Source organism: Lissotriton helveticus, chromosome 1_1 (genome assembly GCF_964261635.1).
Source record: "Lissotriton helveticus chromosome 1_1, aLisHel1.1, whole genome shotgun sequence".
NCBI classification, from domain to species: Eukaryota; Metazoa; Chordata; class Amphibia; order Caudata; family Salamandridae; genus Lissotriton; species Lissotriton helveticus.
The window spans coordinates 1,325,567,285-1,325,855,642 of NC_136057.1; the positions used below are offsets into that span (position 1 = coordinate 1,325,567,285).

The window sequence follows — 288,358 nt, forward strand, 5'->3', positions numbered from 1 at the left end:
CCTCATTACCTAACACCTCTTCTGCCTCTGTTGTCACAAGTTTTTCTTTTTCAACCGGACAACCATCTTTCACCTCATAAGCTTGACCACTGGTGTCAACTGCATGCACCAAATCATTATCCTGGAAATAACTCTCCTCATTAAAAAATGCCTCACAACTTGAACTATGCATCCATTCTCCTGAAAAAACTTCACAAAAATTACTACGATTAACTGTTCTTTTCCATCTACTATTTGATTTGAAATCATAAATTGCCTTGTTTAGTTTCCTAATTCTATTGATTATCAAAATAAATAACTTTCGCTTAATTTCGAATGCCTGATCAATAATGTTCTCAATATTTTTCTTTCTTTTATAAAAAGCCACTTTCTGTTGACCTTTCTTAATATTTTTTAACAAATTGCCAATTATCCTGTTGCGGAACATTCGTCTACGAATGTCCCTAAACTGATTTTTCCTTCTACTACCATGCACAGAGTTATCTCCTGCTCTAGCAGTAACATTTTTGATTGGCCTTTCCTTTCCGTTTAAATTGGCTCTCTTTTTCTGGACTAAAACATGTTCTGTAGTGATACTTTTTTTTCTGCAAATGTTTCTTAGGAATGATTTCGTTGTCTTACCCGGAGCTTTCTTGGTGACTTGACGAGTTTTTATTGTAGAGGACTGCTGCAAGCATGTAGTAAGCTGCTGTCTTTGACGTTTTGTAGCCTTTCTCCTTCTTTGCTTCGATGGCATTGTGTAATTTTGAAATGATCTGCAGTTGAATCTGTGGTAAAATATAATAAAAATGTTATTAACCACTATTACCAAACAGTAAATCAATACTAGTTGTCAATTCTACATACAATAATTTTTAGTGCATTGGCAAATTTAAAACTCAGAAATAGTAGCAAAGAAATGGAATGCTTCTACATTTGACCTGTGCTCTTTTATATGTGAATCTGAACTAATTTTATTAGCATATTTCACTATTTTATTAAAGACACTTCACACAAGCTGTTTTTGAAGTTGTATTTAATTTTAAATAAAACGGTTAACATGGTTACTTTTCATTTCCAGTAACTTTTAGAAATAAGTCTTTATAGTTCCATAGGCTCGAGCAGGTCAGCTTCCCACCCTATGTCATACAATTCTGACAAATCGGCATCCTCATCATATTCTTCTTCATCCACAGGATTTAAATCATCCAAGGGATCTACTTCCACTGACCTTTCAATGACAAGTTCAATGATAAGATCGAGATCAACAGATTGCTCATTATCACTCATGCTTGATGTTGTCGTTATCTTTAAAGAAAGAGAACAACAATGAGATGTTGCAGAGTAAGAGACAAATCTCAGAGACTATAATAGTAAAATTGTTTAACAAGAGTAACATTTTGCAGATATTATTTAACCATGTCCAGCGATGCTGAGGAGGTGAGGCCTATGTCCAAGTTTTCAGTGAACAGGACTCATCTCTTCTTAACCTTGGATAAGCCTCACCGACTCTGTGTCCCCTGCTCATACTTAAATGTAAAGGGGCAGATTTATGTTAACTGGCGCATCCCCAGGGATGCACCAGTTAACGTGCGCCGCTGCTCTGCCACCCATGATGTGCCGCATTTACAATGCGGTGCACCATTGAGCAAAAACAGCACAGATGCGTCACGCATCTGTGCCACAAAAGCGGCGCATTGCAGGAATCACGTCTTAAGCGCGACATGTCTACTGCAATGCACAGGGGCAAGCCACACATTGCATGGTGCATCACTCCTTATGCCTGTTTCAAACAGGCGTAAGGATTTGATTCAGCAATGCCATAAAGCTGACTCAGTGAAATCTTGTAAATTTCACTGTGTTACTTTTACAGGGCTTTCATGCAAGTGAATGCCCACCCTGCAACAAAACGCCCACATGAAACCTGACGCAGGTTTCATGTGGTACAGGACTTTACAGCGTGACACATCTGCCTACATGCATCAAGTTGTAAATATGTCGCAACATAGCGCATCTTTTGCGCCACTGTGCGTCACAAAAGTGACGCACAGCAGCGCAAAAGAGGCGCACACCCATCATAAATCTGCCCCTAACATTTTAAATGATTGATTCAGGATGCCGATAAGGTGTGGCCTATCCAGAGGTTTGTTTGAGGTGAGGCCTACTCAGGGTTACAGATTAAATTTAGGCTTGTTGAAGAGTACAGAGGAGATAGTACATGTGCAGGCCTACCAATTAAGTGAGTCATGTGCACTGCACTCTTGAACAAAGGCCAGACCTCCTCTGTGTCCCTGAACAGGCCTAAACCTCATCTGCACAATGTGATTCGTAATATTAGGAAACACAGGTGATGTAATTGAAAAACGTGCAATTTCTTTTGCTCATTTCACAATCACATCACCTGTGTTTCCTTTGCTTAGGTATCTCTTTGTGCAGATGTAGTCTAGCATATGAAAGAGTACGTAGAAGGTGAGCACTGTATGCAACAACTTTGACACTTACAGAAACCTCAGCTTCTCCATGCCCCCTACACTGTCCTAAATGTATACAGTTTAAACTGACGGTATCTTGTTGCAGATGAAGTGAGGCCTATCTTGCAACATGGTGCATCTTTTCCACCACTGCTGCGTCACAAAAGTGACGCAACAGCGGCGCAAAAGAGGCACACGGCCATCATTAATCTGCCCCCAACATTTTAAATGAATGATTCAGGATGCCGATAAGGTGTGGCCTATCCAGAGGTTTGTTTGAGGTGAGTCCTACTCAGGGTTGCAGATGAAATTTAGAAATAAATAAATATATTTATTCAACCAAATTCATGGGGAAGTGACTTAAAATGCCCTAACACACATGAAAGGGTATTTTTAAGGCCCTTGCACCATTTTTGCGTCACTTTTAACATGGCTATGTAACTCAAAGAAACAAAATCTAAATTTGCCAAGGACACATGGGGGCGTATTTACAAGGACCTTGCACCACAGGAAAATTACTTAAATTAAAATGGGGAAAATAACATCAAAGTGACTCAAAGGCCTTGTAAATATGCCCCAAGTAGCCTATGAAACTCTAGCAGTACATATCAAGAAACTTAAATGACTTCAAGAAACGTTTTTAAACACATCAAGTAAACCAATTATTCAACCACATTCATGGGGAAGTGACTTAAAATGCCCTAACACACATGAAAGCGTATTTTTAAGGCCCTTGCACCATTTTTGCGTCACTTTTAACATGGCTATGTAACTCAAAGAAACAAAATCTAAATTTGCCAAGCACACATGGGGGCGTATTTACAAGGACCTTGCACCACGGGGAAATGTCTTAAATTAAAATGGGAACAATAACATCAAAGTGACTCAAAGTCCTTCTAAATATGCCCCAGGCAGCCTATGAAACTCTAGCAGTACATATCAAGAAACCTAATTGACTTCAAAAAACGTTTTTAAACACATCAAATAAACCAATTATTTTCCCACATTCATGAGGAAGTGACTTAAAATGCCCTAACACACATGAAAGCGTATTTTTAAGGCCCTCGCACCATTTTTGCGTCACTTTTAACATGGCTATGTAACTCAAAGAAACAAAGTCTAAATTTGCCAAGCACACATGGGGGCGTATTTACAAGGACTTTGCACCACGGGGAAATGTCTTAAATTAAAATGGGGAAAATAACATCAAAGTGACTCAAAGGCCTTGTAAATATGCCTCAAGCAGCCTATGAAACTCTAGCAGTACATATCAAGAAACCTAATTGATTTCAAAAAACGTTTTTAAACACATCAAGTAAATCACTTATTTACCCACATTCATGGGGAAGTGACTTAAAATGCCCTAACACACATGAAAACGTATTTTTAAGGCCCTTCCACCACTTTTGCGTCACTTTTAACATGGCTATGTAACTCAAAGAAACCAAATCTATTTGTAAAACACTTGACACAAAGCAACATTTTAAATACACAACTTTCTTCATAATTTTCTCCTTAAAGCATACTATTCTCTATTTAAATTAAATGAATCTTTTCTCACCTTAGCAAATACTTTTTGAGTTTTAAAACAGTCTCAGACACACACCAATTTGTCTTTAGCAGAGCAAAGGGTATGCACTCCAGAGGCTGCAACCAACAAAGGCACAGAAATGCTGTAATTCATCACACATATCTCTCATATCACCCAATCAAAACTCTTCCCTCACTTTTTTCAAATCAACACCCTTCCCCCTTCTGCCCTTTCTGCATTTTTTCCATAGCAACCACCTCCTGAAAGACCTCTGATGTTTGCAAGTTCACACAACAATGTTTCAATTGAACTCTGAACTCTCAGTACACCTGCGTATCCAGTGCAATCTTTCATAAAATGATTTGTTCTTGACCATTCAAATTACATCTTTCAAAGAACTCATCCATGCACCCTAACTTTCTGTTTTCAGCAATCAAAATCCACCAATCACTGCTACTGATTCATTAGCACAGAAACTCCACAGTTTTTTTCATTACATACTCCTACTGTTTCAACTGCCATTTCATTACCACACTTCATCTGACTGCAGCAGAACCTTCGCTCACCATGTTTTCTGTCTGGATTGTTGGACATAGTTACATCTACTGGGCTCAAAGGTATGCTGATAACAGAAATTTACACAACCTCAATTTTCGAAATGTGGAAATCAACTGGATTGGCCACAGAGGATTAAGATGTCACCAATTGATACCATTGGTGAAAACCTTTTTGCATTTGCCAAAACCTGACCTGTTAATTGTGCACTGTGGAGGAAATGACTTGGGCACTTTGACTGGGGTAGGTCTGGAAATGCTTTTAAAGGACACCTTTGAGCAATTGATGGCACTTTTTCCTCAAACTGCCTTGGTATATTCAAATATATGCCAAAGACAGAAATGGAGGTGGTCAAACGAATTTTGTCCACAAATTGAGAAATCGAGGAAGCATGTAAATAAGTCTGTTTCAGCTTACATGAGAGACCATGGAATGGGCTCCATCTACAACAATAACTTGCGTTACTACATGCAAGATATCTACAGAGAAGATGGAGTTCACTTCTCAGATGAGGGGAACAGAGTTTTCATCCTGAATTTAAGACTATGTATTGGTACCTACTTATAAGTACCTAAATCTACCACAGACCCAAAAGCTCTTCTCAGAGCTACCCTAACTATGATCACTATAAACAAATTTTAAATGTAACTTTTTTTTAACTAATTTTCACGATTTACGCTTTCCGGAGCGCTGCCCGGTACGCGCACCGGACGCTAACCGCGCGAAAATTTGAAAAAAATGTGGGTTTTTTTCAGCACATATGGGCCTCCTCAGCCACCCTCAGAAAACCTAGGGGGTCAGGATACGTCTCCCATGCCCCCTTATACCCATTTCCCACATTGTTTTTCCTCCATCTTGTGATTAAATTCGACCGAAACACAAGATGGCGGACTCCCGTTACGCTACCGGTTAGCTACCCGGTTCGCGTACCGGGTAGCGCCTCTACCGCGAAAAAACGGAATTTTTTATTTTTTTATTTTTTGCCCCGCGGGACCCTTTAATAGCCCCCTCATCAATCCTAGGGGGTCAGGAGGGGTCTACCTTGCCCCCTTTCATTAATTTCCCCCTTCGTTTTTCTTCACCTCTTGTCTCTCGATCCTACCGAGAGACAAGATGGCGGCCGCTCCGGACTGTTTAGAATGTTGACAGACACCGGAGAGCCAATCAGCTTCGCTTCGCGAAGTTCCGTTACGCGTCAGGTACGCGAACCGGGGCGCTAACCGGAGCGCTGTTACAGATATATATATTTTTTTTAACGTTAATTTATCAAAATCCACTGGAGCACATATATTGAGACCTAGCAAAGGCACATTGGGCAAACAATATCTACAATTTTGCCAATTTTCGTGGAAATCCATTCAGCCGTTCGAGCTAAAAGTGAGTCCAACTGCCCTATGGAAAATTGCATGGGAAAAATGCGTTTGGGACCCCCCTTTTTTCTCGCCCCCCCCTTGACGAAACCCCCCCAAATTTTCAGGGGCTGCTCAGAAACAAAATGTTAAATTTTCCTGAAAATTTCAGCCAATTCCCTCCTCAAACGCCAAAGTTATTCGACATAGAATTTTCAAAAATCCCATAGGAAAAAAATCCTAACTATATATACCTACTGGCGAGCGCCAGTAGGTTATATATATATATATATATATATATATATATATATATATATATATATATATATATATATATATATATATATATATATATATATATATATATACCTGGTGTGGTGCTCTTTCATTTAATCATTCAAGAGATTATAGACTGGTAAAACAAGCTGCTTTACATTCTTTCAACACTTAGCCTGAAGGCTGCTCTCCACAGCTACCACTAGGATAGCTTTTTCTATAAAGGTTGTCTAAACCTACTACCATCAATAAGGGTCGTTTGGACTGGTGCAAGGTGCCCACTAGAATAGTGGACATCATATGCCATGCCAACTTCTCACATGCTTCTCCCCCGGAGCTCCTCGGGAGTCGGAGATGTTTGTATGGGAAACTGGCTGTCCGACCCGGCCAGATGAACCTTATAATCGTAGATCAAAATGCCGGGATGAATCTGTGATCTAGCTTGATTGGCAATCCTTGAAAAAGATACAAGAGTCTGGGCACGACATTCATTTTGATTACCTGAAAACGCCCCAATCACGTGATTTACATGGGTGTCCATCTATGAAATTCCTCCTTAAGTTGTTGGAAAAGTGGTAGATAATTACCTTTAAAAAGGTCTGAAACCCTATGGATAATCTTGATGCCGAACTAAGTAATATCTATTTTAACCACACGGAAGGGGGTAGATGACACCAGCGCATCCATTTCCTGGTGCAGCAGGGTAAGGTTGAGCAGGTGTGATTCGATCAGGTTAATACGAAAGCTCGGAACTAATTCAAAATTCAAGAGCTCTATTTGCACAGCATCTAAGGTCGAACTGGTGATTCGTTTGTTTAAACATTGGACCCCTCCTGAGGCGAGTAGCCGGGAGGTAGACTGCCCTCTGAACTGTACTTTATTGCTTCTGTTTAAATGCTGATTGTGAGCTTTTAAACGGCGTATTTTAAAACTTTTTGATTAATTTACAGCACTAGCGTAAATCCTGGCATTATAAAAATTAGATCCTGCACATAGTCGGTAACAGCCGATTTACGGGCTAAATACCGATTTATTTGCCATCAGATTCGGAAACGGCGGACATCTTGGGTGGGAGGCATGAGCTTCAACAGCGCTCTAGCCATCCCTACTTAAGGAGCCCTTTGCTGAACATCGAGAGATTCGTTTGTTTAAACATTGGACCCCTCCTGAGGCGAGTAGCCGGGAGGTAGACTGCCCTCTGGACTGTACTTTATTGCTTCTGTTTAAATGCTGATTGCGAGCTTTTAAACTGCGTATTTTAAAACTTTTTGATTAATTTACAGCACTAGCGTAAATCCTGGCATTATAAAAATTAGATCCTGCACATAGTCGGTAACAGCCGATTTACGTGCTAAATACCGATTTATTTGCCATCAGATTCGGAAACGGCGGACATCTTGGGTGGGAGGCGTGAGCTTCAACAGCGCTCTAGCCATCCCTACTTAAGGAGCCCTTTGCTGAACATCGCAAGATTCGTTTGTTTAAACATTGGACCCCTCCTGAGGCGAGTAGCCGGGAGGTAGACTGCCCTCTGAACTGTCCTTTATTGCTTCTGTTTAAATGCTGATTGCGAGCTTTTAAACGGCGTATTTTAAAACTTTTTGATTCATTTACAGCACTAGCGTAAATCCTGGCATTATAAAAATTAGATCCTGCACATAGTCGGTAACAGCTGATTTACGGGCTAAATACCGATTTATTTGTCATCAGATTCGGAAACGGCGGACATCATGGGTGGGAGGCGTGATCTTTAACAGCGCTCTAGCCATCCCTACTTAAGGAAACGGTAACTCTCCGCGATAGCGGACGCGAATTGTGGACGCGCCTGCATCAGCGCCGGAGTCACGCCTGAGTCAGCCCGTCTGCGCCCGTCCGCGCCACGGACGCGCCCAGCGGCCATGGCTCATATTTCTCTGTCTCCTTCACTGGTATGTGTCACCAGCCCTATAACTATTGTTAGTACCATTACTTCCTCTATACAATACAGTTCGGTACAACTACTAGCTTTAAAAACATCTAAACAACCGCACTGCTGTCTATTTGAGTTGAACAGAAATTACAATATTTGCCATAGTTGTTCTTTGAAAACAAACTCTGTTGGGACAAAACAATTTAAGAATCGAACAAAAACGACATGCTCAAACTTTGACTCTAAGCTATTTACTTTCTTCAGCTTAAACTGTCGCTCCCTACCCAAACATAAAATAGAAATTTTCAATTTATTAATAGATGAAGCTCCTGACGCTTTGTTTACTACTGAAACATGGCTCCATGCAAGCTCTGGACCTGATGTGGCTACGGCCCTTCCTGATTCATATGCGATCATACGCCTTGATAGGATAAATAAAGTAGGAGGGGGCATAGCTGTGATCTTTAAAAAAATTTACACCTGTGAGTTTAAAAAATTTCCCTGTCCTGGGTGCGAAGGCGCCACTTTTAAAATTATACTTTCTCCCAATTTTACCTTTTCGGGTGCACTCATCTATCGCCCACCTGGAGTAGCGTCAAACTGGCTAACTAATATATCGGAACTTCTAGGCCCTCTCGCCATGAATACTGCCAACTTTACAGTCATAGGTGATTTAAACTTACACCTAGACAATGACCATTGCATAAAGGCTACAGAACTCATTGCCGACCTTGCGTCTCTCAATCTAAGCTTAAAGAACTCTGGCCCTACACATACCGCAGGTCACCTATTAGATCCAATTTTCTCCAATATTCATAACTTGGACACCTTTCCTGCCCTGCCTATTCCCTGGTCAGATCACTTTCCTATTAAATTCTCATTTCAAACGCAACCCCATAATAAGGACATTCCGATGATCCAAACCCCTACTGTTAGGAAATGGAAAAAACTTGATATCAATATTCTGAATACCTTATTAGAAGCCACAACACCATGTACTAACACGAGAGTGCAAAATCTCTCAGCTTCTATTCAGACATGGCTTCTGACAGCCATTGACTCGTGCTTGCCCAAAACAAAGCTAAAGGGAAAAAATCAACGTTTACCTGCCCCCTGGTATAACGACTCTTTAAAGCTAGAAAAGACCAAATGCAAAACTGTTGAGCGTCAGTGGAGAAAGTCTTATTCTATGGAAACCAAAAAAGATTATAAAATCCAATTAACACACTACCAAAAGATGTGTAGTAAAGCCAAAGCCGATTTTGTCTGCACTAAAATCACGGCAGCCCTAAATCAATCTAAGACTCTTTTCAAAACAGTTAAAGAGCTGGCAGGCTCAAACACCTTACCAACCCCACCTGACCTTAATAAAATACAATGCGATCAACTAGCCACCTTTTTTGTAAATAAAGTTGATAAAATTTACCAGGCCATCGAACTTGATCAAAATCAACACGAGGAAACTCTCATTGATACCCATAATTCCCCTCCTAACAGATCTTGTATTCAAGAGGACACTCTAGATGCCAATGTCTGCATAACTCACATCTTCTCATTAAACAATTGGCCTATGCTTAATGTGGATACTGTCATTGACCTCATAAATACGATTAAATCTGGTTCACCAAGAGACCCCTTACCATGTCCCATTTTAAAATTACTTAGTAAGAAAGCCTTATCCACTATCACGGACCTTTTAAACATCTCCTTGCAGGAAGAATACGTGCCTCAGGACTGGAAACATGCAATGATTCATCCACTACTGAAAAAAGCTGACGCGGACCCAAAAGTGCCTTCTAACTTCCGGCCAATCTCTCTTCTCCCTATTTTTGCTAAAATTCTGGAGAAACATGTCCATCGCTGTCTTACAGACTTCATAACCACACATGACCTGCTACCTCCCCATCAGTCTGGCTTTCGGGCTGGTTTCTCAACTGAGACCACCCTATTAGGTGTAACAGAGAATATCCGTGCTATGATAGATAGGGGTGAAACAGTGGCACTGGTGCTTCTTGACCTCAGTGCCGCATTCGACACTGTGTCACATGCGGTACTAATAAAGACTCTTCACTCATTTGGCATCTGTGGCCCCGCCTTAAATTGGATTAAATCTTTACTTGAGAACAGAACGTTTCAAGTTTTTTCCCAATCTGCCTGCTCTGAAACCCTTACCTTCAAACACGGAGTTCCACAGGGCTCAATTTTGAGTCCGTTACTTTTTAATCTTTATATGAGCCCGCTCGCAAAAATAGTCGAGGAGACCGGCTTAATGATGTTTTCCTACGCTGATGATTCTCAGCTTCTCTTCTCCCTTCCATCATCAGGAAACAACAACCACTCCACATTAAATCTAGGATTAGTGAAAATTGCAGAGTGGATGCAAAAAAACTTCCTGAAACTAAACGGTGAAAAAACCGAACTAATCATCTTGGGAAAAAATAAAGAACTCTGGGGACCTCAGCACTGGCCTTCCATAATGGGCTCTCCTCCAATTCCGACTACTCAGGCCCGTAATCTAGGCTTTATTGTCAATGACACACTGAGTATGCACCAGCAAGCTGTTAAAACATCGGCCACTTGTTTTGTCATCTTGAAGTGGTTAAAAAAAAATTGTTGGATGCTACCAGACCATACAAAAAAACCTGTCATTAATGCCTTAATAACATCAAGGTTAGATTACGCAAATGCACTATATTTGGGGGCCAACAAAGCCACAATCCACAAACTGCAGATTGTGCAGAATGCAGCCGCGAGACTGCTAGTTAAAATTCCTATCCACTCATCCACCACCAAATTTATACGTGAGCTGCACTGGTTAAAAATTGAGAACAGAATTAAATTCAAGTCCTTATGCTTCATGCATAAGATCTCTACAAATAAAGCCCCTAAGTATCTACAAAATCTAGTACATTGCTATCATCCATCCAGGACTCTGAGATCTGCAACAGCTAATACATTTGTTGTTCCTAAAATAAAACTGTCACGTATGGGCGGCAAATCTTTCGCCTACCTTGGACCCTCATTGTGGAACACTATGCCACAAGCTCTGCGCACAGAGGTGAACTATATTAAATTCAGAAAGGCCTTAAAAACCTGGCTATTCAATATCTAAGTCAGTCGTCCGATCTACTACTACTGAATCACAGCGCCGGGAAACCCTTTGTTGGGTAGCTGTTTGCGCTATACAAAATAAATGAATAAATAAAAATAAAAAAAATAAACTTGGGCAGGTTAAGGTCATCAGCATGTCATCGGTTAACAGGGAAATCTTATTTTCATCTGTGCCAAAGGAGATGCCATGAATCTGCAGAACCAGAGCAGGTGGAAGAAACTTCTCCTATGTCACAACCAAGGCCTGGAACGAGCTCCCAGTCAACATGAGATGCTCCCCAACTCTGCACACCTTCAGGAAGAGCCTCAAGACCTGGCTTTCGGCTGACCCAGAGATGCCCCCCTCCCCCCCCCCCTACGCCTTTAGACCCTCTCGGGTGAGTAGCACGCTTTAAAGGCCCCCTGATTGATTGATTGATGGATTAGAGGTGATCCACGTATTTTAACAGCGAGGGGCTAATTACTGAAGGCAAATATTAATCCCCTCCCTAAGTGAAATAGTTCTGAACCTACACTGTTAACCAGTACTCAGGCACTATGCTGCATGTAGTTGTCTTTGTTCATAGCTATAAATTTGTCACAGAACACAAAGTACTTTAAAGTGCGGAATAAGAAAGCCCAATTCACCTGATTGAAAGCTTTCTCTGCATCTGACGCTAGTAAGATTGCTGGAATCGATTTTTCTGTTGCTTTTTCGACCAGATGTATAACTCTCTGGAGATTGTCATGGGTTTACCTGACTCTAATAAAGCCAGTCTGATCCGGATGAATCAGCGCCGGCAATATAGCCTTAAGCCTAGTGGCTATAATCTTTGCTTGTAGCTTAGCATCCAGATTAAGTAGTGCGATCGGGAAGTAGGAGCCGCATTGTTTTGGGTCTTTTTCTGGTTTACTGATGACTGAAATGAGTGCTTCCCTCATTAAAGGGGTTACCAACATGGAAGTTGCCACCAAGTTAAAGAGGGCCACCAGGAGTAGTATCAGTTCATAACCAAAAGTCTAATAGAATTGTGCTATCAACCCATCTGGACCAGGGGACTTGTGGAGTTTAAGCCCTGCTATCTCCTTACAGACTTCAACCTTATCTATGGGCTCTGGCAACAGATCGTTCTGAGTCACCAATACCATCGGAAAATCGTCTCCTTCCAGATAGTCGACCAGCTCAGTCTCATTATATCCCTCACCGGTGTAAAGACTCTCTAAATGTTTGGGCCTTTTCCAGGTCAGTAGTGACCAGCAATTAGCAATTGTCTAACTAGCTGGGCTCCCACCTTGTTACCTTGTTCATAGGTCATGCGTTTGAGTCGTAATAGTGTGAGTTCAGCCCTATTGTTAGAGATGGCATTGAGATTGCTTCTATGGGCAGTGACCTTTCTTGGGAGGGGTAGGGTTGGGTTATTCTTATGTGCCTTTTCCGCTTGTTGGAGTTCGGCCTCCAAAGTTATTCTTTCCTGGGGTCTTTGTTTGTTCAGTGCCTGTATTCATTTTTTTCATTGTATATAGTCAGAACCATATTGTTCAGTAATACTGTAACCTAGAACAGATATGTGGGGCTCTTTATTGTAAGCAGTGAGATAGGACAGTGCATCTAGGGTGTTCGTTATTAGTTTCTGAAAGAACAGGAGATATTATTTATTTCACACAATGGCAGACATTTCTTGGGTGTTCTTTATTGCAGGCTGTACAGTAGAATGAATGGGTTCTTGTTATTCATTCCACACAATTACAACAGCTGACATATATTGTTGGAGATTGTTCTTTATTTCCTTGCAATGATACAGATTCTAATCCACTCCGCAGTTGTCCACTGTTATTCACTCTACTCCACTATAATCCACTCCTCTCTACTGTAATCCACTCCACTGTAATCCAATTCACTGTAATCCAATTCACTGTAATCCACTCATAGCCACTGTAATCTTCTGTAATCCATTCCCCCCTACTGTGATCCACTATAATACACTCAATCCACTGTAACAGCATGTAATCCACTCTACTGTAATTCACTCCACTTCACTGTGATCTACTCAATCCACTCCACTGTAATCCACTCCAATCCACTCCACTGTAATCCATTGCAATCTCCTCCACTCCCCGTCAATGTAATCTGCTGTAATCCACTGTGATCCACTACACTCCATGGTAATACACTTCAATCCACAAAATGCAGGCAAAGATAATACTGTATCTGCACAAAGCTACCACCTACTGGAACAGTGCCCACCCAGGTCGGTATTTGAAAACTTCGTAAAATGAACTTTGATTTATTTAATCAGAATCATTATTTTAACATTCATAATAGTATTATGAATGTTAAGATAATGATTCTGATATAAGAAATCAAAATGAATTGTAACCTATGATAATTAATCGAAATACTTATGATATGACAATAGCTCCTTACGAGAAGAATTGTACAGAGCACTCCAATCGACTGTAACCCACTCCAATCCACTGTAATTCACTCGGCTGTAATCCAGTCCACTGTTATCCACTCAGACACTCAACTGTAATCTACACCACTGCAATCTGTTCCACTCCACTCTATTCCACTCCACTGTAATCCACCTCATTCCACTGTAATTCACTCCACTCTAATTCACTGCACTCCAAACTACTCCACTCCTCTCCAATCCACTCCACTCAACTCTAATCCACTCCACTCCACTCCACTTTAATCCATTTCACTGTACTCTACTCTACACCACTCTATGACACTCAATGATACTCTACGTCACTCTACGACACTAACTTTTAGCTATGCTGAACAGCAGCTACAATGGTGTACAACATGGCTCAAGCACCTTGCCAAAGCCTATAACTCTTGCATTGGCTAGACGTATTGGCTTTGCCTGTGCTTGTTTTCCCCAGGCTTCTGAATGTGAGTTTTCATAGCTTCTGTACCATTGCATGAAGACAGATGCTGGGCAGGAACCAAAGAACACAGTTTAGAGGGAGCAGAGGATGCAACTGCCAATGCCATAAATGATTTTACCATCAGATCATATTTCACATTACCAGTGAGATAGCACTGATTATAGTATTATTTATTGTCTTGAATGTGTTGTTATTTAACAATTCTGTGCTTTTAGGTCTGATACTTATTTGTATAATATTGTGATGTCATATTCATTGCATATGGTGTGTGAGCTTTGGTTTGCATGTATGTTTTGTGAATTATGGATTGCGCATCCATCCATACTGGCGAATTTCATTGCTTTTACAGTTTCAATTAATAAAACTTAGTGTACTTCTATGATTTTTGAGGATATATCACATCTAACTTCTCAGAAAGTATTCCCTTCTCCACTGTGAAAAGCCTATCCTTGTGCAGCGGAAGTTGGCTGCAGGGCCTGGCTGTAAAACTGTGCACACACTTTGAAAATAGGGTTCAGGAACAATCTACCACCAAGAACCAGAAAACTCTAACTTTTAAGTCTGGTACTTTATGATGTCATCAGAACTCCACAAGGTCATTATAAGATCATAATACATAGTTACACACAATGGGCCTGATTCACAAAGGTAAATTGAGACAAAAGTCTAGCTTTAAGACTTTCGGTTTTCACAAAGGGCGTTTATAAGTAGTAAAGTTAGATTTTTGGTATCAGTTAAACTTAAGACCAAAATTTAACTTTAACTGAGACAAAAGTCTAACTTTACTACTCGTTAATGGCCTTTGTGAATACCGAGAGTCCAGTCCAGTCCTCACCTCCCATCTCCTCTCCTCTCCTCTCCTCGCTTCCTCTCTCGTTGCTGCCTCCATCCTCTGACTCCGTAGTCCTTCTGCTCTCCCTCTCGCCATGTTCACTCGCGGTAACCTGGCTCACTTAAAGCCTTGACTCTGTATCTCACACATCTGTAGGAGAGGCTGAACTGTGTAAGTAAGTCTCTTGGATGCCATGCCTTACACGTTCACTTCAAAAAATGCACTCTTAGTTCCAGCGGAGTTTATGTTTACGTTTGTACTGTATTAAAATATGCTTTCTTTTTTCAAATGCGGATCACCAGTGGTTACATATTTGGACACGGTTCCTTGGATGACTTTAAAATCGCCTTCAGCAAAACACCAAGCCTGAATGGGGTTTAGATTGCTCCTCCCATGGAACTGGCGTAACCCAAAATGATCCCCACCCCCCACCCCCCCAGCAGAATGTGATGAGGGGATCCCAAGCAGGGCCGGCATTTGGCATGGGCGAGCTGGGCCCAGGCCCGGGGTGCCAATATTCAGAGGGGTGCAGCAGGGAGCTGCCTGGCTTAATGTTATTCAAACAGCAGATCGTCTATCCCATTTGGGCTCAAGCGGTCCCGTTAAAGACTTTGGGGCATATTACCAAGGGCATTATCGCCGCATTAGCGGGACTTTTTCCCGCTAATGCGGCGATAATTTTATCGCCCTATTACCAAGCTGTCGCTAACACCAACTAGCGACAGCTTGTAGGCGATAGCGGGCATTTAGGGGCCCACTTTGCATGTCAGCGATAATTATCGCTAATGACATGCAAAGTGGGCGTGCCAAGATGTTAGCGACTGAAAACAGTCGCTAACATCTCTATCTCCCATTAACAACTTTTGGAAATATTCGCGCTAAGCGCGAATATCTCCAAAAGCTAACACCTGCTAAAAGCAGTTCTTAACCATGTTATCCAATGGAAGGTGGATAACATGGCTAAGAGCATTGTCACGATAATGCATGAATATCGCTGATTTTTCAACGATATTCATGCATTTTGCAGGATTTTTACCGCTTTTGAGATAAACCTTGATAATATCAAGGTATCTCAGCGGTAAAAATCCTCGGTGCTCGGCGATATTTTTTTCTCGCTAACCAAGCAATAGCGATAATTATCGCTATTGCTTGGTAATATGCCCCTTTGTAATCAGCCGTTAATGTACCTCACAGTAATTCTTAGCACCTCATTAACCACCTGCCCTCCTCTACTCCCCACCTCACCTCACCGCTCTCTTCTCCTCTGTCCCTCTCTCGTTGTTGCCTCCATCCTCTGACTCTGTATCACTACTGGTCTCCCGCTCACCCCAGTCACTCTTTGTCTCACTTTCTTTGTTCTTCTCTCTTACTCTCCTTATTTCACTCTCATTTTCTCTCTCTCTCTCTCTCTCTACTCGCTGCTCTCTTTCGCCTAGTTTCTCTTTATAATGCTGTCTCCCACTCTGCTCTTTTTAGTTTTTTCTCTCCTTTTTCTGATCTCTCTCGCTCACTTGTTTTTGCTCCTCTGAGTTCTATCCAATACTATCTCCCTCTATTCTCTCTATTCCTCCATTTCATCATCTTATTCGCTTACCCACCTCTCTTTTTCTCTATTCCTAGTCAGTCTATGATCTCAGTCTTTCCTCTCTGTTCTCTGTGTCTCTTCTCTTGCCCTCCCTATTTATCTATAATGGTTTCTCCCTCTCCCATATCTCTTTATCTCACTCCCCTTTTCGCTCTTTCTCTCTCCCCCACATCCCACCCTTTCTATCTCTCGCTCCCAGCCCTGTTCACTTCGGTTAATCATGCAGTTTTTTCCAGATGGTCCCATTTAATATTGCGTTCTCCTCACCCAACCCCATGTGGGGCTAAAAGACTCCATCAAAATGACTATACACCCAAAGCACGTGTTTCACCCTCCCTGCTGTCTCAACGCCATTTAACTTAAAAGATGAAGAAAGACTCTGTACGGGCCTTCATGTGGTAAAAAACTGAGGGGCATATTACCTAGAAGTGCGTTAGAAAACGCACATCGCACATCTTCATATCGCCGGCTATCGCCGTATTTTTTCGCCGTGATAGCACGCAATTATCAATGCGCATCACGTAGGCGAAATGAAATCCGGCGATAGTCGGCGATATGGCACATTAGCGCATGAAAACAAGCGCATTGATAATATGGGGGGGTGGATTCAGCTTTATGATCCACACCCCCATGTTATCAATGCCCTAACACCTGGTCAGAGCAGGCGTTGGGAGACCTGCGATAAACGAGTTTATCGCAGGTCTGCCTCTCCCAACGCCTGCCTTGGTAATAGGGTGTTCCCACCTCCAATCACATTTTACATGTGGTTGGACGTGGGAACGCCCACTTTGCATGTCATTTGCGATGTTTGTCGCCGACATGCAAAGTGGGCTTGAAGCAGGCGTTAAAATGCCCTTGTGGATAGGGCTCTAGAAGTATCGCCGCTTTCTCGGCACAATTCGCTGAAAAAGCGGCGATACTTCCCCTTGCTAATATGCCCCTGAGGGCGCTCTTAAGGGGCATGGCACACCTCTTAAAGGGGTGTGACCTATCCAATTAAGGGTGTGGTCTAAATCATAGCTAAACAACATTGCCAAATCCACGAGCTCTAGCATAGGTGGGATCTATTGTCTTTGCCACTACTTGTTTGTCATACCACCACATGTTGGGCTACGTTTGTGTGTACAGTGAGAGTGCATGCTTATTATGAACTCCTTCTTGGAAGATATCGTAGCAATCTGTGAGTTCAGCCAAATTGCACATGCCCCTGTATTCCTGGAAATTACTGATATGTCTTTGCCAGGCGTTCCTCTCTGCTCTCATCTACGTAAACTTTGAATTAGTAACCATGTGTATTGCTGATAATCAGGTATGTCAAACAAACTTTGCAAGTGTAGTATAAGCGCGAGGCCCACAAATTTCTTCCAAATATTTGGGGAATGTGATAGTATCGGCGAAGTTTTGTTAATGTGTTGTCCCACTTCCAGAATGTCTGCACAATCCTGAGACTTTGGTCGCAGTATAGTGATATTAGTTCACAAGTGTGTAAGAGGACTTGTGAAGCGCAGATCTAGTTACAGAGCAGAGGAGTGCTTGCCATGAGGAGGGCCCTGGGAGTGAGCTCCTTCACAGTGAATGTGGGCACTGGGTGTTACTGGGCTGAGTGCTAAAGTGCACTAGTGAGAAGTGAGTAAAATGAGCACGCGCTCATCGATGTGCATGCTTTCACTGCAGTTCGTAAAAAAACGGACAGCCATAAAACAGAGCCCGAAAGGAACCCATTTCGAGACCCCCTTTTAAAACCGTAGGGACCCGGCCCACTTAAAGCCTTGACTCTGTATCTCACACATCTGTAGGAGAGGCTAAACTGTGTAAGTAAGTCTCTTGGATGCCATGCCTTACACGCTCACTTCAATAAAATGTACTCCAAGCACCAACGGAGTTTATGTTTACGTTTGTACTGTATTAAAATATGATTTCTTTTGTCAAATGCGGATCACCAGTGGCCACATTTTTGGTCACAGCTCCTTGGATGAGTTTAAAATCGCCTTCAGCAAAACTCCAACCCTGAAATCGGGTTTAGATTGCTCCCCCATGACACTGCCATAACCCAAAATGATGCCCTCCACTTCGCAGCAGAATGTGATGAGGGGCTCCCAAGCAGGGCTGACCTTGGGCACGGGCGAGCTGGGCCCAGGATTGGGGTGCTAATATTCCGAGGGGCGCAGCAGGGAGCTGCCTGATTTAATGTCATGCAAACAGCAGCTCGTCCATCCCACTTGGTCTCAAGCGGTCCCATTAAAGACTTTGTAATCAGCCATTAATGTACCTCACAGTAATTGTCAGCACCCCATCAACCTCCTGCCCTCCTCCCATCTTCCTCACACTTCCTGCTGTCACACCACAAAGACCCACTGCCCCCACAACAAACACCAAGGGACGTATTGACTAGCCCCTTTGCATCACTCTTGCACCACGCAACGTCGTGCAAGACGGAAGCAAATTAAAAATGAGATTTATGAAGCAATGCAAGGCCACCTTGTGTGGCCCTGAGTGGGTTCATAAATCTCGAGTAAAGGAACGGAGCGCAAATTGCTGCATAGCATTACTCTGCACCAGGGAGGCATTTCCATGGGTGCTGCGTGGGTGTTCTCACATAACGTCCATGGATTTTGACACATTTCCAGATTAACCAAAAGTGGTAGACCTGGGAATGAGCCAAAAAACTCTGACTCTGCAAGTGAGGCGTAATGAGGAGAAATATGTTTACTTCTCCTAGTTTGTCCTCTTACTATGTGAGCTGCATTCTTCAGCACACATCGAAAGTGGAAAATGCCTCAGGCACCCTTGCACCATGGTGTGAGGGTGCCTGCATCGGCACGAGGCAGCCAAAAGGGTGACAGCACAGCAGAAAAGGCAGGAATGCACTGAATTGACTTTAAATTTCTGTATTCCTGCCCTTTCCCTGCTAAGCAGTGCAGTGTAGCAAGGTGACTTGCTGCGCTGCTCTGCGTGACTTAGCCATAAATCTGTTTTCAAATTTTCTTTCCTCCCAGGGCGCTGGTCTGGTCAATCTGATTTAGGGCCGTTCCTGCCCCCAGGGCTCACAAATTTCACATATATTCATTGGCCTCAGGCTAATTGGTCCCTCCTTTAAAGGTTGAGGCCCTTGTGAGGGTTGCCCCCCTGCACCACAAGGGCTGCAGGGTAGGGTGACCAGGCACTTTAGATTTCCCCAGACAGTCCTGGTTTTCTGTGGACTGTCCAATTTTTGCTCACCTCACTACCCCAGTTTGGACCCAGCCACAAGCAAATCAGTCTTGACCATCCTCCCCATGGGAACAATCTAGCCCAAACTGCCAGGCCAGGTCCTCCCTGGACCAGAAACAAGCATCTTGGGACCGGCTTCGGGGCATCACGCGTAATCAACCTGACTAACTTAACTCCAGTGGCACAGTGAGCACGGGGCCCACATCTGTGCATACCCTTCCCACTCAGGGCAAGAAAAGCAGGGTCGGGATTGATTTGCATATGGCTGGGTCCAAACTGGAATGGCATGGTGAGCAATAAAACAATGGATTCAACCCGGATATGTGACTGGGGTGAATGTTTGATTTATTCAGCATTTTGTCCAGCATGTGTTCTTTTTGCTGTCGCCCTAAGTGGGAAGGATATGCCAAGATATAAGTCCCATGCTCAATATGCAGCCAGATTCAGGCTAGCTTGGCTGATGAGGGGTGAAACCCTGGGATTGGCCCCAGGATCCTTGTTTCTGGTCCAGGAAGGAACAAGCCTGGCAGTTCAGGCTGGACTGTTCCCATGGGGAGCAGGGTCAAATCTGATTTGCATATGGCTGGATCGAAAATGAAATAACATGATGGGCATAAAAAACAATGGTTTTAACCTAGATCTGTGACCCTAAGAAGGAAGGGTATGCCCAGACGTGGGTCCTATGCTCGCTATGCCCCTGGATTCAGTCCCAGAATGCTTGTTTCTGGTCCAGGGAGGACCTGACCTTGCAGTTCAGGCTCGACTGTTGCCATGGGGAGCATGGCCAAGACTGATTTCTATATGGCTGGGCCCAAACTGAAATTGTATGATGGGCATAAAAAAAATGGTTTTAACCTAGATCTGTGACTGGGGTTGAATGTTTGATTTGTTCAGCATTCCGTCTATCATCTGTTCTTTTTGCATTTGTCACCCTAAGTGGGAAGGGCATGCTTTTACGTGGATTCTATGCTCGCTATGCCACTGGATTCAGGCCAGACTGGCTGAGGAGGGGTGATACCCCAAAACCAGTACCAGGATGCTTGTTTCTAGTCCAGGGAGGACCCGGCCTGGCATTTCAGGCTGGACTGTTCCCATGGGGAGCAGGGTCAAGACTGATTTGCATATGGCTGGGTCCAAACTGGAAAGGCTGGTGAGAAAAAAAGTGATGGCTTTAACCCAGATCTTTGACTGGGGGGGTTAATGTTTTATTTTTTCCGCGTTTCGTCCATCCTCTGTTCTTTTTGCAGAGTCTCATTGAAGCAGCAAAGGAGGATTTAAAGAGGGAAACACACAAGATTATGGACGGAATGTTGCACAATGGCAAAACATTCACCCCCAGTCACAGATCTGGGTTTAATCCATCGTTTTTTTGCTCACCAAGCCACCCTAGTTCAGACATGGCCATATGCAAATCAGTCTTGACCCTGTGCCTCATGGGAACAGTCCAGCCCGAACTGCCAAGCCATGTCTTCCCTGGACCGGTATCAAGCATCCTAGGACCGGTTTCTGGCTATCAGCCATCTTCAGCCAGGATAGCTTGACTCCAGTGGCTTAGTGAGCACAGGGCCCACGTCTGGGCATACCCTTCCCACATAGGGTGAACAGCAAAACACACAAGATGATGGACGGAATGTTGCACAATGGCAAAACATTCACCCCCAGTCACAGATCCGGGTTTAATCCATCGTTATTTTGCTCACCAAGCCACCCCAGTTCAGACATGGCCATATGTAAATCAGTCTTGACCCTGTGCCTCATGGGAACAGTCCAGCCCGAACTGCCAAGCAATGTCTTCCCTGGACCAGAATCAAGCATCCTAGGACCGGTTTCTGGCTATCCCGTCTTCATCCAGGATAGCTTGACTCCAGTGGCTTAATGAGCACGGGACCCACGTCTGGGCATACCCTTCCCACATAGGGTGAACAGCAAAACACACAAGATGATGGACGGAATGTTGCACAATGGCAAAACATTCACCTCCAGTCACAGATCTGGGTTTAATCCATCGTTATTTTGCTCACCAAGCCACCCCAGTTCAGACAAAATCTTGTGTGTTTGGATGTAAAGAGGGACACATCAGAATCTAAGAAGACCCTCATTTGACATTCATGAGCTGTCCTGTTAGGCAGGCACGGCCCGTGACGGGCGTGCCACCGGGCGGTGACGGGGGAGGGACAGAGTGGTGAGGATGTAAAATGCGAGAAACGGACGATTTGAGGTAAGTACAGAAAAAAAAACAATTTTCGTTGCGCGCGCTGCATCGCCAAATGTAATACAGCGCGCGCAACAAAATGTGTTTTATTTCCCGGTACTTACCTGAAATCGTCTGTTTCCTGCATTTTACAACCCGCCATCCTGCCCCTCCCCCGCCCCACGTCATCGCCCGGTTGCACGCCCATCACTGGCCGTGCCTGCTGTTAGGTTCTTCACAACACCTGGGAATGAAGGAGAGAGGCTATTCAGTGAAAACAGTTTGCACTATTTTCGTGTGAATTCTGAGACAGAGACACAACTTTAACATGATTTCACGTTTCAAAAAGAGGCACTGTATATTTTATTCTTGGTTCCATATTATAGCAAAGGCAGATATATATTTTTATGAATCCTTGTGCACCTCCCCATGTTGTATGTCATAGCCACATCTGCACTCTTATCAAGTCTTGGTTTTATAGTTTGCTTTTAGCACTTTCAGTTCCGTTTTTACCTATGTAGGTGCAAGACTACAAGTCCCAGAATGCAAACAGACTCAACGATCTACTCATAAGGCAACTTGAGACCATCTGTAATATTGCAATATCTCTCTTTAGCTAGGTAAAGTTTAATAGAAAAGTACAAGCTCTGAAGCAATGCGTTTGCCTGCCTTGTCAACATATAGGGGAACATGCATCAATGTAGGCACTTGCAATTCCATAATTGCGATTATTAAGGAATTGCAATTGCCTATCCATGTAGGTTTTGCTAAAATATTAGCGATTCCTACATATTCCTTTTTTTTTTAAAGCTTTATTTTCATTTTTTCCAGTTACTTTCACAATACATTATATTAAACAGTGTCAGAATGATAAAATACCCAGTCACCACAAATCTGTTCCACCAACAATTTCCCATGCTTAATATGTCAACTAGAAAACATATGATGGAGAAGCACAGTCATGTCTCCACAACGTTCCCAGTAAAGAATACGACACTAAGCAGTACCTAACATGTAGCACACATTTGACCGGAGGCTAGGGCCCATAGTCTACTCATTCATAGAGATGAAACTCACTAAATATCACAGGGTTCATCATCTGTGTCCTCAGCATCCTGTAGTCGGAGATAATCTTGCAATGGCCCCCAGATATCTTTGGGCTTGGAGGCTAGCGGCAGTAATTCAGCATACGTGGTGTTTTGTTCTTGACAATAATTCAGGTCTGCTATCCACTCCTTAAATTTCGAGGCGCGGCATCTGCCCCATCTGCAGGCCACCCTGCGTTTAGCAAGTAATAGGGAGAGAGCAACACATTTTCTATACTTTGTAGGTACCTGTGCCGTATATCCCAGTAATGCTAATAACGGATCCCATTCCAAGACTTGACCAATCATTGTGCCCAAAGCTGCTAGGACTTGCTCCCAGTATTCCTGTATAGACGGACACTCCCAAAACTAAGTGAAGAAATCCTGCCCCTGTTTGCTTACACCGTAGGCACCTACCATTATCTGCCATTTTGAACCGCAATTTCTTTGCCGGTGTGTAATACAATCTATGCAGATACTTATAATGTATAACTCGTAACCTGCAGCTAGATGAAATTTGTGCCGTCTGCACACAACAATATCGCCATTGCTTCCCATTCATTCCTATGGGCCTAAAGACCTATAGGAATGAATGGGAATTGCATGCGCAATCTGCGAGTACCAAGTAGGTACTCGCAAATTGTGCAAGCAATTTCAAGGGAGCATGGGGGCCAAAGGTCCACCCTGATGCACCCCTGAAATTAGCATGTGATCACATGTTGCGCACACACATGCCTCAGGACAAATGTGTGCGCAACATGGCACTTTGAAAAATGCACTTTTTAAAAATGTTTTTTATTTGCTTTAAAACATTGACATAAAAGAACAAAAAATCATGACAGCACGAAACCAAGTAATCAACAGATATTGACAATTGGTGTAAGACGGAGAATAGTACAACACTTCTTCTGAAAGAGAGCACAGTCAGATCTTGCGATATTACAGATATACACGTGCTGAGGGGCACATCAGACTCAACCAGCCTTACCCTCAGTAGATCAGACAATACGGGTTTTAAGGCTCTTTACCCAGCTCTCCCAATGCCAGGTCTGGTCCCTCTCCCTCTGGTACCATAGTACTGTAACCATGGAGTCCCTATTTTGCAAAACTTTAAGGACACCCACTTGCCCCATACGTCACTTTCGCCGCTACCATGTACAAATTCAGACAATTTCTCAATTCCTGGAGTGTAGGGAGCTGGGGTGCACCCCAGTAGTGAGCTATATCTCTTTTAACTTCTACCAATCCCAGGTTAACCAACATCAACTTATGTCACAGGGAGATCTACCTCAGTTGGGATTCCCAGTAGGAGGTATTGAGGTTCCATCTCAATGAAAAATGCACTTTTGTGCATTTAGTTTTCACAAATTACCATCAACTTGAAATTGATGGTAATTTGCGATTCCAAAATGCAAAATTGCAATTTTGAAGTGCATCATACATTGCATTAAGGGAATAGCAATTTGCGATTCCCTAAATGCATTCGCAATTTAAGTACTTGCAAAATTTGTCATTACCTAAATTGCAAAATTGCATTTGGGTTGATACATCCCAAATGCTAAAATACCGGTCGTAAAGGGGCAGATACTGCGGATCTGCCCCTTTGCGACCGGCATTTTCAATGATGCATGTGCCCCATAGTCTGCCTCATAGTTGTTTGGAAAGTGCCAGTGTAGTACTTCTATGGTAGTAAGTGAAGACATTATAGTTAGCATTACCTGGCATCCTGACTTTGCTAGGGTAGTCCTGTTTTCCCGCAAAGTTTCTCTGTACGTTTATTTTTTTTGGAGAGGGTAGGCAATAGAAAGGGAGGCAAGTTTTCATGCATTTTAGTGCAGAACTAATTATTAGCCCTTATTAGAAAGCAATCCTGTTAGCACAGAAAATACTGTGTGTATAATACATGTAATTCCATATAGTGCCTATTGTCAGTCTTTCCTATGTTGGTCTGCGCTGTCAATTAAGTCCTTCTGTGCCTTTTAGTTGATGCAGTCCTACTTCTCTGTTTGTGGACTGTACCAGTTTTTGGTGTACAAAATCTGGTCACGCTAATGCAGGAGCACTGCATTACACCCCGGTGACCTGGCCAAAAGTACATTTGGAGCCATATTTATGAGGTTTGTGGGGCAGGGCAGTGCAGCAAGTCACCTTACTGCGCTGCCCTGCGTCACAGAGAAAGGGGAGGAATGTGCCATATTAATCTAATGCAGCGCAATCCTATCCTTTTTCCTTGCGCTCATGCCTTTTTGGCAGCTTAGTGTCAACACTGGCACCCTTGCACCATGGTGCATGAGTGCCTATTAAATAGGCAGGATTGTTTTTGTGCAGGAAAAAACAATCCTGAGAGGCTTTTTCTTCTTTCCATGCGTGCTGCAGAATTCAGCACACATAGAAAGAGGAAAAAACTAAGAGAAAAAAACATATTTTTCCTCGTTACGCCACTGTTGGGAAGGCATATCTTTTTACCTCATTGCCAGGTGTATAAGGTCTTGTAAATCTGTAATGCGTCAAAAACCAGGGTAGTTGAGGGGGAAAACCCATGCAACAACCATGAAATGCCTACGCAGGGCGATTACTGCTGCATTGCGTTACTCCTTATTTTTGGAGCAGCTTCAAAAATATGACTTACGGTTTGCGTTGCTCTTGCATCATGTTGCTAACTCTGGGTGAAGTACTACGCTACGCTTGCGTAGTTTGCGCTACTTTGCACTACCCGAATTGCACGTAGCACAGTGCAAACACGCGTAGTGTAGCGTGGCAGTAATTCTTTGCTTGCTCACTGTCCTCAACATCAAGTTGGAGACTGCGAGCGAGCAAAATGTCATCCCGGCGAGACTTTTTCCTCGTTCTCGATCAGCAACATCAAGTTGCCAATCGCGAGAGTGGAAAATAAACCTCCGGCGAGATTCTCAAAGCGGGGAGGTCAGGTTTCTCATTTGTAAGTGCTCGCGTATGCTCGCGACTGCTCGCGATGAGAAACTACCAGTCCGCTTTGAGAAAGCTGCTGCACGAGTAGAAATCTACTCGAGCGGCAGAAAACAACTGCCTGCCCTGTGCAAGATGCAGTTTGCACTGATTGCACAGTGCGGATAAGCATCCGGCACTGTGCAATCTGTGCGAACAGCATTTTCTACAGTGCACTACGCAGTTCGCATAGCTCGCGTAGTGCGAAGTGCAGTTTGCATAGCTACGCGTAGCGCTACTACCCAAATTACGCCCAGGGTTATACGTTGCAAGGTGCATGAGCGACGCAAACCGGGCATTAATGTGGACCTCAATATTTGGTTCCAGATAGAGCTGAAAAAAGGGTCCATAACAACAGTGCCAGAATGGTAAATGTTTAAAGAGTACAGAAGATTAATTAGCTGCATGGGGTACAAATAGCTCTGAAAAGTTTGAAATGTCTGGAGTCAGGGTATACCCAGTCACTTATTAGTTAAATGGAGCCCTTCAGTAGGCAAGATATATTTTGACTAGAATGGTGAACTTGCTCGCACCATTACAGTCCTGCCCGTTCCTCTTGGAAGAGTCAATCCTTTGCATATCCAGTTGGTTCCTTCTGAACATATCTGCAAATGCAGGTGGAACAGTCAGTAACAAGTCAGGTGGGTGTTTCTGCAGCATTTGTAACATTGGTAGAGCTTGTGCAATGTATTTGACAGTTGGGGCCTGTGCCTTTCACAGTAAGGTAGGGATAACATAAAGTCAGTCGTGTCAGGCGATGTCTGGCATGTGGCTGGTAGCAGTGGTCGAAGTGGGGGAAAAAAAGCATGGGAACTGTGGGCAGAGAATCGGTGGACTGGAATAACCCGAGGATTGGGTCGGTGGACGGAGTCAGAGGCGGGGCCAGAAAGAGTAAAACATTCCAATTTTTAGTATTTGTTTGGCATTTCCCTGACCAGTTACATCTTATTACGTTATTTAATTCAACCAATGGATACACATGTTTATTTAGGGTTATTAGGGGTTATTGACATTAAAATACACTCACAAAGTGGGAGATGTTTCCAATTATAGACTGTCCCAGATATGCTTAAAAGTGGAATCACAAGCCATTTGTCTCCGAGCCATGCAGTTACTCTCATCAGCACTTCCCCTCCTTTTCCTACAAGATCAGTTCAAACATGAATGGCAAAAAAGCTTAGTTTGCAAATGTTTTCCACATAATTATGGCTCTGCCATATTTGCCACATAATACATCATCTGCTGCATAATCTGATGATTTTAACTAAGAAATTGTTTGTAGCTCAAATGGATCAAAAGTTACTAAAAAATGTGACTTGTGTTGCTGCGAAATGGAGGGCCCTTTGCAAAGGTTGATTGGTCACCTTTCTCCCTTCTGCATTTGTATGTTACGCTGGTACTAATGAGTCGAAATCTTTGCAGCGACTGTTAGTATGTGTAAAAATGCAAAAGTAATAAAGTATCAGAAAATGTACTGCATCACGTTGTAGCATTTTGTTTGCTGCATAATTTAGTCAACACTGTGACATAATGTTGTTCGCCATTGCTGCATATTTCCAGTGGCACCAAAGAAGGCAGCACATGTTAAAAGTGCTTGTGCATGAAGCAGAGAGTCTTTAAAGTTTGTGAACTTAGTTTAGTGTGCGTGCAAATCCTGTATTGTTGTTCCCTGGTGAGTTGCACTGCAACTGCTGAAACAAGGTCAATGGTGGTACCAATGGGTGAAGCAAACTGGCCTCAAGGGTCCCGTAACCTCAGTGACAGAGTCACTGTTGCTCTAGGGTGTGTTGTTTCATAGGCCTGATCGCAAGACTGGAGGTTAACTTCAGTATGGGTTGTGGTGAACAGGCCTTCAAGGTTAACCTACACTTGCCACCGTTGGTGCTAAGACTCCGGGGCTTCCATGGTCTAGCAGGGACTTTGAAGGTCTAGCATGTGCTCCCTTAGGAGGGTGGTCTGTGGACTGGTCATAAATGCTGAACATGATTCCTCAGTTCCAAATTCAGCAGCTCTGGCCATAGTGCCACATTCTTTCCCCCAATGAACACCATACTGCCCTGCTGAGAAACTCGCGCTACCTTCAGCTATAACTCAATAGTGCCCTGCTATATACACCTGGATGCGACTCAATTCAAATTATTCACTAGACAAGAGTAATATGCTGCCTGGAAAAAAAAAGTAACAACATCCTGGAAAAAGCAAACACTCATAGGAAATGCAAGATTAAGTAAAGCATGTGAAATGTAAGCAGGAACAACATGGTTACCTTAACGCATCGGTTCCTGAAAACATTTCCCAAGGGGGTGCAAAATACTGTCTGTGATATGCCTGAGGGCCACAACGAAGCCAGCAGTGCGAGAGTTGGGTGAGGAAAGGTGGACGTGGGGAGATGCAAAGCAGATGCATGGTGTGGACAACAAATTGAGCCTTCACATGATTTATGTCTTCCACCGACGCTCTATTCTCATGCATCAAGAATTAAAGTCAAAGCATTAACATCTAATGTGCACTGTGAGAGGGAAAAAGGTACTCATCTGGTGGCTGTATTGCAAAATGTGAAACTTGAAAACCTGGAAGCAGTCCTGGCTTCCCCCACCTGACCAATTTGTGTGATCCCAGGCAATTGGTTAATTTCACTTTGCCTCCTATTTCACATTACCACATACAAGAGTGCCTCCTGGTTCACGAATGGAATTGTTTTCAGAATGAGGGTGGCATGAATGTTGCTAAGATCATGTTTGAAAACTATCCCTGCTAATAAATGCCTTGCAATGCAGTGATATAATCTGCTCTACTAGGGTAAAATGCTCATGCATATTAACAAAATTCACGTTTTTGAAGTTTGCAGAGTCTATCATGTTTTTACATGTTTAGTGAAAGATGTATTTAAAACTAAAGGTGCTCCTAAAGATAGGTTGTCTAGGACACCTTCTTTTCTTATTTATTGTTACTTTAGTTAACATGTAAATAAAATATGCCCCATTTGTTTCACAGCTTTCTGAATATTCCTGCTCTATCAGGTGCAGTGGTGTAACACAGGTCCGCCTCCTGCTCCCGCGGTGCGGGGGACTTCCAAGCTCCAGGGGCCCCCTCAGAACAATACTCTGGCTGGAGAGCTCCTGATTGAGCCCAGAGGTGGCCCCTCCATGTGGGAAACAGCACTTACAACGCTGTCGGTACAACACGGTGCCAATACAACGTGGTCAGTACTACGATCGCGTTGTTACCATGCATACCATTACAACGCAAGACATTACAACAACTTGCTGTAGGGGGCTTTAGGTTTTGGATTTTAAATCCATAACCTTCCTTACTGCTGCACAGACTACAACAAGTCGTTGTAATGACTTGCATTGTAATGGTGCGCGGGGTATAACACGGTCGTTGTACTGACTGCGTTGTAAAGGCATGCATTGTAAACCCATGTGTTGTAACGTCATATATTCCTCCATATACCTTGCAGGGAGGACCCCTCAAGTTTCGTCACGCCAGTGGGCCGCTGTTCACCAGTGGGACGCAATTAAAGGGCAGGACTCTGCATGTGACCCATTGGGCCTACTTTGGGTATCCCTGCCTTAACTTTTACACTCATTATTCAGAAATCAATTAGTATTTTTGCCTGAAAAGTTAAGAACATGACAACAGGGACTGGAAGGGACCAGTTTCAATGTCCATTGCTTATGTCCTTACAAAACATAAGCAGTATGGTTTAAAAAGACCACATCCCTGAACACAGAGCCTTGGTACACATTGTATAAACTAAAATATGGTAAAAAGCTGTTAAGAATTACATTAAACGTTTTCCACTCCATGCATTAACCAGGCATTGCAGTACTTCCAGAATTGGTGCACTTCCCCACTCGGGAAAACAATGCTGTTCAAAGGAAGACGACAAAACGGAAGTTGCGCTTCAATGGCAAACCTTGCAAAGACGCACTAATGTGTGTGGGTGTGAATAAAACCAATCTGGTCACTTTGCGACTACTCTGGCTTTATTTATTTTACCTTTTTCTCTCCCTCTCGAGGAGGCGCTCTGGAATAGAAAACTGTCCAAAAAAAGACGACATTTCCAGCAAAACTGTTAATTTCTTTTTGGATCCATTTCACATGGGAAGGAATTAAGGAAAGGAGAGAAAAGAGAGGTTAAGAGCTGGTTCTCGAAGTCACGGTTTTCAGCAAGTGAAGAGCGAGACAGAGACAGAAAGAGATGGGAGAAGAGGAAGAAAGAGAGAGAGTGGGGGCAACTGACAGCATCAGCCTCCTGGAACACATTTTTTAAATAAAAAAATTAGGGGAATGAATTCTGTTAAATTAAAAAGTAGAGGCACGCTGTGCCCCGCCAATCCCGCCCACCGACCACTGGCTGGTAGGGTCGGAAGAGTCAGTCACACATGCGGAAGATGGATCTGAGACCAGTAGTAGAAGTGGACGGGAACGGAAGGGCACGGTGTGCCCCTACTTCTAAAAATTGTTTCAGTCCGTTCCCCTATTTCTTACTTTCCACAAAGCATCCCAGGATGGCAAGAATAGACCGGCTTAAAAACGATAACTTTTTTCATTAGATTCCAGGGGCTGCTCGCACTACTCTGTGAACTCCAGAGGTTGCAGCAGCCCCTCCCTGAGATCTCACAGGCTGTGGCCAGGCCCATTGTCATTATGATTGAGGCTGATTACCCCCTTTCGAATGACAATGCGCCCCTCTCTGCCTTTAGCATATCAAGTGCCAGTGAGACCAGAGTTGGTGACTACAGTTTTCCCCAGACAGAGTAGTGGGGAACTTGATACCTTGTGTAATTTGTTAATGTTGTACACAGAGTGAATTGGGCAGTGATGGGACAGAAGAGGCGACAGGAGCGACAGGAAAGGAGAGGAACTAGGGCAGGAGAGGTGAGGGGGGCAGGAGAAGTGACGGGGCAGGAGAGGTGACAGGAAAGGAGAGGTGACGGGGGCAGGAGAAGTGATGGGGCAGGAGAAGTGAAGGGGCAGGAGCGGTAAATAGGCATAGGCAGGAGCACTAACCGGCAGGAGCAGTGAACGGTTAGGGGCAGTGAACAGATAAGAGCAGTGAACGGGGCAGGAGAATAACCCAATCGAACCCAATCAATAAAGACCCCCTTATTGATTGGGTTCGAAACGTGTCGACCTGTTCCCGGGTCACACACGGTTTAGCGTCAAATCATTATGTACAGTGTCAATGAGTGCTGATTTTGAGTATTTTTGTTAAATATACAAAACTCAAGAATTGTTCTGCAATAAGAGCTTCATTCTCGTTTTGTGTTGACATTGGGACATTCTGACCCACACCTGTGTTTTGCTTGGATGAGTATGGTATGGTGTATGAATGAGGAGTGTTTGTCTTGGCCAAAGTAGTGAAGATGTGTGATGTGATGTGTTAGCTGTGTCTATTCAGAATTGATTGTATTTGTATTAATTGTATATATTGTTGTTTTGTAGAATTGTAAATAATTTGTATGCACAAAAACGTTATGCTGGTTGCAAAATGTATAAATGCAAAAAAAGTGGAATAAACCATTTAATGGTGCAATTTAAAAAGCAGACTATCAAGTTTCATTCTTCTAGTCGTATTAAAAGGAGTTGTGTTAGTGAAGCTCAGTACTGGCATTTGTTTTGTTAGTTCATGATATTGACTCAGCCTTACTGAGTTTGAGTCAAGACCCTTTGATGTTGTTTTGCTCTCCAGTAGGGTGGCAGACAGCCATCTCTGATTATTAGATGACATTACCCGTTCGTCTTGTGGAATTTTTACACTTTTCTTCACGCATACTGTTTCGGCCGCAGATGGCCTGTTTCCGAATGTAACCCGACTAGGACCAGGTTAGAATTATCACTGGTCCCTCGACACAGCCCATTCTTACATCGTTTCAGCCCTGAAGAGTCATGGGTGATTGCCCGATTTGACGAAACACGTGTCGGCTGGCTTCATGTTCTTGGGATCTCCTTTGATAGGAGTGCCACTATGAACTATAAAAACTAATTGAAAGAACCTTTGGTGTACTATCATATCTGTTCTTGATACATGTGATTACCCTCTAAAAAAGATACCTTGCTTGTGTGCTCTGGACTTGGCTTATGTAAACTAGAAGGGAGGGTTCTTCCCTTCTCTTTTTTCAGAGGTTTGGGTTTCCTCTAACCAAGAAGCACCATTGAACGTTAGCATTTCTCTTTACCCACACCGCTATTTGTTGTGCGCCAACCTTTGTTCTGAATACTCAAAAACCCCTCGCTGAACTCTAGGAATATGAAGGAGCCTTTGTGGGTTTCCATGAGTCTAGATTCTCCTGAAGAGTCCCTTTCTCTTCTGAGCCCTGCTTAAGACATGTGTACAGGAGGAGCACTGTATTCATGACCTCAATGTTTGAGACAAAAAATAATCATGGATTTCTTAACAATGAGAGCAAAAGCATTAGGGTAACATGTTGTTCCTGCTTATATTTCACACGCTTTACATAAACCTGTATTCTCTATGAGTGGTTGCTTTTTCCTGAATTAAACCTCAAACAAACATGTTTATCCATTGTTTTAATTAAATAACGTTATAAGCTGTAACTGGTCAGTGAAATGCTAAACGTACTAAAAATTGGTATGTTTTGCTATTTCTAGCCACACCCCTGACTCCGCCCACTGATTCAATCTTCGGTTATTCCCGCCTCCTGATTCTCCACCCACAGTTCCCCTACTTTTTTTTCCCCACTTCGACCACTGTCTGAGACGCCTTCTTGCTGGGTGAGTCCGTCACCTGCAGGCCAGTGCCTCTTAAAGACTGGTAAGTCTGAAAACAGTGTTAGTCTCAGGTCAAGCCCACTCTTCTGAAAAGGTGTCAGGGCTAGAAAAGACTGAGAGGTTTCAGTAATGGATGGGACAGAGCCAGCTGCGTCATGCCTCAGGGGAGAGTTAGTTGCATGTCATGCTGATGTCAATGTAGAGTCGGCCAGAGTCATTCAAACATCAAGATCTCTTCTTGCAGGGGCATGGCAGGTGTTGTGTTAGGCTGGTTCCTCCGAAAAGCCTGTAAATTTGGGAACATGCATTATCACTAAGAGAAATTGAAGGGAAATATGTTTCAACTGGACAGCAGTAAACGGCTTATCATCGTTTTTCGCTGTGTGGTGTTTTTCGTGGTCTAACAAATCATTTTTTACCTTCGGGAATTTTCATAATTCTTCATTGTTTTTTAAACGCGGCGATGTATCTATCTGGATAAGTTGAGAGGAAGGGGGCTCCAAAAGTGTTAAAAAAAACAGGTCTTATCTTTCCTGGAAACAGTGGAGATGGGTCAGAGGTTGCTGGGGACGGACGTTCGGGTCAGTAGGGCGAAGGGAAATGTCGTGGTCAGCTCCGGTTTGGGCAGGGCGCGCCCCGGCCCGCACGCGCTGCCTGCTCAGGCATCCTTCGCAGAGAGGAAGGGGTGCTTCCGATGGAGCCAAGACTGCCCAGCTTTCGAGCACTCGCCTCGTACCCTTTCGTGATACACTTCCCTCGCCTCAGGCTCCCTGAAACGTCCCTAACAAATCCTTGCCTTCCTTCGACCAGCTCCCCTCCAAGACCCCCGCAGACCTCAAGGCGAAGAAAGAAATGGACCGGTATGATGACGACGAAGAGGCCGAAGCAGGGGAACGAGAGAAACAGGGCACGTTCAGGAACTACCCAGCAGGTACAGTTCTCGGTTCAGGATTAGTGGGGGGGGGGGGGGGGGGCGGAACGAATGTAAACTTTGAAGGTAAACACCTGATGGGGGTACTTGATAGATCCCCCTAAGCTTTATCCACTGGACAGGACTAAATCTTCAGGGGGGGAGGGGGGAAATCAATCCGCAGGAACCAGCGTTTACGCCCAAGAATGAGTCAGTCTCTACTAGTTAAGGGGACTTTGGGGACCGAGGGCCGAGCCAGGTGCCGTCCACGTCTTCCCACGCAGTAGGGTGACCAACTGGCATGGGTGCAAATTCAGGGCGGAGAGTTAAAAATTCAGGACAAAGGGTCAAAATTCAGGACAAAAATTCAGGACAGAAGTTAAGTTTTACAGACATATCAGAGGAGGTTGTGCAACTTTGCCACTGGATTCAAGTAAACCTACCCTGTAACCGGTCCAAGGATGCTTGTTGCCGGTCCAAGCAGGACCTGGCTTGGTAGTTTGGGCTGGACTGTTCCCACGAGGAGCAGGGTCAAGACTGATTTGCATATTGCTGGGTCCAAACTGGGGAGGCAAAGTGAGCAAAAGAACAATGGATTTAACCCAGACTTCTTGACTGGGGGTGAATGTTTGATTTTTTCAGCATTGCGTTCATCGTTTATTGCTGCACAACCTTTAATATGTGCAGCATGATCCAGAACACGACTTAGTAATCTCACAGAAAGGCAGTGAAGGTCTGTTGGTCACTTTTCAAAAGATCTGTACTGGCCTTGCGTGTGCCTCATTCTGGCAGTAAAAAGAGGCGCAGAAGGCTGTCAAGACTTGATCAGAGAGGTACTATAAATTGAGAAGTTTTGGAGGAAAATCAGAATTTCGGCAAGCATTGCCATCAATATTTCCCTGCAGCAAGTGTCTCTGACTTTTTTTCATAGAGCTAGTAAGTCATCTTACCTCAAGGAGGTTCTAGGATGCCATCGCCGGCTGCAGGAGCTCTGCATATGGATAATCAATCGTCCCAGAGTTACAGAAGCAATCTGCTTTCCATTAGAGGAGGCATTTAAAGATCTGGTCAATGTGCTGATTACATGGACACCTTTACTTCTTTTGGCAAGGGTTTAATGCAGGATCATTTAATTAAAAACCTTCCTAATGCATTGGCACTAGATTCAAAGATAGCACCTTGGGAAACATGAAGCGACAATGAACGCTGAAAGGTGGTGAGGGCCCGGGGGCCGATTGAAGGAATGAGGCTCTCACGAGGGTATCAAATAAAGATGTGACTCCTGCAGGACATACACTCAGTGAATCGGCAACAGAAAAAAATAAAAATATTTGCACACTTATAGACACTCACTTACCAGTCATGCAAAAATGAGAAGGGCTGGTTCCACTCTAAAATGTTTATATTGGCAAAAAAAATGACCAGGAGTAGTGGGTAGTAAGGTATGCATGAAAGGCAGTGTGAATTCACATGAGACGAGCATGCACACGTCTTTGGCTTTGCTAACTATAACTTTGCCACCATTTTTAATGCTGTCCACAATGTGGTGCTGTTTCACAGTGACAGGAGCCTCTAAACAAAAGCAGGGTACCATGCCCTAGGCTTTGGCAGGAGGAGGCCCAGCAAATGCTGTCTTTGGGCAGAGGACCATTATCATTCTGTATATGATAATTAGGTCGACATACAGAATGGTAATGGGCCAATAGTAGTCTGTGCTAGGTCAGGGATGGGCTCCTGCAGGCCTTTAGGATCACATCAGGAGCGCAAGCTGGCCCCTGGAGTCAGAATTACAGAACTCTCAGGCTGCTTGCCCCCGACAGCTCGCTCTAACGTCCGAAATTACGGACAAAGGGCGTCCGTGAAAGAATTCCTCACGGACAACGGACAAGAGTCCTAAACAACGGACGGCCTGTGAAATTTACGAACGGTTGGTCACTCTACCATGCAGAGCACAGAGGGAGATAGCATGTCTTCCTCTTCTGATGCAGTAACATTGTGAGAATACCACTGGGCCCTTGTATTAGCAAGGACAGTGGAAACTCCTGGAAGCTGAATGGGAAGTAAAATAATGTCATAATTCGGGGTCAGTGGCCCTCTAGGATCCTGGTGCCACTATTAAATGCTGCACCATAGTTGATTGCTGGGCCTCTTCTATGATGGAAGAGTACTGTACTTCTTTACCATTTGCCTGATGGGGAGGTACTAATCAGAAAAGCTTTCACATCTCTCTTCCGGTGAGGGGTACATTTTCATACAGGACCGGCTTTAGGGTGATGCACCGGTGCGGCTGCACTAAGGGCTGACCTGCAGGTGGATGGGGGAGGGCACTAACCATGGGGGGGAAGGGGGCGCTGTGCTTAGCAATAATTTAAGATTTAAAAGCATCTGCTGCAGAGTTCCTTGTGCAGCCAGATTTCAGTCAGCAATAAAAGTGCCATAACTCTTGTGATTAATGTTCCTGCTAGAGAAAGGGATGGAGTTTTGTCCAGTGGCAGTTTTGACACGCCATAAAATAGTGCAGCGGGTTAATGTGCAAAGAACAGATCTGTATTTTATTTGGACAGCTGAGTGGATTAGTAATGCCAGCCTTTACCTGCGCTTTCAAACAAATGCAATGTATGTGAGAGTGGGGCTATTGAGATATGAGGACCACTATTGCCCGGTGGTAGTGAGGGAATCCAAGGAGGAGATCATGGGGGGAGGGTGCCCAAAGATATTGTTGCATCAGGCGCCATCAGCGCAAAAGCTGGCTATATTTGTGTGAATGTGTATGAGTGCATGCCAGTAGCGGTCGGTGGTGGGAGTGCTGCCGGGCGGTGACATGGGGCGGTGGAGGGGCATGGTGGGGGGTAGTAAACTACGGAATAGGGCCCAATGCAGGTAAGTAAATATATAAATAAATATAACACATTTTGTTGCGCGCACTGCATCGCCAAATTCGAAGCAGTGCGTGCAACGAAATTCGTTTTATTTATTCATATGTTTACTTGCCTGCATTTGGCCACATTCTGTAGTTTACTACCCACCACCCTGACCCCACCCCATGTCACCGCTAGGCAGCACTCCCACCACTGACCGCTACTGGTGCATGCACGTGTATGTTTGGGCTGTGCATATGCTTTATGGGTGTGCTTGTGTAAGTCTTAAAGTTAGGATTTTTCTCAGTTTAGGAGTCCTAAAGTTAGGAGTCCTAACTTTACTACTCCTAAACTGAGAAAAATCCTAACTTTAAGACTTTCGGCATTCACAGAAGGCATTTAGGAGTCCTAAAGTTAGGAGTCCTAACTTCTGTGAATACCGAAATGAGTAAGTGCCTTTTGTGAATACCAAAATGAGTAAGTGCCTTCCGTGAATACCAAAATGGTAGTAAGTTTAGGATTTTGTCTTCAGTTAGTTCTGCGAATCGGGCCCACAGACTTTTAGTTGGGATAGGTGAAATGTAATGGAGGAATTCTTTAAATTTCAGTTCACATTTTGTTAATTAAAAGACTCTTGTCAGACTTCCCATTGGTGTAATCGTATGGGTCTTCTCTTAGTCACGAAACCAGAATCTTTATTTCACAAAATTTAGCAAATTGGGAGTAATGGAAGACGTGTTGTACCAATAAGCTCTCAAACCTAATGGAGAGAGAGCTCTTAATATATCCCAACTATGGAATCGTTTGTGCAGCGAGGCTTTCTAAGATGTCCCACGAGCCTCTCTTCTAGGGATCCAGTTCTACGGTGGACTGTTTTCAGAACAATTGAATGATAGGTCTCAATTTAGTTTGTTCACCCAGTGGATTTAAAGCTAAGTGAAGTCTTAATTTTGTTAAGGGAGAGCTTCTGAGGAGTCTCAACAAAGATCTTATAAAGATCATTTCAATCTCCCCCAAGGTGTCCACAATGCAATGCCCACAAAGTTCGGACCCATACAAGGGGTTGCTACCTGCTTGAGCTCTATAAATCTCCAGGGTGGAGGAGAATGTATGAACAACAGGCCGGCTGGCAAACCTCATGATAGCAGCTGACCTGTGTTACAGCAGAGAGTGTGCCTTATAACTTGTCGGAGCCAGGACTTGGAGTCTGAAAGCCTAACACCTATGTAATCAAATTTAGATTCTCTCTCCAATGATGTTTCGCCTAGTGTCAACTCACCATTAGAGTGCTTGTGCTTATTTATACCCATAAACGTCTTTTAAGTGCATTCGTATCTAAGCTGTTAATGGTACAATAGGAGGCAGAGGTGCAACTAGAGCCACATTTTGGGGGGGGGCTAAAATATTTTGGGGGTAATTCTTCCAGAATAGACAGAGTGGAGATGCTGGGTCTCTAAGAAGGGGTGAAAAAACAACAAGGCCTCATTAACAAGCAAATGGTCTTTTAAAGACCTGTGAAGTACTCGGGTGCGGCTGTGTGTGTGCCCGGGAAGCTGTCTCATACCGGGCTGCCACACACGTTAGGGGGGGCTGTAGCCCTTTGAGCCCAATGGGCGTTGCACTCCTGATAGGAGGCACGTTTCTCAAGGAGGGTCTGCAGCCCTCGAGATGTTTTTGATACTAGAAATGTGTCATCCGCAAATAATAATGGAGAGGTTTTCAAACCTGCTATAGTTGGAGAACTATTTGCACAATTTCTGAGTATTCAACACAACCATTTGTAAATAATAAAAAAGGGTAGTGAATACGATACATCCCTGCCGTATACCTAAGCTTACAAGGATTGTCTTGGTTACTTTGGGCCCCAATGCACTTGAGCAAAGTTATCTTTATGTATGCATATTATTACCTCCAGTAACACAGATGGGACACCCAACTCCTTCACAATCTTCCATAGATTCCCCCTAGGGGCCACGTAAAGGCTGCCTGATTGATATCCACTGTCTTCCACTTAAGCATGAGAAAGTGGAATACCTGGTCCACCATGCTAGTCCTCGTCTAAAGCCAGCCTGGAAATGACTAAGAATATCATTTTCTAACATCCAGGTGGATAATCTATCCAGGACGTGTTTACAGAAAATCGTCTGTGAGTTGTTGATTAGTCTTATTGGACAGTAGTTACCAGGTATACTGCAGCAACCCTTCTTATGAATTGGAACACTCTCCACACTTTTCCAGGCAAGTGGAACAGGAGCTCCTGCAGCAACTGCATTGGAGATGGCGTTAATATAGGTTATTGAGGGCGCAGAGTGGTATAAATCAGCAGGGATTCTGTCTAAACTATTAACATTTCCAGCTCGGGAAACAGTCTTTACAGCACATTTTTTACTTCACTGTGCCTTTGCCACACATTTATCACCACACAAGTTATTACCACGTATAGGCCTATAACACACATGACTTTACCACACATTTAAGGTAAGTATGCAGGTTTGGGGGTCTGCTCTCAAAAAAGCTAAAAAGAAATATACATAACTTACTTTACCAACACTTTCCTTAGTTAGACTAATAATGCGTGGTAATGGCATGCGAAGTAAAAGCATGTGCGTGCCAAAATAATGTGGGGGTAAAAAATACATTGAAAAGGCATGCAATGTTTTTACCTGTGTGGTTCTATCATACAACTACCCGGCTATATGTGGTCACACAGCCAGATAAGTATCTGTAATTTAACATGTCAGAGGGTACGTATCTCTTGGCATGGGGAAACCTATTTCCGAATGAAATAGTTCCACCTGGAGGAGTTGGGAGCTAGGTTTGTGAAGCCACATCAGTTTCATTATAATTGGTAACAGAATCCTCAACCATGTTCACTCTACAGGGGCCGAATACAGTCCTCTTAAGTGTTCAACCCACTCCAGGGGCTAGATATGAATCTCAGGTTTCGAGGACTTTATCCATTCTTCATAAGCTAGAAAGTGCCAGAATGTTTTGCTATCTCCGGAAGAAGCAGCTTCAGACAATTGTGCCCAGATTTTTGTTTCTCATAATGCTTTAGCCCTCTCTTGGGTTGAGACGATCTCGGCCTTCGTAGCGGTGGGACTTTCCCCGCACTGACGGGGATGCGCTTCTCAAGCGAGCGATGCGATAAACTTGCAGAAAGTCTTCAAAATCTTGGTTTCCAGATGCCCAACAAAGGTGCAACTTCCAGAGGCACCACAACTGGCCCAAGCACTCTAGGAAGGACAGAACTCTCTCAGCAGAGTTCAGGGAAGCTGGGGTTGAAGACCTTTTGTTCCTGGGACTTCTTAACAGGGAGCTAGCTCTTCTCAGGCCCTTGGAGATTCCTTCAAGCAAGGGGACACCGCACAAAGCAAAGAACTTCCCCTCTTGGCAGCAAAGCAACAGAAGGTCGGTCCAGCAGAGCAACAGCAGGACAGCCTTCCTTCTTCAGTTTCAGCTTTCTCCTTGGCAGAGGTTCCTTCTTGAATCCAGGATGTTCTAATTTTTTGTAGTCAGGGGTCCTGTACTTATACCCCTAAAAGTCTTTGATCCCTTTGTGCAGGAGGGCTCTGAGCCCGGTCTGAACCAGTTCTGGGTGTTCCTTGAGCACTTTGTTTTCCTGGCCTCTCCTTTCCTTTCAGGGAGAGGGGCAGGGTCGTCAGCCGCCCAGCAAGAGGTGGAGCCAGCATTGTGGGAGGCAGGCACAGCCCTATTCAGGCCCAGGTGCTATCCCTTCCCACCACTCAAGATGCAGATGCCGTCATTCAGCCTAGGGCTGACTCAGCCAGCCTCCTGGGGGCTCCCAGCCTCTGTCACTCTCAAACCAGACAGTCAATTCACAAACAGGCCAAGGCACACAGAAAGGTCAGACAAGAGAACAGCAACTTTCTAAAAGTGCTGTTCTCAAACACAGGATTTTAAAACAACATCTCCTAAAAGATGTGTTATTAAATTCTGAGTTCAGGGATACCAGACTTTTATGTCCTATCTTGCTCCTATGGGAAGATAAGCTGGTAGCCACTGTAGCCAGCATTCCCCATAGCCTATGGGGCAAGATAGCCTTACAATAGTGAAAAACAAAAATGGCTGTAATTCACTACCAGAGCATGTCACCTGCACTAGTACATGCTCTACCTTTCACCTACACTGCACCCTGCCCAAGGGGGTACCTTGGGCCTTCCATAGGGGTGACCAATGTGTACAGAAAGGGAAGGGGTAGGCCTGGCCAGTGGGGACTCTGACCCTGAGGACATGGCAGTTCACAGACTGCACACAGGCACTGCGGTGGCAGGCCTGAGACACCAATTTAGGGCTACTCATGTGGGTGGCACAACCAGTGCTGCAGGCCCACTAGTAGCATTTGTTATCACCAGTCCTGGCACACTCAGTGCACTTTACTAGGGACTTCTTGGTGACACAAATATGCCAATCATGGATAACCAATCACAATATCAATTTACACAGGGAGCACTGGCACTTTGACACTGAACAGCAGTGGCAAAGTGCCCAAAGCATCTAAACCAGCAAAAACGAAATCCAGCACAGCATCAAAAATACAGGAGGCAGAGGCAAAAAGATAGGGGGAAACCACGCCAAAGATGCCAGGTCAAACAAACTCCCTTGACATTTTGGTGAATTGACGTCCATGCTCATACCAAGAGGAGAACTTGAGAAGCTGTGTGGAGGATTCCTCGCTGGGCTTGGACTTACACTGATTAGTCTTCTTTTGGTCTCCTCATGCTGTGCATGAAGGAATCGCCAAAGCATGGGATCACTTTAGATTTTTAAATTGATTGGTGCACCGAGTTGAGCCAAAATCATCAGACCTACCTATGGATGCTAGTCAGTAGGTTTGTGAAACGGTTTTCTGTCAAGCCTTTTGCAGCGCTCTGATTTGTCTTTTGTGGGGATATTGATTTTCATTTGCCAATTTCCATCAATGTTTGGGGACAGTGAATACTGTATGCACATGTAAGATGGATTTTAAGCAGAGGCCACCATGCAAGCTCAAGCATTTACTGCGACCAGAGAACCATGGAATTTGATTCAGAGTATTTAAGGAATTGCAGAGAAATATAAGAGGTCTGTTGGTTCAATAATGTTTCCTGCTAATAAATAATCAGAGAATGTGTGACTTAGAAGTGCTGGAGACAATTTGTTCAGTGGCCGCTCCTCCACTATGGCGTAGGAGTGGAGCCCCCCTGCCCACAGAGGTAAGTGAAAAATAAAATGATAATAAAACAGTTTTATATTTTTTTTTTCGTCAGTAGGCAAGTCTTGGGGGTGAGGCCTTACTAGGAATAGTGGTGGAGTGTTGGGCTCTGCTTTAAGTGCGCATGTTGATTTGGCCGGCCGTCTTAGGATGACCAGACCGAAATGGGCACTGACATCTCTCCAGCCTAACTCGTTGCTGGGTGGAGAACAACAGCAGGCAGAGGCTTCCAGCCCCGATGGAGGGCAAAACCAGCACGCTCCACCCAATCCCGACTCTGCTCTCAGGGGTATTACCACCATGACAGCAGCGTCTAGATTGACCGTAGGGTAGTCTGGGTGCCTCAGCCTGTGCCTGGAGGAGCAGAAGAGTGGCGAGCAGAAGAGCCTCAGGTACGTTATTTATTTGTTTCGTTAGTGGCTCACCCAGGGCTGCCTCACCACTTTTCCCCAACACCAGCCACTACTGAATATGACCTCTCAATAAAAAAGATTAGCAGGTTTTAAATCTAGATGGCACACAGAATTCTCCTGAGAGATGTTCATCTTCATTGTCCCCTGAGGCCTCATTGGATTAACGGGAAATGGGAAAAGGAAAACATGTATTCAGGAGAGGGCAATTTTCTGGCATCTTATCTAATGTTAGGTGAGAAATAATATTGGTTTCCCAGATCCAGATGCTCCTGAGACTCCATCAGATATCTTGTTGCAAACATTCGAGCACAACCCTCAACAAGTTCGTCCTATTGATCTGCATGTTATAGGTGTTATAGGTGTTATATTTAGAGGATGGAAGGACATGGATAAGGCAGCACTTTTCTGCTTCATGGCTAATCTAACTCCCAGATTACAAATGCAGGATAAATTAGGAGTTCCTGTGAATTCATTGTTTGACAGTCTAGTAAATTGGACAACAAGGGCAAAGGAGGCGATACTGAAAAATGCAACAGATAAGAAGATTGATGCTGCCTTGAAAAATGTTCAGTGAGGATGCCACTTGGTGTTCAGAATGTATGGAGCGATACTGCTCAATAACTGATCACAGTTTTAAAAGAGTTATTTAAAGCTGTGGAAAATTGTTCTGAAAGTTCTGCACTGCTTGAGAGGATGGAACATACGATCAAATGCCTTACTGATCCCTCCTTAAATGCAGGTCAAGCTTTAACTGTGGCTAGTTTGGCTTCTGTTGTGCCACAATGGCATCTCCTCCTAAAGACTGGTTAACTTTAACAGCACAGACAGTCACTGCTCTTTGTTTACTATTCAAGGGAACTCTATAGTTTGGCACGGACTTGGAAGAGAAACTGTACAGGCTGTTTAAGGAGATGAAATATTGTTCCTCTTTTAGGCGACAGCACCAGCTATACTACATGGCCTCTTCCTCTACCTTGACCTATGGGAAGAAGTGTCCTTTTCAACCTCTGGCAAGTCTCAGTTTCAGTCTGGGAATGGCAAAAGGAAGAGTTATGGTTAGTGCTACTCTCAGAAACAGAAACAACCATGACTGTCACAACCCCAAATTTCTGGCGTGAGATCATCTTCATCCTTTTATAAAGGCATGGGAAAGATTTGCCTTAGACAAATGGGTCCTTTGAGGGGTCAGAACATGGTGCAAGTTCAAGTTCTCACCACTTACACCTAAATGAGGAGTCAAACCACCATCATGGCCACATTGTCCTGACAAGAGGTTAGCTTAATCTCAGCAGTTAATTCACTACTTCAGAAACAAGCATTTGTACCAGTGCCAAATACCGAGGAAAGGTACCTAGAGATGCTTTCAGGTCCAAGAGCAAGGAGGGAATGTCCATGTCCGAGCAGGCCAGAAGTGAGACACGTTAAATCCTTTCACTACAGAAACAAAACTGACAGCTATTACAATGTGGAGCATCCAAATGAGAAAGAACGGAGAAACACCAATACATTGTCAAGACGGAGTGGCACCCCTACATATAATCTGGAGTGGGATACCGAGGTACTACAAGCCTAACTCCTCTTCAAACTAATAAGGAGTTACTCGGCTGTACACGTACGACATTCAGAATAGTTGCAAAAATATGTGCCAGCGAACTGCGAGTCATGTTAATAAATCCATAAGAGTGAGGACCATAGACTCCGAGCTGTGAGGTCCGATCAATAAGAGGACCCCCATCCACTCACTTGAAAGTATTTTACAAAGGGTGGTCCTGATGAAGGTGGTAGCAATATATATCGACCAAAACGTACGTTGACCAGATTATGGGAAACTCCTTAAAGATAACACAACAGTGGAAAACTTTGAGACTTAGTCAGTCCACTTCATCATCGTTAGTGTATGTCATACAAACGGATTGAAGTGTCCCCAGGATTTTTTGTCTGTGTGTGAGTGTGTTGATTGTGAGAGAGCGGTTTGGTTGATGAGATTGACTGTTTGATGGTTTACTTTAGGGTCACATGTATTAATTAATAGAATGTGTTCACATGTCTTTCCGTGTATTTTACCTGTAAATAATATTTTTTGCATATGTTAACAATGAAATGTTTTCTATGAACTTGATTATATTTACACACATTGATACTTGAAAATAGAATTGTACTTGTTTGCACTGATTGAGATCTTGAATTAAAAAAAACATGAGATACTGATAAATATTCATAAAATGATAACTTTGAATGGAAAGACTCATTTCTGTGGAACAGTCAGGGTGTTGAGCCTCTAGTATGCCACTAGTAAAAGGATAGAGGTCTGACAGGAGCATCTGTTTGAGTTATTTGTACCAGTGCCTACATCAGAAATTGGAGTGGTAGTGTGTTCCATTGTTTTCTGGTCCCCATGAGATCGGGGACAGGGCAAGGGATATTCAGGATTGTGACAGATTTGAAACATCTCTACTGCTGGGTAAAGTCTATTCCATTCAAAATGGAGACCCAACAGAGAACCATTCAATCACTCATTGATAGTGGTGGTGACATTTATGGTGATGATCCATATTAACTTGTTCTGATAGCAACCAGTCATCAGAAATTCCGCAGAATCTCCATTATAGATCCTTGTGTATTCAGTGTACTGTGAGTAAAACTTCATCCACATACTTTGTTATCCATTCGAGAAAATGGTGCTGTTCTACGTTCTGACTCATCTTTTATCCCAAAGGTTCCTACTGCTATGCCTCGGGCACAAGAAGTGATTCTACCAATCATTTGTCCTTCTTTTACCACAGAGGAAGAGAAATGGCATCTGCTACAAGATGTTAAACGGGCTCTGTTAATCTGTTTGAAGAGATCACAGTCCTCTAGACATTCTGATCACTCCTTGATACATTTTGGTACAGTTAATCAATATCATTTATTTAATTTCATAAGTCTTTATTGCGATTCTTCATCATAAAAAGACATTGATTCAAAAAAGGAACATTATTACAAATATCATCCATTAATCATAATCCAGAGTTATAAAAAGATATAAATTTGCAATGACTGCACCACCACATTAATAAATACATACATATACAGTGATTTTAACATTATTAAGATCAGTTAAAAAAAGTATTAAATTTAACCCAGCAAAAAGACTTAGGAGGTACATTATTATCATCACTATAACATCTATTTAAAAAACACATTATAGTGTACAGTGTAAATGTGAGATCAGGGACCTTACATGGTTATTATGTTACCCACCCTTTTTTGCCCGCAAGACCCATGCCCAGCTCAAAAACTTTGCAACTCCTATGACTACGTAATGAGTGGTGTCAGATTTCAACAATCTCTTTGCCACCATAGCTGAGCCAGTGCCCATAAGCTTGCACACAGGTTTCAACCAGGTACTTCTTGGCTTATGGTAAGCCGGGCAAACGAATAGAAAGTGGTCTATATCTTCTATCTGATCTTTACAATACTGGCACTTGTTGCTAGTGGCAGTTTCCCACTTACTTGTGAGCCACCGCAAGGGCAAGGTGCCAACCCTAAACTGGTGGTATCATTTACGATCTAGTTGTTTCATTACAAGATCCCAATAGGCCTCCAAATGTGGTTCGTCCCTAATATCGAGGTAATCTCTTGAAATTGACGAGGTAACATGGGTGGAGAGTCTCTTCACTTTGATCAACTCCCAGTATCCTGCGTTAAAAAGCTTTTTAGATGGAAAATCTGCAGTCTCGGGATGATCCCAGAGATTCCTCATCTCCATGTCAATTAGCAGGGATTTGACACCTGAAAACCATGGGATCCTATGGGAACGACTTAGCCCCCTAACTTCCAACAGGGCCCTGGCTTATATATGGAGCTCTGGAGTTGTCCAGAGGCGTCTCCAGAATGCCAATGGTCTGTATCGGGCAACGTCTTCCAATGCATGGCAACCAAGATCATATAGCAGTGGGATTCTGGGAGAAAATTGTGGCAGGCCCACTATAGATCTCATACATTTGTTCTGGGCTGAGGAGAGGGGGGATGTGTTGGAAAAACCCCAAAGTTCGGCTCCATAAAGAATTGCTGTACCGAATTTAGCTGTGTAAATATTAACAATAGGAGCAATAGGTCTGGAGAGGGACAGACTATGTTCCTTGAGCAAGGCGCCAGCTAATTGTGCATGTTTGAACGCCAAAATATCTATTTGGGGCTTCCAACTCAATTTATCATTGAAAGTAACAACCAAATAAGAAAAACGTCGGTCTGCTCCAAGGGTTCACCGTCCATAAGGACGCGTGCTTTAACTGGCTTGGACCCATGGAGCACCATGAACGTAGTTTTCCCTACATTGACGACCAACTCATGCTCACGGCAGAACACCTCGAATCGTGACAGGGCCAGTTGTAATCCCTGTCCTGTTTTTGATAGTATCAAGGTGTCGTCCGCAAACATGAGGAGGGGCACTTTCATGCCGGCCAATGTGGTTGCATACGTTGGGTAGTTGGTAAAGTACTGGACCACCCCGTTAATAAATATAGAAAACAGGGTTGGGGCCAGCACACACCCCTGGCGGACGCCTTTATTCACCTCAAATTTTTCGGTGACTTCACCTGGTTTGCCCCATTGAACCTGTGCATTTGTGTGCTCGTGCAGTTTAACTAATATGGGAACCAACTCTTAAGGCATCCCAATTTTTATTAAAACCTCCCACAGCCTTACCCTTGGGACAAGATCAAAGGTGGATTTTAAGTCCACAAGAGCAGCAAAAATCATACCCCCGCCTAGAAAGACCTCCTTCCTGAAGATCAAAACAAATCTAAAAGCTTGGTCGAGGGTGCATGTGTGGGACCTAAATCCTGCCTGTAAGGTTGACAAAATATCCTCGTCCAACAGCCATCCCTGTATCCTACCCAAAATCAAACGTGCAACTATCTTTTGCATGGCGTCAATTAAGCTAATGGGCCTGTAATTGGCCGGAGCAGAGCAGTCTCCCTTCTTAAATATTGGTATAATCTCTGCTCCGGACCAAGATGGAGGGATCGGGGCACCTTGAGCAATAGCATTAGCTAAAAGCTTGATGTATGGGATCCATAACTCTAAATCTTGCTTGAATAAATCTGCTGGTATACAGTCAGGGCCTGGTGCCTTTCCACTCGGAATTAATTTCAGGGCAGATTCCACCTCTCCATTTGTGTACTCTAATGGGCTGTCAACTTTGAGAGACAGGGCAACTTCAGTGATGCAATGCGGTGCCCTAAACTGTGCTTCAAAGAAGGAAACCCAACGCTGGGGCTCAACATGATTACCCGGGGTTTTAGCCTGCGGGCTGTTACCCCACCTAAGTAGTTCCCAGAATTTAACCATGTTCCTCCCCTGGCACGCATTTAGCAGATCCCTCCAATGGTCCTCATCCCATTCTCTCTTAGCTTGTCTTAACACCGATTTATAGTTTGTTCTACACTGCTTAATTGTAGCTTGAGACCTTGATTTTATGGCATCAACCAGACCTTTATGGGCAGTTCTGCACATATTATTGTACCATGATCTTGGTTTCGCCGGATTGATCCTTTTATGTAGCTTATTTTTAATGAAGAACCCTTTCAGCCCAATAAATAAGTCAGTGTGAACTCCCAGAATAGTAGCATTAAGCACTTCCTGGGACTCACAGGCCACAAGTTTGTCCAGAGACTTTAAAACCATAGCGCTGATCTGTGTAACATCTCTGTCGTTGGCAGCTATCCGCGGGCATCAAACCCTTCTTAAATCATTAGAAGTAGTTAGAATGTTAGGGCAGCCAACTTCTTCCAATGTGGGGGAACAAGAAAAGCTTTTATCATCTACTTTACAGACCAAGGGATTGTGATCACGTTCTGGTCTGCTCTGTACTGCCATGACTAGGAGTAGGGGCCACAAGTCCACGTTGACCAAAATATAATCGATGCAGCTTTTTGACCTACCGTTGTCAAAGGTCACGGCACCGTGTCTATCGGACTTTGTCCTGCCATTAACCGCCCTCAAGCCCCATTCCAGGCACAGCCCCTTTAATTGAAGGGCGGCCTCAGACCATTTCCTTAGGGGAATGTGGTCCAGAGGGGGGATCCCCATACTGCATCAACGTCCTCACCAAGCCTTCCATGTTCAGTGCCCAGTGGTTTAAAGGTGGTATTAAAGTCGCCAACAATGATCTGTCTACTAGTATTGACATCCTGGATCATGTGATTTTCTAGGGTTGTGATGACAGTCGAACTCCTGCCGCCAGGTTGTCCCCTAAAATACACATTATAAATGGTTATGTCAAGGCCTTTTGTTGAGCTAACCCTTAGGGCCAAAATATCTGGGCTATCAATAAAAACTTTGTCTATCCTTACACCCTCAGATTGACGAACCCAACAAGTCAGACCTCCAACTGGTCTTTCTCTTTCACCCCTTACAGTTGCTTTAAATAAGTTTAAGTAGCCTACATGATATACTCCTTCTACAGAGAAAAACCAAAGGTGATGATGGACGGAGCGTTGACAATACAAACACTCGACCCCAGTCAACTGATCTGGGTTTAATCCCTCACCGTTCTTTAGCTCACTCCGCCACCCCAGTTCAGACATGGCCATATGCAAATCAGTCTGACCCTGTGCCTCATGGGAACAGTCCAGCCCGAACTGCCAAGCCATGTCTTCCCTGGACCGGAATCAAGCTTCCCAGGACCGGTTTCTGGCATTACAGCCGTCTTCAGCCGGGCTTGCTTGACTCCAGTGGCAAAGTGAGCAAGGGACTCATATCTGAGCAAACCCTGCCAACTTAGGGCGCACAAAGAAAACCCAAAGGTTATGATGGACGGAGCGTTGACAATACAAACACTCGCCCCCAGTCAACTGATCTGGGTTTAATCCATCACCGTTCTTTAGCTCACTCCGCCACCCCAGTTCAGACATGGCCATATGCAAATCAGTCTAACCCTGTGCCTCATGGGAACAGTCCAGCCCGAACTGCCAAGCCATGTCTTCCCTGGACCGGAATCAAGCTTCCCAGGACCGGTTTCTGGCATTACAGCCGTCTTCAGCCGGGCTTGCTTGACTCCAGTGGCAAAGTGAGCAAGGGACTCACGTCTGAGCATACCCTGCCAACTTAGGGCGAACAAAGAAAAAACAAAGGTGATGATGGACGGAGCGTTGACAATACAAACACTCTCCCCGTGTCAATTGATATGGGTTTAATCCATCACCGTTCTTTAGCTCACTCCGCCACCCCAGCTCAGACATGGCCATATGCAAATCAGTCTGACCCTGTGCCTCATGGGAACAGGCCAGCCCGAACTGCCAAGCCATGTCTTCCCTGGACCGGAATCAAGCTTCCCAGGACCGGTTTCTGGCATTATAGCCGTCTTCAGTCGGGCTTGCTTGACTCCAGTGGCAAAGTGAGCAAGGGACTCACGTCTGAGCATACCCTGCCAACTTAGGGCGAACAAAGAAAAACCAAAGGTGATGATGGACGGAGCGTTGACAATACAAACTCTCGCCCCCAGTCAACTGATCTGGGTTTAATCCATCACCGTTCTTTAGCTCACTCCGCCACCACAGTTCAGACATGGCCATATGCAAATCAGTCTGACCCTGTGCCTCATGGGAACAGTCCAGCCCGAACTGCCAAGCCATGTCTTCCCTGGACCGGAATCAAGCTTCCCAGGATCGGTTTCTGCCATTACAGCCGTCTTCAGCCCGGCTTGCCTGAATCCAGTGGCAAAGTGGTTGATTCTGAAGCCTCAGGTCTTCGTTGCGCTAGCGCTTGGGGGCTATTATTTGTTACACTGTTGCCATCGCTTTTAACTTGCTACTCACATTTTAAAATTGTTCTGTGCACTCTGTAACTCCGTTGTAACCTCGCACTGACTCCCTGTTCCACCGCAGCTCATTGTGCTGTTTGTTGTGGATGGAGAAAACAGTGCATTGCACTTCCTGGTGGTGCCATTTACGGGCGGCCATCTTGTGAGGTGACGCTCTAGCTTTCACAGGAGCCCTGACTACATATAGCCGCAGAGCGCGGACGCGCAGTATGATTCTGAAGCCTCAGGTCTTTGTTGTGCTAGCGCTTGGGGGCTATTATCTGTTACACTGTTGCAATCGCTTTGAACTTGCTACTCACATTTGAAAATTGTTCTGTGCACTCTGTTACTCCGTTGTAACCTCGCACTGACTCCCTGTTCCACCGCAGCTCATTGTGCTGTTTGTTGTGGAGGGAGAAAACAGTGCATTGCACTTCCTGGTGGTGCCATCTGCGGGCGGCCATCTTGTGAGGTGACGCTCTAGCTTTCACAGGAGCCCTGACTACATATAGCCGCAGAGCGCCGACGCGCAGGTTGATTCTGAAGCCTCAGGTCTTCGTTGCTCTAGCACTTGGGGGCTATTATTTGTTACACTGTTGCCATTGCTTTTAACTTGCTACTCACATTTTAAAATTGTTCTGTGCACTCTGTAACTCCGTTGTAACCTCGCACTGACTCCCTGTTCCACCGCAGCTCATTGTGCTGTTTGTCGTGGAGGGAATAAACAGTGCTTTGCACTTCCTGGTGGTGCCATTTGCGGGCGGGCATCTTGTGAGGTGACGCTCTAGCTTTCACAGAAGCCCTGACTACATATAGCCGCAGAGCGCCGACGCGCAGGCTGATTCTGAAGCCTCAGGTCTTCGTTGCGCTAGCGCTTGGGGGCTATTATTTGTTACACTGTTGCCATCGCTTTTAACTTGCTACTCACATTTTAAAATTGTTCTGTGCACTCTGTAACTCCGTTGTAACCTCGCACTGACTCCCTGTTCCACCGCAGCTCATTGTGCTGTTTGTTGTGGAGGGAGAAAACAGTGCATTGCACTTCCTGGTGGTGCCATTTGCGGGCAGCCATCTTGTGAGGTGATGCTCTAGCTTTCACAAGAACCCAATCTATAATAAAGCACATGATGCTGTCGCGCAGCGGACACGCGCCGCGGAAGCGCCAAAGAGGCGCCTAAGAGAAGCCAGTCTGCGCCAGTCCGCGTCCAGCCGCGCCCAGGGCCCCAGACCTCTGACCCTAGATTTAAAAGTCCAATCACTTATGACCCCCTAAGACTAACTGAATTAAAACCTGCTGTTAATGCGAAATGCCTACATTCCATACATTTAGATCTTACGACTCACTGCAAACACTGCAATCTGAAGTTATCTCCCAATACCTCTGGAAAAACACACTACCCATAGGTGCTGGAAGTTATTTCTTCTTAATTGCAGATCTGTATCCAAACATTACACTGATATATCCCTATTGATAAAAGAGCATGAGCCTGATGTTCTCTTTTTGACAGAGACATGGCTCCAACCGGAAGCTGACCCAACCATTGTCTGGGCCACTCCGCAAGGTTATACAATAAAAAGAGTCGACCGTACCTCCGGCAGAGGAGGCGGGTTAGCTCTCATTTATAGATAGAGATATCACTGTCGTGTTACCTCTTCTACATTGTCAGACTGCGAAAGCATGTCTTTTGCATTAGAACTTTCTCCAATAAACACCTTTTCGGGCATCCTGGTTTATCGCCCACCTGGAGCCCTGGGTCAGTTTATCCCCAACTTGGTCAACCTAGTCCCCGACTCAGCACTTGCATATGCCAACTACACGGTGTGATTAAGAGGCATTGGGGTGAAGGGCAGAAGGAACCGGTGACCACGTTGGCGTGCCAGTACGTAATGATGGCTGCAGGGACGATTAAAGCGATTACGTGTCTCCAGTCGCGAATGCTTCGGGAGGGATTGACACCCCTTGCTAGCTTGAAACAGAAGTGGGAAGAGAGTGTTGGAAAACCCATACCGGATACAACGTGGGGTCAACTCTTACAGAGGGCGGGGAAGGGTTGCAGGAATGCACGCTTTCAGCAAGTGCATTTCTTCGTGGTCCATAGGGCCTATCTAACCTCGGGCAGGATTCAGAGACATTTCCGAGTGGCGGGGGCGGCTTGTCCCAGGTGTCTTCTCCCAGGGGCGGAATTGGACCATATGTTCTGGGACTGCCCGAGACTGGGATCCTATTGGACTGACGTAGGTGAGCTCCTGAACGGAGTAACGGAAAGGCAGGTGACCTTTGATAAGGCCTCCTGCCTGCTGCTTTGGTTCCCCCACACGAGGAAGACGAAGGTTACCAGCAAGTTTATTGATCTGGGGCTAATACTGGCTCAGAGAGAGCTCACATGGCGCTGGAAGTCGAAGGAGGGCCCGTCTAGTAGGCGGTGGGTGATGGAACTGAGTAAATGGGCCAAGAGTGAAAGTGTGATCCGGCTTAGGCAAGCAACGCGCGCAGCGGATGAGAGGAGTTTAGAAGTGGCACGGGCATGGGAGGGCCTGGTGCAAGCGTTGGAGGATTATATATCACAAGAGGTGGACGAGGAAGAGTGAGGCAATGGGTGCATTCCGGGATGGCGCACGTTGCCTGAGTGTTATCCCCTTGACTCCTGCACGACAGATTACATTCCGGCAGTCAGCACACACCAGCGACACTTCAGGGAATGGGTGGGGGAGGGCGGGGATGGGGGGGCCTCGGGGAGGCGTGAGGATGATCATAGTGCGCGTGGGACACGGGTCGCTGCAAGTAGGTGGGCCGAATCGGCCCAGTTTCCCTGGGTGGAGGGACGGCAAGACCCGAATCCTTATACCTCGAGGCTCCCTAGCAGGGGTGTGTTATTGGTTTGGGGTTGGGGGGGGGCAGGTATTAAAAAAGCAGTGACATTCGAAAGCCTACCTTGCATGATGTCGAGTTTTTTGCTTGCATTGTTGCTTTATCGCCTAGCGCCATCCCAGGTCGTAGACGTTTGCCGCCCTGCCTCCGGGATGTGGGCTGAATGGCTGTGTGATGCTGAGAACTTTATTGGGGATGGGCGAGGAATGGAGACGGGCATTGACATGAGTAAGCTGTATAGCTTTGATGCTGCAATAAAAATTGTTAAAAAAAAAAAATGCCAACTACACGGTACTAGGCGACCTAAATCTCCACCTAGATATCTCTCTTGACCCTTCGGCTAACAATTTGCGGCTGAGTCTCCAAGCAATTGATCTGGCACAAAAAGGTTTTGTCCCAACACATAACAAGGGCCATTTACTGGACCATGTATTCAGCAATATTGATACATTAACCACTGAAACACCTCTCCCTTTACCCTGGACCGACCACTATCTGATTCCCTTGAACTGGGTAACAGGGAGCTCCATGTCTATCCAGGAGCCAAAAAAACAATGGGGTAGGAAGTGGTCCAAACTTTCCTCCACTCACTGGGAATCTGCCCTTGCAGATCTCAAGCCAGTAAAGGTCCTTAATCCCACTCAGGCCAGTAGTAACTTCGATAACTGGATCCTGAACTCTCTTGATCTAGTCCTTCCCAAAGAACGGTTGCAGCATATAAAGAGACAAAAAGTCGCCCCATGGTTCACAGCTAGACTAAGGGACCTGAAACAATCCTGCCGTAAGATGGAAAGGGGGTGGAGACGGGACTACTCTCAAGACAAGAAAGTAGATTACAGAGCAGCGATCCGTCTCTACAAAACGGAAACCAAGGCAGCACAAGCCCACTTCTACGAAACCAAAATTAATATAGCTGCCAACTCGCCTAGGGAGATTTTTAAGATAGCTAAATCACTGATCACCCCGCCCCAAGAATTGGTTTCCGCAGAGGGAGCATTGACACGATGCAATAACCAGGCAACCTTCTTCCAGCAAAAAATCCAGACCATCTATGCCTCCTTTACCCTTAACATTGCCGAGTTAGAAATAGCTAGAACTGTGAGCTCCGATTCCTCGGCCATAATTCCCAAGGTCACCTCGGGCTCCCCGAGAGACCCAGCGCCCCCTCAATCTCTAATCAAGGTCATTGACACAATCCGTCCAGGAATCCTTGATGTTCTTAATGCCTCAATCGGTTCAGGCATAGTTCCTGTATCATGGAAATGTGCTATGGTCAGAGCTCTATTAAAAAAAACAATCTGGACCAGAGCAACTTGTCCAACTATCGACCCATCTCCCTTTTGCCCTGGATGAGCAAACTGGTGGAGAAACACATTAACAACTTATTGGTCGAGTACTTGGAATCCAACCAACTGCTTTCTACATCCCAGATGGGGTTTCGTCCCATGCACGGGACTGAAACAGCTCTATTAGCAGTAATAGAGGAGGCAAGGAGTCTGATGGACCAGGGAGGTAAGGCGGCCATTATTTTATTAGATCTTAGTGCCACGTTCGACACGGTTAACCATGCCCCTTTATTACATCGTCTTAGTGGCATGGGGGTGTCGGGCGTGGCTCTGACATGGCTGACCTCCTTCCTGGAGAAGCGCTTCTTCCAGGTCTTCGAGGGAGACATCGTTTCCACTAAACAGCCACTCGTGTGGGGTGCCTCAGGGCTCTGCCCTGAGTCCCACCCTCTTTAATATTTACATGAGGTCTCTAGCAGAGGTGGTCCATCCCTTTGGCGTCAAAATTGTCACCTATGCAGACGACACCCAGCTTGTGGTTTCATTAAACCAGGCTGGGGGGTCGTCTAGCACCTTGGACCCCTGTCTGGAGGCGGTCGCCAAATGGATGGAGCTCTCATGTCTTAGACTCAACGGGGAAAAAACGGATATTATGTTGTTAGGGAACCCCGCACCGAAAATCCTGCTCCCTATGCTGCCGGAATGTATGGGACCCCTCCCCTCCCCTAAGACACAGATAAAAAGCCTGGGAGTCTGGCTAGACAGTTCCCTGGACTTTATGGTCCAGGCCACCAAGACCTCATCTACCTGTTACGGTTTGATGAGGATGCTCCGTAAGATCCTCCCTCTTCTTCCGTTCCAGGCAAGGAGAGTCATGGTTCAGGCCTTAATACTCTCCCGCCTGGATTACGGCAATGCTCTCTATCTGGGAGCTCCAAAGACCACAATTAATAAACTTCCGGTCACAAAGAATTGTGCCGCCCGACTGCTCTATCAAATCCCACGGCGGCAATCTGTGAAGCCTGCCCTTAAGAAGGTACACTGATTGCCCATAACAGCTAGGATTCAGTTTAAAGCCATGTGTATCATGCAGAAAGCAATTTAGAGGACCGGCCCAACCATAATGCATCCTTTGATTACCCCATACCTCCCCCACAGAGCCTTGCGTTCTAGCTTACTCCATCTGGCTACCTCCAACAAGATATACAAAGCTCGTTGGGGAGGCCGCTCATTTACATTCAATGCTGTAAAGCTGTGGAACGCCCTCCCCCTCTCGCTTAGAAGGACCAACAACCTGCTGGCATTCAGGAAACTTCTAAAAACCCACCTATTTGGTACATCCTGCTAGCACGAAATTCCTGTATCCTTCTGTCTCAGACAAAGTGCTGCGAGGCCTCAGGGTAGTTTATGCGCTATACAAATGCAATTTTCATTTCATTCATTTCATTTCATTCATTCATTTCATTTCATTCAAAGTGAGCAAGGGACTCACGTCTGAGCATACCCTGCCACACTTATGGTGGCCAAAGCGGTACAAAAGGGGGTGGTAATGGACGGAGCATCGGAACCAATCAAACACTCACACCCAGTCAAAAGGTCTGGGTTTGATCCATCACCGTTCTTTAGCCCACCCCCGGTCTGGTAATGGGTTGCCGGATCGGCGCTCAGGCAGAGTAGCGAGGCAGCAATTAACGGTGAGTAGCCCCTCCAACAATTATCGCGTCCCGCGCTGCGGGAGGGCTGAGGTGTTCTTAATCACCTCCCGGCGCAGGCAGTGACGCGGTAAGTTCGCGCCCAGGGACTCTGGGAATTGTGGTCCCGGCGCTGTCAATGCCGATGGTGAACGTTGCAGTACCCCGGACTGGTAATTGGTTGCCGGATCGGCGCTCAGGCAGGGTAGCGAGGCAGCAATTAACGGTGAGTAGCCCCTCCAGCAATGATTGCGTCCCGCGCTGCGGGAGGGCCGAGGTGTTCTTAAGCACGATTGCTATTGAGAGGTTTTGGTCACATCATAAACCCTGAGGCCGCGTTCCGAGTGGTTTGTATTGTTACCAGAATGCTGAGATCGTAATATAGGACCAGATTACCTCTGCCACCAAGTGGTCTCACTAAAAATGATTTGGGGAGGGGGGCACATGGTGTCACAATGGTGTGGCCACTAATATTGACACTCATGAAGAGCTTGCACATGTATATGCAAGTATATTTAGGGTGAACATCTAAGTAGCACAGTAGTGCCCTAAACTCAAGCTAAATACACAATATTTTAATTAATTTAGGTTATGGTGGCAATAAGATTTGGTTATGGAATATGTACTCATATTCACAGTCTATCAGTTTCCCACTATGTCTCTACACACACTTTTATTATATTGCATAGTAATATACAAAGAGATCAATTTCAAATGAGGATCATTGTTGTATAACCTAGTCTAGCCATGTTCCTTTCCCCTGTGATTTTGTAGACTCTACTTAATCTCCATCTCTGTCTTTGCTCCTGGCGCTTAAATTTCTCTAATTGAATACCATAGCAAATAGGTTCCGCCCATTTAGTCCACCAGGATTTTTTCACTTTTGACTACCCAGTTCTTGGAATTTTACTGTGAGTGAGTCTCACTACCTGAGTCGCACTCATGGTCAATTCACAGTAATTGAACTGATCGTGTTAAACGCCAGTACCTGCCTTTTCAGATATGGCAGCTAGGGTAGGGGGCACTCCGCTGGTTACATATGAACATGTGTGCACATGCATGCGTGCATGTGTGTTTGCTACGCATGTGAGACTACCATTGTGCGCAGCGTGGTATCTGCGCACAGGTTGCCTGTTTCAGAAAAGCATTGTTGCTGACCTGGGGTAGGCTTATGATAGGAGCGGGCATTCATAATGTGGGTCCATAGTGCTTACTGAAAAACCTGGGGTGTTTTCACTCTATTATACATATAGACGAAGTCTGTCCTAAAGTAGAGTTTCTCTCCACTTAGGCCAACAGGGTCCAGCAGAGTCAAGCACAACATGCACACTGAGTTTGAATTTGCAGTTCCCAATAAATAAACAACAACCACCTCTTTTTTTTAAAACGTTTTTATTGCCATTTATAGGTCACATCACAAGCTATTTCACAGAGCATAAATGTCATTGTGATCAATCCCCTCCTATCCCAACATTTCTTTTAGTATTACACACCTTTATGCTCACAGTGTTCATTTAATAATTGTTATCAACCTTTTATGTCATTTTAACGGTTGTATGACGTTTCAACGCATGCTTTTACCACGCATGCCTTTACAACGCAGGTATTACAACGCAAGTCGTTACAACGACTTGCGTTGGGGGGCGCTGGATAGTGGAATAGTTTAATTTTCTATTCCAACTCAGTCCCCGTGGATAGTAGGGAAGGTGTTGGATAAAAAATTAAACTATCCCTATCCAACAGTGCCCTCCAGCGAAAGTCGTTGTAACGACTTTCGTTGTAATTCCTGCGTTATAATGGTAGTCCGTGGTAAACGTTTTGTTGTAAACGATGTTCCCCATTTTAACTCTCATAAACTAACCCCCCTCTCTCCCACCCTCCTTCCCCTCTGTGTGCTGGTGTCTAGGTCCCTCCAATCTTTTTTCCTCCAGGGGTTATCCATTTTCCATCTAGTACATGTCATACGGTGGATCATCGCCTCGAACTATGTAAAACTCTGGGGTTTCATGAGATTCCTTCCTCATCCTTGGTTTGGTTATATCATGAGTCAGAGGGGCCTCCCAGGTCTGTGATCATGTTTGTCCATGCCCTAATATCGTCATCTATCTTCATGTCTCTCCAAACCTGTTTCATGCAGACCTTGTCCGCTGTTGCCCATTCACATACCTCTTTCATCCATACCTCAACCCTAGGGGGTATGAGGCTTAACCATGTTATAGCAAGTCTTTGTTTTTCCAATACTAGTCCCAGTTGTACAAATTTCCCATTAAATTTCTTACCTTTTGGAGAGGGCAGTAAACCTAATATTACTGTGCGGACCTCCCTCGCGGCCTTCCATCCTCTAACGTTATTTATTTTCGCTAACACTACATACTCTGTATATATTTTGCTGAGAGTTTTAGGGGTTAAGTGGGTTTGATGTACATAGTTGTATTGGGTCCATTTAACTTGTTCATTCAAGCTCACTGTTTTTCCCCCTTTGTGTATTCTAATCCAATCCCGCTCTGTAAGGGGCTCCCCTATCATGTCCTCTCACCTTGCCTGTACAGGGAGTGTCTCCCTCTGGCAGTCTTCTCAAATTGCTCGGTATAAATGAGAGACAAGTCGTCCTCCCTGGACCATGTCTAACATTACTTGCAGTACCTTAGTGACAGGGGGTTCCTCTGGAAAGGAGGGCCTTATCTCTCTCGTCACTCAAGCGATCTTTTCATGTTGCAAGACTTGCCCTCTACCCAGTGCAAAGGTGGCCTCTGCGGCTTCCGGGGTTATAAATTGACCATTAACATATAGATCTCCCATTGATAAGCAGCCTCCTGTCCTCCATCTCTGAACCGACAAAGACTCTGCGATTTTACAAAATGGTTGTACTGCCCATAGCGGCGTGTCCGGGGCGTAAGGCACCTGCCGCACCACCTTCCGTATTGTGGTCTCCCAAATTTCCGCCACATGTTGTATAATATATTGGTGGGCGAAGAGGATCCTCGCTCCTAGCATCAACAGCTCTGGTAAAGTTTTTTCCCCCATATGTGCCTGCCAGCAACTGCTTTTCCCAGCGATCCTGGTCATCTAGCCAGTGAATTGTGTCCTGAAGCTGATAAGCCATGTAGCAATACTCTAGACATGGTACCTCGAGGCCTCCGTAAGTCCTCTCTCTCTGCATCGTTTCTAATCAGGCTCGTTTGTGTTTAGAACCCCAAAGGAGATCAATCATTAAGCCATTCAGGATTTGAAGGTATCGACTGGGAATTTAAATACATTAAGGGGCCGATTCCGATTCAGTAAAATCCCTTTACAAATAACCGTACGGAGCATATTTCCCGTATGAATCGTACCCGTAAACGTCCCCAACAGTACGATTCGGATCCAAAGCAGATCTCCGTACGAATTGTTGTAACAACCGTACGACTAAAAAATAAGTGTGATTTGTATCCGGAACATGCAGTACTCAAAGTCCGTACGTAATTAAGCAGCAGTTTCTGGCCCAGCAAGTACGATTCATCTCTGCAACACTCTGTATGACTCTTTTTCTACTGGAGCTCAAAATGTCCGGAAACGTGTTTTGTGGTGTTGTACGAGTCGTTTTCACCCTTCTTGTGCTGTTTTACTGGGTTCACGCGTGCGTCGTTCAGTGTGGGTTTGTCTCGTATTTGATTGTGTGGCTCGCTCATACGCAAAATATTCCGTACAAATCGCATTCTGCTTCCCCGGTCTGGATCATACTTGTCGGGTCGTACAGCAAGTTTACAATTTGTACGGTTCACTTTGAGGGTTCGTGTTGTACGGATTTTCCCTTGCTATTCATACGGTTCGCAACGATTCGATCATATATTTTTTATACAAATTGTACTAAGGGTTTCAGACGGTAATTGGAGGAGTCGTACGGAAAGGGCTACGGATTCGATTCGCTCGTACGGATTAGTTTACCGGATCGGAATCGGCCCCTAAGTGTTGAAGTGTATATAATCATCTTGGCAGGATAATCATTTTCGTAATTGCGATCCTGCTGATAAGGGACAGAGGCAATTCCCTCCAAAAACTTACAGCCCCATGGATGCCCTCCACTACTCTCCCAATATTAAGTTCCATGTGTACGGCAGGTGTATGTGCCAATCTTAACCCTCAAGTATTCTCAAGTATTTAATGTACCTGGTCGTCCAGGGGAGTACCACTTCTGGGAGTTTGTCACCAATGTGTTTGGCTAATCTTCCCACCGGAACCAATTTTGATTTCCCCTGATTTGTTCGGAGGCCGGATATTTCTCAAAATATCTGCAATATTTTGAGCAAGACAGGTATAGACTGCTTCGGCTTCTGGGCAAAGACCAATCTGTCATCAACGTATAGAGATACCACATGTTTGGTATCTCCCAGCTGTATCCCCCAAGCATTTATATGGTCCCATAAAATTATCCCCAAAGGATCTATGGCTATCGTAACTATTAGTGGCAATAATGGGCAGCGTTGCCTGGTGCCTCTTTCCAGCATGAAGGCCTTCAACATCAGGCCTCCCTAACGAACCCGAGCATGAGGGTCTGTATATAGTAATTGTGCCTATTTCAGGAATCCACCGTCCCACTCCCATCCGCTGTAGGAGAGACCACTGAATCGAAAGTCTGTTCTATATCTAATAGTGCCAGAGCATAGTCATCTTCCTCAAGACTTGGCGAGTGCCATACATGTGTCAGGCATAGTAAATTATACATAGTGCTTCTTTTGGGTATAAATCCCACCTGGTCTAGGACCAGGTGGGGCAAGTGTGGAAAAAGTCTAGCTGCCAGGATCCCACTCAGTAATTTCCCATCTAAATTTAGAAGCGAGATTGGTCTATATGAACTTGGCAGCATATGGTCCCTATCAGGATTAGGTATCATGATGATCACTGCCTCCCTCATAGAAGCTGGTAGCGATTGTATCCTTAAGGCCTCATTATATACTTTTAAAAGGCACTCCACCAGTAGTGCGGCAAACCTCTTATAAAATTCAGCCAGGAAACAGTTGCTTCCCTTACTCTTACCTGTTTTGAGGCATTTGATAGTCACCAGTAATTCTTCTCTAGTGATGGGGGCTCCAAGCACTTCCTCCGAGGCTTGGTCTGAGAGTGGTAACTCTAGTGAGTATAAGAATTCCCTTATCATATCCTGTGGTGGGGAACACTGCGTCTTGTATACTTTTGCCTGGTGATGAGCTAGTACCTCAAGGATTGCCAGTTGTCGATACACCACTTTACTACTGTTATGCTGCATCTGCAATCTCGGTATACATGTAGTCTCTATTAATACCAGCCGGGGATGCATAGCACCAGATTTATCTCACCCTATGTGTAAGCGTTGTCAAAATGCTGAATAGGTGAATTTTTCTAGCCGGCGCCAGGATTTTAACAGTTCTGTACGTATCGTACATCATTCCCCCATGAGATGTGGAGGCGTGGGGAGATCTGTCTCTAATTTACCCAACTTCTTCTCTTGCACCTGAATATCCTGCTCAAACTGGTGTTTGACACTGTATGTTGTCTATATGCACACCCCTCTAATTACCACCTTCATGGTCTCCCATCCCCTTGCCCTGTTGGAGGCTGACCCCCAATTTTCCTCAAAGTATCAAGATATCACCTCCCAAACTGTCACAGAAAAGGGGGATCCGAGAATGCCTCCGCTCGAAGCTTCCACATGGATATCGTGTCTGAAGCCCCCCATGGCCAAGCAGCACAGGCGAGTGATCTGAGAGATACCTAGGCAAGTATGCTATTCCTTCCATTGTAGATGAAAATTCTTCGGATATAAAACAATAGTCTAATTGACTAAATATATTGGACGCTGAGATATGGCAGGAAAACAATCTCTGTCTCTGGTGTCACTCCCTCCATTTATCACACAGCTGTATACCTTGTAGAATATCTTTCAGGGACCCTGTCATATGTGGTTTTGTGTTTAGTCAGGGGGTTCTCTGTCCAGCGTACCATCGAGAATACAGTTCACGTCTCCCATCACGATCACCGCCGCACCCAAGTAGGGAGTTGCCGCCTTCATCACATCGGGAAAAAAGTGGGGCAATCTACATTGGGAGTGTCCGCATTAATTATACATATTTCCCTTCCCTCTAACCTGCCATGTAAAATCACATATCTACCCTCCACATCTACAACGTGGTGCAAGTGCTGGAAGGGCACCCCCTGTGCCACGCATATGAACACCCCCCTAGCGAATCCAGAATATGAGGTCACATACATCTGTCCCCTTCATCTCCGTCTGACACATGGAAGGGTGCCACCCCACAGATGTGTTTCTTGTATACAGGTGATAGACACTCTATATCTACAAACTACAAACAGGAGACAATTACTCAGCCAATACCTGTTGCGGTTATCACAGTTGCACACTCGCATCACTGTGGACACTATACCATCCCCCCTGATGTAGTCCTGCTATCAACCACGCACCTATTCTGAATAACTGTCACAACTGTATATAGCAGCAATCAGTGTGCCTGCAGGATTACATGCGGTACAAAATGGGGTGGTGATGGACGGAGCTCACTTTGCCACTGGATTCAAGCAAGCCGGGCTGAAGACAACAGGAATGCCAGAAACCGGTCCTCGGAAGCTTGTTTCCGGTCCAGGGAAGGCATGGCTTGGCAGTTCGGGCTGGACTGTTCCCATGAGGCACAGGGTCAGACTGATTTGCATATAGCCATGTCTAAACTGTGGTGGCAGAGTGGGCTAAAGAACGGTGATGGATCAAACCCAGATCTTTTGACTGGGTGTGAGTGTTTGATTGCTTCAGGTGCTCCGTCCATCATCACCCCCTTTTGTACCGCTTTTGGCCGCCATAAGTATGGCAGGGTATGCTCAGACGTGAGTCCCTTGCTCACTTTGCCACTGGATTCAAGCAAGCCGGGCTGAAGATGGCTGGAATGCCAGAAACCGGTCCTCGGAAGCTTGTTTCCGGTCCAGGGAAGGCATGGCTTGGCAGTTCGGGCTGGACTGTTCCCATGAGGCACAGGGTCAGACTGATTTGCATATAGCCATGTCTGAACTGGGGTGTCAGAGTGGGCTAAAGAACGGTGATGGATCAAACCCAGATCTTTTGACTGGGTGTGAGTGTTTGATTGGTTCAGTTGCTCCGTCCATCGCCACCCCCTTTTGTACTGCTTTTGGCCGCCATAAGTGTGGCAGGGTATGCTCAGACGTGAGTCCCTTGCTCACTTTGCCACTGGATTCAAGCAAGCCGGGCTGAAGACGGCTGGAATGCCAGAAACCGGTCCTCGGAAGCTTGTTTCCGGTCCAGGAAAGGCATGGCTTGGCAGTTCGGGCTGGACTGTTCCCATGAGGCACAGGGTCAGACTGATTTGCATATAGCCCTGTCTGAACTGGGGTGGCAGAGTGGGCTAAAGAACGGTGATGGATCAAACCCAGATCTTTTGACTGGGTGTGAGTGTGTGATTGGTTCAGGTGCTCCGTCCATCACCACCCCCTTTTGTACCGCTTTCGGCCGCCATAAGTGTGGCAGGGTATGCTCAGACGTGAGTCTCTTGCTCACTTTGCCACTGTATTCAAGCAAGCCGGTTGGAATGCCAGAAACCGGTCCTCGGAAGCTTGTTTCCGGTCCAGGGAAGGCATGGCTTGGCAGTTCGGGCTGGACTGTTCCCATGAGGCACAGGGTCAGACTGATTTGCATATAGCCATGTCTGAACTGGGGTGTCAGAGTGGGCTAAAGAACGGTGATGGATCAAACCCAGATCTTTTGACTGGGTGTGAGTGTTTGATTGGTTCAGTTGCTCCGTCCATCACCACCCCCTTTTGTACTGCTTTTGGCCGCCATAAGTGTGGCAGGGTATGCTCAGACGTGAGTCCCTTGCTCACTTTGCCACTGGATTCAAGCAAGCCGGGCTGAAGACAGCTGGAATGCCAGAAACCGGTCCTCGGAAGCTTGTTTCCGGTCCAGGGAAGGCATGGCTTGGCAGTTCGGGCTGGACTGTTCCCATGAGGCACAGGCTCAGACTGATTTGCATATAGCCCTGTCTGAACTGGGGTGGCAGAGTGGGCTAAAGAACGGTGATGGATCAAACCCAGATCTTTTGACTGGGTGTGAGTGTGTGATTGGTTCAGGTGCTCCGTCCATCACCACCCCCTTTTATACCGCTTTCGGCCGCTATAAGTGTGGCAGGGTATGCTCAGACGTGAGTCTCTTGCTCACTTCGCCACTGTATTCAAGCAAGCCGGTTGGAATGCCAGAAACCGGTCCTCGGAAGCTTGTTTCCGGTCCAGGGAAGGCATGGCTTGGCAGTTCGGGCTGGACTGTTCTCATGAGGCACAGGGTCAGACTGATTTGCATATAGCCATGTCTGAACTGGGGTGGCAGAGTGGGCTAAAGAACGGTGATGGATCAAACCCAGATCTTTTGACTGGGTGTGAGTGTTTGATTGGTTCAGGTGCTCCGTCCATCACCACCTCCTTTTGTACCGCTTTTGGCCGCCATAAGTGTGGCAGGGTATGCTCAGACGTGAGTCTCTTGCTCACTTTGCCACTGGATTCAAGCAAGCCGGGCTGAAGACGGCTGGAATGCCAGAAACCGGTCTTCGGAAGCTTGTTTCCGGTCCAGGGAAGGCATGGCTTGGCAGTTCGGGCTGGACTGTTCCCGTGAGGCACAGGGTCACACTGATTTGCATATAGCCATGTCTGAACTGGGGTGGCAGAGTGGGCTAAAGAACGGCGATGGATCAAACCTAGATCTTTTGACTGGGTGTGAGTGTGTGATTGGTTCAGGTGCTCCGTCCATCACCACCCCCTTTTGTACCGCTTTTGGCCGCCATAAGTGTGGCAGGGTATGCTCAGACGTGAGTCCCTTGCTCACTTTGCCACTGGATTCAAGCAAGTCGGGCTGAAGACGGCTGGAATGCCAGAAACCGGTCCTCGGAAGCTTGTTTCCGGTCCAGGGAAGGCATGGCTTGGCAGTTCGGGCTGGACTGTTCCCATGAGGCACAGGGTCAGACTGATTTGCATATAGCCATGTCTGAACTGGGGTGGCAGAGTGGGCTAAAGAACGGTGATGGATCAAACCCAGATCTTTTGACTGAGGGTGAGTGTTTGATTGGTTCAGGTGCTCCGTCCTTCACCACCCCTTTTCGTACTGCAGGATTACATGAGCACCCTGCTTTCGATAACAAGTCAGTTTAACTTCACTACTAGCAACTATATTCTCTGGGGAGTGGCTTACACACCTGCATTTTCTGTGTTAAATTGTGAAAACTATATCACAGGGACTGGTCTGATACACTTCACCACAATATGGGGAAGCCAGACAGAAATCAGCCCAAGCTGACATTCGATCAGCAAAAGAAACTCCCTGAGTGTCATCCGGAAGGGCACCAGGATACACAGCAAACCACATCAACTGCGGGTGGAGCCGCTGTGGGAGACCTACCGACTATGTTCTCCTCGATACAGAACACCTTATCCAACATAGATGGCAAAATAGATAATCTAACTTACTGTGTGGATCGCATGTCTGAACGCCTCGATCAACACACTGAGCGCATTGACATGGTGGAGCGACGCATATCAGATGCAGAAGACGCGCAACGCCAAAGAGAGACCAAACAAAGCAAAATAGTCAAAAACATTGACGGACTAATGGCAAAAGCTGAAGATCTTGAAGCAAGGTCTCGTCGCAGTAATATTCGCCATATGGGAATAGCAGAAACAACCAACACAGGACCTATGGAGCACTATATCAAACAATTACTTATCACACTCTTGGGCAAAGACACCTTCTCTGACGTCTTCATTGTAGAGAGAGCCCATAGATCACTGGCCCCAGCACCGCTGCCCAGGGCAAGACCATGGCCCATTATTGCCAAATTACTAAATTACAGCGACTAGGATGCGGCACTCCGCAAAGCATGTGAACTGGGTAACTTAAAACACAAAGTCATGGATACATCCATCTACCCAGATTTTACAACGCAAGTCCAGGAGGCAAGGAAAATTTTTATAGCCGTCAAAAAGAAGCTGAGAGACCAGAACATTCAATATGCAATGATTTATCCAGATAGACTGAGAATATCGGATGGTGGGAAAACTGCACTCTACAATGACCCGAAAGATGTACTCAAATACTTACAGGAAAGAGGATCTCAACCTGCGTGCCCGAAATCACCCAGAGGTGCGCTGGAAGAGCACCCTGGGACCTCAGACATTGAATAATTGGGATGCCTACGCTGTACAAATGCCTGTACAGGACACTATATGGCGAACTGTATTATGATCATTGCAGAACATTATAAATAAGTACTAAAGGGATTGTTATGGTTCCAATTTTCTAATACTACCAATGTTATGATTACTAAAATGCATATTTCACCTTTTGGAAATGTCCATTCATTTAAACCTGAGTTACTAATGAGCTTACTTCACTGATGGAGACTAGTGATGTCAGGAATGTCGCTATATGATAGTAGTGACCCTCTAGAGGACATTCTTCCTTAGGGTATCCAGCTGGAAGTTTCCGCCCACCTGTGTGTGCCACAGCAAAAGTTATTCCTTTTGCTTTTTTCAACGGGACGGGTCGGGGAGCAGGGGGGGTTTATTTTCTTCTAAAGAGAATTATCTTCATCATAATTGGAATGGCGAAGTGGGAGGGTTGGGAGGGATGGGAACGAGGACTCTAGATACTATTCAATTGTTTTAGCAAGTCATCGATTCAATGTTGTTTTGTATCACTTTATGCAACAGCACTATGTATCTCTTCATTTTTCAGATAGAAATGTCTACAAGCCAACAAAGCAGCAAAAGTATATACATCCTCAATTATAGCTGGATGCATGACAATGTACACTAACACTACACCTAAGCCCCTAACGCTTGCGACCTGGAATGTAAGAGGTCTAAATAACCCTAGAAAAATTAGGCAGATATTTGCTTTCTTAGATAGACATGGCATTGATGTAGCCATGCTTTAAGAGACACACTTACTCAAAAACAAAGCAGATACATTTGGGAAGAGATGGCCGGAACTAGTGACCTTATCTTCTTATTCTACGTATGCGCGAGGGGTAATGACATTGGTGTGAAAAGGGACTCAATTTAAAACGAACAAATAATAACTGATGCGCAAGGACGATATGTCAGAATCACAGGTATACTGCGAGGCACTAGGGTAGGACTCGTTAATACATATGGTCCAAATGTGGATGATCCAGATTTCTTTGTGAAAGTGCTTACCAAAATACGGGAGCTTCCAGATATGGAACTCATATGGGGCAGAGACATGAATGTCGCACTGGACAGTACATCCGACAGATCGCACAATACGACTGAACACCACCAACGAGCGGCTGCAGCCCTCAAGTGCGGTATGAATGAATTTAGACTACAGGATAGATGGCGCATGCGTAACCCACATATACATGATAGCACCCACTCCTCACCTGTAGATAATAGTTGGTCCAGGACTGAATATTGGCTTATAACGGAACAAGCATGCTCATGGATCCAAGATGTCAATCACCTACCAAAAAAGCTGTTGGACCATAAACCTGTCCTACTGACAATACAAATACCGACATACACCCCACCTCTGTTCGTGTGGCGATTTAATGCAACAGCCTTGCTGGACCGACTTTATGCTGAAACAATACATAATGCAATAGAAGACTAGTTTGCCACCAATAAGCAATCGGTAGAAAGTGCGAGCACACTGTGGGAAGCCATTAAGGTGACACTGCGGGGTGTCTGCATAAGCACAACGGCGGGAATCCTTAAAGATATTCATACAAAATTGACACAATGCAAAAAGCAAATTAAAACATTAGAAGCAGAATATGACAATAAACACAAGGCAGACATTTTAAGTGCTATAAGAGATTAAATAAACACTTATAATACTCAAGCAGATGATGAAGTGAAATATTTAGCGAAACACCATACGGCAGGCATTCTACAGACCTTTATGGACACATACAGTGCACTATATAAAGCACATGAATTGGCGCACGCACAAGAGATCCTGGATTATGTGGAGGATGTAGCACTAATATGGCTTTCAGAACATCAGCGTGAATATCTAGCACAGCCGATAACTTTAGAAGAAGTGCAGGAGGCTATAAAGACCCTCCCAAATGGCAAAACATCAGGGCCAGATGGCTACACAGGAGAATTCTACAAAGCTTACTCCGAATTAATTAGCCCATATCTATTGGAAATGTATGACGAAGCAATAAACTTCTTCCTCAAACACTGCGTGAAGCACTCATAGTCGCATAACTTAAACCAGAAAAAAATCCGGAAATAGCCGAGTTACATAGACCACTCTCCTTAAACAATACAAATGCAAAAATACTAGCTAAGATAATTGTAACCAGGCTTTAACCGTTAATGACTACTATGGTGCTACCGGATCAATCTGGGTTTATATCATTCCGATCCACTACACATAACCTGCGTACGATATTCGCCCTCCTACATAAACTGAACCTGGGGTTGGAGGCTGTCGCTGTGTTACTAGACGCGGCCAAGGCCTTTGACTCCGTTGAATGGACCTACCTCTTTACTATTCTCCAGCGGATAGGTCTTCCAACAATGTTAATACAATGGATCAAACTTCTTTACATGGACCAACTCTTCGCATAACAGTTAACAGGCATATATCGTACGTAATACCGATACTAAGGGGGAGACGGCAAGTTTGCCCGCTTTCACCTTTACTATTTGCAATTGCTTTAGAACCCCTAGCCTGTAAAATACACCAGAAATATGCATTTGCAGTCTTACGTTTTAATTTTCGCCCCAGTGGCATATCAATGTATGTGCATGATATGGTGCTATATATTAGGGATCCCGGTATTCACCTCTCTCCGATTCTTCGAGAATACATAACATTCGGACAACACTCCGGTTTACAAATAAACTGGTCCAAATCAGCAGTGATACCATTGACAACCAGTACAAAATCACTGCAAATGGATTTCCCATTCGTTTGGCAGGAGGATCCTATAAAATATCTAGGCATTTGGATACACCGCGACTTTGAGCTAGTGATTCAAAGTAACTATGGTACCGTAATTGATACATTAGAAACACAAATAGACCGATGGATCACCTTACCCTTATCTCTAGCTGATAGGATATCTCTAATAAAAATGGTACTCCTGCCCAAACTGCTATATCTTTCACCAACATTCTCATAACTCCCCCAGCCCCCATCTTCAACCGATTACGCTCTCTTTTGAATAAATTGATATGGGCGGGCAAACAAGTCAGGATAACTTTAAGCACGATGATATTACCATACACCTCAGGGGGCTTTACAGTCCCTGATCTCTAACTCTACTATTCATGCGCTCAAGCGCAATATGCCTACTACTGGTATCATCCAGTGCAATTTATGCCACACCTTGCAGTGGAAGATGGCAATGCCCACCCCATTAAATTGGCAAATATAGTGCCACACTCGAGACCTCACCTGACCAAACACAAAATTGACACAGTCCGCACAATGTGCCAGGCATGGAGACTAATTAGCCAACTCACAGACAAAACCCCGCTATACACACAGAATCTACCACTAGCACAACAGCCCGCTTTATCGGTAACACAAGAGAAAGGTGGTATGGGGCTATTGGAACAGATTGGCATCACGATGATGGGTGATTTATACCCAAATGGGAAATTTCTAGATCTGACTGATTTGGCATATGTAAGCAATACAACACTACTATTCAAATTTGCTTACCACAGACTGCACGCAGAAATACAGGTACTCTACCCCACATTTCCAAATGAGCCCCCCTCCCTAGAGATGCTACAGTTAATAATAACTGCTTCAGCTAACACACACATAGTGGCATGACTTTACAAGGTGTTAAAGAGAGAAATTGGTGCTGATACACAAAAAGCACACAACAAGTGAAATGTGGTACTAGAAGCACCTCTAACAGTGGAGGAATGGCAAACCTGCTGTGCACTCACTGAGCTTCTTATGCCCAATTGCAATTTACATTAAATACATTATAAATACTTGCACCAAACATACCATACTCCATCCCATTTACACAAACATGGCTTACGAGAGGATGCAAAATGCAAACGCTGTAGGACAGATCAGGCCGATTTTGTGCACCTAGTGTGGCATTGTGATAAAATGAGTGTTTTGGGAGCAGGTGGTACAGTTATTAAATGGGGTCCTGAACTGTAAATTAGACTGCACTCTGCAATTGTGTTTATTGGGACACTTAACACATTTGAAATCTACCAAGAGAACAAATTGGCCGCAATCCTGTTACTATTAGCAAAATGGAGAGTAGCCATGCATTGGGAAAGCAGGACGGTCCCTACTGTAGCTCAATGGGTACTGGTCTCTATCTACTGTAAAGATAATTTTCTGATATATGCAGAAGAACTGCCCACAGATGCTAATCCTTCTAACTTCTGGGAACCGCTTACCAACTTCCTACGAGAACACCCTGACCTCCTAAAAACGGATTTATAATTACTGTATATGTTAGCGGTGTGCAACATTACCGGGCTGTTACATTGTTCAGCTGAATATTGCTTATAGTGCTGTGCTATGTAAATGTATCATTTGTGGAATAGTTAATGCAAGATTGACTTGATGTTATGTATGAATATGATTTGTTTCATATGTCGGAAAACTTACAAATAAAACAAAAAAATAATAATTTTGGGCGAAGTTCATGAATCTGAGTTGAGATTGTTTATGTAGTCCCAGAACGCATTCCTCTATTGTGTCTCCCACGATCATTTGTGTGACTGCCGATAGGTGAAGCCTGATGGATTCCCAGAAACCTCATAAGCCTAGGCCTGCCCATACAATGTATACTAAGCCAGCTTCATCCAGGTGACACAGAGGGCAGTGGTGTTGTGTGTGTGGGAACATCTGTTGTAGCCATCGTCGTGTAAGGTAAACTCTGTGAAGTAGCATATTTTGTATAAATATAAACCTTGCGTTTCTGGACACTTGTTTAGGGTATTCTAAAATGTCAGCCCATTCCTTGTCCGAGAGCTCCCTTCCTATATCCTCCACCCATGTAGCTCGCAGTGCAGTGAGCTCTAGTGCTGCATGCACCCGTATTCCCACATATAGCCATTTGATAAGGTGTCGCCCCCTTCTCGTGTAGTATAGGGCCTTAACCAACTCATGGGTTAGGGGTGCCTGTCTCTGAGGGGCCCAATATTTTTTGATGTATTGCAGTAGTGTGGCATGTATCAAATATAAATGATCTGGCACCCCGGTTTCTCGCACAAAGTTTTCGTGGTCCATCAGTAATCCATTTTGAATAAGTCACTCACTGTGCTAACCCCTTCATCAAGCCAGGCTTCTATCCTGCGCTTTGTGAGCCCGCTGCTAGCTAACAGGATCCCCGCTAGAGTAATGTTTGCAGCATAAGAGGGTGACGGGACGTGTAATGTAGCACCGCTTTCCAGCACTGAAGTGCTGTATGCAATAGAGGCGGTAGGGTCAAGGGAGTTTTGCTTTGTGGCAACAACAACCTGTGTAGGGTACCCTAGTCAATATCGTGTGTTGTGGATTCTATCTCTGGCAGATTACAACCACCTATCCAGTAGGACAGCCACTGCAATTGACTCGCATAGTAATATGCTCTGAGGTCAGGTACGCCCAGTCCTCCTTTAGTGGTCTCCAGTTGTAGCTTCTTGAGACTTACTCTGCGCCTTTCAGCTCGCCATACAATGTCTGAGAGTATAGTGTTTAGGGTTTTGAATGTGGTTGCTGGTATTATTATCGGTAAATTAGTGAAGTAATACAAGAGTCATGGGAGAACAACTATTTTTTATATGGCTGCTCAGCCCATTGCAGAAAGCGGTAGCGTAGTCCAAAAGGCGATACTCGAGCGTATTGACCTTATCGCTCAGGTAAGGTTGCCCTCTAGCATATCTGTGTGTGATCGGTAGACTGGGAGTGAGCATGTCCCAAATGTGATTTCCTCTGGGTGTATATCCTCTTGGAAGAAGAAGACATTGAATTTCGTTGCGTTAATGGCAAGGCCCGATATCTGTTCAAACCTTTTAAAAATGTCAGCGATGGGGTCTAAGGTGCCCTTAAGTATATTATTATGTTGTCTGCATAGGCAGAGATCCAAAGTGTTACGTCACCTATCGGGACTCCAAGGTGATGAGCTTCTAATCGTAGCCTAAGTGCTAGGGGCTCCAGTGCTAGTATGAATAGCAGTGGTGATAATGGGCACCCCTGCCGTGTGCCCCTGAATACTGAGTATTCACTTGGGATATGTCTCCCCATACGGACTCTGGCAGTGGGGGCCTCGTACAGCAAATGAACCATTTGAGGTATTCCGGGGTTAGGCCAAACTTACCTATTGCTTTAAACATATAATCCCATGTTAGCGTGTTGCACGCTTGTCGTAGGACTAGCGCAATGCAACCTGCATTTTTGTAATGCTCTGGAGTTGTTGCTCTAATGTGGTGCAATCTCCAAATGATTAAGGATGTGCTACAGGCTGGTAGGAACCCGCTTTGATCCATGTGTATAAGTTTATTTAAATATGGAAGGAGACTATTCACTAGTATTTTGCTTAATATTTTATATTCTGTCGGTAATAGAGACAGTGGGTGGTAACCTGACATATCTGATTCGTCCCTTCCTGGTTTGGGAAGTGAGACCACCAGTACCTGCGCTGTGGAGGGTAGTAAGCAACCCAGGTCTAGTGATTTATTATATAGGTTTTCCAATTGGATAATTAGGGCCTCTGCATAGGCGTCGAAAATGTTTATCAGGAGTCCATCTTGCCCCAGCGTTTTGTTTCGTGGGAGTCCTTTCATTGTCACTTTTATTTCAGTCTTGGTATAGGACCTATCAATGCTTTCCGGGCCTCTGCAGTGAGCTGTGGGTAGGGTACAGCATCTAAGAATGCGTTTATGTTGGAATCGTCAGTTGCATCTGGTTTGTTGTATAGTGTAGCATAATATAGGCTAAAGGTCTCATTTATGTCATGTTGAGTATTGACAGTTTTACCCCTAGGTGTAGTAATTTCACTTATTATGATAGTCGGGGATCATCCCTCAGCAATCTGGCTAATAACATCCTTGATTTGTCCACGTCCGTGTGTTTTAGTTGGGTACACTTTCTGTAGTCTATGACCCTAAGGGACTCTAGTAGTTCTGCATAATGAATACGTGCCTCCTGTAAGGGGACCTTCTTGTCAGTGTCATACGCGCCCTCTTGTTCCAGTGTATTCATCTTCTTCTCTGTCGCTATTAGATTTTGGTGTACCTCTGGTCTGGCGCCCACTGTAGCACTGATCACTTTACCCCGGATGACTGCCTTGAATGCGTCGCATTCAACTGAGATGGAGGACGCAGTGTTATTATTCTCCGTGAAGTAATGCGTTATCATATTAGCCAGGGTAGTGCGGAACACCGTGTCTTCCAATAATTGAGTCAGAAAAGGGGGTGGTGATGAACAGAGTGTCTGAATTAAGCAGACCACTCTTACCCAGTCCAAAGATCAGGGCTTGATCCATCACCGTTATTTATCTCACTGCCCCATCCCAGCTCAGAACCTGGCTATATGCAAAATAGTCTGTCCCTGGCCCAGTGCATCATGGGAACAGGGCAGACCAAACTACCAAGCCAATTCTTCACCAGAAAGGAGACAAGCTACCGGGGACCGGTTTCTGGCATTTCAGCCTCTTCGGCCCGGCTTGCTTGAATCCTGATGGAGCAGTGAGAAAGGGACTCATGTCTGAGTATACCCTGCCACACCTATAGTGGCCAAAAACGATTCAGAAAAGGGGGTAGTGATGAACAGAGTGTCTGAATTAAGCAGACCACTCTTACCCAGTCCAAAGATCAGGGCTTGATCCATCACCGTTATTTATCTCACTGCCCCATCCCAGCTCAGAACCTGGCTATATGCAAATTAGTCTGTCCCTGGCCCAGTGCATCATGGGAACAGGGCAGACCAAACTACCAAGCCAATTCTTCACCAGAAAGGAGACAAGCTACCGGGGACCGGTTTCTGGCATTTCAGCCTCTTCGGCCCGGCTTGCTTGAATCCTGATGGAACAGTGAGAAAGGGACTCATGTCTGAGTATACCCTGCCACACCTATAGTGGCCAAAAACGATTCAGAAAAGGGGGTGGTGATGAACAGAGTGTCTGAATTAAGCAGACCACTCTTACCCAGTCCAAAGATCAGGGCTTGATCCATCACCGTTATTTATCTCACTGCCCCATCCCAGCTCAGAACCTGGCTATATGCAAATTAGTCTGTCCCTGGCCCAGTGCATCATGGGAACAGGGCAGACCAAACTACCAAGCCAATTCTTCACCAGAAAGGAGACAAGCTACCGGGGACCGGTTTCTGGCATTTCAGCCTCTTCGGCCCGGCTTGCTTGAATCCTGATGGAGCAGTGAGAAAGGGACTCATGTCTGAGTATACCCTGCCACACCTATAGTGGCCAAAAACGATTCAGAAAAAGGGGGTGGTGATGAACAGAGTGTCTGAATTAAGCAGACCACTGTTACCCAGTCCAAAGATCAGGGCTTGATCCATCACCGTTATTTATCTCACTGCCCCATCCCAGCTCAGAACCTGGCTATATGCAAATTAGTCTGTCCCTGGCCCAGTGCATCATGGGAACAGGGCAGACCAAACTACCAAGCCAATTCTTCACCAGAAAGGAGACAAGCTACCGGGGACCGGTATCTGGCATTTCAGCCTCTTCGGCCCGGCTTGCTTGAATCCTGATGGAGCAGTGAGAAAGGGACTCATGTCTGAGTATACCCTGCCACACCTATAGTGGCCAAAAACGATTCAGAAAAGGGGGTGGTGATGAACAGAGTGTCTGAATTAAGCAGACCACTCTTACCCAGTCCAAAGATCAGGGCTTGATCCATCACCGTTATTTATCTCACTGCCCCATCCCAGCTCAGAACCTGGCTATATGCAAATTAGTCTGTCCCTGGCCCAGTGCATCATGGGAACAGGGCAGACCAAACTACCAAGCCAATTCTTCACCAGAAAGGAGACAAGCTACCGGGGACCGGTTTCTGGCATTTCAGCCTCTTCGGCCCGGCTTGCTTGAATCCTGATGGAGCAGTGAGAAAGGGACTCATGTCTGAGTATACCCTGCCACACCTATAGTGGCCAAAAACGATTCAGAAAAGGGGGTGGTGATGAACAGAGTGTCTGAATTAAGCAGACCACTCTTACCCAGTCCAAAGATCAGGGCTTGATCCATCACCGTTATTTATCTCACTGCCCCATCCCAGCTCAGAACCTGGCTATATGCAAATTAGTCTGTCCCTGGCCCAGTGCATCATGGGAACAGGGCAGACCAAACTACCAAGCCAATTCTTCACCAGAAAGGAGACAAGCTACCGGGGACCGGTTTCTGGCATTTCAGCCTCTTCGGCCCGGCTTGCTTGAATCCTGATGGAGCAGTGAGAAAGGGACTCATGTCTGAGTATACCCTGCCACACCTATAGTGGCCAAAAACGATTCAGAAAAGGGGGTGGTGATGAACAGAGTGTCTGAATTAAGCAGACCACTCTTACCCAGTCCAAAGATCAGGGCTTGATCCATCACCGTTATTTATCTCACTGCCCCATCCCAGCTCAGAACCTGGCTATATGCAAATTAGTCTGTCCCTGGCCCAGTGCATCATGGGAACAGGGCAGACCAAACTACCAAGCCAATTCTTCACCAGAAAGGAGACAAGCCACCGGGGACCGGTTTCTGCCATTTCAGCCTCTTCGGCCCGGCTTGCTTGAATCCTGATGGAGCAGTGAGAAAGGGACTCATGTCTGAGTATACCCTGCCACACCTATAGTGGCCAAAAACGATTCAGAAAAGGGGGTGGTGATGAACAGAGTGTCTGAATTAAGCAGACCACTCTTACCCAGTCCAAAGATCAGGGCTTGATCCATCACCGTTATTTATCTCACTGCCCCATCCCAGCTCAGAACCTGGCTATATGCAAATTAGTCTGTCCCTGGCCCAGTGCATCATGGGAACAGGGCAGACCAAACTACCAAGCCAATTCTTCACCAGAAAGGAGACAAGCTACCGGGGACCGGTTTCTGGCATTTCAGCCTCTTCGGCCCGGCTTGCTTGAATCCTGATGGAGCAGTGAGAAAGGGACTCATGTCTGAGTATACCCTGCCACACCTATAGTGGCCAAAAACGATTCAGAAAAGGGGGTGGTGATGAACAGAGTGTCTGAATTAAGCAGACCACTCTTACCCAGTCCAAAGATCAGGGCTTGATCCATCACCGTTATTTATCTCACTGCCCCATCCCAGCTCAGAACCTGGCTATATGCAAATTAGTCTGTCCCTGGCCCAGTGCATCATGGGAACAGGGCAGACCAAACTACCAAGCCAATTCTTCACCAGAAAGGAGACAAGCTACCGGGGACCGGTTTCTGGCATTTCAGCCTCTTCGGCCCGGCTTGCTTGAATCCTGATGGAGCAGTGAGAAAGGGACTCATGTCTGAGTATACCCTGCCACACCTATAGTGGCCAAAAACGATTCAGAAAAGGGGGTGGTGATGAACAGAGTGTCTGAATTAAGCAGACCACTCTTACCCAGTCCAAAGATCAGGGCTTGATCCATCACCGTTATTTATCTCACTGCCCCATCCCAGCTCAGAACCTGGCTATATGCAAATTAGTCTGTCCCTGGCCCAGTGCATCATGGGAACAGGGCAGACCAAACTACCAAGCCAATTCTTCACCAGAAAGGAGACAAGCTACCGGGGACCGGTTTCTGGCATTTCAGCCTCTTCGGCCCGGCTTGCTTGAATCCTGATGGAGCAGTGAGAAAGGGACTCATGTCTGAGTATACCCTGCCACACCTATAGTGGCCAAAAACGATTCAGAAAAGGGGGTGGTGATGAACAGAGTGTCTGAATTAAGCAGACCACTCTTACCCAGTCCAAAGATCAGGGCTTGATCCATCACCGTTATTTATCTCACTGCCCCATCCCAGCTCAAAACCTGGCTATATGCAAATTAGTCTGTCCCTGGCCCAGTGCATCATGGGAACAGGGCAGACCAAACTACCAAGCCAATTCTTCACCAGAAAGGAGACAAGCTACCGGGGACCGGTTTCTGCTTGCTTGAATCCTGATGGAGCAGTGAGAAAGGGACTCATGTCTGAGTATACCCTGCCACACCTATAGTGGCCAAAAACGATTCAGAAAAGGGGGTGGTGATGAACAGAGTGTCTGAATTAAGCAGACCACTCTTACCCAGTCCAAAGATCAGGGCTTGATCCATCACCGTTATTTATCTCACTGCCCCATCCCAGCTCAGAACCTGGCTATATGCAAATTAGTCTGTCCCTGGCCCAGTGCATCATGGGAACAGGGCAGACCAAACTACCAAGCCAATTCTTCACCAGAAAGGAGACAAGCTACCGGGGACCCAGTGTAAGAATTGGCTTTTGTAGTCTGGTCTGCCCTGTTCCCATGATGCACTGGGCCAGGGACAGACTAATTTGCATACAGCCAGGTTCTGAAACTGGGATGGTGCAATGAGCTAAAAAACGGTGTTGGATCTAGCCCTGATCTCTTGACTGGGTGAGAGTACTCTGCTTAATTCAGAGACTCTGTCCATCACCACCCCTTGTTGTAAATTAATTCCAATAATTGAGGCCATAATTTCCAAGTGGGTACTGGGGTGGGGATCCTGCAAAGGTGATTTCTAAGGAGTTATGGTCTGAGAAAGCCTTAGCCAAGTATGTGGTGTGTGTTATGTGTGCCACTATCGTTCTTGAGTAGAAAATCCTGTCTATTCTTGTGTGCAGTAAGTGAACTGGGGAGTAAATGAGTATTCTTTATCAGTCGGTGTCGTAGTCCCACACGTTGCTCAATGCTCATCCGTCAGACCACCCACAGAGAGCCCTTGCCTGTTTAGTTGATTCCACTCTGTGTAAGGGGGGGTGTGAGCGGTCTAGCACAACATCCATAACTGTGTTACAATCCCCTCCAATGACCCATGGTTACATTTCCTTTCCCGTTAGTACCAGGTTGAGGCCAGCAAAAAATGTATCTTGGTCAAAGTTTGGGGCTTAAATATGACCTAAAATAATGTGCATGCCATCAAGTGTCCCACATAAGAATATGTATCTTCCCTGCCTGTCAGTGTGCCTCTACGGTTCTACAAATGGCACCCCGTGTCTGACCCATATCGTTACGCCCCTGGCGAAAACCGATTATTTGGTGGAAAAGATTTGCCCTTTCCACTTCTTAAGTAGTTTCGGCGCCTCCGGCTCTGTAAGATGGGATTGCTGCATGAATACTATCTGCGCTTTGCGCCTGAGTAGTTGTCCATCTACCCTATGACATTTCTGTATGGATCCTAGACCCAGAACGTTCGATGTGATTAGATTGTAGGTGTTAAGCATGTGTGTCACAGTGTGGAGGTGAAAGGTGACATTGCAGTTATTAAAGAGAGGCCACAGTTCATTTCAGACGAACAATTTGCGCCAGAGCTTCTACCCTCCCTTGAACTTCTATTAAAAGGCCCAGTTGGGGAACTACACTGGACCAAACAATAAAACACAACCTGTGTAACTGTGCTGTATGTACCTGGTGCGTTCGCAAATAGGGGGTCAATGCTAACGCCTCTCATGGTGCTATAGCTGCTTGTAATTGAGCTCATAAGGGGCCCGGGACTAATATGCATTGCAAGTTAATGCCATTTTTAATTCACAGAGAAAAGGATCTATGTTTCAATACCAGTTCTTGCATCACAGCCTGTAGGCTTGGCAGCCGTCCGAATGAGCAGGATATTCTTGCATTCCTTTTAGTCGAATAGGGTATCCGCCGTCTGTGGCATCACGCTGGGGGTATGGTTGTGCGTAATTTAGGATTTTATTGGTCTGAACTTTGGTGCTTTTATCCTTCACCATCATAAGACCTACGCCACGCATTTGCCTCCGGCAGTCTTTTGGTTACCTCGCCTCGTAGGAGTCTCTGTCTTCCTTGAAGGAGCTCACAGTTTTCTCTTAGGATAGCCATGCGGTCTTCGATTGTAGGCCCTGCTTCTGACTATTATTTCGGTTCTTGTTTGGGTGTGAGTCCTGTCATGCGGTCCCTTTACAGGTAACCTTTCCTGAGGACTCGAGTAGCATGACTATTAACATTGGTCTTCATAGTCAAAACCCTTAAAGTATCCTGTAGTGTCCGTCCTTTTGTAAACAGCTCAGTACGTCTCCTCTTTTGATTCAATGACTTGCGTATGCGACTCCGACTCCCCGTCTACCGGGCCTCTGGACTTCAATCTCCAGCTCTGAGTTCCGCTGAATCATTCAGCGCCACCTCTATGTGGGCCCTGTACCTTTGAGCTGACTCTTTCTGACTCTGTGCCCCGCAAACCTGCCTCTCCGAGTCAGGGTGGTCCTCTGTGCTTTACCAGTCAGTGAGTCTATTCTTGTCAAGGGATACAGCTGCACAAGGGTGACCGGGGACCACTTCCATCTGACAGCACCAATATTGTCAGGTGTCACCCAGGGGAGGGGGGGGGACCTCTTGTATTGGATTCTCACCTGCATGTTCCAGGCAGTTGTGGCCTCGACGGGACAGCCAAGCCCCTGTTCTGGTGTCACTGCTGAATGTTCAATTGTTCCTTTCCTCCTTTTCCTACAGTGTACAGCATGGCAGCCCGACCCTGCGTCTGGATCGTTTATCATTTAAGGAGCGAGAAAGCCCCCAGCTGCTGCTTCCTCGTTGCTTGTGAAGTCAGCTCTCCTGGCTGCCCTCTGTTTGTCTTCTGGTCCGGTGGCAGAGATTCTTTGTTCTCTGGGAGCTCCACCCAGCAGTGCTCCCCAGCTTGGTTTATCACCCTCCTGCCGGCTGATATCACTGTCGCTGTCCGGTTACCATCAGGGGCAGCTCGACTGCTCACAGCTCTAGCAGAGCACATCTCTGGTGGTCTACGCACTGCCTTCTCCAGCTAGTTAAGAGAGCGGCGGGGTCTGCCCGGCCTTCCGCTTCAGGATTTCCTGTGTCGGATCGGGCCATCGGTTTTCTCCACACTTACCGCTGGGAGGACCTCAGGATGTTCTGTTATTGATGGCAGGGTCAGTATCTTAAGTATACCACAGAATTTTGCCGGATTACACTGCCGTCAGTGGGAGCACTAAAAACACATCTATCCGGCCATTTTAGTAGCCATGCCCCAATAACATCCACATCGTATGGGACTTCAACATTTGTCATATTTTCTCTGGCTCAGCTCATAATCAGATAGCAGGCCTTTGTCCTCCCTACTGGGGAAAGTTAATGACTCTGCCCCCAGAAGACATAACAAAGACCTACCCATCCAGAAGGATCAATTATCTGTGATTGTCCCAGTTCCTGGCAGAGAAGTGGAGTGTGCGGGAAATCAGCAAGTCATAATCAGCTTGTCACACTGCATCTGGGCTGTGATCACTAAGATCTACAAGAACAAAAGAGGGATCCTAAACCTCTGGAGCCAACACAGGAGGGGCTCACCTTTGAAGCATTGGTGTGAAAGGATCAGGTAGCTGTCAGCTAGGTGCACAGTTGAGGACCTCTAAGGAGCTCTTTCCAGATAAAACATGAAGTTGCCATTTTGGGCTATCCCACAATGCTGCTCAGGGGGTTGGCACAGGGGTGGAGGAATGATGTGGCATTGTAGAACTGGCATGGGGTGACTGGCCTCTAATTCTGTTTAACCCATTAGAAAACCCTTGCACAGGGGAGAGGCAGATGAGAAGACCTTGGATCTGTGAGACAAGGACAGTGGAAATGATGCCAAGCTGGAAGGAGAAGCCACCTGATGCCCTGCAAGGATGGTCTAAGAATTTTTACATCGGCTGACCCTCAGGACTAGGATGGGTCACTCCAAGGCCAATGGTGCTGGCCCCCTTATGCCCCCTTAGGACCAGTGGGAGGAAAGGACCTGCTGAGGGGAAGTTCTGTGAACTGGTCCTGGATTCCAGCGACACACCAGTGCACTTCAATAAGCCTGGAGGCTCTGTAACCGGGGAAATGTGGCAAGGAGGATGTTTTGATGACTCTTTGTGGAGGGTCTGCACAGGATGTCCCCATTAGCAGAAAGATCACACCAGGAGCCAGAGCAGTCCTGGAGCACTGAGCCAGAAGATCCAGCTCCCCATGAAAAGTGCCCATTTTAGCTGTCTGGCAGCTTGATGAAAATTCTCCCGGTAGCTAGGCCTGGCCACCAGGAGCATAACAAGCCCAAGACGTAGAAAATTGCCCAACAGGGCAAGAGATATGCAGTTGTAAAGATTTGCCTATTTTTTTAGAAAATAAAGTAAATGAGCATACAACTCTCTATGCAATATACTTACTTTATGAAATCATGGGATCAAGGGGAGAGAGTTGCATGTCCCCCTGAGACCTAGAAAGGCACCAGGGACCCTATTTCCCAGGGCCCAGCAAGCTCTGCTACAGCAGCAGTGCCATCTCCTACTCCCTGTGCCCATGTCTGGTGGAGCAAGAGAATCCCAGCCCAACAGCGACCCACCCATGATGATGTAGGCAGAAGGAGAAACTATTGCTGGCTCTCGTGCCAACCAAGAAAAGAGGCTGGGTGCAAGGGAGCCAGTCAGGGCTGTGGGAGATTGTGGCTCACCATGCGACCCCCAACCAAATTGATATGCAGGTGTCTCAGGTGGGGCTGGTCACCCAGGCACCAATAAGCCAAACCCTCCTGAGATATACAGTTGTCCTGACTTACTGAAAATGAAACCCCTTATATTCTGATGTTGCATCTGGTGTAGGTGGGCGGTATTGAGATTATGGGGTTCAGGACCAATTGGGGTGCAATGTGATATGAGGGTGTCGGCAAAGGTAGTTCCATGTACCTGATGTATGTATTTGTAATTAAGTGTGTATAATATCATAGAGGGTGTGTACTAAAATTACTTTCCTTTAAAAAGAAAAACACTGACTGAACAATAATTTATTGAGGGTTATTGTCGCGTGCCAGCAGATTGGGATGTTTATCCTACACAACCTCCCCTGTGTAGGCCTGGGACTGCTCTTCTTCGCTACACTGAGAGAGTCAAGTGCTACAACGAGTTACTTGGCTCCTAGTAATAAGAGAGTTGCAGATCTGTTACTCATTACTTGTGAAGGACCCATGTCCTTCACAACTTGCTGCTCAATTTCTTACAGATACTGTATATCCTAAAGCCCTCTTCATGTTTGTACATTGATGTGGAAAAAGTGCCCTTTTTGGCATGATCACGTGCAATATTTTGGTCTGATACTGCTAGGTTTTTTGATACATGGACTGGGCACTGCTAATTATGCCCCAGTGCATGTGCTATGACCCCTAAAATGTGATCAAATTTGCTAATTCCTAATTGGCATATTTAACTCTCCTATAAGGTCATGGTATATTCTGTAGAAATACACTCATGATATGTGTATTTGTAAAGCACACTATCACTCTGGAGGGTATCCTGGCACTGAGTCCATGTCAATGAAGGTTAAATGTCAATGGTGGACTGCAGCACTTTTTGTATCTCCGACTAACGTGACAGAGAAAACAAGGTGACAGGTCTACGGTGTATCCTGACTACTGCAGTTTCATCTATCAGTCGGGCGTGTCAAATAACCTTTGTTGAGAGGAAAAAACCTCCCTTTTAAATCTATATAAGTCACTCCTTTGTAGACCTCATATCTAGGCTTTGGTGGAATTTTAATTATGCCAGAGTAATTTTGGTAATTTTGTATTACTTTTGTGTTGTAAAATCACCAAGAATTATAAGATTATGCAGGTTTACGTAATTTGGGTAAAAAATGTCTCCCCAAGAGCACAGAAACCAAGCATGAACAACTGTTGGCTGCTATTATGTTGCATTTAAAATGTTTTCTTAGCACAAAATGCCTCCTTGTGTCATTTGGGACACAAGGGTTCATTTTAGGCAAAAAATAGAGCTATTTGCAGTGCTAAGCTCCTTGTGTAATTCCATAAAAATCATGTGTAATTTTGCTCAAATTTCTTGCAATTATGCTACAGCAAATTTTGCTAGTTAGGCCCATCCCTACTTGCAGCCTTTAAGGTAGGATGCACAGTATTTAAAAGTGAGATATGTACAAAAGTACTGTTACCTTGTTTCCACAGTGACACAGCCCCAAAAATTATTAGCAGGGCTCCCGGTTTTATGGTATTTTTTTTTTGTTGCCATTTCCGTCTGTATTGATCCATATTTATATTTTGGGTATTTTTTCTGTATTTATCCACATTTATTTTTGCCACAAGCAAAAGACAAAGCTACAGCTAGTATTTTTCCACATTTATTTAAATTGACAATGCACACCTCCGCCCGGTTGTTATTGGTCAACACAATACATTCATTCGAAAACTTTGCCATTGTAGTACAAGCACATGTGCATTTCAAGAGACTTTGCGGACATTGAGGCTCTTTCTGGTTTGTTAATGAAATGAAGACCACTGAAAACCTGTTCAATATTTGCTGATGATACTGGAATGGCCAAGAGATTCAAAGAAAGATTACACAGTGTTGGCCATTCTTTTTTTTTTTTTAAAAACCTTTATTGTACCGAAGGCGCACACAGATACGGGCCTACAACCCACCGGGCCGGCCACCACAATAAAGAGACATACGAGGCAATACAGGAGAGACAACAGGATTTCTAAATAGCTCATATGAAAGGCAAAAACAACAAGTCTCTAAGTCGCCATCACGGACAGGATAAAAGTAGGTTAATTTTATAATAGAAAAAAAGGGTGTCACAGGATAATGACAATCTGTAAAGTCCAGAGGGCCGTGGTGGGCCGTGAGCAAGCCGAAGTCTCGAACACAGGAAAAGACCAACAGAACAATACATTTTGGCAAAGGCAGAACGTGAGGTCCACATCAAGAACAATCGCAATCGCTGCTCAACACCCACCCACCACTACCAGGGCACATAATAATAAAACAGCGAAAAATACGCTTACAAAACTAAAAGCCCTCCGTTACAACAACCCAAGGGAGGAAAAAAAAAAAAATGGGGTGGGGAAAGGGAAAAAAGGGGAGGAAGAGGACATCAAAAAAGGGGAGGGGAAAAGTGAGGGCGCAGCGTCAGTGCACGCCCCCCACGGCTAACAAAGCACCCAATACTAATTCGGCACATGGAACTAGTGGCAACAGGAGAAATGAATGCGTAGTAAACCGTGACCGCAGACATACCAAAAGGGCCATGCCAGCAAAAACACCCCGGGGAGCTACGTGCCGACGCCGCGCCACGAAATTAGGGGATACATAAGAGCCATAGAACCAAAAAGAGGAACAGGGAAAGATACAATAAACAGACCCCCCCTACCACCCCGCACAGCCCACCCTGCACCCCTGCAGAAGGCTATGGCCTACCCCCCAGCAGCGTGCCTGTCGCCCTAATTAGAACCCGAAATATAGAGAAATATAAGAAAGAAAGAATCACTTAGATTAAAAAGGGGGGGAAGGGAAAACAGGGAAAAACAGTGGGAGAGGAGCCACATAATCAAAACCCCTTCAGCTCCCACCCCCCCCGCCCGAAAATACTCAGAGCCCACGGGAAGACAATAAACACACGGATAAGCTCCAGGAACGTAAAGACGTATCAAACATAATCATACAATTATGAACGGATCACCCAACCATACCACAAAATAACAGTCCACAGAGGAAAGATCAGCTCAACCCTGTCCTCGTTTTTTGCAAACTGTAATCGTCCAGCGCACCAGGAACCAGATCACATAAAACAGGAGGTGAATAACAGGGAGTCGAATCAAAAATACACTCAAGTTGTGGCGATCGTGACCCGGATGATCCAGAAAGTACAATAACCATTTCAGGCAAAGCAGGCAAAGTTCCGATGAGAATACGGAGAAAGCCGGTCCAGCGGCACCGTCACAGGATCTTCGTACGGCCATGTGAGGCAAAAGAGGAAAAGGAGACCCATCGAGGTCGGTCCAGACGGGATCCAGCCGGGGAACCTCCGGAGCAGAAGGAGGCACAGGACGAAGAAGGGCAGCGGACTCCCGCACCTCCACACCAACAGCAGCCTCCAGGTCCACGACCTCAAGGAAAGTTCCAGCAGCACACAACAGAGATGAAGCCGCACAAACCGAGGGGGGTCCGGCAGGCCCAACAAAGGGACCCCCTCCAGGATAGCGGTCGGTGCGGTCATGGGTGCCCCCCAGGAGCGCAGGGCGGCGAGGATGTCGCGAAGCGTAGGCTCACCTTCACAGTATTCAGCAAACGTGCCACGCGGCAGACCCGCATCGCCTGTCCCCGCAAGGCCGAGAAGCATGGGGCCGGCCGCCATCTTAGGAGCCCAGCGGGGCCGCTGCGAACACCGACCCCCGCCCGGGTATCAGCGGGGCAAAACAGGACACCGGCAACCACCAGCGGAAGTGCCACCAGGGCAGGAAGGGGAGCCACCAGAAGAAGGCGATGCGCCGGCACCCCACACGCCGCCGGCACCGTTCTCCGAGTCCGGGCGGAGGCACTCAAAATGGCCGGGCCGGAGAACAAAGGGGAGACGAGCCAGATGTACGGTTAACCCCGTCCATGGAAGTCAGCTCCCCAACACCAGGCCGCAGGACTGCCGAACCAGGCCAGGGAGGCCGCAAGCGGTCTATTAGCACATCGGCCCCTCCGACCGACTCCACACCACCACCAAGGGCCGGCCACCGCGCCCCGTCCAGCCCGGGCGCCGCCAAGGAGTGCCAGGCCCGGCCGCTCCGGAGGCCCCGAAGCAGACAGGGGCGTAACTCAGGATCCGTGACACCCAGGAATCACCGGAGCAAACGGTAAGTGCCTGTGAGTTATCGTCGTTCCACTGCACATCGTGGAATACTTCCCGGGGCAGGATAAAGTACAGGATATTTGTTGCAGACAGGAGAGTGATCGGAGCCGAGCTAAAACGCGGCCATCTCGGACGCGAGCTTGGCTCCTCCCCCAGTGTTCGCCATTCTTGCTTCTGAGAGCGCCAGTATGTCATTGCACTGATGTCTTTTTGTGGGATAGGCTGCATTACATATTTCTTGAATTCTTCTTCTACAACATTCATTACATCATCAGAAGCTCCAACCAACATAAATAAATCTTTGTAATCATTGAAATCCTGACTAAACTGAACTTTCTTGAATGTGCCCAGGATTTTAACCTGTTTCCAAAAAGAGCTGTAACTCATTTGCCCAGTTATGTTACGAGCTAGGACAGCTTCCCACTTGTTTTTAAGTGCATCTTTAAAAGTAATCATCTCTTTTTATTAAGGCATATGGTTTTCTTTTTGTGGTAACATTTGCAATAGACTGGCGATAATTGGGTCTTGCGTATAGTCTTGCTCCAATGCCAAAGCCATGTCAACATATATGGCTGAATATATTTGGTGGGCATGTGTATCTTCTGACTCAAGCTTTTTCTGAATGTTGATGAAACCAGTGAGGGTTTTAACAATGAAATGCAACTTGACATAGAATGATGGTTTGCACTGTTGGGGCCGAGGAGTTTATGTAGGTGATCAATTTTGGCTCCAGTGGCTTCTTCATTGTTTACAAAAGCAAGGAAGTAGTGCCATATTTCCAAAAGTCTTACTGCTCCCTCATACCAGCTGAACCCTCAGATCACAACAACTGTCCTTGGATATCTCATTCTTCCATCCACATTTCCTTGTGAATAAATGATTTTCAAGTTTCGCGCATACTTAAATACTGCTCCAGCCTTTTTAACAAAATTATACATGTCCCGGTTCTCAGCATGGGTCAGAGCATAGGAAACAGCAGCATGTATAAGATGACATGGATCTTTTACATGGGTGGAATTAATCCTTTGAGCAGCGCGCAAATCATTTACTGCCTTTGTCATATAGGATGCAGAATCAGAACATATTGCAACAAGATCATGCCATGATTTACCTAACTTTTGAAGCACACTGTATACAATTAAGGCAATTTTAGCAGAATTACATCAGATACAGTGATGTCAACTAAGGCTGAGCGGCGACCCTTTTCTTCATCATCACAGTAATATGTGACCAATGGTCCAATGGCTGGGTCACCATGCACCTCTGTGGTTTCGTCAATTGTTAAAGAGATAGGGACATTTGCTACAGCTTAACGTATGTTTCCGAGCTGTGCTTCAAACACTTCGGGGAGATATTTCTCATACATTTGGCTGGATTTGCACATTGTCCTTGCTGCAGGGCACAGCTGCCTAATCAGGTTTCCAATTGGAACATCAGTCTGGTGAAGTGGAACCCCACCTTCACACAGAGCTTTCACAAACTTGTGCGGGATATCCGCAGCCTCTTCAATATTTTGGCGTGCACGAGTTGTGCATTGCTCCATGTCCATGGTCATTTGCTCCATGCGGGCCTTCTTTACAACTGGAGCAGAAAGTCTCTTGTGGGTTTTGCTGCTCAGGTGGGCTTTGATATTATCCGCTGCCCTGATTTCAATGTCAACAGTTGTTGGACATGACTTGTAGGTGAACATTTTCATCCCTTTAAGGGATACGGCTTCAAATTCTGCATACTCCTGTACGTAATCGTCAATGGACTTGCGTTTGCGGCCCATCTCTATAAATGTAAGGATTCAACAACTAAGCAGCCATTGGTTTGATGTTTAAAATACTGTATGTGACCATGACAAAACACTAAGCCATTATCTGCACTGCGGAATTGGGTATGTAGGAATTCAAATCCATCAATGTTTCCTGTTGATCTTAGCTAGTACATTTTTAGTTGCAAATAGTTTCTTCTTTATCAAAATATGTTCAAATATAGCAATTGTTTCTTCATTGATATATTCACACACTCACTCAATAAGCTCAGCTAATCACCCGAGAGGGTGTCTAGGCACTTGCAGGGTCTGAGAGACTCATTTAAATAGCCAGATCTTAAGATCATTTCGAAATTCCAGAATAGATGGGGCGGTCTGGAGCTGGAGTGGGAGGTTGTTCCACGTCTTCGCTATGAGATAGGAGGCGAAGTATCCCCTGCTTGTTTTATGATGTGCTTTTGCTCTGAAGAGTTACCCTCACCATAGGTGTACACCATACTGACTTAAAACTAGGCGTTTTATCGACCTAATAAGGATGAAAGGCCGAGTGGACCCACAGGATTCAAATCTTTTGTCAGAGAGACCCTATTGTTACTTGCAGTTAATAAGTAAAAATATTAACATAGAACAGTGAGCTATTAACTGTCACGTAAGAGCTGTTAGCAAATTGCAAGGTATAAGTTAGAGCGTTATGGTTTTTCTTCCAGTCTTTGAATATCCTAATGTGGCAAAAAAGGGTTCATTTGGGTAGAAATCAATTCTGATTATTAAAGGGACTCCTCAACCATGGTATTACGTTTTAAATTCTGAGTTTGTTTCTCCAGACCAATCACTATTAAACTATGCTGCCTACTAGTATGGTTGTCATGCGACTCCTACACCTTGTAGTCCTTTGTTGCAAACTAGGATATTTTGTCTTTCATGTTTGAACTACTCTTGTGGAAAAAGGGAGGAGAATTGCTGATGACAGAAACTCCATGGCTGGGAGACAAATGGCTTGCAATTCCACTTTTAAGGATATTTAGGACATTCTATGATTAGAAATGCAGCCCACTTTGTAAATGTATTTTAATTTCAATAACTCATAATAAAACTTACATAAACATGTTTATCCATAGGTTAAATTAAATAACGTAATAAGCTGTAACCTTTTAGTAAAATGGGAAACAAATGCAAAATATTGGGACCACTGGTGTGATGAGAGCATGAAACTGCATCTCGACCTTGGAAGACCAGTGATGTCTGCATACTGGCCGCTGCTGGGCTGAACTTCCCTTTAATCACTTCTCATCATGCATGCAGCAACCAGTGACAAAACTGCCTGTGCGTAGTTAACCCATTAAAACAGCTCCTGCTACAAATCTGCAGGCCAAGACTTTCCCGGCAAGATGCTGGTGAGGCTGTGAAGTGCCAGCCTTATGGCAGATAATTAGGGCTACATGTGTCGCTGGAAATTAATGAGAACTCAGAAAAAATTTACCTTTGGAAGCATGTTGCAAAGGCAGGTCGCGGGGAAGCCTGGAAAATATTTAATTCTGGAGCAGGTTAGAATACAGGCTGCGCAATGTTTTATACCCACAACTGAACAGAACTAGTAATTCACTTAATTTTCAAGGGCGAGCAGCTGTCGGTCTAAGCCCTATCCCGCCCCCCCCCCCCCCCAGTTTGTTAGCCTCATGCTAAGTAGGCAATCAATCTTGGAATGGTGCAACGGCGGGCCCTTTCCCTCCACCACCGCTATAAACTATTAAGCTTTTCTGTTCTTGACAAGGCACCCTGTGGCATTCAACACACATGGTAAATAAGAAAATCAAGGACAACAACCCCCCACCTCCCCCTCACCCACATGACGATGGAGAATACGATCCTCTGCTGCTGGGGCATACGAGGGGCAGGGGAAATCCTCTTACCTTGCATGTAGTAATGGCAGCGGGCTGGTGCAGAGCTTGAGTGGCGGAGCCCTGGAGATGCCGAACGTCAAGAAGGGCCAGTGTAGGTACAAAACCTGATGGTGACAGGAAGGCGTCTTCAAACCTGGCAGGGAAAGAAGAAATACAGTCAGGTGAGCCCCCAAATACATACTCTTGATTCCGACTAGGATTGGCTCAGGGGAACGGCCGTCCTTGAAAGACCCTGTGCTAATAGGTCCACATGAGTGCGCTAAAAGGCCGTGATTGGAAGGGATTAAAATTAACTCCCAGGGGCGTGCAAAGGAAACTACATGCAGCGGCAGTGCGGCAACATTTGCCAGTGTTTTGCTGTCTCTAAATATAAATACAGACAAAGGAAATATAGATTTCCATCTGTATTTATATGTAAATATCCGTAAAAACGAAAAACGGGAGCTCTAATTATTAGTCATATATAGAGACAAGGATGCCCACATAGTTTGCCCATTTCCCTGTTTACTATATCTCCACAGATCATACATAGGGGCTGATTCCGATCTCGTTTGGAAGGGCTCTGAATTGGATGCGGAATTGCCTAAACCGATCCGGAGCCCTTGTTCCCGACCTCATTGTTCACAGTTCTGAACGACCAAGCACGATGTCTTGAAAGCTTTAACGCTGATCAAATTGGTTTCACAAGGCATTCAGAGAAATAGAGCCTTCCAGAGCCGAATGGTACAGCTCTATGGTCTAGGTTTTCCAAGCGAGCACGTACGATGAACGATTCGACAGCCTTCATAAATTGGTTTGTCCTGTTTGAAAAAGCTGCCGGATTCAGTCTTTGGGGGCCTGTAGCAGGCCCCTTTCACCCGGGGCCCTCTGAATCGGGCCCGTGGGGATACCCATGTCTCCCCTCTCCCCAACCATGCACAGTGTGGCAGGCACCATGGGGTGCCCGCCACAGGGTGCATGCTTATCCTCAACCACCCCTTTTGTCAAAGCGAGCCTGTTTACGTGTTCAGTACACAGGCTCCCATTGACGTTAATGGGAGTCTAACCGAATCGTATCTGGATGCATTCAAATGCATCGTACTTGTTCACTGGACTCCCAAGACCCGAGTCGTTCGGAATGCATTCCGGACACAATTTGGTCCCAATGCTTTCTGAACCAGATCAGAATAAGCCCCTTAGTCTTCACCTCTGTCTTTGTCATGCCATTATCATTATGACTTATATACAGAGAAGTATGTGCAGGACACACAGAGTCCATTGTCTGTATGCCATTAAAGGTGGGAAGAGGGCTATCTAATGCAGAGGGCAGAGACTTTGCTTGAGTCTGCAACAGTATCTTCCAGGGACCAAGAGGCACACAGAGGCAGATTTGAATAGTGGGGGAAAAAATAGGCGTAAAGAAATGCCTCTTTTTGCATGGTCTCCCTGAAATGTTTAGACTAATGCTGCTGGATTTGTGACTCTGAGAGTTCACTGAGGCCTGCCAACTAGACCTTATTGCCAGTGTTCTAAGTTATGGGCCAGAATTCCGTCGACCAAGTTGACAGCAGAGCGGTCTGGAAAGTAATGGCCATTGATTAGTAAGAAAAACACTCACAAACTCAATTTACATGAAGAGGAAGAATAGGATAAATACCAACCAGATGTAGGTCCAAGGTGGTACCATGTAATTCTTTCGGAACCAAGAAAGAAAGTAATCAATTTTGTCGGTGGAATTGCCAGGGTGGAAGATGAGGAAGAAGAGCCATAGGAAAAGTTGTTATGTCATCCAAAATAGCCACCCGTCTCCACATCTAGTTGGGGTGGTAGGGCCGAATCATCTTCTTGTTGCCTAGCAGTAGTCATCTCCACATCGGACTCCTTTGCAGGGGAAGCAGAATTGACTTTTACTTTTGAAGAGGAAGAAGGCAGAACAGGTGAATGGTCAACTATAGCTTCCATATTGTCATTGAATTCTCGGTTATTAGTGGAAGTGGATGAAGTTAATGGATTCACAGAAATAGTGGTGCACGAAATAGCAGGAGTGACACTATTCAGAATTGGCCAGATGGTGTAGCTTGACATTGTCCACTGAGATGTATCTGTTGTCTTTTCGACCCGGTAAAGGCGTTAGAATGACTGTACAAGTACCTTTCAATCCAAGTACTGGAACCGGTGCACGATAAGAGGGACCACATTCTTACCGTTTACTGTTTGAATTGGACACTGGAGCAGACCATTTATTTAACATTTCACTAACGAACCCATGCTATTTTCACTCACCTTTTGCTGTATGCTCTCCTCGCCGGGACCCTGTATGTTTTGACCGGGACCTGCCTCACTCTCTGCGCTTTGTCAGCAGACCCCATACCTTAGAGCCTACATGGTTGCTTTACATCATAGGAACAGCATAGCTCTTCTCCAAGGAAAGGTTTCCCTCCAAGTGAGTGGGACCAACATGCATCCCCGCAATATCAAAGCACGAATCTTCAGCACTGCAGCAGTGTGTAACATGTCTGGTCTAGGTGCTAGTGACTGATCAGAACAGAATAACAAGGGGCATGTATATCGACCTTGCACATCGTTTTCAGACTACACTCCCGGAACAGCAGAGAATGCAGAAAGCAGACCGTTCTCATGTGAAAGGCACGAACAGAGTCTTGTGAAATAAAAACATGTAGTAACATGCGCAAAAGAAGCATCATGGCAGCACAGCTCATGCTAACTTAGCAATGTCGAAAATGGCCCTAATAGCCATATAACAGCATTTTTTCACACAATGTAACCCTGGATAAGCTACACCACTTGCTATCCTCCAAAATCACTGTAGATGTGGTTGTCTTCACAATGCTTTGAGGAGGCATACAGTAGATCAAACAGAGCAATTGTTGATAGTCTAACTAATCATGGAATCCATTAAGGCCATCAAACCCTAGTTCTGACTAATTTGTTATTGTTCGATTCACCTCAGGAAAGCCATAAAAACCTTTCTCTTCCTCACTCCATAGGTCTCCCTCGGCCCTCTCTGATCTTGGTCACCTCATTGATGTTCAGCACCGGGATACCTCTTTGCGGGGACAACTGTTGCACGTTATAAACCCACTAACATAACATAACCTAGGTGCCCTTTATGTGCCACACTAATAATTTTTAACAATAACAGGAGATACACATTTATCACCCCTCTTCATGAAATTTCCTTCCAAAGACAAATCTTCTTTCGCTTTCCAGAAAAATTGCAATTCACTAGTGAGTGATCCTTTTCTAGGTTATCTAATAACAATGAGCTTGTTGACATGGAAAAAGATGGTTTCACTAATCATGGCTCCACCCCCCCCTTTTCTCAGAAATGTGAACATTATCAGACTCCAGAAATTCAGAAACATTTGCTACAATGCACTGTTCTATTGAATTTTCAATTCTTTCATTAAATTTTCAAGGTAACATGGTAAGGAAATCTGGTCTGGTATCATCCTTACCAGAAGTAAACCGAACATCAAAACTCACCGAATACAACTTAGCTAGAGTGCGAACCAAGCTGGAAGTGGCCATACCTCTCCCATTAATTTACATTAATAAAATGAACAGTTTAACGTCTGGCCTATTAATGAACGTTTACCAATGAAGTATGTCACAATCTGCTCAATAGCTGCCATGAAACCCAACGCCCTCCTTTCAGTGGTAGACTATTGTTTTTCATACTCGGACAAAAATCTTGATTCATAGGTGATGGTAGGCTCCCAATTTTTTTATACTTCGACTTTTGAGAGAAAACAGTGCCTAAATCAATGGCACTGGCTTCTTCAGTAAAAATGCTAACTTTCTCTTCGGAAAAAGGAGTGAGAACAGGGGCAAGTCGAATTAAATCCTTGACTCTATTCCAAATAAACATGTTTTTCTTTTAAACAATTTCCGCATGAATACAGTATATGAAAAGGAATCAGACACAAATCTTGAAAAATACTTGATTTGATTGATTTTAGAGTGCGAACAATTACCCAAAGACATCAAGGCGCTGTAGACGACCATCTGGAGAAACCCTGCTATGTCTATAGACGAAGGGAGATAATCTATAGAGAGTATAGCCAGGTCTTGAGTGCCTTCCTGAAGGGCATCAACTGAGGAATGGCGCTAAGGCTTTGTGGAAGGGAGTTCCAGAGTCTGCTTCCTCTTGTTCAAAATGTTCTATAACCCCATTTCTTTCTTTTAGTTCTCGGCACCATGAGATGGTATTGATGCGCTGATCGCAGGTTTCTACCTAGGATGTACCAAAAAAACATAGCTTTTATTCTTAGTGGACAGGGGAGATAAAGAGCCTAGTGCACATTGCGTAGTGATTTAAACATAGAGTGCTTTCTAATCGGCAGCCGATGTAAGGCCTCCAGTCCCATGACAGCAGACTGGCGCCTAGGGATGTCTAGAGTTAATCTGACAAGCATATTTTGTACCACCTGAAGTCAGTACTGAGTGCTCTTGTTGGATTCCAAGTACAGTGAGTTGCAGTAATCCAGTCTGGATATTACTGGGGCAAGAGAAACCAGTGGTCTAGCCTGCCCTTTGGGTGCCCATGGCTGTCCCTGTGTTTGCCGCCCCGCGGCAGCATTGAAAAGGGGGGAGGTGCTGGGCGAGATTCGGCCCAGATTGCCGCCCCTCCACGGCCGCTTTGTGGAGCGGGTGGGTTGATTGCCACCTGAGATGTCAGGTAAGAGAGGGAGGTGGATGCCACCCCCAAGACTTGTGCTGCCTAGGGCGGACCGCACCCCGCACCCTCCTTGCTACGCCACTGAGAGTGACTTGCTTTCAGGCTGACTGCTGAATAAGCGGAAAGATTTTCTTAAGCATCCTTATTATCCAGATGCAGGTTGCTAGCGTACGATTCGCTTGGGCATAGAAGTTGATTGGTTGTATGACATTACAATGCGGGCTTTTACCCCGCGTGCCTTAACAACGCTGTTTTTACAACGCAAGTCGTTACACCGACTTGCGCTGTAAGCGCTGGATAGTGGAATAGTTTAATTTTCTATTCCAACTCCAGCCCACATTACAGTAGGGAAGGTTTTGGAATAGAAAATTAAACTATTCCCTTTCCAACAGCGCCCTCCAGTGCAAGTCGTTGAAACGACTTGCGTTGTAAAAGCAGCGTCGTAATGGCACCGCATGGTAATGCCCGCGTTGTGATGGCTGCTCACAAGTTGATTTTGGTATCTACCAGAACTCCGAGGTTATTAGCCTTCTTCCCGGGGTCGGGCAGACTCTTAGTGAATCTGGTCAGCAGCTACTATTCCAGATGGGCAAGCCTGTGCCAAAAATCAGCACCTCAGTCTTTTCTCCGTTAAGCTTTAAAAAGTTTCGGCCCATCCAGTCAGCCACTGTCGACATACATCGCAAGACATTATCTGCTAGCGAGCAAGAATTCTTGGGGATAGACACAATAATTTGAGTTTTGTCAGCATATGACACTACCTTCATCCCAAATGCTTGAATTATTGCCACAAGGAGGGGCACATAAAGAATAAAGAGCTTGGGGCTCAGAGGAATGAGGACAGAAGATCCAGGGCTTGATGAGAGATACCCCGACCTTGAAGTCAATCCAACAGCAACAAAGGTGGGGTGGTATCAAATGCCGCTGATAGATCCAAGAGTATCAGAGCTACACCCTGTTCTTCATCCACTAGCCGCTTGATGCAGTCTGTGGCTGAGATCAGCGTGGTTTCTTTCCCATGATGTTTCCTAAAACTGAACTGAGAGTCATTCAGGCAATGCTGCTGTTCCGCAATTTCCATCAGGTGGATATTAAGGTGATTCTCAAGAAACTTTGCTGGACAGGGAAACAGAGAGATCGAACGATAATTTTTGCTAAACTCATGACAATTGTCCCTCTGGTTTGGGTAGAGAAACGTCTTCTGTGGCTTAGAGAAGAACTTCTCTAGGACTTGTACCTATAGAATATCCAAGATACTCACCTTACCTTTGTATACATTTGCAATCGTCTCTATGAAGTGACATACCTCTCTCTTGTAAGACAGATAGTACTATGTTCATCAATGGCAGCATCATGAAATGCACATATTTATTGGGTTCCGCAGCCAGGAGGTCAACATGCCAGTACATTTCAATGACGAACTCAGGAACGGCCAAGAATGCCGGAATTTCAAAAATACACAAAGGTGCAGTTTGCAAGTCATGATAGCAAGCATGGAAGGTGCATAAAACAAGACACAAGAACACCTTTTTACCAGACAACCAGACAATACAGTATGACACACATGGGACAATATATGAAATCAGTAAATCACTCAATACAACAAAGTATTCTCTGCCCCAAATTCTATAGCCTAGAGGTGAGACTGCTCAAAAGAGGGTTAAGCGACCCGTAAGCTCAGCTCCGGTCTGTTTGTATAGCCTTTCATGTCATACAGGGTGGTGGTATCAATGTGTAATATTAGTTTTAGATAGAAATGATGGTTCCATGTGTTTTGATATAAAAAACATTCATGTCCACTCGTATCAATGTGTTGGATATTATCTAACCCACTTTGTGCATGGTACAGTGGATGCTGTTTACACCGCCTTTCAGTACTTAAAACTGTCAGGTTTATATCGTTAGTGGGTCACAAGGGGCTCAGTATTCCTTTTCATAGTTTTATATGATCATCTCCTTTGGCTGGAAATTGAGAACTTAGGGGAGAAAACACCCACACGTCATTTTCTACACGAGTCATTGTTTGGTGTACACATGGAAGGATTATGGAACCCCCCTTATCAACTTTGCCCAGTTTAAAAAACTCGAAAGCATGTCAACACATGGAGAAGTGTGGCTCAATGGATAGAGCGGCAGACCCTGATGCAGAGGTCTAGCCCGGGACCAGGGTTCAATTCCCTGCCTCGGCAGGTCTTGGGCTAAAAAAATTCCACGGACCTGATAATTCTCGCCTCGGTGCCTATTCCAATCATGTAGTCCCACTCTGCAACTCTAGGCAATAGCTTGCTTAATCTGCACAACGGCCCCCACAACGCTAAGGATTCCTGGCCCCCACCTTGGGGGTGCCCAGGAGTGGACACCTCACAGGGAAAGCCAGGATGGGTTCCACAGCGGTATTCGTACAAGCGCCTTGAGACCCTTGCGGGTGAGTAGTGCACTACACAAGTATCAATTTACATTTACTGTTATTAACAGTTATCCATACTCTGTAGTCAAACCTATATGAGCTTGCCTCTTTCAAAAGTTTTAAAACGTAAACAATTTCTATACTGCCTGGGAGGGTTGTCAACTCTACATCTAATCCCAAAATGGCCTAAAATCAATGCCTCCCAGAAATGTAGATTATGCGGTTACTTCAAGAAGCCCATTGAACATATCGTGTATGCCTGCCCTGCATTGGCAATTGTGAGAAGAGCCTGGTTAAAACATTTGTTTCATTCACTGGGAATCCTTTAATGCATGGACTCAGTAGTGGCCTCAATCCAAGTTGTGAACATTTGTGTGAGCCCTACCTTTGTAAAGCTCATGAACTTGGTATAAACAAGTTTGGTAAAAACAGTGGCAAAATAATTAGTTTGGGATGTCGCCTGTTTTAAAATTCTCTGTTTAATCACATTTTAATGATATGTTTACATGCAATTGTTTTAATTATTTGGCATAAACTCATTTTTGTATCTATAATATTTTCATATGTGGTTGTATAGACCCTTACCCCTTAACCTCTCCTACTCCCTGTCCCACCCTGTTTTGATGTGTTAATACACTTTAATTTACGAACACAAAGTAGTGGGTTCAGCCTTGTATGGGGCTGAACTATGGGGGTTCGAGAACCTAGAGGGTCTCTTAATTACTGAGAACAAAATCTTGAGATCCCTCTGCTCTCTTCCCCAAAGTACCCCACTTCTTCCTCTTAGGTTTGATATGGGTAGGCATTCCATTGAGAATAAGGCATGATTTCGCCCTTTGATCTTTTGGTTGTGTCTGAAACAAACCCCTGAGCTTTCACATTATGCAGCTGCGGCCGATGAAGTTTGCAAACTCGACCTTTTTAACAAAATCGGGTGGTTTATCAAAGTTCTATCCCTACTCGCAGCGAAGGGTTTAGGGAGTTCTTGAAATGCCAATGAACCTCGCTCTTTACCGAGTAAAAGGTTGCTTAAATCGCAATATTGGAACTGGGCCTCACAACTGAATTTATGGACTTCAAAACCTATAGTGTACACGAGCAATACTTGGAGGCCATTACAAATCCACCGGGTAGAACATTTTATATCCAATTCAGATTTGGATCACTTCCCGTGAACTACTTCACAGCTGTGTGGTGTCGACCCGTATCAGGGCAGCTACATTGCCCTGGTTGGGCCAAGTTCACAAAGACAATCACACAAAAAAAAATTTCTGCCCATTGTGTACCTCCCAGAGACGCACATGGTTAGCATCTGTTTGTAGGCTGCTGGGAACACGATGTCACCAGGAGGCACTGCTTATTTTAAAATCGAATTCAAGAACACTTGGGGGCTCATTAGGATGACGGGCAGACTTTGCCCGCCCGCCATCCTTGTGCAAAACGTGTCCTGCCGCTATAGGAGCGGCGGTCCCGCCTTGAGCATTAGGATGCGCCCGCCACACAGGCGGGCGCATCCTGTATTTTTACCATTGCAGCGGGCAGTGCAGAAAGCGCCGCCCGCCGCAATGGTAAAAATGCACGTTGTGCATTTCAAAGCACAACGTGACAGGCACCGCGCGGTGCCTGCCATGTTGCACTTTGAAATGTGGGGGGTACAATAGGTATCCCCCATGCGCACCCCCCACCCCCGGACTCCCAGGGGGCCCGCAACGGGCCCCCGCAGGGAGTCTCCGCATGCCTTGCCGTGGCAGCATTGCCGCCACGGAAAAGCATGTCAGGAAGGGCATCCTAATATGGCTGGCGGTGTCTGATAGACACCGCCACCATATTATTCCTTTTCAGCCCCGGCCTCAAGGCGACCGGGGCGGAAAAGCGACGGACGGTCTTTCCGTCCGCCGAGGTCCCGCCCGCCATCCTAATACAGCGGGGGGTCTTTAGTGCAACGATGTCGAGCGGATTGCCCCCACCAGGCTGTCGGTGACTACCGCCAGCCTGGCGGGGGCAATCCGCCGACATCGTAATGGGCCCCTAGTTGTCTGTGCAGTAGCTAAGTTTCACGGAAAAATGTGGATAATCAGAAGGCGCACACTTTAGAAGTGATAATGTTTGCCTTAACGTTCTTCTTTTCTGCCTTCTTGAACCCAATATTCGAGAACACACCAGCAACATTATGATTTTTAAAATTGCTTGTGGTCCAATCTTTTTATTGTGATTTTATAGTGGGACCTTTAATACACTTTAATAGGGTCTTCCCCTTGGCTAACTATACTTTTTTAAAATCTTTTTATCATTTTAATTGATTATTTTAACTATTTTATTATGACTGCTATTTTTCCAATTAATAATCTATTATACATCTTTCAATGAACATTGTCATGTAATCAAACCCGAAGTTCTATACTGTAAGCATTTGCACTTTTATGGTTTAACACATTTAAGATATTATTGCAATGTATTCATTACTAATACTTTGCACTGCAAGCATTTACACTTCTATGGTCAGAACGACCAAAATAAAATTTGACTTGACTTGAATACACTTTAATACACTTTGTGGACACTGCTGCTTGATCCTCCTCTTGTTCTTTGTTTGCTTCTCAATTCTACCAATGTATAGTTTTTGTGGAAAGCTTAAACATTGACTGATTGAAAAGTGATACCTAATTTTGTTACTGTTTTTCCTGGTAATTATATGGCCTACCAAAATTCAGGGGAAGCACCTAGACCTTAAGAGTGCTGCACAATAATTCAAGGACAGATGCCCTGTGTGCAAACTGCTGGGCGCTTTATGGCTTCTAAGTGGCCTCTTGTTGATCCTTAGCTGCACATCTGGGCCCTTTGTGCAAGAGAATGGATCTTACCTGTGTTCTGGTTGGGGTATAGATCCTCAGCCCTTGGCCCAGGTCCAATATGCATGGGGATGTGTCATGCCTTGGTTGTGGTTGGTCACTATGGCTCCTGAATGTAGCTCCATGCCATGCATAGATTCTGATCAGGTTGTCCATGCAGGTGAGACATTTCCTGTCTCAGATCTGGTTGGTTGTGATTACATCTCTGCTATAGGCATGGTTTTACGAGTGAAAGGGTGTGGGTCCTTCTTGGGATCTGTTTGGATGCTGCTGTTCCTCAGCTGGAGGCACGGACCTAGGTTTGCAAAGGTGTGGGTCCAGCATGGAATGTAATTGGCTTCTTTTGCTCCTCAGGTGCAGGATTCTCCCGGTTGGAGTTTCCCAGAAGGATTGGCTGCCACAGGAATGGCACCTCCCTCTTCAACATCCTGCTGCTGATTACCTTTATCACTTGCATCATACTCTTCACTGTGACACTTATAAAATGTAAGTCGGGCATTTCACCCACTAGGAGTGCATAGCTACATGCTTGCATAAGTGTGTAAGACCCTATAACAGTCAACAACTATTACACCCTAAGCAATGAAGTATACGAGGGCTGCTTTTATTTTCCATAGTCAGGGCTGGACTGGGAACCCAAGGCAGCCCTAGCAATATTGTCGGACTGGCCCTCACCCACGATGGGAGGGGTAGGTGGAGCACAAAGTTGACCCCGAGCACTGCTGCTTTTGCTACTGTGGGCCGATATTGAAGCATTGCTGCAAAACCATCCCCCAGTAACAAAACCGGCCCACTGCTTCAAAACCAGCCCCCACCTGCCAGCCTCCCGGGAAAATGCCCTATGCCCAGTCCGGCCCTGTCCATAGTTAACCAGGGATCTCTTGTTAATTTAATCTATGTTCACAGTCTTTCAGGTATTAGATGGTGGTTAGTTATTTACAAGTCTCATGAAGTAATGCGGCAGAAATTCCATAGATCCCTGCGTAAGTGAATTGATAAGGTGGTGGCAGAAAGCTGAGGTACAATAAACTGCTCAACAACTGACATTGACCGGCAAGCTTTACTTTTCGATAGGTGAAGTCTTACAGAGACTCACTCTTTTTGTGTGAGGATTTTCTTGCAGAAGAATTCTCCCTCTAGAAAAAGTACATTTTCAAGGATTTTTTCTTCTGCATAAACTAAAGGTCAGTTTAGCCAATTGTTCATATTAGTAGCAGCACTGCTTAAAACAACATGAACTAATTTTCTTGACTTTCTTCCATAGACTCAGAGTTATCAGAAGAACTGAAGAGAGGACGGCCATCTGCACTCAATAGTAACAAAAACATCTTCTTTTACTTCACATGAATTCTTATGTCTCAGGTTATCTCTGAACAATTAGGACAGGCATGTGTGCTGTTAGCACATTAAAATCAGTTTTTGATTAATATTGTGTACTGTTAAAGGGTGAAAAGTGTTATCATTGTAGACATTTTAATTCTGATAGAATCTTTATCTGTAGTTGGTTAGTCAGTGAGCCAATATATTGATGACCATGGATAGCAGTATGAATAAAGCAATGTGATCTGTGGAAGCACTTATAAACTAAAGCATTATCCATCTCAGATTGTTTTGTATGCACAGTATTGTAAAAAGCAAAAACAATTACCACCTTATTACTAAATGGACTAGACACATAGTAATGAGGCTAGTAGAAATCAAATCATTACTGAAACTTGTAAGTAGCTCAGTGATCTGTGTCATACGAATGCATGATGTTACAACACATACATTTACAACGCATGCCTTTACAACACAGTTTTTACACCGCAACATCCCTTACAACGCATACATTTAATTCCCATGCCATTACAACAAATTTTTTAAAACTACATTTACAACGCATTCCAATACGTCACATCATACCTTTACAAAGCATACCATTCCAATGCATACCAGAACATTGCATTTAAGGTACGTGTTGGATAGTGTAGGGGTAAAAATTACTATTCTAACTTCGGGGGCTGCAACAGTAGGGTAAGTGTTGGATAGTGTAGCAGTAAAAAATACTATTCTAACTCCAGGGGGTGCCACAAAAATAGTCGCCCTCATGACCAAAATTATTATACAATGGAGTTAATCCAAGAGAGCACTGGGAGCACCTAAACCAATGTGTTAACCCAATCAACAAAAATTATTACAACAAATCTAAAAAATATTAATTTTTTTATTTTCATTTCTTTTATCAATATGTTTTCATAAATATACAAATCTATAGATATTTTTCAACAGAATTAACTCACAAATCAGTACAAGTAAAAAATACATTTACTCAAATTAAAAAGACCCGGGAAGAGACACACAGCAGCATCACAACAACCCATTCATACCCAACTCACACAAATCCAGACAACCTTCACATTCATAACATAAATGTGATACACAATTATGGAGTGACAAAGTAATTGGGATGACCAAAGACAGAAACTGCACAGAAGCAGGATGTTCTCAAGGCAGTAGTCGACGCGTTTCGGTGGCTGCAAGATGATGTAATGCCACCTTCATCAGGCCCTGCCAGATATAGAGCCCAAGTAAAGGCCACTCCACCCAAGAAGGGAAGATTACACACTCAAACAAATAGGTACAGGAACCTTCTATATTAGTACTTATATTCGTGTGTAAATATAGAATCCGGATATGCAAAGCACTCTACAACAAGGTGCTGACACCACTCTCAGCGTCTTAGGCAATTGAACCCCATGGAACATTCCTTTAGGTTTGCAATAAAACAGTTCAAGAGCCCCTATTCCTCGAAAATATTCTTTTTTATATAGCACTGTTTCAGCGTAGCGGGCGGATGGTATTACACAAGCCAAATATAGACATAGAATACTTCAATGGCGGTAAATGGTCCAATATTCCTTCTCCTTTCAAACTTTCAAAATATGTCTGCTTCAATATATAGTGTACTTTTCACAACAGCCCGATGTCTACCTCACGATCCGCCCGTAATGTGCTCGCGTTAACTCCAGGGGGTGCAAAAGTAGGGTAAGTGTTGGATAGTGTAGGGGTAAAAAATACTATTCATACTCCAGGAGGAGCAACAGAAGGGTAAGTGTTGGATAGTGTATGGGTACTATGCGTTGTAATGGTATGAGTTGTAATGACATGCGATGTAATGCCTGCGTTGTAGTGACATGTGTTTTAGTGTCATGCGTTGCAGTGACATGCAATGTAATGGTTGCGTTGTAGTGACATGCGATGTAATGACTGTATTGTAAATGTAGTGCGATGTGATGACTGAGTTGTAGAGGTTGTTTCCCGTGTCATACTATAATCCTTTACAAGAAATGGTGGAAAACCTATTTAAAAACAGGAAAAAAATCATATTTTTTGCAAAGACTTGTAATAAGTATGTGAAACAATCTGGTGCTATTGTATGTTGATGTTTCGACTATTTGGGTGTAACTAGGAAGGGTCATCTTCTGGACAGATAGTGCTCAGAAAATAGAGTGCAATCATTCAAAAGAGTAAATCTGGCCAAAAATATCATAGGGACCAAAAAAGAAAAGATGGATTTAATTGAATGTATCAGATAGACTTGCAAGAGTAATATAAGAGATAGATGAAAAATGCCAGCAGGGAGCACTAGTGAGCGTCTCATGCATTAATGCAGCACAGAAATGTATAACAGAGCTCATGGATAATAGAATCAATGGTCAGGAATTTTCTTAAGGGACATTCGTCCACAGAAAAATGTTTCCAGTGGATTCTCCTACTAAACCAACTTTTATAAGGAGATTTCAAACTAGCGATGGCAACATGTATTACAACATGCACTAAGAAGTTTCTTTTCTTTCATTCATAGACTCAGAGTAGTAGTAGCCCAGGAGATGGCAGCCATCAGCACCCAACTGTAATAAAAACGTCTTCTACGTTGGTTCTATTCTTTTCTCCATATGTATATCACAGACACACCCACAGACACAACCATTACGTAGGAGAACTTCCATCAATTAAATGACAATGAGTTGAATTCTTAAAGCCATTGGTTTTCCCCTGGTGTTTACCACATTCTTCTGGTTTTCTTGACTCCCTTCCACCCACTCATTGCTTTTAATTTACTTCTTGTACAGCTCCTCTGTTCCAGTTTTTCTTTTGCCTACAGAATGTAGGAAAGTAGCTGTAGCTTGGTTAATTAGGGCTTGCACTGTGGGCATCTAGGGTGGCCTCGACCGAGATATGAAGATGGAATGGCTTCTGAGGACCACCTAAATGTTTTTATCTTAAGTAGTTGGTGACCCTCCATTTCACAAATTACTCTGTTTGTATTTTGTACACAAAATGTGCCACAAGCCGGTCTCCACCGTCATGCATTTCTCTCAATGCACCCATGACTGCATTTCTTTCTCGTGCTTCTTTTTTAACTTTCCCCACCAGCCGCAGTGTGTATATTCTTCGTTAGTTGCAGCTGGGAAGTGTATTGGGGGTGAAAGCTACAGGACAAAGACTGCATAACATCTTACATCATCAGTTAACCATCCAGTCATGCACATGTTTTTTTTTATTTATTTTTTTGTTGAAGTTGTATTCAGTATTATACAATATGTGTAATAAAGTAAAAATTTCACAAAAAGTACAATTGCATTCATTTTCAATTTAAACCAATATGTAACAATTTACTCAAAGTAACACCCCCAGATTTGATCGAACTTTTTTGTACCCCCGATTCTTTTTGCATATAGTTGTTCACTTTTCCTAACCCTTTTCATTTTCTCAAACCATTCCTGAAACATCGGAACTTGTGGTGAGAGCCAGTTCTGTAATAATAAAGATCTAGCAACAGCCATTATAATGTAAATTAATTTTGCCAAATAGCTTATAAGTGTACATTCAGGATCATATCCAAATAATAACATTTTTGCATTACATGGAATTAATATCCTATAATAGGTTTTTAGAAAAACGAAGATTGCTTCCCAAAAAGACTTGATTTTAGGACAATACGCCATAATGTGAGACCAATTAGCCTGATCGCAGTTACAATGTCTGAAACAAATAGCAGATGCATTGTTATACATTTTGGCAATGATTACTGGTGTGCGATATAACAGCCATTTGCTAAAGTAAAGCATTCGACGCAAATTGGTGCCACGCAATACACAAAAATTAAACTGATTGATAGTTTTCCATATTTCAGTTGATAGTACTAGGTTTTCCTGTGTATACCATTTACGAATAGCTTTAGAAGTCAGCTCATCCTCTCAACTCTGTGTCAGGCACTGTTTCCATGCCCCAGGTTTCTTCCCCGGACCATTAACAAAAAGATCTAATGCTAAGGAAGAAGAATTATTAGTAATAGTACTGGGGTCTAATTGCGTCAGAGTAGGATAGATCAAGTTAATATAGGACCCGATTAACAGAAAATTGCCAGAGATCAAACATATCATATCATTAACAGTGAACCAGGTCCCATTCCCCAGAAAATCAGATAACGTTTTAAACCCTGCCTGACCCCAGTTTTCTATAACAATGGGATCAATCTTAATCCTTAAAAAAGAAAAAGCGCCAATTAAAGGAGTTGTTAAATGAAAAGGAGGGAGCGAATATCTCTTATGCATAGCATCTCGCCGTTTAAAAAACCAATTTAGGGTCTTGTAACGGACAAATGTGGGTGTTTTCGGCACAAGCAAAGGGGATGGAATCTGAATTTCTAAACATATTAAATCAAAAAAAAAATTTATGATAAACCCAGTGCCTGGGTTTATGTTTTTAAATCTCTCTAGGTACTGCGCAAAGTATGCGTAATAATAATCTTTCAAATTTGGTAAAGAAAGACCTCCATATTCAATTTCTGCAGTTAGAGTCCGTAAATCTAATCTAGGAGTTTTTTTCGCCCAAATGAATGTGGAGAACATAGATTCTATTTTAGAAAAAAAGGAACCAGGCAAATAAACTGGAATTGATGAAATTAAGAAATTAAAGAGGGGGGAGGATTGACATTTCAATCAAAGCAGTTCGGCCGAAAATAGATAACGGCAAAGGGTCCCAACGAGCAAACATTAAGTGGACTTTTTTAATTAAAGGAACAAAATTGAGTGTATATAAGTCCTGGATGGTAGAAGAGAAAAAGATCCCCAAGTATCTTTTCGGTTTTGAATTGATGCAGCCTTGTAAATCTATGTGTAAAACTGGGTCTGCACCCCCACAAACCAGTATTTCTGTCTTTTGGTTTATTAATTCGATAGCCTCCTAGGGCTTCGAACTCTTCAAAAATTTTAAGAATGTGTGTCTGTGATATAAGGTCTGGTTTAATTAGTAACATAATATCATCTGCATAGAGTTTGATCTTGGCCATGGCAGTAACCGGTGGAGTGATCTGAAGACAATTCCTAATAGCAACAGCGAGTGGTTCAATAAAAAAAGCAAAAAGAATAGGTGACAAGGGGCAACCTTGCCTGGTACCTCGTTGAACTACTATTGGGCCTGCTGATGATTTGTTTATAATTATATTTGCTCTAGCACCCGTGTACAGATTCTGTATCAAATTAATAATATGTTGAGGAATAGAAAACTTACTTAAAATTAAAAAAAAGGGTGTCCCATGCCACCAAATCAAAAGCTTTCTCTGCGTCCAATAATAGAACCAAGGCCTGTATCCCACGTGATTCAAAATAATCTAATGCCTCAACTAAAAAGTATGTGTTTGTAAATAATTGTCTACCTATAATAAAACCGTTTTGGTCAGGATGGATCAACTCCGCCGTAAAATTATTGAAGCGAAGTGAAAGCAATTTGGTGGTAATTTTGTAATCTGAGTTTAGTAAGGTAATTGGCCTATATGAGTTCGGGTCTTTGGGTTCTTTCCCCTTTTTCAGAAAACTAATGACTGTACCTTCATGGAATTTGCCCTCCTTCAAGCATTGAGTTTAATAATGACAGAAATAAAGCACTAAAAGAGCTAAAGAAACCCTTAAAAACTCTGAAGGGAGGCCATCAGGGCCACAAGCCTTGCCTAATGGGAGGTCTTTTACCACTGCTTCCAATTCTACCCTAGAAAATGTTTTTTGCATGTGCAGTTGATCTTCCGAAGATAGACTAGGAATTTCGTGTCGCCCTAAGAAATCAGACAGATTTTGATGATCGATAATGTGTTTTGTAGTATAAATTATTTCATAGTGTTGAAGCATAATAGAATTTATTTCGGCCTGAAGGAATGTATCTATATGAGTGGCGGGGTCTTTTAAGGAATTAATCATATTTGAAGCCGCCTGCTCTTTTACTTGCCAGGCTAAAAATTTCCCTGTGAAGTTACTCTCTTCGTAAACTTTTTGTGATTGTTTTCAAAAGACCTCTTCACTTTGTTCATAGTAATGGGCACTAAGCTCACGTTTGGCTTCCCTCAGTTGATTTAAAACATCGCAGGTTGGTTTACAATGTTGTCGTGATGTGAGATGCTGAATTTTTTGTAGCAGAGAGTACCTAATGTTTTTCACGGCAGACCACTCAGCCGCATCTTTACTAATGAGTATATAAAGGCCTTTAAAGAGTCCCAAATGATATGAAGAGGGGCCGTACCTGTGTTTCGATCAATATATTCCTCAATCTCTAATTTTAATGCAGATACCCAATTAATATCCTGTAAATAAATTTTGTTAAACATCCATCTTTTTGAAACTTTAATATTCTCTTCATAATCAAAATTAATCACCACCATGGCATGGTCTGAGAAACCATTACGGTAGAATTTCTGAGAGCTAAATTTGAGCTGTCTGGAGGCGAGAAAAAAATCTATACGGGAAGAGGACTTAAACCTGCCTGACCAACAGGTAAACTCCAGTTTCCGTGGATTTCTCAGGCGCCATGGGTCACACAATCCTAATATTGATATATAGCTTAGCATAGTCCTAAAAGATTTAGGCTTAGACTGTCTTTTAAGGGACGAAGTGGAATCTAAATTAGGGTTCATAAGTATATTAAAGTCACCACCTATAATGATGTCTCCACCTACCAATAACAGAGATTGAAACAGACCGTCATAAATCTGGGGACTGTCTTCTATAGGGGCGTAAAAACAAACGAAAGTAATTGGAGTACGATGAGTTTTGAATTTACATGAAACCCAACACCAACGACCCAAGGAATCGCTTTCCGTCTGAACAATCTCAGTCTCTAAATTTTTAATTCAGAAAAAGTGAAACTCCGCGTTGTGAACCCATGGCGCATGAAAAACCCCGGAACAAAGCCCAAGTTTTAAACATCTTAAAATCCGCTTTTTTAGAAGCAGTAATATGAGTCTCCTGTAACATTACCACTGCGGGATTTTCAGTCCTAATCCAAGATTCTATCGCTCGCATTTTTCTACCATTATTCAGACCATTCACATTAAACGATATCAATTTCAACCCCCTATTAACCGACATAGTACATGATTCACTGCAAAAAACAATACAAAGATTTTACTCACATAATGTCTTATTTTACATATGTATATACTAAAGTGCCTAGAAAATATTATTTTACAAAAAACAGTTCTACTGCAATCAACTTCAATCTTTTCAAATTTCAGTCATGCACATGTGCCCTTAATTTAAAACCAGCTTCTTCATATACATGTTCTGTTATAATTTCAGGCATGTGACTGGTGACTGGTGGCTATATTTTGCAAGCTTTGCCAGTAGTAGATAGCGATTACTACATCAATATATGTCAACATATGAATCAATGGTCATCGGCATCACTGGTCTAGGATAAAGGTATCCTGGCCAGGATCAATATATTTTTCTTGCGGGAGAATTCTTGCACAGTAACAAATAGTTTTTTGCAGTTTTGTTTTCTCCTTCTTGCCAATTTTATTAACCATATGGTTCAGATTAGCACTTGGAAAGTTTACAATGTACACTGAGAAGTGGATTTTCTTTCTCCTGTAGACTCAGAGTTACTGGAGGAGCTGAAGAGATGGCGGTCAGCTTCACTCAATTGTAAAAACGTATTTTATTTTAAGTTCTTATTACTAAATGTTGCTCAGTGTTTTCCAAGACTTTTTCACCACGCCAACCTAACTGGTTGCACATATTACATCAGTGAGGCTTCCATTGTGAAATTCATATCTGCAATACTAGATATTGCTGTTAAGCGCACTCGTGGACCAGCGCTCACTTTTCTGTTTGTTTCCTGCCGTTTCCTGCTGTGCTGCTCGCCGCATCCGCTCCGCGGGTGCCGCTTCGCAGAGGGATCTCTTGCTGACTCTGCCCGCCCTCGGTGGGGGTGACTTTGGTGGTGAACTTTGGAACCCCAGGGCTGCGAGCGTGCAGGGACTACCTTACCCAGGTGTCCCTGCTAGACCGTGGTCAGCTTCCGGTCCGCTCTCCCTGGAGCTCCGCCCCCCGCCCATCAGAAGGCAGTTAAAACCACCTGGGCTTGCTCCTGACCTTTGGGACACATCGTTTGCTGTTAAGCGCACTCGTGGACCAGCGCTCACTTTTCTGTTTGTTTCCTGCCGTTTCCTGCTGTGCTGCTCGCCGCACCCGCTCCGCGGGTGCCGCTTCGCAGAGGGATCTCTTGCTGGTGCTGACTCTGCCCGCCCTCGGTGGGGGTTCATAATCAAAATTAATCACCACCATGGCATGGTCTGAGAAACCATTACGGTAGAATTTCTGAGAGCTAAATTTGAGCTGTCTGGAGGCGAGAAAAAAATCTATACGGGAAGAGGACTTAAACCTGCCTGACCAACAGGTAAACTCCAGTTTCCGTGGATTTCTCAGGCGCCATGGGTCACACAATCCTAATATTGATATATAGCTTAGCATAGTCCTAAAAGATTTAGGCTTAGACTGTCTTTTAAGGGACGAAGTGGAATCTAAATTAGGGTTCATAAGTATATTAAAGTCACCACCTATAATGATGTCTCCACCTACCAATAACAGAGATTGAAACAGACCGTCATAAATCTGGGGACTGTCTTCTATAGGGGCGTAAAAACAAACGAAAGTAATTGGAGTACGATGAGTTTTGAATTTACATGAAACCCAACACCAACGACCCAAGGAATCGCTTTCCGTCTGAACAATCTCAGTCTCTAAATTTTTAATTCAGAAAAAGTGAAACTCCGCGTTGTGAACCCATGGCGCATGAAAAACCCCGGAACAAAGCCCAAGTTTTAAACATCTTAAAATCCGCTTTTTTAGAAGCAGTAATATGAGTCTCCTGTAACATTACCACTGCGGGATTTTCAGTCCTAATCCAAGATTCTATCGCTCGCATTTTTCTACCATTATTCAGACCATTCACATTAAACGATATCAATTTCAACCCCCTATTAACCGACATAGTACATGATTCACTGCAAAAAACAATACAAAGATTTTACTCACATAATGTCTTATTTTACATATGTATATACTAAAGTGCCTAGAAAATATTATTTTACAAAAAACAGTTCTACTGCAATCAACTTCAATCTTTTCAAATTTCAGTCATGCACATGTGCCCTTAATTTAAAACCAGCTTCTTCATATACATGTTCTGTTATAATTTCAGGCATGTGACTGGTGACTGGTGGCTATATTTTGCAAGCTTTGCCAGTAGTAGATAGCGATTACTACATCAATATATGTCAACATATGAATCAATGGTCATCGGCATCACTGGTCTAGGATAAAGGTATCCTGGCCAGGATCAATATATTTTTCTTGCGGGAGAATTCTTGCACAGTAACAAATAGTTTTTTGCAGTTTTGTTTTCTCCTTCTTGCCAATTTTATTAACCATATGGTTCAGATTAGCACTTGGAAAGTTTACAATGTACACTGAGAAGTGGATTTTCTTTCTCCTGTAGACTCAGAGTTACTGGAGGAGCTGAAGAGATGGCGGTCAGCTTCACTCAATTGTAAAAACGTATTTTATTTTAAGTTCTTATTACTAAATGTTGCTCAGTGTTTTCCAAGACTTTTTCACCACGCCAACCTAACTGGTTGCACATATTACATCAGTGAGGCTTCCATTGTGAAATTCATATCTGCAATACTAGATATTGCTGTTAAGCGCACTCGTGGACCAGCGCTCACTTTTCTGTTTGTTTCCTGCCGTTTCCTGCTGTGCTGCTCGCCGCATCCGCTCCGCGGGTGCCGCTTCGCAGAGGGATCTCTTGCTGACTCTGCCCGCCCTCGGTGGGGGTGACTTTGGTGGTGAACTTTGGAACCCCAGGGCTGCGAGCGTGCAGGGACTACCTTACCCAGGTGTCCCTGCTAGACCGTGGTCAGCTTCCGGTCCGCTCTCCCTGGAGCTCCGCCCCCCGCCCATCAGAAGGCAGTTAAAACCACCTGGGCTTGCTCCTGACCTTTGGGACACATCGTTTGCTGTTAAGCGCACTCGTGGACCAGCGCTCACTTTTCTGTTTGTTTCCTGCCGTTTCCTGCTGTGCTGCTCGCCGCACCCGCTCCGCGGGTGCCGCTTCGCAGAGGGATCTCTTGCTGGTGCTGACTCTGCCCGCCCTCGGTGGGGGTGACTTTGGTGGTGAACTTTGGAACCCCAGGGCTGCGAGCGTGCAGGGACTACCTTACCCAGGTGTCCCTGCTAGACCGTGGTCAGCTTCCGGTCCGCTCTCCCTGGAGCTCCGCCCCCCGCCCATCAGAAGGCAGTTAAAACCACCTGGGCTTGCTCCTGACCTTTGGGACACATCGTTTGCTGTTAAGCGCACTCGTGGACCAGCGCTCACTTTTCTGTTTGTTTCCTGCCGTTTCCTGCTGTGCTGCTCACCGCACCCGCTCCGCGGGTGCCGCTTCGCAGAGGGATCTCTTGCTGGTGCTGACTCTGCCCGCCCTCGGTGGGGGTGACTTTGGTGGTGAACTTTGGAACCCCAGGGCTGCGAGCGTGCAGGGACTACCTTACCCAGGTGTCCCTGCTAGACCGTGGTCAGCTTCCGGTCCGCTCTCCCTGGAGCTCCGCCCCCACGCCCTTTCTTAAACACTATAAACACTGCTTGCTCTCCCGCAGCCCGGGCGAAGACAGGGCAAAGACTGGGCCGTTTGAGGCCGTTCGAGGACTACGAGGACTGGGCTGGGCCACGCCCCTTGGTTGGTGCATTATACAGTTCTTATTGGTGTCTACTTCTTAAATATTTAATTATTTATTGGGTTTTTATTAATCTGTATAATGTGCTCACGGGGCAGTCGGAGTAAAACCCTTATGGCCGCCAGTAACTCCAATCGGACATTGGACGATTTCCTTGTCAAAACTAATTTAGCCATAGATGAGGAAATTAACAAAATGCAGCATAGGGTCTCATTAGATCTCGAAGCCGCACGAAGGCTATCTGAGCACCTAGCTAGTACCAGAAAATCCTCTATGGGGAATATTGCCTCTGCACGTACCCCTGAGCATATAGCAGGTCCTCAGCCTTTGCTGATCACGGCTGCCATCCACCCAGCCCCTTCTACTCCTTCTCTAACTTCCCCTTCGATCCCTTTACCCACCCTATCGGAACCATTTAAGGATTTCGTCACATCAACTTGCATGTCTGGCACTTTGTATCCCCCTAAAACTAAAATTGACCAATCAACGAATTTAGGTAGGGCTAGGAAAGCAGCAATTTATAAAAAGAAATGTATTGCTAGGGCCATACATGCGAAGAAAAAGGCGAAAATTGCTAGATCTCAATTTTTCAATAGTAGAAGGGCTCTAGGTTCTTTGGGGTCAAAAGATGTTAACACGAAAACCGACCCATGTATTCTGGGTGGGACTGCCGCTCCAGATCTAAATATCTCAGCGGATGTTAGTATCATGGTTGCCTCCCCAGAGACAAATAGAACGAATGATCAAGTTGGGCAGGTGTGTGGATCTTTAAGTGATAGAGGGGGAGATGAAGAATTCCTAAAAACGGTCTGGGCAACGTTAAAACAACTATTAACCCCTTTGGAATTGAGGCTTTCTCGCATAGAGAATAATCTGTTAGAAATGGACAGGACGATAGTTACCCTGGCTACCTTGAGCTTGAAAGATATGGAAGCTAAAAATCCCAGCGAAATTAAATTAGCCCCTCAGGTAAAAGAACCAGTATCCTTACCATTACCTCCACAATTACCTCAAAATATTTCTATGCCATCTCCAATAGTAAAACCCACACCGAAGCCCCGCACGACTACCATTGTAAATCAGACTGACTCTATTCCTAGTTCTGCTGCACCAAAATTATGTCCTTTGCCTAACCCGGCCCATAGGCAGAACTCAAACGCACGAGTTGCGGCACAAAATCCCCCAAGGCAAAATTATAATTCTCAACGGCCATCTAATCGTCCCAACTTTCGTGGAGGTTTTATTGACCTTCCACCAGAAGCGGGGCCTTATGTCATTATATTAGCCGGAGTTCCCGAGCTGGACCAGCACTCCCAGGAGAACCAGCATTCATTGAGAAACAAAGTCATTTATTGGCTTAATTCTAATACTCAGCTTCCTGTTCAACATAGAAGCAGTGTATTAATGGTTAGAAGAGTGCCCTGGATAGGTCCTACACCTAAGTCCCTGGTAGGTGACTGTATAGTTGTTACTTTTGCTGATCCTCACACAGCACAGCACCTATGTGCACGGTCTTCGTATGAAGCTAATCACACAATAGTCCTGAGACCCCTTACCTTTTTTTACCCCCCAAGAGATCACTATGTTAAGGAAAATCCATGGACTATTGTCCATAATATTAGACGGACAACAAATAGGCCTGATGGCTATAGCCAGCCTAACTGGTGGCAAGGTGCACCTAACACTAACATGCTTGGTTACCCACAGGAGGTGGCTGGGTGGTTTCCAAATAATATTCCTTTGAGAAACCGCTTTGATCCACTTGTGGGCATGGATGAGCAAGACTGACCATCACAAAATGCCCCTGGTAATGCCCTGATAGTAGGAGAGCCCAGCCAAAGGGAGGAGGGGGAAAGTTGTAACGATAACTTATGGGAGAATGCTCCCATGGGTGACGATCGCGCTTCTAACCCCCATGCTCCGGAGGCTGGTATTAATATAGAAAGTGCATCAAGCACAACTACTTTAGTGCAAATCCCGGAAATATCACCTGAGTCAGTCAGAAAGAACCAAAGCGAATCAAGGATGTGCCTAATTTCATGGAATATTGCTGGGCTTGCCTCAAGATTGGAGGATGAGGCATGGTTAGATTTTGTGGGTGTCTGTGACATTTTGTGCCTCCAGGAAACATGGAGCCGTTCTGCGCAGAATATTGAGGGCTTTTGTGCCCTTAACACACTAGCGGTACCTTCACAGGCGGGTAGGGCCAAGGGTGGTTTAATGACAGCAATTTCGTTGAAACTGTGTAAACCTGTAATCACTAAGATAGTTGACACCCCATGGTTTCAGGTGTTGATGGTGGTGAATTTGTTCCCTGAACCATTGTTACTAATTAATTGGTATTATAATATCTTTGATAACAATGAGATAACTGTTATGTTGAAGTTGGAGGAAGCCATAGCCAGGGCACGTCACGAGCAACCACTACTCTTTGTCATCTGGGTGGGTGATTTTAACTGCTCGTTATGCACCCATGGGGACACGAAGGTGTGTGGTTTAAGAGACTCTTATGACTTTCCCTTGACTCACTTTAAACACACACCCCAGGGAGATGCCTTAAATAATATCATTATTTTAAATGATTTATTCATAGTAGAACCCTGGGTCGGTCCAGATTTGGCTCCAATACCAACCTTCCAGTGAAGTAGAGGTATAACAAGTTTCATTGATTTTGCAATTATCTCCAGTGGGTACTCTCACTATGTGGACAAACTGGAGGTAGTTGTTAACGCTGCCAGTGACCATAACCCTTTGATCTTATCCCTCCTGTGTCCTGTTAAACCCAAACACTCTGTCTGGGAACAACCAATAAAGTATAACAGAAATCAAGGTATCACTCTTAAATGGGGCAAAATAGACGCAGCAGGTCTCGAGGATGAAATAATACATGGACACAGCCAAGAATATGACGCATGTTTATCATCGACAGCTAACCCCGAAAAGGTTATAGGGAATTTTGAGTCACTATGTGGGCATGTAGCCGAACGGCTTACAAAACCAATTGGGAGAAATAAAAGGTTAGGGCCCAGGTGGTTTGATGCTGCATGCTCGGCAGCACATAAATCCCTGAAAGTGGCATTAAAACAAAAACCTAGGAATATAGAATTGGTTAGGGTGTCTAGATTGGCCTATAAAGAAGCCATTAGAACAAGGAAGCTGGATCTTAAAAATAGAGCTTGGGAAGATCTAGAAAAGGCCTCAGAATTGAAAGACAATAGGCTTTTCTGGGAAGTGATTAATCGTCCCCTTTTTATAAGCAATGGCAAGGACAACATGGTGATGCAGATCGCATGTGAAACATGGGAATCACACTTCGGGGATATTTTTAATCCACATAGAATTTCACTCAACGAACCCCCAATAGGAGACTCTAGGGATTTGGTGGTTTCTGAATCCTCTTTGTCCCTAAGTTTATCACTTTCCTTGCAAGAAGTGGAAGATGCTTTATTGAAAGGCATATCACTAAAAGCTCCTGGTCCTGACCTAGTCCCATTGGACTTTTTTAAGCATAACATTAAGATTTGGGCTCCTCTTTTGCTAAACGTATTTAGAGCAGTTGTCATTTGCCGTATTCCAACTTCATGGAAGGAGGCAGTAGTGGTGCCGATTTTTAAGAAGGGCAACAGATCTGATCCTCGGTGCTATCGCCCAATCTCACTTATCGATGCATCATGTAAAATATTGGGCAGGGTCATATTAGCCAGATTAGAAACCTGGGCAGACTCGGTGGGCCTTATTGTGGATTCCCAATACGGGTTCAGAAAAGGCAAAGGCACTGTTGAACAGTGCCTGAACCTGTCTCTGATTATAGGGAAATACGTGAAGGCAATGAATTCTTCCATCCATCTTGCCTTCATGGATCTCTCTAGTGCATTTGACACTGTCTGTCGAAGCAAGTTGTGGAAAATGATGGAGGCCATGGGTTTCGAGGAGCCCTTGGTTCACTTGCTTCGTAGACTTCATGCAGCAACCACTGTAGCCATAAGGTTCGGGCCAGGGGGAGAGAAAACTAAATCCATTCCCTCGACTGAGGGCGTCCGTCAGGGATGTATTTTAGCCCCCTTTTTGTTCCTAGTTTATACTAATGGGCTGGAAAAATATCTGTTGGACCACTGCCATGATTTTCCAAAGGTTAATGGGAGGAGCATACCAATGCTCTCCTATGCCGATGATACGGTATTAATGACACTTACAGGAAACAGTATGCAGCGCTGTCTTGATGCTTTCCATAATTTTATGTTGGATCTAGACCTGAAGGTAAATTTTACCAAATCTTTTGCCATGGTCTGTGGCCCAAAGAGCACAAAAACCAGAAAGTTTGTAGTAAATAATGACATCATTGAAAAGGTGGAAAATTTTAACTATCTGGGAAACCTTTTCAACAACAAACTAAGTTGGGCCCCTTTAATGAAAACTCGAGTCCAGAGTGCTAGTCGCTCAATTGAAGGTTTGTTCCGCTTCTGTGGGAAGTTGGGTCAAAAACCTGTCAAGCATCTAAAAACTTTGTATATAGCAAAATGTTTGTCGGTAGCTACCTATGGGGCAGGGGTTTGGGGAATTGAAAGCCCTGACACAATACAAACCATGGAGAACAAATTTCTAAAGCGGGTACTGGCTATCCCAAGAAGTTCTTCAAATAAATTTGCCCACGAGGAGATAGGTCTGAGTCATGTGAGTGATACCATTCATCTTTCCCCCCTATTATTATGGGGTAAAATATGGCTATCAGAGGATTTACAGCTGTCTAGAGACATCCTCCGGGATTGTTTACAATTGATGAACATGAATAAGATCCCGTGGTTATGCTATGTTAATGTAACACTCCATAAAATAGGCTTGGGTGACATTTTTGATAACCCCGAAAATATTCGGGGAGATATTAAATCTGTTATCAAAACAAGTTATTGGAAATCCTCGCTTGTGCATTCCTTGGTTAGTACTCACGCTTTTAAGGTTACTTTACAGCATCAGTTTTATTTAACCTTTACAAATCATGTACAATGGCGATTCTATTTGACGAGGTTTAGGTTACACATTTTGCACTTTCTTTTTGCGTTTCCCAAACAGGGGAGTTGGTGTGAGAGACTGCCCCCCTGTCCCTGTAACAGAATAAGCCAAAGTACTATGCATCTTGTTCTCTTCTGCCCCCTATACAAGGATCCGAGAATTAGGTTTATTAAGCCGATCCTTAAGGAAAAGCAACCATGCCACTATAAAGAGGGTTATGACCATTTGCTATCTCTGTCCACATCTGATGTTTGCTGTGCAATGCTAAATTTTATACGTGTGTCACTTTCGATTAGGAAACGGTATGGTTAAATTTGTTCCCATGAACTTGTCTGTAGCCCATGTATATTGTTGTTTTTGACTTTGTTGTCTTAGATCTCAATGTAATATGGGTATTTGGAAATCATGATTATTTTAACCGAATATGATTGAAAAGTTATGGGCCAAAACTGTGATTATATTAACCAAATGTTTTCTATCACTAAAATAATGGTATACCTTTTTAATTGTTTTTAAATGAAATTTAATTCATGTATTTAAAATGTACATTTTGACTTTTATGGTTCTTGTTTGAATCGAATAAAGTTTTTTTTTTTGATGATGATGATGGTGTCGGGTTTACCCTGATGTTTCCCTTATTCTTAATTTATTTTATTTTGCCTTCTCTGACCCACCTTAATTCATCTTTTACAAACATTGCTGTCACCTTTCCAAGGTTCAAAGCACATCCTCATGTTTTTGAACACCTCTGTTTGTTTATTTTTAATTGTGATTAGCTCTGGTATCCCATATTTGTTCGACTTTTTAAATGTTATTATGAATGATGCCCCTCCCACTTCAAGCTTTTGTTCCCACCATTGCACATTTTTGATTTGGGGTGTCCCTCATGACTCTCTTTCCGGCCATTCTTTATGTTTTCCTGTCTGCACCTTCTGCAGTGTTTATTCCTGCGGAGAGGTGCAGGCAAGGATGTGTCTGGCAGCGTGTTTGTGGCAGGAAGAAGTCCACATAAAGTCTTATGTTACCTGTAAACTTATGTATAGCAATTTTTCCTACTTCTAACGTGGGATTTAGACCACAAAGATCACAACAATGTGCATTAAGAAGTTTATTTTCTGTCTTTCATAGACTAGCAGTTATTAGAGGAGCTGAAGACATTGCAGACATCTCAACTTAGTTGTAACATAACATTCTTCTGCTTCATTTGATTTCTTATTTCTCACAATATCTGTAAACTTCCAGTCACGCATGTGTGTTCCAAGAACATCAAGAAAAGCCTCTTCTCTAACATGTTGTTCTGCAAACTGTCATAATGTATTATCACTTTAGGTATATGACACGTAGATAAGTCTTACAAACTCCCATAGTGATTAGCCAGTCACAAGATGAATAGATGACTATTGATAGCAATGCCCACAGATAAAAGAATCGCTGGTCAGGATAAGGAACTAGAAATCATTGACCACAATGGCTATAGTGAGTTGTGAGTTACAGGGGGAAACACTGATTAATAGTTGTAATCAATGACATCAGCTCCCAAGGTGAAGCAGGAATAATGATACTGGATATCGTTGAGCATAGATTAAATTGATCAATGAAAATGAAATTCTTTGTTTATACCATCTCATGGACAATGAAACCAGAAATTGTTCCCCAAATGAAAATCTCGTTCTATAATAATCATTTTTCTGCCTGAGGTTGCAATTTCATATTAGCTGTGCTAAAATGAACACTCCATACTGCCAACATACTAGTAGCCAGTGCTTAAGCGTTCTCCTGAAGCACACCTATAAAGAGAATGAGCAAGATGTGCTTCTGAAAGACCATACTTCAAACAGGTCACCACTCTGAAAAGAGAATTCTGTTAACTCACTCCAGGCCTGATGTGTCAAAGGGTTTTAACCATTCTGTGTCTATGGAGTAAGGAGTTGATACATAAGGGCCTCCCTTCTTAGTAGCGATCAAAATTAAAGTTGGGGCATACCAATATTTATTCCACGGATAATAACCACCAGCAACGCATCACGACAATCAATACACGGCTCCAGCCAACTCTCAAAATTACTCACCTAAAAAAAACTGCATCATAGGCAATCCACTTACGATTTAAACTATTTAAATGGTATTTTGGTGTATGCACATTTAAAGTTTATCGCATGCAATTCAATTTTTCAATCACATGTATCTACTTGCCAGCATGCCATGCGCATTACTACATTCAACAAAACACAAAAAAGTATAACAGAAAGAATTTACTACTATCCTTTAAAATAGCCATATTCTTTTCTGCTTTAATCATGGCACTATTTAATTTCATTGCATATTTTTTGCTATCTTTACAAATGATTAGCCTATTGATGATTTGTCCTCTTTTTAATTTTAATATAATGCAAATAAAGATATATCAGCTTTCAGCCTTTTATTCTCTTGAAACCAATATTTGTCTAATTTTTACTTTCAATTGTCTGCATTTTTCTCAAAAACAACAGTTATTCTCAGTACCGATTTTAGAGAAGGCAGATAAAGTGTTATATACTAGCTCTAGCTACATTGATCAATCAAACAATAAACCATTTTGCAAACAAAAATGAGTAAGTTATTTCTTTTAAAAGTAATACTTTTAGCATACATAAAGTAAGGCTAAATTGGTATTCTTATGGCTTTTCGCATTCAAAGTACATGCATTTTGCTTTTAATAAAACGATTTTAGAATTATTGTAACATTTAGTATTCACATTTTCATGCTCATAAAATAAGTTAGGGCTCTTAATCACTTTCAACTAAAGCACATAAATAATAAGAAAAACTAATTTATTGTGTGGTTAATTAAACCCATTACGATACAAAAAGACAATAAATATGAATTCAATAAAAAAACACATATCATTAAGAATAGTAGAACAATAAAACATTAAGTGCAAAATGGTATACCAGCTTGCTACAATTACCATTGATGCTTAATCCACATAGCGCATCTATTATTCGTATACAATAAGGCAAAGTGCTCGGTTGAGCAATAAAATCCTGCATGTGTGTCAGATGACAGGTAGCTGAGGAGTCCAAGAATTTCTTCTGAGCTGCCAACATGAACTTTACAAAGCTTGACAATAGCCGATCGTCGCTGCCGTTAAATATATTAATTATTTACAACAAGGGGTGGTGATGGACAGAGTCTCTGAATTAAGCAGAGTACTCTCACCCAGTCAAGAGATCAGGGCTAGATCCAACACCGTTTTTTAGCTCATTGCACCATCCCAGTTTCAGAACCTGGCTGTATGCAAATTAGTCTGTCCCTGGCCCAGTGCATCATGGGAACAGGGCAGACCAGACTACAAAAGCCAATTCTTACACTGGGAAGGAAACAAGCCCTGTTCCCATCATGCACTGGGACAGGAACAGACTAATTTGCATACAGCCAGGTTCTGAAACTGGGATGGTGCAGTGAGCTAAAAAACGGTGTTGGATCTAGCCCTGATCTCTTGACTGGGTGAGAGTATTCTGCTTAATTCAGAGACTCTGTCCCTCACCACCCCTTGTTGTAAATATTTTTGTCCACCCTAAGCGTGGAAGGGTATACTCAGACATGAGTCCCTTGCTCATTGCACCATCAGGATTCAAGCAAGCCGGGCCGAAGACGGCTGTAATGCCAGAAACCGGTCCCCGGAAGCTTGTTTCCTTCCCAGTGTAAGAATTGGCTTTTGTAGTTTGGTTTGCCCTGTTCCCATCATGCACTGGGACAGGAACAGACTAATTTGCATACAGCCAGGTTCTGAAACTGGGATGGTGCAGTGAGCTAAAAAACGGTGTTGGATCTAGCCCTGATCTCTTGACTGGGTGAGAGTATTCTGCTTAATTCAGAGACTCTGTCCCTCACCACCCCTTGTTGTAAATATTTTTGTCCACCCTAAGCGTGGAAGGGTATACTCAGACATGAGTCCCTTGCTCATTGCACCATCAGGATTCAAGCAAGCCGGGCCGCAGACGGCTGTAATGCCAGAAACCGGTCCCCGGAAGCTTGTTTCCTTCCCAGTGTAAGAATTGGCTTTTGTAGTTTGGTTTGCCCTGTTCCCATCATGCACTGGGACAGGAACAGACTAATTTGCATACAGCCAGGTTCTGAAACTGGGATGGTGCAGTGAGCTAAAAAACGGTGTTGGATCTAGCCCTGATCTCTTGACTGGGTGAGAGTATTCTGCTTAATTCAGAGACTCTGTCCCTCACCACCCCTTGTTGTAAATATTTTTGTCCACCCTAAGCGTGGAAGGGTATACTCAGACATGAGTCCCTTGCTCATTGCACCATCAGGATTCAAGCAAGCCGGGCCGAAGACGGCTGTAATGCCAGAAACCGGTCCCCGGAAGCTTGTTTCCTTCCCAGTGTAAGAATTGGCTTTTGTAGTTTGGTTTGCCCTGTTCCCATCATGCACTGGGACAGGAACAGACTAATTTGCATACAGCCAGGTTCTGAAACTGGGATGGTGCAGTGAGCTAAAAAACGGTGTTGGATCTAGCCCTGATCTCTTGACTGGGTGAGAGTATTCTGCTTAATTCAGAGACTCTGTCCCTCACCACCCCTTGTTGTAAATATTTTTGTCCACCCTAAGCGTGGAAGGGTATACTCAGACATGAGTCCCTTGCTCATTGCACCATCAGGATTCAAGCAAGCCGGGCCGAAGACGGCTGTAATGCCAGAAACCGGTCCCCGGAAGCTTGTTTCCTTCCCAGTGTAAGAATTGGCTTTTGTAGTTTGGTTTGCCCTGTTCCCATCATGCACTGGGACAGGAACAGACTAATTTGCATACAGCCAGGTTCTGAAACTGGGATGGTGCAGTGAGCTAAAAAACGGTGTTGGATCTAGCCCTGATCTCTTGACTGGGTGAGAGTATTCTGCTTAATTCAGAGACTCTGTCCCTCACCACCCCTTGTTGTAAATATTTTTGTCCACCCTAAGCGTGGAAGGGTATACTCAGACATGAGTCCCTTGCTCATTGCACCATCAGGATTCAAGCAAGCCGGGCCGAAGACGGCTGTAATGCCAGAAACCGGTCCCCGGAAGCTTGTTCCCTTCCCAGTGTAAGAATTGGCTTTTGTAGTTTGGTTTGCCCTGTTCCCATCATGCACTGGGACAGGAACAGACTAATTTGCCTACAGCCAGGTTCTGAAACTGGGATGGTGCAGTGAGCTAAAAAACGGTGTTGGATCTAGCCCTGATCTCTTGACTGGGTGAGAGTATTCTGCTTAATTCAGAGACTCTGTCCCTCACCACCCCTTGTTGTAAATATTTTTGTCCACCCTAAGCGTGGAAGGGTATACTCAGACATGAGTCCCTTGCTCATTGCACCATCAGGATTCAAGCAAGCCGGGCCGAAGACGGCTGTAATGCCAGAAACCGGTCCCCGGAAGCTTGTTTCCTTCCCAGTGTAAGAATTGGCTTTTGTAGTTTGCTTTGCCCTGTTCCCATCATGCACTGGGACAGGAACAGACTAATTTGTATAAAGCCAGGTTCTGTAACTGGGATGGTGCAGTGAGCTATAAAACGGTGTTGGATCTAGCCCTGATCTCTTGACTGGGTTAGAGTATTCTGCTTAATTCAGAGACTCTGTCCCTCACCACCCCTTGTTGTAAATATTTTTGTCCACCCTAAGCGTGGAAGGGTATACTCAGACATGAGTCCCTTGCTCATTGCACCATCAGGATTCAAGCAAGCCGGGCCGAAGACGGCTGTAATGCCAGAAACCGGTCCCCGGAAGCTTGTTTCCTTCCCAGTGTAAGAATTGGCTTTTGTAGTTTGGTTTGCCCTGTTCCCATCATGCACTGGGACAGGAACAGACTAATTTGCATACAGCCAGGTTCTGAAACTGGGATGGTGCAGTGAGCTAAAAAACGGTGTTGGATCTAGCCCTGATCTCTTGACTGGGTGAGAGTATTCTGCTTAATTCAGAGACTCTGTCCCTCACCACCCCTTGTTGTAAATGTTAAACATATTAATGGCTTATTTGCGAATTCTCACATCTAAGCTGTGCAGGTTTTTGCTGTTGTAATAATTTGGTCTGTTTTTAGTGCTGTGCAGATGCAGAGAAGACGAGACAGTTCATTTGAATTAACATTGCACAAAATACACAATGTGATTGTTGTAACATTTTTCCAACTCTCCCCAGTCCTACTAATTTAAACAGAAGGAATCTCAGTTTAGAGAAATCTTGTTTACAGCCGTTCCTAATGCAAAGGTTAAGAATGATATGAGCTCCTAATCGGATTAAACAAGTAGCGAAATTGAATCACTAATAGGCCCTGTTTAAAAGATAGCAGTCTCGCATACTGTTTCAGAATACCTTTTAAGTTACTTTGAAGTGGATCTTGATTCCAAATTGACCCAATCCCTAGTTTGTTGTGGGCAGTTTTCGATGAGCAGCGCAAACTGGGGGGCATATTATCAAGGACCGGTGTTAAAATTATCACCATTTTATCGGCAGGAAACTGCCGATAAAATGGCGATAATGGGCTTGATAATACGCCCTTGTTAATTCCCATAGAAGCCCATGTTCTTGTGTTAACATGGGCTTCTATAGGAATTAACAAGGGTGTATTATCAAGCCCTTTATCGCCGCTTTATCGGTAGTTTCCTGCCGATAAAATGGCGATAATTTTAACACCGGTCCTTGATAATATGCCCCTGGGTACGGTCGATTTTGGGAGATTTAACTCTTCCCATAACAATGACTTTAAAGTGTCGTTCATAGCAGATTTGTTCCTATAGCAACACGTAAGTAGGGAAACCTTATGTAGGAGGTGTTGGTTTAGCAAACCGAAATGTAGTCTAATCTGTGCTTGCGATGACGAAGAGAGAAGAAAAACTGTTTCACTCTAGACTCATTAGACTAGGTTTAACCTGGATGATAGTTTGCCCTGAAATACTTCATTACCTTAAGCTAGTGCTGAAAGAAATTTAGCTTTTATAACTTTTAAGGTTGTGGTGAGGGAGGGGCCAGAAACTTCTCTCAATAGGTGACAATGCAAATGACAACTACGCTGATTTTGATTTTAGGATTGATAGGTCGAGATGGTGGCCACCTTGCCTCTGAAGCCATTCTCCAAAATATATATAACCTGTGGCTCTTGGGATCAGAGATCCCCTGAACATCCAATCTTTAAAGTATTTTGCCAAATATGGCAATATATTTTTTAAAGTGTTTACTGACAAGAAATGACTGACAGAATAAGTCTTCATGGCCCTCAACGAGCATTGGAGGCAAACACCAGTCATATCTAATAAGACAGCATCATCCGCCTATTCTTAGATTGGCACAGGCATCCTTCCTAGTTTTGGTAGACAAGACCTGTTCTTCCTGAGAGCTGTCCCAAGGTCTACGACAAACAGATTTAAAAGTGTGGGTGCCAATAGACAACACTGCTTTTGGCCCTGATTCATACCTATTGGGTCAGTGATGTGATTTGCCTTCCCGAATTTGATGCAAACCCAGGTCCCACATGGTGCAGTCTCCTTATAGCCCTCATAGTAGCGGTGGAATTCCCCATCTGTGCAGCTTTCTCCATGAAATATTTCTATTAATACTATCAAAGGCAGGTTGAAAGTCTCTGTAGCAAGAGTACAAAGGAGAGCTACCAAGGCGGTCTGAGAATCCATCATCATCGATAGAGCTAGTATATTATCTATAGTGCCACAGCCCTCACAAAAGCCTGTCAGAAACATGGAATGAGCTGTTTCTTAGTGGCCCAGTTCTTCAAGTCATCTATTAATAGTGAGGTGTAAACTTTAACATCTACGCCAATTAGAGTTTTTTAAATTTTATTTCTTTATTGGTTTTACATCATTCAAGTATGAAAAACAATCAAGGTACAGCCATACATTTGGACCGCCTCCGTTGAGGTGGTTCCTAGTTGAGCCACAATGCCAAAGTAGACAAATAGTCATAAGCATAATTGTAACGCTCCCATTGGCACCTAAATGTGCAGTTACAGAGTCGTTCAGATGCATCACACCTTGCAAAGACTGTGAACCAAGGAGAAAACCCACCCCCCATCCCCCAACTCACCCAACTCCCCTACCCCCACCCCCCTGCTGCCGGATCTGTAGCGATGCAGGCTAAGTTTCCCTATCTATGAGTTGGGTCACCTGGTAAGCCTCCAACATGTTCAGGCCCCCCCCCCCCACCCAGAGGGCACTGTCCCGGAACTGGTTGGTGTCATCTGGGAATCTTGTCCCGCCAATTCCTGTAGCATTGCCCCCCATGCCAGTAGGACCTCAGGTAGTTTGCCATCCCTCCTAGTGTTCCTCATGTGCCCCTCCACATGTGCCCCTCCTCTGCCAGCGCCCATTCCTGCAGGTCGTGCCTCCACTTCGTGAGCAACGGGCCCCGTTGGGCCAACCAGTGGATCGTGATGCGTCGCCGGGCCACAACCAGCCCCAACACAAAAAGGGCCTGCTAATTTTCTGTTTAGGGTCTGGAGGGATCAAGCCCAGGAATCAAGTCCAGGAGACACGCACGCGGATCCATCTCCACCACCCATCCCGTCACCCTCGTCAGTTCCAACAGGACCGCCCCCCAATATGATTGGAGGTCCGGGCACGTCCATACCATATGTATAAAGTCTGCCTGGGATCTGTGACAGCGCGGGCAGTGCGCGTCCCTGTCACTGTCAATGGCCTGAAGTCTCGCGGGTGAAAGGTAAGTCATGTGTACAATGTTATATTGGATTTGTTTGAAGCGATTGCTTACTGACACCTTCCGCACACTCTCGTGTATTTTTTCCCACTCTCGTGGGGTAACCTCCTGCGGACACACCTGCTGCCATTTGTGTTCTATCATCAGGGGACCCAGTTTTTTATCCTCCTTCAGAGCCCTGTAGAGATGCGTCACAAACTTACGCCCCCCTGCCATCGCTATCATGGTAACCAGAGTACGGGTGTGCACCGGGGCTTCAGGAACCTGGAGCCATAACTGCCGCGCCGTCGCCGCTATTTTGGCATATTGCAAAAATTGCCCCGGACCTAACTCGAAGGCTGTTGCCGCCTCTTGATAGGTAATACATTTGTCGTCCGGATAAAGGTCGGACAGCATCAGGCAGCCCCCCTCTTTCCATCTGTCTACCGACATAAGCTGATCTATCCGAGCAAAGGAAGGCATTAGCCATAGATCCAGCTCAGGGGCGAACGGCCTGTCGTGAATCAGCTGGCATGTCACTCGATTCCTGATCGTGGTCACCAGCCGGACCAGTGGAGGGCCGTTTTCCCACAGTCCCCTGACCTGCCACCCCAACTGCTCGTTCCCATATGTCCCTGCCACGAAGGACCTCTCCTAAGACGGGTCTGTATCCAACCAGGCTATCGCATGTTGCAGGTGGGACGCAAAATAATACAGTTCTAGGTCTGGGACTTCTAAGCCCCCCTTGCCCCACCTGTGTTTCAGAACCTCGAGACTCACCCTGCAACGCTTCTCATTTCACATAATAGGAGTAATAGGGAGTCTAATTCCCTGAAGACCCGGTGCGGCAGTTCATAGAAAGAACCCTGCATTGTGTATAGACAGCGCGGGAGGACCACCATTTTTATAAGGTCGATCTTCCCCATCAGTGAAAGGTTGAGGGTGTTCCAAAAAGCAATGCTCCCTTTCAGCCCCCGGAGTATCCTCCCCATGTTGTGCTGGAAGGAGACCATCGCGTTGCGTCCAATCCACACCTCCAGATAGCGGAGCGTGTCCTCCACCCACGGAAGTCCCAACTCCAGGAGGTGGACCCCCGCCCAGTATGTTCGGTCTCCGATCGCAAAGAGCTGTGATTTTGTTTTGTTAACCGCCAGCCCCGAAGCAGCCGCAAACCGCGACAGTGCAGCCTTCAAAGTCGGCAGCGACTCCAACAGCTGATTCAAGTAGATCAACGCATCGTCAGAGTACAATGACACCACTTGCTCCATGTCCCCCACCCGTATGCCCTGTCCTTCCAACACCCTGCAGAGATGACATGCCAGCGGCTCCATCACCAGGGCAAAAAGTAGTAGGGAGAGCGGGCACCCCTGGCGCGTCCCCCTCATTATGGGTATGATGTCCGACACACACCTTCCTGTTCGGACCCTGGCTTCTGGCTTTGCATAAAGCAGTCGTATCCACTGTATAAACCCTTCCCCTACGCCCATTTTCAAAAGTACTTTCCACAAGTAATCCCACCGGAGCGAGTCGAACGCTTGTTCGATATCGAGAAATACTAGGGCGTTCTGCTGAGCTCGACCCTCCAGAGCTTGCAAAACATGAGCCAGGCGACGAATGTTGCGCAGCGTATTCCGACCTGGAATAAATCCCGACTGGTCATCATGGACCAGCTGTCTAAGATGAGGGAGGGTGTAGAGGGTGTAGAGACAACGCTCCATGACACACAAGTTCCCGCTGACGGTAGCAGTACGAGGGAACAAACAGTGAAAGTGACTTACTGCACACATCCATATGAACATACAGGTATAGGTATGCCGGTCAAGTGCCTAACCATGGCATTCATATGAAATCTGGTGCAGGGTGGAGTGATAGACCCATGCCTTGAAGAAGTTGCCGTAAGTTTTATAGGGGCAACGAAACATGTCGGCTTTTTAATAGTGAGCAGACACACAGAACTGAATAAAGGATATTTGGCCTGTGTGATCTAGCTCGGTTTTATCACATGGGATTAATGTGCCATAGGGTTTGGCACATTCTTTCCTTATTTTGGGTCTAGACCTGCGGTATACCAAGCGGGTTACACAGGCAGCAATTGACACCCTAGCACCATACACATGTTTTCTTTTTTCCTTATGCACTATTACACCTTTTCTGTTCGGAGTGCTGGATGCTGATGATGAGAACCTAGGCAGCAGGCGAGTACCATCCTGCTTGCCTCCATGGTGTTACTCCCGTGAGGCTCCACCATTCCATTTTCACACTTTTTCTCTACTCTTCCTCTCCGTTCACTCCAAGTCACCCTTTGGGGGAGGGGAGGGTTGAATAGAGGAGGAATTATCTTGGTAAACAACACAACCAGTTTTTAAGAACCTCTTTTGGTAAAATGGTGACCCAACGCAGTAAAGCGAGACGGAAAATTGATAGCCGCTGCCCCGCACCTACATAATGATAGTAGCAGGCCTGGATTAGGAGGATCATATTCACTGTAAGAACAGGTCCTGAGTTGTATATGATAAGATGAGGGAGGAGCCTGCTTGCCAATACCTGACTGACAATTTTCAGATCCACATTCAACATGGATATCGGCCTATATGAGCCAGGAAGAAGGGGATCCTTACCCGGCTTGGTGATCATAACTATTGTAGCTGCCCGCATGGAGTCCGGGAGTGTGCCGCTATCGTAGGCCTCTGCCATGAGTTCAAGGAGCTTCGGGATCAGGACCCCCTTGAACGCCTTATAAAATTCGGCGGCCAATCCGTCCATACCGAGGGATTTGGCCGTCTTCAAGTGGGCAATTGCTGCTCGTACTTCCTCCTCTCGTATGGGGCCTCCCAGGTCCTCCTGACTATCTGCCTCCACACAGGGCAATTGCAATCCCTCAAGGTATACCTCCACTCCCTCTAGACCCGCATGGGGTCGAGACTCAGAATATATTCTACAGAAATGGGTCCGGAAGACATTATTGATCTCATGTTGAGTATATACCAATTGACCTAGATCATTCCGTAATGCCAAAATCGGGTGGGGTTGCATTTCCACCCTAATCAAACGTGCCAGCAGTCGCCCAGCCTTGTCGCCCTCCATGTACCATCTCCGCCTACTGGCAGACGCGTGACTGTTCTGTCAGACTGCCTCTCCTTATCCGTGGGAAAGTCTTTCTCGAGCGCCGCGAGGCGATCCTCATATCGGCGAAGATCCCGTTCCAACACTTTTCTTACCCCCACCTCCGCGGACAGACAGATCCCTCGGGTTACCAACTTCATTGCATCCCATTCTGTCAGCCTGGAGCCAGCCGAGCCCCAGTTAACCTCCAGATATGCCTCAAGCCCTCGTAAAATAGCCTCTTTGTAGGTCGGGTCACCCAGCGCCTCCGTTTTGAGCCTCCACAGTGGGATTTTAGGCCGCGGTCTGTCTAACGAGTAGGTGAGCAGGAGCGGTGAATGGTCAGACAAGTAGCGGGCCAACTATTGGACCCCAATACTCGATGCATTGCCGTTCCCTGGAGAAAAAAATAGTCCAGCCGACTATGGGTGTTGGCAGCAAGTGTGTGGCACGAGTACACTCGACTGGTAGGGTTACGGTGCCTCCATGTATCAAGTAAGCCATAGCTCTGAAGCATCTGACCCATCGCGTCTCTCATACTGGGTTTCACGTCTAATTTGTGAGGGTACCTATCTAGAACCCCATCAAGGGCACAGTTAAAGTTTCCTGCAATAAGTAGTTCTGTGTCTGGGTACAAGTCTAACTGTCCAAGCACCCACCCAAGAAACTCACCCTCATCAGTGTTCGGAGCATAGATATTGACCAGGCACAAGCTAGATCCATCCAGCGTCCCCGACACCATCACGAACCACCCTTCCGGATCCTGCTTAGTGTGTCTGGCCTTGAAGGGGACTCCCGGTGCCACCCAAAGCAATGCATCCCTGGCAAACCCCGAATAGGACATGGCGAAAAACTGCCCCCAAAATGAAAAAGTAGTGAGCACTGTTCCTACTGGAGAACTGTGAGTTATCCAACAATAAAGCGAAAAAACTGTTAATCAAATTATACATACAATAAACAATATGAGATTTCAAATCCTATTATTTAATTTTTCAATCATAGAACTTATTTCCAAAATGTATACATTGGTACACTATATACGAATATCCTGTTGTACACCTGTTATATATATAAATCAACATATCTAACATTTGATTGTAAGTGGATACATAGAGAATACACTGTTTACATATTTGTAGACAATTAGGAAATCATTGTACATAAATGTTCATGTATTAATAAGAGTTGATTTTCTGGAGACACGATGCCGAATGCATTTCGGAACCAGAAGGTACCCTTCTTCAGGGGCGAAATCCTAGAATATACAAAAAGCTTATCAGTGCGATCAAAAAGAATGATTTTTTTAACTTGATGACATCTATCTAAAAAATAAATAAAAAACTGCCCCGCAATCTACGTTGGACATATTTGAGGCAATCACCCCAAAGGTGTATTTCCGGTAACCAGGCTATACTAACCCCATAGCGCCTGAGGTAAGTGGCCACCCTAATCCGCTTAATCATGTTATTGAGCCCCCTGACATTCCATGTTATGAACCTATATCTTTGCGTCTCATTCGCCATTTGTCAGAAGCTGGTGATAGCGCCGCACCCTGCTATCACACCAGGGACCCCCCAGCACCCGGCAGTGTGACCCCCACCAAGGCAAACATTGTGTGTGTTTTGCAATAAAGCTACGTCGTGACCCAGCAGCTCCCCCAACCAAACTAGAACAACCAGAACAGAACCCCCCCACACCCCCCACCCACAGGCGGTAGTACTGCATTCTCCTAACCCAACCCTGGCCAGAGGACTCAGAACTCCGCCCCAAAACTCCACCCTCCCTTATACCCCCCCCAATTTGTAATCAATAAATACCAAAACACAGAAATGCCACGTTCCCATATCCTACAAAATCCCCCCCCCCCCCCCTAGGTGTCGTGCAGCCGACTGACTGGCATTGCGCGGCCCGGCCCGACCGTAGGTCTAGCCTGTTCGCCTCAGCACTCAACAGCCGGCCAATTCAGTCAGTAACTGGTGCAGTAGTGCAATCACTGCTAAAAGCATATTGTAAGCCCCCCCCTCCTTGCCCCCCGGGGTCTCTGGGCAAATGTCCCCCATGCAAGTCTCTCGGGTCTGGATATTCCTCCCGTGGGCCATAAAGAAGATAGAGATACTCACAGTGTCCATGACCCCATTAGTCTGACTTTTACCACCTGGCTCGTCCATCATTTGTCTCTTGCGTCCTCCACAGCCGGACTAGAGGTGCCACCCGACTCCAACTGTGTTTCCTGCACCAAGCACAATGGGGAAAACTGGTTCTGGGTCGGGATCGCCTCCAGTTCCGCTCGAAGAGTACCATCCGGCCCCACAGTGATGCGTCCACCCTTCTTCTGGATCCTGCCTTCCTGGGGGATGGGCTCCCTCTCCTCCTCGCCGGGTCCGTCGCCTCCCACTTCGGCATCTCTGTTCCTGCCAGTCCTGCATTTGGTCATGGTCCGCCAGACCCAGCGAGTCCATCCACTCCTCCACCTCTGACGGGTGAACAAAGAAGTACGTCTTGTCTCCGTGCTGTACGCGGAGTCTGGCCGGAAACAGCAAGCTATATTTAATGCTCTGGCTCCGCATCCTCCGCTTGACCCTTAGGAAATCATTTCTGAGATCTTGTACCTTCCGTGTATAGTACGGGAAGATGTGAATAGCCTGGTTGTCATACTTGGGGGGGCCCGCAGTTCGATGTGCTGAAGGATCCCTGAAATTGAATAACCGGGCTATTATGGCCCGAGGTGGGGATCACGGCTTTGGGGGCATCCCAAGAGTCCTATGCGCCCTCTCCACCGCAAACATTTTGGAGAGGCGTAGGTTAGGGAATACCTTGCCAATCCATTCCTCCAGGAAGAGGTCCGCCGCTGGCCCCTCCGCCAGTTCCGTAAATCCCACAAAGCGAAGATTATTCTGCCTGGACCTCCCTTCTACATCCTCCGCCCTGTCCTCCAGCCGGGCTGTGTGCTCCTGGAGAGCCGCCACTTCATCCTTCAACTGGCAAACCTCAAATTCCGGTGCGCCCACGTCCTTCTCAGTGGTGGTAACCCTGTCCGCCACCTTCCGGAGGTCCAGGCGCAAATGGTTTATATCCATTGCCATCCCGTCCATTTTGGTTTCCAACGCCACCCTAGAGTCCCGGATCGCCGCCAAAATGTCATCTTTGTCCTGGGCCGCCGCCTCCTGGCGGGCTCCCACCTCCCGGTCAGTTCCACGCTGCTCCATCGCCGTAGGGCCTGGGACTGTGTATTGCATTATTTTATTTGATTGGGCTCCTCGCCTGTCCTTCCCCATATCCAGCGTGGCCTGTCCAGAATACCACATCAGGGCGTTGAGTTGGCGGCAGGCGGGTTCCCCGGGTGCAGCGGACACCTCGCGGGTCTCCTAGGCATCTTTTGCGACCCAGCCAACAGTCCTCCAGTCCTCACACACGACGGGGACCACCCCGCTGGCCACACTCCAGTCTCAATAACGATGTCCTAGACTCTTTCTCGCAGTCCAGGCCGGCCACGTACCGTCAAAGGGCCTCCCCTGGCCCCACCACCCACGACTCACTGGTGACCCCTCCGTCCGGGCGCCAACACACTGGATGACACTCGGGTCCTCCAGGCACAGTCCGGCCGACCCCACCAGGGTGACTATAGGGCGCAATCCCCCGGTTCCCTGGAGACCTCGCACCCGGCCTCAGGGCCTCTCCCAGTAGCTCACCAGTCGTTGGAGCACCTACTGTCCGCCTCGCTACGTGCTGGGGGACCACCGATGCACACCCGGACTGCCACAGAAGGGGAAAAATTCTTCTGCTGTCAGGCTGGTCATCAGCAGCAGCGTGGGAGCGCCAAGACCTCCGGGCTCACCACGTGGAGGCCTTCCCCAGACCCCCACTGCTGCACTCCTTCACCAGCAGCAGGAGCAGTAGGGCCTCACTGTTCTTCGGTGGCGGGGGAGGGGTACGGGGGGTTCGCGCAGTCTTCACCCGTACAAAGCACCGTGCGGGCCTCCACTCCGCCCCCAGATACCAAGAACCGCGGCACGCGCAGGCCCCACAGCACCGGCCTCGCATGAACGCCGCCCCCGGTTCCACTGCGGGCAGCCCGTCAGCCGCGCTCCGCCGTCTGCAATTACTGGCACTCTCCCGCTGGGTCTCGCGTCGCGCCCCCACCTCCGGGAGAGCCGCTTCTCTCGCCGGTGCCGCCTCCTGTTCCGCGGCGCGTCTCCCCCTCACCAGCGTGCGGCGGCCGCCATTTTCCACGGGCTGGGCTCCGTCGGGTCCTTCCAGGGCCGCGCGCTGCCCTTACAAGGTAGGCAACGGCGCAATCTCGGCTCCAGGAATACTGGATGGGTCGGGGGACCACCACAGCAGGATCCCTCTTTAGCACACCGTTGCGCCAGGATTACAACAGGATTAATGCCATAATGGGGCAGGAGCTTGGGTCAAACACGTCTAATCGGTCATCTTGTTAGGCGACGCCCCCTACACCCCCTACACCAATTAGAGTTATCATTATGCACATTTTATGATCTCTGCAGCTACCTGTTTTATGGAGGGTGTGGGACACTGAACCTAGCCAGGAGTGTGTAATGATGTAGGCAGGCCCCAATGACTACTCTGAGACCTTGCTGTGGTTAACTCTTATTTATTGGTTATATCTCTAACAATCCCCAAAGAGCGCCGAGCCTCCGCTCCAGCGCCCGCTCTTCCCGCTGTGGTTTTCGCGCTCTCCGCGCTAAGCCACGCCCCCAACACCCGCAGCCAATCCTGGCCGCCTGCACGTCACGTCCGCCGACGTGCCGTGCAACATCTAGAGCGTCTCTACATATCTCCCTTTTTTCACACAAACATTTTCAACTTACAGTCCGTCGCTCAAATCATAGTCTCTGAATCTCGTTGGCCTCACCACAGCTCTACCACTCCGTGTCCGTCTCGCAGGGGTGGTGTTGTTCTCTTCTTCGCCTTGTCTGTCTCTGTTATCTCCATTCTCCTCGACTCTTATCTCCTGCTCGCTGTTCCTTGCTTCTCCTTGTCTTTGCTCTCCTTCTTTCAATGTGATCTCGTTCTCCTGATGTTCTCGCTCCTCACTCTCGCATTCCTCTGATTCTCCCCCTGCCCTTTCACAGTCCCAAACAAGGATCTTATTACATCTGGCCATGCGGTCTTGTGACCAAATGTTGCCGTCACTCAGCCTGGCCGCTCTTCCCTTAATTTCCTTCACCTGCAGGGGCTTGCTGTATTTGCTCTCTCCTTTTCTTTGCAGAGTGGGCAGCTTCACTCTCACCCATTCTCCTTTTTTGAGTTCTGTGTCTCGCACGTTCCTCCGGGCATTATAATGTCTTGTGTATACTGCCTTGGCTTTCTCAATGTTAGCCCGCACCACAGCAGGGGACCATTCACTTACTACTGTCTTTTCCTTCCACACCCTGTTGTCCTGAGTGAACGGTTCTCGGCCGCGCAGCAGCTGGAAGGGGCTGTATCATGTACTTGTGGGAGTGATCCTGTACGCCCACAACATGTGCCATATGTCCTTCTCCCAGTCTTTGTTGTCCGAGATGGCTGCTTGGATAGACCCCATCACCACCCTATTGAAGCGTTCGACTTGACCGTTCCCTGCTGGGTGGTATATCGATGTATGCTTCGCTTGGATGCCGTTCCTTCCTAGGAAGTTGTCCCACTTTTCCGATCGGAACTGGGGCCCATTATCACTGAGGATAGACTTGGGTATGCCTTCCCTCACAAAAGTGTCTGCCAAGAATTTCACTATGGTATCCGTGTCCATGGCTTCCTCTATCTTGATCTCTGGCCATTTCGAGAATCTGTCCACAAGAACACACACGTACTTCTGGACCCCTTGGGTGTCTAGGACGGGGCCTAAGATGTCGACAGACAACTCTTCCCAGGGGTTCTTTGGTGTTTCGAATGCACCTAATGCTGGGCGCAGAGGTTTGAGTGTCTTGTCTGCGCCTTGGCACCTCACGCACTCTCTTACATGTCGTTCCGCTCTTATGTCCATTCCCGGCCACCAATAGTTCTGCTTGGACCTCAGTTTGAGTTTCCCTATGCCCAGGTGCCCTTCGTGCAACATGTCCAGCAGTCGGGGTATGATGTTCGTTGGAGGGACAACTTTCTCTCCTCTATATACAAATGTTCCTTGATTGTCCAGGGAGAGTTCCTCCCTCACTTCAAAGTAGGGGTTGAGTTCCTTCCGGACCCGTCTCTTATCCGGCCATCCTTGAGTGATGTAGGTTTTCACCTCTTCTAACGTCTGGTCCTCTGCATAAGCCTGTGTCCATTCCTGAAGGCTGATAACCTTTTCATGATCCTCCATTAGTGCCACCCATTCTTCTGTGCATGACTTGTCCTCTTCACTAGGTTCCATAGCCGCCGCTCGGCTCAGGTAGTCTGCTACCTTGTTTTTGCTGCCTGGTATGTGTTCCACATCATACCTAAACTCTAGGAGCTTTAGCGACATCTTCGATATCCGGGGTGTCGCCTCTGCATGGCCACTCGATGTCAGCACTCTCAGTAGAGGTTTGTGGTCGGTCCGTAGTTGAAATCTGGTGCCCCACAGGAATTGTCGGAAGCGCGTGGTGGCCCATACCACCGCCAGCATCTCCTTTTCTATCACACTGTACTTCCTTTCTGTCTCACTCAGTGTGCGCGAGGCGAAGCAGATCGTCTCCAGCTGACCTTGCCCTCGGTCTTGCATGAGGACTGCACCCAGTCCCTTGTCGCTGGCGTCTGTTGTGAGGACGGTTTTGCCTTGAGGGTCGAACCCTTGAAGGGGTATGGCTCCTGCCACTTCCTTTTTGATGATCTCGAATTCCCTTTGTGTGTCCTCTGACCACTTGAATTCCGTATTCTCTTTCGTTAGCTGTCTCATATGATGAGTCTTAGAGGCAAAGTGCTGCACAAATTTTCCATAATACTCTGCCATCCCCAGGAATGACCTGACCTCTTCCTTGGTGGAGGGGGGTGGTGCCTCGCAAATCGCCCTGACGTTGTCTGCTTTGGGGGTTACACCTTGTGCCCCTATCTCATGCCCCAGGTAGGTTACCGAGTCCATCCCTATTTTGCATTTGGACCATTCAGCCGTGAGTCCTTTCCCTTCTAGGATCTTCAAGACTTCTGCCAACTTCCTGTCGTGGTCTGGTATGTCTCTGCCCATCACCAGGATGTCATCTTGGAAGTATTGGACTTCCTTGATGTCCTTGAATAATTGGTGCATCATCTTCTGGAACACCGCCGCTGCAGAAGCTAAACCGAATGGCATCCTGCGGAATTGATAGCACCCAAACGGGGTGATGAAAGATGTTAGTTTGCGGCTGTCCGGATGCAGAGCAATTTGATGATATGCAGAGGTCAAGTCTATTGTTGAGTACCACTTAATCCCCCTGGTGCTGGCCAGCATCTCCTCTATCCTGGGCAAGGGGAATCTTTCCACCACAATGTTTTTATTCAGTTCTCTCAGGTCAACACACAACCGGACCCTTCCGTTGGGTTTCTTGACCACTACCAGGGGCGCCAGCCACTCGGCGCACGTGATGGGTTCTATGATCCCCTTGTTTTCCAGGTCTTGTAGTTCTGCTCTCACAGCGTCTCTCACTGCCAACGGGACATTTCTAGCCTTGTGGGCCACCGGGACAGCGTTTCCCTTCAGGATGATCTTGTGGGCGAATTTTTCCAGCTTCCCCACTGTGCCCCCAAATACCTTTGGATATTCGCTTTTCCATTTGTCCAGACTTGGCCCTGCCACCTGGTCCGTCAGGAGAATTTGCTCCTTGCCGCCCGGATCCAGCTTGATTCCTAGGTCGCCCTGATCCAACCAACCCAAGACTGACGGCCCTCTCTCCGATACATAGAGTTTACAGTGTGCTGACCGGCCTCGAAATTCGAAGGTCAAGGGTCTGAATCCTGCCATGGGGATACGATCTCCATTGTACGTGACCGGGCGGATGTCTAGCTTTTCTAGCTCTGGCCCGAGTCGTGGCGCAAACTTCTCCTCCCACACTGCTCTCTGGATGATGGTGAAGGGAGACCCTGTATCTGCCACCACGTTGATCTTGACACCGCCTATAGCCATCTCCAAAACCGGTTTCATCGTGCGTCTACCTTCTCTGTCTAGAACTTTGCCCTCCGTGCTTAGTACCTGATCCTCAATGTAGATCACCGTGACTTCTTCTGGCTCCGAATCGCCGTCCGGATCGTCGTTGCCTTGACCCACACATCTCACCATGCTCTTGGAGGCCTTCTTCCTGCAAACCTTCTCGTAGTGGCCGATTATTCCACAGAACGCACACTTGGCGCGGAAAGCAGGGCACTTCCGATCGTGCGACCAGCTCCCACACCTGTAGCATGACTTCCTGTTGCTACCCGCTTGTTTACCCGACGTGTTCGTGCTGCTTTGCCACTTGCTGGGCCCTCTTTCTGTTGGTTTCCTGTTTCGGTACTCTCTGCTAGTCCCCTCGTCATCCACTTTGTTCACCATCGTGCTGGACGCCATATCTTTTTTCGTCACTTCAGCGCATCGCCTTGCTAATTCCGCTCTCTTCACGATGACCAACACCTCCTTCAGTGTGGTGTCTCCACTAGCCCATAGCTTGTCCTGCACATTCGTGCACGTGGTATGCATCACCACCTGGTCCTTGATGAATTCCTCTTCCCAGTTGGCGTACCTGCACGTGGCTGCCAGTCGTTTCAGTGCCGCCACATACTCCTCCACTGTTTCTCCTTGCTTCTGCTTCCTCTGTTGGAAATTAAACCTATCCACCGACACGCACACCGCCGGTCTGAAGTGTTCATTGAGGTCTTCGAGCGCATGTGCGTATACGTCGTCGTCTGTGGATGTCCTCTGTTTCGGGACCAAGCTCTTGTAAATCCGGAGTCCTTCTGGGCCTAAGTTCAGTAGCAAAATGTGTTTCTTCCTCTGGGGTTTGAATACCTCCTCATTCTCATCTTCCAGTACACCTATGAAATTGTCGATGTATTCTCTCCAGTCCTCCCACTTCATGAGGGGTTCTCCTGGGCGAGGTAAGAACTGTACCGGAGCCATCGCGTAGCCTGCTTGCGCGCTCATCTTCTCGCTCTTCGCTGCAGGTAGTGATCTTACTTGGCCACGGGGACTCCCTGGTGCGTCGTCTTGTTCTTCTCCACTTGCTGGGGTTCGGGGACTGTCCGTGTCGGCCCCCTCGGCTCCTTGTGAACCCTCCAGCGCGTGCTCACCAGTCTGCTGCTCGCTGGGTGGGTCGGCGCTCTTCTCCTGCCTTACTTCTAGGTTTCCAGGGCTTTTCCTCCCTTTTTTCCTTCCTCTGCGCCACACCCTCCGGTGTGCCGGGCTCTGCCGCGCTCTTTGGGGTACCTGTTCTCCTGCACCAGGTAGTCTTGCTCCCCTGTACCTCGTGGGGTGGTCCCGAAGCTTCTGGTGCTTGCTTGTCGCATAGGGCTGAGTCAGTGGTTCTGCCTTGCTGGGGGGTCTTCAATCCCACCCTCGTCGCCACTGTAATGATGTAGGCAGGCCCCAATGACTACTCTGAGACCTTGCTGTGGTTAACTCTTATTTATTGGTTATATCTCTAACAATCCCCAAAGAGCGCCGAGCCTCCGCTCCAGCGCCCGCTCTTCCCGCTGTGGTTTTCGCGCTCTCCGCGCTAAGCCACGCCCCCAACACCCGCAGCCAATCCTGGCCGCCTGCACGTCACGTCCGCCGACGTGCCGTGCAACATCTAGAGCGTCTCTACAGAGTGCGGTATCTCCTTGGTCAAATAGCACCCATTAAACAGAGAGGATACAAATGCTTCCAGAAACTGAATATCAAGTTTAAAAAGAGCAGCAGGGGTGCTGTTTGGCACCATCTGACCTTAGCTTTTTTATGATCGTGGATACCTTCCCCAGTTGCCCATATTACTGGTTATTTATCAGGAATACTGAATCGTACATTTGCCTCTGAACATGTGTCATGCAGTGACATAATATGTTTTTGCCACAGTATAATGGAACCATTATGGTTTAGTTGGGCTTGTAAAGTACAATGCCTAGTCTGGTTATGTAGATTCAGAATTTCTAGAATCCCAATTAAATATGAATGAATTAAATCCATCTTTTATTGCTGACTTTCCCTTTGGCCTCCCATGCATCTTTCTTATATGCCCGCCTAGGTTCTCTTTTATGTTAGTTCCTAATTCTTCGGTGAGGCTGAGACAACTTTAAGTTCTTTGTAGAATACTGTTTGCCTCTATATTTTCTTTCTGTACCACCTGAATGAAGGGTTAAAAAAGGGTTAATCCCTGACGGGTTACTCTTGCCACCAGATGTTTTAACTAAACATCGCACTTGGGGCCATATGTATCATCAAACTATTTTGCATTTCCTAAATAGCGAATTTTAAGGAATCGCTATTTAGGAAATGCAAAACGGTATGTATGTACAAAATCGCTTTTCAATAGCGATTCCTTAGCATTCCTAATTTGCGATTAGCAAATTGCTAATCGCAAATTACCCATTCATTTCCATGGGCCAGGAGGGCCATAGGAATGAAAGTGCAATTTGCGATTAGCAATTTGCTAATCGCAAATTAGGAATTTTTTCAATGGTGCAGGTGTGTCTCAAGAACACCCTGCTGCACCCCTGAAAAAGACATTTGGTGGCATATGGCGCACATACATGCCCTAAGGGCATGTATGGGTGTCATATGGCACCTTTGTTTTTTTGTGTAAAAAAGCTTTTTGAAAAGAATTCGCAACTTACCACCAACTAGAAGTTGGTGGTAATTTGCGAATCCTTAATGGCAATTTTTGAATATTTTTTGTTTGATACATTGCATTTAAGGAATCGCGAAATTTGCGATTCCTTAAGTGCAATCGCAAAATAAGGAATAGCAAATTTTGCAATTCCTTATTTTGCATCAAACATGTTTGATACATACCATTTATCTAATTAGCATTCGCAAAGGCCGAAATTCGCAGAATTTCTGCTTTTGCGAATGCTAATTAGCTTGATACATATGGCCCTTAAACAGACCAAAATGTGGCTAGTATATTGTTTACACCAGGAAGACCCAGATTATATCTAATCCCTTTAGCAGTAGGCAGAGCCAATCACTGACCTAATTTAGTGTTCTGTTTGAAATCCCTTTTGTTTTTTACCATCTGGACAAGCCAACTGTGCATTCCTAAGCACTTGGGGCTCAGTGCCTCTGGTATTCATGTGGAAGGCTTGAGGGAAGGGATCACTTTCCGTTTTCACAATTAATTTTGCATGGAGTGGACATTCTTTGCTCACTAAAGTTCATCAGTTTCATAGGATGATTAGTGTGCAAAATGACCATCCAATGCTATTTGCCTTAAACGCAAAAAGAATTTAAAGCATATCATGACTACCTAAATGAAAGGCTAGTCTGCCTGGCCTTGGATAATCCAGCCGGTCCTGTTCTTCCATAAATTCATCCACCATTTCCCCCTTGGATACATTTGTATTACAATCACCCTAAAAAAGTTGTTTTAGGAAAGCAACCTTGTGGATTGAACAACACGTTAACTATTTGATATAGTAATTGCTTTTTCTGTGCATAATGTGGACTAATGTAAATATCTCATAGGGATATATTTTCTAGCCAAATTAACACAGCCTGTATATAAGGCTATCAATTCTAATACATTCCTGTCTTGAAGGAATATTTGATGGCAATATAAATGACCGGGTCGACACTTTTCTTCCCCCCTTTATATATTTCAAAACTGGTACAGAGTATGCGGAATAAAAAGGAAGGTGGAAAGTGTCACAACTCCAAGTCTCCTGCAAAAAGATAATGTTATAACTTTCTTTAAATTTAACAATGTCTTTGTCAGATTGTAACCGGCAGCAGCCACCTTATTTCCATCAGGAGGTTACAAGCTAGGGAGGAGGCATCTCAATAGTACAGTTGAATATACTAAAGGTAGACTGACTTATTAGTGGGGGTTCTTAATGATGCCTGGGTTTTGCTAACCAAGACCAGTCAGCCCTATCCCGTCAGGGAAAGATTTCCTTCAGAAAACAGGAAAAGGAACACAAGTTGGTTTCACCAACTTTTTAAAAAAAATTACGTTTTTTAAGGTGAGACGTATTTTAATCTTTTGATTCAAACTGTTTTGAAGACACTTACATGAGTCACTTTTAGATAAGTCATTTTGATGTGATAGCCTACCAGAGTTAATAAAGCAACATTTGCCCCAACATTCTGCCCTGTTTGTAATATTCTGTAAAGTTCCACTGTTCTCCCTCGCTATGGACACTTCTCCTGAAGTCTACCCCTTATGTTTCACGACACGCCAAAATGTATAATGTCTCAATTTTCAACTGTGGCATAGTCTATTTTTTACCTTGTTTTTCAATGGTATTGACTATGGTTTTCCATCTAGACCCACTAGTGATAAATGATCAGGGACAGATGACTGACAATCATAATCTGTTAGTGTCATTATAATCTGTTAGCGTTGATGATACCATGGATGTAACTAGCTGACCTTCGTCTTGCAGACACTAGAATACAATGAACTAAATGAGCAACTTGAAGCAGTTACATAAATGGGCATGTTGTTTTCATTCATTAATGGCCATTGTTATCCATTTTATTTCTCGCGGTATTCATGGTTTTTACATTTAATCATATCAGCATCATTGATAAATCCTGGATGACTGTGGTTCATCAAATATTTATAATGTTGGGGAACCTATGTGCATTCAACAATTGGCATACAAGCATATTCATGGTTAGTCATGGATTGACCAGGATCCACACTGGATTTACCAGGCATTTCCCCTAAAATAGTGACCTTTGAAGCAGTCACGTTATTCTTTTTCTTCCGGGCCGCCTGCAGAATATAATTTCTTAGAAAGCCTATACACAAGGACTACTTTATAGAACCACTGTTCAGATCATCTTCAATCATTTTTCACTGCATCCCACCCAATCCGCCAGACACTTCCGGATCCTATCCTTTTTTATCCACTTCAGTTTAACCTCCCACTGAACACCCACATTCTCCTTCAGATCTCAGAACACTAGAGGGAACGGGTGAGTGAGTGTGGGGAACTGTGTTTAGGGGCTGTCTTCTGTTCTGTAGTGCACCCTCTTAGTAATCTTGTGCTTTCTGGTATCTCTTCCTAGTTTCTGTGGACCTGGTCGCTGCACTGGTGAAGGGCACCAAAGACCTAACAAAACTCATGGGTAAGTCTGGCTTCATTTGTTAAACTGGTGCTGGATGTGGTGAAGCGTTACTGTCAAACATATTACTTCTTGATTCATTTTGACCATTCACAGACATGTATTGTGTATGTATTAATGTATTTATATTCTACGTGATGACTAAGAATGTAGCTCAGACGTTCTGCAGGCTAAAATCAGTAGATTAGACAAGGGTTCATTTAATGTTCATTAGCCACTCTATGGTTCTCTGATATACTGGAAATTGTTTGGGGTCCACTGAGAAAAGGTGAATTAATAAGGGGATTATTTTACAGACTCTTTGGGGGAAACAAGTAAAGGATTGGGACTGATGATTATGGCATAGTATTCCACCAATCGCAGTCCCATATTTTAAAAAATGTGCATTAGGTATATGCTCAGAATTGTGTCTATTACTGACAGCTAGTTACAGCCACCATATAAAAAGATGTCATGGGCAAACCTGGCTTCTCTGGCTTCTCTGGCTCCCTAATGCACTTCTTGAGGCAGTCACTTCCTCAGCCATATTTACAAGACTTAGGGGCATATTCACAAGGAGCTATCGCCAAATTAACATCACTTTATCGCAGCCAAAGTCGTGATAAATTTACCACCCTATTCACAAGCTGGTGCTAACAGCCCATAGCACAAGTTTACCCATGATAACAGCCGCAAAAAACATTGCCACAGAGCCCCCCGCAACTATCGCTAATGAGATGCTGAGTAGGTGTTCCTGTGCAAAGAGCCGCAACAACACGACACCTCAACATTCACAGCAACCAGCCAGATCGGTGATAACGCAAAACACACAGTAAGGCACGCTAGCATTCTGGAAATTAACAGCTGCTGTGACCTGGTGTAAAGTTGTATCACAGCCTGCACCACAAAAGGGAGCCCCAGCCCACAGCCACACCTGAAGACAAACAGATGCCATGGAGCAACTGAACATGCAGCACGGACTCCCAAGAAGGCCACAACACCCACCGACACCACACCCCAGACCACCCCTCACTGGCACCCCACGTCCAAAGACATGCCACGTAAGCTACACCTAAACATGTATGAAATAATCGGCCTGATGTCGTACAATCACAACTGGTGAGATGCATGTGTCACTAGAAAAATTAGCATTACACATTCACTTTCCAAGCAACCAAGGAAAATATATTGAAATCAACACAGAAATGAAATGAAGACATATGGTGGCTCCTATCGTAAGCCACATCCTGCAAGACAAAAACATGAGGAGAAGGTGTGTCCTGCACACATCAAAGAATAGAGAGAGAGAGCGAAGGAGAGAGAGAGAAGAAGAAAGGGGGAGAGAGAGAGAAGAGAGGGGGAGGGAGAGAGAGAGAAGAAAAGAGGGAGAGAGAGAGAGAGAAGAAGAGCGGGTGCGAGAGGGAGAAGAAGAGAGGGGGAGAGAGAAAAAAGAAGAGAGGGATAGAGAGAGAGAGAGAAGAAGAGAGGGGGAGAGAGAGAAGAAGAGAGGGGAAGAGAGAGAGCGAGAGAAGAAGAGAGGGGGAGAGAGAAAGAGAGAAGAAGAGAGGGTGAGAGAGACAGAGAGAGTGCCGCCTCTGCGCACCCAGGCCACACTGCTCACCTGCTGCCACCGGTGTGTCTCCAACCACTTGCCGGTATGTATAGCAGTACACCAGGTCACACATCAGAGTCAGAGCCGTCATCTGAAACAGAGTCCAGATACATGACTGGCACAGTACACACACTTGCACATGACAGCGTGGCCCGCCCGCCAATGCACACCCGGGCAGAGGCACCCCAGTCCCTCCCGCCGCCCATCCGAGCATGCCCTCCCAGGCACACCCAGGCCTCACTGCTCACCTTCCGCCACCGGCTTGTAAACAGCAGGTCCCACCACATGTCGCTGCAAGCCACAAGCCTTGGCCCCCTGGATATGGCAACCTCCACACCATGCAGTCACGCTGCGCAGGCCACCAGGTCTCACGTCTGGTGCTGGGTCTTGATTACACCATGGCATAGGACATACCAGGGCATCCGGCAACATCGCGGCCGGCACAGCCGCTCAGCCCAATGGGTGACACTAACTCTGGGATCCCGGAAGCGAGGCCACGTGGCGGCAGGCCCACGCAGCCAGCTGGCTCAACTTACACTGCGGTCCAGCAAGGCGTACAAATCTTGAGCAGTCTGGACTGCCGGGACGGGCATCATCGCAGGCTGAACACCCGCTCAGCAGCTTACGGTGCCAATGACTCAGTGCACCCTAAGTCACCATCCCATGGCAGGGTGCCTGTGCTGTCCACAATGCAGCGTGTGCCACAAACCCTGTTCAACCCCAGTCACCATCCCGTGGCGTGGTGCCTGTGCCGTTCGCCATGCAGCGTTTGCCACAAACCCTGTTCAACCCCAGTCATCGTCACGTGGTGGGGTGCTTGTTCCATCCGCAATGCAGCATGTGCCACAAACCTTGTTCAACCCCAGTCAGCGCCATGTGGTGGTAGGCCAGTGTCAGCCTCAAGGCCTCGGGTCCATCATACGGTCACCACCGGCTGAGGGGTATGTGACTTTGTCGGCCCCTTATATTTGCGGGGTCACATGGCCTGTGACGCCCGTGCTGGATGGGTGTGGTGTGCGAGACCAGTGACCTGCACACCGCCAGCGAGTACGCCTGCGACGGCTAGCAATGAGGCCCCCCCTTGGAGCGTAAGTGGAGTGGTCTGGCCTTGCGTGCACCGTACCAGCGCAGGGCCTGCAACAATGACCTGGGGGCTATGGACGTGGTTCAGTCCATGTCCGGACAAGAAAGTGGCTGATGCGTGTGTCCCTGTTGTGGTGTCCACGTGACTTGTAACAGAAATTGATATGTAACACCCTCTGACTGGCATTTCACAGGATGAGCATCATTGATGCAAGGGAAATCACTGACCCTGCATTCATCCACACATACATACATGAATGATGGAAGACATGACACAGCAGTGCGTCACTGGATGTTTATTGCACATCCAGTGCCATTCTGTAGCTGGAGCGGTACAGGGCAATTCCAAACTCACTACACAAAACGGGCCAGTGGAGGGCCAGCCAGAGTACATCCGGGTATGACAAGTACTGCGGAAGAGGAGGGGTGCAGTCCACAGTCTGATGGCCGTGTCATTGGTCATCAAACAAGTTGTGGAAGTCCATGTCGTAGTCCAAGGTGAGTGCATCTGTTTGATTCGGGGGTCAGTGGAAGGTCATGAGTCCATGTGTGGGACCAAGCAGAAACAGGCCAGGTGGCGGAAATGAAGGCTACTGAGTCCTTCTGATCACAGGCACATCCATGTCCTCATCCTCGGATGTGTGCTATGCCCCACCTGGGGGTGTTGCAGTGCCGGCTGCAGCACTGTGTGCCACTAGCACATCATGGGCTGGAGGTGGATTGTCGGCCGCACTGTGTACCACTGACATATCAGGTGCCGGAGTGGATAAGCCTGCCACAATGGGAGGCAGATACACACCAGGCGGCGGAGATGTGGATGGTGTGGGGGCAGCAGCATGCATCATCGCCACGCCTTGTGGCAGCAATGCCATGATGAGGATCTGCATGGCATGGTAGATACCAGCTACATTTCGCTGATGTGCAGCGGTGGCTGACATCTTTTCCGCCTCCATCCGCACCATGTCCTCCATGAGCCTCCGCATATGTGCCAGCTCACGGCTAGTATCGCTGGAGCCACTCTGAGTGTCCAGGTGTTCTTCTCTCCGCTTCATGATTCCAGCGATGTCAGTCAGGGCTCGTTGGAGACCATGGAGCAGGCCTACACACCCAAGGGTAGCGTCAAGTTTGGTTGCCATGATCGCCGAAGCCCAACTGCACCTGCTCTGCGATCGCCCTCTGGCATACCAGCACATGGCATTGGAAGGCCATGTGTTGTTCCTGGGGGTCCTGGGGGAGTGCCGGGGCTGTGGGTGCCTCCTGTTGGGTGCTTTGGTTAGTGGGTGGGGATGTAGCTGGCCTGCCCTGATCCTGGAGGTGAGTGGTGGATGAGGTCAATGATGTCTTGGATGGTTTGGGTGTCGATGCTGGTGATTTCCTCCTCGTCATCAGTGAAGAGTAGCTGGGACTGCTCTGCAGGAGGTGTTGACAGTGCCCTGTAATGTGAAGGGGAGATGGTGTGTTACAATGTGTCCATATATGTTGCCGCATGGTACATGTTGACAGTCAGACAGCATGGCATTGTACATTGTGACAGTCTGTAGATCTGGGCTAGGACCCAGAGTCATTGTGGGTGTGAACTGTGCTCTTCTTGATTGTGCATGTGTGCCATTGTGGCCATCGCCACCCATCCTCCCAGTACCAGGTGGTCACTCACCCTGTTGCGGTTGTGTTGTGTCCTGTCGAGCAGTGTCCGATCCCCCGACTCCGGCAACATTCTCCACAGTGATGACTGTCGACACCAGCTCCTCCAGCTCGAATTGTGGCGCTGGACCCCCACCCCCAGTCTGCATTGCTGCCTTCTGGTTGGCGGAGAGTTTCTCCTTGGTCCTCCGCTTGATGTCATTCCATCGCCTATTGACCTTGTCCATTGTTCTCTTGTGCTCACCGATGGCATTCATCTTGTCCACGATGTCTTGCCAGATTCCATGTTTTGTGCCCAATGACACGTTGGGGGTGACGAACAGTTGTTGATGGTGGTCCATCACCTCCGTGACTAAGATCCTGTTCGCCTGCCGACTGAACTTCGTCTTCCTCTTCTTCTTGTCCTTGCCCTTCCTTGTCCCTGAGGTCCCAGGCTGGTCGTCCGGGGTGCTTGTGGGGTTGCGCTCATCCTCTGCGCCTCCTCCGGCTGCCTCCATGGTGCTTGGGTGTTGGTCAATTTGTGTTTGGGTGTTTTTTCTACTGTTTATGGTGATTTTCCAGGTGGGTGTTCCAGGCCCGTTGCTGCTTATCGCTGATTTCCTCTTTGCGCTTTGGCCCATCGCATGTTTTTGGTGTTGTGGTTTGTGTTTTTGACTCCATTGAGGTGGTTGTATCGCGGACATTGTCCACGGTTTCAGCAGACTATCGCATGTTACAGCCGCGTTGTGAATTCCACTTTGCCACAGGGTTATTTTCCCCCGATGTTGAAAGTTGCGTTATGCTACTCTTACTGTAGTTATCACACGTTCTTGTGAATATAACCCTCAGGATTTTACAAGTATAAATTTCAAAAAGGTAATTTTCAAAGTATGGTGCACTTCCAACGAAATCCTTCTTATTCGTAGAAAAATTTGGGTAACAAAAGACCACCTCCACTCACTACAAATAAGTTTGTTTGCGAAATGGTGACCAATGATTGGCAGGACCAGTGCCTTCTTTGAAAGGTTAAAAGCACTTCGCAGGTTGCATAGATGCAGGACAACACTAAAGCCTAAACAGCTGATTGGGTTAATTCACAAGAATAAACAGTAGAAGAGTGCAAAGATTTCCCCCTTTTGCAAAGTTTTCAATACTTCTCTGTTTATATTTTCCAGTGGTGATTGGTAAACTTTGAAATCATGGGACATATTTACCTAATAGATCCTCAGTTCATCTTACAAACTTCACAAACAAGGACGAAAAACTGTGGGGGCGTGGCTAACCGGCCGAGATGGTGGACGGGCTCTAGCACTGAGTGCTGTGGATGACACGGAATTGCCGCCTGTGCGGAGTTGACGTCTCGAGGCCGCGCTGGGATACTGAGCGGCAACGCGAGGCACGCGATTGCAGGTGCCGTGATCCGACCAGCTGTCCTGCGTGAGCGGAGGCAGCCTTCCAGTTCTGCCGAACCCCTGAGGGGCGGTGGGGATATGGAGGTCCAGTCCTTTATGCTGCATCACAGATCGCCTTCGGAGTTGCTGCAAGTGCCCGGTGTGCGAGGCACCTCCTGCACAGTACTTTGCAGCGGTGGATACAAGAGGTATATTGGGGGGAGTGCCTGTGACTGTGTGCCCTTTCAGACACTGGCCTGTGAATTAATGAAGAGATGGGGATTGACTTTGACCCCGGGGGCTGGGGAACTGCTGCTACCTTGAGCAAGTGTGAGTGAAGACAGCCTGTCAGTGTGCAGAGGCAGGACACACCATTGAGGCCTTTGCGTTCGCTATGCCGTGGGGGACCAGGAGTGGAGACTAAAGGCTTGGCCCGAAGCGAGTGAATGTGGCGAGCCTGCAATGCCAGGGAGTTAATGTGGGTGGCTGTGGATCTTTCCCAGCAGGTGTATGTATCCCTTAAATTACTGCACCGGGTGCTTTCTCCCAGGCCGAAGACAGCACAATTTGAGGCCGCAGGGAAATCGCAACATCCATATACGAATGAGGAAAGTGGCGGCACTCAGCAACTAGGGGTCCACACTGTGACCAGTGATATGCCTTGAGGACGCAAGCGCAGGATCTGACTACTTCGCTAGCTCCAAGCCCTCCCGTAACTCAACTGAACTGCACGCTGAGATTGGTTGCCCATGGGAGCCACCTGAGCACATGCAATAAAGCACAATAGAGACATGCGCTGCTCACTGTCGGGGGCACATTAAGGGGCCCGCATAACAGACTTGTGAGTCCGTCACGTGGCCAAAGCTGGGGCAGTTACATAGACAGCTGCCCTGTCCCTGATCAGCGTCCAACTATCTCACCATGGAGGAGGGATTCCTGAGGAGCATAAGGAGGCACGGAGACAGCGGCAAAACGTCCCTTCCCCAGTGCGCTGTACACCTGGCCAACATGGGTAGACAATGTGCGGGTACAGGCACAGTACCGGTGCACTCGACAGCTGGCCCAACACAGTCCGATCAGGATTCTGAAGCAACGGGCACATCCAAGACGTTCCGAGAGGAACAATGTGCGTGTGATGGGACTGCCGGAGGGCACAGATGGAGAAGATCCAGTGGCATACACAGAGGCTGGTTGCAATCTTTAATGCCCGAAGCAACGGGCACATCCAAGACGTTCCGAGAGGAACAATGTGCGTGTGATGGGACTGCCGGAGGGCACAGATGGAGAAGATCCAGTGGCATACACAGAGGCTGGTTGCAATCTTTAATGCCCGTTGATAAGCTCTCTCCCTTCTTTGCGGTGGAAAGGGACATAGGGTGCTGTTGGGCCGCCCACTGCCAGGTGCTGGGCCACGGCCCTTCCTGTTCGACTCATGGACTTTAGGGACAGTGACACAGTACTGCGAGAAGCCAGGAAAATGGGCTCGAAAAAAGTGGACAATTCACAGGTCCTCTTCTTTCCGGAAAATACACTTGGGCAACAGAGGCAATGGAGTACCTTTCTCCCTGTCAAGAAATTAATGAGATACCTGAACATGATGTACTCCCTCATCTCCCCAGCCGACTGCGAGTGGTAGCTGATGGGTCCACACATTCTTTACTACAGCGGATGATGCATGGCAGTGGCTGGAGACCAAGGGCCACCATACCTCGCTGAGCCAGAGACAGCATGGCGTGGGCCCACTTGTGTGTGCCCGCAGGGGTCATCATGCCAGGTGTAAACAGGGGACGACAGCGCACCAATGCAGTCAAGCACCGATCCTAGCCGAGAGCAGATGCTACAGGAGAGGCGGGGCGCACTGCAGGCCTTAGTGAATTTGAGCAACCGATGAAGCAGCAGAGATGCGGATGCTTCCTCCGAACAGTCACTGAGCGACGATAACTCACAGACCATATGGACGGCCCATGATGGCTCACAGTCCCTTCCGGTTGTGATGCCTCAGACTGCGGATGATCTGATGTGACTTTAACACACACTGTGTGGACACGCAAGTATTATGCAGCAGCGCGCATCATCGATAGCAGCATACACACAAAGTGCGACACATATGGGATGCTCCCTGTTGGGCTGCTTGGCACAGCACCAAAGCAGCCCAAAGCTATTACACGCTCCCAGCAGGCAGCATATAGCCGACACATGCTCTAAGATGCAGTGAAGCGCACCCTTGCACATACACAAAGCGGGACCAATCTTACATATTTTGCTTATTGTTCTCTTCAGCCTACCCTCTGAAAGGAACGAGCCGGTGATTGTTGCCGTGAAGTTGCCATATGGCATTGTTACTAGTTTGGACAGACGCATGTTGCCTATCTACCCTACCCCAGTTGACCCTTGCGAGGGCCTTTACCCCTACCCCTGTCACAGTTATCCCACCGCTGCTCCACTGGACACTACATACACATTCATTGCATGTTGGAAAGCCGGTGTGTAGTTTCTACATCTCTATCAAAACCACCCGCTTGACAAATACGCCAAGCCAATCTCATACACCATTACACCCACAAATGTAATAGCCTGGAATGTTAGAGGGCTCCACACTCTGGATCGCAGATATCAGATGTATGCATACCTTAAGCTACATGCAGCGTATATAGCCTTCGTACAAGGGACATGTTTCACAGCCAGAAATCTGTAGCTTGCAACAGAGGGGGAGGGGTCAGATTCTAGCCAACGGATACTCGGCCTACACTAGCGGCGCCTTGTTTGCATAAGGTCAGGTGTTTATTTTGTATCGGAAGAAATTGAGATTGACCCTCAAGGCAGGTATATGCTAGCAAAGGGCCGCCTCCATGGCACACAAGTAGTGCTGGGGTCTAAAAATGCTCCGAATACAAAACAGGGGGCCTCATTTATGAGGTCTTGCGTCAGTTTTGCGCTTCCGATGCGTCACTTTTTGTGACGCATCGGCGGCATAAAACATGCCTCCTGTTGCGCTCTATTTACAAAGTGACGCATCTAAGCAGATGCGTCACTTTGTAAACCCCTGCGCTACATTATACCTGCGTCAGGTATAATGTATGCAGGGGGGGGCGTTTCCCTGCAAAAAGCTTCATAGAAGTGACGCAGTGAAATCTATGAGATTTCATTGCGTCACTTCTAGGACGCCGTTGCGTCAAAATCTTGCACCTGCCTCACAGCAGGCGTAAGACTGAAGCAGGCCCTTTCACATGGGGCTTGCCCCATGTGAAAGGACGCATTGCTGGAGTTGCGACACTTTTTGACACACTCCAGCAATGCGTCACTTTTGCGCTTACAGATACGTCAGAAATACTGACGTATCTGTAACTCCTTGCGACATCATGTGTCATACATTAAATATGACGCATCAGGTATGTCGCAAGGAGGGCGCACTGAGAAGTGACGGATCGCTGTTTTCACGCAGCGATGCATCACTTCTCATAAATGAGGCCCAGGGTATTTACTGGTGCGCACTGACAGGCATATTATCCTGTTGGTGCGAGATCCCCTGGTTATTAGGAGGCGACTTTAATTCCGTACTAGACACTACACTCAACTGGTCCTTTTCACCATTACCACAGACCGCAGCGACGTCCAATGCCAGAAACCTGAGTGAATGGCTACATAGATGAGACCTTTCCGACATATGGAGGACCCTCCACCCCCAGACACGACTGTACTCACATTACTCACACCCGCACAGGCTACATGTTCGTATAGACCATTTTGTTGGAGGCGCTCCCCTATTAGCTAAATGTCTTAGCGCGTACTACCTCGGAAAGACGCACTCTGACCACAACCCACATATCATGACGCTCTGAGACGACTATGAGGGATTACCACTCGGCTGTTGAGAATGCAGCCACTAGTGCTGGAGGATCCCCCGTTCAGAGAGGCAGTGCACACCACAATTGAGTTGTACTTTGACACTAACGAAGGGTCAGTTACGGACTTGGGCACACACTACGTGATGCGGGAAAATCAGTAGTTAGAGGGTGCTGCATGGGATTGAGCTGGAGCGTAAGGAAACAATTGGATGATGAGGTCAAGCAGATTGAAGACGCCCTAGCTCATTTAAAGGCCAAGCTGGCGCGGGGCACTGATATGCAGCAAAACATGGAAACACAGCGGCAAAAGCACGCAGAAGTGAGAGAGCGTTTGCGTTGCTCAATTATGCTGCGCCTGCTGCACACACACATACAGCAGCTGACAAAGTGGGCAGATTACTGGCACCTATGACCCGTCAGGAGCACACGAGTCTGCCCGTGTTGCGGCCGCGATCCGCGTCAGGACTGCTGCGCACTACGCAATATGATATACATAACGAGTTTGTAGCATATTATACCAGAGTCTATGAGTCCCTGCATTACGTTACAGCATTAGCTGTTGAGGCATTTCTTGCCCTGCTGAATTTCCACCAAATCGCAGACAAACAAAAGGACAAATTCAATGAGCCGATTGTGCTAGAGGAAGTGCAAGGCGCTATACAATCATTGGCCACGAGCAAGGTACTGGGCCCAGATGACTACCCAGCTGAATATTACAAAGCCTTTCAACAAGCCCTGGCACCACACCTTCTTGCAATATATCAATACGCACAAGAAGAGGGAACATTCCAGGCTACACTCTGTGAGTCCCTGCTGGTGTCACTACCCAAACCTAACAGAGACGCAGAACTAATAGGTTCATATCAGCCGTTAGCTGTCCTTAATATGGACTTTAAAGTCCTAGCCAAGATATTAGTGAACAGGCTGGCACCTTTGCTGCCGCAGTAAGTACATATAGATCAAAACGGATTAGTGCCAGCAGGCAACACATCGCTCAACCTACGACGCTTCTTCCGGGTGGCATGTTATTCCAGGGACAGATGGGCGCAGGCTGGTTGCCTGGTGCTTGACCTAGAGAAAGCGTTCGACAAGCTGGAATGGGAATTTCTATGTATTACACTATGTAAATATGGACTGGGTGAGGACTACTTGGGGCTCATTAAGCTAATCTACACAAACCTGACCGCTAGAGTCAGGACAGGCCCATATGTGTCACCGCAAATCCCCATAGAGCGTGGGACGCAGCAAGGCTGGCCACTTTCCCGTTTATTGTGTGCGCTCGCTATTGAGCCTCTAGCTGAGACGCTACGCAGCACACAAGAAGAGTGGGGTATCCCCTTAGGAGACGGCATCCATGCGGTTGCCCTATTTGCTGATGATCTGCTCATATATCGGAAGGATGTGGGGCAATCGTGTGCGGTAATTGAGGATGCGCTATCCCTTCGCTGCGTCAACGCCTGATCCACGATTAGTTATTAGTGCAGGTGTGGTACGCTGATAATTGCAACTGTTCCGATACCTGGGGTTTCTCATATACAGAGATGAGACAGACCTCCTTGAGGGTAATCTGGTGCACTGTGCCACATCAATACGGGCACAGATGGCCTTTTGGGGAGCCTTGCCGCTTGCGGTCATGGGCAGAGTGGCACTATTGAATATGGTGGTCTTGCAGCTCTACTTTACTATTTCACTAACTTACCATTGTTGCTCGGGTCGCCATTTTTTTAAAACTCTGGAATCCGATATGCGACAGTTCATCTGGAGTGGATCGTGAAGCAGAGTATCATTAGCCAAGATGTACCCGCCGACCAACCGGGGAGGACTCTCCTTGCCGAACATGGAACAAAACTATCTAGCGGCACAGCTCCAATGGGTGGCATGATGGTCCAGTGTGCGCAACCTCAAAGATACTGCAACACAGGTGCCTGGACTTACTCAATCGCAGGTAGTGGCATTATTCCATCCGGGTAGGAAGGGCGCAGTACCCACGCAGTTGCTGGTACGGGTGGCACACCAATGCTACCAACGTAGTCTTCGTATTAAGAATCGGGTATTGCCCTACGCGCCTTCACTACCCATTCTAGGCACAACTAGGAGGTATGGGGCAGAAGCTAATACAGAGCTCACACATTGGGAGGAGGTAGACGTGCAAACGTTAAGTGACCTATACAAAGACGGGCAATTGATGCCGTTTGCAGATCTGGCTGAAGGCTTGGGATTGCCGCAAGGACAGTTCCTATTGCATGCCACAGTGGTGCGCACGCTGAGCTCGTTGTGGGGCGATATGATACAGGAGCCTGCCACCCACTTAACGATACAATATCTGCATGAGCCAGGCACGGGCCACCACCTCAGCAGGTGGTTTGCGGAGTCGCTTAGAATACACACGGTACCACAACTGGCATCTCTCTTTGCCTATTGGGAAACCGATCTGCGGCGACCCGTCACGGATTGGGAGTGGGACAGCGTACTTGAGAGCCCTACACGGATTCGCTGCAATGCTAGGTTCCGGCTCATTTAGTATTACATAATACATAGAGCCTATCTGAAGCCGGAGCGCATAATTGAATATTTTGACCGTAATGACGCCTGCTGCGCAAGATGCGGCGAAATCTGGGCAGACCTACTCCACATGCTGTGGTCATGCACGGTTATACATACATATTGGGACTCAGTCACCACATGCTTGGCCCAGTGCACGGGACACGTTCTGGACTGGACATGGGAATCATGTATTTTGGGATTGTACCAACGATCCAAAAAGTACAAGGTGATGTCTAGGTATATAGGCCTGGGCCTCATAACAACCAATCATTGGAAATCCCCAAACCCCCCCGCCCGCCAAAGCCTGGTATCAATCCATGCTATGTTGGGCGCAGGCAGAAAGTGTGGCGCTTCGTAGGAAGGTTGCCAAGGGGTTGCGGAAATAACCAGTGGCGGAGGCATGGGATACAATAATGTCAGATTACAGAGCACACTGGCGGGATCGACCATAGACATCAGGCGCTGAGCCCAAAGGGCCTGAAGGGGCACATGATTGAGATCGACATACAGCACACATATGGCGGGGGCGATGACTATTACCATATTAGAGGCACCTGTGCCGAGTGACGAGTACTGTGCTGCTTCCCCCTCTCCTGCTCCCCCCACTTCCTCACCCCCTCATATCCGAGATCTACTATGGCTGTTTCCCCATCCCCCTTCCCCGCTTGGTGGAGAGTCGCGATTTGTTTTGCCCCTCCAGCTATTCCCTGTCAGTTAGTGACACACACGTGGAGCACCCTTGGCCGTTGCCACAAATCATGCGATTTACATGTGATGGGCACTGGAGTGTGCACACAGATGTATACAAACCGTATATTGTTGGGTTGGGTGGTTGAGTTATTCTTTAGGACATAGCAGATGTACTATACCTGGCGATCTAAGACAACGAGGGGTCTCAGGGCGGAGAGCTAACTATTCGGTGTTATTGAAGTTGAGTTGGTTATTGTTTAATCTGTATATTGAGGCACTATACCAATTAATGTAATTTTAGATCTGTTCATGCTTAATAATGCTCGGATTGTCTACTGTATTGCCTGCATTGATATTGTCAAACTATAGTGTAATTTGAATGGACTTCCGGAAAATGTCAATTATACTGTAATTCCAAAACCTGAAACTAATTAAAACAGATTTTAAAAAAACAAGGACGAAAAACTGTACCATGATCGTGAAACACAGCTTCACTAAATATCCATGAAGAGAAAAGGCTGAATAGGGGTAGTTTCATTTATTCAAACCATGTATTTATTCCTGTATGTTTTCCTTTGTGTGCTGTCTTAGGTCCCTTAGACCAGAGGTGAATAAAATTCACTTAAGGAGAAGTGATGGCTATGGGGGACTCAGCGCCTCATCTAGAGTTTGGAGAGAACTGAAAATCCTTCAATTTCCAGGGAAAACTCTAAATTCATAGTAGAATCGTTGAGCTTTGTTTTCCTCACAATGAGAAATACGTCTGTTAGACTGTACTCCTTATTGGAGCTTCCTCCAGACATTAGAGACTGTTCAATTCCCACCAAACTGAACATCCAGCCCTCCATATTAACACTTATAATGTGATCTTTGCTCATACAGATTGCAAGAATTGCAATATTTTATTTTCACTCTTCTGTTACCTGAATCCATTTACCTGCTTTATATTTATTTATGGTCAGATCTAATATATCTTACTTTAATGTTCTAACGTGAAACGCCATGTTATTTGCATGCATTAGCACATTAACATTAAACTACTGACGATGCAGATTAGTGTGCTCAAAGGAAAACATGACTCACTTGCATGTTTATGTACAATAAAAGGCATCTATTTTGTATTTTCACTTAGCATTCTTGCATGCAAGGCAATGTTCGTTACAAATATCAGCTGGCAAATATTATAGAGCATTTACATACTTATTGACATAATACTTAAAGTGAGGCCTCGGTTGTGGAATGTGTTGCTTTTAGTGGGGTATGCAAAGACGTTGTGCGCTCAGACAAATTAAAGTCGTAAAATATTTACTAACAAAAGAAAACAGGACATCTGTGAATCACTGAATAGACTGACAAGGAGGTTCTCCCAACAGTATTGTAAAAATGAGCACTACAAAGACGAGACACAAATGTATTGTATTTTACAAACAGACTTTCAATGGCAGTCCCTTGTTTTCAGGGAAACAAGAGGGTGCTCAAGTGCTGGAGGCTGCGACCACAAAATGGAAGGGATACAATCTCCAGTTGATACAAGAATAGAAACATTTTATGCCGACAAAGATAATAACCCACCCGTGCTTCGTGAGCACAGCACAGGGGCAGCTGATACAACTAAGTGGCCTATTACAATGGCGGTTGGAAATCCTCCAACCTCTGATCGGAGGCTTTCCGGCCACCATCATAGGTTTCAATTCTGACCTGACCTGGTCAGAGCCGGTCGCTCCACCCGCCGCATGGCCCATCCTGAGTGGCGCCGTTCTCCGTTGCCGCCGCCGCTGCCAGTATTGTATCTGCCTCACTGTTGTGCCCCATATCTTGTTCTCGACTGTTGTGCCAGTAACAGTTTTTTCTCGTCAACTGTTGTGCCCCTGATCTCGTTCTCCACTGTTGTGCCAGTAATTGTTTTTTCTCGTCAACTGTTGTGCCCCTGATCTCGTTCTCCACTGTTGTGCCAGTAACAGTTTTTTCTCGTCAACTGTTGTGCCCCTGATCTCGTTCTCCACTGTTGTGCCAGTAATTGGTTTTTCTCGTCCACTGTTGTGCCCCTGATTGTTTTTGTGCCTCGACCGCCGTTTTTCTCCCACTGCTCCACCCCGCTCCCTGCCGCCGCTCCCCCGCGGCCCCACCCCCGTTTCCTCCAGCATCACCGCACCGCTCCCCTCCCCACTCGCCACCCCGCTCCCGCCTCCCAGCTGCTCCTCCCTCCCACTGGATACATAAGGTGGTGTCCGCGAGGCGGGGAGCTGTGACCTGACCTGACCTGGTCAGAGCCGGTCGCTCCACCCGCCGCGTGGCCCATCCTAGGTGTGCCCGTTCTCCATTGCCGCCGCCGCTGCCAGTATTGTATCTGCCTCACTGTTTTGCCCCTGATCTCGTTCTCCACTGTTGTGCCAGTAATTGTTTTTTCTAGTCAACTGTTGTGCCTCTGATCTCGTTCTCCACTGTTGTGCCAGTAATTGTTTTTTCTCATCAACTGTTGTGCCCCTGATCTCGTTCTCCACTGTTGTGCCAGTAATTGTTTTTTCTCGTCCACTGTTGTGTCCCTGATTGTTTTTGTGCCTCGACCGCCGTTTTTCTCCCGCTGCTCCACCCCGCTTCCCGCTCCCTGCCGCCGCTCCCCCACGGCCCCACCCCGTTTCCTCCAGCATCACCGCACCGCTCCCCTCCCCACTCGCCACCCCGCTCCCGCCTCCCACCTGCTCCTCCCTCGCTCCGCCCCCCCCACTCTCCATTTATGGCAGAGTCCGCACGTACGCGCAGCGGGCACGCCAATGGTGCTCCAAAGGCGTGCCAAGGGCAAGCCCGTCTACGCCCGTCCGCGCCTGGACCGCGCCCAGCACCAGACCCCCTGGCCCCCGCAGATGCCAGCCCACCCTCCGGACTTACGACGCCGCCACCCTCAACGCACTCAACACCGGCCGGATCCCCGGCTGCTACCAAGCCACCCCAAGACGCACCCACGGACCCTTCACCTGCCAATCCTGCAAGTTCTCCTGCATCCGGACCTGCACCGCACCCGCCAAGCCGAGCACCAGCAGCAACCACCTGAAGTGCATCCTGCTCAACACCCGCTCCGTCCACAGACATGCCGTGGAACTATGGACCCTGCTCGACACCACGTCTCCAGACGTCCCCTCACTCACAGAAACTTGGATGAACGCCTCCTCAGTGCCCGCCATCGCCATCGCCATCCCGGACAGATACAAGATCACCCGGAGGGACCGCGTCAACCAGACAGGAGGAGGCATCGCCATCGTCCACAAGAATACCATCCGCATCACGACCAACTCCGACGACACCCTCACAACTGCCAAACATCTTCCCTTCCAGATACACACCGACCCCAAGACCACACTCAGAGGCACCCTCATCTACAGACCCCCAGGACCCCGCACACAATTCAGCAAAGACATAGCAGACTTCATCAGCCCACACGCCCTCCCCTCCGCTGACTACATCCTCCTAGGGGACCTCAACTTCCACCTGGAGAACAACGACGACAACACCACCACCACCCTGCTGGACAACCTCGCCAACCTCAGACTCAAGCAACTGGTGAACATCCCCACCCACTACGCCGGACACACGCTTGACCCAGTCTTCTCCTCCAGCAAGTACATCTCCTTCAGCCACTCCACTGGACTCCACTGGACAGACCACAGCTGCGTCCACTTCAGCTTCAGAAGGACCATGACTCCCCACCACCCGTAAAAGGTTCCCCGCAGGAGCTGAAACAAGATCACCACCGACCAGCTCACCACATCACTGAACCAGAACCCTCCCACCAGCTCAACGGACCCCAACCAAGCAGCCAACAACCTCACGCAGTGGATCACCAACTGCGCTGACGACCTCGCACCTCGGAAAAACCATCCCAGCAGGCCCGGCAGCAAGAAAGCCTCCTGGTTCAACAACAACCTCAAGAACTCCAAGAAGAACTGCTGTACCCTCAAGAAAGCCTGGCGAAAAAACAGAAGACAGCATTCAAGGAACGACTAGACAACAACGCACACAACAGCAAAGAACTCTTCAGCATAGTCAAAGAGCTCTCCAACCCCAGCGCCGGAAACGACATCACTCCCTCACAAGACCTCTGCGACTCACTCGCCTCGTTTTTCCACAGCAAGATCGCAGACATACACAACAGCTTCGGCGCACAATCCACGCACCCAACCACCGAACCGACGCCCCCCACCACCATCCTCCGAGCCTGGACCCCGGTCAGCACTGAAGACACCATCCACACGATGAACAGCATCCATTCCGGATCACCAACCGACCCATGCCCCCACCACGTCTTCAACAAAGCCGACTCCGTCATCGCACCCCAACTCCAGGACATCATCAACTGCTCCTTCAACACCGCCACCTTTCCGGAGAGCTGGAAGCATGCCGAACTCAGCGCCCTCCTGAAGAAACCATCAGCAGACCCCACCGACCTCAAGAACTACCGCCCCATCTCGCTCCTCCCGTTTCCTGCCAAAGTCATCGAGAAGACCGACAACAGACAGCTTGCCGCCTTCCTCGAGACAAACGGATCCCTCGACCACTCGCAGTCCGGCTTCCGAGCCAACCACAGCACCGAGACTGCCCTCATCGCAGCCACTGACGACATCCGAGCCCTGCTCGACAACGGGGAAACAGCGGCCCTCATCCTCCTAGACCTCTCCGCAGCGTTCGATACTGTCTGTCACCGCACCCTAGTGCAGCGCCTCAGCAACATCGGAATCCAAGAGAAGGTACTAGAGTGGATCATCTCGTTCCTCGCCGGAAGAACCCAGAGAGTCCGCCTCCCCCCGTTCAGATCCGAGGCCACCGAAGTCATCTGCGGCGTACCACAAGGATCATCACTCAGCCCCACCCTCTTCAACGTCTACATGAGCCCCCTCGCAGCCATCACACGCCAACACAACCTCAACATCATCTCCTACGCCGACAACACCCAGCTGATCCTCTCCCTCACCAACGACCCAGCCACCGCCAGAACCAACCTACACGAAGGGATGAAAGACGTAGCCGAGTGGATGATGAACAGCCGCCTGAAACTAAAATCAGACAAGACGGAAGTCCTCATCCTTGGATCATCACCCTCTGCCTGGAACGATTCCTGGTGGCCCCCTGCCCTCGGCAGCGCACCCAAACCTACGGACCACGCACGCAACCTGGGCTTCATCCTGGACTCCTCCCTCTCGATGACCAGACAAGTCAACGCCGTCTCGTCATCATGTTTCAACATCCTACGCATGCTCCGAAAGATCTTCCAATGGATCCCCACTGAAACCAGGAAGACGGTCACCCAGGCACTCATCACCAGCCGACTGGACTACGGAAACACCCTCTACACCGGAACCACAGCCAAACTGCAGAAAAGACTCCAACGCATCCAGAACGCCTCCGCACGACTCATCCTGGACATCCCTGGACACAGCCACATCTCGGGACACCTGAGAGACTTGCACTGGCTCCCCGTCAGCAAGAGAATCACCTTCCGACTCCTCACCCACCCACACAAGGCCCTCCACAACCTGGGCCCCAGGTACCTCAACAACCGCCTGACCTTCTACACTCCCACCCGCCAGCTACGATCGACCAACCACGCCCTCGCCGCCGTTCCACGCATTCGAAGAGCCACCATGGGAGGAAGATCCTTCTCCTACCTGGCAGCCAAGACTTGGAACTCCCTCCCCATCCACCTCCGTCTGACCCAAGACCACCTCTCCTTCAGGAAGCAACTCAAGACCTGGCTGTTCGAGCAGTAGCGGACCCCCTCCCCCAAGCGCCTTGAGACCCTCCGGGTGAGTAGCGCGCTATACAAATTTCTTGATTGATTGATTGACCGGCTGATAAAAATGCAGTCAGTTGGAATTGAAACCGGCTGGTCATTCCAGCTGTATTCAGATGGCCTCAAGGAGACCGCTCGTAATCCCAAAGGGCAAGCCTTTCCGCCTTTGGGATTACGATGCATGGTTTATGACATGGTTTCCATGCCGGCCTGTTCGACATGAAAACCATGTCAGAAAGCATGTTTGGAGCTCTCCAGCAGGATCCTCTTGTGAGTGCAGCCTCTGGTGCCCCCCTGTTGATCCCTGCACCCCGTGGCTGGCACCTTGGCCACAGGGTGCAGAGATGAACCACACCTCCCATTTCGCTATGGGAGCATGCATTATGGCTGGTTTACAACCGTAATGCATTCTCCCATAGGAAAATGTAGTAATGCGACCAAACAGTGTTCAGTCGCATCCTGATTGGGCGTTGAGGACTGTTGACCGGGTGTCGGTCGGTCCCACGACCGAGTCGGTGTTCGGCAGAAGCAATTCCATCTGACATAGAAATCGGCCCCCAAATATTAAACATACTGAAAAATATAGGTTCATCAATTATACATTATTTACCAATTAATATGTTAAAAATATAAATATGTAAAATACTTCTTCCCAACTCCACTGCCAATCCAACAACCGGCAAAAAATCATCATTTTTAATAAAAATAAATAAATACATCATAATAAATTAATACAATAAATGACTAGATTTAAAAAAGTAAATATAATACATTAAAATGGATTAAATCAATTCGTCCACACAATTAAAAAAAATATATTTACTAATCAATTAAGCAAATAAAACTTAATAAATGAATAAACAATTTAGACAAAAATATAAAATACACAATAAAAACACTTTCCGCCCTACTTCCCTTGAAATTGAACAATAATTCTTTAAAAAATAATACCAAACAAAGAAATAATAAACTGTACTAAAAAAGAATGAAGATAATTAACAAAAACACATTATGAAATAATTAAAATTCAACATCATATATAACAACCTTAACTAAAACGACATTACACACCTAAATGATGATATTTGTGCCTGCAATATTCTATCCCATTATACCTTTGCCATCACAATATTTTTTACATAATATTTGTGCTCAATAATATTTATAAATAAATATTAGCTTTGTATACCAAATTTAATGGAAGACCATTTTGTTACAGTTGGCAATTCAATGTGGCACTTCTATGTCTGCTCTTTCACAGTTGATAGTCACAGGCAGATTATCATATCCCATGATGGGAATGTTACAGTTGGCAATATTGCCACAGTAATTTTAAAGTTTTTTGAGAATGTATTTTAATGGATCTTCCTAGAGTATTATGTATCTTTTCTGCTATGTGTACAGTACAGTGTATTGATATGTAACCAATTGTTGAGTAAGGTGAGGCATAAACGTTCACCTTATCAGAAAAACAATAGTACAACAGTTAGGGCACGATTACGACTTTGCTAGTGCGGGGCCAGGTCCACCCGCCACCGCGCCCCCAAAGCCGTGGTCAGAAAGCCTGCCAGATTTGAAGATTCCTCCTGTCTGGCATGTTTTTTTTGGCATTCCTATGGTGGTGCCTCTAAAAACAGGCCCCGCTAAAAACAGTCCCTGCACAGCATTGACCTAAAAGACCAAGCTGTGCAGGAAGTGGTGTGCATGAATAGAGGGGGGCACATGTTGGGCCCCCCTTTGTGCTACCACATGAGACACCAAGGGGCCTGTAGGGCCCCCTTTGTTTCTTCTCCACCAGAGCTTTCATGGAGGAGGAACAGCCATGAAAACCCTGTCTGAGAAGAAACTCTTCATATGCTTGGCGGGACCACGGCGGTCCCGACAAGCATATGGATTCCTCCACACCAGCGCAACTCCAGCGGGAAACCGTGTGGCGGGGCTGCGGCGGTCGAACAGCCCATATTATAAAAGGGCGATCGAGAGACTGCCAGAGTCGTGCCCAGCGAGTCTGGCAGTCCGTGGACCACCTGACTCATAAAGGGGGTCTTAGTAACATGTGCAAATGCAAAATAAGGCCCTCAACATTCTGTCTCCTGTTGTCACATTCAGTTAGTTCTTCTGCACAAACCTTAGAGAGATTTCTCAATAATCCATATATAATAAGAAATAATGTATTGTATTTTCTCAAGAAACACTTCTTTTCAGGTGTGTCACATAACTCTTCATCAATGTTCAGACCATCTGGAAATATGAGCTGCAAATTGATAATGTATCTTGATTCTAATGTATGCAGTATCATAGTCTTGTCTCCTTGTTTATGTCAGATTTATAAATAGCATAAACGTCTAATTGATCTGCATTACTTTCGTGTTGCCCCTCAAAATGCTGTACCAGTGGGTATGTTACACCTTTGTTCTTTGTAACAAGTTGGTGTTCCATTTTTTTTTTTCTTATTTGAGATATTGTGCTCCCAACATACTATCGGCCCGATTCCGATCTCATTCAGAAAGGGAGGAGCATGGTAAGTAGGAAGACTGGGACTTTGAGACAGAAAGGGGGGAAGGACAGAGGCTGGTAGTGTGGGAAAGAGACATAGGAGGGAGCAGGAAATACACTGCCCTCCAGTCCTAAAGCTCAAGTGTCAAAGAAAATTGTAAAAAAAGAAAAATAGTTAACTGTCGTCAGCAGTGGAAGAATACACTCAAAAGGGAGGATGAAACTTACATGCTCCAGGGCTGGGCCAAAAGAACGAATGGGTGATAAGCCATCAAACCCGAAATAGGGAATTGAAATAGGCCAGAAACAAGAAAGCTATCTAATCATCGGCAAGGAGCAGACCCAAAGACCAGGGTAAGTATTTGGCAAAGCATAGGTTACAAATCTGTCGGCAACAAGACTGCAAAGACTGGTGCAGGTACCCTATTTTGTGGTAATTCAGTAACTGTAATGGAGCAGGGGAGTGTTGTTACATGCCTTCCTGCTTTGACATACTGGCTCCACTTGTAAACTGTGCCCTTGTGAATGAGTATACGTGCTTGTTTCCTGCTTTTTCTTGAAAACTCCTTGCTCTGCCTTACAGATTTTTTTTTGTAAATCATGTCTCTGGAGTTGCGGTGACATGTGTTCCTGCTCTGGATCGCAGGTCTCCTTTGTAAACAGTGCTCTTCTGGGTACATTGACACATCTTCCTGCTCTGTCATACAGGTTCTATGTGTAAACGGTGCCCCTATGGGTTTAGTGACACATGTTCCTGCACTGCCTTACAGATCTCAAGGGAAATGCTGCACGTGTGGTTGCAGTGATATGTCTTTCAGCTCTTGTGTTACCAGTGCCTCAGTAGATACCTTTACATCTGCCTGTTATGTCTTACAGATCTCATTTGTAAATATTGCCCCTGATTGTTCTGTCACATGCCTTCCCCTTTTTTTTATCTTACAGGGTTTATGTGTAAACAGAGGACCTGTGAATGCAGAGACATATTTTCATGTTCTATTTTGCAGGTTTCAGGTATAAATAGTACACCTGCACCCCTTCTCTCTCGTATAGGCTCATTTTGAAATAAGCGCCTCTTTGCTTTCCATATGTCTTTCTCCTCTTTGTTACAGGTCTCATGTGTAAGCAGTACACCTGTGGTTGTTTAGACATGTCTCGGTATTGTCTCTTACAGGTCTCATGTAACACCATGGCATGCAGAGACATGTTTCCTGCGCTGTCATTTTGTGTAAACAGTGGCCATGTGGGTGGCATGTCTACCTGCCATGCCTTACAGGCACTGTTTATGCACTGTACTCCCCTTAATGGAATGGTGTGCCCACTTGTTCACTCTTTTGGACCACATGTGTAAACATTGGCCCTGTGGGTTTTCACTGTTGTCTCCCAGACTCCATGAGTAGTCAGCGTCCCTGTGGGTTCGGTAACATGTATCTATGTTCTATCTTACAGGTGCCATGTGTGAACAGTGTCGTACGGGGTGGGTAAAATTTAACAACACTTGCTACCTGTTCTCGAGTTTATCACTGCCACAACATCCAGCAAAGCAGGCCTGCCAGGCAGAAGGCTCCAACCTTGTCATCATCAACAGTAGAGAGGAACAGGTAAGGGCTGCACAGTTGTAGTTTGGATTGTGTGCTGAACGGTTGTGACATATGATGTTGTGTTCGAGATCTTCCATCCCCTTCACAAATGTATTTATATGGTTAGCAGTGGTATAGAGGTGGAATTGCTTGTGGATCCTGGTAGGCAATATGTCTCATGGCAGTGCTGTATAGTTGGTTATGTCTTTCAAAGGAGTGTATGCTGTACTGGGTCGGGAGACCCTTGTATGCAATAGGTATGCATGGCAGGGAGTAGACCTTATGGTGTACACATCCACAAACACTTCTGTAAGTTAAGCTCTTTATTAAGTCCTGGAGAGCCATCTTCAACAACCTCTCTCCTGGGCTGCTTTCTTCTCTAACGGCTGTTTATTCTCAACTGACTTTACATTCCCTTTATTCCTAGCGACATAATAACATTCTAGATGACAAGGCATGTTAAAGAATTAAAGGAAAAAAGCACATACCCTACTTAAAAAAAAACACAACAGTACAATTAATCTTAAACATAATAATAATATGATGATTTAGAGAGATTACAATGTTACTACCTACATTAAATTTACAATCAAAACAATACAATTAACAGTGGATGACAAAAATGAAACACCATGTACCTACTTAAAAGACATTACATACAAACTTTAGACACTTTGGGGATGATTTAAAGACAAATTGGTACTCGCAAATCGCGCATGCAATTTCAAGGGTGCAAGTGTGTCAAAATGACACCCTGTTGCACCCCTGAAATTGATCTGTGCACAAATGTTGCACACACACCGGTCCCAAGGACATGTGTGTGTGTAACCGACAACTTTGAAAAATGCACTTTAGTGCATTTTTCAACGTTTTTGCAAATGACCATGAAGTTTAACTTCATGGTAATTTGCGACCTCTAGTAGCGAAATCGCTACTTCAAAGTGGTTCTTGCATTGCTTTTGAGGAATCGCAAAATGCGATTCCTTAAAAACAGTTGCAATTTGAGAACGTGCAATTCTCAAACTTGATTCATTGCAAAAGCTAATTTTGTGATCGCAAACGGCAGATTTTTGTGAATCGCACCATTTGAGATCGCAAAAATCTGTAATGCATGTGCCTGTAAATTTCACATTCAAGAATGCCCTCTGCCCTAGCATGAATCTCTTACATTGGCAGGAAAAATGGCCATGGCTGTTGCTGTCAAAGCATTGAAAGTGTGCCACCTGGCTCTGTTAACATGATGTTGCAGCACAACACAATTTCAACATCTTTTTTATTACCAAAAACAAATCCCTAGGTGTTTTTTTCTTTACATGAAAAAAGTAATGCCCTCTACTCCGCATGGTAGTTTTTTCCAAAGGTGTGGTGACCATTAAAATGTTTTACTTTCACTTATTGCCACGTCTTGTGTGACGGTGTGTGAAAATAACAACTGGACGTTTGTCCACTCACTCCAAATAGGGAGGGAGGATAAAAGCCATGCCTTTTTAACAGCCCTTACTCCGTCGGAGGAATATGTCAGTGGTAGAGACCGAGTAGTCTACGCCACTGACACAGTAAAGTTCCATCTAACTCCAAATTAGGCAAACTGAACTTCAGTTTGGCAGAGGGTACTCTGTTGCTTTTGCAATGGAGTACCTTCTCCGCCAAACTCTAAATTATACCCATAGGGCCATATGTAGGTGGGGTAATATCGTTTGGTAACGGTGACATTCGGTAAATTTTACCGTTACCGACCGTTATTTAGGGATTTGAGATGTAGGAGGCTGCAAATAAGGAATCGGTAATTTACCGATTCGTTATTTTAAGGAATCGGTAAAATACTGATTCGTTATTTTAAATTACCAATTCCTTAAAGCCTATGTAGGTTGCACTCAAGTGAGTGCATTTTAGCCTTAAGGATTCGTTATTTACCACCAACTATAAGTTGGTGGTAAATACCGAATACCTTTGAAAAAGCAATTTTTTGCTTTTTTCTCAGTGCCATGTGGCAGACATACATGCCCTTAGGGCATATATGTGTGCCACATGTGCACACATGCACGGGTCAGGGGTGCAACAGGGTGTCAATGTGACACCCTGCCACCCTTGAATATATTCTTCCTATTACCGATTCGGTATTTACCAAATTGGTAATAGTGAATGGTTTCCCATTCATTCCCATGGGCGTCCTGGCCCATAAGAATAAATGGGAATTACCGAATCGGTAAATACCAATTCGGTAATACAGAATATTACCGAATTGGTAAAATTTACAGAATTTTTACCTACATACTATTTACCGTTTCTTAAATACCGAATCGGTAAAATTCGTTATTTAAGAATCGGTAAATAGAGATTACCTACATATGGCGCATAGTCTTTTAGATAAGATGGATACCTAATATTATGACCAGATTTGCTCCTTGGCTACTCATTAACTTGAATGTTGGTCTGTACTTCCTGAATTGGCAACACAGAGTCACTAGGCAACCAACTGGTCAGAGACTGATAAACTAAAGTAGAGTAATGAAAGAACGACTTAATGTACCAAACAGAAATAGAAATGTATCACCTTTTATTATTTATACAAAATATTTAAAAAGGTGGCAACGTTATGTTTCACAGTCTTAATCATTCAACGACAACAGAAGAATATGTTGCTGGCTATTACCACGGACTGAATACCTGAGGGTAATTATACGCTCTTGAGGTGGTCTTATGAGCCAAGACACCAGTTGATGTACATCAGAATATTCCTTACAATGTGATGGGATTCACAAAACATGGACATCATACAAACATACAGATACGTTGCCACACTGAGGAAAAAAGATTATATAAGAAAACATGCATTCAGATACAAAAAATATGGAGCTGATTCTTGAAGGTATCGATGCGCGTTTCGGTGAGCATGCGGCCCTCGCCAGGAAACCACATTAAAAGTTTTATCTACAAAAGACTAATACAAGGTATATTAAGTGAAACACATCTCTTACGAAAAAGTAGCTTTTTGGTGAGGTTCCACCAAAAGCAAGAACCAAAATACCAAAAGAGCCCAATCTGTGCACAAAGTGGGAAAGGAGTTGTGTTTTAAGAGTATTAGAAAAAGTAACAAGTAGATTTAAAAACTTGTTTATGTTTGAACTCAAGATAGATGTGATATCTACATATCACCAAAAGCCAAAAAAACAGGTAGACACCAGAAACCTGTGAGGTAGATATCATGGCTATGCTTACCCAGGCTGAAAGAAATAGGAAGTAGGTTACGTCCTATAGCTGTCTAGAGGGCACATGTTAGTCCAAGTTTGAGCTAAAAATGAGATATGCAGCAATAAACGGACAGGATTATAAATGGGTGAATGATTCAATGACAGACAAAAATTGTCTCGTACTCCCTCATTCACCCATCTGCTATTTATGTCAATGATAATCTCTCCGTTGGAATTCTAGTCAGGTTTATCACTCAACCAATTCAAAATTTTCACACCAACATTATACTTCCTTTAAACAACATCACTGTTCCACCGAGCCTACTTACATTCACTAATCTACTCGTATACCACACAAAACCATCACTCAATTTTGCTGAATTAACGAACTTTTGTTATTCTTCATGAACTGGACTCCACCACGCAAGATAGTGAAGGGGCTATAATCAGTCATAGTACAAGCAGTGTAGTCCATCCAAATAGTTTTCTTACTTCTACAATTCTATTCCTCCTCACACTTTTGGCCATCTGTGAATTCCCTTTAATCACTCAATTAAATCTTACATTTCTTGTAATATTGTTCATGTTTTAATGTATTTATTGAAAATTGTAATAGTTATTACATTTAAGTAATTCTTAATATTTTTTGTACCGTAGCGGTTTGTGTGTTTATAGGGGTATAGGGTGGGAAGTAATTTAATTATAATAAATTAGGGTCTGGTTACGAGTAAGGGGAGACTGCCACCGACCAGAATCACCGCCCGCTACATTACAATGGCGGACCTCCCTGCATCCCCAGAATGGCGGCGGTGTCTGTCAGGCACCCCCATGGGGATTACAATATTAATTTCCGCTGGTCGTTCTGCAGATGTCAACCCGTTGTGAAACAGCTGGTGAAAACTGATTTAGTTGCTCATAGTGGGCCCCCCTTATCCCATGGGGCTGGTACATGGGCCCTGGGGGGCACCTATGGTGCCCCACTACATATTCCTGTATCATGTGTCCGGCACCACATGGTGCTTGCCAAGTATTGCACGGATATGCAAAACCAATTTTTTTTATTTTGCGGCGGGGGCCGTTGACCACATCCTCGCCGGAATACAAAATATAGGCAATGTGACTTAAGTCCATCCACCATCCTAATGAGGTTCTTAATGTTTATTTATTGTAAAATATTATTCACTTAATTAATAATAAATGTTGTCAATGGCGTAATATTTTTTTTAATTGTTAATTAATATTCATTATTTATTTGGTAATTAATTATGTTAATATTGTAAATAATGCTTTTAAAATTAATTTTTAGGGCTCACGCCCTGCGTTGCACTGCGTAGCACTGCAGCCCTGCTTCGCAGCGTGAGCGCATTTTGTAATCGAAAAACCGGGTTTGTAAGCTGCCCAAGGAATCACACAAGCTTGTGCGTGTGCTTTTCCTTCTGTGGGCAGCTATTGGCCTTTGCATGCGTCTTTTACTGAAAGACTGCACGCAATAGGCCACAGGCGGGCGCATTGCTCCGCCCATGGCCTATTGGTGTCTATTAGGCGCTTGGTGCGCATAATAGACACTGATCCAGCGCTCCTAATGAAAAACTGTCTCACAAACACTATCTATCACCTCAGTACTTACCATTAAACATATAACTCATATAAAGGCCCATAAGCCAACGAGACAATTTTTGAGCAACTGAATCATGTGACCTAATTAGTCAAAACTATTCACAAACTATTTACATAATTATATACAACTGAAGTTTATCTATTCTCACCATGGTTTTAAACTTATATCATTTATAATTAGGCCACTAAGGCGAATGGATCAACTGATGGAAACTAGACCATGAATAAACAAGACCAGCTTGTCATTTCAAATCTAATTTTATTAGCTTTATTTTCAAGAAAGAGCTTTTTCATTAAGAATCTTTATTTTATTAGCAAATCAGAAAGCAGCATTTTATTAAGGAAATTACTTATTAGACTGACACTCCCAAGGCAAAATCAGAAAACATAAATTATAATCAGAATAACAGTTTCCATTCCCTATATCTATTTCCCTGTCTAATTCTCACTCCACCTAGAAAGGAAAAATCATTTAAAGTCTGCTGTCCTTACGTGCACCAAAGAGTCCACCAGCACGTCACGTCAATCAGGAATCGGAAAGCGAGAAGCGCCCTCCTGCTCATAACGTCAAGTTTTATACCTTCCTTTCTAACTAAACTTTCTACATTTTACATTCTTTCATAGAAATCCAAGCTTCTCATTGGCTTTCCTGTGTCAGTCCATGATAAAAGCATTAGGTCACTACCGTTTCTTGATCAAGTCCAGGCTTTTCTTAAGCCCTATTGTCTCTCATTTCCATGTCAATCGGCTTCCTCAAGAATGATACTTTCTTCTCGAATTTCAATCTATAACTTCCTAGCCTTGGCAGACACATCAGGTTCCTGTCCTTGAGGTTTTCCTCCGAGAGCACGTTCAGCACAACAAAAGAACTGCTTTTTCAAATATTGGTGTCAGCGTGGTAAAAATCTTCACAACTGCGCATGTGCAAGGCTCCACTCTGGACAAGCTTTCGTATCTGCAACTCTGTCAGCCATTTTCTGAACGATCTTTAGGCCTCACTTTGGAAACTATTATTAAACAAACACAAGACATCAATTAATTAAAGAATTGAAACCCATTTTGTTACCCACCCCAATACTAATTAAACCCGTTAATTATGTTACCTAGCAAAGCACACACAAGCAGCATTATATTTACTTTTCTTCTTTTGAACTGGACGAATCTCCGCGAGCATTTTGTCACAGAAAAGACATAACATAAGCACACAAAATAAGCACATGCCATTAATTAAACAGCCGCATTTAATACTGACAAAGAAAATAGACAAGGTTAGTTTATTATTTTTTTTTGTGTTTGCAACATAAAGCACATTAGTTAATCCCGCGTGTACTGATGAATAGATTCTTATACTAAGTTGATTAGTAATTTCACCACATGCTTATTAATTCAATTACTACTATTATGGGATATTAACTTTGCAAGTTTGAGCAAAATTTTGTTCTTCACCTTGCTCCGTCAACCCCCTCATCTGGTGATTTCAAAATCACCAAACAATACCCAAAAATTTAAAAAATTTCAACCTTTGAACATGTTTTGGACTTTCTTAATATAAGTATTTCTAAAGATTAGATTCATCTATTTTTCTGCAACTCTCATATTGAGTTCTCCGAAACTCTTCTAATTCTATTTCTTTTTCTTTTCTCAAATTATAAATTCTTTTCTTCTCTGAAACATGTTTTCTTCTCTTGTGTATCATACAACTAATTTTTAACAAAAGTATTACTATAGCTATAACTATTAAAGGGAAAACTATTTTACCTATAATTGAACTACCAATCTCTTGAAACCAATGTTTGATTGCTGTAATTCTTTTGCCTAAACGTTCTGAAAAACTATCATCTTCTAAAGGTTCAACCTCAGCATGTAATTCAGTTATATTTTTAATATACATCTCTATATTCTGACTCTTGTCAGGTATATACGTACAGCAATGTTGGACATGTAAAATTCCGCAGACTCCTCCTTCTTTTGCCAGCAGAATGTCTAAAGCAAGACGGTTCTGCATTACCAAGGTTCTCATAGCAATAAGTTCTGTATTCACTAATTGAAATCCACTAGCAGTATCCGTAGATAATCTATCAACAATTGTAGACATTTTTCTGATTTTATTTGCATTCAAAGTTATTCTTACCATGGGTATTACTGCACCAAATATGTCTCCCAAAATTTCTGAAAAACTTTCCCTCCTGAATCTATTCAGGTGTTTGCCAATTTGAAATGACCCCTTTGCATTTCTATCTACATGAAAAATCTTTGGAAAAACTAATCCCACGTAACAGGTCCCATACCAGTGGTCAGGAAGATTAAAATAAGCTTTATTCCCACAAACAAAATAAATTCCAGGAAATATTGGATCTTTGCCTCCTTTAAATCCCCATCCCCCTAAAATTCGATAAGTATCTTCACATTGACTTGCACCTACAAAGTAATTATCAAACAAAGTATTATCTCTTCTTATACAACATTTTCCACTAACCGGTTCATCTATATGAATTGCAACATTTTCATTTCTACCATTAAGCTTTTCATCTTCCTTCTGCCAAAATTTAGATTTAGTTTGTTTCAGATCTCATTTCGCTTATTAATTGCCCTTCTCTCTTCCACCATATTTAAGAATATTTTCTCTTGTGTTCTCAATTTGCATGTTAAATTATTTCTAAAAGCATACTCATAAGTTAGTTCACTAGTCACTAGGAAAAATTCCCTCATCTGTTTAGCATGTTTCACTTTATTCAAGCTATTTTCAACTTTTAGATTAGCAAAAATCTCATCAAAGTCTGAGTAATAATACTCTAAACGACCTGTTTGATAAAACAGACTAGCTATTACACTACAGGTTATGCCATAAGTAAGAGGAAGCATATTATACGTTACCCCTTCTGAAACAGAGGTAGGCAATTTCACACAAATGTAGCAATCTTTTGCATCCATCACCTTTACAGATTCAGATAAAAGCCTTGAGAAGATATTACTAGAAAAATCTCCTACAGATCTATCTTGGTGAATCTCTGGTTTATGTACAATGATTTTATCAGTTTTATCATTTTTATTATGAATAACCACAACTTTACTAGTCATGTTAGTTTTATACATCTCTTTATCTATTCCAAAAAGGAAAAATGACAGCTAAAATTAACCAAACTAAGATTATCAGGATTACACATATTGAAGACAATTTGCAACATCTTCTGAAAATTCTGCATCTCGAATTATTATTAGTAGAAGGCATCTTCACTTTTTTTTTTTTTTTAAACCATTTTTATTAGTTGCAAGAGAGAATATTTACAATACTTAAATCACACTAATTATACATACACATATGAAGAAAAAAAAACAGTGCATATAATATTCATTGTATCTTGAGAAAAAAAAAAAAAAAAAAAAAAAAAAGAAAGAAGAGCATATAAACGTGCCGGTATCACAATACAATCATACATTTAGTTTATGAATGATCCCCATATTCTTTCCTTTCGTTCTAGGGTTTTTGGGCCTCTAAGTTTAGCCAATGATAGCTCCATTGTATAAATTTCATGAATTAGATACCACCAATCCATAACAGTTGGGGGTTCTTTTGATATCCAAGTTCGCGCAATGGCCAATCTCGCACAAGAGAAAATAATGGTTATTAGATCCTTGAAATTGCTGTTATTATCTTGTATATCCAGTAAAATTAAATGGGCAGATATTGCCGGAAAAATTATTTGTTTTTTGTCAAGAACCTCAGTTATTCCTGCCCAAAAAGTTGAAAGTTTCGGACACGAATAAAGCATGTGTTCAATAGGAGCGGCTTCTTTATTGCATTTTGGACATTTGGTACGTTCATTAGAAATATTACAGAGTGTCCAGTTTGAAATTCTCTCTGGTGTATAGTATAATTGGGTAATAGTCTTGTAAGATTGTAGTCTTAAGCTTGAAGAATGGACAACTCGATTAATTTGTTTAAATGAGTTAGTGATATGGTTGGAGTTAATATTAATTTCCAGCCTATTAGTCCATTTGTCTGCTATCTTCCCACAATCACCAACATGGCCTTTGTTCAGCAAAGTATATATAGAAGGCATCTTCACTTTTAAAAATAAAAATTAAAAATTAAAAATTACTAAATATACACCCCTCTTTAAAAAAATTTTTTTTTTTTAGTCTAACAGTTTTTCTTCGACCTTATGTCATTCATCAATGTGTTTTCCAGCTAACACACTTTCTTCGACCTTGTGTCACCTAACACAATTTCTTCAACCTTTTGTCAGAACAAAATCAATCATTATCACTTGCATCATCAAAATCTTCTTGACTATTATTTACTTCTACTTATACTACTGGGGGAATAATTATATAAGTCCACTCAGGTGACTTATATTTTTGATTTGGCTTTATTACTCTTTTCCCTCTTCTATTTATCACTTCAATTTTCTTTTCTGCTTGTTTTATCTTGTTTGAGTTTTCTCCCTTTTGACTTGAGATCTCATTAACCTGCTCTTTTGTTTTATTCTCCAATTTAAATTGTAGGCCTTCATTTCCATTTGGCCAATTATCTCCTTTTCTTGATAATTTCTTTTTCGGTTCAGATAGATTATATTCCACTCTCCAAGCTCTTTTTCTTGAACTTTTCACTTTTGATTCATCTCCACTTTCATCTGTTTCACTTTCTGTGTTATCATCTGATTCATTGATAATCAGTCTGTATCAGATTCTTCTTTAGATCCAGGCACTTCTTTACTCGGCAGTTTCACTCCGTTAGGAACAGCATCCTTATAGCTGATACTTGGAATTTCTTCTTCTTCTTCTTCAATTACTTCCAATTTTCCAGTTTCAGAATTTTCGTTTCTTCTTCCAGAGCTTCCAATCTGATTTCCAATACTCTCCTGATCTTGAATCACCACTTGTTCAGTCTCTCTTTCGGCTACTTGATCTAGCAGATCTTCTTCATTTTCAGAATCTTGTATCACAATCTCTTCATTTTCTTCATTCAAAGCCTCTTTCGCATTTGAATTTTCCAGATGTCGACCTTCTTGTCGATCTTCAGGATCTGGATTCCTTTCAGGCTCTTCTTCAGAATCTGAATCAGCCGTTGTATCACCTTCGTCAGGATTTTCAGGTGCTGGAACTCGTATAGTATGACTAGCATGAACCCATCTCTTCAGTCCTCTACACTTTACTGCATTTGTTGTGACCAATGTCACCTGTCTTGCCTTCTGCCACCTTGGTACTAGGCAGTTTCTTCTTCGGTGTACTTTTTTTCTCACCCAGTCTCCTGGTAACAGATCATGAGCTTGTTCTTTCTCTTTTGTAATTACTTCAGTTCCCACCTGATGGAACACAGAAGTTACCACATCAGATAGATTTTTGCAGTAATCCATAATGACACTATCATTAATGCTCAACAGTTTGTCAACTGGAACAAATACTTGCCTCATAACTCTGCCCATAAGGATTTCATGAGGACTCAAACCTGTTTTTCTTTCTGGAATGCTTCTCAAAGACATCAGAACAAGTGGAAGTGCATCAGTCCACTTCATACCTGTCGCCAAACACATTTTTGCTATTCTGTTCTTTATTGTACCATTCACTTGCTCAACAACACCTGATGCTTCTGGTCTGTAAGCACAATGTAGCTTTTGTTTTATATCCAGTGCTTCACAAATCAATTTTAGCAATCTGTTTTCAAAATGTGTGCCACGATCAGTCTCGACCGTCACCGGAAATCCATACCTTGGTATGATTTCTCTCAAAAGAAATTTTGCCACAGTAACTGAATCATTGTGACGTGTTGGGAACGCTTCCACCCATCTCGAAAACAGACAGATTATCACCAAGACATATCTGAGCTTGTTATGAGGTGGCATATTAATGAAATCAAGCTGTAATCTGGTAAATGGAAAACCCTCCCGTCCTATGGATCCTATGCTCACAACTGTTTTTCTGTTTGGTTTGATCTGCTGGCAGGTTAAACATCTCTGACAAAGTGATAATGCAATTATTCGGAATTTTGGATTGTACCATGTTTTTCTTATTAATCTAATCATTGAATCTCTACATATATGTCCTGGACCATGGTATATGCGAGCCATGTCAGAAATCATGCTGTCTGGCATTACTGGTCTCTCCTCTTTGTAAACCCAAATCTGATCTTCTTCTCTCTGTCTGCATTCTGCTTTTAGCCATGTGTCTTTTTCCTCATCATCTGCCTCATCTTGCAATTCTTGTACTCCTTGCCAAGTTTCAACTACAGATGCTAGCATAAGTGAGTTCAAAACATGTTCATTGTCTTTTTCCCGATTAATGGACATATTATTCTTTGCACAGAATTTTGCTATTGTCTCTGCATATGAGTTTCCCTTTGTAATGTAATCTTAGCCTTTTTTATGTGCTGTGCACTTTACAACTGCAATTTTCTCTGGCAATTGAATTCCATCAATCAGCCTCTTATCAATTTTGCATTTCTGATTGGTGGTCCCGCAGAAGTTAAATAACCTCTTTGAGACCAGAGATGGCCATAGTCATGGACTACGCCATAACCATACTGACTATCAGTCACTATGGTAACTTTTAGCTCTTTTCCCATTTCACATGCACGAATCAAAGCAATCAATTCCGCTACTTGAGCTGAACGAATTCCTTTGAGACAAGAAGCTTCAATTACATCTGCAACCGTGCATACAGAATATGCTGCACTCAGAACACCTTCATCTGTTCTGAATCTAACTTTGCTGAATCACTACCTGTCGCTGTAGCAGTTGCTGCTGATTTATCTCATTCTGCATCTGTGGATTTAATGTTGCTTTTTTTAACAAATTTCTGGGCGGATTCTTACATTCGCGCTTCCAGTGTCCATTTTCGCCACAATTAAAACATGGGAGTTTCTGTTTAAGCTCTTCAATATTACCCATCAATTTTGGCTTATTATAATTACCTTTAAATTTCCCTTGATTCTGATCAACATTTTTATTTCCTAACGTTGCTATTTGTTGTTCAGCCACTTTTACCTGTGCCCACATAGCCTTTTCTTTTAGCTTCTTTTGTTTAGCATCAATTTCATCACTACAGTATTTTGCTTTTCTCAAAATTTCATCCACTGTGAGTGATTGCCAACCAACTATTCCAAATCTTATCATTTCACTAATTTCAGATCTCAAGCCATATACAAATCTGTATATAAAATGGCTCATATCCTTTTTCACTTACATTCTCATAACCACTGTATTGTTTAAATACCAGCAGTAATCTTTCATAAAATGAATGCACTGATTCTTTTGGCTCTTGATTTGTTCTATCTATTTTAACCCAATCTACTTCTTTTGGGGGAATCTTGTTTTTCAACCACACAATTACCTTTTCGTACACTTTCATTACTTCTGAAGAAGGGGCACCTGTTACTTTATGTCAAGAAGGTTCTTCTGTAGGCCAATCTATAGAAATTTTACATTCCGTCCATAAATCTGATGGGACAACTATGTCAAAGAATCCATCAAGATCAACCCACAAAACTTTTGAAACTTTCACAAATCTGTCTACCTGTCGATACCATTCCACAGGTTTTTCTCTTAATCGAGGAAAATCATTTGTAAACAGTAAAATGTCTTGTCTGGTCCATGGAACATGCACATACCCTCCTTCCGGTATTTCTCTCTTTGGAAACTCATTTGCTACTGCTTCCTTTTCTCTGGCAGGAAAAGCTAAGCTTGTTCTGTCTTCCTCCCTTTTCTTTGACCATTTTATTCTCCATTTGCTTAATTCACCCCATTTTCTCAGAATTACAATCAATTCTTTAATGTGAGTTATTCTTCCTGTGGTATTCAAATTTTCAATGTCTTTTTCAGAGAAATCCACTCTGTATGTTTTCTGCAAACCCTTCTGCTTACTTAAATCTACTTCTAATACAAAAGCTATTTCTTCTAATTGGTCATATTTGTTCTTTGTTTTCCAAGTTATGCTTTTACAAATAAATAGTAATTCATCATCCTGATATGCTTTCAAACTGTCAATTCCAATTGTTCCAATTATTAATTCCTCTATATCTGCCTTCAATTTTGCAACATCAAGTAATTTAGATTCAGGGCTTTGTGATAAATCTATTTTATTCAAGCTCTTTTCTGGAGTTCCAGAATCCGATTCTGCACCAGATGGAGTTTTACATGACAGGCTTTGATTAAAAGTTAAATCAGGCATCATTGTTTTCTCTCGATGTATTTCAAATAAGTCCGAATAAAAAATTTCAGCCACTTTCTGTATTTCTGCATTTAATGGAGCAGTTAAAGCTGAATGTCTAACTTCTCTTTGATCAAATACTGGAAGAACAGGTCCAATCGTTACAGGTACCGTTACTGCTTCCATGTTTTTAGTTAACTGCTGTATTAAGTCATCTTTTGAACGAAAATATTTTGAGGTATTTGGTAATTCCTCACACCTTTCTGTTCTCATTCCATTTCTTGGGGTTTCATTTCTCTGAACTGGAGTTTCAGCATAATTTCTATTTTCACCTGATATACTGGAATTACATCTTGTTTCTATTCTTTCAGGTAACTTTCTATTATTCGAATTTGATTTAGGAGATGTTTCATCAATAATTTCTCTTGGAGGGGCACTTGGGGAAGATCTTGGTGGGGCTCTTGGGGAAGACCATGAACAAACTGGTTGATAAGGTGGCGGTTTCCTAGTATAAATTTCTTCTAAAACCGCATCTTTTGCATCACTCTCTTCACTATTTTTCTTTTGGGCATTCTTTTGACCAGTCACCTCATTAATCATTCTCGCTGGGTACAAACCCTCACATGTGTTTTCACATCTCCATCGACGCATTCTATCCTCATGTGTTTCCCTATTAAGACCTAATCCAATACCTCTTGGTATTCCTCTATTTTCTCGTTCTAATTCAAACATTTTACCCTCCCATTCAGCTAAAGCTTCAAATTGAGTAGGTCTAGGCTTTGGTACAAGGTTTGTCATCCTTTCTCTTAGATTTTCCAAAACCCCTATGTTAAAAGATCCATCTTCTGGCCATGCTAATGCACCATCATTCTCGGTATACTTCATCCAATTCTCAATCCAAAGACAAGTATGATAGCCATATTCACCTAACATATAAGCTGCAGGTGTTTTGTACTTATGAAGTAATCTTCCACCTCGCGTTTCAATTTTCTTGTCAGGTTTAATTTTATTTTTTAATTTCTGAAACCATGTAAGTTTTTTTTTCTCCTTAATGTAATAATAATCCATGCTTTTAAACAATTTCCCTTACTTCGGAAAGGATCGTAACTACTTCCTTGTTGTTCCGTGATTTCAACCAATCCGTGCGCGAAACTCACCAACAAGCCAATCAGGTTAAGCCTCGTCACTATTTTGCTCAGCCAATAGAATTACTGCTTTTCAGGATGAGCCAATCAATGCGCGAATACTGTGACGTATGTTAGCCAATCACAGCGCGACACCTGTGACGTATACTGCCGCTGCAGCTTCTCTGTCCCTCGCTCCGCTCTAACACCTCCTTTACAAAATATTTTCACAGCGCCATATTTACAAATCTTTCAACTGAATTCAGTTAGTAACTCCACAAAAACAAACCATTTGTCTGTTTCGCTGAATAAAGTGATAGCTTTCTCAAGCATTCAAGTATTCCTTTGCGTGAAATAGACGACGCTATTTTCACAGAATATTTAAATTCGTCGATAAAGTAAGGCTACTTTACCCTTCTACCAGGTAATAACGAACTCGTTTTCCTCTGAATGCACATATAGAAACAATTCAGAGTTTCACTTCATCAAATATTATAAATTCACTTACACACATACAAACGGAAAAATCCCTAACCATACATACATGAATCTTTAGTAGGACTCTAACCCACCAATAGAAATCCTCACTCACCAGTAAGATAGACGACGCTTCCTTACCCTTCACTCAAGCTTGGATAAATTCTACTACTCATTTCACAGTAAGTTTTAGAACAGAACATAGGTCCCTATACTCAAAGCTACAATTTCATAGACAATCCTCACTATAAATTTTACCTTACATACCTAAAATCCCTAAACTTGTGCTGTACGTCCACAACACTTGTGATATACGGCGATACCACTTTTTGAAACAGAAGAAATGCACTGTGTAACTTCACCTGTCACACTTCTCTTGCCGGCAAACCAGGAATTTTCACACTGTTGGAAAAAACCTTTCGACTACATATAACAACTGAACAAACTTTTAACATGTTTTAGACATCAATCCTATGTATTTACCATGTAACATGCCAATTACCATAGTAACCGAACTCTGCTACCAAGTTATTGATCCAGCGCTCCTAATGAAAAACTGTCTCACAAACACTATCACCTCAGTACTTACCATTAAACATATAACTCATATAAAGGCCCATAAACCAACGAGACAATTTTTGAGCAACTGAATCATGTGACCTAATTAGTAAAAACTATTCACAAACTATTTACATAATTATATACAACTGAAGTTTATCTATTCTCACCATGGTTTTAAACTTATATCATTTATAATTAGGCCACTAAGGCGAATGGATCAACTGATGGAAACTAGACCATGAATAAACAAGACCAGCTTGTCATTTCAAATCTAATTTTATTAGCTTTATTTTCAAGAAAGAGCTTTTTCATTAAGAATCTTTATTTTATTAGCAAATCAGAAAGCAGCATTTTATTAAGGAAATGACTTATTAGACTGACACTCCCGAGGCAAAATCAGAAAACATGAATTATAAGCAGAATAACAGTTTCCATTCCCTATATCTATTTCCCTGTCTAATTCTCACTCCACTTAGAAAGGAAAAATCATTTAAAGTCTGCTGTCCTTACGTGCTCCAAAGAGTCCAACAGCATGTCACGTCAATCAGGAATCGGAAAGCGAGAAGCGCCTCCTGCTCATAACGTCAGGTTTTATACCATTCTTTCTAACTAAACTTTCTACATTTTACATTCTTTCATAGAAATCCAAGCTTCTCATTGGCTGTCCCGTGTCAGTCCATGATAAAAGCATTAGGTCACTACCGTTTCTTGACCAAGTCCAGGCTTTTCTTAAGCCCTATTGTCTCTCATTTCCATGTCAATCGGCTTCCTCAAGAATGATACTTTCTCCTCGAATTTCTATCTATAACTTCCTAGCCTTGGCAGACACATCAGGTTCCTGTCCTTGAGCCGTTCCTCCGAGAGCACGTTTAGCACAACAAAAGAACTGCTTTTTCAAATATTAGTGTCAGCGTGGTAAAAATCTTCACAACTGCGCATGTGCAAGGCTCCACTCTGGACAAGCTTTCGTATCTGCAACTCTGTCAGCCATTTTCTGAACGATCTTTAGGCCTCAATTTGGAAACTATTATTAAACAAACACAAGACATCAATTAATTAAAGAATTGAAACCCATTCTGTTACCCACCCCCAATACTAATTAAACCCGTTAATTATGTTACCTAGCAAAGCAGACACAAGCAGCATTATATTTACTTTTCTTCTTTTGAACTGGACGAATCTACGCAAGCATTTTGTCACAGAAAAGACATAACATAAGCACACAAAATAAGCAGATGCCATTAGTTAAACAGCCGCATTTAATACTGACAAAGACAATAGACAAGGTTAGTTTATTATTTTTCTTTGCGTTTGCAACATAAAGGACATTAGTTAATCCCGCGTGTACTGATGAATACATTCTTATACTAAATTGATTATTAATTTCACCACATGCTTATTAATTCAATTACTATTATTATGGGAGATTAACTTTGCAAGTTTGAACAAAATTTTGTTCTTCACCTTGCTCCATCAACACCAATAGGCCGTTACGTGTGTCGCAGTGGCGCGCACGCACCACTCGCACCATTCGCGGCCCTGTTTCCTATTACGCTTCCTGTTCCTGTCTTTATTACAGGTACTCTTGAAGTATCGCCACGGTGACACCGTCTGAAAGAATGCGGTATAAAGCGATATTTACACTTGCAGCTTCCTTTGCAAGTTGCCATTTGCTTTCTGTGTGTAGCAGAGAATAATAATACATACCATGGTAGACGGAAGGCAGTGAAATGATTCTTAGAGAGGATTTGCGCATTAATGTCTTGGTTTTTATGTAGTTCTTTATATCGCATTCTTGCCATTTCTAAGCGTTGTAAAAGACAGGCGCTACTGTTAGCCAATGTAAAGGTACACGATTTAGCCACCTCTGAGTGTTGAAAGACTGGGCCGTCTATGACGGTCCTGGAACTTGAGAGATGCAGACCACGGCACATCTCAGCGGCGATCGTGCAAATCATGCGCTGTCCTACCGGCATAAATTAGCTTGAATGAGTGCAGCAGCGTAAACAAGGCAGCGACATGGGGGCGTGACAGCACACCACAGCAACAGACATTAGGCGGCTTCTGCTATAAATAAAAGGGAATATGGCTGCAATAAATTAGCTGAAGTGCCTGTGTGCTTCAAATAGCGCACTACCACGCATCCTTGAACAAGGCCTTGGGTGATTATGGCACTGTCGCTTTTATTGCTCCCTCTCTGCTTGCAGAGATTGAGGCAGACGGGCTGAGGTACCTTGGACCCATCTGGCGTGTGCAGATAAGCAATACTAATGGCTGGAAGACTTCCGGCGCGGGCACTACTCGCGGGCTTGTTTAGCCTGCACTCACAACATTAAGAGCGTGCCAATAGCTGGAAGGGCATTTACTCAGTGTCACAGGTTTACTATTTACCACAGGAATTTTTTTCCTTTAAAGAACACCCTACTGGCCGACAAAGTTTTTCATTGGAACACTTTCGGCAGGAGGGAACAAAAGAGTTCCTGTTCCAAAACACATGTGCTGGTGAAGGTTCCGGCACACACAGGCACAAATTAAGCCCCAATTAGCAATATCAAACACTTGAAATGATACGTCACAGCGCCTGCATTCTACCCCTTCCCACTGTGTTGAGTGCTCAGTGCAAGGAGAAATTGAAAACATCTTATTGTGTACGCAGGGTTTCGGGTATCCTGGTGCAAGCACATCGAACTATTAGTTTGATTACATTCACCAACCCTGAGACCCCCCCCGAGATTTTGAGTAACAGCAGTGCTGAGTGAGCATAGGTGAAGCTGGAGTCTGAGCAGGCGAGGAGGGGGGCAGACTGGGCAGCACTTCTCATCTTCCACTAGGCGGGTTAGTTATACTACGAGGTGTTGCTACCAGTTCCGTTGTTTTATGAGCGTCTCTGTCGTAAGGCGCCTGGAGGCCCCTCTTAATAGGCGCGTTATGTATCTCATTCCAATTAAATGACGATGATGAAAATAAACTCCCTGTCTCTATGCAGAGGATTGCTGGAGCTGGGGTGTTCGAGTACATCAGGGGTTATAAATCTGAAACGGATGGCAGTATTTGTGGCATATTCCAGGTTTTCCCGAGAAGTCGAAGTTGCTGTTAAGTGGTTCTTGCGGAAGCCACAAAGCTGAGCAGGCGGGGAGGAGGGGCTCTTACTGCTGGCGCAGGCTGGGCAGGAGAGATGTATGCATCGCCCCTCAGTTGCACTGCTCCTGAAACCTTTGCCCTTTTGTGTCTGCTGTAAATTGACGGCGGGCTGGCTTTGAGGCCCCCTGCTGTAGTCAGGCCCTGACCTGGGACACGTGGTCAAGTTCTGTCCCCAGTACAGCGCAGGATGTGTCTGTGAGACGAGAGGTGCGGGCACCAGCACCCTGATTCATTTGGCCTCACGAACCCCAGGGAGAGCTGTGATTGTCACACAGAGCTTGGGGTGTCATCGCTGACCACCCCACCCCAGGGGTGACTGCTATGAGTGTGGACACACCTGACCACTTGTCCATTTCTGGAGGCCTTCTCGTGGTCCTAGCACTGCCCCCTCCTATAGCACCCAGATAACCGCCCCCAATGACAGAAGTAACCCCTGTCTAGGGCAATTTATCTGTCCATTTGCAAATATCCTTTCCTCTTTAGGTGTATTGAATAGAAACACTTTTGGTGATTGAGTTGTGGAGACCATCCCCCTACTTCTCTCAACATCAGCCCCTACGTTTATGGACATCATCCCCTACATCTCTCGACATCAGCCCCTACTTCTCTCAACATCAGCTCCTACTTCTCTGGACACCAGATCCTACGTCTCTGGACACCAGCCCCTACGTCTCTGGACATCAGCCCCTACTTCTCTGGACCCCATAACCTCCTTCTCTGGGCACCAGCCCCTACTTCTCTGGACTCTAGCCCCTACTTTTCTCGACATCATCCCTTACGTCTATAGACACCAGCGAGGAATCTATCACTTCTGGCACAGGGTCAGGAATTTTAGTTCCTCAAGCCAATAGCTCATGGGGAGTATAGCCAGCCCTCCAGTAGTATCGTAACTTGGTCTCTCAATCACTTTAACTATCTGTATAATAGCTGTGCCAGTGCTTTCACTTTAGAAGTCCTCTAGAGCGAAAACGAAGGCAACTGTAATCAGGTTTTATAGATGCACCATTGACAAGTGGAAGGTAAGCAGCGTGCACGAGGACATCTCCCGCCTCATTGGGGAGAGTTGAAGTGTTTGTGCGGATGGAAACTGATAACAGCAATAGAACAAGCATTTGCAATGCAATATGTCTCTCATTTGCAAGAGTTTGAGCTATTGGCATTGTAAATGACAATCTGGCAGATGCAGCAAAGTTCTGTTTTGCGAGTCCTTAATAGCGAATTTTAAGGAATCGCTATTAAAGACTCGCAAAACGGGATGCATGTAGGAATCGCAATGTTATTAGCGATACCTACAGATTCCTTATTTGCGATTTATTTCAAGGGTGCCAGGGTGTCCAAAGGACACCCTGTTGCACCCCTGAAATGGACCTGTGCACAAATGTTACACACATACATGCCCTAAGGGCATGTGTGTGCGCAACACGTAACTTTGAAAAATTTACAAAAGTGCATTTTTCAAAGTTTTAGCAAATTACCACGAAGTTCAACTTCATGGTAATTTGCTCCCCCTATTAGCGAATTCGGTATTTTTTTGGGTTTCATGCATTGCATTTAAGAAATCTCATTTTGGGATTCCTTAAATGCAAGAGCAATTTAAGGAATCGCTATTTAGAGATTCCTTAAATTGCGATTTCTGCATTTGGGATGATGCATCCCAAATTCAAAAATACCGGGAGCAAATGGCCAGATTCTGAGAATCTGCCGTTTGCTCCCGCTATTTTCTTTGATGCATCTGCCTGAATGCCTTTTATTTATGTGTTTTGAAAACCTGCAAGCGGTAGGCAAACACGCACTTTGTACTTATAATCATTGCTTACGAGAAGCAAGTTTGGCAGTGTCTGCGCCTCTTTTACTGCCAGCCTTACTTCTCATAAGCAACGACTATAAGTGCCAATAGCTCAAACTCTCACAAATGCGTGACCTATTGCATTGTAAATGCTTGTTATATATGTGGTGTGGGGGTTATTGATGTAGAGGGTGGGAAGTAATTTAATGTAATTTTAATGAATTTTTAATGAATGTTAATTGTAATTAATAGTTTTTTTATTAATACGAATTATTTAATTGATAATTAATTAAGTTAATTGTATAAGTATTTATTTTTTAATTTTAAGTGTGGGTTGTGTTTTTTTTTAGGTGTATAGGATGGGAACTAAAACTATTTTAAGTTATACACATTTGTAATTTTTTTTAAATTGATTTTTGTTTATATTTTAATTTTATTTTTGGAGTTTTATATAGCGCTTACATTTATTTATTTATTTATTTTATTTAAAGAGTTTTATATAGCGCTGGCTAGACCCGAAGGTATCAGAGCGCTTTACATGAGAATCAACAATGTAACAGAAAAGATCAACAATTACACAATACATCAAAAAATAGGCAATACAATTAGGAGAGGAGAGAAAGGAGAGAGAAAAGTAGTGGAGGGGGAAGGGGAGGTGAGAAAGGAAGGATAAGGGAAGAGACAACAAGTAGAGACGAAAGGAAGTCTGTCTAAAGACCGACTGGGTAGGTGACGACCAAGGATAAGGCGGATGGTACGGCAGAAATTTGGCCCAAATTTTAGCTTTTCCAAAACTGTCCCCAAATACCTCCAATCCACTCTATCAAAAGCTTTAGTTGCGTCCAATGTCATTATTGCTAGGGGGAGCGAACAGGTTGTTGCGAAATCTATCGCTCCAATAAAATGACCCGAAGGGTACCAGAGCGCTTTACCGCAGCATACATGAATAGAAACATAAACATTAGTGTACAGTGACTAGTATCTAGAGTTCTGGAGTTCAAATAGATCGAAGTCATTGGCCAGATGCAAAGAGATGATGGTTGAGGAAAAATTCTTTTAGTTGTCTCTTGAAGATCGTGAAGGAGGGATTAGTCCTGATGTGGGTAGGGAGAGAGTTCCCGATTTTTGGGACATTCCCAGAGAAAGAGTGGGAGAGGGCTGTTTGTTTATGTTTTTTTTGGGGGGATTAAGAGGAGCGAGTTGGAGCATCTTAGGTTTCTTGATTGTCCTGCTTTTGTGAGTTTGGCTGCAAGGTAGTCCGGTTTGCCTGTGTGTAGGACTTTATGGGTGAGACAGGCAGTTTTGAAAGCGCAGCAAGCTTCGATGGGAAGCTATTTTAGGTCCTGTAATGCAGGGGTAATGTGGTCAAATTTCTTGGTCCCAGTGACCATTCTTGCTGCTGCGTTTAGGGTGGTTCTAATGGGGGCTATGTGTGTTTTAGCTGGCCCAGTTACAGTGGCATTTCCATAGTCCAGTCTGGAGAGAACTACAGATTGGGCTGCGATTTTTAGGTCACGAGGGGGTATGAAAGGTTTGATTTTGTTGAGGAGTTTTAGGTTGTAAAGGGCGCCTTTTGCTGGGGAGTTTATGTGGGAGATCATAATGAGACTTGAGTCTTGAGAGATCCCTAGGGATTTGGTTGAGAATTCTGGAGTAAGTTTGCAGTTTAGGGAGTCAAAGTTGTTTATCCATCCCTGGATATGAGGGAGTTGTTCGTGATTGGAGAAAACAAGGATTTTGTTTTTTTCTTGGTTGAGTTTGAGGTGGTTAAGTGTTAGCCAATTTTCTACTTTTGATAGTGTGGAGTTGAGCCAGAGGATGTCATTGAGGGAGGATATCTCGAGGTATAGCTGGGTGTCGTCAGCATAGAGGTGGCAGTCAATGTTTGCTTGTTTTAGAATGGTAGTGAGCAGTTCCATGTAAATGTTGAAGAGTGTGGGAGAGAGGACTAAGCCTTGGGGACACCTCGAGTTGAGGGAAGGTGTCGGACATCGAATTTTTTATTTTTATGAATTGGGAGGGGTTATTTAGAAATGAGGAAAACCATTTTAGGACATTGCCATCTGTTTTTGAGGTTTGGAAGGGGGTGACTTGGCCTTGTTTGAGGCAGTCGAGCATTAGTCTGGTGTTTAGGGAGCTATTGATGATCTTTGTCCACAGTGGGGTTAGAGTGATGTTGAGGTTCTTAGCCAGGGAGGCGGGTAGAGGGTCAGCAAAGTGGTTGGAGGGTTTGGAGTTGGCAATCTCATTGGAGGTCCTCTTCGGTGAGAGGTTTAAAGTGTCCTTCCAACAATTGGGAGAAGATGGGGGTTAAGGGTAAATGTTTACTTTGGTGGTTGACAGAAGAGGGGTCTCGTCTTCTGGGAGTATGTCGTAAACTGGGGTTGAGTTAGGTTTGGTTGTGGGTGAGGATTTGCTGTGTTGGAATTGAGGGTGCCGGTCTAGGGAGAGCTCGATATTGGTGATTTTGTCATTGAAGAATTTGGCCATGTTGTTACACTGAAGTTTGGAGGCTGGGGGGGTTGCTTTGGTGGGCTTGGAGTTATGTTTCTGGATGATGTTGAAAAGTTCTTTGAGGTGTTTTTTGGCTTTGTCTAGTGCACTCCGGTAGAAGGGGGCTTTTTCCTTGATTATGTGTTTTTTGTAATTGCTGCATTCTTTTCTGAACTGGAAGAGGTTGGTAGTGGAAGGGTTCCCTCTCCGGAGTCTCTTAGCGGCTCTTACTTTTCTTCTTTCGGAGTAGAGGTCTTTGTTGAACCAGGCTCTGGAGTGGGGCTAGTTGGTCCAGAGCAGTTGATATTGTCCTGCTGTCCAGTGTAGTGAGCTCGGCCATGTTGAGGTTGTCGGTGGAGGGAGGGAGAAGTGAAGTTATGGTTTCTTTGAGGACAGGGAGGGGGATGGCTTTGAGGTTTCTGCTCCTTTGATGGGTAATTTGAGTTTTGGCTGGAGGCGTTGCAGTTTGATTGATGTTGAATATAATAATGTGATGGTCTGATCAGTCGATTGGGAGGATTGGTAGGATGTTATTGATGGTTATGGTTTCATTTTTGGCTATGATTGCATTAAGGGTAGAGCCCTTGTTGTGGGTTTGACCCTTGCAGTGTTGGGTAAGCTCAATTGTGAAAGGAGTTCATTTAGCGACTTAATGATAGTGTCCTTTTTGTCATTTCAGGGGAGGTTGAAGTCACCCAGGATGATGTTGTCGGGGTGGCTAGGGAGCAGTGTGTAAGTGGGTCTGATATTTGATCTCCGAATGCAGGAGAGTTTCCTGGGGGGTAGTAGATGAGATGGCATTTAGTTACTTTGTTGTTTTGACGTGTTATGATGTGTGTTTCTATGTATTCGAAGGTAGAGAAGGAGTGGGTTTTGATTTCAACTAGATTGATTTTGTTCTTATGGATGATGGCAATGTCACCACCTCGATGATTAATTTTGTCTTTTTTAATGATGGAGAAACCAGGGGGGACTAGAAGGTCAAGGAGCGGACAGGATGTTTCTTTGAGCCAGGTTTTAATGAGAAACACAATGTCAATGTCATGATTCAGTATGGCATCAGCCAGCTCTATTGCATGCTTGAATGCGGATCTGCAGTTTATAAGCATGCAGTTTATCTTGCCACAGGTGGAAAGGTTTTGGGAGGAGGGGGGAGCTTGGGGAATGGTTGTGCGTTGGGAAGGAAGTCTTGTAGATCTAGGTTGTTTGTTGGCTCTACCTATCCCGGTGATTACCTGTATATTGGAGGGAGGGGTTTGGGTAGTTGTAGGGTCGTCGGTATTAGCGAGGGTCACTGCCTTTCAGGGACATCTCAAGATTTGCTCTTCTTGGTGTGAGAGATTGGGTGTTTCTGGGTGAGGAGCGCCAGCTGGTCGTCTGGTGATTGGGCAGGTGAGGTGGCTCATGGATGTTTATGAGGGAGGGGAGTATTGGGTGTTGGGCAGGGAGGGGGGGCTTTGGTGTTGAGAAGGATTGTGTTTAAGCCCGGAGAGATTGTGTTGATCTGGCTATGGAGAAGGGATAGGTTTTCGGTTATGGTTATGAGGTGCTTGGGGTTCATTGGTAAGAGGGTGTTGAGTTGTGCTTCAATACGTGTGCGGCATTCAGTTAGTTCTGCCATTGACTCTAGGTATGGGGTGGTGCCCAGTATTCAAGGGAAATTAGTTCCCCCTCTGCAAACACGGCAGGGAGCTGCCTTACAGAGACGTGTAAAGAGGCCACGCCCCTTTTACACCTCTCTGCAAGGCAGCCCCCTGGCGCATACTGGAGGTTCCTGATGGGCTAGTTGGTCCCCAGGGACCCCCAGTATTCAAGGGGAATTAGTTCCCCCTCTGCAAACAAGCCAGGGGGCTGCCTTGCAGAGAAGTGTAAAAAGGCCACGCCCCTTTTTACACCTCTCTGCAACACAGCCCCCTGGCGCATACTGGAGGTTCCTGGTGGACTAGTTGGCCCCCAGGGACCCCCAGTATTCAAGGGGAATTAGTTCCCCCTCTGCAAACACGCCAGGGGGCTGCCTTGCAGAGAAGTGTAAAGAGGCCACGCCCCTTTTTACACCTCTCTGCAAGGCAGCCCCCTGTCGCATACTGGAGGTTCCTGGTGGGCTAGTTGGTTCCCAGGGACCCCCAGTTTTGAAGGGGAATTAGTTCCCCCTCTGCAAACGCGCCAGGGGGCTGCCTTACAGAGACGTGTAAAGAGGGCACGCCCCCTTTTACATCTCTCTGCAAGGCAGCCCCTGGTGCATACTGGAGGTTCCTGACTCCCTAGGCCTGCTCACGGGATCCCACAAGGACCCCCAAGTTCCCACAATTTATTTATTTTTTTAAATCCCAGGATACACTCAGGGTACGCGTACCCTGCCGATCCCCCCCAAAAAAATTAAGGCACCACTCTGCAAATGCGCCCCCTGGCACGTTTGCAGAGGTGGAAATAATTCCCCTTGAATACTGAGGGTCCCTGGGGGCCAAGTAGCCCACCAGGAACTTCCAGTATGCGCCAGGGGGCTGCCTTGCACAGATGTGTAAAGAGGCCATGCCCCTTTTTAAACCTCTCTGCATCGCAGCCCCCTGGCGCATACTGGAGGTTCCTGGTGGGCTAGTTGGCCTCCAGGGACCCACAGTATTCAAGGGGAATTAGTTACCCCTCTGCAAATGCGCCAGGGGGCGCGTTTGCAGAGTGGTGCAATCCGTCACCTCAAGTCCTGCCCCCTCCCTGCACCACTCTGCAAACACGCCCCCTGGTGCGTTTGCAGAGGGGGAAGTAATTTCCCTTGAATACTAGGGGTCCCTGGGGGCCAACTAGCTCACCAGGTACCTCCAGTAAGGCCACAGAGCTGCTTTGCAGAGTGTTGTCAATAGGGGCGTGGCCTCATTACACCTCTCTGCAATGCAGCTCCCTGGCGCATGCTGGAGGTTCCTGGTGGGCTAGTTGGCCCCCAGGGACCCCTAATATGCAAGAGGAATTAGTTCCCCTTCTGTAAACGCGCCAGGGGGCTGCGTTACAGAGAGCTGTAAAAAGGGGCATGGCCTCAGAACACCTCTCTGCAACGCAGCCCCCTGGCGCATACTGGAGGTTCCTGGTGGGCTAGTTGGCCCCCAGGGACCACCAGTATGCAAGGGGAATTAGTTCCCCCTCTGCAAACGCACCAGGGGTCTGCGTGGCAGAGAGGTGTAAAAAGGGGCACGCCCTCATTACACCTCTCTGCAATGCAGCCCCCTGGCGCATCCTGGAGGTTCCTTATGGGTTAGTGCTCCCCCAGAGACCCCCAGTATACAAGGGGAATTAGTTCCCCCTCTGCAAACGCGCCAGGGGGCTGCCTTGCAGAGAGGTGTAAAAAGGGGCTGGCCTCATTACACCTCTGTGCAACACAGCCCCCTGGTGCATACTGGAGGTTCCTGGTGGGCTAGTTGGCCCCCAGGGACCCCCAGTATGCAAGGGGAATTAGTTCCCCCTCTGCAAAAGCGCCAGGGTGCGGCATTGCAGAGAGGCGTAATGAGGCCACGCCCCTTTTTACACCTCTCTGCAACGCAGCCCCCAGGCGCATACGGGAGGTTCCTGGTGGGCTAGGTGGCCTCCAGGGACCCCCAGTATGCAAGGGGACTTAATACCCCAACTTAGAACCTGCTAAGGGGCGCATTTGCACAGTGATGAAGGTAGGGGGCCGGGCTTGAGGTGATATGTGTGCAAACATGCCCTGTGGCGCGTTTTAAGTTGGGGAATTAATTCATATTCAATCCAGAGGTCCCCTAGGGGCCAACTAGTCCAACAGGTACCTCCATTAAGCACCACAGAGCTGCATTGCAGAGTGTTGTAAAAAGGGGGCATGCCCTCTGAACATCTCTCTGCAACACAGCTCCCTGGTGCATACTGGAGGTACCTGGTGGGCTAGTTGGCTCACAGGGGACCTCAGGATTGAAGAGGAATTAATTCCCCAATCTAAAACGCGCCACAGGGCGTGTTTGCACACATGTGACCTCAGGCCCCACCCCCTTCCTTCACTATTAAACACAATATTCCTCTAAAATCAGCGGAACTACAAATTTCGATTTACTCACCTGTTATCGCGAGAGACATCAGTGCTGCATCTTTGAGCCCAGTACGGGCCCTGAACTTACCAGTAACTTGTATTTCCTTCCATAGGAATCTATTGTGTGGTTTTCACCAGAAAAGTTTCTAAGTGTCTATTTTAGAAACATAGAAATATTCCTCTAAAATCAGCCGAACTACGAATTCCGATTTACTCACCTGTTATCAGGAGAGACCTCAGTGCTGCATCTTTCAGCCCACTACTGATCCTGAAAAGTAATTCTAACCATACTTACAGTAACTTGAATTTCCTTCCATAGGAATCCATTGTCTGGTTTTCACCCAAAAAGATATTCCTACAAAATCGCATGTATGACTTAAACACATTCTTTCAACTGTTTACAGAAGATGCACCAGTGCTGGAACCAGGCTCCACCACTCATCAAGAAAAAGTAATGATAACACTACTTACCTGCTAAGTGAATTTCCTCCCATAGGATAACATTGGTGAAGCTATGTGAAAAAATGTGTCAACTTTTAAAATACAATAATATTCCTTAAAAATCACTACTGTAACTAAAACACTTTTACTCAACCGTTTACAGGAGATGTCCAAGGACTGAATCTAGGATCCAGTCCTGTGGTTAAAAAAGTAATCCATAAAGTAACTAATTGCATTTAACTAGAAAAACACATTGAGGCCAATGTTGCTTTGTGTTTGATATTGTGTTGCCCATTGCAACAACGGTAACTACTGTACTTAAAAGTCTATTGCCTATTTGCAAAGTATTTAAACTAAAGTAATTCATTCTGCGAAAGTATATTTTGTAGTGTAATGTATAATGTAATTACAATGTAATTTAAAAAATAAAATATCTGAAAATAAATAGTTTGAAAAATGTAGTAAATCAGTATAAAAATAATATAACAATTGATACATTTAAAAATTGTCATTTACAAAACCTTTCGGAATTCACTGAAAAAACCAAAGGTTTCAGGCCTGATATAGTTAGGAATTAGCATTTAAAAAACCTTTGAAATTCACTGAAAAAACCATAGGTTTCAGGCCTGATATAGTTAGGAATTAGCATTTAAAAAACCTTTGAAATTCACTGAAAAAACTGTAGGCTTTAGGGGTGTTATAGTTAGCTGGACATTTCACTCGTACAAAACCATTGAAATTCCTCCGATATAGTTAGTTGAACTAACTATATCTCGCACGCCCGTAATCCACTGCTGATGATGTCACATATTACATCATTCATGACATGGCCAGTGACATCACTGATGACATCTCAAATGACATCACTGATGACATCATCCACGTGACGATACACCTCATCATACACAAGTATAACCTTTCATCACTCACTGTAAAATACAGAGTGCCATATTTGAATCCATTGACACACCAATACAAGTTTCTAAAAACCCACTCAGTGATTCGTAGATCTATACACACATCTAATCTCTTAGCTACAGATTCACTCATACATGCAGTCAATGATCAAAAGAACACAATCAAATATACGTATACACCTATATCGACATTACACACCAGCACACATCCTATTCACTTATAAAGTCATCCTATTCACTTAAGCAAACAATGGATCATACTTACATTTACATAGCTATACACTTATACAAACACCACTTTATCTATTCATATAGATCGTAAATTATACTTAGTGTGTTATAAAATCACTATTTCAAGTATACAGTTATCCATACAGTCACACATACAATCACTGAGTCTTATGTATACTTATTTATAAACATCAACTGACACATACATTGCCTTTTATTTTTCTACTTTGTTGGACATGTACCATTAAGAGAGATATTTGCTCATCACCACACCTATAAGATATAAGAGATATTCTCTCACCCAAACAACTGTTATAACATGTAGTCTTAACGTCATATACCTACTAAATTAACTATTCACACATCTTTGGGCAGTCACACACCTCCCACCGAACCACATACACATTCACTCTCCCATACAAATACTCAGTTAACTAATCAATAACTAATATAGACTTTCAAATAGCTAGAAACCAACTGGGGAAGTAGTTTTAACAACAACTGACAAAGTGATACAGATGTTCACACAGTTTAGTCACTATCCAATATATTTAGAGAGACACTTTAAATTAGTCAAGTAAACAGTCAATCACACTGCTACTAAATCCTCCATCCAGATATTTATATTTATATATCCACTCATTCTTCAATGCAAATTGCCATATATATATAATACATATTTAAATAACGAAGCAAACCACATTCACTGGATGATGTCATCAGTGATGTCATCAGTGATGTCATTTGAGATGTCATCAGTGATGTCACTGACTATGTCGTGAATAAATATATATATATATATATATATATATATATATATATATATTCCAAAAAGTCCCAAAATGACGGTGCTCTCAGATCACACAATTACACGCAACTCCGCTGCTGCTCCAAGGGTGTTAAATTGAGTCTAATTGTGTGATCTGAGAGCACCGTCATTTTGGGACTTTTTGGAACGTTTACATACTGGCGTGCTCGGCCGGCATTGGTGCCACCTCCCTCGGGGCCGCATACAGCGCGTGCAGAGCGGACTTGGAAATATATATATATATATATATATATATATATATATATATATATATATATATATATATATATATATATATATATTACCTACTGGCGGTCGCCAGTAGGTATATATAGTTAGGATTTTTTCTCTATGGGATTTTTGAAAATTCTATGTCTAATAACTTTGGCGTTTGTGGACGGAATTGGCAGAGATTTTCAGGAAAATGGAACATTTTGTTTCTGAGCAGCCCCTATAATTTTGGGGGGGGGTTCGTCAAGGGGGGGCCGAGAAAAAAGGGGGGTCCCAAAACGCGTTTTTCCCATGTTAATTTCCATAGGGCGGTTGGCCTCACTTTTAGCTCGAACGGCTGAATGGATTTGCACGAAACTTGGCAAAATTGTAGGGACTGGTAGCCCAATGTGCCTTTGCTAGGTCTCAATATATGTGCTCCAGTGGATTTTGATAAATTAACGTTCAAAAAAATATATATATCTGTAACAGCGCTCCGGGTAGCGCTCCGGTTCGCGTACTTGACACGTAACGGAACTTCGCGAAGCGAAGCTGATTGGCTCTCCGGTGTCTGTCAACATTCTAAACAGTCCGGAGCGGCCGCCATCTTGTCTCTCGGTAGGATCGAGAGACAAGAGGAGGCCAAAACAAAGGGGGAAATGACTATAAGGGGGCATAGTAGATCCTCCCTGACCCCCTAGGTTTGATGTGGAGGCTTTAAAAGGGCCCCGCGAGGCAAAAAAAAAAAATAACGCTTTTTTTGCGTGGGGAGCGCCCGGTACGCTTTTGTGCAATGGGCGGTGGTAATCTAAATGATGAGGGGGGGGCAGCGTTCAAAGCACATCAGCGTGCATAAACACGAAAATGTTTTTATCTACCACGTACTTGACTTATCTCTCTGAGATGCATTCCCTTGTGTTTCGGCAATGGTAGTCTGTTCATTACATAGATCGCCCAAGGGCGGTAGTACAGACCGCGCGTAGGAAAGGGTCAAAAGCCAGGGGTATAGGAGTATGTAACAAGCGAGCCATTTAATTGAAAAAACTAAACGTGACAAACGGTTGCAGGATCAGTGAAGGTTGATTTTATAATTGAAAGTATAACAGGATCAGTTACAATAAAATCGTCCATACGCACACCATGGGCGAGTATCATGGGTAACATTATTTTGAAGCTTTATTAATACAATAATCAATAATGAAAAATCGACATCAATAGGGTTGTCCGTATTCCTAGTCAGTACCCTTCCCCGCCCGCCATGTGCACAAAGACCGCATACATCCCCCATAACGTCAAGGCTAAGTAACTAGAACGTCATAAGGAGTTGCAAGTCGCTCCCATACTGGCGCCATTTTGGTCGATGCCAGGCAGGTCCAGAGTATAGTTCAATGTCTCCAATAAGTAGCGGCAGGACCAGAATCCCTTTCGGCAGTTCTGGCTTCGTCATTACGAGCACTAGAAAACAAGACATTCTGGGCAATACCACCCTTGACGCAGCCCTTTATTCTACAAGATGGTATCTTTCAAAAGCCAGGGGTATAGGAGTATGTAACAAGCGAGCCATTTAATTGAAAAAACTAAACGTGACAAACGGTTGCAGAATCAGTGAAGGTTGATTTTTTAATTGAAAGTATAACAGGATCAGTTACAATAAAATCGTCCATACGCACACCATGGGCGAGTATCATGGTTAACATTACTTCGAAGCTTTATTAATACAATAATCAATAATGAAAAATCGACATCAATAGGGTTGTCCGTATTCCCAGTCAGTACCCTTCCCCGCCCGCCATGTGCACAAAGACCGCATACATCCCCCATAACGTCAAGGCTAAGTAACTAGAACGTCATAAGGAGTTGCAATTCGCTCCCATACTGGCGCCATTTTGGTCGAGGCCAGGCAGGTCCAGAGTATAGTTCAATGTCTCCAATAAGTAGCAGCAGGACCAGAATCCCTTTCGGCAGTTCTGGCTTCGTCATTACGAGCACTAGAAAACAAGACATTCTGGTCAATACCACCCTTGACGCAGCCCTTTATTCTACAAGATGGTGTCTTTTCTACTTACCATGTATCAGACTAGCTGCAGGAACGTGTGATACAACAGATCTTGGCTATCCCTTTCGCATTATTTTTCTGTGTAACATATCCTCCCCTTCTTATGATGCCAAAAAATGTTTCATTTTGTTTGTCTCTAAATTCGAGTTCCCTCTTCGTGTATTTGTTTCTCAATTAGTCTTATTTTATGGGACAAAATACCACACCTTACATTCGGCAGATACCTTAAGCTACGGTCGACCATTTTCTAACAATTCTGGAAAAAGGGCAGGTGTGACGGATACAAATTTCAATCAATCCAAAATTCAGGCAAAGGGTCTGCATTATCTGTCTTCTATTGTTTGGGAATAACAGCCATTATTCTAAAATCCTACCAACCTAGACGATTGTTATGACGCTGATTCCATACTTCCTTCGAAAACTTTTTTTTTGCAAAAATGTCAGTATACAAATACGGGCCTACAACCACGTGCGCCGGCCACGGAGCAAACTGGAATCGTATATGATGAGGGGACCTTTACACTGTAGAAAAACGTAACGGGCGGGCCATTAGGTTGCAGGAATTAAGGTGTCTAACAGTTGCGGAATCGGTGGACGTTAATTTTATAATGAAAGTACGACAGGACCAGTTACAATGAAATTATCTAGATATACATTTGCGGGCAAGTACCATGAGTAACGTTAATTCGAACTTTCAATAGTACAGTAATGAATAATACATCAGAACTTAATATCAATAGGGATGTGCAAATGTTCAATCAGTACCCGTCCCCGCCCGCCATGTGCTCCAAAACTGCATACATATCTCGTGATTTCAAGGCTGAGCAACCAGTACACATCAAGGAGTTGCGAGTCTCATTTATACCGACACCGGGCAGGTCCAGAATATAGTCAAAATGTCTCCACCAACCAGTGGTCGGAACAGAACCCCTTTCAGCAGTCTAAAAAGTTCCGTTAAATGACAACAGAAGGGACAGGCAACAAGAACCATCAGTCAAAGAGGGGAGGGCAAGTTCTTCTCTACCGGGTCACGTTGGGGCTCCACCGGAACTGATCGAATTGGTAGTCTACAGTGTTTCTGGATGTTTCAGACTGAAGCTGGCGTCAGCATGAGAGCACCCCGTGGCTACGTCGTGGCCATTCCGCTAGCAATCATGGCAGTCGCTCCCCACCGGAAGTCTGCGGGAGTCGGGGGCCCCGGTGACTCTTGTAGAATCTTCAAGGCTGAGGGGACGCTTTTGGGAATGGGGCCCATGCCCTAGCAGTCAAGCGTCCGAGTTCCAGGGTTGCCCAGAGCCATCCTTGCAGGCCAGGCCCAAGTTTGTGGAGCCGACCGCCATTTCGTGAGCTCCGTGGCAGCCGCCTGTCGCTGTACCACAAGAGTGGGTGCAATTCAGCCGGATGGCGGGTGAGACGCTGTAATAGCAAGAGCAGGCGCAATTCAGCTGGCCGAGTGAAGCGCTGGAGTGCAGCTGAGAAACCTCCACCTGGGGAGGTGGGGGAGGCTCGTTCGCGCCGCCTCTCCCTTCCAGTGCACCCCACGCCGTCTCCTGGCACAGGTATATGTGATGGTCAGACCAGGGCACCGCAGGACGTGTCTTCAGGTCAAACGGATTGTGGGACAAGGTCCAGAATGGAAGAGTCACCAAAAGGCAAAAAGTTCCGCCGGACCCCGGGAGCCGGCCGCCTATGTCGGGGGCGATCTCAGGCCACACCAGGGCAACAAGACTTGGGGAGGGGGCAGGAGCCAAGCGCCCCCTCCGAGTCCGCGCCACCACACCGCCCCTCGGGGGCCTCCGTCAAGCGGCTCAGGGAGGCACCGCAGGCAGCGGTTCTTCAGATCAGTGGTCTCACCGGCAGGCTCCCCTCCGTCAGCAGCGATCGTTGGCGCTGTGGTTGCGGCCGGAGGCCCCGCCTAGTCAACGCCCCGGCCTCTCCATCTCGTAGGCCGCAGAGTAGTCGGGGATAAATCCCGGGAACGGCGGCATGCATTTGGATCGATGTTGCAGCAGGCTGCCATGTAAATAGTTATTTAATAAAACGTTTTACCCTGTTACTTTGCTGGTGTGTTGTATATATTTATAATATTTGTATAGGGTTTGTCGTTATTTTGGGCGGGGTGGGCGGCGGAGCCGAGCTGTCTTGCAGCCATCATGGCGTCGAGCTCGGTTCCTCTCACTAGTTTCATATTTCTCATGAGGGGTTGTTCCTAATGTTTCTATTTTAGCGAGGTCAAAAAGAGATCCCATTAGTGGCCTACTGATTTTGCTTGATTCCTTTTGTTTTTTCTAACGATTTTTCACTATCTGCAAAGACTAAACAGAGTATTGCGACTCTGTGCTTGTTTGTAAATAGAGAATGAACCAAAGAGAAGCAATTCCAAAACAGTAAATGCTTGGATAACAATCAATCAAATGGAGAGGGAAGCAGGCACGACGGATTACAACAGGGGCAAAGGCCTGCGTTACCTACCCTTCATTATCTGCAAAGAGAGAATACTCCTAAAAGAAAAGAGGGGGGGGGCAGCGTTCAAAGCACATCAGCGTGCATAAACACGAAAATGTTTTTACCTACCACGTACTTGACATTTTAAAGCTTTTGATATTTGCTAATAAAAAACCATTGAAATTCACTGAAAAAACCATAGGTTATAGACCATATATAGTTAGGAATTAGCATTTACAAAACCTTGAAAATTCACTGAAAAAACCATGGGTTATAGACCATATATAGTTAGGAATTAGCATTTACAAAACCTTATTTTACTCACACAAAACCATTGAAATTCCATATATAGTTAGTTGCACTAACTATATATCGCGCACCTGCAATCCACTGCTGATGATGTCACATATTACATCATTCATGACATGGTCAGTGACATCACTGATGACATCACTGATGACATCTCAAATGACATCACTGATGACATCACTGATGACATCATCCAGTGACTGTGTGTTTCTGTAAAGTTTAAATATGTTTTACATATTGAAGAATGAGTAGATGTAGAAGTGTCTGGATGAAGGATTTAGTAGGTGCGTGACTGACTGTATGAGTGAGTGATTAAATGTGTCTCACTGAGTGCATGGGTTAGTGACTAAACTTTCTTAATTTGTGCATCATTATGTCTGTTTTTCTGTAAACTGCTGCATGTGTTGATCAGTAGCTATATGAGTAACTATATGGGTTATTGATTGATTGTCCAAGTATTTGTATGGGAGACTGAGTGTGTGTGTGGCTGGCTGGGAGATGTGTGACTCTGTGCAGATCAATGTGTTCTTGTATCAATGATTGTATAAGAGAGTAAGAATGTGTTAGTATATGTTTGAAAATGTAAGGTACTCTATGTTTAACTGTATAGATTAGAAAATGGAAGTGTGATTGATTCTTTACAGGACTGACTAGGTGTGTGAGTAACTCCATGGATGAGTGGCAGAGTGTGAGTGTCTGTATAGGTGTATGAGTGCATATGATAGTGTTGTAAAGATGAGTGATTGTATGTATGAATGATTGTATGGGTGAATGAGTGAATGTGTGTGTAGACGTAGGAATCAGTGAGTGCGTATGTAGTAACTAGTATTGGTGTGTCAATGGTTTAAAAAATTATATTCTGTATTTAACACTGGGTGTAACAGAGGTTATATTAAAGTGTGAGGAGATGCATTGTATTGTCACATGAATGATATCATCAGTGATGTGACCATTGATGTCAAATGAGATGTCATCAGTGATGTCATCAGTGATGCCATTTGAGATGTCATCAGTGATGTCATTTGAGATGTTATCAGTGATGTAATTTGAGATGTCATCAGTGATGTCATCAGTGATGTCATTTGAGATGTCATCAGTGATGTCATCAGTGATGTAATTTGAGATGTCATCAGTGATGTCATCAGTGATGTCACTGACCATGTCATGAATGATGTAATATGTGACATCATCAGCAGTGGATTGCGGGTGCGCGATATATAGTTAGTGCAACTAACTATATATGGAATTTCAATGGTTTTGTGTGAGTAAAATAAGGTTTTGTAAATGCTAATTCCTAACTATATATGGTCTATAACCCATGGTTTTTTCAGTGAATATATATATATATATATATATATATATATATATGTATATATATATATATATATATATATATATATATATATATATATATATATATATATATATATATATAGGTAGGTAGTGAGTTTTCCGTATTTGAATCTGAGCCCATAAATCTTTCAGTGACAACTCGAGTTGGTCAAAGCCATTCCAAGATGGCCATTATTTGGTCGGGTATAGCTTATCTCGCAGATGTAGTCCTTTGTTAGTTGTTAGTTTCTAGTGTTTAGTCCTCCTTCCCTTGCTATTTGTTGACAGGGTGATCGAATGACAGCCATTTTGTAGTGAGAGGGATAGAATGCAATGTGCTCATATGGAGGAGAAAAACTATTTTTCAATATGTCAGGGGCAACAGTCTTGCCACACCACTAGCCATGACAGTCTCACAGAAACCTCCTCCAAAAAAGGGTCACCTAAATGTTGCTTTCAGGTCCTCTGTTGTGCAGCCATACTTCCAGCAGGTAGTTCCTTCATCTTGGACTGCCACCTTGACTCTGCCCAGCCTCTCGGAGGTTAGACTGCGGCTACTGGGGCGTTCTTACTGTCTCACAGCGGGGCGATACGGCAGTTCCGATAAGTCTGGCTCATCTGAACTCGCTAGCGCCCTGCCAATCGTAGCGGTGAGCCGAGGACCGATGCCCCCACCCCTGCCCCAGAAATGAGCGTTGTCACGAGTGTAGAGCAAAGCACTCAGGTGGCTCCACTGAGCTGGGCCGCTCCTGTGGAGTCGGCGTGTCAGCCCGGAAATGGCTGGGGCAGAGTACTCGGCTGCTCTACTGCATTGGGTCTCTCAAGTGGAGGCAGCGCATTAGTTCTAAAATGGCCGGGGGTCACCAGGAGCCCTCCAGATTCAGGTTGTTCTCATCTTGCGAGCCAGGGACCACCCCTGTCCCGTAGCAGGGTGTCGATCCAAGCGGAGGGTGGGGAACGCGGACTTCACCCAGTGCACTGGTGCGGACCTCGCCAAGCCTCAGAGCGGTGCGGGTCGTGAAGCCTTGGCAGTTCACAGTCGTGGGTCCCATGCAGACCACTGCACCTCCAAAACGACGAGCTGGGGCACATTTTCACATAGCTCACATAGAATCTGGGGGGCGGTTATCACTTATGACGGGAGATGCGGGCCTCGCCAGGCCATACAGGATGGAGGGCGCAGCTCGGGTGTGAGGTGGTCGTCAATCAAAGGATGCGAGGAGCACCTCCGGTGTGAGGTGGTCACAGAACACATTGGGTAAAAACGGGCCTCGTCCAGCCTCAATGCCGATGGTGTGGGTCGAGGAGTGAGTCTCCGGGGCCCGATCCACAGCCTGGAGCTCTTCCTTGAGGGAGACAGCGATCGTTGTGATGATTGGAGATGTCGAGGAGCTCACAACTTGTCTCGTCCGAGCGTGTGGGTCCAAAGTTTCCAGATCACCGGTAAGAGTTATTTGCTTGTTCAAACTATTCAATGCTTCGGTTCGATGGGGCAGGTTTCCCAAGGATTTACGCCAATGGCGATCCCTTACTGCCGGAGCACTTGGGAAGAGCTCCTTCTCCATCGGCCACTTTGGCATTACTATTAATTGTGTATTTAGATAATTATTACATTTTAGGAGCTTGGTGTATAATTTGTGGGGCTATGTTCTGGAAAGTTAACAAAATGTAATTGCATATTTAATAATTTTTAATTAAATGTATATTTATTTTTGCTAATACATATTTATGTTAATATTGTAAAATATGTGTTTTATTTTAGTATTCGGTATTGGTTGTAAGTTTTGTAGGGGTAGATGGTGGGAGGAAATTAAAACAAAATCAATTTGATGAATATAATTTATTAATAAACACTTTTAAGAGATTTTTTTTTAATGTGAAAAAATATTGTTTCTAATATTATGATGTTTATAATTTTTAGAAATGTTTAAATTGTTATTTTTTGTTTACATTTAATATATTATATTTTAAATATTTATTTTTTCAATTACAATTTTTATATTTTTTTAATTTGTTTTTGTAGATATTTTATTTGTTTGTAATGTAGTACTGAAAGCAATGGAAATAATATGTTTTTTAATTTTAAAATCCAACATTTTCCCTGCTCTTGCGCTTACCAGAGCAGGAATAATACATTTTACCCCTCTGCAATTCAACACTTTCCTTACTGTTGTAATGACTGGAGTCGGAATAGTCCATTTACCCCTCTGCAATCACTTTCCCTACTTTTGCAGTGGCTGGAGTTGGAATATTATTTTTACCCCTCCCCAATCCAACACTTTTCCTACTTTTGCATTGACTAGAGTGGGAATAGTGTATTTTACTCTTCCACAATCCAGCACTTTCCCTACTTTTGCACTGGGTGGCGTGGGAATAGTACATTTTGCCCCTATGCAAGTAAATATTTGCCCTATTGATGCATTGAGTGTAGTGGGATTTTTGTTTTTGTTAATTTATAATTTTCATGTTGTGTTAATTGTAGTGGGAATAGTAAATTGTAGTAGTTTGCACTGTTATATTTTCTGTAATTTTATTTTTATTGTAGTTATAGTAGTAAATATTATTTTTGTGTGATGTCATTTTTTGTTACTTTTGTGTTGTGTTAGGTGGGAGTACATATTTTTATATATATTTAGTATAAATATTTCCTTTTTATGTAGTGGGAAATTTATAAGTATTTATTTTAATTTATAATATTTTATTTTATGGTGTTATCATTTTTATGATTATGTGTATAATTTATTATAAAAATAATATTGATAATTTGTATTATTTTTTGCTAGTAAATAATTATTTTAATACATTTTCGGCCGTGTATAGGCCCAAATAAACTGTGAAAAAATGTGTTCAAACATATGGAGCATGCTATTATTAAACTCTAACGGGATAGTTCTAAACAAATAAAGTAGTTTGGGAAAAAGGGTCATCTTTATAGCGTTTCATCTTCCTATTATAGTCAAGTGTAAATTGTCTATTTTTTTCAGTAAAACTTTGATATCGGCTCCTAGCGGGGTCACATTTTCTTTTACTATTAGATCTAAGTCTGCAACTATATTAACTCCTAAATATTTGGATTTTTGAACTATTCTGTTATCAACCCACTTTATTTTCTTCATTTAAAATGATCTGTATTTTTGTTTTGTTAAGAGCATACCCGGATAGCTTTCCAAATTCGTGTGCCTCCTGCTCCAGAGCCTTAATAGCAGCTTTGGGTTCAGGAGTGACTACAGCCAAGTCATCTGCATAGGCCATGATCTTTGTGTCTATGCCCTACCTACTTACAGCAACTATTTCAGGATTAGATTCTATTTTATTGATGAGCGGTTTGATAAACAGAGCAAAAAGCAATGGGGAGCACGGATACCCCTGCCTTGTCCCTCGTGAGATCTCTATTTGTTCCGCCAGATGCCCATTAATAGATATTCTAGCTAAAGTATTCTTATATAGGGCTTGAATGGCCTGCACTATCTCGGGGCCAAAGCCAATTTGCTGCATGATGTCCCAGAGGAATTGCCAGGAGACCCGATCAAAGGCTTTTTCAGCATCGAGTAAAATTAATGCGAACAGGTCTCCGGCCACCCTTGCAGCGTCAAATAGAGATATGGTCCTGCGGATGTGCTCTGTGGTTTCCTTTTTGGGGATGAACCCATGCTGCCATTTGGAAACAACAGACTCAATGTTAGCAGATTTTCTTGAAGCCATGATTTTAGAGAACATTTTTAAATCTGTGTTACTGAGGCTAATTGGCCTATAGGACGACATTTCCTGGGGTGGTTTATCTTTTTTAGGGAATATTACAATTTTGACTGGGGACCAAGAGGAGGGAGGAGAAGCGCCATTAAAAATGAAAGTAACTACATCCGTGAAAATATCTTTGATTTGTGATGAAAAATATTTAAAGAACTCTACTTGGATGCAAACCATGCCTGTGGCTTTGCCATCCGGTAGGCTTGCTAGTGCAGTCGCGATCGCTTCCCAGGTTGGGGGATGTTCCATTTGGTCACTGCTCTCAGTGCTAAGTTCTGCCATCGGTATTGTCTGAAGATATTTCGCGATTTCTAATCCTCTCATTTCAGAATGCCTATTATCCTCTTCTGTATAGAGTTTTTCGTAAAAATCCGGAAAGGCCTCTTGTATTTTCTCCGGGTCATTCGTGATCCCGTTTGAGATTGTATGGATCGAATAGATTGCGTTTGAAGTTGACTGCTGTCTAATAGTAAGTGCAAGTTGATGACCAATAAGTTCGCCGCACTCGTATAATTTCCCTTGAAACTTTGCCCATTTTGCCGCTGCTCTCTCAAATACAGACCCATCTCGGCTTTAGCAGAGGCTACGGCAATCTGTGCAACTTCCACTCCTACTCCCATTCTGACAGCTAATGTTAGTTTGCTTTCTGCCTTGGACATTTTTTCTTGGAGGTGAGTTACCTGCGCCTTTTCTCTTTTATTCCTTCCGCTAGAGTACTGGAGTGTTTCCCTCCTGATTCCTGCCTTTAAATCATCCCAAATGATCATAATAGAAGTTGACGCCACATTTATATTAAAAAACTCCTGAATCCAAAAGCACGTATCTGACCTAACAGCTCCGCACCTTCTGAAGATGTTTTTAGATAGCTTCAGTAAGGGGGAATTACCACGGGACCAGCGGACGGCTACAATAATTGCTATACCGGCAAACCCCCGGACATGTGCACATCCTATCGTCCAATCTCCTTATTGAATGCAGAAGCAAAGCTATTGGCTAAAATGATAGCCAATCGGCTGACCCCACATTTAGAGACGCTGATCCACCCGGACCAATCCGGGTTCATGTCAAACAGAAATACCGCTCTTAATTTGTGACGGGTCCACACGGCGATGGCACAGATACCTAATCTTCCGGAACCTGCGGTGATTCTTTCACTGGATGCCCGAATGGCTTTCGACATGGTTGAATGGCCTTATCTTTTTGCGGTTCTTCGGCATCTTGGCTTCGGCCCCAAATTCTGTGCGTGGGTGAAGCTACTTTATACTAAACCCCTAGCGCATGTAGTGGCTAATGGCCCTATCTCCACGGATTTTCAACTCGGTCGAGGCACGCGTCAGGGGTGCCCTCTGTCGCCCCTGCTTTTTGCCCTGACCATTGAGCCTTTGGCAGCATGGATACGGCGGGACCCCATGATTAGAGGACTCAGCTGGACCGAGACATGGGAGGACCGCATATCATTATATGCTGATGATATCCTTCTCTATTTGACCCTGCCCAGACGCGCGATTATAGTACTCCTTAACATCTGTGAAATCTTTGAACGGGCCTCGGGGTGCACTATCAACTGGTCCAAGTCTGTTTTATTAGTCTTTAAAGGACCCCCACTGCGGCTTCCAGCTGACTGTCACTTGGTGATCACTGACGGACCCTTTAAATATCTGGGCGTCTGGGTGACGCCTAACCAGGAGGCCTTCTTTCGACATAATTTGGCGCCTCCTCTTGAGCGCTTTCGTAGTGATGTAAAATATTGGCACACCTTGCCACTGACCCTTCTGGGAAAAGCGGCGTTATTTAAAATGATGACTTTGCCCTGGCTGCTTTATATCCTTGAGAATACTCCATTTCTTGTGCCTCTTAAGTATTTCACGCCTATAAACGCACTGGTCTCGGGTCTCCTTTGGGGGGACAAACCAGCGCGCATTTACCGACATAAACTAGTTAGGGGTTGGTTTGATGGAGGCATAGCACTCCCTGATATTCAACTATATTACTGGGCGGCCCAGTTAAAGATCATAAACCAGTGGCTGCACTCTCCACAGACTGAGCCAGCATACAAAGCGGACAGGTATGACCTGAGTAGCGACGGTGTGCTGGCCGCACTCTACGACACAAAAAGTGCCGCGGCCTTGCTTGACCCTACGGCCCATACGGTGAAGTTGTGGGATTTGGCCTCGGTTCGCCTTAAATGTAAAGACCTGCTTACGCAAATGACGGCACTCTGGTCATCGCGTCGACTGGGCTGCCTATGCAACAGTAAGGGCTTTGAGGCATGGGACTTCATTGGTATCTCTACGGTTGGAGACCTTTGGAGGCGAGGTGCTATCCTTTCCTTTGAACAACTTGTGGAACTATATGATCCAGCGCACACGGAGCGATTCCGATATTTGCAGATTAGTCACGCCCTGAAGTCACTGGTCCAACCCGGTGAAGAGTTACCTGAATCTACCCCATTAGGAGATAGGCTTCTCACGGAACATATGCCCAAAAAGGCGACCTCCTTTGTTTATCGTAAACTCGTTAATAACCTGCCTGACCCCACTCTGAAGCTAAGGACGGCCTGGGCTGCGGAGGTGGGTGAGCTCGATGAGTCGGATTGGCAGACTGCGCTCTCCTCACCGCGGGAAGTTGCTGTACCATCTAGGCTCCGATTGATACAATTGTAAATTTTGCACCGTGTTATTATACTAGGGTCACCCTTCATAAGATAGGGAAAGCCGCACATAAGTATTGTCTGCGGGGATGCAGGGAGGAAGGAACATTCTTTCATACCATCTGGGACTGCCCTCAAGTTGCCACCTTTTGGGCTAAGGTTATGCGGACTATATCACAAGTGGTGAAAGATTCACTGGTCCCGGAACCGCGATGTTGCTTATTAAACATTTGGGAGCCAAACGATCTCAATCACTCCATGCAGGACTGGGACACGCTAAGTATCATGTATGCTAAAAGGAATATAGCCAGATTTTTGGGATCTCCTTTGGTGCCGGCGCTCAGGGAATGGTGTTCAGATTTAGACTCTGCGATGGTGGCTGAAAGGGCAGTGTATCTGAATCGGAAATGTCCACGAAAATGGGCCAAGATTTGGGGTGCATGGAATGAGTATAGGGTGTTCATATGCAAGCCACCGCAGCTAGATAGCGACAGCGACTTCGAGTAGGGGGGAGGGTATGGAGGTCCGGGGAGGGGGGGGACTGACGGATTGCCACAACTGTATTGCTTTCTTAATTGTGACGATGTATTGGATCCCTTGATTTGCCGCTATCTCTGTATGCATGGAATGCTTTTTAAATGCCCATTATTTGTTTTTTGAATTAATAAAATTGTTTAAAAAAACCAAAAAACTCCTGAATCCAACCATGCATATGTACACGATACTGACTATTAAATAAAAGTACTTTTTCAAAACTCCAATTGGAGCTTGGCCCGTCATAACCCTGTCCCTCTAGATTTAAAATGAGTGGGTTGTGGTCTGACAAAAATCGGGGTGCGATGGCGATACTGCAAAGTTGGGCTAAAGATGAAGATACCAAAAAAATAATCAAGTCTTGCTAGGGAAAGGTGAGGAACGGAAATAAATGTGCTACCATCCTGTTTGGGTTTTGTATTAGCCCATACATCCATCAGGCCGTGGGTGTTTATGAAGTTTAGTCTCCACAAAGAATTATAGGAAGTGGTCATTGTGCTAATTCCTCCTTAACCTGATTAATTATACCTGGGTCATCTAGGTGGCTCCCATAGATTGAGCATAGAGTGAACGTGAGATTTGGAGGGAGAGAGCACCCTGCGATCACCCATCTCCCGACAGTCTGATTTTACTCTATTGAAGCTAAGAGGTAATTTCTTCGAGGCTAATATCCCTACTCTCTTTATCCTAGCCCCTTGTGAGGTTGCCCCTATTACCTTATAGCCTAGTGAGTTCAATAAATGTTTTTGCGCTCCTTCAATGTGTGTCTCATGGAGGCAGACAATGTCAGCCCCCAGTGAATGTAACCCCTATCCTACTTTATGCCTTTTTGATAGTTCATTTAGGCCACAGATATTTATTGATACAATTCTAAGTTTATTCAACATGCTCATTTTCTGACTCGGATTATCTGACCCAGAATGATTGCCCAAGTTGTTTTGACTATAACCTTACAATTTAATCGTATAATTTCTCTAAGTTTGATCAAGCCCTTCCTCTTTCTTCGTATATATTTTTTTCTCCTTTTTACCCATCTTTTTGTACTAAGTTTCCCGTGCCTAATTCAAGCAAACACACAAACAAATGAAAAACCAACTGAAAAACCACTTGCAAAGTCAATTGTTCCCCCACTGCAAACCTTTTGAGTCCCCTTCCCACCCCCCTTCCCACCCCCCACAACTCCCCCCAAATTCGAGCAGTCAGGAGAACCCTGAATGATAGTTAACTAGCGTGAGTTGCATTTACCAGGCCACCCAGTCTTTTACAGTCTAGACATGAGTCAAGAAGTTCCCTTGTCCAGAAATCCCCCCGTGATAGTTAGTTCAATCTTTTTCTCCCTGTTATCTCCTTTAAGTATTCTCCAGCCTTGATTTTAACAGGAAAACCCGCGTAGAACCATCAAATATAACTTTAAGTCTCTCCGTGTGCGCCTTGCTGCTGAAACGGGGATATCAATTGGCGAAGCATCCATCGGCGTTCTACCGTTGCATGGCAGAAGTCTGGTTTGGCGAAGAATTTTATTCCATGTGCTTCTTTCTGAGAGTTCGGCCTCGCCTGGTCATACACAATTTGCCTTAGAAGAAAGTTCCTGTAATAGACTAAGAAAACTCTGGGTTTCTCATTCTTGGAGCAGGTCCCATCTCGCCTCTGCTTGATGTTAAAGGGGAAGCGGTGTGCCCTTTGAACCTCAGGCATGTCTCATGGGTGTCTGCCTGTTTATTCAAACTAGCTACCTCCACCTCCAGAGACTCTGTCCGTGCTTCTACCATTGAGACCCAGTCCCCAATGTCTGTACAGATCTTATTTAGTTTACTGATTCCATCTTGTAGTTTTTTAGCGGCCCCCTTGGCAGCGAATCTGTCTGAGCGGGCTTCCTCTTGAAACTGTTTAATAGAACTCATTATGGAGGCCAGGGAAGGTTCGTGCGGGGTCTCAATATTAGTTTGCAGGCTTCCATCATGTTGAAGATTGGGTATTTCTCCAAAGGGGAATGAACTAAGGGAGTCTGAGTAATCCCATTTTAAGTGCTGGCGTCTTTTGCTCCGTGACTTCTTTCTTTGTTGTACCATTCCCGTAGTGGCCAGAGGATCTTGCTCATTATCAAATTCATTAGACATATTGCTTTCCCTTGAGCTGGTGACATCATTCTCAGTACCGGATACCTAGCCATCAGAGACCGAGTAGAAGTTTTCACCTGCCGGGTCAGGGGTTTGGGGGGCTGGGAAGGCTGGAAGGTCGAGGTCCACAACAGACTTGGTGTTAGTCAGCTCGTTGTTTTTTTTGGCCATATTGTCCTGACATTTCTCTCCCTCTACTCTCTCCGTTCTTCCATTTATATTAACAACATTCGAGGTAAGGGTGGGGAGATCTAGACTCATCATTACTGGGGATGATCCACTGTCTGTCCCAGTGGGCACCAACGTTGTTTGAATAGTGGCCTGTTCTGGGGACCTCTGATTCCCAGTGCATAAGGAGTTGCTATCACCGCTTATTTGTGTAGTTGCTTCTGTAAGCACAGTGGACCCCTTGAGTACTACAAAGTGTTTGGAGATAGAGGATAAAACCCTCACCCCTCCCCCTGCACCTTCTTTCAGCGAGCCAGTTTTTCCTGAATGCTTTTTGATGGCCCCCAAGTCCCGTTTACCTTTCAAAGGAGGGTCCGCCTTTTCTGCTTTCTCAGCATCTCCTTGTGGCAAAGCAGGTTTAGCTTTCAAGTTTTTATGCCCCCTGGTGGTCATGCTGCTTTGTATCTGAACGTTCCCTGGTCTTAAAGTCTGTCAGAATCCTACCCGGACCCGCTGGGTGTATGCGGTGCGGCTCCCCCTCGTATCCGCAAGGCTGGCAGTGTAGCGGTATGTCAGGCGGATTATGACCGAAGTCAGGGCATGGAATTCCGCTGTTGTGCTACAAGGAGCTTGCGTCGTAGCACTGCACGTCTTTCCTACGGGCATCTGCTGTGGCGTTCTCGGTCAGCCAGTCGAGCGCTGATCTCCGGACCTCGACTCTCCCGGCAGCTGCGGCATGGTAAATGGAATGGGTGTGTCCTCGCACTAGCGCCATCACTGCTCTCCATGTAGATGAAAGTTTCAATGTACTAATGGTGGATTATTAAAGGTATTAATGGGGTTATATTGAATATTAAAGAATAAGAAGAGTGGGAGGGTGTAGGTGGTTTTTAAAATGTACAATTTTGGGTGTCAAATTATTTATGCAAATTAGTAATTTTAATGCTGCCAATGATATGAGTGTAACTGATGAATTAAGGAGTTGGCACTTACAACAATATAATTATCTCATTTAAAAAGTGTAATAAGTAATGTAGTATAGTCAGGGCCACTGGCATTATATGGCAGGAGAGGGCCAAATTATGTGCCAGGGTTGGGTAAACAATGCGGCAAGAAAAGGAAAATTATGCGGCATAAGGCGGCAAATTTTGTAAAAGTATTACTTCATTATTTCGTAATTTTCTATATTGGAAACACTGCCTGGCATTGGTTACATCTCAGTAGTACCTATTTAACGCTCAAATATAGCAATTAGCAACAAAAAAGATGACCAGTCCAGCTGTACAAAAGGCCTTCCACTGTGTAGCGGCACGTGTTGCTGCATTTTCAGTCACTTTTGAACCGTTTGAGCTAGAAACAATTTATTTTTGTTAAAATTGCCAGATTATGTGGAAGATGATGTAGCAAATGCAGCAAATCCATCACTATGCGAAAATTGCACATAATTGCATTATTAGAGGGACCCTGAGTATAGTTATGCCACATTTTGTGCACTACACCATTTAATGAAAATTGATGCAGTTTCTGGTGTTCTGCTCATCTTGCTCCTGCTTATTCCCCCTCCCATTCAATTACACATTGGAAGTCACGGAGCAGTATGATGCAAAATAATTGTTGCATTAGAATGTGTGTATTGTAAATGAAACTTTCCATTGTATGCTTGATGTATTATTTTGAAGGATTTCCACTGAAAGCTCAAATTCAGGGCTGTAGAAGAACATCATTCTAAGAGCTAATTTTAAAAACATTTCATGTTATGTTGTACATCTCCAGAGTGCAGTTACTGAGGAAGCAAATGGAAGATTTCTCTTACCTTAAAAAATGTTGGTGCTAAGAACCTTTTCAAAATACAAAGTTGTTTTTTATTTGCCAGCGAGACCTATTATAACCATACTGTGCTGAACTTAAAGTTTAGTTAATTCATCTGCAAAAATTGTGTTTAAAAACCTCTGATCAGGGACGACTTCCCGTTATCCTCCTGAGACTCTGTCTGATTATATTGAGATTTTCTCTCCTCACTTAAGATGTTGTCAGCATCCTTTATGAGTCTGACACTTAGGGCCAGATGGACAAAGCCATTAAGCATTTCTCAGTGAGAAGAAGCGCAATATCAGCCCGTTAAGAAATGCTAAATGGCCTTTGCTTATGTATAAAGGCAAAAACCGGTCGCAATTTGTGATTTCTACCCAGTAGAAATTGCAAATTACGACTGCGATTTAGGAAACGCAAATAAGGATTACCTGTTTGCGATTCCTAAAGCCCATATACAAAGCATTTCCTAAGTGCGAATTGGACACTTAAGGAAATGCTATTACCATCTCAAAGTGAATGGTAACATGTGCAAAATTAAAATATGAATTTAAAAATGCAATTTTTAATGTGACATGAAGTGCACAGGCACTTACATGTGCATTCCGTGCCTTCAGGTGGGCCTTAAGGCGAGAGGTACCCATGGATTTTCTAAAATGAGATTTACTATTAGGAAATCACAATTTAGGAAATGCAAACCATTTCCTATTTGGCACATAGGCGGAAATGAAATAGCATTTCCCATGTGCAATTTCCTAATAGCGATTCCTATTATGGGCCTGATTACAATGCGGTTAGGAAAGCATTCCCACCTAGGGCCTGATTACGATGCGGTTAGGAAGGCCTTCTAACGGCATTTGCTCCTTCCGAATCGGATCGAGAACATGTCTTCCTGACCAAGGGCCAAATTACAATGTCGTTAAGAACATAGGCTCTCATAGAAGTCAATGAAAGTCCAACCAAATTGTATCTGGCAGCATCCGGATGCATCATACTCGGTCTGTCAGACTCTCCCGATCCGAGTCGTCAGAAACCATTTCCAAACCAATTCAAATAGGAAGATTTCTTAACCGCATCATAATCAGGCCCAATGTCGGAATCGCTATTAAGAAATCACAAATTGTGTACATATCATATTGCATTTCCTAAATAGTGATTCCGGAAGAATATAGAATCTAGAGAGATCAATTATGCAACTATGGATCTTTTTATGATTTGTGTTTCTTTATACTGTATCTGAGCCTTTGTAGCAAGCAATGCAAATTTCTCTTTATTGTTTTAATAAACCTCTTTTTAACTTAGAGCCAATATTATGACCTCAGTTGCATCACACTTACACCACGAAACGTGGTACTTGGGCGATGCAAACGAAAAATTACATTTATGAAGCCACGCAAGGCTACTGTGCGTGGGCCTGAGTGGCTTCCTGAATCTTGAATAAAGTACCGAAGCGCAAATCACTGCATTGCCTTACTCTGGGCTAGGGAGGTGTTCCATGGGCGTTGTTTGGGTGTTACCACACAACTCCCATGGATTTTGACACATTCCCAGATTTACCAGGACTAGTAAACCTGGGAGTGTGCCAAAAAGATATGCCTTCACAGGAAAGGCTTAATGAGGAGAAATATCTTCATTTCTCCCCATTACTTCCTTTTTCTATTTGAGCTGCATCTTGCAGCACACATAGATAAATTAATATGTTGCCCAGGATTGTTTTTGATCAGGAAAACACCCTTTTATATGCACAAAAACAATCCTGCGTGCAACACAGTCATCCGTGTGCCATGGTGCAGGGTGACTGTGTTGGTGCTACGCAGCGAAAATAGCGCCACGATGGGAAAAGGCAAGAATGCGCTGTAGTCTATTAAATACTGTACATTCCTGCCCTTTCCCTGTCACGCAGTGCAGCACAGCAAGGTGATCTGCTGCACTGCACTGCTTGGCAATGTCAAAATTCATTTTCATCTAGATTTCAGTTCTTGAGCGGTCCTAGTTTCTAATTCAGATTTTAGTCTGCTAAATTTGCACCATGGATGGTCAGGGTAGTCTCTCACTACTAGATCAATGTGAAGACTCACAGATCCAAACTACCTAAAGTACAATATTGGGGTTCAGGAGATTATTAGGGTTTGGCTCCCACAAAGACGCACAAATAAACGTGCATGTGTATATACACTTAGTGACACATGTACATGAGACTCTGTGTAATCTAAACTCTGGATCCATATCCTGCTCTTCTCAGTTCTTAGGCTGATCATGCACCCAAGTAACACATTTTCACTCTGGCCTCAGCAGTTCCACACTTTAGTGTGTCAGAACTAGTTTTGGTCAGGCTCCAGCTGGGGCTATTCTTACATGACCCATTGTTCTCACCTATGGTGTGGTTGATAGAGCAAGGTGTACAACATGGCTAATCTCCTTGTGATTTAGCTAGATTGAGAGTAGAGACAGATGGTCACATGACATATCCCATCAACCAACACAGTGTGTGTTTGAGTATTATCATAAGGCTCTGCCACTGAGGTGGCCATCTGTCACTGTAAGGATGATCTTTTGATGATCATTACTACCTTCTTTAATATGCCCAGACCATTTGAGTGAGGTCCTGGACTTGGTGTCACCTCTGAGAGCTACTTTGAGGGGGAAACTGCATTTACAACGCTGCCATTACATTGCGTTTCTTTTACAACATGCCATTACAACAACCGCTTGTTAGAACGCAATGCCTTTACATCACAAGTCATTAGATCGACTTGCTGTAGGGGGCGCTCTAACCTAAGGAATAGTATAATTTACTATTCCAACACCTTCCCTACTGTTGCACATGCTGGAGTTGGAATAGTACATTATACTATTCCTAACTCCAGCGCGCCCCCTACAGCAAGTCGATCTAATGATTTGCAATGTAAAGGTATCGCATTCTAACAACGCGGTCATTGTAACAATTGCATTGTAACAGAACGTGATGTAATAGCATGCGTTGTAACATGCTATAGTCCTTTGAGGGTGCATGTTTGCTAACAATAGCTCCCCTTGCTCTGAGAGCAATGTGCACACTCTTTCTTCCTTACATGTATATTTTGCTATTTCTAGTTATCTTTCTATGTGTGCTTCTCATTCTTTTTGTATGTTGCTTTTTCTTTCTCTCATTTTCTTTCTTAGGCATTGCTCATTACTCTTTTGAAGTCTGCAATATTTTATTAATGTATCTTTTATTTTACTGTTCAAATATTGTCTTTCTGAATTTCTACCACCATTTGTATATGTATGTGCCTGTATGTGTATCTTGGTTTCTTTCAATTTGTCACTCTCTGTGTTTTCCCTATTTGTGTCTTTGACAGTAGCTGTTGTTTTTATGCTTTTTCTCCATCCTTCTTTCCCTCATCTTCTCTCTGTGTCTTTTTCTATATGTGCTTATCTCTCTGTGGAGCATATTTACAAGGGAAGTGGTGTAGTGAGGCGTAAGCCTTCCTGGCTTAATGCCTCACTCCGATACTTCAGAAACACAGGGCTGCACCATATTTTACAATAAAATGGTGCAGCCCTGTGTTTCCCCCTGTGCTGGTACTACACATAAGCCCCTAGTGCCAATGCAGGCTCCCTTACACCATAGTTCATGGGTGTCTGCGTGCAGTGGAGGATTGTTCATGTGCAGGGAAGTCCCTCTTCCTGCACAAGGCATTTACCTTTTGTTTGTCATCTTGTATGCTTCTTTTGTTGGTTACTTACCTGCCACAAAGAATAATAGAAAGAAAAGAGTAGGAAAGAATGAGTACTACATTTAAAATTAAAATTAAAATTCATCTTCAACGATCTGAACATTCGTTCAAGCAGGCAAGCGGTGATATGCTGGCTGGAGAGTACGTCCATCATCCTGGCCTGCCGGGGGTTGAAATATATGACAATGGTTAGCAGACTTTTACGGCAAGCCGATGGAGAGCAAACAAAATAAGCTGTATTCACGCAATCATGCAGCAGTTGATTTTTCATATTAATAAGCAGACAGAAGGCTAACCCACAAAATGACCCTTCCCAGCTGTAGGTCTCAAAAAAGACAGTCCAGAATATTACAGTTGAACATTGGGGCTTCATTAAAATTATCGTCTTCCTTAAGGGGTCCCTACATTTTTAATTATGTTGTTCTAAGTTTTAAATTGTAGCCCCTACCGGTGTTGTCTCACGCTGCCTAATTGATAGCCCGTCTTGTGCGCTTCTATTCAGGAGACGGGGAGGGTCTACACCAAATCAGTAATAAAAGAACAAAAGAAGCAAGACAGACAAAACTTGTGTAGCTACTAAGCAGCTTAGTTTTGAAACAAATCTAAGTGGAAACATTTGGTAATTTAAAACATTTAGAAACCCTTTCTTCGAGGGAAAAATGGTCTGCTTGGATTTAAAAACGCTACATTTTAAGTCTACAACTATGCAAAATGTTATTATGCAAGTTGATAATACTTCAGTCACTTAAGGCTGCATCCTAGTGAAGGGTGTCACATCTTATGTTGAAACTTTCAATTCTAGGTTATTCTGTTTTCTACGCTATCGCATTTTTGTTCTACTCTTTAAATTTCTTTGCCTTTTTAAACTACTTGGAGAATCGTTTTTGTTGACATTCTTCTACGGCCATATGGCAACTTGTTCATGATTTTTGTAAGAGTGACATACCTTTCTGTGTTATTTTTTTGATATAGCTCATTTTTAAATTGAGAATTTGCATTCTAGTATTATTAGGAATTGCATTTTATATTTTCCTGGGTAGGCGTTCTCTTGCCAAATTTTTTTAATTGTTGCACTCTTTCCAGCCAATAGTGTGCTTCAGGAAAGCAGCAGAATCACCTGAAGTAATGCTGAAGTCTTTGTGGTATATGATGACAATTGTGTATTGTTTGCCATCTAGAGATATATGGTTGTGCTTGAGATTGTTTATTTCAGCACAGTTTTTCGTCCCTTCAGCATTGCATTTCAGGAATATTACGATGAGATTATTGAGATTCTTGTCATCTTCTTTGATTCTTAAATTCGTCCGAATTTCTCCTATGCAGTTTTCTTATGCAGTATTTTCTGTCACTATCTCAAACCGTATTTCATATTTCTATCACTAACTTAGACAAACGTTTCTAGGCCAACATCTATATCTTTTATGTGACCACAGTCGGAACATTTGTGTCCCCAGGCATACTTTATTTGTAAAGTTTGTTTCATGGTCATTCCTTTTTTCTCTGATTGAAAATATTCCTCATGAAGTCCTCGACCTTACGTTATTTCTGTTACCCCTATTGATTCTTCTTGCAGACACTTGGTACAGGTTATTGTTTTCAAAGGTCACAATTCAAATATGATTTGCGACTCTTAATGTTGACAGTAGTGATTGTACATTGACTTTTGATCCATGAGAGGTTTGCTGTTTTTTTTACTATTATTCTTGTTGTGCTTTCAGGTACCCTCCCAAATCTACCCTGGGTTCGCCACTTGCAGTTGCGGCTGGCATGATTCGCGTGGGGCGGGGGAACACGGGGAGGGGGCCATGTGGGGGGGTAATTTTTTTTTTTTTAAATGTACCTTTGGTGGTCCGGTCCTGCGTCGTCCCCGCAGGAAGCAGCTGCAGGCAACCTCCCTCCCCTCAGGCCCTGGTTACCTAATAGATTTCCGTTTATTTCTTTCAGACTGCAGACCCCCTGAAGAAGAGCCAGTGCATGGCTCGAAATGCATTGGGGTTTATATCACACTGTTGTCAATTTTGAACAGACACGCATAGTGGAATTTACTATTGTTGAAGATTACCATACTCGCATTGTACTTCTTTGTTACCATTGAAGATCGATATCTGGATGGATTCAAAGTGAATTTAACTTTGATCTTCTTACCCTACACATTTCTTCGGATTACTTCATGGATAATTTATTGCAAAACTTGATTTGCATATTGGTGTGCTCAAGAGCCCCACCTTACACCTGTAAGGTTTTGCTTTTCTTGAAGTCTAGATGACACCATCTGGAGTTTAGTTTGGAGTTTCTAAGAACTCTTCTGCAATATTAAATTTAGGGCCTGATTCCGATCTCGGTCGGAAGGTCTCCGAATCAGATTTGGTTTTACCTAAACGGATCCGGAGCACCTTGTTTCCGACCGACTCCTTTCCAATTCTGAATGACCATGTACGATGCCTGGAAACCCTTAGCGCTGACCGAATTGGATCCGGAAGGCATAGGGAGAGATAGAGCCTTCTGGAGCCAAATCGTACAGCTCTATGAAGTAGGTTTTCCAAGCAAGCAGGTACGATGAACGATTCTGACAGCCTTTACGATTTGTTTTGCACATATCGAAAAAGTTGCCTGAATCGGTATTTGGGGGCCTAGAGTAGACCCCCCTTCCCCCAGGGCCCTCCAAATCATACCCGTGGAGGTACCCATGGGTCCCCCTTTCAGGCCATGCACAGTGTGGCAGGCACCAAGGGGTGTCCGCCATCGGGTGCACAATGATCCCCTTCCAACCCTTTTGTCAATGGGAGCCAGTGTACCCGTTCGGTACACAGTCTCTCATTGAAGTCAATGGGAGTCCGACCGAATCGTATCCGGATGCATTCAGATGCACTGTACTTGGTCTGTTGGACTCCCTGACACGAGTCACACCGAAAGCATTGCGGACACGAGTTGTTCGATTTTCTTTCCGAATGATATTGGAATCGGCCCTCAGTTATGGAAGTATAATCTGGGTGCTGTTCCCAGTCATTAGGACCTTAGCTTTTTTTGTGTTTTTACTTTTTGGAAGAGTTCAAAGAGGGTAGTAGTTGTTTGTTTTTATTTTTATGTGGAACAGTCCGAAAAACATTTTACAAGTCACTGTAGATATGTATAGAAAAATACTATCAACCTAAACAACGGTAAGGAATCACATTAGTGATTAAGAACCCTTTTAGAAAGATTTTTGATGAGACGTAAGTATTCAAGGCAAAATCGAAATTAAACTATGAGTGGAAAGAAGACAGTGAGCAGAGTATTCCAACATGTATTATTGTCTTAAGGAAGGATGACTAAACACAAGTCGCTCCAGCTGTCATTCTATTTTAAAAGTTTTACAAAGCTCATTTGCTTTGGAAAATCCATGATAGTAGTTCTGGGGCCTGCCATTGGCTACATTCTTGTGACTAGCATTCAGTATTTTTAAGAAGGGAACATGATGACATGCTGGAACCACTGGGGGATTATCCTATCAGAAGAAAGGCCTTGATGACGTTAGGGATGAGTGTGGCTGGGATTGGAAGGCCTAGGTGTACATCCCTTCAATTGAAGAAGTTGGGTGGTGGGAATGAGTATTCACATTATGCCAGAGTTCTTTCATTATATGGTACTTACTCTACTTGTAAGATCACACTTAGGCTTCTTTTGGGTAGTTTCAGAGAAGCTAGCATGATGAGAGGTTTCAGTGATACCAGTATACTGGCCCAGTGGTCGCTCATTTTCTCACATAAGTAGTTTATGAGTTGTCTATGTCTTAAAGACGCAGCAGGAAATGGAAACACCCAAAATAAGATTTTGGAGACACTGCCAAATTGTTCTTACTTTATGTGATGTAGATTTGCAAGAGGATCTTTTTGGCACAGGAAAGTGAATATTTGCACCTGTGGTCATGGATCTTACATCATGCTGAAGTGCAATCTGGATTACCCTTGTTTTTATGGTTCCCATTGAATACTGAGTAGGCCACAGTCTTGTTTCTTTTTTCAACCCATAAAGTGTGATTGTATAACACAATTTTATCAACTTAATCTTTTTCCAGACTTTCTTGGCAATGAACACAAATTCTAAGGGTTACTGGATTGACCTCAGTGATGTTGCTTCTGAAGGAAAGTGGCACTGGGGAGATGGCAACCCCCTCACTTTCACGTGAGTACCTCTATACAGAGCTGTTCAGGCACCCCAGAAATAGTCCTCTGCCTCCCACTAAAAACACTTTCACACAGACACCTTCCCCACATTTATCCCATCCGAAGGAAATACCTCATAGGTACCCTACTGCACTAAAACTAGACCTCATACAGATTCTCCATTACAAAGACACCTTCCACAAGTCTCCTCAAAAGTACACCAGTTTTACATCCCTCACCTATGATACAACCTTGTGGACCTGTGAGAGGTGAAGGATACAAAATTAGAGTCTATTTACATAAACCACAAACTGCATTTTAAGCAGCACAAATGGCCATTAAATGGTGCGGGAATACACTCTCATAGAAACCAACAGAGACAGGCTATAATACTCAACACTAATATCACATAAGAAAAATAATTACAATTAAATAGAATTGATTACAGTTTTAACTTTAGTGTTTAATTACTTGAATAATGCAATTTATTGTCATTAATTTAAGTTTTACTAGATTGAAATTCAGTGTACTAATACATCATTTAAATGTAAAATTAATTAATAGTTTTTAATAATTAAAGAGCACAATAATCAAAAAATATTGAAAGAATGACTATCACATTTGTAATTAATTAAATATGAATGAAAATGTTTTAGGGGATTATTTAATTTGAAAGCAATTCTAATATAAATATATTTAAAACAATATTTAATATAATGTAATTACATTCAAATGTGACATAATTTTAATATTAGGAGGTAACGTCTTCTATCCTTTTTTTGTAGAAGTCCCTGTTAGATAGTAGTAACTAAAAGTGCTTTTTTATTCAAATCTGTTAAACTGTTCTATTATTTTCTACACCAAACTTTCTGTCCTGTTGGCTGAGATTGCCACAAACAGCCGGAAAGGTACTGAAAGTAACTTTCCAGTTGTAAAATGGATTATGGTGGCCCGGCATCTAATATGAGGCTGTTGAGACTGGTACTCTAAACCTAGGTGTAAATCTCAAATTGGAAATAGTGGATAACATTAAAGTGAAGATTTACACCCAGGTGTAGGAGTAGATCTACACGAGAGTAGTTCTACACATGCAAAAGTACCTTTGTGAATGAAGCCATTTGTGAGGAAGGTTATGAAAGGGCGTTTGTTTGATGTGGGATGTAATGAGGTGTCTGGACAGGGGCTGATATGAGAGTATGCTGCAACATATGGGAGGTAACTATTTGTTAAGGAGGCATGTTTGGATGACATGAGCGTCTGTAGCAGGCTGTTCGTGTGAGGTGATGTCTTCAAGAAGATTTTTTACTGTTTGGTGGCCACCTGGGGGAAGTGGTGTGTTTTCGAGAGTAGTTGAATGTCTGTGAGGAAAGGTGTCTGGCGGAGAAGGTGTGTCTGTGTGACGGCTCTGTGCCGCTAGAGTTGTCTATGGAAGCAGGGAATTCTTTAAGCTTGAGCAGATCTGTCTGTGTGAGAAGGGGTGTGTCTAAGGAGTGTTGGCTGTGTGAGGTGGGCTATCTGTGAGCTGTTATTTGTGTGAGATGATGTCTGTGATGGAATAAGTTTTCCAAGTGAGCAAGTACGATGAACGATTCTGACAGCCTTTACGATTTGTTTTTCCCGATGTATGATGTTACAACGCATGCTTTTACCACGCATGCCTTTACCACGCAGGTTTTACAACGCAAGTAGTTACAACGACTTGCGTTGGGGGGTGCTGTATAGTGGAATAGTTTAATTTACTATTCCAACTCCAGTCCCCGTGGATAGTAGGGAAGGTTTTGGATAGTAAATTAAACTATTCCCTATCCTACAGCGCCCCCCAGCGCAAGTCGTTGTAACGACTTGCGTTGTAATACCTGTGTGGTAAAGGTACTGCGTTGTAAAAGTTGCGTGGTAAAGGATGTTTCCCGTTTTTCCTGTATCAAAAAGGCTGCCGGAATCGGTATTTGGGGGCCCATAGCAGACCCCCCCTTCACCCGGGGCCCTTCGAATCGTGCCCATAGGGGTACCCTTGGGTCCCCCCTTTAAGGCCATGCACAGTGTGGCAGGCACCAAGGGGTGCCCGCCATAGGGTGCACAATGATCCCCAACCACCCCTTTTGTCAGGTGCTCACTATCTCTGAGCACCGTTTTTCTACTGCAAAGTGCTGGTACTACTCCATTAAAAGCATTGCACCAGTCCAGAAAATTGCCAGCACGCTCCCTTTCAAATTATAGGGATTCAGTACCTGACAGTATGTGTTCATATAAATCACTGTCTGACTGTGTGAGGAATGGTTTTCAATAATTAAAGAGCACAATAATCAAAAAATATTAAAAGAATGACTATCACATTTGTAATTAATTAAATATAAATGAAAATGTTTTAGAGGATTAATTTAATTTGAAAGCAATTCTAATATAAATATATTTAAAACAATATTTAATATATTGTAATTACATTCAAATGTGACATAATTTTAATATTAGGAGGTAACGTCTTCTATCCTTTTTTTGTAGAAGTCCCTGTTAGATAGCCATAACTAAAAGTGCTTTTTTATTCAAATCTGTTAATATGTTTTATTATTTTCTACACCAAACTTTCTGTCCTGTTGGCTGAGATTGCCACAAACAGCCGGAAAGGTACTGAAAGTAACTTTCCAGTTGTAAAATGGATTATGGTGGCCCGGCATCTAATATGAGGCTGTTGAGACTGGTACTCTAAACCTAGGTGTAAATCTCAACTTGGAAATTTTGGATAACATTAAAGTGAAGATTTACACCCAGGTGTAGGAGTAGATCTACATGAGGTTGCTATTTGTTAAGGAGGCATGTTTGGATGACAGGAGCGTCTGTAGGAGGCTGTTCATATGAGGTGATGTCTTCAAGAAGATTTTTTTCTGTTTGGTGGCCACCTGGGGGAAGTGGTGTGTATTCGAGAGAAGTAGTTGAATGTCTGTGAGGAAAGGTGTCTGGCGGAGAAGGTGTGTCTGTGTGACGGCTCTGTGCCGCTAGAGTTGTCTATGGAAGCAGGGAATTCTTTGAGCTTGAGCAGATCTGTCTGTGTGAGAAGGGGTGTGTCTAAGTAGTGTTGGCTGTGTGAGGTGGGCTATCTGTGAGCTGTTATTTGTGTGAGATGATGTCTGTGATGGAATAAGTTTTCCAAGTGAGCAAGTACGATGAACGATTCTGACAGCCTTTACGATTTGTTTTTCCGGATGTATGATGTTACAACGCATCCTTTTACCACGCATGCCTTTACCACGCAGGTTTTACAACGCAAGTCGTTACAACGACTTGTGTTGGGGGATGCTGGATAGTGGAATAGTTTAATTTACTATTCCAACTCCAGTCCCCGTGGATAGTAGGGAAGGTTTTGGATAGTAAATTAAACTATTCCCTATCCTACAGCGCCCCCCAGCGCAAGTCGTTGTAACGACTTGCGTTGTAATACCTGTGTGGTAAAGGTACTGCGTTGTAAAAGTTGCGTGGTAAAGGATGTTTCCCGTTTTTCCTGTATCAAAAAGGCTGCCGGAATCGGTATTTGGGGGCCCATAGCAGACCCCCCCTTCACCCGGGGCCCTTCGAATCGTGCCCATAGGGGTACCCTTGGGTCCCCCCTTTAAGGCCATGCACAGTGTGGCAGGCACCAAGGGGTGCCCGCCATAGGGTGCACAATGATCCCCAACCACCCCTTTTGTCAGGTGCTCACTATCTCTGAGCACCGTTTTTCTACTGCAAAGTGCTGGTACTACTCCATTAAAAGCATTGCACCAGTCCAGAAAATTGCCAGCACGCTCCCTTTCAAATTATAGGGATTCAGTACCTGACAGTATGTGTTCATATAAATCACTGTCTGACTGTGTGAGGAATGGTTTTCAATAATTAAAGAGCACAATAATCAAAAAATATTAAAAGAATGACTATCACATTTGTAATTAATTAAATATAAATGAAAATGTTTTAGAGGATTAATTTAATTTGAAAGCAATTCTAATATAAATATATTTAAAACAATATTTAATATATTGTAATTACATTCAAATGTGACATAATTTTAATATTAGGAGGTAACGTCTTCTATCCTTTTTTTGTAGAAGTCCCTGTTAGATAGCCATAACTAAAAGTGCTTTTTTATTCAAATCTGTTAATATGTTTTATTATTTTCTACACCAAACTTTCTGTCCTGTTGGCTGAGATTGCCACAAACAGCCGGAAAGGTACTGAAAGTAACTTTCCAGTTGTAAAATGGATTATGGTGGCCCGGCATCTAATATGAGGCTGTTGAGACTGGTACTCTAAACCTAGGTGTAAATCTCAACTTGGAAATTTTGGATAACATTAAAGTGAAGATTTACACCCAGGTGTAGGAGTAGATCTACATGAGGTTGCTATTTGTTAAGGAGGCATGTTTGGATGACAGGAGCGTCTGTAGGAGGCTGTTCATATGAGGTGATGTCTTCAAGAAGATTTTTTTCTGTTTGGTGGCCACCTGGGGGAAGTGGTGTGTATTCGAGAGAAGTAGTTGAATGTCTGTGAGGAAAGGTGTCTGGCGGAGAAGGTGTGTCTGTGTGACGGCTCTGTGCCGCTAGAGTTGTCTATGGAAGCAGGGAATTCTTTGAGCTTGAGCAGATCTGTCTGTGTGAGAAGGGGTGTGTCTAAGTAGTGTTGGCTGTGTGAGGTGGGCTATCTGTGAGCTGTTATTTGTGTGAGATGATGTCTGTGATGGAATAAGTTTTCCAAGTGAGCAAGTACGATGAACGATTCTGACAGCCTTTACGATTTGTTTTTCCGGATGTATGATGTTACAACGCATCCTTTTACCACGCATGCCTTTACCACGCAGGTTTTACAACGCAAGTCGTTACAACGACTTGTGTTGGGGGATGCTGGATAGTGGAATAGTTTAATTTACTATTCCAACTCCAGTCCCCGTGGATAGTAGGGAAGGTTTTGGATAGTAAATTAAACTATTCCCTATCCTACAGCGCCCCCCAGCGCAAGTCGTTGTAACGACTTGCGTTGTAATACCTGTGTGGTAAAGGTACTGCGTTGTAAAAGTTGCGTGGTAAAGGATGTTTCCCGTTTTTCCTGTATCAAAAAGGCTGCCGGAATCGGTATTTGGGGGCCCATAGCAGACCCCCCCTTCACCCGGGGCCCTTCGAATCGTGCCCATAGGGGTACCCTTGGGTCCCCCCTTTAAGGCCATGCACAGTGTGGCAGGCACCAAGGGGTGCCCGCCATAGGGTGCACAATGATCCCCAACCACCCCTTTTGTCAGGTGCTCACTATCTCTGAGCACCGTTTTTCTACTGCAAAGTGCTGGTACTACTCCATTAAAAGCATTGCACCAGTCCAGAAAATTGCCAGCACGCTCCCTTTCAAATTATAGGGATTCAGTACCTGACAGTATGTGTTCATATAAATCACTGTCTGACTGTGTGAGGAATGGTTTTCAATAATTAAAGAGCACAATAATCAAAAAATATTAAAAGAATGACTATCACATTTGTAATTAATTAAATATAAATGAAAATGTTTTAGAGGATTAATTTAATTTGAAAGCAATTCTAATATAAATATATTTAAAACAATATTTAATATATTGTAATTACATTCAAATGTGACATAATTTTAATATTAGGAGGTAACGTCTTCTATCCTTTTTTTGTAGAAGTCCCTGTTAGATAGCCATAACTAAAAGTGCTTTTTTATTCAAATCTGTTAATATGTTTTATTATTTTCTACACCAAACTTTCTGTCCTGTTGGCTGAGATTGCCACAAACAGCCGGAAAGGTACTGAAAGTAACTTTCCAGTTGTAAAATGGATTATGGTGGCCCGGCATCTAATATGAGGCTGTTGAGACTGGTACTCTAAACCTAGGTGTAAATCTCAACTTGGAAATTTTGGATAACATTAAAGTGAAGATTTACACCCAGGTGTAGGAGTAGATCTACATGAGGTTGCTATTTGTTAAGGAGGCATGTTTGGATGACAGGAGCGTCTGTAGGAGGCTGTTCATATGAGGTGATGTCTTCAAGAAGATTTTTTTCTGTTTGGTGGCCACCTGGGGGAAGTGGTGTGTATTCGAGAGAAGTAGTTGAATGTCTGTGAGGAAAGGTGTCTGGCGGAGAAGGTGTGTCTGTGTGACGGCTCTGTGCCGCTAGAGTTGTCTATGGAAGCAGGGAATTCTTTGAGCTTGAGCAGATCTGTCTGTGTGAGAAGGGGTGTGTCTAAGTAGTGTTGGCTGTGTGAGGTGGGCTATCTGTGAGCTGTTATTTGTGTGAGATGATGTCTGTGATGGAATAAGTTTTCCAAGTGAGCAAGTACGATGAACGATTCTGACAGCCTTTACGATTTGTTTTTCCGGATGTATGATGTTACAACGCATCCTTTTACCACGCATGCCTTTACCACGCAGGTTTTACAACGCAAGTCGTTACAACGACTTGTGTTGGGGGATGCTGGATAGTGGAATAGTTTAATTTACTATTCCAACTCCAGTCCCCGTGGATAGTAGGGAAGGTTTTGGATAGTAAATTAAACTATTCCCTATCCTACAGCGCCCCCCAGCGCAAGTCGTTGTAACGACTTGCGTTGTAATACCTGTGTGGTAAAGGTACTGCGTTGTAAAAGTTGCGTGGTAAAGGATGTTTCCCGTTTTTCCTGTATCAAAAAGGCTGCCGGAATCGGTATTTGGGGGCCCATAGCAGACCCCCCCTTCACCCGGGGCCCTTCGAATCGTGCCCATAGGGGTACCCTTGGGTCCCCCCTTTAAGGCCATGCACAGTGTGGCAGGCACCAAGGGGTGCCCGCCATAGGGTGCACAATGATCCCCAACCACCCCTTTTGTCAGGTGCTCACTATCTCTGAGCACCGTTTTTCTACTGCAAAGTGCTGGTACTACTCCATTAAAAGCATTGCACCAGTCCAGAAAATTGCCAGCACGCTCCCTTTCAAATTATAGGGATTCAGTACCTGACAGTATGTGTTCATATAAATCACTGTCTGACTGTGTGAGGAATGGTTTTCAATAATTAAAGAGCACAATAATCAAAAAATATTAAAAGAATGACTATCACATTTGTAATTAATTAAATATAAATGAAAATGTTTTAGAGGATTAATTTAATTTGAAAGCAATTCTAATATAAATATATTTAAAACAATATTTAATATATTGTAATTACATTCAAATGTGACATAATTTTAATATTAGGAGGTAACGTCTTCTATCCTTTTTTTGTAGAAGTCCCTGTTAGATAGCCATAACTAAAAGTGCTTTTTTATTCAAATCTGTTAATATGTTTTATTATTTTCTACACCAAACTTTCTGTCCTGTTGGCTGAGATTGCCACAAACAGCCGGAAAGGTACTGAAAGTAACTTTCCAGTTGTAAAATGGATTATGGTGGCCCGGCATCTAATATGAGGCTGTTGAGACTGGTACTCTAAACCTAGGTGTAAATCTCAACTTGGAAATTTTGGATAACATTAAAGTGAAGATTTACACCCAGGTGTAGGAGTAGATCTACATGAGGTTGCTATTTGTTAAGGAGGCATGTTTGGATGACAGGAGCGTCTGTAGGAGGCTGTTCATGTGAGGTGATGTCTTCAAGAAGATTTTTTTCTGTTTGGTGGCCACCTGGGGGAAGTGGTGTGTATTCGAGAGAAGTAGTTGAATGTCTGTGAGGAAAGGTGTCTGGCGGAGAAGGTGTGTCTGTGTGACAGCTCTGTGCCGCTAGAGTTGTCTATGGAAGCAGGGAATTCTTTGAGCTTGAGCAGATCTGTCTGTGTGAGAAGGGGTGTGTCTAAGTAGTGTTGGCTGTGTGAGGTGGGCTATCTGTGAGCTGTTATTTGTGTGAGATGATGTCTGTGATGGAATAAGTTTTCCAAGTGAGCAAGTACGATGAACGATTCTGACAGCCTTTACGATTTGTTTTTCCGGATGTATGATGTTACAACGCATCCTTTTACCACGCATGCCTTTACCACGCAGGTTTTACAACGCAAGTCGTTACAACGACTTGTGTTGGGGGATGCTGGATAGTGGAATAGTTTAATTTACTATTCCAACTCCAGTCCCCGTGGATAGTAGGGAAGGTTTTGGATAGTAAATTAAACTATTCCCTATCCTACAGCGCCCCCCAGCGCAAGTCGTTGAAACGACTTGCGTTGTAATACCTGCGTGGTAAAGGTACTGCGTTGTAAAAGTTGCGTGGTAAAGGATGTTTCCCGTTTTTCCTGTATCAAAAAGGCTGCCGGAATCGGTATTTGGGGGCCCATAGCAGACCCCCCCTTCTCCCGGGGCCCTCCGAATCGTGCCCATAGGGGTACCCTTGGGTCCCCCCTTTAAGGCCATGCACAGTGTGGCAGGCACCAAGGGGTGCCCGCCATAGGGTGCACAATGATCCCCAACCACCCCTTTTGTCAGTGTGGGGAGGGGTACCAGTAGTGGTTCCTTTACGGTGCTTTAAATAGAAATATACAGGTGCTCACTATCTCTGAGCACCGTTTTTCTACTGCGAAGTGCTGGTATTACTCCATTAAAAGCATTGCACCAGTCCAGAAAATTGACAGCACTCTCCCTTTCAAGTTATAGGGATTCAGTACCTGACAGTATCTGTTCATATAAATCACTGTCTGACTGTGTGAGGGATGGTGTTTGTGGTAGTGGGTGTGGTGGGTCAATCACGGGATCAAGGGTTCATTAAATCGTGACTACTCTCCCATAAGGGTCTCAAGGTGCTGGGGAGGTGCAGGTTCCAGTCCGTCAAGGAGGGGGTATGTTCAAGAGCCAGGTTTTGAGGTTGCTCATGAAGATGGGGGGTGATGTTTCTCTGTCTGAGGTGGAGTGACAGGGCGGTCCATGCTCTGGCCACGAGGAAGGAGAAGGAGCGGCCTCCTGATCTGGTCTTTCTGGCACGGGGGACCACGGCGTAAGATAGCTGGGCTGATCTTAGGGCTCTTTGGGGTGCTTGGAAGTTGATTTGGCTGTTGAGGTATGCTGGTCCGGTGTTGTGGAGGGCTTTGTGAGTGTGGGTGATGATCTTGAAGGTGATTCTCGCCTTGATGGGGAGCCAGTGGAGTGTGCGCAAGTGTTGGGAGATGTGGCAGTGTCATGGTAGGTTGAGGACCAGTCTTGCGGTGGCGTTCTGGATGTTTTGTAGCTTGCGCGTGAGGTTTTTGTTTATTCCGGCATAGAGTGCGTTGCCGTAGTAGAGTCTGCTGGTGACGAGGGTGTGGGTGACGTTTTTTTGTGCACAATATGGCGGTAGTATTTGTTAAGACATTTGAGCAGAACCAGAAAGTGAACAAAGAGGTAATGGATTTTCTCCATTTACCTATATGTTGGTCCATATCTATTCACTATAGAGAGTCCTATTATTCCTAGACTATTGTCTTTCTAAATATCATAAACGCTTAGTGAGAACAAACTATTACATGTGGGCGCACATGGGATGGAATATTTACTCACTCACTGTACTTTTTTCAGAAATTGGAATGCAGGGGAGCCTAACAACGCCGAGGACAGAGAAGACTGCGCAGAAATGCGTTCAGACGGAGCTTGGAACGACGTCCCCTGCACAGATAAATTTTATTTTGTATGTAAGAAAATTGCGTCATGCTAAGCAGACAGTTGCACGAGAGGAGGCTGTCTTCTTGCTGTCTAAACATATCAAACTGTAACTTGACGAGTGTCGTTATACTCAAAGCAGCATCGATTTTTGTATAAGACGCCAGAAATTACTTCATGTTATATGTACCGCTCCTCGCAAATTAGGGGCTATATTACAAAAACGTTGCATCAGTCCAAAAATAAAGCACAGCACATTCCATGTGCACAGTTTTTACTCCTTAGGTTACAGGGACAATGGCAAAGGATATTTACTTCGAGCAAGTTATGCAACAAGGTAATTGCACCCACTCTGCTTTTGCAATGTTTATAATTGTAACAAAACATTTTTGGGGCTATTTTTCAAATGTGAAACGTGATTTAGCTAAACTATTTTGTTTTCAATTTGTAATACTTGAGTAGCAAGCCTAAACAGTTTGCTTCATATTTTTATAGTAATGTTATTCATGGACTATGATTTGTTTTCTCTGTTAAATTGCCATACATGCACAATGATCTATCTATCTGTCTGTCTGTCTATCTGTCTATCTATCTATCTATCTATCTATCTATCTATCTATCTATCTATCTATCTATCTATCTATCTATCTATCTATCTATCTATCTATCTATCTATCTCCATCTATCTGTCTGTCTATCTATCTATCTCTATCTGTCTGTCTATCTATCTATAATATATATTATATATACATACGGATACACTGTTTTTTACCATTTTTACTGTCTTGTTAAAATGTTCGAGTTCTCTGGACTGAGGCCCTTATTACAAAAGCTGAAAATGTGTGCAAAATGAATTTGACACGCTTTTGCCCAGTGTAATAAGGACCCTGGCCAGTTTTTGTATAGTATACTTTATACTACCAAGTCTTTGTGCCAACATTCTGGGTTGAACGGATTTCACTTCTGCGCCATTATCTGGACCAACCAGCTGGTATAACATTTTATTTTTAGGTCTCGCACCTGCGAACCGATCGCGAAGCAATCGTCGCTGCGAGACTCTATTGCAATCAGTTCTGCTTACAAGGAGCCAAGGGAGACAGGAGACAAGAGATGTACACGCGCGCATAAACGGATCAGGTCGCGCGCGCTTCCTGTCTCCCATGGCTCCTTGTAAGCAGACACACATGCACGCACACATGCACACACACACACAGAACCCGCCCCGCCGCCGCGCATACACACATGCACACACACACAAATAGAGAACCCCCCGCCGCCGCGCATACACACACGCACGCACGCACACACACATACAGAACCTCCCCCCTGCCGCCGCGCGCACACACACACACTCATCCCCTCCCTCAACCCCCCACTCCCCACTCACTCACCGGGCTCTTCTCGCATGTCCCTCTCCCTCCGCAGCGGGTCCCTCTCGGCGGCAGCAGGCTCGGCGTGTCTTCTCCGTCATCTACAGCTTGCGCAGGGACAGCCAACGTGCACGCGCACGGCGACTGCGTCTCGTGCGCTCCCACGGCGGTTTCGGTTTCGCGGCCGGCTGCTTGAATCTTTTGGATCCATTTCACGGCAAAACATCTTTTTTTCTTTGTTGCTTGTTATGAATTGTATTTAATCCATTGTATTTTAACTGTGCTTATATGGCCATGTGAGCCGAAATAAAGTTTTATGAAATGGAAAATGGAATTGGAGTTTCATTTTTGCATTGTAAGTCTAGGCCTACAAGTCCCAACATGCTTCGGGCTGGGGCTGAAACACAGGGGCTCGGGGGAACGTCCCCTCTTGCGGGTCCATTTAACAGCTACAAACATTTTCGCGGTCTTGGATGCTCAGCAGAACCTGGGCATTGAAGTGACAGCACTTCGGGGGCAGTACATGGAGTAGTCTTAAACTGGGCATTAGTAACACCTCCGATTTACAGCTCCTAGACACTGCAACGTGTAGCATGTACCGCTATACAATACAAGCTCTTAATATTGGCAGTTTTCTGAACCGTGTGTCGAGCTGTCCCCACAGCACCGAAGGAGTTCAGACCGGAAGTGATCCGTTCTGGTCGTAACTGCCTCCCAGGGGTGTCCTTTGCGCGTGACTTTGCATTGGGTGTAGGGTGACCAACCGTCCGTAAATTTCACGGACAGTCCGTAATTTGGGCCTCACGTCCGTTGTCCGTGAGGAAACCTTTTACGGACGCCTTTTGTCCGTAATTTGGGCCATCACAGGGAGCAGCACTGCTCCCCTGTGAGAGGCCTCACCTTCCTGATGGGGCGCCTTGCGCTCCTCCTTGAGCAAAAGAGCAGCCCCTCCCCGCCCATTGTCATTCTGTATGGGGCTGATGAGTGCCACATACAGAATGTCAATGGGGCAGTCTGGGCTGGTAAATCATGTGGCAGCCTCCTCCTGCCTCAGTGTACAGCAGGGCATTCTGTAAAATAAAAGGCAAAACGCTAATGCTGCAACTTTAGCAACGTGAGAAAACAGTGTATATAAAGAAGCCTGTTAAAAAAGTTCAAAAGAACGGGTTATCGTTCTTTCACTGTCTCATCATTTTTTATTAACTTAAGTATTTTCAATATTATATCCAACAAAGCCATGGTTGCTGCCTTTTTTTTTTAAGCAACTAACAACCATTGACAAAGCCAATAGTCTCGGTTTTTGTTGGTGTAATGATACTTGCTGTATTATATATATATATATATCTGGATGCAAAGACATAAACAACATAATACCAGTCGGGAGGAACACTACACTAGCGCTGATTTTTAGCCTAGGTGTTTTAAACTACGCCCTTAATTACATCGAACACCCCCTTTGAAGATATCCCCCAGTTTTTTTACACCACTTAAAGCCCTGGAAACAACACCATGTCACAGTCACCTCACATCCTGGCACTGTGCATCATGCATGACTCATGACTTCTACGTTTTCAGACTGCCTATGTGCAGGGGCATAGTGAACTTTCCCCCACCCCACCCCTTGCTTTAGGAACTACAGGAAGGTGAAGTTCTTGATGGGCCTCTTCTGTCTGCAACTCTGTAGACAAAGGCTCAGCTCATAATGTGAAAAGGTGGGTGAGTAAATAAGTGAAGGAATGTGTGAATGGCTGGATGGATGACTGAACGGATGAATGGATGAATGAAAGGGTGAAGGGATAGATAAAAGAAAGGATGGATGGATGAGTGGAAGTATGGATGAGGGAAAAGGTAAATAGATGGATGTATGGGTGGAAGGGTAGATGGATGGGTAAAAGGGTGGATGGGTGTATGAAAGGATGGATGGATGAGTGAAAGCTTAGATGATGGGCGAGTGAATGGGTGGATAGATTAGTGACAGGATGGATGGATTGAATTGATAAGTGAAAGGGTGAATGTATGGATGGAAGAGTGAAAGGGGTAGATGGAAAAAAGGATGAATAGATGAGTGAAGAAGTGAAAGGGTGGATGATAAGAGAACGGATGGATGGATGAGTGAAAGGATGGATGAGTAATAGGATCAATGGATGGAATAAATGAATGGATGAGTAGATGGATGAGTGGATGATGGATGGATGGATAAGTGAAAGGGGATGGAGAGAGAAAGGGAGGATGAATGACTGAAAGGGTGAATGGGTGGAAGGATAAGTGACTGGGTGGATGGATGAGTAAGTGAATGAATGAATGACTGGATGGGTGAAAGGGTAAATGGCTGGATGGATGAGGGAATAGATGGATGGGTGAAAGAGTGGATGGAAGACTGTACGGATGGATGGGGTGAAAGGGTGGGTAGATGAATAATGGATGGATGACTGAAAGGGTGGATGGAGGGATGGATGAGTAATGATGGATGGAAGGATATATGGTAGATAGGTTTGAAAATGGTTGAATATGTTTGGATATAAATGGACACATAGATGAAAGGACAGAATGAATGGTGAAAGACTGAATAATAGATAAAATAATGATTACACCTTGTAGCACCCATTATCTTAAGTAGCATTTCCTATACATTGACTTTCACGTTAATATGAGTCATTGTCTCTATATAATGTGTGTGATGTAACGCACTCCGACACCCTGCCCTACATAATTGGGATGAGTAACACTATAAGAGAAATTAAATACACATGAGAGACGGTCTAAGTGAAGATGAGGGGCACCATTGAAGGGTGATAGCAAGGCAGGACTGGCCGGACTGGGCATGGGGTGTTTCCCTGGGAGGCTGGAAATGGGGGGGGGGGGGCGGTTTTGTTACAGGGGGCTGGCCCTCCAAAGTTCCTTATATATCCAGTAGTTTTCAATCAACAATAAAAGCGACTTCACTTAAATTCAGGTGTGGTTCACCATTGTCAATCAATCAATCAACAAAATTTGTATAGCGCGCTACTCACCCGTTAGGGTCTCAATGGTGATTAATGTACCTGCTGGAGTGAGATGCGAATTTTGAATTGTCTAAGGCAGCAAGCTGCAGCCATACTCAAAAAACGTGAAGTGCACGAATGTCTCAACCTAATATAAACCTATTTTGACTTGTACTTAGATGGTTGTCTATTTACTTACATATATACTATTGCGCGACCACCTCTGACGTATCTGTAAAACTTACCTTTTGTCCCGAAGTTTTGTCCTGAATTTTGACCTTTTGTCCTGAATTTTTGTCCTGAATTTTGACCCTTTGTCCTGAATTTTTACACTCACCGTCCTGAATTTGCACCTATGCCAGTTGGTCACCCTAATTGGGTGTGTCCTTCAGAAGCTGTAATCTCGTGCCACGGGCGTGATTCCCGGGCTGTTGCAAGCTGCGTTCTGGTGAGAGAGCCCTGCCTGTTAGTGTTCAGTGAATAATGACAAGTCACTAATAAATAATGACCGTAGCCTCAGTAGGGAACAGGCATTACATGGTCTTTCACGGTGCTTACATGCCAGGTATTGATGCACCAACTCCACTGTGCTGCTGCTAGCGGTGACTTTAGACGGATTAAACGCGGAGTCGGCCCTGCAATCTGTGGCCTTCAAATCACTAGGCTCAGCAGCTCCTGAGTTACCTCGCTTGTAGCCGCACAGGGTTCGCTGCTTGGAGCTGAAACCGGAGCCGCGCGGAAACACTCCTGGTTTTAGAAGCGCTCACCTCGGGCTCCGGTTTCAGGCCAAGACGAGGGTGTGAGGGCCCGAGGCAGCTGCGGGCCTCCTTTGGAAAGGCCCTACCTGCCCCTTATGCATACTGCTACATGGGGTTTAGGTTTACAGGCCAAGTCGAGATGAAGGATAGGGACAAGAGTGGGCTGACAAACAGAGGAGCCTTGAGACACAGTAGGGTGAAGCTGTAGATTTATTTTAAAAGTGCAAAGCGACCAGCTGGCAGCTCCAGTCAGGAAACAGACCCATTGCCCTTCCCTCAGTAACAGCCCCCCGCCCAGATGAACTGAGGCATAATCCTTTTAACCCTTGCCTCGTTTACCAGTGAAACCCCCACTCTTCCGTGTGTTGTGGCTGCCACCCCTCTTCCCACCCCCTCCATCCTGCAGGCTTGCCGAGACTGGAGGTGAAAGTTTTTTCGCAGGGAGCGCGTGCCATCAACACTTGCAGTTGTGCTGCTTTAATTAAATGTATTTTGTACAGAGATCTGGGGAAGTGAGTTTTAAAATTCGTAATAATAATAATAATCCACATTTGTAAAGCGCACAATCACCCGTAAGGGTCTCTAGGCGCTGGGGGCCGTCGGGAAGATTAAGCAAGCTATTGCCCAGAGTCACATGGTGCTGGGCTAACCTGCCGCCGGTGCCAGGGATCGAACCGTGGTCCCCAGATTCCAGCATCAGTCGCCCTGGCCGCGACGCCACACCTCTTCCTCGTACAGTAGAAATACTGGACCAGAAAAAGTACAAGGTAGTCCACATTTTAAAGTGACTTGCCCTGCTTGTAGAATACTATATGTATGCGTGACGGAGTGTGTGTGTGTATCTATGCGGGAGTGAGAGAGCGAGAGGGCTGTGTATGAGTGAGTTTTGCCTCAAAGTGTGGAGGAGAGAGTGGCGAATGTGGAAAAGAAGGGCAACCGTAGAGGGCAGGCGTGTGTGATGGAGATATAGAAGGGGAATCAGCTTTGAGTGTGAGAGAGAACGAGGGTGAAATGCATGCGTCTGCATGGTCAGCGACTGGCTGCCGCCCCCTCCCCAACTGCCCACACCAACCCCCGGACACATGAACATAAACACATGGTTATCTTTGGAAGGCGGGAGGTCGCAAGACCCCCTGGCCGTATTTATTAAGATGTAAAAATAAAAAATAATTTTTTTTAATTGCATGGTAAATAATTTATACAAAAATCAGGAGGACATTAGATAACAATATTGTCAACAAGTTTGAGAGACTAACCTTAACAGAAACTCTAATACAGAATATTTCCTAACAGAATCTAACATCCTCATCTAGATTTTTGTATACTACATTTCTGGCCATATGGCAAGGCCGCTAACCGGTGTCAGGTCCTACTAGCTGCGCCTTACCTAGAGATGTGCGCATGCGCAGCCGGGCCCAGTAATTACCCGGTCCACGCCGTGAACTCCATTTACCCATTAAAGGAGGGCCCTTACTCTGCGCCATCCGGTGACGTCATGAGTATGCGCGCGCGGGGTGGCTACCAGCCTAAGGAAAGCGTGACTACTCCAACCTGCGCCCCTTTGAAGCACCAGTTACCTTGTCCCTGAAGTTCTAGGAGGGGCCAATGGCTCCCTCCCCCTGGGCGGGAACCTCCATAGGATGATGCCCGCCCCCTCAGACCTTAAAATAGCTGCTCACCGGTCATGACCGTACCGCATGCCCCATACCTAATAAATACGACGACCTAAGGAAAAATACTAAAGGACAACTACACTGGCTAAATCATCTAAACACAATTGGACATCAAAACATATTCAAGCACAGTTCACTAAAAAGGGGGAAAAAATTCCTAAAGAAAGCATCATTAGAAAAAACATACAATCCAAATAAAGTTCACTTACACATAGAAAACATGGTAACCATATCCTAGCAAATTACACCTAAACCAGACTAGTAAAGCATCAACCTTTTAGTTCCAGGGATGGTGGGTGGGAAAACCAGAAGCCCCGAGCGCGGGGCACGACACGCTGTGGGGGAGCGTCCAGGGAACAAGAGGGTCTCCTGGGTGCTCCCCGCTTCTTTATCCCCAAGGGGCCCGGTGGGGGAGGCGGCTACGCCCCCCACCCAGCCCCTCCTGCGGCCCGCCCCCCCTGACCCGGAAGTCCTACTATGACATCCGGGTCAGGGAGGGCGCCAACCAATCGGTGGTGGGGTGCGCCCGGGAGGGCACGCCCCACCACCGAGAGGCACGGAGGAGGAGGCGGTTGCCGCGCCGCCATGCGGGCGGGGGAGCCAAAAGCCCCCCCTTTTCACATGGTCAGCGACTGGCTGCCGCCCCCTCCCCAACTGCCCATACCAACCCCCGGACACATGAACATAAAACATGGTTATCTTTGGAAGGCGGGAGGTCGCAAGACCCCCCGGCCGTATTTATTAAGATATAAAAATAAAATTTTTTTTTTATTGCATGGTAAATAATTCATACAAAAATCAGCAGGACATTGGATAACAATATTGTCAACAAGTTTGAGAGACTAACCTTAACAGAAACTCTAATACAGAATATTTTCTAACCGAATCTATATTTTTGTATACTACATTTCTGGCCATATGGCAAGGTCGCTAACCGGTGTCCGGTCCTACTAGCTGCGCCTTACCTAGAGATGTGCGCATGCGCAGCCGGGCCCGGTAATTACCCGGTCCACGCCGTGAACTCCATTTACCCACTAAAGGAGGGCCCTTACTCTGCGCCATCCGGTGACGTCATGAGTATGCGCGCGCGGGGTGGCTACCAGCCTAAGGAAAGTGTGACTACTCCAACCCGCGCCCCTTTGAAGCACCAGTTACCTTGCCCCTGAAGTTCTAGGAGGGGCCAATGGCTCCCTCCCCCTGGGCGGGAACCTCCATAGGATGATGCCCGCCCCCTCAGACCTTAAAATAGCTGCTCACCGGTCATGACCTTACCGCCACAGGCCAGCATTGTTAACCGACGATCTGGCCTCCCCCATTCTAGACCTAAACCAGGGGCGTGCTCACCTAGGAAACCCCTCCAAACAGGCCCAGAGATTATTAGACCACAGGACGTTCCCTGCCTCTGTCAAGTGTACTCCATCCCCCAGGTAGAACTGTTCGCCCCAGATACACCCATGTGGAATCGTCTGCAACCGGGGGGCTCGCAATAGTATGTCCAACTGTGTGTTGATCCTCTTTACCGAGTGATTCAACGCCCTGACCGAGTCCCCCCCTCGCCACTGCCACCGAGGAATAAGTTGCGACCCTACTACTGTGCAACCCGGGCAATTCCTGGCCACCCACCCCGCAGTGGAGATGATCTCCTCGATAAGGATGTGCCTCCCCAGTTTGGCCAGATCATTCACCCCTAAGTGAAGTATGCTCCTTATTCCACGCAGAGTTATTCTTAACAAACAAGGGGGAAGGAGCGCCAGCCAGCACAGGCGCAACCATCTCAATACCGGTCTTCCCACGGGGGAGTTGTTGAGACGCCTTGTCCATACTACTCCTGCCCTTGGGCCAACCATGGTAGTATACCCTTAGCACCCCACCTGGATGACAATTCCCACTTCCACCTTAGGGAATGGGTAGCACTTACACCTGCCAGCACCGCTTGAGCCCTTGGGTGTCCTCTTTCTCTTGATCAATCGCTACAACCTTGAAGTCGCTGCTTGCCGTCGCCGTGCCTGACGTATGCTTCCCTTTTGCCGTCCACCAGTCGCCGCTGTTGCGGTGCGGAGCACCCCTCCGATATCCGCCATGGACCCCGCCGTGAATACAAAGATAGACAAACACAAACCATTAGTGTTTCTGGCTTCGTGGCGAAAACTGCATTACACAAGCCTGTCTTACATTGCCCGCACAAGCCATGTCTTAGCCATGATTAACGCCCAATGTATTACCAGGGACACTTCCCACTGCAATAGCAGCCACTTCATTCAGCCTTGAGTTAGCACAATGCTATACGTGCCGAGACGTAAAACTGGCCCTAGGCCCTTCATTAGTCGAGTCATCGCTTTGGCTCTTAGTTACCTACCGTCCAAACTAACCTGACATGATTCAAACCACCCCTGCCCTGTGTTATGGCACTCAAAGTCCTATGTGCCTAGTCGGCACCTTCAGTCTGCCCGTGTTTCAATAGAACCACCATGGGAGGACTGGCTTTCTCAGTCGTGATCCCCCAACCCCGAACTTACCACCCTCCTGTTATGCTCATGTGAATTTAAAATTAAGTGAGGTCGTGGCAGTTTGTCTGACCTGCTTGCAAAGGTGAGTCTATATTGGTCATCATTGTCAGTTCATGCATTGTTTCAAACATCGACAGTGTTGTGGCTAGCCAAGTTTAACATTACTGCCTAGTACAGAAATGAGACACTATCATGTAACATTTCAATTATCTTCACCTAAACGAGCATACACTTCTTGTTGCGAGTGGTCAGCATAGCCTCTTTTTGCGACACATGTAGCGCAGCTAACTCAATGCTACCCTGTGTTGCCTATTAGTATAACCTTGCCTAAGACTAAGCCTGTAGGCTACAGTGAATGCCATAGCCCCTCATGATTACCTACTGTGAGAACCAAGCAACTACCAGCATATGGCGCTTAGGCTATAGACCCCGCCCCCCCCCATTGCTTATGTGATGCCGCAACTAGGCTCTTGGACACCTTTTGAAGGTGTGACAACAGGGACCAGGGTGTGTAGGATTATCAGGATCCCAAGAAATCAGTCATTAGCGTGGGTAGTTCCACGCTTGTTGAAACTATCAGATCGGTTGATGTCATTGATAGTTATACTTAACATGAGATGACCTGTGAGATAAAGGCTTTTCCTTCGCGTGGGTCCCCATGTGTCACCACCTTGGGTGCTTCCTAATGGCCCACGTAGTTCTAAAGGCTCTAGGCCTTGTCTGTATGCCAGTCGTGGTTATTACACCATTTTCATGATATATGGTTCGGTACGCCCCTAGGGCTCAACGTATGTTGTGCTAAGTTACTGTGTGTTAAATAGGTTTACTGACTGTAATCTTTGGCCTCTCGCCTCCTAAAGGGAACTAGAGGGATGTGTTTAGAACAAATACCTATATTTATATACACCTGGTGTGGTTCTACTTTCCTTTCCTCGCTCATGAGATTATAGGCCTTGTCTGTATGCCAGTCGTGGTTATTACACCATTTTCATGATATATGGTTCGGTACGCCCCTAGGGCTCAACGTATGTTGTGCTAAGTTACTGTGTGTTAAATAGGTTTACTGACTGTAATCTTTGGCCTCTAGCCTCCTAAAGGGAACTAGAGGGATGTGTTTAGAACAAATACCTATATTTATATACACCTGGTGTGGTTCTATTTTCATTCCTCGCTCATGAGATTATAGACTGGTAAAACAAGCTGCTTTACCTTGCTCCAAGCCTTAGCCTGACGGCTGCTCTCCACAGCTGCCACTAGGATAGCTTTCTCCTAATGTTGTCTTTAACCTACCGTCGAACTGGGTCGTTGGACTGGTGCAATGTGCCCACTAGAATAATGGGCAGCATACACCAGGCAACCTTCTCACACTATGCTCACATAATTTCCCCTAAGATATGACACCATTTCCCCAAGTCCTTCAAGGCTGCATGATCTGGCTAGATGATCAATGTTTAAGGCACTCTGCACCGTCTACAGAGCATCACGAGGAAAAGGGGTAGCACTACACACCTAATGTGAGCAATGCCGGCAAAAGAGGGCTCCCCGCTCAGGTGTAGCACCTCAGATTCTCAAATCATTTTAATAATTAAACCACTGGAGGATTGACTTTCTTGGTCCAAGTGGCCGAGACTGGAAGTTCTTGCCACCTAAAATTCGTTGCATTCAGTAATGCATAAAGTTCAGAAGAGGGGAGACAGTTGGATGTTCATGATATACCATGTGACGCACCCAACATAGGGATGCGCAATCATTCAAATATCTATACAAGAGCCATCTTGAGCTCTGGCTCCATCCCAACTATTGGATGAAAAAAGAACAAACATCTGCCCCTGAGTTTGGTACTCAATAAATGCTCGTTACAACATTTCCATCTTTCCAAATAGCCTGACTATAAATGGCCTTTCTCGCACCAACCGCTTAGAGTAATGGCAATGCAACCATTAGCGCAGAAACCCAAGCCATCCCAGACAGTGCCTTCCCACTAATATTGATGCAAGTATCAATTACTGCACACATACACTTGTTTCCCTTTGTTACAAAAGATTAGCGCGTGCGTGACCCTCATTGTGACCCACACGACCCATGCCTGGCACTTGTCAATACCCTCAGCTATATGTTAACAGTATCCCACCTAGAAGTCAGGACTTTTGGCTTTGTCTCGCCCCTTAATAGCCGTTTCTCGTTCTTACCATGACTGCTGTATGCACTCTGACCCTGCATTTGCCCCACTTGTAACTACTGGCACGCATGGCGCCATCCCTCGAATTTTGAAATGAATTGATTAATTATATATGATATAAAGGGAGGTTGTGTGTGCTCCAGATGCCAGACAAAACAGATGACATGCAATATGGAAACTCTTTAAAAGATGAATCAGGTTTCAGGTTTAAAGTCTTTATTTCGATTTTTATCAAATCATAAAAGACAAAATAAAAAATTACAAAAGAATATAACCAATTCGATTACAATAAAAGAAAAACAAAAACAAAACATTTCATAACAAGTAGATAAAACAGGATTAAATTTCAATTGATAAGTAAAGAGACCTGAATATTTTATATAAGAATAAAAATCATTGCATAAAAAAGTCAACATCACAATTCAAAATTGCGGACAAAGGACACCGATAATGAGGCATAGTCGTAGAATGATTTAGCAGCTATATACTCAAACTAAACAGATTGTGACCAATTGCAAAATAACCTTTGTACTTGGCGCTAAGGCATGATGGTTTTAAGCCTTAGAAGCCAAGCCCATCCCAAATACTTTGCCAAAGTTACCACAAAGAGTTCTGAAGTATTAGTCCTGAGCACCCATATTGCTTCCATCACTGTTTTAAATGGCAATTTTTTAAACAAAGGTTTTAACCATTTCTTTCGGGGTGCTCCGTACCTTGGGCAGGCAAAAAGGAAGTGACCTTCTGATTCAATATGGCCTGGGCAGCATGTACAATAGGGCGATATCCCTGTGGACCGTTTATTCAGGAAGATGTTTAAGGGCAAAGCGCCCACTCTAAACTGGTGGTACAGCTTCTTATCTAACGGTCGAGATATAACATCCCAATATGGCTCTCTCGATAGGTCTACTTTGAATGTTAAAAACCTGCCTGTAAGGCCATTTTTGTTGGACAGCAGGACTCTTTTTAGGCGGATAGTGGCCCAATATAATGATTTAAATTCGTCTTTGGGTGGGAAAACATTTGGTTGTGGGGATGTCCAGAGGTGTTCCAAACCCATATCTTTAAGAATGGATTTGACAGCAGAGAGCCATGGTATTTTCCCTGAACCCCTAATAGACCTGACTTCCGACAGTGCATCTGCAAAGAGGGATAGGTCTGGGGATGTCCATATCCGTCTCCACAATGCCACTAACCTAAATCTTGCCATCTCGTTAATAGGTGGGGAACCAAGGTCCAAACAAAGGGGAAGCAAGGGTGTAGACTGTGGGAGGCCCACCAAATTTCGAAGGAATCTACATTGAATTTTGAACAGATTAGACAAGTCCATATGGCCCCATAGATCCGCGCCATATAAGATGGCTGTAGAGATTTTAACATCATAGATCTTAAGGGCCGGTAGGACCCGTTTTGTAATTGATTCCTTCTGCTCTTTGACGAGACAACCCGTCAGCCTGGCAAGTTTAAGATGTTGCATATTAATCTGATCTTTCCATCTTAAACGGCTATCAAGGGTAACCCCTAAATAGGTCATCGTATCCACCTGTTCAAGGTTTGCTCCATTCAGCTTCACTGAACTCCGAACTAAACGATTCTTTGTAAAAACCATAAATTTTGTTTTCCCCACGTTGATTACCAAATTATTGGTGGCACAAAACTCCTCGAAGCGGTCCAGAGCCCGCTGGAGTCCGCCACGTGTCTTCGAGAGGATTAGAGTGTCATCTGCAAAGACGAGTAACGGGAACCTCATCCCTGCCAACATTGGTGCGTCAGTAGGGGTATCCATGAAAAATTTAACAACTTGGTCGATAAAAAGGAGGAAGAGGGTAGGGGCCAGGACACACCCCTGACGAACACCTCGGGTTACAGGGAATGTTTCCGTCACTTGTCCCTGACCCCCCCACCTCACCCTCGCAAAGTTGTCCTCATGGAATCTTACAATGAGGTCCAATAATTCCAGTGGGCACCCCAGACTTTTCAGCACACCCCATAGCCTATCCCTAGGCACCAGATCGAAGGCGGACTTCAGATCGATAAATGCAGCATAGATGGTGCCACCACCCAACCAAACCTCCTTCTAATAGATCAGGCAGAATCTAAAAACCTGATCTATGGTGCTCATTCCCGATCTGAAGCCCGCCTGCATGGGTGACAAGATATTCTCCATTTCGATCCATCCTTGGACCCGTCCCAGGACCATACGCGCCACTATCTTTTGAATCGAATCAATTAAACTGATAGGGCGGTAACTGCCTGGGATGGATTTATCACCCTTTTTGTAAATTGGGACAATCTCGGCCCCTTTCCAAGATCTAGGGACTATAGCTCCAAGGGCCAATGTGTTAGCTATCCTAGTAATATACGGCAGCCACAAGGTGGGATTAGATTTGAACAAATCAGCCGGGATCAGATCCATACCGGGGGCTTTACCTCGGAGAGTCAGTGCCAATGCCAGCTCGGCCTCAGCAACCGTAAAGGTGAGTTTTTCACTTTGTGGGGTCAGCATGGGTACATTGCCTAAGCGATTTATAGTCTCATCATTGCCACCTTTAAATTGGGCCGAATAAAATAAAACCCAATCCTCAAGTGGCACATTATTTCCCGGGGTAGAAGAATCTGTATTTTTGCCCCATTTAACCAAATCCCAAAACCTTTTCTGATTGTTGGTGGTGGAGGCCTCCAGGAGGTCTGACCAGAATTCATCCTCCCACTCCCGTTTAGCTTTACTGAGGATTTTTTTATAGTAAAGTCTAGCAGCTCTCACTCCAACCATGTTCCGAGATTTTATGGCAGAAATGAGAGCTGTATGTGCCTCTCTACATTCCTTGTTATACCATTTTTGGGGCAAACAATTACTTCTAACAGCAACATTCCCACATGGTTTAGATAACAGGGTCTTTACGTTTTCAAAGCAATTAATATGAACACCCATCACACTATTGGCTGCTTCAGTATCCACCCCCGGCATATCTATTTGCAACATTTCATTAAGTGCATTCTCAACTACGACATTAATATTGTTTAGTAAACACTCATCTTCCATAACCCGTGACCACTTCAATCTCCTCCTGTCGTTGGTAAGTTGAACGTCCCCTGTATAAGTAGCAGATGGTTCCTCGTGTCTGTTTAGATCCGGTATCTTCAACAATAAGGACAGTGGATTGTGATCGCTTTCCGGGCGCTCTAATACTGCCATGTCAATTAGCAAAGCCCAATGTTCCATGTCCAGTAAAATATAGTCAATGCGGCTCTGCCTCTGGCCATTATCGAAAGTACAATTTCCCTTCACATCCGAGGCAGAGCGGCCATTACATGCACGGAACCCATTTTGTAAACAAAAAGCCATCCAAGACACTGCAGCCTCTGTTACTTTAGCCTTCTTCTCCACTTGTAAGTCTGGGATACCCCATACAGCATCATCTTCCATAGTCCATGTGTCTCCCATATCTAACACTGGTTCTATAGTACAATTTAGATCGCCAGCAAGAATGGTAGTAATGCCTCCGCCCATTTTCATTATCATATGATCAACAAGGTTCAACAGGGGTGGGCTTCGACCGCCAGGCAGGCCTCTAGCATAGATATTAACAATGTTCATCATTTGCTTGCTCCCTTTATTTATTATAATAGCGAGGAGATCTTGACTCTCCACCGGGAACTCCATTGGATAGAGGCCCAGGGATTGTTTTACCCAGATCAGCAAGCCTCCTGCAGCCCGCCCTTTGCCTCCTTTGATTGCGGGTTTAAAAAAATTAATGTAACCCAACTTATGGACAGGCTCAGTTGCCCATGTTTCCTGCAACAGGATGATATCGTAGTTGTCCATAAAGTTTGACCAATCCATAGACGCAAGGCGCGCCTTAATACCCGCTATGTTCCAGGACAAAATTTTCAGATGATCTTTCAGGTTATCTGGCAACAGAGGGTGTAGGGGCTGGGCAGATCCATGAGACGCCCCTGTATTGACATTAACCACTAGGTTCTTAACACACTCTGCTGGGGCTTTAATTTTTTTTATTTTATTGTCGATCAAAGACCCCTGGATAGCAAGATATGGTCGAGGGCTGTTTAATACTAATGTTTGGCCTCCTTCCCCATCTACTCGATTGGGTAATTGAGTTGGGCACACCATATTATGATCAATGGGTTCTAGGGCTGTCACACTACCAATCAGAGACTCACTAGAAGAATCGTTGAGTCAATCTATAGCTTCTAGTCCAGAAAGGGGGCCAAAACGATTAAAAAGAAAGGGGCGCTGGCAGTCAAGCGGGGTTAATGCCAGGGGATGTCTTGCAGCAGGACCTTTACGAAACAAAGGGTAAGATTGAAAGGGTATTTGCCTGCGCGGGTAAAAATAAGATAAAGCTAGTGTTTGTACATCCCCCTGCCTTGCAAACCTGGGTTCTCGTTTAATGGCATCTACCACCCATGAGTCTTTGAGCGAAATAAGGATGCAGTCTCCTTCCAAGTCTTTTGCCTCCGGCCCAACCCAATCTACTCTCCTCACATACAATATCTCCGTGGGGGTGGAGGGGGGTAGCGGGCGATTTTTGTTCAGCCAAAAAGTGACTTTATTAAAAAGGTCACCATAAGATTCCCTTGCACCCGGTTTTAATGGGGCTACGCCGGTCAAAACGATGGTATGTAGGGCTGCTTCAGGTGGAAGATCAACACTGGGAATATTTGGTCTTTTACGCCCCCTCTCCCTATGATTGAAAGAAGCAGTGCGTTGGGCTCTTGAGTTACTTGGAGAAGGGAGATTTAAGTTAGGTTGTATAGGGGGACCCATAGTTTGACGCCCACCAGTGTTTTGTTTAGCCACTGGTTTTGATTGGGGCTTTAATACCTGAGTTTGAGAACTAGCTCCTAAAGAGTTGATAGAGGTGGTATTGATTGTTTGACCCCCTTTAAATGCGGTGTTATTCATTCCTATGGTTTTATTGGGGGCATTTTTACCCTTATCCATATTGTTGTTATTACTGGGAACCTTGCTGGGTGCTGGTGCAATAATAGCACCCGTATTATTTGAACCAGATAATGCTCGAAGCATCGTATGGTTTAAATGAATCAAATCCACCATACTATCAATTTTAGTGGTCATAAGCCTAGTCCGCTCAAGGACTGGTATGAGTAATGTTTTAAACATGGCCTCCATTTTTGCCAGCAAAACCTCATCACTATTGAGGCACATGGGACAGGTGGTTGAGGAGCCCAAAGCCAAAAGGGTGGGGCATAGCATGTTGTTGTGCACCGAGGGTTTTAACGGGTTTGGGTGAGGCTCGGGCCCTTGACACCATTCCCCTTGAACTTTATTTACTTCATTAGTGTTTTGGTTTTTTTCCCCTGACATTCTAGAATCCCGTTTTCTCTTTTTAGTATTAGGGCCAGAGTTAGATATAGGGGGATAAACATTTTCAATAGATTTAGACATGTCGGACTGGTTGAGGGGTGGAGTTCCAGTAAGCTGGCTAAAATCCTGCTCCTCGCTGATCAACGAGTCATTATCCTCCGCCCCGAGCCCCTGTGTATCTTTGGAAGTGTTTATACTATTCATTTCTTCCCTTATTTTATCCCTAGTTTGGCTGTCCCCAATATTTTCTAAATGGACTATTGCGTCCGTAGAGGTGGTATGGACACAATTGAAGGCAGCATGGGGTGCAGAGGGTGGAGGGGAGATAGATGTAGCTAAGGCCCCCAATGAGGATCGCTTCCCATTGATTAGGTCTATTGACAATCTTTTCTCAACCATAGCGATTTCCTTTTCTAAGATACCAGTAGCCCGTGTTATAAAAGCATCCAAGGGACCAGAAACGACGCCATTAGATGTATTAATTTGGACAGTACGTTCCTTCCCTGATCTTAACGGCATTTTCTATGGTCTTCTTGGCGTCCAGGGGGGGTGGGCCTAGGCCGGACTCTGCCGTACTCGAACGGCCTCAAACGGCCCGCTCTTTGCCCGGTCTTCGCCCCGGTCGCTCCCGCGCGCTCCCGCGCTGCGTAGGAGCTCTATATTTGTAAGACAAAGGGCCAATGAGCTAGGTTGAAGGGGGTGGGGCGAGGCGGTCAGGGAGAGCGGGGCCAGGTGACTCGGCCACTCACGCACACCGGGACTCCTGGGAATGCGAGTCCCGGTTGCCGCTCGCAGCCCTTCTACCTTCAAGCCCCACCGAAGCACCAAGCACAGGAGATCCGAAGCGGGACCCGCGGAGCGGGTTCCGCGAGGCGTGGGTAGGTTAGCGAGCCTTCACTGTGGGTAACGCCGTCCAATCTGGTCAGTAGTAGTGTCCCAAGGAGCAGTAAGTCCAAGCCCCTTTTACAGCAGATGGGGGTGGGGCGAGGCGGTCAGGGAGAGCGGGGCCAGGTGACTCGGCCACTCACGCACACCGGGACTCCTGGGAATGCGAGTCCCGGTTGCCGCTCGCAGCCCTTCTACCTTCAAGCCCCACCGAAGCACCAAGCACAGGAGATCCGAAGCGGGACCCGCGGAGCGGGTTCCGCGAGGCGTGGGTAGGTTTGCGAGCCTTCACTGTGGGTAACGCCGTCCAATCTGGTCAGTAGTAGTGTCCCAAGGAGCAGTAAGTCCAAGCCCCTTTTACAGCAGATGGGGGTGGGGCGAGGCGGTCAGGGAGAGCGGGGCCAGGTGACTCGGCCACTCACGCACACCGGGACTCCTGGGAATGCGAGTCCCGGTTGCCGCTCGCAGCCCTTCTACCTTCAAGCCCCACCGAAGCACCAAGCACAGGAGATCCGAAGCGGGACCCGCGGAGCGTGGGTAGGTTAGCGAGCCTTCACTGTGGGTAACGCCGTCCAATCTGGTCAGTAGTAGTGTCCCAAGGAGCAGTAAGTCCAAGCCCCTTTTACAGCAGATGGGGGTGGGGCGAGGCGGTCAGGGAGAGCGGGGCCAGGTGACTCGGCCACTCACGCACACCGGGACTCCTGGGAATGCGAGTCCCGGTTGCCGCTCGCAGCACTTCTACCTTCAAGCCCCACCGAAGCACCAAGCACAGGAGATCCGAAGCGGGACCCGCGGAGCGGGTTCCGCGAGGCGTGGGTAGGTTAGCGAGCCTTCACTGTGGGTAACGCCGTCCAATCTGGTCAGTAGTAGTGTCCCAAGGAGCAGTAAGTCCAAGCCCCTTTTACAGCAGATGGGGGTGGGGCGAGGCGGTCAGGGAGAGCGGGGCAGGTGACTCGGCCACTCACGCACACCGGGACTCCTGGGAATGCGAGTCCCGGTTGCCGCTCGCAGCCCTTCTACCTTCAAGCCCCACCGAAGCACCAAGCACAGGAGATCCGAAGCGGGACCTGCGGAGCGGGTTCCGCGAGGCGTGGGTAGGTTAGCGAGCCTTCACTGTGGGTAACGCCGTCCAATCTGGTCAGTAGTAGTGTCCCAAGGAGCAGTAAGTCCAAGCCCCTTTTACAGCAGATGGGGGTGGGGCGAGGCGGTCAGGGAGAGCGGGGCCAGGTGACTCGGCCACTCACGCACACCGGGACTCCTGGGAATGCGAGTCCCGGTTGCCGCTCGCAGCCCTTCTACCTTCAAGCCCCACCGAAGCACCAAGCACAGGAGATCCGAAGCGGGACCCGCGGAGCGGGTTCCGCGAGGCGTGGGTAGGTTAGCGAGCCTTCACTGTGGGTAACGCCGTCCAATCTGGTCAGTAGTAGTGAATCACAATAACTGTTTTTGATGAGAACACATGAGACAAACAGAGAACTGTCTCTAGATTAATGACTGCCGCAGGAACCTAACTGCACAGCAGTGCCCGGCTAAAGGGCACAGCTGCACTTTTAAATGTAAACACCTCCTTGGTGTTTACATTAAAAAGTAAACCTTGGACGCTCCCCCACAGCGTGTCGTGCCCCGAGCGCGGGGCACGACACGCTGTGGGGGAGCGTCCAGGGAACAAGAGGGTCTCCTGGGCGCTCCCCGCTTCTTTATCCCCAAGGGGCCCGGTGGGGGAGGCGGCTACGCCCCCCACCCAGCCCCTCCTGCGGCCCGCCCCCCCCTGACCCGGAAGTCCTACTATGACATCCGGGTCAGGGAGGGCGCCAACCAATCGGTGGTGGGGTGCGCCCGGGAGGGCACGCCCTACCACCGAGAGGCACGGAGGAGGAGGCGGTCGCCACGCCGCCATGCGGGCGGGGGGGCCAAGAGCCCCCCCTTTTCATTTGAGAGTGATTGGCGAGTGCGTGGGAGAGAACGCGGGGACCGAGTGTGACTGCTCCTGAGCGTGTGAGATAGAGCAGTGAGTGAATTTATACTTGATTAATAAATACGATCTAGTGACAATGATTTATTAAGAAAGTAAAGTTGTAATGTGTGTGTGTGTGTGTGTGTGTATCCATCCATCCATCCCTCCCTCCCTCCCTTGCAACCTGCAGAGCTGGGTGTTGGGGAGGGGAATGTGGACCGGCTTATAAAGTAGTTGGCATTTTTTAGGGAAAGCGAAAACCGTGATTAGAATATGAATGGTGTCCAGGAGAGGGGGTGAATGGTGGATTACATCTTAATTGCTTTGACCATGGGCACTGACATATGTTTTCACGCCCTCCTCCAAAGCAGCACCCTCTCACCCTCACACACCCTCACTCACCCTCACACCCTCACTCACCCACCATCACTCACCCTCACCCACCCTCACTCACCCTCACTCACACCTCCTCACCCTCATACCCCCTCACCCTCCCTCACCCTCCATCACTCACCCTCGCCCACCCTCACTCACACCCCCTCCCCCGCACACACCCTCACCCTCACACACCCTCACACACCCTCACACCCCCTCACCCTCACACACGCTCACTCACCCTCACACATCCTCACTCGCCCTTACAGCCTCACATCCCTCACCCTCACAACCCTCACACCCTCACCCTCACACACCACATCACTCAGGAACACCACCGCATTACACAGGGACACCACCATATCACTCAGGGACACCACCACATCACTCAGGAACACCACCACATCACTCAGGAACACCACCACATCACTCAGGAACACCACCACATCACTCGGACACCACCACATCACTCGGGGACACCACCACATCACTCGGGGACACCACCACATCAGCTAACCATTCACAAACAATGTTTATATACCAATTGCAAATTTTTAAAAAATGTAATGCAAAGCATTGTCATTTACAATGCCAGTAACTCAAACTTTAATGCTGCGAGACCTATTGCATTGTAAATGCTTGTTTTAAACTGTCAGGGCCAGGTACCAAGGATGTGGGTGAAACATTGCGCAGGCCGCCATAAGGCCGGGTCTGGTGGCTCAGTGGACTAATTCAACCACTGTAAGGACCCGTGATCAACGTTAGGGTCACAGGTTCTAATCCCGGCGCTTCCACTCAGCCTTTCATTCTGAGTTTGATAAAATGAGTACCCTTGAGTTTGGTAATAATATATTTCTGTTCTTCAGCGCCTTGAGACCCTTAAATGATACGTGCGCTTTACAAATACACATGTAAGTTATGTTATAAATCCAAGGGGATTCAGCACGTGTAGATTGCCTGTTTGATAAGCTCCAGAGGTGGAAAGCAGCAGGTGGGATACTCACTGAAAGTCAGTGTTGTGATCAAATCCCAACTAACATCTGCTCATCTCAGGCACATACGATTAATCAGTTGGTGACTAGGAATTTGTTTCGCTGGTATGTGGTGCAACAGTGTAGAAAGTGTGATCAATGCTGGGTTAAAATTATGTCCAACTGGTTTGAGGGGCACAGTAACCACCCCTGGGATAAAGAGCTCATCGACTGTTATAGTCCAGATATGGCCCTGACTGTGATTGTGATCTTTGTGAGCTGCAGTGGTGACCAGGCTGACTCGCGCAGAGCTAGCACCATTCTGTCCTCTGAACTGCCCGCCATAGTCAGTATCCTTCTTGAGTGAATCAGCAAAGAAGCCAAGTCACTGAATGGGCATGAACAGTTAGGTGCCATTTGGAGCTTGGCAGAACCACTGTAAATCAGCAGTTCTTCAACCCCGCCAATTTCGCGATCCCTCTTCCCATCTAGATGTATGTCGGTGGAGCCACTGGAAAAGCAAGGACCCGCCCTCCACAGGGTTTCGTCATTCATGCATTGGAAGGCCCGCCCTCTTTAGGGCATTCCTCTTGACGCATATTTTCTACCTCTGGGTCCCCATGTGAGGGTTGGCGATCCAACACGAACAGTAAACAGTATCCACCATACGCATGGAGAACGCATTTAACAAGCCATATTGCTTTTATATTTCATATAAAATATAATGCGTGTTGTGGTGTTTTTGAACTCAACGTTACAAATCAGGTAATGGGTTTTGCACCAAATTTGTACACGTCACTCCTCTATTACAATTTTTACTTGGAGTTACCTTCAGTGTGAAAGCGGACAAAACTATGAATAAACACTGTGAGGTGATTTGTGTTTATTTTTTGAGTGTATGTGTGAATACTTTGGAGACAAGTGATTGGGAAAGGGTGTACATTTTGGGTTGCATCGTAAATGGCCGTCTTAGGGCCGGGGTGCCCCACGTAGGCCCAGGAGGCCTAGGTCCATTCCCGATTTTCAGGGTAATCATTGACTGTGTCATTTCTTTTCCTTTTATGCTCGGAGTTTCAACGAATGTTGTCAACTCTTTCATCTAACCCTAACTCTGACCCTTACCATAATCCTAAACCTAAAATAAGTGTAACCCTAAATAAACCCTAACCCTTAACCTCAATGTCTCTTTATCTCAATAACTAAGTTTAACTTAAACCCAGTCACTAGTTCAGCCCTGAATTAACCCATATCCTATTACTGACCCTTTACTTACCTGTACTGTAGCAAGGGTCTCGTGGTCACCAGGGCACACATTGAAAATGGACCCCTCTGGCACTCTGTTGGTTAGTGTATGAAAAATCCGATCTGAATGCACACAGGGCACCTCAGAACCCTGGGCCCCAGTGCCACTGCACCCACTGCACCATGGGTGGGTGGATACGCCACAGCTCACTACCATAACATATCCAGATCAGGAGCCCTAAACTGTACCCAAGCACCAACCAAACAAAACAAAACCTTAACCCTGACCTGAGAACAAATTTGACTCCAAACCCAATTTTAGCCCGAACCCTAACGATAAATGAACTGTAACTACAACCTGATCATTAGTCTTAATCCTAACCCAATACCTGAGCTTCAAAGAACAATGATGCTAAACCTAACCATAACCCTCTCTCAATATTTAAACCTAATTTCTTAAACCTCTTACTAACTCAGGCTGAATCTCATACGCTAACCAAAGCATTGACCATTCATTTAATTTTAACCCCAATCTTACTTTACTTTATATTAACCATCACTTTATCCTTTTTTGTTTTGTTTATTCTGATAGAGTGTGCTCCACCTGAGAGTATCTGTGTGTCGTGCATACAACTGGCTGACATTCTAGGACTTTACAATGCATAGAACAAAAGGACAATCCAGTAAATGTAAGGGATGCTGGCATCTGATATGAGCAAGAGTCGGGGAGGGTTAGGGTGACTAGGGAAATGAGTCGGAGAATAAGGCGTAAACAAGTAGAGTGTGGAACACTGAACAGATGAACATTTGGTTAAAAGAATAGGTGAGACAGCGTTAGCTCGTTGTATTGGGTGACTTCGACAATCCATACAACAATAGGTGACAATTCTATAGAACTAAGTGATTCTGGGATACAATAGGAACAAGAAAAAAGGGTGAGGAGAGGACTTGGGATAATACTAAGGAGGAGCGGGACCAGGATCCGTTGATATTTGATGAGACGGAATAGATTAGACATAGCTAGTTGATTATACATGAGACCCCCTACCCCCTACCCCTCTCCGCTCTACTCTTCTCCACTTTCCTGCTACTGACCTTTGCCCTCACATTTCCTGGCCCTTAGTCCCCACCCTGTTTATCTGTGAATTTTTCCTCGTCAATTGAGATTGAGCTGTTTTGTCTGATGCCCGATGGAGCTGCCTGGTTTAGCTATAGGTGAGACAGGCCGGGGATTCCTTCCTTGGACGTCACCTAGCCAGTCGGTCTTTAAACAGACCTCCTTTTGTCTCTCCTGTCATCTCTTCCCGAATCCTCCCTCTATTTATGTCTCTCCTTCTCTCCTCTCTCAATGTATTGAGACTGAACTATTTTGTCTAATGCCAGATGGAGCTACCTGGTTTAGCTATAGGGGAGATGGGCCTTGGATTCCCTCCTTGGTCGTCACCTACCCAGTCTGTCTTTAGACAGACTTCCTTTCGTCTCTACTTGTTGTCTCTTCCCTTATCCTCCCTTTCTCACCTCCCCTGCCCCCTTCACTACTTTTCTCTCTCCTTTCTCTCCTCTCCTAATTGTATTGCCTATTTTTGATGTATTGTGTAATTGTTGATCTTTTCTGTTACATTGTTGATTCTCATGTAAAGCGCTCTGATACCTTCGGGTCTAGCCAGCGCTATATAAAACTCTTTAAATAAATAAATAAATAAATAAATAAAAACAGACACTAGGAAGAAATAATATGTCGAGAGGTTAGGAGGGTTGGATAAATCAAGGAGGATGAGACTGCAGAGAAAGAGATTAGGGAAAAGAGGAGGTGGTAAGAGGAGTAACTGTGAGAGTGAAGAGAGAGAGGATAGATTGGACAAGTCCTTGTTCCTTTGTTATGTGATGTTTATTTGTAAATAGGGCTCCCGGTTTTCTGTTTTTACGGATTTTTACATATAAATACAGACAGAAAAAAAGTTTTCCTTTGTCTGTATTTATATACAAAAACGGGAAAATACTACTACATTACGGGAAAATACTACTACATTTTGCTGTGCTGCCATCTGGGGTTTCCCCCTCCTTAGAGGGTTAAGAGGTGATAGCTTCCCCGGCACACACAGAGCTGCCAGCCGCACCCGAGTGCTTCACAGGCCTTTGAAAGACCATTTACTTGTTACTGCGGCTTTGTTGTTATTTCACCCCTTTTAGAGCCCGTGACAGCAGATTGGAGCCTTTATTCACACCATTGTTGTGTGAGTTGTGGTTCTTGCACCATGTTGTGAGCACGATTACAGCAAGGGGACGTCACACGCCTTGCAAACGTTTGTGTGATGAGCTCGTTGGGGACGCAGAAGGGCCACAGCAAGGTTTTTTGTTATTGTAGGATTTCTACATTTTCGTAGTGCTCGGAGATCGGGACGTCTTGCCCAAGAGCTTCTGCAGGGAAAAGGCATCCCTAGCGAGCAGGTCGGATCGGACTGTAACATCCCACTCACTCTCTCATGTGCTACTCATGCACGGCAGCGATAAACGACAGATTGCATGAGAATCCAGAACTGATTGCTGGGCAATGATTCCACTGAATCATGCTATGTTAGTCTTGTTTACTACTGAGCCGACTTAAACAACGGGTTTTCTTTGAAGGCCTGTCATGATAAACCCTGGTCTACTGCTTAAGTGAAATGTATAGAAGCAGAAATTCTAAACTTTCTCTGCTTCTTCAATTACCACTTGACCCTGGGCAAGTCACACTCAAATAACCCCGGAGGTCATTTAGAGATTGTGCAAAAATTACTGAGTGCAATTAACATTTTGGTTGCAGGTTTTCCCAGTTTCGAGTCTGATATACACATGGGCAGAACAATTAGAAATGAGTCTTAAAAAGTGGTTAATATTTAACGGGTAACTGTTGGTTTTTCGAATTTACCTTAATTAAATTGGATGTTTGATTGACGGTTTGTTGTCTACCAATTGGGTTGTTTTTTGTAGGTCGTTTTTTTCTCTTGTCGAGGTTTTTTTGATTGTTGTTTTATCTGTTGAGGGTTTGAAAGAAAATATATGTGTAAATTCTTATTTAAAAATCCCTATTTTTTGGGGGGGAATAATGTTTTCGTTAATAACACCATTTGGAAATATTGTTAAAAAAAGTGTTCTCAAATATTAAAAACATTTCTAGATATTCCACATACATTTTATTTTGTATTCTCAATTTGTGTCGCAATACAACACTTTTTAAAAAAAATATTTTACTTGAGAAAATTAACGTTTCAATGAATAACAGTTTGCATTGTTTACCTTTGATAATAAAGTTGTTATCCGTTGTCTTCGTTTACGATTTATTATTTATTTGAAGTAATATTTTGTTCTCTGAAAATTATTTAGTAAGCTGTAAAAATGGAAATATAATACTGTTTAGCTTACTGTATATTTTTACTTGGTTTAGTCATAACATGAACTTATTTTACAGTTAGTAAAAATTTACATTGAATTATTTAACATGATTACTATCAACATTGTTATATGTTCAAGTGTAAAACAGGAAAGTCCTGGTTAATTTTTTGAGCTTTTCTATTAAAGAGGAAATCTTAACAGCGGCTCTCAAGCTGAAATCCTTGAAGGCAAGAGACACCTCTTTCTCTTATGAAATCAGATACGACCTCTCTCGCTCGACCTTAGACAGGCAATGGGAGCTGGGGAAAAGAATGGATGAGTTTAGAAAGCTGGGGGCCACAGTGCAACTAAAGTTCACTGCTCAATTCCCCCGTTTTTTTATTAAAAACGAGTCAACCATTGATTCTTGCTCACTCACCCCTGCACTGCCTTGCCTTCTAATTACATCGCAGCTGATTTGGGGGCTGGGGAGACCCTCTCCCGGGCAGGCAGAAGTGCGGCGGCCATCTTGGGTGGGGAAGCATCTCCACACATTCGAGTGGCCAGCACATAAGGGGATGGGCTCTCCTCCGCGCAGCGGACGCGATCAGCAGACGTACGGGACCTGCGCCGGAGTCGTGCCAGAGTCCTGCCCGTCTGCGCCCGTCCGCGACCATGCCGCGGCCACACCCTCTGATGGATTTTTTACTCCTGAAGTTATTACTTTTAGTAAGGTGACTTTACTCTCTTTGAAGCCTACCTCCTGTGCCCTCCTCCCCCCATGCAAGCTGATCTTTCTGCCTTTCCCAATCTTTGTAGCCCGTGCTGTCAGGTTCACGATACTGCTGACCAGCCGCACCCCTGCCCCCTCCTACACACCCGCCCTTGGTCTCGATATAGTTTATTTAATCCCAAAAATTTAACCCTCAAAGCTGGCTTAATTAAATGCCTTGGTAAAGCATTCCTTAGATATCTTCCAATCATTGGTGGACAATAATTGGGATCTCCTTTTTTTGACGGAAACGTGGCTGGGAGAGGAATCCAACCCTGCTATATCATTAGCTATTCCCCCAAATCATAACAGACAGAGTCCTCATCCCGGTGGTGGCATTGCGATTATTTTTAGGTCACACTGGACCATTTCCTCCTTCCCTTATCCACAAATTGAATTCATTGAAGGACTCCCCTTTTCCATCCAGCTTTCAGCGAATATTTCGTTCTCAGGATTCTTAGTTTATCGCCCCCCTAAGTCTAAGGTCTCCTTTTTGTTTACCTTCCTGGATTTTATTCTTCAGGCTAGCCTCCGCTATGCTAATTTTACTTTATTGGGGGCTCTTAACCTCCATGCGGAGGACACATTAGATACCACCTGTCTTAATTTTCTCGCTACCCTGAATGATGGAGGGTTGAGTCAGTTGATTTCTCACCTCACCCATAGAGCAGGCCACACATTGGATCTCATTTGCTCTAACCTTAATGAAATCACTATAGGGGATCTCTATCCTGTAGTCTGGTCGGATCATTTCTTCATCCCTTTTACCTTTTCCTTTGACCGCCGAGATAAACCTCCTGTTCCTGCCAAGACCACAGGTCGTAATTGGAGCAAGGTCACCATTGACAGTATGGCCGCCTGCCTGCCGGCTGCTACCCCATGGAAAGTGCCGGATCTAGATTCCCGATTGACCACCTTTAACAATTGGGTATCTTCCGCTATTGATTCCCTTGCCCCTACCAGGCCTATAAAAACGCACCGAGCTGCCCCTTCTTCACCCTGGTACTCTGATGAGTTACGCAAATCTAAATCCGCTTGCAAACTTTTAGAGCGGCGCTGGAGATTGTCTTACTCTCCTGAGTGTAAGCGGATATATAAAACAGCCCTTAAGGCCTACCGTAAGAATATTATAAATCACAAAAGAATCTTCTTAGAAGAGAAAATTAACGGGGCCCATGGCTCATCCAGAGAGATTTTTAATACAGTCAAGTCTTTCTCAGAACCAGTAGCCCTTAAACGTGTTCAGAGGACATCTCAAGCCCTATGTAACCGTCTCTCAGATTATTTCGAGGAAAAAATTGCTAATATTTATGATTCGTTCCCGAGCAACTCTAACTCTGTCATGGTTGAAAAAATTGATACCCCCTCTGACCCTTTATCGGTCTTCTCAGCCTTCGAGGAGATTACCTTAGAACACTCCTTAACTGAGCTGTCTAAATGCCGATGAGGCTCAACCCTTGACCCGTGGCCTGCCAAACAATACAAATTACTGGCCCCTCTCTTAAACCCCTCACTTAATGACATCTGGAACGAGTCTCTGAGGTCCGGGTTTTCCAGGATTCCTGGAAACATGCCCTCCTCGTCCCTATCCTCAAAAAGGCTAATGCTGACCCCGATGAACCAGCCAACTATAGGCCTATATCGCTGCTGCCTGCCCCTGCCAAGGTGCTAGAAAAGCTAGGTTTCCTTGAGACCCATGGCCTTCTCCATACCTCTCAGCATGGATTCAGGACTGGCCATAGTACTGAGTCGGCACTGATTGAAATGGCCGATTCTGTAAGGTGGAAACTGGACGGGGGCTCTAGAGCAGTGTTGGTGCTGCTCGATTTATCGGCCGCATTTGACACCGTCTCTCACCCCGTCCTGATTGACCGCCTTAGGTCTAAGGGTATCCGAGGTAAGGCTCTGGATTGGCTGTCCTCTTTCCTCGCCAATCGGACACAGGCTGTGTCTACTCCCCCTTTCAAGTCCAATCATCGCCCACTAAAATGGGGAGTCCCCCAGGGCTCGGCATTGAGTCCGCTATTATTTAATGTGTATTTCTCCCCACTTGCAGAGCTTATCTCGGAGCTGGGAATTAAAGCCATTTCATATGCAGACGACATTCAATTGTTGTTTGCTTATGATGACACCCCTACTGCCACTACCTTTGACCCATTAAAAAATTGTCTCCATAAAGTTGCTCAGTGGATGGATGACAACTTCCTCCGACTTAACGGCGGAAAAACGGAGGTCTTATTTTTTCATCAGCCATCACCTTTGGACTCTAACCTTTGGTGGCCACTCGACTTGAGCTCTGCCCCTCTCCCGAAGGATTCAGTTAGGAACCTGGGGGTTAGATGGGATACTACTCTTTCCTTTAAGAACCAGGTCCAAACAGTGTCCTCCTCTTGTTTTTCAAAGATCAGGATGATCAAGAAATTCATTAATTTCCTTCCCCCTTACACCAGGAAAACGATTGTCCAGGCCCTTATCACCTCGCATCTAGATTATGCGAATGGTCTTTACCTAGGGTTGGCCTCTGGCCTTTTAGACAGGCTCCAGATCGTCCAAAACGCAGCAGTTCGGTTAGTGTCTGGTATCTCTCTGCGAGAGCATATTTCCCCCCACCGATGGGCATTGCACTGGCTACCGATCCAAAGAAGAGCCGAATTAAAGGCTCTCACCCTTGCACATCGTTCACTCAGGGGTAAAGGTTGTGCCTATCTGGCCTCCTGCCTCCAACCCTACAGCAATGCAAGGTGTCTCCGCTCCAGCTCTCAACATTTGCTGTCTACTACTAGATACAAAAGAGCTCGCTCAGGGGGCAAAACTTTTCAGGTCAGTGCCTCTGCCCTATAGAACAAACTGCCTGTTTCTATTCATATAATTAATGAAGAACTACCCTTTCGCAGAGCTCTAAAAACTCTCCTCTTCTGTTAATTTCCTCTCATCTGAGTATGATCATGCACAGCGGCTGAAGCGCCGGGACACCCCGTTGGGGTAGCTGCGCGCTATAGAAAATACACTTAAATAAATAAAATAAATAAATAAATTGAAAGTTATGATAAATAATAAAATGCACTTCATCAAAACACCGCTAGAAGCGGACGAGATGTTAGGGAACCTAAAATCTTAAGTTTGCTGGTCTTGTATCTGAACTCGCTAGCTCTCTAGTCCTCTATTCCCCCGGTGGAGCAAGTTCTTTTTTCATTTTCTTTTCCGTGCGCATTTATAGTGTATCTGATTCACCGCCTATGAAAGTAGTGATAGTAGTTTGCAGAGCAGGAAAATGAGGAATCTAGTAAAACAGAAAGTTAAAATGTAGAGATCCGTAGAGATAGTGATTGATATATGGAGCAGCTCGAGTATAGCAGCAGTCAGGCAAACCTGGTCTTTTTCAGGGAAATATGGGGGGGATTCTCCAGGGAGGGGGGAGGGTGCAGAGGGGGGAGCACATGGGTGAGGGAGTAGAGGGGTAAAAATATTCCAAAAAAACATTTGCCTCACAATCTAGTCAAAGTCTCTAATGGTTCATTTTTGGTTTGGTGTCGGAACAGGATAGGTCCGAATGGGTTCTGGGGCATCAACCCCTTTATGTATCTACCATGAAAACATTAAGATGTCTGCCTTGGAATATTAACGGTTTAAGAGTCAAAAGTAGGAGGGAAAAAATTCTACAATATTTAAAAGACTCATCAGCACAGATATTTATTCTTCAAGAAACCCATCTAGTAAAAAAGGAAATGGAGGATATTTGTGGGAAGCTTAGGTGGGTGGGACACTCCGTATGTTCATGCCAGACAGCTAATATTAGGGGTGTGGCCATTATTATAAAAAAACAAGCCAACGTAATTCTTCAGGAAACTAGAACCGATTCGAGTGGCAGGTGGGTGATAGTGAAAATTCGGACAGAAGATGTTCCTCTGACAATTATTGGGTACTACGGGCCCAATCAGGACGATCCATCAACGCTTAAAACCATCTTTTTGAATCTGTTGGAGTTTCCAGATTCAACTATTCTAGCTGGAGATTTTAATATTGTTCTAAATCCAAAATTAGATAAATCAACAAAGAAAAGGGTAATAGTCCCCTCAAAATCAAGAGTTTTCCTAAAAAGAATGATGGAGCAATATGATCTCAGTGATATATGGAAAGAGCGATCAGGTTCAAAGCTGGGGGTATCTTTCTATAATAAAAATATAGTCATAGGTCACGAATAGACTATATTCTGATTAGTAACGATTTAAGAGACCGCACACTGAACGTCGACTATTTAACACCTCACTTGTCAGACCATGCGGCTGTCTGGATAGACTTGAATCTAGGCGGACATCAACAACCAAGGGTATGGACGTTTGACCGTACACTTCTCCTAGACGCAGCAGTCACTGGCTTTCTTATCCAAGAGGCGAAAGCCTTTTTAGATATTAACATTGGCTCAACTGACATAATGGTGGTATGGGACGCCTTAAAATCTTTCTTGAGAGGTCTGATTACAAACAAAACGGTCTATAAAAACAGACAAGAGATTACCTCTGTGGAGTCCCAAATGAAGTTATTGGAGGAAAATATTAATCGGGTATATGAGCAGGAACAAGAACTCCAAGAGACTTTAAGTGTAGAATTAGAGACCCTAAAGGTTGAATTGGAAAACAGAATTCAAACAAGAATCTCTGATAGATGGGAGGTTAGTAAGCTCGCCCACTTCGAATATGGAGAGGGGGCAGGAAAGTTATTAGCCTGGAAAGCCAGAACAGACAGAGTTAAGAATCATAATAAAGAAATTGAGGATGAAACTTCCAAGGTACTAACAAGTAATGAAGAGGAGATGGGAGAGATATTTCATGCCTATTTTGAGAAGTTATATAAAGATGATAGGGATTTAGATCTAAGATCGGCTCAAGACTGGTTAAATTCGATCAACCTACCCGTACCGAGTGTAATCCATCAGGAAAGTATGGAGGCAGGAATTTCTCATCAAGAGGTAATGGAGGCTCTTCGGGATAGTAGGAAGGGAAAGGCCGCAGGGCCGGATGGCCTTCCTGCGGAGTTATATAAGGATTTGAGTGAAGTAGTTACTCCAGTTCTGGTTGAGGTTTTTAATAAAATCCTGTTAGAAGGAGCCCACCCACCAGCAACCTGGAGAGAAGCAAATATCATCTTAATTCTCAAACCAGGGAAACCCTCCATAAAATGTAACTCATACAGGCTGATATCCCTGCTAAATTCCGACTACAAAATTTTCTCAAAAATTTTAGCAGGCAGACTAGGGAATATTGCAGGGGAAGTCCTTCATTCAGATCAGAAGGGATTTTTAAGGGGGCAAAATCTTTTCGACCTCACACATGATTTTATTGGAGCAATAGATTTCGCATCAACCTGTTCGCTCCCCCTAGCAACAATGACATTGGACGCAACTAAAGCTTTTGATAGAGTGGATTGGAGGTATTTGGGGACAGTTTTGGAAAAGCTAAAATTTGGGCCAAATTTCTGCCGTACCATCCGCCTTATCTATAGCGAACCATCTGCCAGACTGGTGCTAAATGGTAAAACCATCAGACCATTTAAAATCGAAAGTGGCACGAGACAGGGCTGCCCCCTCTCCCCTCTCCTCTTTGATCTCTATATAGAGCCATTTGCCCAGTGACTGAGAGAGGAGCCAGCTATCGTACCATTTAAGTGTGGCCTATGGAAGAGGAAGGTAGCCCTGTATGCCGACGACATCCTGATTTTGGCATCAGATCTGGATTCTTCTTTCCCCAGGGTCATTGAACTTGCTAGGGAGTTTGACCGGGTATCGGGATATGAGGTTAATGAAGATAAGACCGAATTGATGACGTGGAACCTGCCAGTGTCCCGATACCAAACCAGGAAGGAGCTACGTTATTTAGGAATAAGGATAGTCCCAGAGATAGACCAAATTCCTAAAATCAATCTTAATAAAATCCTGAAGGAATCTCAACATCTTATGAATACTTGGCTACATCTACCTCTGTCTATACCAGGCAGAGTAAATCTTATAAAGATGTCTATCTTGCTGAAAGTTACATTTTTATTTAATACCATTCCTTTGAACTTTGAAAAAATATTAATTGATAAATTACAGAAATCCATAAATTCTTTTGTTTGGGCATCCAAGGCTGTGAGAATATCTTGGAAAAAGTTGAGACGGAGGAGGGAGAAAGGAGGTCTGGCTCTTCCAGATATTCAATACTATGCTTGGGCCTTTCAGTTATCATACTCCAGAATGCTGCTAAAAACTCCCGATACATCAGGTAGAGGCAAAATGTTTATGGCAATGTTGGAAAAATTAGGGCTTCCTCAAGAAGGATTTATGTTTAAATATGGAGACAAGAAATATTTTAAGAAGGTCAGACTGAAGGTCCTAAGGGGTATGGCCCAAAATTGGGCGAAGATAAAAAAATCTAATAGGCCTTGATTACTACTCTAGGCTCGCACCTATGTGGGACAGCCCGGGAACCCCTAGCTGATTTAAAGACCAGTTGGCAGCTCCTTTAAAAGCATCTGGTGTAGTAGTCTGGGGGGACCTTGCGGTTAGTGGTTTGCTATTGCCCTGGGCAACTTTAAATGATAAGCTGGTGGGGGGCCTATCATGGTTCAAATACTTTCAGCTACTGAGCTGGTCGCAGAATTTGAAGGTTCCATTAGGGAAAGGGGAACCCCTGGAAGACCATCTAGTTAATAAACCAGTAGGGAAGAAAGAAATCTCCTTTTTCTATTGGGCAATGGAAATGGCTATTGATGGTAAATTTAAGTTAGCTGACCAATTATGGGGGGAGGACTTTCCGGATACTGACTGTGAGTCCCTCTGGCGTTCCTCATATAACATCCTCTTCTCGACCGTAAAGCCAGCATGGTTGAGGAGGAACCACTTTTTTACATCACACAGGGCATACTTCTCCCCGGCAAGGCTCTCTAAAATGTCCAAAGGCCCCTTGGCCAAGTGCAAAAAATTTAACTTAGAGAGCGCTCCAGACACACATATGTTTTGGGCCTGTCCCCTATTGGGGGAATTTTGGAGTAAAATTGAAGCTTCATTGACATAGATTCTGGGATACCTGATACAGGTCTCCCTAGAGAATATCATTTTTGGCATCTGGAGGGACATCAGTGGCCCAGATAGAGACTTCCTATCCTATGCAATGCTTCTGGCCAGACGGGAAATTTGCAAGAAATGGGTTGAAGCAATACCACCCACGTATTCGGAGTGGTTATCTTCCATATATAAAACTTCAAAAACTGATTTGATTAGGCTGAAAAATTCAAAGAAAAAGAACATATGGAAAAAATTGTGCAATTGGACAGTGGTCTGATCTTTTTTTATTTTTTTATTTTTCTTCTTTTTTTTTGTCTCCTATGATTAAGCCTCGAGTAAGCTCTTAAGCAGTGTCTAAGCCTGTCAAGTCCAATGACACTAGCCCGGGTTAAGCCCTGAAGAAGAGCACAATCACCTTCCCCTGTAACAACAATGGGAGGATAGCTTCTGGATTGAAGTGGGTGTGTTGCTGGTAGTGCTGTGGGGCAAGATCGAATTGTGGAGCCTACCTCTCCGACTGGAGAAGCAGCAGCAGCCTATGGAGAGCTATGGTTGGAGGCGTATGAGGGATTTTTTTTTTTTTAAATAACACCATTTGGAAATATTGTTAAAAAAACTGTTCTAAAATATTAAAAATATTTCTAGATATTCCCCATACATTTTATTTTGTATTCTCAATTTGTGTCGCAATACAACAGTTTTCAAACAAAATATTTTACTTGAGAAAATTCATGTTTCAATGAATAACAATTTGCATTGTTTACTTTTGATAATAAAGTTATCGGTAGTCTTAGTTTACGATATATTCTTTATTTGAAGTAATATTTTGTTCTCTGAAAACTATTTAGTAAGCTGTAAAAATGGAAATGTAATACTGTTTAGCTTACTAAATATTTTTACTTGGTTTAGTCATAACATGAACTTATTTTACAGTTAGAAAAAATTCACATTGAATTATTTAACATGATTACTATCAACATTGTTATATGTTTTAGTTTAAAAAATCAAAACTATTATATTTCATATTTTAAAACATACTTACAAATGTTGTCACTTTTTTCAAATGTCGAGAAGGACTTTAAAAGAGTTGACAAAGTTTGGAGAAATCTGAAATATAATAATGTTTAATATTTAAAATTAAGTCTCGTATTATTTTTTAAAAAGCTATCTTCTTTTGTCTTTCAACTTATACTCACTTATTTCCTCTGAAGGAGTTGTTTTTTTTGGCTCTAGTTGATTGTTGTGGAAAAAGGTCAGAGTGTCAGCATTTATCGTCTGCTCTCTCTGGTAGTACAATAACTACTGAATTCAAAATGGTGTCTTACTTGTATTTATAGGTTTTTGTGAGTGTCATCATGTTTTTCGATAAAAGCATCGTTTTAATGTGTATTTTTCTCTTATTTGTTTGATGTGGAAACGTATAATTTAAGTTAGCTATTTAAAAATTAGTGTTTTAGGCTTCTAATTGCGTTTAGTCCTCCATTATGTTTTGGTTGCTTTGGTGTTTGCTTCATTAAAAGAGTTGTAGGACTCATTTTTTGCTTCGTTTCTAAAATGGCGGTTATGCTTCTGTCTTGGTAATTATTTTCGGCAGAGTTTCATTTATGTGTTTCTGTTATTTTATTTTAATATTTTTTGCTTTCAAAATTCGTTTTCTGATGATGTATTAAACTGTTTATTGTATTTGATACATTCGTTTAATTCTCGAGTATTTATTTTAATACTCGAGTATTAATTGTTAAAATTAAATTGATATTTTTAATAATTATCGTTCAGTTTCTTACTACATTTTAATACACTTCCCCACCCAAAACCCCTATTTTCCCTGCATCCCGTCCCAGAAGTTATTTTACGAAATTAAAATGTATTTAAAATTAAATTTATATGCCTTGTAATGGTATGCGTTATATTTGTTTTCGTTGTAATAGTAGTTTTCAATTACTTTTATTACTTCGCGTTGTAATGGTATGCGTTGTAAAAACTTTCGTTGTAATGGTACTTGCATTGTAATAAATGCGTTGTAATGGTATGCGTTGTAATAGCATGCGTTGTAGTGACATACATCCCTTCACACCACTCCACTCTCTGCTTACTACACTACAGTATAAGGTACTACATTCTACGCTAATCTATTGTATTTTATTCCACTCTACTTCACCCAATTGAACGCAATTTCAATGTAGACCACTATACTCTACGCTATTATACTGTTCCCCACTGTATTCTATTACACTTTTGTGTATGCTAGTTTACAGGATGCCCGTAAATTGTACTGCTTGCAACGCTACGCTTTCCCACTGTACCCAAATCCAATTTCAGCTATTCCACACTATTCTATTCTGGTATAGCCCACTTAATGGTCCACTAGTGGAGTGTACACTGACTCTATTCTGCTTACCTGAGCCCAGGATCTTTGTTAGGGGCTGGACACTGCGAACCTGTACCGCGGAAGGGGCTCTGCAACCGCGACCGAAGTCGACCGCGCTGGCTGCTTGTGGGGGCTGTCCTGAGGCCTGAGAACTACATCTCCCAGGCTGCCCAGAAAGGCGCACACCACTTGCGTCACCCTCAAGCGCCCGGAGGCGCTTAAAACACCACAGCGCCTCCCGCAGCACGGGACTCTATTCTGCTTACTTGAGCCCAGGATCTTTGTTAGGGGCTGGACACTGCGTCCCTGTACCGCGGAGGGGGCTCTGCAACCGCGACCGCCGTCGACCGCACTGGCTGCTTGTGGGGGCTGTCCTGAGGCCTGAGAACTACATCTCCCAGGCTGCCCAGAAAAGCATGCACCACCAGCATCACCCTGAAGCGCCCAGAGGTGCTTAAAACACCCCAGCGCCTCCCACAGCGTGGGACGCGTGCGGGCGCTGCCCGGGCAAAGCCTAGGCCAAGGGCGGGCCCGTCCGCGCCCGTCAAAGCCAGGAAGTGCCAGGGCAGGGCCACCCCCCTTAGTTTTGGTGGACCTGCCTGGACTATCGTTGGTGCTTTTTAAAGGTACTGTTGCGCTCAATAATTTTGTCTGCTGAGGACCGTCATTATACTGTGGTTACCTTGCTTGCTATTTGCTTTTGTGATTTCCCGAGTACTGGTTACAGAGTGAATTGTGGACTAGGTTAGGGTTTCCCTTATCGGAGTACATATAATCTAGCAACTGCTGCCCTGAGATTGACTTAGGGCCCTGGGGAAGAGGAAAGCTCAGGACGGGAGTGGGGAGGGAACTGAGGGAGTGCCAAAGTGGAACGGTAGGAAAAAAGCAAAAAAGGCACGTAAGGCCATCACTAACAATTGTGTCATTGACCGGATCGACACTTTGATTAGTGAGTGCAATGAAATTTTTGACTCAGCCCCTCTTATCCCTGCTCATAGTAAATCCACACTTCAACGAAAGTTACAGGTGGACTGTGTGCAGCTAGCTATCCCAGATATGTTTTGTAAATCCAAGAATAACAAGTTACCTACCGTATCTAGTGAGACCCGGACTGAAGTTGTGTCCCCTGATAGCATTGTTGTTTCTAGTGGTGTGGAGTGGATACTGCTAGCTCAGACTACGATGCCCATATCAATCTTATTGTCATCTGCACTAACAGATTTGAAGCACTGGGGGAAGCACACTTATTGAGCGGGGTAAAGGATAATGAATTAATGAGAGTCCAAGCTCAAACGCAAACTGCTAGCCTCGCCTGTGAGTGTAATTCTATTACTGGTTTACGAGAGCAATCCCTAAAAAAACTAACACAGGAAGTCTGCACATTGAAGGGTGAAGTACAGGTAATGAAGGGCTCTCTAGCTGAGATACTTATATTGGGGAGTTCTTTAACGTCAAGGACAGATTAACAAGGGGTGGCCATCTAACCAGATCTCTAAGAAGCCGGTAGTTCCCACGGAACCCATACCTATGGACTGTGTGGGATCTCGGCCAAGTTTATGCCCCCATGTTGATGTAAACTTGGGAATGCCTAGATGTAAGGGCCCAAATAATCCAGTTAACCGAGGCCCTAATGGTTTAATTATTCAATCAGCAAGGTATGCTGCCCCAAAAGAAGCCTCCATCCCCGCCGGCCCTTTTTGCGGTCGAGACAGTAGATCTCACCCCTTCCAAAGGGATAACACTTGTGTACAAAAGGGACAAAGCCTTGTAGGTCAGGGCTTGGGGCAATCTAGAGGGAACAATTTGTATGCATACAAGTCACCTAGAATCTACATGGTTAATGTCCCAAAATTATCACGTTATAGTGCCAACGAGAATGCTGATTCACTGACAAACAAAGCTATCTATTGGATTAGACGTGTCAGATGGTGTCGATCACTGATAAGGGAGGACATCTTGGCTGTACGAAGGATTTCACTGCGGGATCATCCTTTTGATAGTATCGAACTTACTTTGAAAAGTGTTGATCTTGTTGAAAACCTTTTCACGCTGGAATTCTGCACTGGTGGTCCAGAAGAATCAAGAATACAATTTAGGCGTTCCCCTTTGGGCTATGAGGCTGAGGCCCGTCAGGGATTTCAAAGACTGCAAGGTCTTCAAGCCTTGAGTCCAATGATTGACTAAATCCAATTAGCATATCGGTGGATTTAATTAAGCTATCCCACCGTGTCCACCACCCTGGGACCAGAGGAGAAGCTATCATCTACCAACATCTTTAATGTGGCTCCGCAAACAGATGGTAATGGGGGACCTGGCTCAGTAACTACTCCCAAGTCCAAGACCTGGTCAGAAATACCCTTGTTTTGTGAAGGGTACTTGAATTTTTCCATAGCAGCTGAAAGGGAAGGGAAGGGTAGGGCCTCAGGGGTTGTGCCAATTTGGGTTCGGCAAGAGCTCAAAGTGAATATCCAGGTTCTTCCAACCCAGAATAAAGACATCCAAGCGATTAAATTAACCACCAATACTCATCTATCTATTGTGTTAATTAACATCAATGTCAGAGGTACAAGGGGGAAGAGATCAAGAGTTTTAGCGGCTCTGGAAGAGCTCCTCGATACATTACCTGACTCCTCTAAGGTAACAATTATAGGTGATTTTAATACAACATTTGAACCACTTACCGTAGAGGAAGCCATTTGGATTGAGGCAGAAGATAGGAATTGGTGTGTTCCATCGCTTGAGTTGTTGCCTATTAGGAAGCGGACCGATGTGGTTATCCAGTTAAATAGCATTTGCATGGAACGAGGCCTCAGGTCATTGAATGGGCGCACTAAATCAGATAGGGCATGAGCACCAACGTTTAATAACGGGTACTTTGCGAGTAGAATTGATTATGTCCTGCTAAGTTTGAGTCTCTGGTCTTTGGTGGAGGACATGAAGATCACTGATCGGTTGGAAAGCGACCACAACCCGCTTTATTGTTCCATGCTTTTGACTTGTCCTACGTCAGACGTACATCTAAGGGATAGTAATCATATTGGGGAGGTTGTCCCCACTAATGACTTAAGGAGACTCAAGTGGATACAGGTAAAAGATTCCCCAACTCTGCTAGATAATATAGCGCAAAGTCTTCAACTCGCTACTAAAGAGCTCGAGGGCTGCGTATTGCAGATAAGAGTCAATGACAGAATAGGGAGTACCCATGCCACTTATTTTAATCTTCTACGCACATATTTTGAAAAGAAGGGAAAGAAGCCCAAAACGCCTGCCCAGTTAGAGGGTCGATGGTATAATGATGAATGCCGGACGGCACGTGAGGCCTTAGGGAAAGCTATCAAGGGGGGTGTTCCATCTAAGGTTCGTGAAATGAGAACACTTTATAAGGCTACACAACTAAAGGCCAAGAAAGCCAGGGAAGTCAAAAGATGGCAGGATTTGAGGGAGGCGTGCGTTTCCAAGGACCCTAAGCTGTTTTGGAATATATTTCCAAATGGCCTATTGGGGGCCATGCTGAGCACCCCCAGAATTATGTTTCAGTAACAGCCTGAGTCAACCACTTCAAACCCCAATATGCTTCGACCCCTCTGGAGGGGGAAGTCGAATTCATAAATTTGATGTATCAGGGCGAAACCTTTACCACGAGGGAAGTTGTGTTGTGAATCTATCTAGGACCCTAATTCGATATTCCCGATTCATGCCCTTATGTGGATATAACAAAGCATACCCTTATAAAGGCATAGGAATCATGTCCATATCTAGTCATAGCCCATGCAGTCCAATTACGGCAAGGCTACTCCCATAGACTCCTAGAAAGTACAATGCGTTCTTTAAACAAACCAAGCCTCCAGCAGCCCGGGAAATCCCCCTGCTTTTGTTTTGATTTGCACAAGAACTCCTGGAGTCCAGAAAGAACTGTAAGTTCTTAGTGACGTCTTATGTCCAACCTTACGTCAAACACGGCACCTTTCAAGTATAAATATACCAACGTTGCCTTAAGCAAACACACGGTGGTTTGGAGCAGAGCGGCTATCTACTTGCCCGAAGCCCAGCTGATGCGAGAGCCGAAGGAAGCCTACTCTCCCATTTGACGCACTGAGAGAGACGCTGTCTTTTTCTCCAGCCGAGAAAATCCAGCTCAGGTGTTTCCAGTCACCCTTGCGGGTTGCTGGGAGAACGAGTCCTGAGAAAGAGATACAAGACCTCCTTCATTCTAGAACCAAGGTACGGAGCTGACTAACCCTTTGAGAGAATTCTTGATTCAGATTCTTGGCAAAACTAATTAAGTCTAATATAGTCAGTAGAGACCTAGATGACCTCAGTCCTACGTCTACACTGCTGTTTATATTATTCCAATGCACAGAGCCTATTGGGAATATAGGAACTACACTACATGGCGCCCAACGTTTGGTAAGGCGATAATCTAACGCAAGACATTAGAGTAACTCAGTCGTGCTTTTTCACACAGACCCCTTTTCCCGTAAAAACTCCAAAAGACGTCTGAAGTGGGTAAAAGGTTAATATCCGCCGGAACTTAGTAGGAAGAGATTCCTATGTATTAGTTTTTGGTTTAGTCAACGTTGAAGGATACAGTGTTCCAAAATATTGTGCACCTAATCTTTGTTTCCTTGAAACTTGCTCTGCAAAGCAAAAATAACTTTTTCTGTCAGTAAAATGCCGGAAGGTGACGAAGAAAGAGATGCTTTAGCGTCTCAACTGTTGTTAGATGACACAACTCTCCAACAGAATGACCTGAATGCTATAATCATTCCGGTAAATGTAAGAAGAACTATAACTAGAAAACGTATAGAAAATGGACTATCATCACGAGGTGGTACAGTCATATTCGTGGTAGAGGCCCATGAATATCGGCAGGGTACACAGACATAATATCCACTCCAAAATATCGTTTGGACATAATATCGACTCCAAAATATCGTTTGGAGAAAATATCGACTGGACAGAATATCGACAGCCAAAATATCGTTTTTAAGGTAAGTGAAGTAATATCGTTTTTAAGGTAAGTGAAGTAATATCGTTTTTATTTTTAGGGTTCAGGGTCAGTTTTGGGTTTTTGGGTAAAGGGGTATTTTTAGGGTTCAGGGTCAGTTTTGGGTTTTTGGGTAAAGGGGTATTTTTAGGGTTCAGGGTCAGTTTTGGGTTTTTGGGTAAAGGGGTAGTTTTAGGGTTCAGGGTCAGTTTTCAGTTTTTGGGTAAAGGGGTATTTTTAGGGTTCAGGGTCAGTTTTCAGTTTTGGGGTAAAGGGGTATTTTTAGGGTTCAGGGTCAGTTTTCAGTTTTTGGGTAAAGGGGTATTTTTAGGGTTCAGGGTCAGTTGTCAGTTTTTGGGTATTATTTTATTATATTTTATTACTATATATATATATATGTTTAATAAATATGAAATAAAAAAATATTTATTTAACTTTCATTAATTATTTAATTATTATAAGTTAATTTAAGTAATTTTAAGTATATTTTAGTAATTAATTATTAATATTAATTTAATTTAACACTGTTTTTAGTAAATACGATATTTTTTACAACTATATTTTTGTAAACGATATTTTGTACTCGATATTTTTGTACTTACCTGTTTGTACATACAAACTCGATATTTTTGCTGTAGATATTTTTTCCTCGATATTTTGGGTAGTCGATATTTTGGTAGTCGATATTCTTTCAGTGATCCTATCGGCAGACAGAGGTATTCTATTCATGGATACATTTTCCAGCAGCACACGCTGTGACACATGAGTTCCACTATTACAAAATAGAGGAACCTCCGGATGAATACGCTCCTTTCGAGGACGTTGAAATCCCACTAACTTACCAAGAGCACCTGCTCTGGTTTAATGGCGCCCTAAAACATCAAAATCACATCACCAGGCTCGGTCCACTAGGTAGACCAGGAGCCACGTGGCCGGTTCTAGCCAGCTACACACCTCATCCAGTCATTGAAAAAATGTCAGACCGGGAACTTTTAGCTCAGCTAAAACTACTAATTAAAATACATAGACAATTGGTCCAATATGTCATGCGGACTTCAACAGTCCAACCAGCAATAATAATTCCACAGACCACCCCTCACCAGGGGAACACAAATAAAATCACACCACAGAATATACAATCAGCCTTTGGCAAAATACCCGCAAAACGGGAACAAATTCCATTCTGGTTAGCACAAAAAATCACTCAGATAGAGGCAGTATTTCCTGATACTACACCTCATGAGAAACACAGAATTCTGACAATCTGTCTTCCAATGGGGATCGCACCACATGTGGAGGACTGTGACACTTGGGGCACTGTCTTTGCTTCGGTATACACAAAAACTCATGGTGTTCCGTCTATGGCGATAATACCAGATGTGCTATGACAGATTCAAAATGAATACGGTCCAGAACCTGCTTTAACTCTGGGTATGAAATTACTGAAAGACTTCAAGCAGGTCTCGGCTATATTATTAGCCAATATAAAAGGAGAAGCAGCATCTGTGGCGATCCGCCAGAAATTGAAAGAAACAGATATAGCAGAACAACCTTTTGAACTTGCCAGAATCATAGAAAAATCCTATGAAGAACTAGGTAGAGATAGTTTGGGTGGGAAACCAGTAAAACCCCAACTAACTGAAAATCCTGAAAAAACATTTATTAAAAATAATCTTAACACTCCAAAAAAGAGTTGGGATGGTAATAAACAATCCACTCCCAGAGAAAAAAGATTCCAGTCCAGAGGAAGGTCTCCTCAACGGAGAGATAGATCTCCAGAACGAGGTGGCAAGTCTCCCCAGAGGGAGCCCTCTGAGAAAAGATACAACCTTAGAGATAGGGATAAATTGAGAAAACCTGATATATATCAAGATATTGATATACGTCCCTCTCGATCTTTTCAGACTTCCTCACAGAAATCGGAAAGAAGAGGACGGTCAGAACACAAAGAAGAGTACGTCAAGTCCAAAGACAAGGAACCTGCTCATCAAAGTAAAAAATTACAATTTCCAAAAAAGAAGGTAGCTAGTATTAGAATAAAACATGCCGATGATACTGAGGACAAAACTGAAAAACGGAGAGTGGGCCCAGACAATGCCAGACAGTGCAGCAGAAGTAACCATAGCTCGCAAGATCCTGATGAATCTTCTGGAGACAGTGGACACGAATGAATACATTCAGGTGGAAACTGCAGACACCAGAGTTAGCAAACCTCATAAATTATACAAAATAACATTGCGTATAGAGGGGGACAAAACTAGGAAAATAAGGGGTCTCTTTTGGGATAACCTTTCGAAAGGCTATGACATCCTGTTAGCTGAGAAAGACTGGCCACCAGAGTTTGTCAGGGAGTGCCCTCATGGCGAAGAAATGATTATGCCTGCCTTCTCAAATCATATTCCAATTCATAAAAAATATACATTTGCAAGAAAATGGGCAGTGGCCCAAGCTCCTGCATTATATAAAAATCATGTAGGATAGGATGAGGATTCTCCTCACCATAAAATCCAGTTAAAAAATCAACCCGCTGCACAAAGGCAGTACCCAGTTAAACAAGAAGCTAAAATGCAAGTCAGGGAGATCTTAGATGAACTTGAATATCAGGGGGTGATTGAAACATGCACCTCACAAATGAACAATCCTTTGTTTCCTGTCTCCAAATCAGACGATTCATATAGTCTAGTTTTGGACTACAGACACCTAAACTCCTGTTGCAAAACATTTGCAGTTCAAAACTCACATAGGGCAGCACTAATGAATAACATCGTGCGCAAAAAGTATAAAACAACATTACATATCTCTAATGGATTCTTTTGTCAAAACATTTCACCAGAAAGCAGGTATTTGACCGCTTTCTCAACAATGGGGTCACATTAACAATTCTGTCGACTCCCACAGGGATTCAAGAATAGCCCAGGATTATTCTCAGCAAGGGTAACAGAGTTACTACAAATATATGATGATGAGGCATTATCTTATGTCGATTACATCTATCTCACAGATGATGACCTGGAGACACACTTGAAAAGAGTCAACACCATAATACTTGGGTTCGCAGCTGAAGGGTACAAATTCAATTTAAAAAGTCATGAATTGCTCATCAAACTGTCCTGTTTTTAGGATATGAATTATCAAGTGAAGGCAAAAGCCTAGCAGACAACTTCTTAGAGAAGTGTGCTGTACTCCAAGCACCAAAAACGCTGAAGAACTTACAATCAATACTAGGTTTCCTGAATTTCAGAAGAACATACATTCTAAATAATGCAGAGAGGGTTAAACCTCTTTATGAATTAATTAAACCTGATTTCAAATCAATCAATTGGACTCAGAAACACACAGAAATCTTAAGATCATTGCAAACAGACATGTTAGCTAAAACAAAATTGCAAACACGTGAAAACATACGCAACCTTGTAATCCGAGTCATTCCAGGAAGATGCGGAATCACGTACCTGACCTCTAATGAGGGAGAAACGGTACCAATAGCTTAGAAATCACACTTGTACACACAAGCTGAAATGAAATTCACTTCAACTGAAAAAATTCTAACTAGGGTTCAAACTGCTGTAGCAAAAGAAAGAGCCCTGGCACAAGGTAAACAAATAATAATCGTTACGCCAGTACCTGCCCTAGAAGCAGTAACAAGAGCAAGCATTCCAAATGCTAAAGCTCTACATCCGAGATGGATACAATGAGTTAATTCTCTTGCTGCAACAGACGTAGTATACGAATTCGATCCTAATTTAAAAACACAAGAATTCCTCCAATATGAATATGAATGTCCTCTGCCGACCAAAATCCTGCCTCTAGAACATTACGATTCACAAAAGGGGGTGGTGCTGGACAGAGCATCTGAATTAAGCAGAACACTCATACCCAGTCAAAAGATGAGGGCTTTATCCATCACCGTTTTTTAGCTCACTGCCCCATCCCAGTTCAGAACCTGGCTACATGCAAATTAGTCTGTCCCTGGCCCAGTGCATCATGGGAACAGGGCAGACCAAACTACCAAGCCGAAAAAATGATAGAAAAACACTCCCGAAAGGCTTTCCAGTAAAGTACTCATACATAACTGATGCGAATAATGTTCCTTTTGCTCAAATCCCTGGAGTGGGGGATAGGGCAATTCCAAACATGGAACACAGGTTAGGACTAATTTTAGCGGCACACGATGGGCTCGCTTCTGCACATGCTGGTGTTTCCGCCACAATATCGTTGTTAAAACAGAGATATTGGTGGCCGCGCATGAGAAAACAAACTAGGAACTATGTTCTAGAATGTGAAATATGCCAAAGAATGAAAGTATCAACAGTGAAACGACCAGCACAGACACCCTTTCTAATCTCAGATAAACCATTAGCGTGTGTTTACCTGAACCACTGTGGTCCCTTACAAAGGGATGGCAACTATAAATATATCATGGTCGCAGTGGATTCCTGCACGAGATTCATTTGGACGTGGCCCGAGCGCTCGGCTGACGCTAGAACTGTTATAAAAGATTTGCGAGTCTTTATCTGCACATACGCAATTGGCATGCTACATTCTGACCAGGGTCCCGCGTTTAGCTCTCGAGCTTACAAAGAGGCCATGACCAGCATGGGCATTGCATTGCGGTACTCTTCTCCCTTCCATCCTGAGGGAAATGCGGTAGTGGAAAGAAAAAAACATGACTTAAAGCAATCTATAATGGCGAGGGTATTAGGTTCGGGTGATGGGTGGGTCAAATATTTAACAAGTGTCCAACATAGTCTTAACAATCTGCCAAGAAATTCTCTAAAAGGTTTCACTCCCTACGAACTATTGTTCGGCACTAGAATGCACATTCAGGATTTAGATTGTCACACTTCAGTGGTAGACGAAAAAGCCTTTGATATCAAAGACAGTTTGGTTGTTGTACAGGACTTAAATGAAACAAGAAGAAATCTGAGTAATATAAAGTTAAAGCCAACAGCCACTGAAGAAAAACCACCTGGCCCAGCAAGACCTGTCTGGATTCCAAAGATTGGGGATCTGGTCAGAGAAAAGATCGCGGTGAAGAAGAAATTTGGGCCTTCTTACAGAAAAGCAGTACCTTTCTTAGCTGTCAGCGGAACAAGATCAGTAGTCCTACCGCCCCTTGCTGGTAAAAAGGAGAACAGAGTTGTATCCATCGACCTGGTAAAACCACAATCATGTGGCCAATAATAAGTAGTAGGCCCAGTGGACTCCCAAGAAATAGCAGAAGACCAAATCTTGCTACAACAAAGAGGTTCAAACTGAGAGACTAATCGCATTTGATAAATCTGCAGTGAATAAAAAAGGACTATGCAACAAAGCCATGAAACTTGTGCCTCTTGAAACCCAAATTACAACAGTTCGTCAAGAAACACCTCTCTACAATGATGTAGCCTCAGACTATGCTAATGAAACAAAGAAAAATGCAAAGACAAATGAAAACCTGGAAGCAATTCCAACAATTGACAGAACTGCATCTGGCTACTTCATCAATTTCGATGACTTTTCTGAAGATCCAAGCGAGCATGAAGAAACGCCAGTAATAAAAACTTTCAAAGACAAAGTAACTGAACTTTTTCATCAACTAAAAGAAACATATCTGATTTCACCATGGATTGAATTTTGGATTGTGTTAGGTGTACTTTTCCTCCTGCTTTGGCTCATCATGGTTTTATGTTTGGGTAGATTCATTGATGGAAAATATAGTACAATGGACACAGCAAGTCAGAACATCAACTTGGTCCTAAAGCCTCACAGATCCTCTCACATCGAGAAAAGAGAACTGTCATCAGTGAACATCAAAGCCAATCCAATACCCGGTGGGGTAGCATGGGACAAAACGGATTATGAAATCAATGGCCCGATTGAGCTCTTGAAATATCCACACCAGTTTAAGGTTTCCTTAAGTGACTTTGTGACATCAAGTACTTTCTCTGATGATTGGGACTTTGAAAATATTAATAATATGATGTCAGATTTAGTACTGTCAGCAAAATTTACAGAACATGATTATTTACAGGGTTCATCGAACTATGAAGAAATTTACTGTTTTAACCACTATGGTCATCACTATCTGCATAAATCTGCTCAACCTAGAAATGTTTTAACTTATAATCAATGGGAACATTGTCCAACACCGCCAAAAGGCAGCTCGAAAACATTTTATGAGAAATTCAAATACTTCTCAGGGTTAAACAACAGTGATCCAGAAACGTTTTATTTTAAAATGTTAAATAAGACAGGAATGAAAACAATGTTGACAAATACTAAATGTATTAATTCTGAAACATTTTATGAAAAAATTGTCTACATTTAGTTTTGAATTTTGGAAAAACAACATTGAAACAAAACCATCTGGGGTTCAAGAGACTGGCAGGTACAAGGTCTAGAAGCATTATTTAGAGCCTGCATGATCCCAGAACAAATAATATTCTTGAATGACACAATTCAACAAACATCCTGTCTTGGTCTAGCAAAGATAAAAGACTTAAACAAACCGTCTATTCCGAAGCCCATACCTGATAGTAATAGCACTACAGATGTGGAGATAGACGTATCCCATATTTTACACCAAAACAGAACACATCCTGATTGGAAAAAATGGTTGATCTGGCCCACAGACACAAATAACTGATAAGATAGATTCCTGAACAAAACACAGGGGTTTAAACAGACCAGGCCAGACCCTAGATACTCCCAGAGACAACATCCAGGGATAGTTACAACATACAGTGTAGGGAAACTATGCCTTGAGTGGCTACAGAAATCCACACTGGCTGAAATTAAGCAACACTTGACTTTACTTAAAGACGGTGCTGACTTGCGAGATTTCATATTGGGACCTCGCAAACAGCGTCAAAAACGTCTCATAGCGGCCGTTATATACGCTGCATACAACGAAGCTTGGAAAGTAACACAAATTGAAACAGCAGAAAAAATACGAGAAATTGATCGTATACATTTGGAAAAATCACTTTCTGTAGTGGACAATGGGTTAACGACTCTGTCCTCCAGAATATATTCACTGGACAGCATTGTATCATCTGCTATTGATATAATAGAGCAGGACTTACTAATGTTACAACACGGTCAGTCCCAATTGCGTTCTATTGTACAGCTTGGCTGGACGTTGCAAAACCTGCGTTCAGGCTACGTGCCATGGTGTCTAATCAACATAACGTCATTATTTTCTATCTTTAACCTTACTGATAAACAAATCAGTTTGGCACAAAAAGGAGCAGACTATACGATTCTGAGCATTGAAAAACTTGAGAGATTACCATTGACAATGTCAGAGAGACCTGTCATTGAATGGATAATACACGGAACGATTACAATCCCAATAACAACTTTCCAGTTTAAGTATTGCCAAAAATATATATCAGCAGGCCTGTATGAAAGGTTGGGTAAAAGATACATCAAGTCAACATGGAATTTACCTTATACACACAAATGTTATAGTGAAGGGAAAAAAGAGGTATTCCTTAGTGGTAACAATTGTAAAAAATCACTAAGTGGTACACTCCTGTGTCAAGGTATTAACTTGCATGGAGCCTGCGAAGGTTCGTCAAATAACCTTTCATGTCACCTGCATGGCACTCCTGCAACACAGATAGAGCCATTTTTCAGACAGCTTTCCTACGGCAGTTATGTTCTAATAAGTGACCACAGCTGTTGTGGCATGGTGCTAGGAAAAGCCTATCTCGTGAGCGTTACTTTCATGGTCACTTGCTGTATGCAAGTATTGTATCCAAACAGCAATCCAGACATGGAGGCGGCAATATGGCCACATGTAAGAAGGGACCCCCTCAAAAGGATAAGTTATGGCCCAGGAACAGAGGGGAACAAACAACAATTCTAATGTAAAGGTGTTCCTGCAGTGGCCTTCTAATTCAATTATACAATTAAGTTAAAGAATATCCAAACCAGGTGACAAAAGATAGATACTATACTGAAATTATTCAAAAAGTATAAAAGTTTATTTTTTCTCTTTTTATCTTTTAATTCATATAAATTCTGTTATTAATCAGAAATCACAAGACAAACATTTTTCAATTCATATCAAAGAATTTTTTTTTCCAAAACAAGAATAATTGAGTCATAAATATCTACAACAAAGAATATATAATACACATACAATATACAAAATAATTTAATAATAGCCCTTGGTAACAACCATATCTCTCAACACACTCACGTGCTAACACTCATACCACACTCAAACTACAAACTAGGATGGTAAAAGGAACTGAATTAATTTTTAGCAAGATGACAATGCTAAAAACATGGGCCAAGATGTAATTTAAGGCTCCCGCAGCAGGTCTACGCGCGTTTCGGCAGCTTTAAGCCGCCTTCATCAGGACCTTTTTCATCGTGACTGTGCAGATACCAAGGGATCAGTTGCATCAAGCAGCAAAGATATCACCAAACGTCTTCAGTGCATATAAGGGGACAAAGCATCCTATGCCGCCAATTAGTAACTTTTTTTTGGCTTTTTACGAAATTTATTAAATATTTGAAAAGTGCACAAATTCGCCGCTTGTTCACAGAAAATTGAAGTCAAGGGGAGGCTTAGGGCTTCAACGGTCTGCTGTCCTGTTTTACACCATAATTTCAATATACGAGGGGAGTCCTTTATATATGTTAAAGTTGCTCCACAGTCAGTCCCCTCGTAAAAACCACAATTGGGGCCGTATATCAGCACCGCACCTAGCATTTAAGCTCTTGGCGGAGAAGGCTTGGTGCGGTGCTGATATACGGCCCCAATTGTGGTTTTTACGAGGGGACTGACTGTGGAGCAACTTTAACATATATAAAGGACTCCCCTCGTATATTGAAATTATGGTGTAAAACAGGATAGCAGACCGTTGAAGCCCTAAGCCTCCCCTTGACTTCAATTTTCTGTGAACAAGCGGCGAATTTGTGCACTTTTCAAATATTTAATACATTTCGTAAAAAGCCAAAAAAAAGTTACTAATTGGCGGCATAGGATGCTTTGTCCCCTTATATGCACTGAAGACGTTTGGTGATATCTTTGCTGCTTGATGCAACTGATCCCTTGGTATCTGCACAGTCACGATGAAAAAGGTCCTGATGAAGGCGGCTTAAAGCTGCCGAAACGCGCGTAGACCTGCTGCGGGAGCCTTAAATTACATCTTGGCCCATGTTTTTAGCATTGTCATCTTGCTAAAAATTAATTCAGTTCCTTTTACCATCCTAGTTTGTAGTTTGAGTGTGGTATGAGTGTTAGCACGTGAGTGTGTTGAGAGATATGGTTGTTACCAAGGGCTATTATTAAATTATTTTGTATATTGTATGTGTATTATATATTCTTTGTTGTAGATATTTATGACTCAATTATTCTTGTTTTGGAAAAAACATTTCTTTGATATGAATTGAAAAATGTTTGTCTTGTGATTTCTGATTAATAACAGAATTTATATGAATTAAAAGATAAAAAGAGAAAAAATAAACTTTTATACTTTTTGAATAATTTCAGTATAGTATCTATCTTTTGTCACCTGGTTTGGATATTCTTTAACTTAATTGTATAATTGAATTAGAAGGCCACTGCAGGAACGCCTTTACATTAGAATTGGCGGCAATATGGCCTTCTTTGAATATATCTTCTATTCGAATTGATACTTTAAGCAGAATGAAGTCTATTCTTTTACAGACAACTGTGCCTTTAACCTCGTCCAAAGAGACGTATGATCTGCAAGTTGCAAGGACAGCAGCAGAGATACATACCTTATTATCAACAAATTGCCCCGTCCATTTCGTAGAAATGTTAGGTCAAATCTTAAACATGTCTGATACCAGTGGCATCGCACATGTATTTAAGACAATTTTTTCGGGACTGTTAGCACCCTTTGAAACAGTTCTGGGCATTTTCCTGAATTTTGTCCATTCCTTTTTCAGCGGCCTGCCTCTTCTTTTGGGAGTCGTAGCAGGAATTTTATTTTTGATCCTTCTGCTCCGATATGGCAAGCCAAACCACAGACAGATCTCCAGCTACAATGGAAGAGACGATCCTAGCAATACGCTACTGGGACCGAATCACTAAAGTCCTTGGATTAGCCCGGCTAAGAGATCTGAGTGCAACCTGGTTTCTTTCATTCAGACCAATCTGGCAAGTTTGCATCTTACCTGTGCTTCGATGTCTGCTATGCGGAGAAGAATGCGTGTTAGACATCTGTCTTACACTACCATCAGCAGTACCAATGGATATCGATACTTTGCTAGGTCCGGTAACGACTCATGCAACGTGTTGTCCCCAGCGGCTACCTATTCTGATGAGGGCATTCGTTGAGACTTCACCATTACGAGTAGGTGGCGGTGAAGTACGAGAGGAAAGCAGCACCAAACAGGTACAACCTTCTGTGAGCATTGCTGATCCAAACATCGATGATAGCAATCGTTCTCACATACGCACTATTTCAGCATTTTCGAACTTGGTCGAACTTTCACCTGATGTTGTAGACCAATTTTTCGCAAGCCTGTCTGATATGATGTTCTCCCCTGAACAACAAGAATAGCTTTTAAAACAACGCGCACACAGCGTTCCCTGAGCTCTGAATTCGGCCTTCAATTTTGATAAACAAAATTACTGAAAACATTTGGAACTATTTTTTCCCCTGAAAGCAAAATTATTTTTTCCATTTTCAAAATATTTACCTTTTTTCTGGCACATGGTACTCTGCTTAAAGTAGAACTATTCTTAGAGAACAGAGCTTCTATTTTTAGAGATACTAGAGACAATATTTTACCTCAGCCTCTAGCACATGTACAGTATTGTATAAATATGTGATGAAAAGGTCTCGACCTTCTTTTCTGTATTTAGAGCCATTTCATGTGTAATTTTCGCACTTCATTCAGCCATTTATATATGCATTTAACTGAATGATACCACTGCTTAAAAAACGTACTGTACCAATACTCATTTTCTTGTATATATCATACACCATTTCAAATGCAATTTATGTATTTTGGGGTGGGTTGGAAAACACATGCATCGTATATGTTTAGTATTGCTTAGCAATTAGTAATGATGGACATTAATACGTGGAGTGGGTGTTGTGAATCTATCTAGGACCCTAATTAGATATTCCCGATTCATGCCCTTATGTGGTTATAACAAATCATACCCTTATAAAGGCATAGGAATCATGTCCATATCTAGTCATAGCCCATGCAGTCCAACTACGGCAAGGCTACTCCCATAGACTCCTAGAAAGTACAACGCGTTCTTTAAACAAACCAAGCCTCCAGCAGCCCGGGAAATCCCCCTGCTTTTGTTTTGATGTGCCCAAGAACTCCTGGAGTCCAGAAAGAACTGTTAGTTCTTAGTGACGTCTTATGTCCAACCTTACGTCAAACACGGCACCTTTCAGGTATAAATATACCAACGGTGCCTTAAGCAAACACACGGTGGTTTGGAGCAGAGCGGCTATCTACTTGCCCGAAGCCCAGCTGATGCGAGAGCCGAAGGAAGCCGACCCTCCCATTTGACGCACTGAGAGAGACGCTGTCTTTTTCTCCAGCCGAGAAAATCCAGCTCCGGTGTTTCCAGTCACCCTTGCGGGTTGCTGGGAGAACGAGTCCTGAGAAAGAGATACAAGACCTCCTTCATTCTAGAACCAAGGTACGGAGCTGACTAAACCCTTGAGAGAATTCTTGATTCAGATTCTTGGCAAAACTAATTAAGTCTAATATAGTCAGTAGAGACCTAGATGACCTCAGTCCTACGTCTAAACTGCTGTTTATATTATTCCAATGCGCAGAGCCTATTGGGAATATAGGAACTACACTACAGTTGAGACAGCATTGAACTCGATCTTACCGGGGAAAGCTCCTGGGCCTGATGGTATCCCGGGTGATACCTTGTTACATGACAAACCCAATTGGAGCCGGTATATTTTTCTGCTCTCTAATGCAATTACACAAGGGGCCTCGATTCCTACATCATGGAAAAATTCAGAAATCATCCCCGTCTATAAAAAAGGGGACAAAAATTGTCCGGGAAACCATAGGCCAATTAGCCTAATCGACTGCTCCCAGAAAATAATTGGTAGGATGGTGCTAAAAAGACTTCAGGGGTGGATTGAGGAGTTCAGAGTTTTATCTCCTTTACAAGCCGGTTTCAGAGCAGCCACAAGCACCATCGACCAGGTTTTCCGATTCATTCTAATTTACTGGAAGTTAGTAACTTTGGGCAAAGGTAGCCTTTATGCCGCCTTTGTAGATCTTAGGGCGGCATTTGATCTAGTCCCCTGCTGGAAATTATGGCTTGTCCTGAAATAGCTTGGCCTTCCACTGGACCTTTTAACTCTGATTCGTAGACTGCATGAAGATAACAAGGCCCAAATTAGATGGGGGGGCACAGGGAAGTCACTGAATCATTTCCTGTGGAACGTGGCGTTAGACAGGGTTGTGTGATGGGGCCATCACACAAGCACCATCGACCAGGTTTTCCGATTCATTCTAATTTACTGTGAGTTAGTAACTTTGGGCAAAGGTAGCCTTTATGCCGCCTTTGTAGATCTTAGGGCGGCATTTGATCTAGTCCCCTGCTGGAAATTATGGCTTGTCCTGAAATAGCTTGGCCTTCCACTGGACCTTTTAACTCTGATTTGTAGACTGCATGAAGATAACAAGGCCCAAATTAGATGGGGGGCACAGGGAAGTCACTGAATCATTTCCTGTGGAATGTGGCGTTAGACAGGGTTGTGTGATGGCCCCCACGCTATTCACGATATATATCAATGGAATAGCTGATTGCATGAGTAGAATACCGACTGATGCCCCTATATTAGCTGGTGAAAAGGTACCCATCCTGATGTTTGCCGATGACACGTTGATTCTCTCCAAGACCCCTAGTGGACTAAATAAAGCACTAAAAATCCTCGAGGATTTTTGTTGTGAGAGGGGCTTGGAGGTCAACGTGTCTAAGACAAAGTTATTGGTGTTTAATGCACGGAAGGCAAATATGAGAGGTTTTAACATGAAGACTGGACCTTTAAAAGTAGTTAACGAGTTCACCTATCTAGGAGTAAACTTCCAAGGTAGCATGAAGTGGGATCAGCAAATCGACTTAGCCTCACTTAAACTTAGACAGATTTCGGGGGGCTCTCTATCAGGAGTATAATCGCTCCCAATTCAAGCCAATCAGCCCAGCCCTTGAAATTTATAATCTGAAAGCTGTCAGTTCTGCATTGTATCGTTCGGAGGTTTGGGGCTGCGAGAACCTTGTAGCTCTTCCTACTGCTGATAATAGGTTTTTAAGAAATATTACTGGACTTCCCCAGAGCGCCCCTATGTGTCCGCTGTTATTGGATCTGGGTAAGAAACCCATTGCAGCTGTAGCCAAATTGCGCCCCTTCCTGTATTGGAGGAGATTACGGTCTACTCCTGAACTTGTTGGCTATGCCCAGGGTTTCATAGTTATTATTAAGGCTGACACATTGCATCACATTAAATGGCTAGGGGCAGTCCGAAACCTCTTAGGGGAGCTAGGATTGATTGCATTGTGGACTGATCCTGTAAATTCTATCTTTCCATCAAAAGCTGTGCTGAAGGCTAAGTACTGGGAATTGCTTCGAGTAAAAAACGCAAGACAACAAGTGTCTACTTCCCTTGCCAGCCAGTTTATGGATCATAAAGGGGCCCCAAGGCTGGAATCATATCGGGACGCATTTACCAAACCTAAGGATCGCAGTTGTGCTTTCAGTACAGGGTGGGGACACTCCCTGTAAGATCTTTTATGATGAAATGGTCATCTCAATCGCTAACTAGGTGTCCGGGGTGCAGTGTCATTATTTAGTCTACGGCACATATCCTCTTTGTTTGCGATACTTACGCTGCCCCACATCGGGCCTGGTAGACACCAATCTGTAGGCTCCTAGGCACAAGGGTTGCGGCGGAGGCTGAACGAATTCTGTGTACCGATACCTCACCACCCATTGCATTAGCTATGGCGAAATCTTTAGGCTGGGCATGGATTTTGAGGGCTCGCCTAATTGCACAGTGTCTTTGATTAGAAATGATAATTTTTTATGATGTGGTATGTTTACATGTTTTAATGTTTTATCTGTTTAACTTGCGGTTTTAATGGTTTTATTGATTGTTTTTTATTCATGGGGTTGTGCATAAATGTATACCTTGATACATGTTTTAAAGCGGGACTCTGGTGTATTTGCTGTTTTTTCACATTGCTTTTATGATTGTAAAAAATCGAATAAAGCTTTATGAACTTGACCCAATGTATGCTATTACACTCTACACCACTACATTGTACTGAAATGCACTATATGCCACTGGACTGTACCACAATCAACTGTATGCTATATCACTTTACAAGACTATATTGTGAGGCAATCTCCGAAACCACACTTCACTGTAAGTGACTAGACGCTTCTATAATTAACTTTATTAAGTTGTACGACACTGTACTCTATGCTACACCGCTATATGACACTCCACTGTACGTCTGAACACTAAACATCACTAAACTCAACATTATTACAACAAAACTCGACTAAATTATTTGTAATCCACTGTATCACAGTACAGTTTATACTGCTCCCCTATACGCTACTGCACTGTACTGCATAACAGTGTACCCCACTGTAGTCTACACTATACAGCTCGGCACTCTGCAATGTACAGCACTTCAATATACGTCACTCCATTTTATGCAATTTAGCTTTACAACACTACGCTGTACCACATTCCACTTTATGTAAGCCCACGTCCGCTTATTCAATTTACCCCACTATAATGTATGCCACTACACTGTACACTATTTCAGCATACGATATTCCAATATATGCCCCTAAACTGTTCAACACTCCAGTGTATAGCACTCCACTGTACTCCACTACAGTGTACGCAAATACACTCTGCAATATTTACAGGATGCAACTCCATTTTACCACATTCCACTGTATATGCAACCTACACTCACAACAAAACTAATGTCATCCATATCCCACCTTTCTCGTCCAAACCATACTCCACAAAATCAGGGGTCCCTCAAGGATCTATCATCTCACCCATGCTTTTCCACATCTACATGAAATCATTACCGATACTGATTAATCAATTTCACCTCACGTGCTATAGCTATGCAGATGACACGCAAATACTCTTTCAACTGGAATACCCCAAAAACATTGGAAACTCGCCAATTTTCATTTGTCTCAGAGCTGTGGATCAATAGATCAATGAGGTGGAGCCATCTCAAATTGAATTCTTCCAAAACGGAAATACTCATGTGTGGTGATTGGAAACATTATGACCCGCTTGCCGCGTGGCCTGATGTACTGGGAACACCGCCTAAAGTATCGAAGGATTTAAGAAACCTCGGCATGACCATGGACTCCAAGCTATTGATGAGTGCCCAAGTGGACAAACAAGCAAGATCAAGTTTTGTTAATGAAAAAACTCTGTGACAAATCTTCCCTATTTGGTACTTCCACACAAGGTCCAAGCTACCATCTCCCTTGTTCTGTGCGAACTCGATTACGCCAATATACTCTTCCACGGAGCACATTTAACAACCATGAAAAGACTACAACAGATTCAGAACTTGGCTGCCAGATTACTCTTACGTATAAAACTGAGAGACCACATCTCCCCTGCCTTCAAAGCCCTGCATTGGTTACCGGTTGCCTGGCGATCCACCTTCAAGCTGCTTTGTATCACCCACAAAGCTATACATGGAACGGGACCCTTCTTCATCAGGAATAAAATGTCCAAACACATTCAACAAGGAACCTCCTCTCTAGAGTGACACCTCGACTCAAAATCCCAAGATACAAGAGAAAAACCGTGGGTGGCACATTCTCATCCTTCTCTGTTCAAGCAGCCACACTATGGAATCCACGTACAACCACCTTATCTTCAGAAAACTACTCAGCAATTGGCTCTTCCCCACATAAGCACCAAACAGAAATATACAGCATATCCTTCTGTATATAAGCATTTATTTGTACTATAGAGATGTACCTATATACGTGTATTGCTTTCTGTAAAAGTGTAGAATAATTATGTTTTAAAACAAATTAATAGAATACATTTTTAAGTACAACAACACTTAAAAAGCTGAATTTTTTAATGCATCTTTAATCTACATATACTTTATTCCTTTTTGCATCTATATGCCTTCTATGTACTTGGATCCAAACAATTATTACTTTTCTGCTAATTCAGCATATCCAATGCACTTACCTATTTCTCACCCTATACCTCTCTCAATATATCGTCTAGGGATGGGTGGAATTTGCAAAGTTGCCATTCGCAAAATTCAGCGAAACAGCAAGAAATCTCCGCGAGCATGCGAAATTTCGCATGCTCGCTGAGATTTTGCTGCCCCCGTTAAAACTTATAATCTATGCAGGGGGAGGTCTCTCTCAGGGGCAGACGAGCATCGTGCCAGCCAGAATGAGTCCTGCCCTGCAAATGTATCCAAGAAGATGCCACCGTTTTGTGCAATTCCTCTGCTCAGCTGGAGTACTTTCTACTGGCTAATCAGTAAGTGCTACCTCGAATGGCGCCAAGGTCACTTGATTGAGCTGTCAATCATAGTGGGGAAATAACGGGAAGACATTGCATACAGTGTGTGTGGGGTGGTGCTGACTTCAATGCGAGTTCACATGCCTGTTGTTTATAAAGGGTAGGGACTTGGAGCGAAAGTATCGCCTGTAAAATGGCGATTTATTTATTTTATTTATTTGCCGCTTTGCGGCCAACGTGCCGTGCTTTATTTATTTATTTTTCAAATTTTCCTAAACTTTTTTTTCCCGCCCTTCTCCATCCAGACGCTGCTTTTGGAAAGAGAAAAATGAAAGAAACAGACTGCTTTTCCAGCAACAGAGTTTCATTCAATTTTGGATCCATTTCACTGGGGAACAAATGGAGGAAGTTTGCCAGCAAGTCAGTAGGGTCGAGATCGAGGTAGAGACGGATGGAAAGAAGGAGAGAGAGGGAAGGAGGGAGGGGTGGAGGCAGGGAGAGAAGTGGACACTCGGGCTCCTGCAAGTGCTTCCTGGGGAGGTTTAAAAATACCTCATGCCCCCGAATTCCGTTCCGCCACGGATAGCGGAAGTTTTGACATTTTCGCGTTCCGCGCGGGACGCGGAAATGTCGAAATTTTGCAAGTTCCGCGAGCAGAACGGAATTTGCTGCCAACCCCTAATATCCTCTACCTCAACTCTCTGACTCATCTCAAACCTCTTTCTACTACTTTTTCCAATGCACTGCCCTATTTCTCACCCTATACCTCTCTCCAGTGCTTGAAATGGAAAAATAGAAGTGCAGGTACTCTGTAGAAGAGTACCTGCTTGTTTCTGAGAAGTGCTGGTACTCTACAATTAAAAGTATTATGTCGCTCTTGAGAAGTACTGGTACTCCCCTTCTCAAAATAAAAAAGTGCTGGTACTCCGTACCGGGCAGTACTGGCCCATTTAAAGCACTGCATCTCTCAATACATCCTTTACCTCAACTCTCTGGCTCATCTCAAACCTCTTTCTACTACTCTCTCCAATGCACTACCCTATTTCTCACCCTATACCTCTCTATCAATATCTTTAATCTACATATACTTACTTCCTTTATGCATATATATACTTTCCATGTACTTATGGATCTATATACATTTTACTTTTCTTCTAATCCAGCATATTCAATGCACTACCCCATTTCTCACCCAATATCTCTCTTAATATATCTTCTACCTCAACTCTCTGACTCATCTCAAACCTCTTCCTACTACTCTTTCCAATGCACTTCCCTATTTCTCACCCTATACCTCTATCAATATCTCCTCTACCTCCACTCATCCCAAATCCCATACCTCTACTATGATCCCCAACATAACTCTTTCTAGGCTCGTCCCTACTCTATCCCTCCTTGCATCATCTCATAGCTCTTTTACTATACCAATCCCCAAAACAAGCCTTTCTAAACCTTTCCCTCTGACTCTTCCCTTCCACATTCCTTTTACTCATCCTCCTACTGCTATGACCTGCAAAACAAAAGAAATACAAAAAAGTGTAAATCCTTCACTTTTCTACCCTCTGCTATGCTTTTCAGTCCAAATAGGAGACTAACATGTCCACTCATATTTCACCATACTAATCCTTTATAGGTTCCAGAGTAGCGTGCTACTCGCCGAAAAAGCGATTCAACACCTCATTAGGTGTAGCAAGCGCTATATAAATGCAAACCTTTTCCTTCTTCTATCCCTCCACTACCCTTTTCAATCCAAATAACTGACTAACATAACCACCACTCAAATTTCTTTCATATTTCACTATACTAATTCAACACTAATCGTTTATGGATTCCGGAGTAGCGTGCTACTAGCCAAAAAAGCACTTCAACACCCCATCAGGGGTAACAAGAGCTATATAAATGCAAACCTTGTTCCCTCTTCTATCCCTCCGCTATCCTTTTGAGCCCAAATAACTGACTAACATATCCACCATTCAAATTACTTGAATATTTCACTATACTAATTCTACACTAATCCTTATGGGTTCCGGAGTAACATGCTACTCGCCGAAAAAGCGATTTGATTCTTCATCGGGGTAGTAAGTACTATATAAATGCAATTACAAAGGCAATGCAATACAATACCATCCAACTGTATACTACTGCACTGTACTCCACTACACCTTATGCCACTCAAATATACACCAGTTTATTTCATCCAAGTTAACTGTACGCCACCCCACTGTATGCAACTCCACTTTATGCCATTCCGTTGTATGCCATTCCACTGTACGCTACTCCACTCTCATTCCACTTTACTCAACTTTACTATGCCACAATATACTGTACTAGAGTACACTTTAGAACACTATGCACCACTATACTGTACCATACTCCACTGAATGACGCTACACTCCAATACAGTAAACTTGACTAATACTACAAAATTGTTACTAACATTATAAAAACCATTGAAATTCACACAAATAAACAAAGGTTAAATATAAGTTATAGTTAGGAATTCTTTATTTATTTTTGGTATACAAACCCAAATTAAACTTCAAAAATATTAGAAATTCTGAAGTTATAGTCATCTCTTAATTTTATGATTTCTGCACCACATACTCACTTATTTGTATCTTATTTTTGCCAAACACACCTTAAATTACACAACCATAAAACATTCAAAACGTATACTTATCTGAGGGAAATTATAATTTAAGTACCACTTTCGCATTTCTATAAGTCATACTTATAACTCACATTTATACTTATGTACCACCCTTAAATTAATATCACTCATGCCCCACCATACACAGTCTTGTCACCTCACTCGCCACAGTATGTTAACTATTACTCACCCCTTCTTTATGCACTACCTATACCCTTTGATATGTCCTAAGTCATAGCTTGTGAAATCATTGCAGTGATTAAAACGCTTATGACATCAGAAATTATACTGTTTGCCAGAACACAGTGCATGGTACAGTGGATCAGTATATTGTGGTATAGTGGAGTGGGGTAGATTGGAATGAATGTGGAGTAGCATATAGTGAAATGGCATACAGCGAAGTAGTCGCATACAGTGAAGTGGCTTACAGGGAACTCAAATACAACAATGTGGCCTATTTTGGAATGGCATAGAGTGTAGCAGTGTACAGTGTTGTGGTATATAGTGAGATAGCATACAGTGTGTGGTAAAGTGGATTTATGTTCTGTAAATATTGTAGAGTGCATTCAAGTATACTGTAGTGCAGTGCAATGGAGAACTATACAGTTATATGTTGTACATAGGCTGTACTCAAATTATGGCCCACATGCCACTTGCTGCCCAATAGAAATATCCATGCAACCCCTGGTAAAAATAACAACTGCCACAGAGTCAGCAGCCATTATTCTGCCTGTTGTTCATTCCTCGAGGGCCGCATTCACATGGAAAAGCAGCATAGAAGCATGCATACAAAATGTGTGTCTCGCCTGCTGATCTTACTGTGTGGCATCCTTGTATGGGGTGTGGCAGAGGAAGACGCTCTTGAAAAGGGCATGCAGGTTGCTGACTTCCCTTGCCAGCCCGGAGTGGTACAAAAGGGGGTGGTGATGGACGGAGCATCTGAACCAATCAAACACTCACACCCAGTCAACAGATCTGGGTTTAATCCATCACCGT

The 288,358-nt window shown here is 44.5% G+C and overlaps 1 protein-coding gene across 1 annotated transcript; it reads left to right on the forward strand.

Moving 5' to 3' along the window:
- Nucleotides 1-33,345: 33,345 nt before the first annotated feature.
- LOC144772787 (CD209 antigen-like protein C) lies at nucleotides 33,346-229,124 on the forward strand. The gene is made up of 7 exons (XM_078657351.1): nucleotides 33,346-33,597; nucleotides 99,434-99,565; nucleotides 100,344-100,394; nucleotides 141,018-141,077; nucleotides 163,563-163,714; nucleotides 217,800-217,906; nucleotides 227,364-229,124. Exons 1-7 carry the CDS (start codon nucleotides 33,519-33,521, stop codon nucleotides 227,497-227,499), a joined length of 717 nt encoding a protein of 238 aa, XP_078513477.1. The 5' UTR covers nucleotides 33,346-33,518; the 3' UTR covers nucleotides 227,500-229,124.
- The last annotated feature ends 59,234 nt before the right edge of the window (nucleotides 229,125-288,358 follow it).

Excerpts from the sequence above, each read along its gene's own strand:
- LOC144772787 (XM_078657351.1), top strand. The coding sequence starts at position 33,519 with ATGGACCGGTATGATGACGACGAAGAGGCCGAAGCAGGGGAACGAGAG. Across the intron at positions 33,598-99,433 it reads GTTCAGGAACTACCCAGCAG|GTGCAGGATTCTCCCGGTTG; the intron begins GTACAGTTCTCG and ends TTTGCTCCTCAG. Across the intron at positions 163,715-217,799 it reads TCAACAGTAGAGAGGAACAG|ACTTTCTTGGCAATGAACAC; the intron begins GTAAGGGCTGCA and ends ATCTTTTTCCAG.